The sequence below is a fragment of the Acinonyx jubatus genome, chromosome X (genome assembly GCF_027475565.1).
Source record: "Acinonyx jubatus isolate Ajub_Pintada_27869175 chromosome X, VMU_Ajub_asm_v1.0, whole genome shotgun sequence".
NCBI lineage: Eukaryota > Metazoa > Chordata > Mammalia > Carnivora > Felidae > Acinonyx > Acinonyx jubatus.
Window position 1 is genome coordinate 108,699,060 of NC_069389.1, and position 264,066 is coordinate 108,963,125.

The 264,066-nt window shown below is 45.1% G+C and overlaps 5 protein-coding genes across 17 annotated transcripts; 2 read left to right on the forward strand and 3 right to left on the reverse strand.

Annotated features, from left to right (window-relative positions):
- The first annotated feature begins 72,154 nt into the window (after positions 1-72,154).
- On the forward strand, positions 72,155-128,144 carry INTS6L (integrator complex subunit 6 like). 13 transcript variants are annotated; one of them, XM_027054840.2, is made up of 19 exons: positions 72,155-72,208; positions 72,555-72,640; positions 72,782-72,859; positions 95,003-95,152; positions 95,927-96,016; positions 96,242-96,425; positions 96,685-96,813; positions 98,761-98,924; positions 101,353-101,505; positions 105,538-105,670; positions 114,283-114,377; positions 115,420-115,530; positions 117,780-117,998; positions 118,645-118,768; positions 120,345-120,487; positions 122,125-122,359; positions 124,799-125,176; positions 126,288-126,381; positions 126,983-128,144. In XM_027054840.2, the coding sequence occupies exons 2-19, from the start codon at positions 72,569-72,571 to the stop codon at positions 127,089-127,091; spliced, it is 2,661 nt and encodes an 886-aa protein (XP_026910641.2). In that variant the 5' UTR covers positions 72,155-72,208; positions 72,555-72,568; the 3' UTR covers positions 127,092-128,144. The 13 variants fall into 13 exon arrangements, 12 of the variants coding, with proteins under 12 accessions (XP_026910641.2, XP_026910652.1, XP_026910644.2 ...); XM_027054843.2 differs by lacking the exon at positions 72,155-72,208 and having other exon boundaries at positions 72,228-72,640; positions 124,799-124,993; XM_027054839.2 differs by lacking the exon at positions 72,155-72,208 and having other exon boundaries at positions 72,231-72,640.
- Positions 128,145-152,610: 24,466 nt separating this feature from the next.
- Positions 152,611-158,728, forward strand: LOC106985476 (integrator complex subunit 6-like). Its single transcript, XM_015083680.3, has 5 exons — positions 152,611-152,833; positions 154,450-154,552; positions 157,325-157,690; positions 158,039-158,132; positions 158,434-158,728. The coding sequence occupies exons 2-5, from the start codon at positions 154,501-154,503 to the stop codon at positions 158,555-158,557; spliced, it is 636 nt and encodes a 211-aa protein (XP_014939166.2). The 5' UTR covers positions 152,611-152,833; positions 154,450-154,500; the 3' UTR covers positions 158,558-158,728.
- Positions 158,729-178,830: 20,102 nt separating this feature from the next.
- Positions 178,831-187,259, reverse strand: LOC106985510 (integrator complex subunit 6-like). The gene is made up of 5 exons (XM_027054801.2): positions 187,129-187,259; positions 181,919-182,099; positions 180,146-180,268; positions 179,475-179,569; positions 178,831-179,093 (listed from the first exon to the last, which is right to left on the reverse strand). The coding sequence occupies exons 2-5, from the start codon at positions 182,094-182,096 to the stop codon at positions 179,088-179,090; spliced, it is 402 nt and encodes a 133-aa protein (XP_026910602.1). The 5' UTR covers positions 182,097-182,099; positions 187,129-187,259; the 3' UTR covers positions 178,831-179,087.
- Positions 187,260-215,658: 28,399 nt separating this feature from the next.
- LOC106985467 (integrator complex subunit 6-like) lies at positions 215,659-224,469 on the reverse strand. Its single transcript, XM_053201956.1, has 6 exons — positions 224,339-224,469; positions 223,239-223,322; positions 218,669-218,849; positions 216,818-216,946; positions 216,315-216,408; positions 215,659-215,957 (listed from the first exon to the last, which is right to left on the reverse strand). Exons 2-6 carry the CDS (start codon positions 223,266-223,268, stop codon positions 215,858-215,860), a joined length of 534 nt encoding a protein of 177 aa, XP_053057931.1. The 5' UTR covers positions 223,269-223,322; positions 224,339-224,469; the 3' UTR covers positions 215,659-215,857.
- A 28,070-nt stretch (positions 224,470-252,539) lies between these two features.
- Positions 252,540-263,665, reverse strand: MMGT1 (membrane magnesium transporter 1). The gene is made up of 4 exons (XM_027054733.2): positions 263,236-263,665; positions 259,320-259,372; positions 257,245-257,348; positions 252,540-255,629 (listed from the first exon to the last, which is right to left on the reverse strand). The coding sequence occupies exons 1-4, from the start codon at positions 263,312-263,314 to the stop codon at positions 255,470-255,472; spliced, it is 396 nt and encodes a 131-aa protein (XP_026910534.1). The 5' UTR covers positions 263,315-263,665; the 3' UTR covers positions 252,540-255,469.
- Positions 263,666-264,066: the final 401 nt, after the last annotated feature.

Sequence of the window (264,066 nt, forward strand, 5' to 3'; positions counted from 1 at the left end):
AAGATTCGGGTTTGGGGTAGGGTTAGGGTTAGGGTTAGGTCCAAGGAGGCTCCAGACACTGAACCCACAGCAAGGCAATGGTCTCCCCGAAGGGCTGATTTGAGGGCACAAGGGAGGGGGCCGCTCAGGATCAGTCTTTAGCTGCCATGGAAACACAAGTCGATGGGCCCCTGGTCGGGGAGGCCTCAGGAATCGTCTTGGGCAGCTGCAGCTGGGCCTGGGTAACGACATGCTGAGCTTCCAGGTTCCATGCCAAGTGAGCCTGCACCGCTTCTGGACCCCAGGCGCGTGGTGTTGTCAGACTTTTGGATTGACTACCCATGGGGCGAGAGCCTTAGTTAGGATTAGGGTTCGGTTCAGGGACGTCGCCAGGGCCCAAACGACTCCGGTCTCCTGATCTCCCTGGAGGGCTGAAGTGAGGGCCCATGCGATGGGGCGGCTCAAGTGCAGGGTTAGGGTTCGAGGCCGGCTTAGGTTTCGGTGGAGGGTTCCGATTCAGGATAGGGTTAGGGTTAGGGTTAGGTTCAAGGAGGCTCCAGGCGCTGAACCCACAGCAGGGCAGTGGTCTCCCCGAAGGGCTGAATTGAGGGCACAAGGGAGGGGGCCGCTCAGGATCAGTTCTGGCTGCCAAGGCCACACAAGTCGATGGGCCCCTGGTCGAGGAGGCCTCAGGAATCCTCTCTGGCAGCTGCAGTCGGGCCTGGGTAACCACATGCTGAGCTTCCAGGTTCCATGCTGAGTGAGCCTGCACCAATTCGGGACCCCAGGCGTGTGGTGTTGTCAGACTTTGGGAGTGGGTCCCCGTGGGGAGAGAGCCTTACCTAGGGTTAGGGTTCGGTCCAGGGACGTCGCCAGGGCCCAAGCAACTCCGGTCTGTGATCTCCCTGGAGGACTGAAGTCAGGCCCATGCGACTGGGCGGCTCAAGTGGTTAGTTAGGGTTTGAGGCCGGGTTAGGTTTCGGTGGAGGTTTCCACAGCGGGTATGGTCAGGGTAAGTGTTAGGTCCCAGCAGGCATAGACGCTGAACCCACAGCAGGGCAGTGGTCTCACCAAAAGGCTGAGTTGAGGGCATATTGGAGGGGGCCGTTCAGGATCAGTCTTTGGCTGCCAAGGCCACACAAGTCGATGGGCCTCAGGTTGAGGGGGCCTCAGGTATCCTCTCGGGCACTGCCGCCGGGCCTGGGTAATGACATGCTGAGATTCCAGGTTACATGCCTAGTGAGCCTGCACCGCTTCTGGACCCCAGGCGCGTGGTGTTGTCAGACATTGGGATTGCGTCCCCATGGGGAGAGAAACTTAGCTAGGTTTAGGGTTGGGTCCAGGGACGACGCCAGGGCCGAAGCGACACCAGTCTCATGATCTCCCTGGAGGGCTGAAGTGAGGGCCCATGCGGCGGGGCGGCTCAAGTGGAGGGTTAGGGGTCGAGGCCGGAATAGGTTTCGGTGGAGATTCCCCCTTCGGGGTATGGTTAGGGTTAGGTCCCAGGAGGCTCAAGGCTCGAAACCCACAGCAGGGCAGGGGTCTCCCCGAAGGGCTGAGTTGAGAGCACGAGGGAGGTGGCCGCTCAGGATCACTCTTTGGCTGCCAAGGCCACACAAGCTGATGGGCCCCTGGTCGAGGAGGCCTCAGGAATCCTCGTGGGGAGCTGCAGCCGGGCCTGGGTAACAACATGCTGAGCTTCCAGGTTCCATGCCAAGTGAGCCTGCACCGCTTCTGGAACCCAGGCGCGTGGTGTTGTCAGACTTTTGGATTGGTCCCCATGGGGAGTGAGCCTTAGCTAGGGTTAGGGATCGGTCCAGGGACGACGCCAGGGCCAAAGCCACTCCGTTCTCGTGATCTCCCTTGAGGGCTGAAGTGAGGGCCCATGCGACGGGGCAGCTCAAGTGGAGGGTTCGTGTTCGATTCTGGTTAGGTTTCGGTGGAGTTTTCCCCTTTGGGATATGGTTAGGGTTAGGGTTAGGTCCCAGGAGGCTCCAGGCGCCGAACCCACAGCAGGGCAGTGGTCTCCCCGAAGGGCTGACTTGGGGGCACAAGGGACGGGCCGCTCAGGATTAGTCTTTGGATGCCAAGGCCACACAAGTCGATGGGCCCCTGGTCGAGGAGGCCTCAGGAATCCTCTCGGGCAGCTGCAGCCCGGCCTGGGTAACGACATGCTGAGCTCCAGGTTCCATGCTGAGTGAGCCTGCACCGCTTCTGGACCCCAGGCGCGTGGTGTTGTCAGACGTTGGTATTTGGTCCCCATGGGGATAGAGCCTTAGCTAGGGTTAGGGTTCACTCCAGCGACGTCACCAGGGCAGAAGCGACGCTGGTCTCGTGATCTCCCTCGAGGGTTGAAATGAGGGCCCATGCCACTAGGCAGTTCAAGTGCAGGGTTAGGGTCGAGGCAGGCTTAGGTTTCGCTGGAGGGTCCCGGTTCGGGGTAGGGTTAGGGTTAGGGTAGAGTCCCAGGAGGCTCCAGGCGCCGACCCCACAGCACAGCAGTGGTCTCCCCCAAGGGCTGAGATGAGGGCACAATGGAGGGTGCCGGTCAGGATCCGTCTTTGGATGCCAAGGCCACACACGTGATTGGGATCCTGGTGGAGGAGGCCTCCGGAATCCTCTCGGGCAGCTGCAGCCGGGCCTGGGAAACGACATGATGAGCATCCAGGTTCCATGCCGGGAGAGCCTGCACTGCTTCTGGACCCCAGGCGCGTGGTCTTGTTAGACGTTGGAATTGGGTCCCCTTGGGGAGACAGCCTTAGCTAGGGTTAAGGTTCGCTCCAGCGACGTCGCCAGGGCCGAAGCGACTCTCGTCTCGAGATCTCCCTCGAAGGCTGAGGTGAGGGCCCATGCCCCAAGGCGGCTCTGAAACGCCCAGAGTCCAAGAGACCCCCCAAAACGAACCACCAGAGTCCAGAGTCAAAGCTAAGCAGCAAGTGTTATTTATTGCAGATTCGAACCTGGATCTCTGCGCACTCGTTGCCGGTGACTCTAAGAGGCTCCGAGAGAGGTTTTTACACCCCTGTTGTAGACAGGTACAAAGAAGTCATGGGGTAATCAGGAATTTTCCACAGTTACAGAGCTGCGATTGGTTGGTGTTTAAAGTTGGACATTTAGCAGTATTCGATTGGTTCCTGCCTTTAGGTCAGACCACAACCAGGTGTATGGGTATCACAATGATTGATCAGGAATACACAGATGTGCAAGCAACAATGATTGATCAGGAATACACGGATGTGCCAAGCAACCATGATTGATCAGGAATACACGGATGTGCCAAGCAATTGTACAGAAGCGGAACAAGCTGGTTAGGCTTGGTTAGGTTTCAGTTTCCCGTAACTTAAGCTTTTAAGTTTCAGTTTTCTCAGGCCTCTCATTCCCCCCTTTCTCAAGTACCCGAGGACCCAATCTTGGGTCCTACAGTGTTACCTATTTAAGCTCGCTTTCTATGTTTAGGAGCTGATACTGTGGCCTAAGGACCATAACCTGGATGGTGTTTAGTCCGTCCCTGATAAAGTTTATTATTTTGTTCGACGTGCGAGGTCCTCTTGGAGCTATTTAATTTTGGTCCGAACTATTCCTGATTTATTGGCATAAAAGCAACATTTTTCTTGTAGGGCTAAGCAGATGCCGCCTTGTTCTGCGGTTAGCAGATCTAACCCTCTTCTATTTTGTAACACCACCTCTGCTAGGGAATCTAGCTGATCTTGCAGATCCTGGATTGTCCCTGGCAAGGCCTCGACATCGTTAATTAGTTGCCGAGAGAGTCGCAGATAGGAGTGTATGGAGACTCCTAATCCTGCTGTCCCGGTAGTTAATGCACCTGTAATTCCTAGGCTTGTCAGGAGGGGGATAACAACCACAGCTCGTTTGGATCTGCCAGTTGCAAAGTTTAAACTAGGGATGGGCACGGGGGTTCCAGCAGACGGTGGCTCCAACTGAGCCACGGCAGCCGGCTTGAAGTTGCATATTATTATTACTAGCTTTTGCTGCCCTGTTACTCTGTAGGATAGGTGTAAAGTAGGTAGTGGAGTTGTCTGGCCCTATACATTGCTGATAGGAGTCATAACAAGAGCTATGCATCGACTCCTGGAAAGTAGAGTAAGGGCATTCTGCTGTGGGGGGCAGGGGCTTAGGTTTGTCAACACATAACCACTGCTGTTTTTGCGGTCCTGTGATGTCATAGGTCTGGGTTAAGTGAGCAATTGTGGTCCCACAGTCTTGGGTTTGAGTGTATCTTCGCTGATAGTGACCACCCCTTCCTACAGAGCCGGCTACTAGTCTGTTACCATGTGGCAGGGTAAGGGTTCTAACTACGCCACCTCTGCAATCACAGGGCCTTCCATACAGAGCTCTGTACAATTTCTGTTTGTCAACGGGGGCATTTAGTCCTCCCTCCATGAGGTTGAGGTTGAGGGCTAGTAGGATAAGGGTTACTATCCTGAACATGTCTAGGGGAGGCACGGTGCAAGGTTAGTTTGAGGGGGTTTTTCTTACTCCGGTCTACAGTCCAAGTAGTATTTTTATCAGTGTGTCCCACGAGGTCAGACAGCGGGTCGACAGGCTTCATGTGGGTGTGGTGAATCCAGGTGGGGAGGTTATCTACCTTGATGGCGGTGGGAGTCGTCAGGAAGATTTGGTAAGGTCCTTTCCACCTGGGTTCAAGGTTCTCCTGCCGGTGTTGCTTGACAAGGACCCAGTCTCCTGGATGATACTGATGAGGAGTGGGTGGGGGCCCCGTCTCATACAGTTCTTTTAGTTTAGGCCACACGGCCTCATGAACCCGCTGTAGAGCCCTGAGAGAAGACAAGAGGCTGTTATCTTGGTCTAATTGAATGAGGTAGGTATGATGAGGTAGGTATGATAGGTGTGGGTCGGCCAAACACGATTTCATAGGGTGTAAGGCCCAACTTGTATGGGGAGTTGTGAACCCTGTACAGAGCGTAGGGGAGTAATTTTACCCAATTAGCGCCAGTCTCCATAGTCAATTTAATAAGGGTCTCTTTTAATGTTCTATTTATTCTTTCTACTTGTCCTGAGCTTTGGGGCCGGTAGGCACAATGTAATTTCTAATCTGCCCCAAGTACGGAAGCCAATCCCTGACTTACCTTAGAGACGAATGCAGGTCCATTGTCTGACCCTATCATGACTGGAAAACCATACCTGGGCAGGATTTCTTCTAGGATCTTTTTGGCTAGTATCTGCGCCGTTTTCTTCTTGGTTGGAAAGGCTTCAGTCCATCCTGAAAAAGTGTCTACGAACACTAGTAAGTATTTATAGCCGTATTTGCCGGGCTTTACCTCGGTGAAGTCCACTTCCCAGTGGGCTCCCGGTATGGTTCCTCTTTTTTGGTGGCCTTGGGCTGTGGCATGTGGGTGCGCGTTCTGGAGTATTTTTGTCAGGATTGTGTGGCCCAATTTTTCGGGAAGGATAAGGCGGCCTCTGGAGTCCCTCCACCATCCGTCTGTAACTTGGGTCATGGGGAACTTGCGCATCCAGATAAGATCATCTTCTGAGTATTCAGGCTGTGGGGGTAAATCTTGGGGCCCTGGGTCGGGTAGCTGCGCAGGTAGTACTTGGATGGGTTTTTGCGCTACCTGGCGTGCAGCTCGGTCAGCGAGGTTATTTCCTCGAAAGATTGGATCAGTTATTTTTTGGTGACCCGGGCAATGTACTATGGCCAGTTTTTTAGGGGCTCAAATAGCGGCCAATAGGGCCAGAATTTCATCTTTATTTTTGATGTCTTTGCCTTCAGCAGTGAGTAGTCCCCTCTCACGGTATATTGCCCCATGTATGTGGGCCGTAGCAAAGGCATACCGGCTGTCTGTGTATATAGTCACTTTGCGGTCCCGCCCCATTCTTAATGCTTGGGTCAATGCAATTAGTTCTGCCCTTTGGGCAGAAGTCCCTGGGGGCAGAGCCTCTGCCCATATCACTTCAGTCTCAGATGTCACTGCTGCCCCCGCATACCTCTGTCCTTGATGGATGAAGCTGCTTCCGTCAGTAAACCAGGTGACCTCAGCATCAGGTAACGGCCGGTCTTGTAGGTCTTTCCTTGTTCCATGGATCTGTGCTAGGATGTCGGCACAGTCATGGAGCGGGGAGTCCAGGTCAGGGTCGGGTAGCAGCGAGGCTGGGTTTAGAGTTCGGGGAGGGGTGTATGTGGTCCGCAAGGGATTTAACAGGAGTCCCTGATAGTGGACCATCCGAGCATTGCTCATCCACCTGTCGGGGGGGCTGCTTGGGTACTCCTTCGGTGACGTGGGGTGTGATGACATGTAACTCTTGACCCAGGGACAGCTTATCGGCTGTAGCCGCTATTATCCGGAGACAAGGGGGCCATCCTGCGGCTACAGGGGCCAGTTTTTTTTTTTTTTTTTTGAGAGATAGGCCACTGGTCTGGGCCACAGACCTAGATGCTGGGTTAGCACTGCCTTGGCTATGCCTTTATGCTCATCCACATATCAGTGGAAGGGCTTAGAGATATCGGGCAGTCCTAGAGCTGGGGCCGATAGCAGAGCTCTCTTTATCTGTTGGAATGCCTGCTCAGCTTCCGCAGACCATTCAAATGATGGTTGGTTTTTAGAGACTGCGTAAAGGGGTTTGGCCATTTCAGCAAAACCTGGGATCCACAACCGGCAGAATCCTGCAGACCCCAGGAAATCCTGAGTTCTGGGTAAATAGGATGGGGGCCGCTTTGGTTTGCCATGGCTCTGACCCTGAGCGCAGTTGCTTCTTTTTGGGACAGTCACGAATCCAATGTCCTTTTTCTTTGCAGTAGGCACATTGGTCTTTGTCTAGGGGGCGCCTGGGGGGGGTGAGTTTTCTGCTTATCCTCTGGAGCGTCCCGATTATTATATACCCGCCGAGCAATGCGGAGTAAATCCTGGATCTGTTTTCCTTCTAAATCCTCTAATTTTTGGAGTTTCTTTTTGATATCAGGGGCAGCCTGGTTTACAAAAGATAGATTTTCAGGGGCCTCAGGGTCCATGGGAGTGTACTGCCTAAAGGCTTCCATTAATCTTTCTAAAAAGTTGGCAGGGCTCTCTGTCTTACCTTGTATTACCGAGTACACCTTGGCCAAATTGGTGGGCTTGCGTGCTGCAGCCCGGAGACCTGCCATTAGAGTCTGGCGATAAATGAGCAGTCGTCCCCTACCTTCTGCCGCGTTGTAGTCCCAATTAGGCCGAGTCAGGGGAAATGCACCATTAATGAGGTAAGGATTAACAGTGGGTCGACCATCTTCCCCGGGGACCAGCTTCCGCACTTCAAGTTGAATTCTCTCCCTTTCTACCGTGGTGAACAGGATTTGCAAAAGCTGTTGGCAGTCATCCCAGGTACGCTGGTGGGTGAACATTATGCTCTCTAGGAGGGCTATAAGATCTCTAGGGTTATCAGAAAACCGAGCATTTTGGGTTTTTCAATTGTATAGGTCACTGGTGGGGAAGGACCAATACTGGAGTCGGGGATTGCCCGTTTCATCGGGGGGTCCTATTTCCCGCAGGGGTAGGGCTACAGTGGAGTCGGGGAGGTGAGAGCTTGGCTCACGCTGGGTGCGCCCGCGAGTTTGGCCGGCTGGCCCTTCACGGTTGGTTTCATTTTCAATAGGGCTTGGCACGGCTGCTGCCTGTAGCCTCCCTGGTTCTGGCACAGCTGCCGATTCCCGCCCCCCTCCCCCCCGTTCCCCTTGAGGGGCAACCAGCGGGGCAACAGGTGGGGTGGCCGCTGCAGGCAGGGCCTGGGGTGCAAGGGGAGGGGGAAGATAGGGTGGAGGGTTTTCAACAAGATCTTGCCAGACGGGGATGTAGGGAACCTGGTCTGGGTGGCCCTGATCTTGGCAGCTATAGGCAAACAAAAAGTGCCCTCAGTAGGCCAGCCCACCCCGAAAGTGGGTCACTGAGACCGGCAGAAAGTGATGAGTCTCAACTGGCGGATGTCCAGGCGTAGGTTATGGCCTCTCTCCCTTCTTCCAGCCTGGACATCCTTGAAATTAGCTAGAAGAAGGGAGAGAAGTGTACTCTGGTTCTGTCCCATAGCCTGTATAGGAAAAAATAAATGGGCCAAGTTAGTTTATGTTCCGGAAGCGAGTTGGATATACCTGCAGGGGAGAGGAGACAAGTTAAATCGCAAGCGCGGCGGCAAACAGAAAGTGCCTTGGAGAAGAGACCAGATACAGAACGGGTGTCCGTAACCCGAACAAAGAGTTCTGATGGGCCAAAATAGTGCCCCAGACGGGAGCCAGAGGACGTCTCCTACTGGTCCCGACTGACTTCCCTATAGCGTGTCCGCCAGGGCTAGGTCAGTCACTGATACAGATCCCACTCAGGAGAGCCAGAAACGAGCAGACAACAGACACAGACACAGACAGAGCCAGCTCACTTGCCGATCAGTCTCAGAAATGACCCGTTGACTTGGGGTCTGGTGGGTTTGGGGGGGCTATCCCGGACGAGCCCCCAATGAAATGCCCAGAGTCCAAGAGACTCCCAAAAATGAACCACCAGAGTCCAGAGACAAAGCTAAGCAGCAAGGGTCATTTATTGCAGGTTCGAACCTGGACCTCTGTGCACTCGTTGCCAGTGACGCTAAGAGGCCCCGAGAGAGGTTTTTACACCCCTTTTATAGACAGGTACAAACAAGACATGGGGAAATCAGGAATTTTCCACAGTTACAGAGCTGCGATTGGTTGGTGTTTAAAGTTGGACACTTAGCAGTATTCGATTGGTTCCTGCCTTTAGGTCAGACCACAACCAGGGGAACGGGTATCACAATGATTGATCAGGAATACATGGATATGCCAAACAATTGCACAGAAGCGGAACAAGCCGGTTAGGCTTGGTTAGGTTTCAGTTTCCCGTAACTTAAGCTTTTAAGTTTCAGTTTTCTCAACCTCTCAGCACAAGTGCAGGGTTAGGATTCAAGGGAGGCTTAGGTTCCGGTGGAGGGTCCCGGTTCGGGGTAGGGTTAGGGTTAGGGTTAGGTCCCAGGAGGCGCCTGGTGCCGAACCCACAGCACGGCAGTGGTCTAACCGAAGGGCTGAGTTGAGGGCACAATGGAGGGTGCCGGTCAGGATCAGTCTTTGGCTGCCAAGTCCACACACCTCGATGGGCCCTTGGTCAAGGAGGCCTCAGGAATCCTCTCGGACAGTTGCAGGCGGGCCTTGGAAGCGACATAGTGACCTTCCAGGTTCCATGCCGGGAGAGCCTGCACCGCTTCTGGACCCCAGACGCGTGGTGTTTTCTGACATTGGAATTGGGTCCCCTTGGGGAGACAGCCTTGCCTAGGGTTAGGGTTTGGTCCAGGGACGTCGCCACGGCTGAAGCGACTCTGGTCTCGAGATCTCCCTCGAGGGCTGAAGTGAGGGCCCATGCCACAAGGCGGCTCAAGTGCAGGGTTAGGGTTCAAGGCAGGCTTAGGTTTCGGTGGAGGGTCCTGGTTCGGGGTAGGGTTAGGGTTAGGTCCCAGGAGGCGCCTGGCACCGAACCCACAGCACGGCAGTGGTCTCCCCGAAGGGCTGAGTTGAGGGCACAACGGAGGGTGCCGGTCAGGATCAGACTTTGGCTGCCAAGGTCACACACCTTGATGGGCCCTTGATCAAGGAGGCCCCCGGAATCCTCTCGGGCAGCTGCAGCTGGGCCTCAGAAACGCCATGGTGAGCTTCCAGGTTCCATGCCGGGTCAGCCTGCACCGCTTCTGGACCCCAGATGCCTGGTGTTTTCCGAAGTTGTAATTGGGTCCCCTTGGGGAGACAGCCTTGCCTAGGGTTAGGGTTCGGTCCAGGGACTTCGCCACGGCTGAAGCGACCCTGGTCTCGAGATCTCCCTCGAGGGCTGAAGTGAGGGCCCATGCCACAAGGCGGCTCAAGTGCAGGGTTAGGATTCAAGGGAGGCTAAGGTTCCGGTGGAGGGTCCCGGTTCGGGGTAGGGTTAGGGTTAGGGTTAGGTCCCAGGAGGCGCCTGGCGCTGAACCCACAGCACGGCAGTGGTCTAACCGAAGGGCTGACCTGAGGGCACAATGGAGGGTGCCGGTCAGGTTCAGTCTTTGGCTGCCAAGGTCACACACCTCGATGGGCCCTTGATCAAGGAGGCCCCCGGAATCCTCTCGGGCAGCTGCAGCCGGGCCTTGGAAACGACATGGTGAGCTTCCAGGTCCATGCCGGGAGAGCCTGCACCGCTTCTGGACCCCAGGCGCGTGGTGTTGTCAGACGTTGGAATTGGGTCCCCATGGGGAGAGAGCCTTAGCTAGGGTTAGGGTTCGGTCCAGGGACGTCGCCAGGGCCGAAGCGACTCCAGTCTCGTGATCGCCCTCGAGGGCTGAAGTGAGGGCCCATGCCACAAGGCGGCTCAAGTGTAGGGTTAGGGTTCAAGGCAGGCTTAGGTTTCGGTGGAAGGTCCCGGTTCAGGGTAGGGTTAGGGTTAGGTCCCAGGAGGCGCCTGGCGCCGAACCCATAGCAGGGCAGTGGTTTCCCCGAAGGGCTGAGTTGAGGGCACAATGGCGGGTGCTGGTCAGGATCCGTCTTTGGTTGCCAGGGCCACACACATGATTGGGCTCCTGGTCGAGGAGGCCTCCGGAATCCTCTCGGGCAGCTGCAGCCGGGCCTGGGAAACTACATGGTGAGCATCCAGGTTCCTTGCCGGGAGAGCCTGCACCGCTTCTGGACCCCAGACGCGTGGTGTTTTCCGACGTTGGAATTGGTTCCCCTTGGGGAGACAGCCTTGCCTAGGGTTAGGGTTCGGTCCAGGGACTTCGCCACGGCTGAAGCGACTCTGGTCTCGAGATCTCTCTCGAGGGCTGAAGTGAGGGCCCATGCCACAAGGCGGCTCAAGTGTAGGGTTAGGATTCGAGGGAGGCTAAGGTTCCGGTGGAGGGTCCCGGTTTGGGGTAGGGTTAGGGTTATGGTTAGGTCCCAGGAGGTTCCTGGCGCCGAATCGATGGCACGCAGTGGTCTCCCCCAAGGGCTGAGTTGAGGGCACAATGGACGGTGCCGGTCAGGATCAGTCTTTGGCTGCCAAGGCCACACACCTCGATGGTCCCCTGGTCAAGGAGGCCTCCGGAATCCTCTCGGACAGCTGCAGCCGGGCCTCGGAAACGACATGGTGAGCTTCCAGGTTCCATGCCGTGTCAGCCTGCACCGCTTCTGGACCCCAGGCGCGTGGTGTTGTCAGACGTTGGAATTGGGTCCACATTGGGAGAGCCTTATCTTTGGTTAGAGTTCGGTCCAGGGCTGTTGCCAGATCCAAGCGACTCCGGTCTCGTGATCTCCCTCGATGGCTGAAGTGAGGGCCCATGACAGAAGGCGGCTCAAGTGCAGGGTTAGGGTTCGAGGCAGGCTTACGTTTCAGTGGAGGGTCCTGGTTCCAGGTAGGGTTAGGATTAGGGTTAGTTCCCAGGAGGCTCCAGGATCAGTATCCACAGCAGGACAGTGGTCTCCCCGAAGGGCTGAGTTGAGGGCACAATGGAGGGTGCCGGTCAGGATCTGTCTTTGGCTGCCAGGGCCACACACGTGATTGGTCCCCTGGTCGAGGAGGCCTCCGGATTCCTTTCGGGCAACTGCAGCCGGTCCTGGGAAACAACATGGTGAGCTTCCAGTTTCTATGCCTGGTGAGCCTTCACCGCTTCTGGACCCCAGGCGCGTGGTGTTGTCAGACATTGGACTTGGGTCCCCATGTGGAGAGAGCCTTAGGTAGGGTTAGGGTCGGTCCAGGGACCTCGCCATGGCTGAAGTGACTCCGGTCTCGTGATCTCCCTCGAGGGCTGAATTGAGGGCCCTTGGCACAAGGCGGCTCAAATGCAGGGTTAGGGTTCCAGGCAGGCTTAGGTTTCGGTTGGGGTTCCCGGGTCCGGGTAGGGTTAGGGTTAGGGTTAGGTCCCAGGAGGCTCCAGGCACCGAACCCACAGCAGGGCACTTGTCTCCCCAAAGGGCTGAGTTGAGGGAAGAAGGGAGGGTGCCAGTCAGGATCCATCTCTGGCTGCCAAGACCACACACTTCGATGGGCCTCTGGTCGAGGAGGCCTCCAGAATCTTCTCGGGCAGCTGCAGCCGGGCCTGGGAAAGGACAAGGTGAGCTTCCAGGTTCCATGCGAGTCAGCCTGCACTGCTTCTGGACCCCAGTCGAGTGGTGTTGACAGATATTGGAATTGGGTCCCCATGGGGAGAGACCCTTAGCTAGGGTTAGGTTTCAGTCCAGGGACGTCGGTAGGGCTGAAGCGCCTAAGGTCTCGTGATCTTCCTTGAGGGATGAAATGAGGACCCATGCTACAAAGAGGCTCAAGGGCACGGTTAGGTTTTGAGGCAGGCCTAGGTTTCGGAAGAGGGACCCGGTTCAGGGTATGGTTAGTGTTAGGGTTAGGTCTTAGGAGGCTCCAGGCTCTGAACCCACAGCAGGGCAGTGGTCTCCCCGAAGGGCTGAGTTGAGGACACAAGGGAGGGTGCTGGTCAGGATCAGTCTTTGGCTGCCAAGGCCACACAGTTCCATGGGCCCCTGGTCGAGGAGGCCTCAGGAATCCTCTTGGGCAGCTGGAGCCGGGCCTAAGAAACGACATGGTAAGCTTCCAGGTTCAATGCCAAGTCAGCCTGCACCGCTTCTGGACCCCAGGCGCGTGATGTTGTCAGAATTTGGGATTGGGTCCCCATGGGGAGAGATCCTTAGCTACGGTTAGGGTTGAGTCCAGGGACGACGCCAGAGCCGAAGCGACTCTGATCTTGTGATCTCCCTGGAGGGCTGAAGTGAGGGCCCATGCGACGGGGTGGCTCAAGTGGAGGGTTAGTGTTTGAGGCCGGCTTAGGTTTCGGTGGAGTTTTCCCCTCGGGGTATGGTTAGGGTTTGGGTTCGGTCCCAGGAAGCTCAAGGCGTGAAACCCACAACAGGGCAGTGGTCTGCCCGAAGGGCTGAGTTGAGGGCACATCGGAGGGGACCACTCAGGATCAGTGTTTGGCTGCCAAGGCCACACACGTCGTCAAGGAGGCCTCAGGAATCCTCTCGGGCAACTGCAGCCCGACTTGGGTAACGACATGCTGAGCTTCCAGGTTCCATGCCAAGTGAGCCTGCACCGCTTCTGGACCCCAGGCACGTTGGGTTGTCAGACTTTGGGATTGGGTCCACATGGGGAAAGACCCTTAGCTAGGGTTAGGGTTCGGTCCAAGGATGTCGCCAGGGCCCATGCGACTCCGGTCTCGTGATCTCCCTGGAGGGCTGACTTGAGGGCCCGTGCGAAGGGTCGGGTCAAGTGGAGGGTTAGGGTACGTGGCCGGCTTAGGTTTCGGTGGAGGTTTCCCCTTCGAGTATGATTAGGGTTAGGGTTCTTCCCAGGAGGCTAAAGGCGGGAAACCCACAACAGGGCAGTGGTCTCCCCGAAGTGCTGAGTTTCGGGGACAAGGGAGGGGGCCGCTCAGGATCAGTCTTTGGCTGCCAAGGCCACACAAGTTGATGGGCCCCTGGTCGGGAAGGCCTCGGGATTCCTTTCGGGCAGCTGCAACCGGGCCTTGGTAACGACATGCTGAGATTTCAGGTGAGTGAGCCTGCACCACTTGTGGACCCCAGGCTCGTGGTGTTGTCAGATTTTGGGATTGGGTCCCCATGGGGAGAGAGCTTTAGCTAGGGTTAGGTTTCGGTCCAGGTACGTTGCCAGGGCAGAAGCAACTCCTGTGGTGATCTCCCTCGAGGTCTCAAGTGAAGGCCCATGCGACGGAACAGCTCAAGTGGAGCGTTAGTGTTCGAGGCCGGCTTAGGTTTCGGTGGTGGGTTCCGGTGCAGGGTAGGTTTTGGGTTAGGGTTAGGCCCAGGAATCTCCAGGCGCCAAACCCACAGTAGCGCAGTGGTCTCCCCGAAGGGTTGAATTGAGGGCACAATGGAGGGGGCCGCTCAGGATCAGTCTTTGGCTGCCAAGGCCACACACGTGATTGGGCCCCTGGTTGGGGAGGCCTCAGGAATCCTCTTGGGCAGCTGCTGCCAGGCCTGGGTAACAACATGCTGAGCTTCTCGGTTCCATGCCGAGTGAGCCTGCACCGCTTCTGGACCCCAGGCGCGTGGTGTTGTCAGACTATGGGTTTGGGTCCCCATGGGGAGAGAGCCTTAGCTATGGTTAGGGTTCAGTACAGGGACGACGCCAGGCCCGATGCGACTCCAGGCACGTGATCTCCCTCGAGGGCTGAAGTGTGGGCCCATTAGATGGTGCGGCTCAAGTGTAGGGTTAGGGTTCGAGGCCGCCTTAGGTTTCGGTGGAGGGTTCTGGTTAACGGTAGGGTTAGAGTTTGGTTTAGGTCCCAGGAGGCTCCAGGCGCCAAACCTACAGCAGTAGAGTGGTCTCCCCGAAGGGCTCAGTTGAGGGTACAAGGAGGGTGCCGGTCAGCATCAGTCTGTGGCTTCCAAGGCCACACAACTCTATGGGCCCCTGGTCGTGGAGGCCTCAGTAACCTCTCGGGCATCTGCAGTCAGGCCTGGCAACTGACAGGGTGAGCTTCCAGTTTCCATACCGAATGACCCTGCACTGCTTCTGGACCCCAGGCGCGTGGTGTTGTCAGTCTTCAGTATTGAGACCCCTGGGGAAACTGCCTTAGTTAGGGTTTGGGTTCACTCCAGGGACGTTGCCAGGGCCGAAGGGACTCCAGTCTTGTGATCTCCGTGCAGGGCTGAAGTGAGGGCCCACGCGACGTTGTGGCTCAAGTGTAGGGTTAGAGTTCGAGGCCTGCTTAGGTTTCGGTGGAGGGTTCCAGTTAGGTGTAGGGTTAGTGTTAGGTCCCAGGAGGCTCCAGGCATTCAATCCACAGCAGTGCAGTGGTCTCCCCGAAGGCCTGAGTTGAGGGCACAAGAGATGGTGCCTATCAGCATCAGTCTCTGACTTCCAAGGCCGCACAACTCTATGGGCCCCTGGTCAGGTAGGCCTCAGGAATCCTCTCGGGCAGCTGTAGGTGGTCCTCGGAAACGACATGGTGTGCTTCCAGGTTCCAAGCCGAGTGACCCTGCATAGATTGTGGACCCCAGGCGCGTTGTGTTTTCAGACTATGGGATTGGGTCCCCATCATGGAGTGAGCCTTAGCTAGGGTTAGCGTTCAGTCCATAGACGTCGCCAGGGCTGAAGAGACTCCAGTCTCGTGATCTCCCTCGAGGCCTCAAGTGAGGGCCCATGCGATGGTTGGGTTCAAGTTTAGGGTTAGTTTTCGAGGCTGGCCTAGTTTTCCATGGAGGATTCCTGTTAGGGGTAAGGTTAAGGTTAGGGTTAGGTCCCAGGAGTCCCCAGGAGCTGAACCCACATCAGTGCAGTGGTATCCCCGAAGGGCTGAGTTGAGGGCACATGGAGAGTGCTTCTTCTCTGGTTACTGTTTTCCCCCTGAGCCCAGCTCTTCTGGTTTACTGCCTGGCCCCAATCTGGCCACATGTACTCATGCGTCATCAGTAGAGATCCTTCATGGTGGCTCTGAGCTTTCATCGGGTTCTTGGCTATTCAACATTTGACCTCAGGTCTCACCTGGACCACCCTTGTCACTATGAGTAGAAGAAAGGATGTGAAGGCGACTGCCTGGTGACAGTTTGCGAGAGCCTGCCTGGCACCAGGTTCCATGCTGGATGCTTTGTCCCCCTAATCTTCCCATCATTCCCATGGCCGTCTTTCGAGGAGGTCATGGTGAGGATGTGGTCCCTGGTTGACCCTCGAGCTTGAGCCGGGTAATCGGAGGCTCTTCACCTCCTCCCCTGTCCTTGGAGTGCCCGTTGCACCCACTGTCCCCTCCTGGAAGGTGTTCCTGGATCACAGCCTTCCATGACTGAGGTGTTGCTGGGCCTCCCTGGACGTTATCTGTGGCCAAACCCAGTGAAGGCCTCACGACAACCCTTGGCAAGTGCGTATGTGGACATGCCCCCTGCTGCAGGCGCCAAGACAATTCTGGCGTGTGAGTTCCCTGGTGCTCGACACCTGCCTGCCCCCAGCGCACATGTGCCCCCAGCCACATGTCAGGTTCTTCTCTCGTCCTCCTCCCCAGAGCTCACTGTGGTGGTTGTTCTGGGCATGTGGCTTGGACTGTACATCGTCCTGACACATATGCTCTGTCAGTATCAACAGCCTCTCTTTGTCATGTTCAATGTGTGGTTGTTTGATTTGTTTGGTTGGACATTGGAAAGGCCATTTCTTCCGCCATTTCTCAGGGTTCTATGGTTCCCTTTTTTGGAGAAATTTGAGTGGAGAGTTTAAAAGACTTATTCCTATCTCTACTGAAAACCAGGAGATTACACAATACCTCCAGTTCCCGTCCGGGGCCCAGGGGTCACCCCAGCATTCCCTCTCTCTCCACCTCTCTGTGTTTGCAGCCGGCTTCCGACCTGGGGAGCGCTCCCGCCATATCCTCCGTCTGGTCTATTGGCTTCTTTGCAGAGTCACGCTGTGTGCACTGTGACACTGCCGGGCAGCTCCTCACACCGGCCTTGGCTTCCAGTGCCACCTTTGTACCCTTTCTGCACAGGCTTGCAGTCCCCCCAGCCTACCCTCGGTGCCCTGCCCTCCAGTGCAGGAAAGGGAGAGAAAAGGGCTAAGCCGCAGGCTTCTGTGGCCGACTCAGCTGAGACTCCACCACTCTGCAGGGCTCACGCTCTGCGGGCAGAGAAGCTGCATGACATCCGGGCACCAGGAAGGCCGGGTCCCAGCTGGGAGGATGACGCTGACCAAACACACACTCACCCCGTGGAAGGAAGTGCCTCCGAGCCGGGGCACACACGTCAGGGGGTGGCTGCTGGGCCTCCGGGCCTGGGGGAGACCAGCGGGGCCCCCTCTCTCCCCTGCTCGCGTCTCCCTGACCCGGCTGTAAAGCGGACGGGACAATACTCTGACTTCCTTCGTGAGGGCTTTCCGAGGATCGAATGGCACGAATGCCCCGTAAGGCCCCGAGCCCAGCGCTTGGCACACGCAAGCGCTCAGCTCGGCCGATGAACGCACTGCGGAGCAAGGACGCCAGCCACCCCGGCACGCCCTCTCGGGTTTCACGGGTGCCCAGCGACACAGGGACGCCTGCACCGGGGTCCCCTGAGTCATCCACTGAGGGCCGACCCTGGAGCTGGAGTTCAGGAGACAGAGGGGAGCAAGTTACATGTGGCCCCTGGCCGCGGACCAGCGACAGACATAGGACTTGGCCACCTGGCTTCAGATACACGCGTGTTTGGTTTCAAATACACGCGTGTTTGGGAAACAAGATGAAATGCAATCTCAAGTCGGGGAGCCTCAGCATGCCCAAACTAGGGACGGGAATCTGCTACAAGAGCTCTGAGGGGTGCAGGGGAGTGGAACCTCCCCCCACGGGCTTCTCTGCCAGCATCTTTTCCGTTTAGGTGTGACAGAAGCATTTGGGGCTTAGGTGGATGCAGGCCCAGCTGTGGCGGACTTGGGAACATACCCCTCATGCACACAAGCCAGACCCACCCTTGCAGCCTGAACCAGGGGTAAGGGAGCCCCTCTAGAGAGGATCCTTACATGGGGGACAAAGGAACTGAGATAGTCCCTGCCAGGGCACCAGACTGCCTCAGGCAGTCCCCTTCCGCATAGTGCACCCTCCTGTGGAAGAAGACCACAGACCTGGTCTCAAGCCTGAGCAAGGCCCCATCGTCTCCACCAGCTGCATGGCCCGCCACACAAAACAAAGCACACATCCTGCGTCTCTCGAAGCCTCGGCCTCATGGTTGCCCTAAGTTCACAGCAGCCTCTCAGCACCACACCTCCTACTCCGGACCCACCTCAGAACACTGCTGCCATCCCAGGACCAGGCACGTGCCCCAAGCTGGGTGCCCCTGAGGCTCCTCGCGTAGGGTCCGCCCCCAGCGCCATCCAGCCAATGGGAACTCCTGTAGCCACTAAGAGGTGGAGCACAAGGATGTCACTGTTGACCCAGCAAACATGGCGGCCATAGAGAAATGGGCCGGGGTGTGCCCCTGAGTGTGCTTTAGGGCGACGAGGGGCTCCTGTGTGCAGCCTTTGGGAAGATGAGAGCCTGTCGTGGAAGGCTTGTGGGCAAGGCTGCAGCCCTATAAAGTGCTGGCAGTTCCACAGCCCCAACACCGTGATTCTGTTTTCTCTGCCTCATGGACAACACCCTGTGTGAATGGTAAGTAGGGAGACCAGGCAAGGCCTGGTCCAAACACCCTAGAGATATACACCATGACCAAGTGAGATTTTTCCCTGGAATGCAATGTGGGTTTAACATCTTAAAATCAATTAATGTTATAGTCCATATCAATACAGGAAGGAGGGAAACATGACCATTGCAATAGGTGCAGAAAGCAGATTTGAGAAGATCCAACACCCGTACATGATAAAAATTTTCAACAAATTTGGTATAGAAAGGAATTTCCTCAGCCTACTAAAGAATACCTACATAATCATATGCACAATACTGAATGGTGAAAGAATGAAAGTTTTGGGGTGCCTGCGTGGCTCAGTCAGTTAAGCATCCAACTCTTGGTTTAGAATCAGGGTCTCACTCCAGGTCGGTGAGATCAAGCCCCAAGTCAAGCTCCACGCTGACAGCATGGAGACTGCATGGGATTCTCTCTCTCCCAATCTCTCTCTGTGCCCCTCCCCTGGTCTCTCTCTGTCTCTCTCAAAATAAATAAATAAACTTAAAAAACAATGAAGGTTTTCCCTCATACTGGGAAAGTGCAGGATGTCCACTTTTGCCATCTCAACTTCACATGAAACTGGAGGTTCTGGCCAGTGGAATAATCTCCCCATCCCACCAGAATAAAACCATTCTGATTGGAAAGGACGAAATAAAGCTCTCTTTATTCACGGATGATCCCATATGGAGAAAATCCCAAGAAATGCATGCAGAGAAAAAAGCTACCACATCCATAAACATTTGGCAAGGCCACAGGACACAAGATCAATATTAAGAGATCAATTGTATTTCTGTACACTAGCAACAAAAACTCAAAACATGAAATTGAGAAAATAACCTGGGGCGCCTGGGTGACTCAGTCGGATAAGCGGCCAACTCTTGATTTTGGTTCGATCATGATCACTCCTCAAAACTGATTTTATTTTATTCTTTTTTTTAATGTTAATTCATTTTTGAGGGAGAGAGAGAGACAGAGTGTGAGCAGGGGAAGGGCAGGGAGCGAGGTAGACACAGAACTCAAAGCAGACTCCGGGCTCTGACTAGTCAGCACAGAACCCAGCATGGGGCTTGAACCCAGGAACTGTGAGATCATGACCTGAGCTGAAGTCGGACACCTAACTGACCAAGCCACCCAGGTGCCCCCCTCAAAATTTATTTTAAACCACAGTAATAAAGACAGTGTGGTATTGATGAAACGATAAGTGCATAAATAAGCAGAACAGATTGAGAGACTGTAAACAAATCCCTACATTTATGATCCATTGATTAGTTAATTCTGGCAAAATACAAATAATATGTAAAAAATTACAAATACATGTGGACAAAATACATATAATATCAACAGTGCATGTCACATTTACCATCGTAACCATTTTAAAATATACAATTCAGTGGCATGAAGTACATTCACAATGTTGCGCAACTGTCACCAGTATCAAGTTCCAGAACATTTTCATCACCCCAAAATGGAAACACCATACGCGTTAAGCAATCACTCCCCGTTCCCTCCCTACCCCAGCCCTTGACAACCAAAAATATGCTGTATGTCTCTGTGTATATGCCTCTTCTGGATATTTTATAAAAATGGAATCATACAATTGGTGACCTTTTATGTCTGGTTTCTTAATGTAGCATAATGTTCTGGAGGTTCCTCCACATTGTTACACGTGTCAGTCCTCTGTTCCTTTTAAGGGGTGAATAATATTCCATCACGTGGCTACACCGCTTTGTTTATCCGTTCACGTGTTGATGGACATTTGTGTTGTTTCTACCTTTTGGTTCTTATGAAAAGTGCTGCTATGAACGTTCAGGTACAAGTTCTGTTTGAACACCTGATTCTGAATTGGAGGGTGCATATCTAGGAGTGAAATTCCTGGATCACACGGTCATTCTATGTTTGACTTATTGAGGAACCACCAGACGGGTTCACATGGAGGCTGCACCGTTGTATATTCTCACTAGTCACATATGATGGTTCTAATTTTTCCACATCCTCTCCGATACTTATTATTTTCTTTTTTTAAATTATGGTCCTCCTAGTGGGTGTGAAGTAGTCATTTTAAGTTGTAATTCCCTAATGACTAAGGCTGTTGAGCATCTTTTCATGTGCTTTTGGCCATTTGTGTATCTTTGTAGAAAGATTAGTACTTAGGGATGAATTTGACAAAAGCTATGTGAGGCCTGTACCCTGAAAACTGCAGAAGAAATTAAAGAATACACATAAATGCAGAACTACACCATGCTCACAGATTTGAGGACTCCGTATTGCTGTCCACACAATGTAAGTGATGTATAGATTCAGTGAATTTCCACTAAAGTCATAGCAGAACTTTTTTTTAAGTGTATTTATTTTGAGAGAGATCAGGGGAGGGGCAGAGAGAGAGGGGGAGAGAGAGAGAATTCTGAGCACTGTCAGCACAGAGCCCCACTCAGGACTCAAACTCACGAACTGTGAGATCATGACCTGAGCTGAAACCCAGAGCAGATGCCCAACCGACTGAGCCGCCCAGACGACCTGGCATAGCAGGACTTTTTAAAGAAATTACTAAGGTGATTCCAACACTTATACAGAAATGCAGAAGACTTAGGACAGCCAAATGATCTTGAAAAAGAACAGAGTTGCAGGACTTTCACCGCCTAGTTTCTTTAAAAAAATTTCTTTTTAAGCTCATTTCTCTTGAGAGAGAGAGGGAGAGAGCACAAGCAGGGAGGAACAGAAAGAGAGGGAGAGAGAGAATCCCAAGCAGGCTTTACACTGTCACTGCAGAGCCCGATGCGGGGGCTTGAATTCATGAGCCGTGAGATCATGACCTGAGCTGAAATCAAGAGTCAGTCGCTTAACTGAGCCACCCAGGCACCCCCTCACTACCTAGTTTCAAGGCTTAGTGTAGAACAGCAATCATCCAGAAAGATAGAGCTCAATGAACAGAACACCGAGTTCACAATATACTCATAACTCTATGGACAAGTGAGTTTTGACGGGGGTGTCAAGGCAATCCTATAGAGAAAAGATATTTTTCACAAATAGTACTGGAAGAGCTCATCTGTAAAAATGAAACTTGACCCTTACCTCACATCATATACAAAAATTAGCTCAAAGTCAGGACATACATATAAGAGACCAAACCGTAATACATGCCACCTGCGGGGTACTTCCGTTCTTAGCTGCACTGCTGGGGGTGCTTTCCCCCGTGTCAAATTCAATGAAAAGTCAGACCACATCACCCTGGGAATCCCAGTGCAATGGCTAAGGCAGACGCTCTGCAGCCTCACACTGACACCCACGTACCCCACGCCCTTCCTGTGTCCCGAGACCTCTCTTCCCTTCCCCTGACCAAAATCTGCCATGCACCCTGACTGTCCCTCTGGCGGAAGGCCATAGCAACACCCCAAGGGCTTTCTGATGTAGTTCAAGACAGTCACCACTAGATGGCGCTGCTCTGTTAGCACAAGCCAGAATAGGGCTGCGGCCAAGAGCATTTCGTCCAGCCTTGACAGAATTAGCTTCCTGTAAATGAATACACCATATGGACGAGATACATAGGCATTCGAGTTACACGAGGTGCATGATCTTGAGAAAATAAGAATCCACAAACGGATTATGTGCTTCCGACTGCATGTACGCTACAACCGTGATTCTCAAACACGGTGTGGGGAGCAGGGCACCCCCACGTCTTCAGGGTCTTTTCAGAACGTCATTGACATTGAGAGATGGTCAGTCCCATGTGGACACCAGGCGTACTGTGGCTCCAGCAGGGTTGGGAGGGGGCAGCCAGCTGGGTCTGAACCCTGAACCCTGGCTCTTCAGGTTGTGAGTGGGTTTGGAAGAGGTAACGTCTTCAGGGTATGAGTAATGGCCCGGCCCCTCACTCTCTGACCTTCACTTCCTTCATCTACACAAGGATTCGTAATTCAGAGGTTCAGTGCGGAATCCGTGAAATAATACGCATCAACGACTAAACACTGAGCCCCAGTGCCTGCCTCGTGGAAGGGGTCAGTGAATGAGGACTAGTCTTTATCAGATTAGCCTTATTCCGTAGCTAGTCATCCAAGCTGTTCAGTCTTAGGGACGCCAAAAGGCAGCATTGTGTCAAGGCCACAAACTTCGTCGTTAGATAAAGCTGCCGTGCCCCTTCGCAGGGGCCGTGGGAACAGCACTCGCTCCCCCCCCCCCCCCAACCAGCCCTGGCATCCTGACTGATAAAATTCGCATGTGCAACATCGTCCTCACAGGTTGTCATGGGGACCAGATGCCGCGGCGCTGGCAGGTGCCTGGCACATAGGGAGGGCCCCACGGGTCACGGCTGCTGTTGTGGCATTCTGCACGCCAGGAGCACCACCCACAGCGCACCGGCCCACGGAAACAACGCCTTCCTTCTGCCTTGTCTACACCTTGTCCATTACGCCTCCTCCGCCAGCACTCAGACGCGTGGGGGCGGGGAGCAGACATGGACAAGGAGAGACAGGAAAACATAAAACAGAGGGGATTCCATCCATCCACATGTTTCCAGCTTTGGAAAAGACGGCCATCCGTGCCTTTGATGGCTGTATTGCAGCTTCAGCCCGCAGTGAGATCCCCGAAGCTCCCAGCTTTCCTCTGCTGGCTCCCAGCTTTGCTGGAAACGTCCTGAGTCCTAGCAGCCACAGCAGCAAGACTCTTGGGGCCATTTCTCATCTCTCTCGCCAGTGCCTCTGGGAGAACTGAAGGGCGAGAGCCTGGCCACATCCCTGCCCCCACTCCATTCCTTCCTGTGACTTCGCCTTTTCCCTTGCCAGGGAGAAGCAGGCCTTGTAATGCTTTGCGCAGTTTCCTGTCCCTGCTTCCTGAGAGCTCTCCAAACTGGGCCCACTTGTTCCCCACTTTGGTGTTCAGCCCAGCCAGGGAAGCTCTGCAGCCCGACTCATTTGGAGTGGGAAGAATTTGGAAGCCCAGCATTTTTGCAACCAAAGATAGTCTTTATGTTTCTTTGTTGTTGCTTTACATTTGGTTTGGGTTGCTTTGATTTCATCATCATCAGTAATATTTATTGGACACTAAGGAGGATAAAGCCCCTGGCCTAGGCACCGTGTAGTACGTGATTCCACAATGTTCTTTGTAGGCAATATAGGGGAAATGGAACAGCTTATGTCAGGTAAACATAAGGCAGTCAAAAAACAATTAAGTTGTTTTTGTTTTCAATCTCGAAAGCTTCTTCCCCCTCAATCTTTCAAATCTGGCTTGAAGCAAAGCAATAGAATAAAGGCAGTGAAAATTATGCCAGAAAGATGGTAATAAAGCATAGAGGGACAGAAATGGGTCAGACAAGGAAAGGCATTTTATAGGCATGTCCCAAAGCGTTTCCTGAGTCCAAGTTGCCCTCATGTCTTGCTTGGGGGGCAGCAACAGCCTTCTGGAAGCTGCTCCATACACAGCAGAAAGTCTGGGTTTTTTTGAGACATAAAGCATGTTTCTTCCCCTTCCTAAAGTCCTATGATTTGGCACTTAGGCCATGCAGCAGATACTGTCCTTCTGCTGTTCTCTTGTGCTCTGCCATTCAGACCTCCACTTAACATGATATCTCAAAGAGGCCTTTGCTGACCGCCCTCTGCCACACCTGCGTATTGACTGTTTCTCGCTAGAGAATGTGAACCCCAGGGGGGCATGTCCTTGTCTGGCCTGCCCCCCACTTACTCCCAACACTTAGGACGGATCCTGGCACACAATGATTCTCCACCTGGTATTATGCTACTTCATGGTGACTTTAAGCTTGTAAGTGGACAAGGGGACCAGATATGGATTCTTGTACTTGAGGAATCTTGGTTAAGTGCTTCAGCTAATCTATACTTCAGCTCGACTTAAGTCTACTTACCTCCTGGGCTCTGAGTTTGGATAATAAATGTGAAAGCTTTGATGAACTACAGAGCACTGTCTCTACCACAAGAGAAGAGAGGTGAGGAAAAAGAAGCCCAGAAAAACTAAGTAAGTAAGCAGAGATGTGACCACTGCACCCCGCCATAAAGCACAAATACTAAACGATATGCAAATGAATTGACTTTAAGCAAATAAAATACCAACACAACACTTGTAGAAGAGGGACTAGATGTTGAACAACAGTGGGAAACTTTAATGGATTTTTTCCCCTTTTCAAATGTTTCTCTTCTTTTTCTCACATTGCTTGGCCTTGAGGATTTTAAATAAGCTCATAGCACCTTGGTCGATATTTTTTTTTATACATTTATTTATTTTTGAGACAGAGAGAGACAGAGCATGAACAGGGGAGGGTCAGAGAGAGAGGGAGACACAGAATCTGAAACAGGCTCCAGGCTCTGAGCTGTCAGCACAGAGCCTGACGCGGGGCTCAAACTCACGGACCTCGAGATCATGACCTGAACTGAAGTCAGACGCTTAACCGGCTGAGCCACCCAGGCGCCCCTGTCAATATGTTTTCCAAACTACACTACATACACTTCCTTTCAACATACAATTGTAGTGCTTATCATCTTTGGTCTTCTATTTTTTTTTTTTTTTACTTGGGATAGAATTTTCTGAAATTCTATTCAAAGAATTACCCCGGTTATGTTAAGTTTCTATAGTGAGTACCGAATCGTATTTATAATGTAGCGGAAATGTCTTGACACTTCTTGGCATTTGGGGGCTCTTCACAGAGACAGCGTAGCACTCAGGCACCATAAGCTCTGGAGTCAGGTGCTCTAGGTGGAAATTCCAACTCTCACTTACTAATAGTGATGCTGATCAATTATTCAACTACTCAGGACTCATTTAAATGAGTTGCCCATTTAATGAGCACCTGGCTGGCTCAGCCAGTGGAGCATGTGACTCTTGACATTGGGGTCATGAGTTCGAGCCCCACATTGGAGGGTAGATTGTACTTAAAACTTAAAAAACAATCTTTAAACAAAAGAAATAGGGGCATCTGGGTGGCTCAGTTGGTTGAGCATCCAACTTTTGATTTTGGCTCAGTTCATGATCTCATGGTCATGGGACTGAGCCTCATGTTGGGCTCTGTACTGAGCGTGAAGTCTGCTTAAGATACTCTCTCTGCCTCGCCCCCTGCTTGTGAGCGCGTGCGCGCTCTCTCTCTCTCTCTCTCTCTCTCTCTCTCTATATATATATATATAATAGACAAGTCCCTCATTTAAAATATGGAGCTAATAAAAATCTATCTTACAAAGTTGTCAGGAAGAGTCCATGAAAATTGTGTATGTGCAATGGGGCACCTGGGTGGCTCAGTTGGTTGGGCGTCTGACTTCGGCCCCAGGTTGTGATCTCACAGTTCATGGGTTTGAGCCCCGTGTCGGGCTCTGTGCTGACAACTCGGAGCCTGGAGCCTGCTTTGAATTCAGTTTCTCCCTCTCTCTCTGCCCCTTCCCTACTCACACTCTGACTCTGTCTCTCAAAAATAAATAAACACTGAAAAAAAATTTTTAAAATTGTGTATGTACATTTCCTTACACATAGTATATGTTCAGAATTTTGCCACTTCTTAGAATCTTAGATTAATAAAATGTTGAATGTTTTCTCAGATACATTCCATATTTATCATCCAGTAGTTCAAACATCTGACTTATTAGAAGCATGAAAAAAACACAAAGGCATAACTAGTTTTCACTGCATGATAATGTGAAAGTGTACTTAAAAGTTTTGAAGGACAATGTCCCACATATGTTAAAAATCAATTTTACCATGAAGTATGAATTATATGAAGTTGAAACCCCCCCAAAGACTATCCCCAACTACCACCCATTTGTTTAACTTGCCATTACATTCTATTTGAGTCAGAATAATCTTTATTTCAAAAGATCATTTTCAGTATATAAAAACATAAAAATCCAGCAAAACCAGAAATACAGATAGGTTTTCCTGGGCTTTCATATTTGTTGATTTGTTGATTTTTATTTGCAATCTCTTTTTCAGTACAACTTACAACCTCACCTCCCTTTCCAGTCTCATTATACAAGCGCTAAGTGGCAGAAAGATCTGGAATAAACTCTGGAAAACAGTATGGAGGTTCCTCAAAAAATTAAAAATAGAACTACCCTATGATCCAGCAATTGCACTACCAGGTATTTATCCAAAAGATACAAAAATGCTGATTCTAAGGGGCACATGCACCCCAATGCACTATCGACAATAGCCAAAGTATGGAAAGAGCCCAAATATCCATCGACTGATGAACGGATAAAGATGTGGTATATACGATGGGATATTACTTGGCGATCAAAAAGAATGAAATCTTGCCATTTGTAGCAACATGGATGGAACTGGAGGGTTTTATGCTAAGTGAAATAAGCCAGTCAGAGAAAGACAAATATCATATGATTTCACTCATATGTGGAATTTAAGAAATAAAATAGATGAACATACGGGAAGGGAAGGAAAAATAAGATAAAAACAAGAGGGAGACAAATCATAAGAGACTCTTTTTTTAATTTTTTAATGTTTTATTTATTTTTGAGACAGAGAGAGACAGAGCATGAGGAGGGGAGGGGCAGAGAGAGAGGGAGACACAGAATCTGAAGCAGGCTCTGGGCTCTGAGCTGTCCACACAGAGCCCGACGCGGGGCTCGAACTCACGAACTGTGAGATCATGACCTGAGCCGAAGTCGGACGCTCAACCGACTGAGCCACCCAGGCACCCCATAAGAGACTCTTAAGTACAGAAAACAAACTGAGGGTTGCTGGTGGGATATTGGGTGGGGGGGGGTGGACTAGATGGGTGATGGGCATTAAATAGGGCACTTGTTGGGATGAGCACTGGGTGTTACATGTAAGTGATGAATCACTAAATTGTATTCCTGAAATCATTATTACACTAAATGTTAACTAACTTGGATTCAAATGAAAAAATTAATTAATAAAAAGGCAAAGTTGTGAAACTAAGTCGCATCCATCACGTTCTTATGAGGGTGGGAGCAAGTGTCTGGGAAATATAAGAGAGTAAGACACAGAAATTGGAAGTTTCTATCTGAAGTTCTTTCAATGATCTTTTTCTATTGCTTCATGTTTAAAGATGCTCATTGAAATTTCCCTGTTTGTCAATAGCCTCTGTACAGCTTATGTACTTCCTTGTTGGGAGACCAATCTCCCGTTGTTGTCAACAGCTCTCAGATAATGTTCTCAAATCGTGTTTGTTGCTTTTTCATCAAAGCAAGCAGAAGCGTTTCTGATATCTTCTGGATCTGTGCCGTCCAACTTCTCACCAAACATCATGAGGAGTGAAGTGAAATTTATGGGCCCTGGGGCATCATTCATCATGGCATCGAGGTATGCATCAGTTGGATTCTTCCCTAGAGAAGAAGCATATCACGCAAATTATCCTTGATGAAGCCATCTGTGTTCGGATCAGTCATGTCAAAGACCTCTTTGAATTCCTAAATCTGTGGCTGGCCAAACACGGCAAACATTGGATATTGTGTTCTGAGGCCACTTCTTGGTGTTCTCGGTCTTTGCCTTTTGGCTGTGTAAGGTGGCTGTTTAATTCTGGAGAGTGTCCTTAAGACGCTACAGCTCATGTTGTCTAAACTCATTCTCCTATAGCATGAATGAGTGTCCAGTCCGCCACCGTAGAAGTTGTTTCATTTAACAGAGCTGGCCACCAGACACCAGAACAGAGAGGCTGCCCTGGTTTTTAAAGTTCTTATCAGTTGGATTTAAAGCAGGATTGACAGAATGGTGGTACTTGATGAGGCTGGGTAGTGGGTACATGCGAGTTTGTTATACTTCCCTTTTGAATTTGGTGTGTGTTTGAAATTTTCCAGAATAAAAGTAGGTTAAAATAGCCCCGCCCCCCCAAAGGGCTGTAATCCAATGGTTTCCAAGCTCTTTAAAAAAATAAACAGAGGCACCTGGGTGGCTCAGTCGGTTTCACCTACGATTCCTGGTTTTGGCTCAGGTCAAGCCCCACATCGGGCTCTGTGCTGACAGCATGGAAACTGCTTAGGATTCTCTCTCTCTGCCCCTTCCCCCTCCCCTCTTTCTCAAAGTAAATAAATGAGCTTAAAAAAATAAACAAAAAGACCCCTTTTATTTTTCAAATAAGATGTTAAAAGTGGAACCCTAATATGCAAATCAAATCAAAGGCGAGCTGCTCTGGCTGAAGCTTGGGGGCTGGTAACTAGAGTTCTGCCTCTGGCCTTCTACCCACACCAGCCCTGAGCCACTCTGTGGTCCTCTATGCTGGCCCACTACTCCAGTGTGGTCTAGGGACCAGTAGCGACAGCACCACTTGGGGGCTTGTGACTCTGAGGCCCCCACATTACAATTTGAAAAGCATGTGATAGCTTGATGCTGCAGAGAGTCTGCAAGTGAACTTCCTTATTTTACAAATGAACCAGAGAAGGCTCACAATGATGTGCACAAAGCCCTACAACTAGCAGACAGGAGAGCCCAGGTGGGTGACCAGGTTGCCTGACCTTCAGCCTAGACATTTCTGCACCACTCTCGTCAATTGCACCCTGTGGCAGATTTCTCATTGGGTCCCAGTGGCCAGGCTGATGCTTTGTTTCTGCACTGAGCCCCAGCCTTCTGCCTGGTGGTGATAACAGGGCCCTTGTCCCATGTCCTTGAAACTAAATCTGTAACTTACTTCCTTACCTAACACCAAGTTCCTCCAGAGCTGGGTTCAAGAATATCCCCCCCCTTACTCGCCCCTCCCAACACATTCCTCATCCCAGTCCCTGCTAGAAACTGTCTTTGACGAGTCGGGCAGTCTAATGGGAAAAGGTCTAAGAAGGTAAACATTTGGCATCAGGGTGTCCCCAGGTAGGTTGGAGTTCAAGACTAAGATTCCAGTTTCTGGCAGGTTCTGGGATGAGCCATGGGGAGTCTGATATCCAGTTCCTTGGCCACGTGATCACCGGTTGCTTCTGCTTCTGCCAAGGTTGTTAGGCAGGATGCATGCTTGCCACCAACAACAGACATTTCAGCCCTGTTCCTTCTAAAGAACATTTTATTTTATTTTATTTTATTTTATTTATTTTATTTTATTTTATTTTATTTTATTTTATTTTATTTTATTTTATTTTATTTAGAGAAAGAGGGAGAGAGACAGAATCCCAAGCAGGCTCCACGCGGTCAGCACAGAGCCTGGCACGGGGCTCGAACCCACAAACCGTGAGATTGTGACCTGATTCGAAATCAGGAGTTGAACACCTAAGGGACTGAGTCATCTAGGTGCCCCAAGGCCATTTTAAATCACAGTGGATACACAGAATATTCTTAAAAAGAAAGCTTTAGATTTTTTATTTCTGATCCCTGAAGCACTCCCATGAGGCTGGGAATGCTTAATGTAGCCCTTGTCTTGGGCCCCCCTGGCCTGGGTAAAACGAAGAGTAGGGCTTCATGGAGGCTATGGTATGATGAGTCCTGACCCAGGACTGCAAGAATGGCTCCCTCTATAAAGTCCTGGTACCCTGTTGCCACCAACAGGCTGGTAGTGTATATTTAACTGGACTCACTCTCCATACACACCTGAACTGCAACAGTCTACCAGCAGATGGAGGTGAGGAGGGAAGAAAACAAACCCTAGAACCTTCTTCCCTCCTCCCGGGCTTGGTCTGAGTCACCTCAGGACTCTCAGAACCCATCGGGCAGGAGCGCAGGAAGGGGATGTGGGGTTGATGGATCGGGCAGGAGCCCACTACGTTTTGAAACGACTTGAAGCACTTGGGGCATAATCTGCTAGGGGTGAATGACTTCTGTTAAGAGGCTGTTGCGAACATTTCCAAACTCGAGTCCATGCACGTCTTCAACCGCAGACGTAAGAAAGAAGGCTGGCAAGGTCTGAATGTGCCTGAGGTCCTTCTGCCGGGTAGTGCATCTTGGGGACAGGGACTGCATAGAGCTCTCTGTGTCAGGTTCTTGGAATAACCTGAAGTGAAGTAACATCTGAGTGAAGCTGGGAAACAATAAGCCCCCTTAACCAGAGTAATTTCTCCAGGCCTCCCTGTAAGTTACAGGCGGCTATTAGTATCCTGGGGGGGGGGGGGGCGCGTCGGAAGCACTGCTTTGAAGAAAGAGTTCTTTCCTTGCCGTCTGGCCCCTCCCAGAAAGTACCAAGAATGAAAGACTTCTGGTTTGCATGGGTCGTAGAAGATATTTGGGGAAACTAGCCCCATTATTGCAAAGCCCCTTAAATATTCTGGATTAATGGTATTGGCTCTGAATTGGGGCCTTGACAGGGGAAGGGGGCAGGTCAAGGATGAAAAGGACAGAGGTCAGGAGTCTGGGAGCGGGTGAGCTGGCTCCTCTGCTTTGGGTCCAAACCAGTCTGCACTTTTTCATCTGAAGGTCGGGACCGTCCTGCAAGCTCACTGGTTGTTAACGGAATTCCTTTCCTCGGGGGTTCAGGACATTCTTGCTGTCAGCTGGGCGTCACTCTCAGCTTCTAGAGGCTGTCCACAGTTCCTTGCCAAGTGGCCCCCATATTTTTTAAAAAGAGAGAAGTGCATCAGGCTTGGCTCGAGGTGAGAGGAAGTCTGGAATGGCAGCACGAGGACCTTCGTGAACCTGCTCCTCCAGAAAAGCAATGAAACTGTCAAAGTCATCGTGTTCAGAACTCCGGATATTAACCCAAGGCTTGCAACAACCTGAGGAGCTTTGATTTGAGAAAAACAGCTGAATCTCAGTAACAACGGAGGGTTTATGGCTTTTTAACTTGGACTATTCCCATCCCCTTCTCCCCAGCTTCACAGGAGTCTTCAAACCCACCTTGCAATCACCATAGCTATAAAAACCAGGCACCTAAAAAATAAGCCTAAAAACAAAAAAGCCACAATGGAAAACAGTCCAAATATCCTCCCATGAATACTGATTGATGATCTGAGCGGGAATTTGAGCAACTTTTGCTTTTCACTTTATAGCATTTCTATATCATTAAATTGTTACAAGAATATTACTTTAATTTTTTTTATTAAGTAAACTCTACCCCCAATGTGAAGCTCGGACTCATGACCCCAAGATCAAGAGTTGCATGCTCTACTGACTGAGCCAGCCAGGCGCCCCACAAGAGTGTTACTTTAAAAATAAATAATACAGGGGCGCCTGGGTGGCTCAGTCGGTTAAGCGTGCAACACTTGACTTTGGCTCAGCTCATGATCTTATGGTTCATGAGATCCAGCCCTGCATGGGGCTCTGTGCTAATGGTGCAGAACCTGCTTGGGATTCTCTCTCTCCTCTCTCTCTGCCCCCCCACAAAATAAATAAACATCAAAAATTTTTAAAAAAATAAAGCAGGGTCGCCTGGGTAGCTCACTTGGTTAAGCGTCTGACTCTTGATTTCCACTCAGGTCATGATCTGACAGTTCATGAGATTGAGCCCCACATCAGGCTCTGTGCTGACAGTGCAGGGCCTGCTTGAGATTCTCTCTCTCCCTCTCTGCCCCTCCCCTGCTCTGTCTCTCTCGCTGAAGATAAATAAATAAACATGAAAAATAAAAACAAATAATACAAATAAAGATCAAATACAGGAAGAGAGAGTTCCTGAAAATGCTCTAGTGATTAAGGGATGATAGATAGAAATTGTACAGAACTATTTTGACTATTTCTAGCTTACGACCTGTATAATACATTGACGTTCCTTGTATTTGATGAGCCATCTTTAACATTTCATTTTACTAACATCCAAAAAACGTTTCGAAGAGCTTTTACAGACTCACATCTGACCTTTGGTTCCTGACTCTACTTTTCCCCACAAAGTTCTAAGTTTGTCAACTATAAATTCTCTTCCCATGGTGGTTTTCAGAGACGTAACCATAGCAAGTGGAGAAACACTACATTATAGGGGTTTATTGGGCAAGGTGACTCTACTACTCTTTGCAAAAATCACTATGAGTTAACTCATCTATAATCCTAATAGCTAACCAGAAGTTTCTGGTTAACAGCTCAACCAGAAACCATCATAAGCAGATTTTTGTACCCACTGTTATAGGCCAGTCTGAAGCCTGAAACGATTTTCGACAGGGCAGAATAATGCCTGCTGTGCCCAAGAGGTATATTAGCAGGAAGGCTTTAGGTAGCCACCTACTGTGATAACATCCCCACAATTATTTAGGAGGCCATCTGTGTGAATGAGCTGAGGAAAAAACCTGCCATGAACAAAATTCCCCACCTCCCACTCCAGACACAACAATTATTCATGTTTTGTTTGAGACCAGGAAGTAACCTGCAGGGTTCAAATTCTCCCATAATTATTGGAAAGTATCTCTGCTTAAGACCAGGAAGTAACCACTGTGATAAAATCCCCCACAATTATCTGTGGACCATGGATAGGATTCAGATCGTCTTTGATGGCCCTAAAATTGTAGGTACAGTTTTGTGCTAATGTGAATTGGGAGAGGGTCCATTGCTTTCATCAGCTTCCTGAGGTGGCTTGTGGCCAAAAGAAATATAAAATCCACTGATCTAAGGGTTTGCTGGATTGAGACTAGGAAGTACCAGACCGATGAAAGGCATTCCTTTCCCTCACCTCCCCCGAGATTCTTCAAAGACAGCTCTGAGTCTAGGGTAATCCCTGTACCTGCAGTTTTTTGGATACTATGTCCAGTCAGAGGATGTGTAGGGGCCAAGGGCAGGCTGCCCCAAGATGTGCCACTTTGGCATCTGATTATTTAAAACAAAAGTTGCTTAAGAGACAGCCTATGCAAGAAGGACACTCAGAATCTCCTCTGTCTCCCCCAAAGCAGGAAATAAATTTCTCATATGAAAGGTGCCCTTCCCATTCCAGGAGGTAAAGAGACCTACTTATCGCCAGAGGTGGGAAATTGAGAGCCCAGGAGGCTATAGAAACAACCCTTGTTACTTTTTACTGTTGTACTACCCCAGCCCAAATTCTGTTTAGAATTTCTTACTACCTGAAGCTCCCAAAGTTAAGTTGTCTTTGTCCTGTCAATTCCTCACAGATTTATTGTCTCTTTGACCAAAAAGGATAAAAAACTGCCTGCATTGGTCATTTCTTTAGATCTCAGTGTCATTATTGAGTCTCCGTGCACATGTAATAAAATTTTTAGTTTTGTCTCCTGTTTATCTGTCTTACGTTGATTTAATTCTTAGCCCAGCTGGAAGACCTTGAAGGGTTGAGGGACAATTTTTCCTTCCTTACAGATAGAGCACCAAGGGGAGAGCTGGCAGTGGGAAAACATGACAAAACAGAAGGGTGCTTCCAAGCTCCTGACCTGGAAGGGTCTTCAAGGAGAAGGATCTGTCCCAGTTTTGAGAGTAACGCCAGTCTTCCCCAGGCTGTGGAGCCTCGAGAAGAGGGTAGCTGGGTGTTTCTGGATGTGTGGACCAATGAGTAACTGCTATGTTAGGAACCTTCATAGATTCAGTTGTTACTGGATTCAGAGGAATTGCCCCTGGAACCAGCCAAGATAGGACCAAGGGCCAGGACTGGGGGAGATAGGCAGCCCAGCCTGAAGTGAAATGGGCCAGAACAAGGCAGAAGCATAACATATAGGGAGAGTTGACCAGCATCCCACGTCCATGGCTCACTAGCTATGTGCATTTGGCCCTTAAGCCTTTTGAGATCTCATTTCCTTCCCTGCAGACTATGAGCTTCGGCCGAATGACACTCCCACGCATGCATCTTTTAGGATTTAAACCTTTGTTTACATTTCCCAAACTCAGCAAAGTGTGACTTAGGAGCTAGTTTTTGCCACGTGAGATGTCTATCACTTTGCCAAGTGAGATGTCGTCTATGTAGTGCCCCTACCTGGGGCCCTGAGATGCCTCGTGCCACAGTTGGGTAGATTTTGATGCCTCAGGTGCCATCTCAGAGTATTCTGATTGAATGAAACGCTTGAGAGGGAAGGGCTGGAAGTAGAATGATCCTAAGGGCTTCAGCCAGAAAGGACAGGAGAGATAAATGCATTAATTCCTCTGGTGGAGGCAGCAGAATTGAGCCGAGGGAAACTAGGAGAAGATCCCGTTTGGGGTGCAACTTTACCAAATGAATCAAAAAAACCTTTGGGGGACAATTCTTAGTCTATGTAGACTATCATCACCATAGAGGCTCACCTACACCTTGGGGGCTGAAGGATGTACTCATGGGGCATTAAACTTCAGAAGCAGTTGATGAAATATCCACTAACAGTCTCCCCTATTCCTGCTAGGAGTGTCAATTGCTTTAACCCTTTAGGAAAACAGTTTTCAAGGATTCAATAAGAGCCATGAAAGTGTAACCTCTGACCTAGCAATTTCCATTTTGGAGACTTTGTCCTCACGAAATGAGCCAGATGATTGAAAGTTCATCGTGCACAGGTTGTCATCCCAGTGCCACCACTCTCACCAGAATACAGGGAAATGATGCACAAGGTGTGCAAAATAACTGATGTACTATAGGCCACTCCCTCCCCACTTCCCCAGTCCCCACCAGCTGCCCAGCACTGTGCACACACGCTCTAGTTGCCATTCGTTTATTTGCAAAAGTACCCCTTAATGCGTCACTGTCACATGCACTGTGCCAAAGGCACCCACCCCCTTCTCAAAGGAGACAACCCATAATCTCATCTTTTGTTTTACATCAAGCTTCAAGCGCAATACCTCTGGGTGATGGTCTTTCCTTTTGTTCATGTCTAGGTGTGGCGCTTCTTAATCCATAATTTCACCTGCAGTTAAAAGAGGACATGACCTACCCCCAAGAGTCCCAATACAAGATGAGAGTAAGATAACAGAAAACCTGTAATACGATGTCCATTTAGAAAAGGAAGGGAAGAAATCACCTATGGTGGTCCCCGAAATGTCACATATCTCACATTCTGCTAGACAGGAAAAAGCAAGGGCTCCCCATTCTGATGAAGGAATGAGTTGCTTGGGCCACATTTCTGCTGCTCCTGGTTTCTGCTCTCTGGGAAGAAAACCCTGTCCATCCTTGTCCTGGCCACATCTGAGAATGGCACAGGGAAAAGAGTACCCTTCTGGGGGGTGTAGCAGTCTCCTTCCTGATGATAGGTTAGGTGCCTGGTGGGGGTAAGCATCCAGGTCCTTGATCGTGAGGCTGGAAGTTTCTCCAGCAAGATGACCCTTTTATCAATTTAGGAGGTTTGGGATCTCTTTGCTTCTGGCCAGTTCTATGGCCTAATGATTCAAGAGGACACTCACCAAACCATAGACGTCAGATTGGGTGGTTTTGTCTCTTACCATCATTCTTTGTTGCTAAGTCCAATCCCCCTGGTCCTCAGCTTAATAACCTTCCGAGGCTTCTGTTTTAGGATAAAACAATAGGCTAAACAATAGCCTGAGATGGAGAGGGTCTATGGGGATAATTGGTATTTTTCCCGGGCAAGGAATGTCCAGCCTGAGGTGCTTAGAAAAGGCTGGGAGGATTAGACTTGGCTCCTCTTAGGCCTCTGCCTTAACTGGTCCCACCTTTACCCTGGGGCAGATAATTGGGCTTGGTCCACTTTGCACAGTTGTCTGATTCAGCCATCTTGGAATGTAGGCTGCAAGGGTCCTATTTTCTTCTCTGTCTGCTTTCAGATGGATCAGTTTCACCATCCAAAACTTGTCTCTTCCCTGTAGAACCTTTCTGAATGCCACAAGGAGCAACCAAAAGAACACCTATATCTCAACCCTCTACAAAGTCCTATAAGGCCCTAGCTTTGCTGGGTGCACAGTTTACCAAAAAATAAAAATAAAAAAGACCACTTTGAAGCCATATAATGAAGTTTGCCCATTGCCCCACACAGGATAGAGAGCTCTTCACTGCCATCTACCTACCCTTGCCTTAGTCAATTCTACATTGTTCAGCCTGGCCTTTGCCAGACCCCACTTCCAGGGGACCAATTTCTGTATAGGATAGTTTCAGTTGTTTACAATGGAAAGATCAAATCATTGTGTTCTTGTGAGTTCACCTGAATGGGTGTCAAATAATGTCGGATTGTGAGGTGGAGCTGGAGGAGTGAACATTTCCCATACTTTGATTTTAGTTTTTCTGATCTCTGCCAGTGCTTCTGATGCCCCCAATATTTGGGCAACTTGAAAGTGCCCTTGACCTTCAGCCTATGCCCACCAGGAGTACACCCGTAGTTGAACAGGTTGGGTTTATTACTCATTACAGTGAGGAGAAATAAACACCATGGGGGAAACCATGGGGGAAACACCATGGGGGAAATCCTCCCAGCCTTTTCTAAGCACCTCAGGTGTGTCAGTAACAAAAGTGTGATGGGGTTCTCCCAAATAGTTCAGACTGAAGGGTAAAGGGGAGGGGCAGAAATTGAGCAAGAAAGTAATAGAAGGACTGGATTCTGTCTAGGCAGTCCAGCCTGGATAAGAAGTCACGTCACAGAAAGAGAAATTTGAGGGTGCAGAGGAGGAGGGCGGTGGTCAACAGCATTCAATACTAGGTAGATGACCAGAAGGAAAATGTCTGAATTTTGTCAAGACCGATATCAGTTGAGTGATGAGGGTGGAAGCCATATTGCAGCAGCTGAGGAGTGGATAGGACAGCAAGATTTGGAGACAGCAAATACAGACAATTCTTTTAAAAAGCATGACTGTGAAGGAAGAAGAAAGGACAACAGCTAGAGAGGGCCAGAGTCAAGGTGTTGGTTACATTGACGTTGTTTTAATGGGAAAGACTTGGGTTTGTTTAAATGCTGGTGAGACACATTAAAGAGTGGAGAAGAGATCGAAAATAGAGGGTAAGGGGCGCCTGGCTGGCTCAGTCAGGGGAGCGTGTGACTCTTGATCTCGGGACCATGAATTCAAGCTCCATGTTGGGCACAGAGCTTACTTAAAAGAATACATAAAATTTAAAAATTAAAAAAAAAAAGAAAATGGGGGGAAAGGGTGGAAACCAAGGAGAGGGGACAAGTGAGGATTCAGTCTCAACAAGTGCTTAAGGGGCTGCCATATTCCCTGCATTATATAGGTCCTGAAAATGCAATGGTAATCCAGACCCAGAGCACAGATGGACAGAGAGACTGGGCTCAGGTGGAGCAACTTCTCTTCCAACATGACAAGGCGAGAGGAGGCAAGGATGGCCTGCTGAAATGGGTGAGTTTTTAGTGGTGGGGAGGTAGGAAGCTAAGGGGCTTCCTGCCCAACAGTGTCCATTTTCTCTGAGGAGTGGGAAGCAAACTTCTTTTATTACCACCAAGGGTTACAAGTGGAGAAGGTTTCAAATAGTTTTTATGGGGCATGGAAAAATGTGATGGTTAATTTTATGGTTCAACTTGGCTAGGACACAGTTTGATACTTGGTCAAGCACTAGTCTAGATGTTGCCGTGAAGACTTTTTTTTCAGATGAGATTAACATTTAAGTCAGTAGACTTTGAGTAAAGGAGATTACCCTCCATAATATGGGTGGGCCTCATCAGGTGAAGGCCCTAAGAGGGAAAGACTGAGGTCCCTGGAGGAAGAAGGAATTCTGCTCACAGACTGCCTTAGAACTCAAGTTGCAACATCAAATTTTCACTGGGTCTCCAGGCTGCTGGCTGATCCTGTCAAATTCCAGCTTGTCAGCCCCAAAGCCATGTGAGTCAATTCCTTATAATCTCTTTCATGATAGATGGGTACATAGGTGATAGATAGATAGATAGATAGATAGATAGATAGATAGATGGTAGATAGATAGATAGATAGATAGATAGGTCAAGATACATCCTATTGGTTCTGTTTCTCTAGAGAACTCTGACAGAACCTACAGTTAGAGGCTGAGTCTGCTGGCTTGGAACACAGAGAAAGGTTGCTGGATGGCATCAAGGACTCGGTTGAGGTTTGAGACCGTGAATTTGTAGTCTACCCATCCATATGGTTGCAGGATTTTCTCTTGAAGTGCTCAGAAGCTCTAGATAAGGAGGCAGAAATAAGGCAGATGTAGTTAGATTGATCCAGGATCGGACTTCTGGAGAAATGGAATGGAAATATAAGGGGGATAAGACAGGGAGTTATCACATGATGTACTGCCAGTCTAGTCTGGATTGGGAAAGAATTGATGACAGAAAGGGGTTGACTGAGTAGGAGAACATGGAAGAACCGGGGAGCTGGAATCTGGTGAGATTAAACAACCAAACCAAAACAACAAATGGTATGTTATGGGTTGAATTGTGTTCCCCCTCCCAAAAAGAGATGTTGAAGTCCTAACCTCCAGTGCCTCAGAATGTGACCTTATTTGGAAATAGGGTCTTTACAGAGGTAATCCCGTTAAAACAAGATCATTAGTGTAGACTCGAAACCAATAGGATGTTATATGTCCTTATAAAATGGGGAAATTTGACACAGAGACAGACACATATAGAGGGAAGGCAATATAAAGACACAAGAAGAATGCCATGTGACAGAGTATTAGAGATGCATCTATAACCCAAGGAAAACCAAAGATTGCTGGCAACCCATTGGGAGCTAGTAAGAGGCAAGGTAGAAATCCCATAGAGGTTTCAGAGGGAGCATGACCCTGCTAACACTTTAATTTCAGACTTCTAGTTTCCAGAACTGTGAGGCAACAAATTCCTGTTATGTTAAGCCACCCAGTTTGTGGTGCTTGTTACAGAAGCCCTAGGAAACTAATACTACAAATGTGGAGAGTAAGGGAGTCAAAGAGCCAGAAGGATGAGAGTTGACTAAAGAGTACATTCTAATTGGGGACAGACCCCTGCGGCAGTTGGATAATCTTGAGGGGGTGTACAGACTCATCAGTCCCCTGGAGTTTCTGAAAGACCTAGATTTGTAGGGTCTGATGCTGAGTAACTTAGGGGGCTTCGCTGCAGCCACTGGACTCTTTCCTATGTCATCTCAAGCCTCGGTGGGGGTCCTAGGGAGCAAACCAGGGGTTCAGAATGTAAGACCTCCCCAAGGTAACCATTTTGAGATCAAATGAGCACTGCACTGCCTTCACCAAACATTGCTATGAGGCCATTTTGTGTGAAGCTGTAATGGCAAACAGACTTGCGGTTCACCATAGGGTGACTTCCTTTGGCCGTCACTAGGCAACAAATCAGGATAGATCCATCTGTAGCCAATTACATGCTCTCCAGAACAGCACACTTTCTTTAGGAAGCAAAACTAAAAGTCCTAGATTACCAAAACCACAGCAGAAATCCTTTACTTTGCTAAGAACACTTTGACCTTTTGGAATTGCTTCAAAACGAGGCCAGAATTTCATGCCATATACTGGGTTCCAAGTTGTAGTGAAGACAGTCGTTACCGTATGAGAAACGTCTTGTTTTGTTCTATAAAGCGAGGGTGGCCAGTGACCCATTTCATTGACCTACTTTCAGTTTAAGTAGAAAGTGTCAACTAAAACCTACCTCATGTCAGTTGCAGAGATCTGTCTTTCAATATCGATGTATTTCTAAATTTTATTTCTAGAGAGAGAGGGCGAGAGTGCAAGAGGGGGAAGAAGGCAGAGGGAGAGAAAGGGAGAAGCCCAAGCAGTTTCCACGCTCAGCGCAAAGCCCAACTCAGGGCTTGATCGCATGACCCTGGGATCATGACTTGAACCTAAATCAAGAGTTGGACGCTTAGCCGCCTGAGCCACCCAGGCGCTCCTCAATATTGACGCATCAAGGAAACATATTACTTCAGGTTTCCTCATAATCAAAAAGAAATGTCTTTTGGCCATCATCTTCAAAGATGATTAGGACACAGGTCCTGGCAGTAAATGTAAATAGAAAGATAATAATACAGAGTAGCATGGGGAATATCTCATTTAATCTTTATAACAATCCTGTGAGGGGGGTAGTATTATTTTAACCATTTTACAGATGAGGAATTCAAGGCACAGACAGGTTAAATAAATTGCCCAAGACAACATAGCTATCAAATGGTACCTCTGGGGTATTGGAGTCCAGGTAGTTTGGTTTCAGAGTCCATACTCTTCAGACTACACTCGAGTAAAAAGGAAACACTCTTTGAATGGCAGCCCTTCAGGTATTCCAAGTCTTGAGCTAGGACAATTGAGAGAGAGAAAAGCCTTTGAACATAATTTCACATTCCAGACCCTCGTTAATAATGTGGATGGCTTTTTCAAAGTACACTAGGTTATTACAGACAGCCAGTATGAATCAATTATTATAAAAATTCTCCAGACACGGGTGAGTGTGGGGAAGGTTCTCGGTCATTCATACCTCAGCGGAGACTCTTTTCTTCTCTGGTTTCTTGCCTTCATTACTTCCTCTGACTCCACTGTGGTGGTCTGCCATATGGCCAGCTGACAAAATATAATGACTTATAAAGGACACACAACCTTACATTTGTATTTAAAGAAGAAAAGCTCTTATGTATTTTTTAAATGTTTATTTATTTTTGAGGGAGAGAGAGAGAGAGAAAGTGCACACATGGGGGAGGGGAAGAGAGAGAGAGGAAGGCAGAGAATCAGAAGTAGGCTCCAGGCTCTGAGCTGTCAGTGCAGAGGCCGATGCAGGGCTTGAACTCACAAACCATCAGATTATGACCTGAGCTGAAGTCGGACCTTTAACTGACTAGGCCACCCAAGTATCCTTGTATTTTTTTTAAGGAGGCTTCATGCCCAGCACAGAGCCCAACACGGGCCTGAACTCACGACACTGAGATCACGACCCGACCTGAGATCAGGAGTTGGACGCTCAACTGACTGAGCCACCCAGGCACCCCAATAGCTCATGTGTAGTATTACTGTATATCAGCCTGTTTGTATCTATGATATCAATCTTCACCAAAAATCTATGGAAATAGTGTTATTATTATGCCATTTGGCATCTGAGGAAACAGGTGCATATTGGTTAAAGTACACACAGCTAGTGAGTGGTGGCGGGGACCAGATCTGACCAGCTGGGGTCTAGTCTCTTAAATTCTGCACCCTAATGAGTTCCATGCAATATTGACTGAGAAAATTATGTCTGCATGTCAGTTGACTATGCTGTTGTATATTCCTATTAGTATTTGTATGTTCATTCTGGATACCTCTTCTTAGCTTATTTTACATGGCTTTAGGACCCCCTGTCATTAATTTATGCAGAGAAACCAGAATTCCTCTATTTCTATGTTGTATGGCAAACTTCTCTAATTTGAGCTAACTCATTAATTCATCCACTCTTCTTATTTAGGACTGCGCATGTATATGTGCATGCATGTGTATGTATGCACATGTGCACACGTATGAGTGTGTATTGAGCAACAATTCAGCTCAGAAGATCTATAAACGGGGGCACCTGGGTGGCTCAGTCAATTAAGCATCTGACTGCGGCTCAGGTCATGATCTCATAGTTCGTGAGTTTGAGCCCCACGTCGGGCTTGCTGCTGTCAGTGCAGAGCCTGCTTCTGATCCTCTGTCCCTTTCTCTCTCTGCCCCTCCCCCACTTGCTCTCTCTCTCTCTCTCTCTCTCTCTCTCTCTCTCTCTCTTTCTCTAAAAATTAAACATTAGGGGTGCCTGGGTAGCTCAGTCGGTTGGGCGTCTGACTTCCGCTCAGGTCACGATCTCGCGGTCCGTGAGTTCGAGCCCCGCGTCGGGCTCTGTGCTGACAGCTCAGAGCCTGGAGCCTGTTTCGGATTCTGTGTCTCCCTCTCTCTCTAACCTTCCCCCGTTCATGCTCTATCTCTCTCTGTCTCAAAAATAAATAAACGTTAAAAAAAAATTTTTTTTTAAATAAATAAATAAATAAATAAATAAAAATTAAACATTAAAAAAGAAGATCTATTAAATTAAGGACCCAAAACCCTTGTGTTTCTAGATACTTTCGCTGTGAGAGACCTATCACACACACACACACCCACACACACACACACACGACTTTGGTTGGGTCAAGTCAACAAAATCATCCCTACCTTAAGGCCAACTGGGGAGATGGCTTTGGGGGCCCAACGTGCTGGAGCTTATGTAAGGGGCATGCCGGGAGAGATAATAAGTCCCTGACGTAGAAAAATAAAATTACCTGAGGCTTATAAACTGAGTCTAGAAAGTGGTGAGAGACTAGCTTCCCTGGCGGCCACTCAGTCACCCTGCTCTTTGACTCCTTTTCCCACTAAAGCTATCCCTATGTGCATTTTAACTTGCTTGCCTCTGGATTTGAAACATAGATTGCAATGATCAGGGAAGGCACTGTGAGGTGATTTTCCCAGCTCCTATGCCTGATGACTTAAAATGTTCTAGCACCATCTATTCTTCCCCAGCCCCACCCCTGCCAACCTAGCTCAGGCTCTCATTTTCTCCTACCTGAATGGTCACCAGCTGACCTGGATAATCACAATGACTCCCACCTTCGGTCCATCCCAAGTACCGGATGCCAGAGTAATGATCCCTCAACGTCACATGTGACACTCACTCCCCTGGGCTACACGTTTCAGATTTCCAGTAGCAGAAAGTCGAAACTTCTATGTTAGCCACCAAGATTCCACCACCCTCACCCCCCATCAGGCCGCCGTGCCCTTATTTCCCTGCAACGCCTAACATGCCTCTTCTACTCTGGTCAGGCCTGTCCATCGGTGCCCCCGTGAACCTAGAAAGCTCATTCATTCACAGATGGTCGTATTATATGATGAAATACTGTATTTGCTTCACTCAAAATGTCTTACAGACCTACTCTGTGCCAGGATCTTGATGAGGTGCTAGATCCCAAAGGTGAACAGGATGGTCCTTCGCCATCTGGTAGAGGTGAACAAAAAGGCAACCGTTCGGCAGCATGCTAAGTGAGCAGCGAGATGCCGGAAGAGAGGCACCTGACCCAGACCCAGGGCAGCAAGGAGGGATTCAAGAAGTGGTGTAATAATCCTGAGGCATGAGGAATGAGTCAGAGCTAGCTGGGCAAGGGGCTAGAGAGTACAAGTGACATTCCCTGGTCGAACGAGCGGCATGGACAAAGGCCTGGAGACAGATGTGGACCTGTTCACAGAACTGCCGGTACCTCAGTTCCGGCCGAAGGGTTGAGAGTAGGAAGGTGAAAGTGTTATAGGAACCCACCTGGGAAGCAGGGAATCAAAGACAAACAGAGACAGCGGGGTCTGAATATGTTTCAGACATTTTGCGTCGTGCATGTGCACCACACAGCCTCCTGGGCGCATAAGAAACACTCGTGAATGATCCTTACTTGACCCTTCTGCCTCTCCACCTGCTAGGCCATTTAGCGGATTCATTGTGACCAATGGATGATGTATTAATCATGCTGTAGTACCAATGCCAAAATCTCAGTGGCTTACTAATTTAGCCCAGGTGACATGTGGGGGCAGCTTTCCGCCATGTGGTGACTCAGTCATACCGGTTGCTCTCATTTTGTGGTACCCACATCTCCACATGTGCCTCCACAATCACTACAGGCAGGTAGACAGAAAGCATAGGGTCTCACTCAGGCAATTCAGGGCCCTGGTCATGAAATACATCCCTTCATCTCACAATTCATTGGCCACACTGAGGCCCCTGGCTCCTCCCAATAACCAAGGGGCGTGGGGAGCTGGAATCCTCCAGGGCCCTCCCTCAGAAGAAGAAGACCAGTTAGACTGACACCAGCTGGGTGAGCACTAGACTTCTCCTAAGCAGATGCCACTTATGTTTATTGTACACCAAGTTCGTTTGTTGGTTATTGCATCTAGAGAGCCAAACACTCAAATGTTTGAGCTTGAATGGTTTTGTTACAGTCGTTTTTCCTGACTGGAGATTATGCCATCATCTGTTCTTGGGTTTGAGCCAACAAAGCTAAATCATCTGGCAAAGTGATTCCCGCTCCTTGAGCCGCAGTGTTAGCGATGCTGTTGTCACCACTTGGAAAGTGTGATTTGTACATGGTGTAAATGAAACGAGACAAACCGCTAAGTGGTGGACCCGGGGGGCACACCCCCTATGCTCTCTAGGTCGCTGTTCCCCGATAAAGATTTTCTTTGTCTGTGCCTTTTGATGGGTGATTTGGCTATCTCCTTGGATTAGGTTAGTGTACACCCTGAGTTACACCTATTATCCATTTCCGCCTATATTTCCTATCTAGAAATTCTATGGAGTAATATTTACCAAACATTTGTCTTAGAGCGTGTTCGCAGAGTGGACATCTGACATGCCAGGCCCTGAGAAATGGCCCTAATAACTTTCTGAAGATGTTTGCAGGTTATATGGAAGAATGACAGAGGCCAGTTAACCCCCTAAATAGTGATGTTTCCTAATTCACCCTAAATAGGGATTTTTAGCATGTATGGAGTATTGGAACAATAAGATACCTTTTTTTTTTTTGTCCATCATACTAGGAAAGGTTTAAAACTTTGATAATATTGAAGAGGATGTGAACAAACTGGCAGCCTCTGGCTGAAAGTGAAAATTGGTATAACATTTTCAAAGGGTAATTGGATAGCATTTATTGAAAGGTAAGTTTTCAGAGGCACCTGGGTGGCTCAGTGGGTTGAACGTCCAGCTTTGGCTCAGGTCATGAGCTCACGGTTTGTGGGTTCAGGCCCCTCATCGGACTCTGCGCTGACAGCTCGGGGCCTCGAACCTGTTTCAGATTCTGTGTCCCCCCCTCTCTCTGCCCCTCCCCCACTCTCTCTCTCAAAAAAAGATAACTTTTTTCTCTCTCTCTCTCTGTCTCTCTCTGTCTCTCTCTCCCTCTCTCGAAAAAAAAAAGATAACTTTTCAGACCCAGTGAATCCACATTTCCAGTGCTAAAAATGTACCACAAATGTGATAAGAAATTTGCCACAAATTTGCAAAGATTTATATACAAGATGTTGAATCCAAATGTCTATTCATACAAGAACTGAGAAAATATACAATGGTGCATTATTTTTTAAAAATTAGATAGGTTTACATGATATGGGAAAATGTCCATGCCATATAGATCAGTGAAGAAAGTTTACAAATTCCATGAATAGTTTGTTTAGAAATGGGTTTTTTTTTCTTAATAAATGCTATTATACATACAAGAAAAAATGTTTGGAGGACTAGATACTAACTTAACAGTTGTTATCTCTTGAGGGCTGGAATGATGGGACACTTTCACTTTCTATAATATTTGCAGAGTTCCATAATGTTAGAAAATTTTGGAATCAGGAAACGACATTACTTTTTTTTCTCATCTAAAAAAGGATATAAAACCTTTCTCCAAGAAAACCTATAATAAAATTCTTTGAATAAAACCCGACTTCTGAGAAAATCCTGGTTCACTCCATAGCTCAGGGAATAGATGTGACAGCTCTTAACTTGACCAGCCAAGTGTAACAGAGTGGAGTTTAGCAAAAGGCTCTGAGCAATTAAAGTTGCAGAATAATTCCCAGCTACCAGAGCTTCTGATGGAACCCTGGCCTTTGCACTGTCGTCTTTGATCTGCTCTCAGGACCCACAGTTCTAAGTGCTTAGCACTTTGGGGATGAGACCACAGTGCTCATCAGACCACACTCTTTAAAACTTTTCATGGCTACCAGTTGCCTGCAGAATACGTCCAAATCATTTAGCATGGCAGTAAAGGCCCTATGCGATTTGCCAGCCCTCAGTCCCAACCTTGTCAAAGGGCTTAGACAGCAAATGTTTAAGAGTTCAGGCTTTAGATCGTTAGCCAGATCTAATATTGAATTTTCTGCTTCGTCTCCATTTCAAGAAACCCTAAACCATTTGTCTTGCAAAGCCAAGTTCACCTGCCCTTTCTCCATCACCCCCTCCTTCCAGATCCCTATTGGAAAGCATCAAACTGTCTTTCCCCGAAACTCCGGCGGGGTTGTGTCACTTCTGCCTCCGTGACACTGACACTTTCTTACAACGTGGTTTTTCTTTTATGACCTCCCTGAGAAGCTATGAGCCGCATGAAGGTCTGAACTCCCCCATAGAGTGCAGCACTTTGCTTACACGTGCCAGGCTGACAGTAAATATTTGTGGAATTGAACGAACAAATAAATCTATTTCCCTTTTAACAAGGGCCCCACCAATTTGCATATGTCGCCAGCTCCTCTGCCATTCAGCACTTTGCTGCTCATCAGAGCCTAAAATCCTAAAATAAAATAAAATTTAAAAGTCCTTATGCAGGGGTAAGACAATTTGGCAGAGTTGCAAGTGCTGAACTCAGAATCAGGCAACATGGCCTCGTGGCCTCAGATCTGCCACTAACTAGATAGGTGGCTTGCAATTTCCTTCACTTTCTGAATCTTTTCTGTGTCTTTGAAACGAACCACAGAATGGGATGCTTTCCAGAGTTGGACACTCTATGATGTTCATAGTCCGCAAACTCCAGATAACTAGAGCTATGAGATCCTTGGATAGTGGCCACCATCATTTCTCATCTATTCTAGAACAGACTTATGATCACAATAGGGACAGAGGCATTTCCTTAGAAATTCTTTTCAAATGCTTTTTCCTTGTTTAGACATAACGGGATACACTGGGGCCTGACCATCCCACCTTCTCTGACTAGTGTTGACTTGAATGAGGACTCTGGGTAATACTCCTCAGAAGTGGGAGGAAGAGGAGGATGAGGGGAAGGAAATTTGGTTCAAGAACCGTGAGATCAGCCAAGGCCTCTAACAGCGGGAAGGAACTCTTGCTGTATTTATTTTGAAACCTCGGTTTTTCTTGTGCATAAACGTGTTTAAAAAGTTATGTTCTGGGGAAGACGTATTGACCTTTTATAATTACTATTATAATTCAGCTACTGAAATTTTTAAAAAATTATTTCTTTGGAGAGAGAGAGGGAGAGAGAGGATCCCAAGCAGGCCCAGCACCGGCAGCACAAAGCCTGAGACGGGACTTGAACTCACGAACCATGAGATCGTGATCTGAGGCAAAACCAAGAGCAGGATGCCTAACTGACTGAGCCACCCGGGTGCTCCAGCTATTTAAAAAATTTTAAAACCACAGTTCTGGATTTATCAGTAAAACACTGTCTTTGCCTTCCCAATTGGGGAGTACACCTGAAGCCAGGGACCCAAATGGTGCAGCCGAAGGTTAGAGTCTAGAGGCCAAGGCGAGTGCAGGCAGACATGAGGACAAGAGAAATTCTTACCACTTAGGTTAGGTTATTTATTTATTTATTTATTTAAAAAATTTTTTTTTGGTTTAATTTGAAAGACTGAGAGAGAGAGAGAGAGAGAGAGAGAGAGAGAGAGGGAGAGCATGGGGTAGAGGCAGAGAGAGAGGGAGAGAGACTTCCAAGCTGGCTCCGGCGTGACACAGTGCAGAGCCCTATGTGGGGCTTGAACTCATGAACCGTGAGATCATGACCTGAGCCGAAATCAAGAGTTGGACGCCCAACCGACTGATCCACCCAGGCGTCCCTAAGTCAGATTTTAAATGTGAGAAAGGACAAAGAGCTGCCGAGGTACTCAGAAAAAAAAAAAAAAAGACATACCTAATTAATATTTTATTTTTGACCAACAGATTTAATGGGTATTGCATTCAAAGTTTTGGTACTCATAAAACTGTAATACAAGGATATACTTTTTGATGAAAAGTTGAACTTGGTATAGAAGTCTGGTTCTAGCTCCAAGGGAAAATCTTCTCCCTTTCCCCATTATCTCGTGGCAGAGGGTGCAAATTACAAAAGCAGAGATGAAATTTGGACAGAGAAATTAACAGGTGGAAAGAATGTTTCCTAGTTTACGAGGAACAACTAAAAATTAACTTTTGCTGAACCAATGATATTAATGCATTTAAAGAAATAATATGTAGACAACAGTATGAGAGAGAAAGAGATTCTATCTGTGCATGTGCAGCATTGTCTAAGGGAGAGACAAACTGAATCTCATATAATATTAAGTGGAATACCGGATTTCAACCTGTCTACACAAGAGCATCCATTGCCTTTTTGGAGGTATGATTGACATAACATTTTATTAGTTTCAGTGTACCATTGTCTTTAATTGTAGTGCACACACATAGAAAAATGAACGGCAGGGGTACTTGGCTGGCTCAGTTGGAAAAGCATGTGGCTCTTGATCTCGGGGTCGTGAGTTCAAGCCCCAAGTTGGGTGTAGAGGATACTTAAATAAATAAACTTGAAAAAAAAAGAAAAAATGAATGGTAGAAAACACACAAAATATATTCATAGTGGTTATGACAGTAAGCAATTTTTATTTTCTTCTGTATAATTTTCTGTGTCTTCTCAGTTCTCTACAGAACTTGTAAAACTTTTACAACGTAAAACATAAAGTTAATGTAAAGGCCTATTAATTTTTTTAATGTTTATTATTTTTGAAAGAGAGAGAGTGAGAGCGGGGGAGGGGTGGGCAGAGAGAGAGAGAGGGAGACGCAGAATCCAAAGCAGGCTCCAGGCTCTAAGCTGTCAGCGCAGAGTCCTACGCGGGGCTTGAACCCACGAACCAGGAGATCGTGACCTAAGCCGAAGTCGGAAGCTTAACCGACTGAGCCACCCAGGCGCCCCTAATGTCAAGGCCTATTATGTGAACAATGAAAAAGACAAGTATGGCTAAAGTTCTCCGGATCCTTGAAGGCCGTCTTGCTGGCCAAACCCTGCAGATTCCCTAATCCCAAAGATGCCCCAGGAAAGAGCCAACGTAGTACTGAGTCTCTAAGTAGTTAAATTTCCTGGTAAACTGGCCCGAAGTGTAAGTGACATGAAAGGACACCTCTTGTCCTTGAGCTTAAAGGAATTTAGGCTAGAGGTAGGCCTGCCTTTTTCTCCTTGGCCCACTATGATTTCCTCTTTGGGTGAGGTCAAGGGTGCCTGCCCATCACAGGAGGTGACCCTGGTCTGTCTTGTCATAACAGCCACATGAGACGCAGGGGTTAAAAGGATACAGAGAGAACCTGCATCACACTGAAAAGCTGGCTTCAATCCTGTTCTAAAATCCCTTTACTATTTTCAGAAAAACTCCAACTCCCAGTAGGGGAGGGGAAAGGCAAAAGCAGGGGCTCGAAGACTTTGGTGACAATCCCAGTATACACATACCACACACTGTCTCTCACACACACACACACACACACACACACACACACACACACACACACCCCTAAAATAAAACATTCATAAACAATACCTTATAATCAAGGCCGGCTTCCCAGGCATGTGGCTAGTACAGTAGCACAGAGGTCCATGCTCAGAAGGGTCCCCACACTTGGTTTAAAGTTCTGCTGTTGCTGTCTTGAAATTCTTTGTAATTTTATTTTTGAACTTGTGTTTTGCAGGTGAAGTCGGGTGGAACAGTGGCGCCTGCCCATGCGCAGATGAAACTCGGGCAACATGCGTGTCTGCTGTCATTTCTCGCTGCTCGTTTGCCCACGGTTTTGCGGATGCTGCCACCCCCCCCCCCCCCGCTCTGGGGCGCCGCACTCCGGCGGGCCCGTGGTGCAGCGGGGTTCAGCAAGACTCCGGGCCAGGACAAAGTGAGCGCGTCGCATCTACAACTGAGTAAGGTGGTGGTGACAAACCAGAGGCCACACTTTTCCTTTTGAACCAGAGCTTGTTTCCAGCACAGAAAGAAGTCAGTGGCATTCTGAGAAGCATGGAGACCCAGGAACCCCAGCATACCCCAGTGAGTTACTTTCCTGTATTAGCTAACCATTGATGCTGGAAATAATGACACAGGAGGCAAAGAGAAACCCACCCTTTCCCTTTCATCCATCCTTACTCATCGGGAAGCTGAAGGTAGAGACTATTGGTGAAATGGACATGTATCAAGAAAGGAAATAACATTTTTTCCCTTGGGATGAGAATAGCACATCATGGTGTTGTACAACCAAAACGAGTATCATGATATATGTCAATTATATCCCAACAAACATTTAAAGAACGCGAAATAAAAATTTAGAAAATGAAATGAAATCAAAACAGCTGAATGAGTTTTGTGAAGTGTGGTCACTGTTCTGGTAAGAACTGAATACTTAGTATACGTGCATGCATGGTGATTCGGCCTGTTGGTTAGATGTTCTTACATTTACATTTTATTTTTTAATTTGAGAGAGAGAGTGTGTGTGAGCAAGTGGGAGGGAAGGTACAGAGGGAGAGAGAGAATTTTTTTAATGTTTACTTATTTTTGAGAGGGGGGGAGAGGGGAAGAGAGAGAGGGGGACTGCAATCCAAAGCGGGCTCTGTACTGACAGCAGAGAGCCTGATGTGGGGCTCGAACTCACGAACCGCAAGATCGTGACCTCATTTGAAGTCAGACGTTGAACCGCCTGAGCCATCCAGGTGCCCTGAGAGAGAGAGAGAGAGAGAGAGAGAGAGAGAGAGAGAGAATCTTAAGCAGGCTCCATGCTTAGTGCAGAACCCAGCGTGGGGCTCTATCCCACACCCTGGGATTATGACCTGAACCCAAATGAAGAGTTGGACGCTTAACCAACCAAGCTGCCCAGGTGCCCCGTTACATTTGCATTTTATCTATCTATCTATCTATCTATCTATCTATCTATCTATCTATGCATCTATCTATATATTTATTTATTTACATTTGCATTTTAACCTGGCATTGCAAAACATAAAAACGTATGGTAAAATTCATGTTAATGACCAAAGTTTTTGTTTCCTTAGGATGATAACAAATAGATAAAGAGCATGTAAAAATTCTGTGATAAGTCAAAACAAAGACTGCAGAAGAAGGGGAAAAGCTTTATATTTACATGCCTTTCATACCACCTTTGTCCTGCCTTTTGATGAGGAACCCCACATTTTCCATATTCTGTAGCCAGTCCTGCCTCTAATGTGGGGGGGGGGCTGGGATGCTTTCTGCTCTGGTCTTCTCTATTTGTTCTTAAACGCTGTTCATGAGCCACTAAATTGATTTTATGACCCCGAAAGCATTGTGATGGACAGTTGGAAGAACACCGCCCTACAGGTTAGAGTGCATGGTTACCATTTCCCCAAACATTTTTCTCCTCCGCTAAAGCAAAAAGCTTAACAGCCAGGCCTGGGGTCAATCAGAAGCGGTAATGTCCTCCCTTGGGGGAGATAAACAGAGGTATCAGAAAAGTCCTGCCAGCACCTTCACAAGACTGCTTGATTAATTATTGCCATGGCTTCTAGAACCAATGAGATGGGTAATTTGCTCCCTCAAGGCCTTATAGTTATGTCTCTTTGATCTTACCCCAGAAATCTCTGCAATCCATCAAAGTAATGCTTCAATTAAGTTTATCCCAAAGCCATTCCAGGTACTAGGTCAAGAAGTCACCCCTGATTCTACTTCCCATCTAAAATCATACACGACTGCATTATCTCAGTAAGGTCATTGGACATAATTATACAATGTGTGCCAGATATTAACATCCACAGAGGAAACTACATTTCTAACAAAACAAACACTATGGTGGTTCAGAGCATAAGCAGAGGAATCAATTAGACACAGATACTAATCCCAGTTCTTCCCCCTCTCTTGGGCACATGATGATCTTTCTGAGTTTTGATGACCTCATCTGTAAAACGGGGATATTAATACTTACCTCATAGTGTCGATGTGAGGAGTAAATTAGTTAATGTTTGCAAAGTGCCTAATGACACTTAGTAAATGATAGCTGTTTTCAATTGTCTTTCCAACACAGAAATTTAAGTAAAATGATCAAAGTAAATCTCCTTATATAGCTTTTATCTGGAATTGTTTAGTCCAGCCTAAAGGGTCTTTCTGGGGTGCCTGTTCTGTGGTTCTAAATGAGGGGTGACATTGCCCCACCAGGCGATATTTGGCAATGTCAATGTCTGGAGACATCTTTGGTTGTCACTACTGTGGGGGAGGTGTTACTGACATTTAGTGGGTGCTGGTAAACACCCTACTATGCACAGAATGCTCCCCCGCTCCAACATACAACAAAGAATGACCCTATGCAAGATGTCAGTAGAGCCAAGGTTGAGAAATCTTGCCCTGGTTGAAGCCTGGACCATCTACAGCATCTAAAGGAAAGTGTATAGCTCCTTCAACACCTCAAACACTGGATTACTCCAACCTCTTATCTTCCAGTCTCCAGATCTAGCAGAATACACAGTGTAGTAGCAAAGGAAAATATCCCTGGTTATCTGAAAAAGTTATTAAAACACTAATCTTTTTTTCCAACTACATATCTATATGAGGCCTGATTCTCCTTACATCCTGTAGCCAAAACAGCATATGGCAACCGACTGACCACAGAAGCCAATTTGAGGATCTGGCCATCTTTTATTATGCCAGACATGAAAGAGAGTTTCAAAAATGCAAGACAACACCACTTTTCTCACTAGTTCTTTCTGTTTTGGAAAGTGTAAGGTTTTTTGGGAAAAAAATTCATGTTGCCAGTTCTGAGAAACGCTTATCCTCAATACGAGATTAAAATAGCAAATGGGACAGAGCCTTCATCACCTACTTGGATTCCTATCACAACTGTGAATCTTCTCCCTGCGAGGAAAGGTATTCTAAGTAAGAATCTAGCTGACATTTCTCGTCTGGTTTCTAGGGATAGACACAACTGGAGTGAGAATCCATGGATTCCTGGAAAAAGTGTAACTGGAACTAAAGTAAGAACAGAAGACTATTCTCACTGACAAGGTTAGACGATGGTAAGGGAGGGAGCTGATGGATGGATGAGTAGATACTTTGAGGTAGAACGTGGTGAGGTAAACAAGTGAAAAGTGAATTGAAGCTGCGTCTTACCCCGTAACAAAACTTTAATGAAATTCAGACTGACAGTTAGCCACTGGGAAACTATTCAAATGCCCATCAGCGGAAGGATGGAGAAACCATTTGGGATGTATTCATACGATGGAATGCTACTCAGCAGTGACAAGGCATGTTCTGCTGATACACACAACACAATTTCAACAATATTATGATGAGTGGGGAAAAAAAGCCAGGCATGAAGGAATATATGCAGTATGCTTCCATGTATAGAAAGCTAAAGAACAGGCCAAAATAACTGATGGTGATATAATTTGGAATAGCGGGTACCTATGAGAGGGTACGCATCGACTGGAAATAGGCACGGGTTGCGGGGGGGGTGCTCTCTGGGATTACTTGGGTAATCATAACATGGCTGTGTACGTCTTGCAAAGATCATAAGACTGGGCAGGCAAGATCTGTGCCTTCGATGGAATTAAATTGTGCCTCAGTGAAACAAATAAATTCAAGAACCAATGGCTCAATCGCATTTCAAAAGAATCTGTTGTGGGTCACTGATCTCTCCTGAGATGCCCTCCTTTCCAACTGGAGTGGTTGAAGCAAGGCTGTCACCACCCGTGGTCTGTTCTTGTGCAACTGAGACAATTCTCCCTCCCAGAGTATTTCTAGCCTTACACGTGTGTGCCCCTGTGTCCTAACACTGAGCTCTATGTGATTCCTCGCTTGCAGATACAGAAAGGACCAGAATGGGGGAAAAGGCTCATTTCTCCAGCAAAAACACCCCACGCATCTACTCCTTCCTGCCTTCACTACTCCACCCAGAGTACCCTGGGATCCTCCCATGTGGACTCCCTCCTTCCAGTGGTGCCCCGCTACAATCCTTTGTCTACACAGCAGCTGGGTCAACCGGATCATATGTACCACTCCCCTGATCAAGCCTTCCAGTGGCTTCCTGCCATATCCAGGAAGAAATCCAAGCTCTTCCCTCTCTCCAACAAATCCCTGAATGAGCTCTTCCTGCCTTTCTCACTAGCCACTCTGCCACTTGCTGCTGTGCTCTGCCCACCCTGGCTTTCTTTCACTTCAAAAGCACCAAGTTCTTTCCTGACTCTGGACAATTACCCAGGCCATGTCTTCTGCCCAGAGAGCTCATCTCTGTCGTTCTTCTGACTAATTCACACATCCTACAAATCTGCTAGAATGTTGCTTCCTCAGAAAGGCCTTTTCTGATTCTCCAGTCTGTTCGATTCCCCTGTTATTCATTCACAGAGCACATCATGTTCTTTTCTTTCACGGAGCTTCTGGTGATTTATAGTTACATGTTTCCTCGTGTACTCATATGTTTATTGTGTAATATTCCCTACTAGAAGGCTGCTGCCTCCAGAGTGCAGTGCTCATTGGCCAATAAATATTGGGTGAATGAACGAATGCTCTCATTCTGCTAATGACCTTGAAAGTCTTCTAATGGAATACTTTGGAAGCTGCTAGGAAGACTGGCCTAATGAAAACGACAAGGGAGCATTAGAAGTATTCCACGCAAAATAGAAAGAGCAGTCGTGCAACAATGAAGGACATCTGTTGTTTCAATGACTGCCCTAGGTGATTCTGAGGCAGATGGTCCTAAAATGAGACTCATGCTTTAGTTGATGCTACAAATACTTCATTAGCACTGGGTGCTGGGGATACCGCCGAGAACAGGATAGATAGTCCCTGCCCCCATGGAGTCCACGGACCAAGAAGTACCACCCTAGCCTGATCACTTTGCTTCTCTCTGCTGTCTCCCTATGTTAGACTACATCCTGACCAGGTCATTGCCTTTCCTGTTTTCACTGTGTTTCCCAGCCATGGCTACACAGTGGGAGCCTTTAAAAATACTGATACTCTGGGCTCCCCTCCCCTAGATATTCGGTTTTAATTGTTTTGGTACGTGGTCCCGACAGGCAGATTTTTTAAAGTTCCCAAGATGACTCTAATGTGTAGCCAAGGTTGAGATGCTGAACTAGAAAGAATAGTGCAAGACGCAACAAGGTCGGACATCTGGGATCTTCTCGGCCCTTGGCCGAGCACGTTAACCCTAACTAGAGGTTCTCATGTGTGGTCCTCTCATTGCCTGAATCTGCTGGGGAGTTTGTTGAATGCGAACTCCTAGATTCTACACCCAGAGTTGGAGATGAGACCCATGAACCTGTCTTACTGCACCGTACAGAACTTCCAGCGCTATGTTGAATGGCAGTGGTAAGCGCAGATATCCTTGCCTTGTTCCCGGTCTTAGGGGTGAAACATCCATTCTTTCCCCATGAAGCATGATGTTAGATGAAGGATTTTTGCAGATTTTTTTTTAATCAAGTTAAGGAAGTTACCCTCTATTCTTATTTTTAATAGTGTTTTAAAAATTATAATTAGATGTTGAATTTTGTCAAATATTTTTTCTGCATGGATTGACATAATCATGTGATTTTTGGGGCACCTGGGTAGCTCAGTCAGTTGAGTGTCTGACTCCTGATTTTGGCTCAGGTCATGATCCTGGGGTCATTGGATTAAGGCCCGCTGAGCGTGGAGCCTGCTTAGGATTCTCTCTCTCTCTCTCTCTCTCTCTCTCTGTTGTCTCCTCTGCCTCTCTCCCTTGCTCGAGCTCTCTCTCTCTCTCCCTCTAAAATAAAAAAAAAAATTTAAATCATGTGGTTGGGTGTATTTGGGTGGCTCAGTCAGTTAAGTGTCCAACTTTGGCTCAGGTCATGATCACAGGGTTCGCGAGTTGAGTGCTGCAACGGGCTTGCTGCTGTCAGTGCAGAACCCACTTTGGATCCTCTTTCCCCCTCTATCTACCCCTGCCCCTCTGGTTCTCTCTCTCTCAAAGTAAATAAATAAAAACTTTAAAAAATCATGTGATTTTCTTGAGCCAGTTATTATCGTGGATTATATTGATTCATTTTTTAAAACTACAGAACCAGCCTTGCATCTCTGGAGTAAAACTCAATTGGTTATGTAGTAGAATTGTTATATTGATGGGTTCTATTTGCTAATAGTTTCTTGAGGATTTTTGCGTCTCGGTTCATGAGGAATATTAGTCTATACTTTTTGGTTGGGTTTTTTTTTGTTTTTTGTTTTTGTTTTTGTTTGTGTGTGTGTGTGTGTGTGTGTGTGTGTGTGTTCTGCTTGGTTTTGATATTAAAGTAAAACTGACCTCATGAAATGAGTTGAAAAAGTGTTCCCCTCTTCTGGAAGATACGGTGGATTATTGATGTTAATTGTCTGTTAAATGTTTGGTAAGATCCTTTAATGAAACCAACTGGGCCAGGAGACGTCTTTTTAGAGAGATTTAAAGTTATGAATTCAATTTCTTTCATTGTTGTAGTGCTATTCAAATTATTCATGTCATATTGGGTGAGTTTTGGTAGTTTGTGCTTTTCAAGAATTGGTCCACTTTATCTAAGGTCTCAGATTTCCATGTGTAGAGTTATTTGTAGTATTTTCTTATTATTCTTTCAAGGGCTGCAGTGTCTGTAGTGACGTCCCCTGTTTTGCTCCTGATGTTAGTTGTTTGTGTCTTCTCTCTTTCTTTCCTTTTTCAGTCTTGCTAGAGCTTTGTAAATTTTATATACTTTTTCACAGAACCAGCTTCTCGTTTCATTGATCTTATATAATTTTTTTCTACTTTCAATTTTATTGATTTCTGCTTTTTTATTATTTTCATCCCTTTCCTGGCTTTGGATCTATTTTGCTCTTCTTTTTCTGAGTTCTTAAAGTTGGGGCTTAAATTCCTGATTTGATCCTTTTCTTTTTTAAAAAAAATGTTTCTTTGCTTGCTTGCTTGTTTGTTTATTTAGAGTGGGGAAGGGGCAGAGAGAGAGAGAGAGAGAGAGAGAGAAGGAGGGAGAGAGAATCCCAAGCAGGCTCCTCGCTGTCAGCACAGAACCCAATGTGGGGCTCGAACTCAGAAATTGTGAGATCATGACCTGAGCTGAAATCAAGATTCGGACACTTACTCGACTGAGTCACCAAGGCGTCCCTGATTCTTTTCTTTTCTATTGTAAACATTTGGTGCCATAAATTTCCCCTCTAACACTGCTTTATCCGGGTCTCAGAAATTATATGTCAGATTTTAATTTTCATTCAGTTCAATGTATTTTTTTAATTTCCCTTGAAACTTCTTCTTTTGATCTCTGGATTATTTAGAAGTGTGTTCTATAGTTTCCAAGTGTTTTAAAATGTTTCTGTTAGCTTTCTCTTCCTAATTTCTAATTTGATCCCATTGTGGTCAGAGAACAAACTGTGTGCTTTCAATTCTTTTAAATCTGTTGAGGTTTGTTGTATGGCCCAGTGCATGGCCTCTCTTGGTATTATGTGTCACGGGGGCCTGGAAAGAATGTGCGTTCCTCTGTTGTTGGATGGGATATTCTATAAATGTTGATTAGATCCTTTTGGTAGATGGTTTGGTTCCTCTGTATCTTTGGTGATTTTCTGCCTGGTTGTTCTATCAGTTGTTGAGAGCGAAGTGTTGATGTTTCAACTAAAATTGTGGATCTATTTTTCCTTTCAGTTCTATCAAGTTTTGCCTCACAAACTCCTCAGCTCTGCCATTTGGTGCATACACATTCGGGATTCTTAGCAGATTGGCTCTTTTATCATTATGTAATGCTCCTCCTCTGTCCCTGATACTTTTCTCTGTTTTACAGTTCTTATCTTCCTGTAGGTTATTTGAATGTTCGGTTTTTTTTTTTTTTTTTTTAGAATCCCATTTTGAGGTAAATATAGTGTTTTTTAGTGTATCTTCTTTTACAGCCTTTTAGTGGCTGCTCTGGGCCTGATGCCTATAGAACTCATCACAGTCTACTGGTACCATCATTTTCCCAGTTTGGGTGAGTGTGGAAAACATAATTGAGAGAACTGAAAAGGAGACACGTTTTCTAAATGGTGTTTGACAATTGAAGCAAAGACGAAAACACTACCTTGACCTGGTCGTCATTTATGAAGACAATTACATTATAAATGGGGGAAGGTAAAGGGAAGCAAAGTCTCTGCCTGGGGTGGCTCCCCATTACTGCTGTGTGGGGATGGTAATTCTGGCTCTTCGTATGGTCTCCACTGATACCCGCTCGGGTGGAAAAGGTTGGAAAGCTTTGTTGCTTACTTCTCACAGGGCCTTCGCTGATATTCGGGAACTGTGGGTGGTGTGGGGTGACCTATATTCCGCTAGAGGTCCTGACCCCTCATTAGGCCTTTTCAATTCCACCCTGGCAGGGGGAGGAGACAGCTCTGGGACAGCCTCTTGGGGGCGGAGTATAGGCTCTGCACCAGGACCCCATGAGAATGGCTGGGTTGAGGCTTCAGGATTTTCCGTGGGGTTTGGCTAGAGTGGTTATTGTCTAAAAGATTTCCGTCTTGCTAGGCTGCCTCTCTCCTTGGTCTTTGGCTAGAGAGAGCTTGGAGCTTTTTTGTCTGTGCCTTTTGGCATTTGGGGTCGCCAGCCTCTCCTAACCCAGTCTGGAGAGACTTCACTGTTTAGTTCTTTGCATCCCGTGTTTTCTCGTCCACCTGCCTTTTTCTTCCCACCTTTAAGTGTCTTCTTGGGTTTGTTTCATAAGTAATGTCCAGGGGTTTTAGCTGTACTTAGTGGGAGCACAAGGGGGAAGCACATCTACTCCATCCTTCTGGAAATGGAAGTCTACAGATATGTTTTGAAATTCTGAATTTGGGGGGATTTGAAGGTGACAGTGTGAGGCACGGTGATTCTCAGACTTGAGCCTGCATCAGAACTGGCTGGGTGCTCCTGGGTGGCTCAGCCGGTTAAGCAGCGGACTTCAGCTCAGGTCATGACCTCGCAGCTCGTGAGTTCGAGACCCGCGTCGGGCTCTGTGCTGACAGTTCAGAGCCTGGAGCCTGCTTCGGGTTCTGTGGCTCCGTCACTCTCTTCCCCTATTCTGTTTGTGCTCGCTTTCATTCTCTCCCTCTCTCTATCAAAAATAAGTAAACATTTAAAAAAATAAAAAAAAAAAAGAATTGCCTGGAGGGCTTGCTAAAAGCACGATTTGCTGTGCACATTCCCCAGATATTAAGATTGGCTAAATGTGGGATGGGGGTTGGAAATGCGCCTGACAAGTCCGTGCCAATACTGCAGCTTCAGGGACTACATTTTAAGATCACTCCCTTAGGGATATCTCTGTAGTGATTCTCAACTCTGGCTTCTCCTTAGGCTAGTCCAGTGAGTTCGATCTTTTTAAAACAAAAATGTTCAGCCACCACCTATCCCCCACCGCTCCGGTACTTTCTTTCCATTGGTCTGAGGTGAGCCCCGGAAATTTTGTAGCTTTAAAAGCTCCCCAGACCTTGTTCATAATTGCCAAAAAGTGCAAATAACCCCTACATGCATCAACTGAAGAATGGAGAATCAAAAGGTGTCATACCCACATAATGGAACAGTATTCAGCCATGGAAACGAATGAAGTACATTATGTAAAGTGAAAGAAGTCAGATGCAAAGGGCCACCCACATATTATGATTCCATTTATATGACATGTCCAAAACAGGCAAATCCATAGAGGCAGAACTTAGATTAGTGGTGGCCAGGGCTGGTAGTATTGGGAGGAAATGGGAAGTGCCTGCTAATGGCCATGGGGTTTCCTTTTGGGCATGATAAAATGTTCTCGAATAAGACAGTGATGATGGTTGCATGATTTTGTGAAAATGCTAAATGCCACTGAAGGGCACTCTTGATTTTTTTTTATTTTTAAAATATAATTTATCATCAAATTGGCTTCCAGACAACACCCAGTGTTCATCCCAAGTGCCCTCCTCAATGCCCATCACCCATGAATGGCACTCTTCAAAACGATGCAGTTTATGGTATGTGAATTCTACCTTGATTAAAACAAATTCCTCCTAGGTGATATCCTGAATGGTCCAACAACTGGAACAAAGCAGCATCATGCCTCACACTGAGTTACAAATGCTGCCAGGAGTCATGGAAATTTGTAAACGTCCAGGTGCAACATTTGTACTTTCTTTTTTTTTTTTCCAAAAAAATTTTTCAATGTTTATTTATTTTTGAGAGAGAGAGCAGGGGAGGGGCAGAGAGAAATGGAGAAATGACAGAGGGGCAGAGAGAGAGAGAGACACAGAATCTGAAGCAGGCTCCAGGCTCTGAGCTGTCAGCACAGAGCCTGATGTGGGGCTCGAACCCACGAACCGTGAGATCATGACCCGAGTCAAAGTCGGATGCTCAACAGACGGAGCCACCCAGGTGCCTCTAAATATCTGTTCTTTTAAAATACCTGGAATGATTTTGACATGCAAGTAAGGTTGGGAAACACCATCTTTTGGGTTTTTTTTTTTTCGAATAAAGATTTCTTTTTGATTAAAAGTTTTTGTTTTCTTTTTTTAAACTGAAGTACAGTTAACACAGAATGTTACATTAGTTTCAGGTGCACAACATACTGATTGGACAAATCTATATATTATGCTGTGCTCACCACAATGAAAAAAAACAGCATCTTAAGTGAAGGGAAGCCACTGAAGGTTTATTCTCTTTTAATTGAGGATTGTTATTTTCCAAATGTTTCATTGTTTCAGCAGCTTATTAGAATAGAGTTAATTTAATGAGAATTTTGATTTACCACACGTTTGCCAAAGAACCATTCAGCGCCCTTACACGTGAGCTATGTTAAACAATGGGATACGGGCTGTGTATTTATAAAGCCCATTTGATGTTGAGTCTAATTATGTCTCTGTAGTCGGTTCCCACAGTTCGCAGAAGGGAATTGATGTCAACTGTAGATTTCTAACTGCTTGCTCATTGTTTCCCCGTCTTGTTCCTTTTTTCTTTCAGCCATGCGTAGCACGTTTCTAACATTTACATTATTTATGCAGTGTTTCTCAAAATGGAAAAGATCTTTCCTGACAGTATTAAACAGAATTGTTTTTAACTATAAGGGAAAAAAATTAAAGCTCTCCACAGACTCGCCTACTTCCCAGAAGGAACTTCTGTTAATGCTGTGTTACATATACTTCAGACACTTTCTGCATGCACACAAAATGGAATTACACTGTGCCTTCTGTCTTTTCCCCTTACTTTGGTGAACACCCTCTCCTGACAGTGCTTTCAAGAGCTACCTTGTCCATATTAATGACTGTATAGGGCAAAGATTAGCAAACCTTAATAGTACCCTGTTTTGGCTAAAGTGTCATGTGGATGACAATTGGTCCAACCCCATTAGGACAATCTTGCATTGCCTATCAATATTTAAATTGTCGAGGCGCTTGGGTAGCTCAGCGGGTTGAGCATCTGACTCTTGATTTCAGCTCAGGTCATGATCCCAGAGTTGTGGGATGGAGTCCTGCATGTGTGAGCATGGAGCCCACTCAGGATTCTCTCTCTTTCTCCCTCTGCCCCTCTCCCCCACCCTTGCACTCACTCTCTCTCTCTCTCTCTCTCTCTTAAAAAAACTGTAAAAAATATTTAAATTTTCAACACCTTACGATCCAGTGGTCACATTTCCAGGACTCCAACCACTTCTACAGAAATGGCACAAGGGCATCAGGACATTTGCACAACGGTACCCATTGCAGCACTAGTTGGTAGCAAAATGTAGAAACAACCAAATGTTTTTCAACAAGGAAATGGTTAAATAAATGATGGTGCAATATACTGTGTAACTCTTAAAATGAATGAAGCAGGTCCACATGTGCTGTCATGAAAAGAGAAGCAGGAAGTAATGTTAGGTAAAAAAGCAAAATTGCCAAAAAAAAAAAAAGCAAAATTGCAGAACATCGTGTGTGCTGTGATCTTAGTTTTGTAAAAAAAATGTTTCTGAAACATATCTATTGTGTATGTGTATATAACATATACATTTTTATACACACACACACACACCCCTAGAAAAATGTCTGCAATAGAACATAGCAAATGTTAACGGTAATTCCCTTTGGTGAGTGAGATGTTCATTTTTTAAAAAATACATCTGTATTGTAACAAATCTAAATTTATTACAATGAACAAGCAAAGTGTAATTTATGTGTGTGTATGTGTACATATATATATATGTACATATATATATATGGAATATATAAATTGCAGCTGGAACTGTACAATTCCATCTGGAAGTTGTGCTTTTGTGAAAGTTGGCAGTTCTGGAGACATTTGAACATGATTCAGGCAGGGCTTTAATCTGGAGAGAGACAAGCACCAAGAGAAAGGACCGATGGCAGACATACTCTATAGAGGAAAATCTACAGGACTTAATGACTAATTATATGCAAACTGAGAGCTCAGTCACTGAAAGAACCTGGGGATACCAGTTCCCTGGATAGGGAAGCTAAAGGAAGAATTTTAAAGGTGCTATCGTAACTGCAGAGTCTAGACAAGTGTACCAGTTCTCTATTGCAGCAAAATAAGTTCCTCCAAAACTTAGTGACTTAAGATAACAATAATCATGTGGCATCTGTATGGTTTCTGTGGGTCAGGAATTCAGACTAGGCACAATGAGGAAAACTCGTTTCTGCCCCATGACATCTGTGCCCTCTGCTGGAAGATCCAGAATATGGGGGCTGGAGTCATCTGATGTTTCTCTCACTCGAGTGTCTGAAGATTGATGCTGGTATCAACCAGAATGCCAACTTATGGCCTGTTCAGGTGGCCTGGCTTCCCCACAGCATGGTGGCTGAGTTCCAAGAATGAGCATCCTGACAGAAAGAGAGCAAGAGAGAAAGAAGGGCCCAGGTGGAAGCCATATTGCCTTTGTGACCTTGCTTTGGACGTCCCCCGGCACTGCCTCCACTGCATGCCATTGGCCAGTGCAGTCTCAAGCCCTTATCCCCAGATTCAAGGGCAGGAAGAACAGACAGACCTCACTTTGGGAAGAAAGTTAGCCACATGGTAAGAGCACATGAGCAAGATCCATAGGTGTGACTATCTTTGGAAAATACAATCTCTCACACCTACATCATACCTTAAGGTGAATTACACTATTAATGTCTCAATGGATTATCACTTTCAGAGAGATCTGTATTTAGCTAAGGACTCCGGTAGTCCCCTATGCCTTGGCCTAAATGAATAGTCAGTGAATGTGGGGAGGCTATGTCATCAAAGTGGGAGGCATAATTTGAGGAAGAGTGCTGTAGTCTAATATAAAAGGCTTAATGTAAGAATAAAAAAGACTCAAAGGTCTTGAACACAGCATACAAGGTTCTCTATGATCTGGCTCTTGCCTAATTCTTGGGTTTAATCTGGTTTAATCTTCCAATTATTCCTAGATTCATACCTTAAATACAAGATAGGCCAAATTTCTAGAAGTTCATCAAGCACACCATCTCAGGTCGGGTTCCCTAGAAGCAGAGCCTGAGACAAGGATCTGGGTGCTTGTAATTTACTGAGGGAGAGCTCCCAGGAAGAAGGGAATAAGGGATGTCCCCTGGAGCAGGGAACGGAGCTGGGGAAGGATGTGGTCCCATTTGGAGTCTAGCTTTGGCCAGATCCCAGATCCCTATGAAGGATGTTTGATACCACAAAGTGATCCCATTCTAAGGCAAGGGAACTGTGTCCATCAGTCATTGGCTGCAGGTTGGAGGAGGGGAGGCAGGCAGGCAGGCTGCCCACGTGGCATGGTGCCTGACCTCTGGACCAAGGCAGCTCTCACACCTCAGGGCAATTTTCCAGAGAAGGGAGAGAACTTGTGAGCTTTTAGCAGCCCACATTCACAGCAGCTGTGGGGACTTGGGGCAGGGCACCAGCAAAGGCCATCGTGCACGTTAATCTGTTTCAAGCCCTCAGACTCTGGCTCGTACTAGTCCTTTATCCTGGGATACGACTGCCTCTTGTTTTCTTCACTGGTATCACCTCCTCCAGGGGGCTTTCCCTGATAACTAGCTGACTACACCCTACCCTTCTGTGCTCACATAGAACCCTGTGAGACTCTCCCCAGAGCTCAGCATTTACCAGGTACTGAAAGTATCTGCTTACATAACTAGACTTCCCCTACGGATAGACACCAAGGCAGGAACCACATCAATTCATCTTTTTGCCCCAGGCGCTTGGCAGAGTGCCAGGTGAAGCAGGCCTAAATAAATAGCTCGTGAATTGAACACCAGGTAAGTGGCTTCTTAAGGTGATGGTGCTCAGCCAGCCAGCCCTGCTGTCAAGAGCTTTTCCGTCCCCATGTAGTAGGAGGGAGAGTGGGAAATCTAGTTAATATATTTGTGACAAATTAAGTGATTATGACAAATAAACTAGCTGAAGGGTTTCTCCCCACCCCTAAGTACAAATACTGAACTAGTATTGTCACATTTAATTTTTAATTTTTTTTACTCATTAAAAATTCTTTAAGTTTATTTATTTTGAGAGAAAGTGTGCGCTCGTGCACAGAGGAGGGGCAGAGAGAGAGAAAGAGAGAATCCCAAGTGGGTTCCACACTGTCAGCACAGAGCCTGACATGGGGCTCAATCCCACGAACCCGTGAGATCATGACCTGAGTTGGATGCTCAACCAACTGAGCCACCCAGGCCCCCCTATTGTCACATTTTAAAGAATATGTTCTAACATGGTTTAAATGTTGTCACTTTAAAAAACAACAGTGTTGAGGTGCCTGGGTGGCCTCATGGAGATTCTGTCTATAAATGTTTGGCTTTCCATTTTCAGTTGAAGGGGCGCCTGGGCGGCTCAGTCAGTTAAGCATTCAGCTCAGGTCATGATCTCGCTGTCCATGAGTTTGAGCCCCGCGTCGGGCTCTGTGCTGACAGCTCGGGGCCTGGAGCCTGCTTCTGTGTCTCCCTCTCTCTCTGCCCCTCCCCCACTCATGCTCTGTCTCTCTTTCTCTCTCAAAAATAAATAAACATTTAAAAAAACTCAAAAAAACAACAGCGTTAAGGTGAAGAGGGAAAGATGATGAAATCTATGTTTTCACAGGAAGAGAAGTGATTTTTTTTTTTTTTTAGCAGCTGTGGCTCGGTGTAAGCTGTGGGAGAGTTTGTCACAGCACTAATCCTGCTTGGACGTACAAAGAGAAACTGAAGTTATGTCAGTGCCATTGGCAACTCAGACGCAAAGGGCCTGAATCCAGGGATAAGGAGGGAGATGAATTTGAGTAATACCTACAAGATAAAGGCTCCTGGGTACTCAGTGACCTGGTGGATGTGGGGGAAGGCAGAGGAAAAGGGCTCCAGGTTGCCAGAGGCCAGACACGCCAAGGCCAAGGCCAAGGCCGGTTTCCCTGCTGCTGTGCTTGGAATCATTCTGCGTTTGACGTACACCCCTGGAGCGCCACAGAGTGCCGGTGTTCTTGCCTTGTGGGTGTCTGACTGAGGCTCCACACGATGGGGAATGGGGCAGTGGCCTCAGGGCAGTGAGGAGGAAGGAGGCGAGCACAGCAGAAGATATGAAGGGGAAACACTGGGATCCCAGGACCTCAGCCCAGAGCCTCCTGCACCCCGACTGGTGACAGGAAGTTGCCCAAGTGGCAAAAACCTCTGGGGACCTTGTCCAGGGGCTGCTCTGGGCCAAATTTCATCACCAGCTATTTTTATTTTTAGCCTGCACCACCTCTCAGGGTAACCAGGTCTATAAATGTCCATACAACTCGCTGTGTCTGAGCTCAGGGCAGAAAGGAGCAGCTAAAAAGGATAGTGCTCGGCCCCTGTGCTGGGCAATTTGCCGCCCACGGGTGGCACCGTCCTGGATCTCACACCCCTCGGGTTACCTCACCAGTCCTCCTCCTATCAGGTTTCACAAAGAAGGTTCCCTGGGCACAGGTAAATCAACAGCCGCCAGCAGGCAGATCACAGCAAACCCAGGTCCCACACCACCTCGCAGGATGGGTTATCCAAGGCCTACCCCGGGGGATGAGATGGCAGTCTACGGGCCCGTGGTGCCGCCTGGGGCTGGTGGACCACTCACGCCCTCCTCTCTCAGGCCCCTCTGCATCCTGCTGGTGAGCTGATTCCTGCTGGGCTGCCTCGAATCTGGGGGTGGGCTCTCAGGCACCTGCACGTACCCTCTCATCCCGCTAATGTTCCTGCCAAGTGGGGAAGGAGAGCTGGGGCTCCGGGCTCAGGCAGCTGAGCATCTGAGGGCCTGCAGTTTCCGGCCCCGGCACAATGGGATGAACAGGCCTCACCTCACAGGACTCTCGCCCTGAAATTAGGTGTGCAAAGCGCCAAGCACCTTGCTTTGCACATAGTTCGCGCTTAAGTAACGACGCACCCATAAGTCTGATGTGTTCCCCCCAACTCTGCAAGAACGGGGTGGCTTCTCGTCCCTTGGAGGCTTATTCTTATACTTTACCCGGCCAGCTTACCTCCGACTTCTTTTATACTTGGGTCTCCTTCCTTTATTTTCTCCGTAGCACTTGTCACCATCTCCCGCACTAGATATTTGCTTGTTTACTTATCCTCCATTCCTGAGGGCAGAGAGCTCAGCCTGTCTTGTTCACAGGTGTTTCTCCAGCTCCTGGAACAATGTCCGATGCGTAGTAGATGCTTAATAAACATTTGTTGCATGAGCCACCCCCCAATATGCGTGTGGCCCCGCAGTTGCCCTGTTGCCCAAGCCAGGGTACTGGTCCTCCTCAGCTCCTTCCCTTGCCTCACACCCACATTCAATCAAGGGTTAACACCTGACTGTCCTACCACCTAAGGGTCCCTGGCACCCATGCACTTCCCTTCATCCCCTTGTTAACATGACAACCTGGCTCACTCAGAATAAACAAAGAGACTCCTAATTTGTCTTCTGGGTTCCATGTTTGCCCGCACCTAACCCACTGTCTATGCTGAAGATGGACTGATATTACCCAAATAATTCTTCAGTGGTCCTTTACTGCCCCCAGAATAAAAGTCCCTCCCTAGCAGGGCCTACTAGGCGCTCATGGTGTGGCCCCTGCTCACCTCTGTGCCCATCCTGCTCCTCTGCCCTCCCTCCCCTTTAATACAGAACTTTCCTTTTTCTACTGGGTCTCCTTTTTCTTTTTAAGTTTATTTATTTATTTATCTGGTGGAGGAGGGCCAGAGAGAGAGAGAGAGAGAGAGAGAGAGAATCCCAAGCAGGCTCCACGCTATCAGCACAGAACCTGATATGGGGCTCGAACCCACGAACCACAAGACCGTGAGCTGAGCTGAAGTCAAGAGTCAGACGCTTAACTGACTGAGCCACCCAGGTGCCCCTCTACTAGGTGTCTCTCTGTCTCTCTCTCTTTCTCTCTCTCTCTCTCTTTTTAAATATAGTTTATTGTCAAATTGGTTTCCATACAACACCCAGTGCTCATCTACTAGGTCTCTTTTAATGTCTCTCAGAATCTTGCCCACCTCACCATTCCCTGTCTAGAACACTGTCCCTCGTCTCCTGGAGCCATGCCTCACCTGCACCAGCCCTCCTTCACCAGGCTACCCCCTTCGTTCCTCTTGAGTGACAGCTTCAAAGTCATCTCCTCAGGAGACCTTCTCTGTGTGTGCCCTTGACCTCTCCACACCCTGCAGAGCATATGCTCCTCCCCAGTGTCCCCATAACACAATGCATTGCCTCTCTCACAGCACTTCCCACTGCATCTACTCTTTTAATTATTTTCCCCAATAGAATATGATCTCCATGGCCACGGACGATATCTGTTCTTGCTTTGGTTTAACACTGACATAGAGCTGACTCTGTGCTAAGCACCTCTAGAAACTCTTTGCAAATATTAATTCCTCTGATCCTCATAACAGTCCGATGAGGCAATACTGTTATTACCATTATACAGACAAGGTAGCTGAGGCAGAGAGAGGTCAAGGAACTTGCCCAAGGTCATAGAGCTAGCAATGGGCAGAGCTGGGATTTGAACCCCCAAATCCAAGCTCTCAACCATTATAATACACCAGTTCCCTTGTCCACTAAAGTATTCTCTCTCCCTTTGCTTTTTAAGTTTATTTATTTATTTTGAGAGACAGCACATGCGCTTGTGAGTGGGGCAGGGGCAGAGAGAAACAGAGGGAGAGAGAGAATCCAAAGCAGGCTCCGCCCCGACAGCACAGAGCCCAACGCGGGGCTTGAACTCACAAACGGTGAGATCATGACCTGAGCCAAAATCAAGAGTCGGATGCTTAACCCACGGAGCCACCCAGGCGCCCCTCACCAAGATATTGCCTGTCACATAGCAGGTGCACCCAAGAAATATTTGGAGGAAAAAAAAAGAATGACTAAATGGATACTGACCATGGGCATGGCAAAGTCTCTTGTGGAACAGTAGGAGAGGGAAAAGAGGTAGTCACACACTGAGACAGAATGTAAGTTTAGGAGTCAGAGGAGTCGAAAGCAAATAGTCCAAACGGTAAGGAAGACGCCCAGAGAAGTGGCAGGTGATGAAAGAAAAGGTGGGGAGGGAGAGCTCAGAATGGCCAGTGACAGATAGCTCTGCCTTCAACAAAGGAAATCTAGACCAGACCATGGGATCTGGCCAGGAGCTGGCCCTGGGGGACATCGGAGCGGTTTCCAAAGAGTGCTGGGAAGAGAAGCCAGACTGCAAGGCTGAGGAGGCAGCAGGTGCTGCAGAAGCCAGACAAATTTTACTCCCCTCCGAGCCACGACAGGCGACTCCGGAAGGGGGAACAATCAGGTTAAGTCGGGTCTTTTTGTTAACATGCAGTGATCGGGGTCCACTTAAAGGCAGGGGGGTCACACATTTTTGGGAAGTGAGAAGTCAAACCAGCTGTCACCAAAATATCCCACCACGGCCAATGCCAGGGAGTGTAAACGTGGGACAAAGCATGCTAACATTTGTGGTGAAGGGAATGAAGGCCAGGAGGGCAGTGCTTGGTAGGAACTTTTTCCTGAGAGATGTCTGCTAACCCCAGCCATAAGGTAGACAGATCTGGAATCGGGGAGTATGGTGAAGTATTAAAGCAAATTGACTTAGAAGCTACCGGTGAAAGAAAAGCAGATAAAGGGCAGAGACATGAAGAGGAAAGAGGAAACTATTTTCAAGAGCTCACGAGTTCAAAAAGCATGAGGAAACCAGAAAGAAGACAGGACGGTCAGTGCAGGGCATAGAGCTGCAAAGAACAAAGAATCCTGTTACCTGGCCAGAGGCCTGGCAGTGAAAATGGGCCTGAAATGGGAAAGCAGTCAGGCACAGGGTTTGGTTGGGGGGGGGGGGGCGGTAAACAGTGAGCAGTGGCCCAAAGAAGAGTCATTTTGGAAGGAAGCATGAGTAGAACCACAGGGAAGCAGCAGGGTTTTGTTTTTGTTTTGTTTTATTTTGTTTTTGTGGGGCGTGGTGGGGATCATCAGCTCAGGGGCTCGGCCTGAAGAAGCCCAGTGGTGCTCAAACCCCAAAGAGACAGGGAGCCATCCTGCTTAAGCGGGGGTGGGGGGGTGGCAGGCAGGGGCCAACAAGGCAGGCTGGGAACCCAAGGAAAGCAGCACCCAGGAAGACAACGAAAAATAGTGCCGCGAGCAATTCCTTTCAACAACCATTTGCTGAGCAGGCTCTTTGCACCAGGCACTGGTTATAGGCTCTACCTGCTCTCCAGGAGAGTACCTTCCAGTAGGAGGCAAAGCCAAAGCACAACTTAACCTATAACAGAGGGGACTGGTGGTCCAGAGTGGAAAAAGATGTAAAAAGGAAGTGCTCTGAGGGGTTCAGTGTTGATGTGTGCCAGAGAAATGCAATAAAGAGGTATATATGCACACTCAAGCACAATACAAGGTTTACTTTCCTCCAGGAAGTGAAGAAGAGAGGTTGTATGCTGTGGGCTTGGGGTTTGGTGCGATCTGAAGAAGCCAATAAATCCACTAGATGGCTATTTTTTTATATATCGTCACTTTTATAGTTTTATAATGAGACACAGATCTATTTCAGATTCTATATTTATATCATTTCAATTCCATTTGTCCTTATGCCGAGAAAGATCAATAACATGCCCTGTTATGGGGGAAAAAAACCATGAAAAGGCATTTACCTGCATGGGGAGCACATCCTAAGGATGGTCCTGAGGGGCCCGCCTGCCCTCAACACAGGGAGCACTGCCTGACTGAAACCATGTGTGCTTCTGGAATACTGCTGAAGCCGTCTTGAAAACTGTTTCAATAGTATTCACCTTGGAGGGATTGTTTTGAATACTTTGTATGCAATTTTGTAACATAATCTCTTTTCTGATTATAAAAGTAGGGCACTCATTGTAGAAAAGTTGGGAGGAAAGTATAAAGATTTTTTTTATGTCATCTCAAAATGCCATTTGTGAACTGGGGCATACCTCTATCTACCTACCTACCATCTATAATATAATATAATATAATATAATATAATATAATATAATATAATATAAATGTTTATAATTAAATATTTATTATATTTATTACTATAAATAAGTATTCTATATAGATATAAATGCATAAATAGGGAGTGTGATCTGCCTCAATTCACAAATGGTATTTTTATGTATATTATATGACATATATTAAATTATTACATATTATTAAATTATATATATTATATATTATTATATAATATATATAATATTATATACACTCCTAATAGGAAATCTTGATATAATATATATATCATATATATATTTCCTATATATATTATGATCATATATATATATATATACATATATATATATGATATAAACTCCTGATAGGAAATCTTGTACATCTTCAACCAAATCAACCAATCATCCCCATGCATTGATCTCATGGAATGAAAGTGGCATATTAGTACTTGGAGTTGACTTTAGCAAAAGCTGTGAGCCAGGGAAAGTTTGTTTCTAGGTAATAATCCCACCCCCACCTAATGTTAGGCAGAATTCTTAGATGACTCCCATGATGTCCACCCCCCGATGTTACTTCCTGTATAATCTTCTGTCCTTAAGTGTGGATGAGACCTGTGACTTCCTTCTAGTCAATCGAATACGGCAAAGGTAATGGGTGTCACTCAAGATTAAGTTATGTCATATAAGGCTCCATCTCAGCAGATGGGAGCAAGCAGTTTCCCTGATGGCCCTGAGCAAGCAGATAGCCATGCTGTGGACAGCCTCAAGGAAATGAATTCTGCCAACACGCTGACTGACCTTGGAAGCTGATTCCTTCCCAGTCGAGTCTCCAGATGAAAACACAGCCTGGCCGACGTCCTGATTGCAGCCTTTGAGACTGAGCAGAGAATCTAGCCGCTCCATGCCCAGACCCCTGATTCATGGCAACAGTGAGGTAATAAATATGTATGTCGTTTTGAGCTGCTGACTCTGTGCTCATTTGTTACACAGCAGTAGAAAACTAACACACCAGTGCCCCAACCAGGCCTGCACTTTCAGCTCGTTGGCCCATGTGAACCTTGCCCTTCTCTAACCATATTTGTATCAGAATGGAAATGGAAGCTTCTAGTGCCTTTTTCATCCTGATTTCCTCATTAATTCCCACCAGGTGTATCCCACCAGACTGGCCTGGAACGCCCCATGCATATAACTGTTACTGGTTTGAATTTTTGTTCACCCTATTCCTTCCAACCCAGAATCCCTCCCTTCTGCCTCTGTGCCCCTTCCATGAAACCTTCCGAACTTCCAGACCACTAGACCATTGCTTTCATTGCACTCTTTATTTGCATTGCTTGTTTGTCTCTGGTTCAAATGCTGCCATGGCGCCTCTTCTGAAATCTTATTTTTTTCTGAAAATGTTATTGAATGTGTATGCATGTACTATATATGTATACATGTGCGTGTGTGCATATGTATGTATTACATTACAAAGCACATATGAATTGTAAGCTCATTGAAGCTCAGGACTCCATGTTATGCATAGCATACTGCTGGGATCACACCTCCATATTTAAAAGTTGTGTTACACCAAGTAGTCAGCCGAGAACGGTTGGCCCTCTACTGAGCCTCTCCATGGAACCAGACTTGAGAATATCCCTCAGTGTTACCCTAATTCTAGCAAGCTGCACTTTCCTTTACTGGAAGTCAAATATAATGCCATCTAGCCCAATTATTTCAAAGATTAAATAAAGCCAACGTGGGTGCCCGGCACATCGTAGGTGCTCAATAAGTGAGAGTTGAATCAGAACCTAGGGTGGGAAACCTCCCATGTGTAAAGGCTGTAGCAGGCACAACCATGGGTAGAATTATCACAGGCAGGCCAATACTTGAAAAGCTCAATGAAACTGAAGAAGCTTGTAGATACAAAAGGCCAGTTTAGGTAACCGTCTTTGTTCCAAGCTTTAGTTTTCTTTCTAAGTAGATATATGTGGAATGCAAGGCCAGCAACCGCCTTACAAATACTGATCAAGAGTGGGGAGGCATCGAAAGGAATGCGAGTACGTCTTGCCAGGAAAGAAGTTTGCTGCTTCTGAAATGTTTTGGTCTTAGCCACTGGCAGGATTGATCGATTGCAGTTAGCAGAGCGTTTTCTGTGCAGCCTGTCCAAGCATCTGCTTCTGTAGTGCTGCGCAACTGTTGCTCAAATTCACTCTTCCTTTCGAGCCATCGTGTTTGAAGAGCAAGAGAATATCCATCCAAACCACCCTAAGTATCCTAACGGCTTCCAAGTCGTTTAAAGGAGGGTCCTTAACATCTCCCCTCACTTACCCCCTGCTTGGGTTCAAACTTCAACTCCCAGGGTTCGCCCAAGTCCCGCCCCTTGCCCTGTCATCTAATGAATATGCAAATACCACATAATTGGCAGCCAATGGCGTGGTTTCTGGTCACATGGTGCCCATGGTAGGTGAGCGGACAGAAGTTGTGTGTCGGTGAACAGAGACAGCTCTCAGTCTGGGGCGAGCGCTTGAGTGAGCGTGGACGGATGCTTGGGCAGTAGTCCCTGCGGCGGCGGCGGCGGCGGCGGCAGTAGTGGTGGCAGGGGAGGGGAAAGGGGGAGGGCCCCGAGGGCTACACACGCTCCCACTTTCAAGTTCCCTTGGAGGGAGAGGAGGTGGGGCTGCAGAAAGAGGAGGCCAGGAGCAGTTCCATCCGTCCCGTCCCGTCTCCCCCTTTTCCTCTTGCTCCTTGCACCCTGCCTCTGCGAGAGTTGAGGGTTCGGGTGGCAGTCCGCGGCAGTGAGGGCAAGAGGGCCAGGAGAGTGGGCAGCGGAGCCAGGGGTGCGGGGGAAGATGCCCATCCTGCTGTTCCTCATAGACACGTCCGCCTCTATGAACCAGCGCACTGACCTGGGCACCTCCTATTTGGACATTGCCAAAGGCGCTGTGGAGTTATTCTTGAAGGTAAAGGGAGGGGAGGGGAGAGCTGGGGAGAGCTCCCGAGGGATGGGGGTGGTGGTGGATCTAGGTGCTTCTGTAACGTCTGTATCGCCCCCTCCTCCCTCCTTCCCTTCGCGGCCCCCTCCGTCATCCCTCGTCCCGCAGCTGCGCGCCCGGGACCCGGCCAGCCGCGGAGACAGGTACATGCTGGTCACCTACGACGAACCCCCGTACTGCATCAAGGTAAAGGGGCCACCGAGGGAGTGGGCGGGCGGGAAGTGGGAGCCAGGCTCCCCGGGGCTGCCGCCCCTGCCCCCGCCCGAGGCGGTGCTGCGGCGCCCGGAGGGGCGCGCGGGCCCAGCGGGCGGGGAGGGGGGGGGGGCGCGCGGAAGGCGGGCGGAGCGGCGGCGGCGCCCGGGGCCGGGGCCGGGGGACGCCGGAGGGGCGGCCGCGGGACGAACGGCGGGGAGGCCGAGCCGGCGGCGGCGCCGACCGCAGCGGCCTCGGAACATGGCGGACATTTTGCTTTTGTATGAGCCAGAGAGGGAGACTGAGGGCGCTGCTGAGATGGAAAGGAGGGAGGGGAGGGAGGGGAGGGGAAGGAAGACCCGACACCGGGAGGGAGGTTGCGGGATGGGCCCGCCCCCTCGGGGCGCACCGGGAGCGGCGGCGGCGGCCCCGGGGCCGAGCGGGCTGGGCGACTCCGCCCAGAGGTGCTGCGGGTCCGGCGCGCGGGCTCTCCCGGCGCCGGCTCCTCCTCCTCCCGGCCCAGCCTCCTCCCCCTCCCCCCCTCCTCTGCCCGCCCCTCCCCTCCCCCCCGCCCTCCCCCTTCTTCCTCCCGCTCCCCTCCCCTTCCTGCTGAGAGCGTGGCAGAGCCAGCCGCCGGCCTTCGGAGTGGAGCCGGAGCCCGTGCACGTCTGTGGTCTCTACCCCGCCCCACCCGATGGCAGATCTGCCCGCGGAGCTAGCCTCCCCCACCCTAGACCCGGAGAAACTTCTCATTTCTCCCCCTGGATCGGTCCGCTCCAGCCCGCTCTCGGGCACCTTGGCGACTGTTAGTGTTTCCTTGCAGACTCCGCCGAAGCCGCGACGGGCTGGGGCGGGGACGTGCGGATCGGAACTCACTGGGGGCCCGAGCTTTTTAAGGACCTGGCCTACCTATTTACATCCTAAATTAGGTTGCTGTTAGCCACGCAGGGATTTGTCCGGGGAGAAGAAAGGAAGGAAGGGGGAGGACTCGACTGCGCGAGGCTGCTGTAGTCCAATTCGATGATTCGATCCACGGGATTCTGACCTACAGGCGAAAAGTAGGGAGGATTTAACCTCCGTGGGGTAGTTAATTCATGTTCCTAATGGTGAGGAGATAAAGAACTGCCTTGCCTGCAGTGGCCCGATAAACTAGAACTCAGACTATTAAGTCAACCTGCATGAGAGTCCTGCTAGCATGTTGAAATTTCAAAAATATATTACCATAATCCTTGACGTCTTTTGCTAGACGCCTTCTTTTTCTCAGAATTATCTTAATTGTGCTGGGGAGCTGCAGTCGGGACATGTTGTAATCCGTTTCAGCCGAGGGAAGTGTTTAAAAGAATGGAACCTACCAAACTGAAGAGTTGGCCAGAGAGAGCGTGCCTTCAGAAATATGGCCAAAGGGAGGCTTTAATTTTGTAACTCGTAGCTTGGGTTCACAGTTTGATTATTAGGTTCCCCTTCAAACTGTTCTGGTTTGGGGGCTTTGTTCTCAGTTTGTGATTTATCTGTGTTAAAAACTGCAGCAAGTAGACCGCTTCCAAAATGCCACAAGCTTTTAAAAAATGTCAGTTTCCCAAAAGGGTGTGACCATTTTTTTTCCACATAGAAAAGCAGATGTTTGTACGTCCTAAGTCTGAAAGTCCACACCCTTTGAGTACTAATACAGATAAGAACCCACCATTTGTAGGGTGGCCATTTGAAATTCCCCTTAATTTGAACGAGGAAAAAGGATAAGCCACAAAGCCGTGTGGCTTTTTTTTTCTTTAAAGGATAACTTACTTAACATTTTTCTGAAATGCCAAGACTTGCCATTTAAAAGTGTTGTTGTTTTTGATCTAGAAACATTTCGTGGCAATATTTACAGAATCTTTGGAAAGGAAAAAGAAAGTCTCACCTTCCCACCCCATCCCACAGCCCCCCCCCCCCCAACCATGGTGACATCTTTTTACCTAGCATCTTTATCATGGTATATACATGTTACTTTATGTCCTGCTTTTCCCACCTGTTTTGTCCCATGAATTATTCTGGGTTGCCACATAGTCTTCATACTTAAAATTTTTAGTGGCTGTGTAACTTATCCATGGTATTTTAGAGGCTCCAGATAGTTCTATGAACAGAGGGGGAAAGTTGGACTTTGTCTTTAGTGGAAATTTCATCTCTCCGCTCTCTTAATCCTGCCATGTTATATATCACATTTTTTCCCCTTTAGAAAAAAAGCATCCTTCCAAGTTGAATTTGATCTTTGTTTTCTTCTGTAGATGGGATAGGAGAAGGCACCCTGTGTAATACTTTTAATTAACGATCATTAGTTAGCTTATGATTTAGTCTTGATGCTTTTCAGAGGTTTGCTCAGGTTTTTCATTTTAATCTCACATGATACTTACATGCGCTAGAAAATGGTTACCGGTTAGTTATCTTAATGATGTTCTCGTCATGTTGCTGTCCGTACCTGAATCACTAACGATGTACATCTTTGGTAGCATTTTCTTTTTCTGGGTCTCCTCAGCCAGTCCTCTGCCTCCCCCACCCCTCCCCTCAGCATGTGGTAACTATTTGTTCTTTGGCTTTTAGGATCTAGGCATTTGGGAAGGCCTGAAATTTTAGAACATCTGGTGAATTTTTCTTAAAAGTTAGTTGAGTCTTTCATTAGCTAATAGCTGGGAGCCAGAAAGGTCTGTTTTCTGTCACACCGATTATCAAATTGGTCTTTCTTTGATTGTCAGCAGGCATCTTGGTCCCTACTCAAAACTTCACTCTCCGTTAAGAGTCTGGGTCCCTTCAGCCAAGTGATGTTACATAGGGCTTTGCTGGTAGCTTATTTTTCTGCAGAATAGTGTGAACTGTATTTCTCAATTGCTCTCCAGTTGGAGGGTCATTGTTTATCTCTTCTCAAAATAACTACTTATTTCTCAGGTCTTGGTTATATCCAGCTCCAGACACTGCCGAACGATTTTTGTGTGTGTGTGTGTGTGTGTGTGTGTGTGCTACTGGAAGATTCAGGGCTGTTGGTGGTGTAAACAGGCATGAGTTGTGCATTTGGGAGGGTGTTTTTTTTTTTTTTTCTAATAGGCGTGGAACTCTTCCCAGTATATCCACTTACAGGCTCTGACAATAAATCTTGTCAAAAGTTACAGTGACTGGAATTTTTCTCTGATGTATACTGTTGTGTACATGAATATAGTATTTCACGTAGGGCTTAGTGGATTCTTACTGCACTTAGGGATGGCTATGTGCTCTTTTAAAATTCGTCATACCTGTTACTTGCAGTCTGGCGTGGATGGAATTCGGTTTGATTTGGGGACCATATAGAAAGCATGTGGAATGCAAGCATTTTGGGCTACATCTGTTTCAAGCTTTGCTTTGTAGACACGTTTTATACATAGTGTCACAAGGCTTAACACTACTTTCATACAACGGTATCTACACAGCTGGGATGAAACCCTGTTTAATGTTTAAAATTTCGAGTATATCCATATAAGACTAATACATGATTTTAAAAAGTGGGCTTTAGGGGCATCTGGGTGGCTTAGTTGGTTAAGGGTCTGACTTCAGCTCAGGTCGTGATCTCTGGGTTCGTGGGTTCGAGCCCCGTGTCGGGCTCTGTGCTGACAGCTCACAGCCTGGAGCCCGCTTCGGATTCTGTGTTTCCCCTCTGTCTCTGCCCCTCTTCCACCCACTCCCTGTCTCTCTCTCTCAAAAAAAATAAATAAACAGTAAAAAAATTTTTTTTAAAGTGGGCTTTGTTTTGCATACTAGTTCCTAATAGTTTTGGCTGAGGTTCCGCTGCCTTGTGTGTGTTGTTTTGCCATGAATCACAATTTCCTTTTATTCAGTGAAAGATAGCTGAGGTAAGCCTGTGGGTACTACCAGCTCCCAGCAAATTGAGGGCACCAAGAAGAAAGTGAACCATGAGACTGGGGAACATAATAAATATTCAAAATAGTTTGATGTTTGAAGTGACTTTCTTAAAATGATATCTTTTTTATTGAAGGAAATGCTTTTTTAATATAAACCTGAGTCACTTTTCTAGAAATAGCTGAAACACATGTGTAAATAGTGGGCAGAAGTGTTTTTTTTATATATATATAAATAGGAAGAGATGTTTCAAAGAACTAGCCCAAGTCTGTAATTTGAAAACATAGAGCATTTGAAAAAGTGAAACTTTCCCTTGAGTGTTGCTTTTTTTCACATCCTGTAGCTAGTTGTGTTTACTGGTATCTGTATGCCTTTATCAACATGTATCAGCAAAGGCAGTATTTTGGCTTACAGATTTAGGAAGTAAACTTGGGCTTTTTAAACAATTTTTCTTTTACATTTATTTATTTTTGAGAGACAGAGAGAGACAGAGTGCGAGCAGGGGAGGGGCAGAGAGAGAGGGAGACACGGAATCCGAAGCAGGCTCCAGGCTCTGAGCTGTCAGCACAGAGCCCGACGCGGGGCTCGAACCCATGAACCGTGAGATCACGACCTGAGCCGACTGAGCCACCCAGGCGCCCCTAAACTTGGGCTTTTTAAATGACCTGTGTTCCCAGCATTTATTGGTATTTTAACGAACGCATAACTTTTTCATATGCCCACAAGTGTATTTTATGGGCCTTATTTGGACAGAAGAGTGACCTTTAGGGGAGCCTTTCACTGTGGTTGGAAGCTAAGGAAGTGCTTTTGGGTGAAACAGTAGCCACACGGCCTGTGAGAGCAACATGAGAGTAGAGGGTGCACTCTACACGCGAAATGCCACAAAGGCGGTGCATTGACTTTTATGATGAATTGTGTCTCCCCTGACCTAGCTTCCTTTTCACCTTCCTCACTGGCCCTTCAAAGCATGCGATGATAGTTATTTTGAAATTAGAAAAGGGAGGAGAACCATTAACAAAATGAAAAGGCAACCTACTGAATGGGAGAAAATATTTGCCCATCACGTATGTATCTGATAGAGGTTAATATCCAAAATCTGTAAAGAACTCCTCCAACGCAGTAGCAAAATACCAATCTGATTTACAAATGGGCAGAGGATCTGAATAGACGTTTTTTCCAAAGAAGACCTAGAGATGGCCAACAGGTGCATGAAAAGATGCTCAAGGTCATTAAGCATCAAGGAAATGCAAATCAAGACCACAATGAGGTCTCACCTCATGCGAGTCAGAATGACTGTCTTCAAAAAGATAAGAGATAGCAGGTGTTGGCGAGGATGTGGAAAAAAGGGCACCCTTGTGTGCTATGGGTGGGAATGCAAACTGGTGCAGCCACTCTGGAAAAGTGTGGAGGTTCCTCAAAAAATTAAAAATAGAACTACCCTATGCTCCAGCAATTCTGCTTCTGGGTATTTATCTCAAAATAAAAACACTGATTCAAAAAGATACCTGCACCCCCAGGCCCCTGTGTTTATCGCAGCATTATTTACAATAGCTAAGATATGGAAGCAACATCAGTGTCCATTGATGGATAAATGGATGAAGAAATAGTGATACCTATATTATCCAGCTGCACAAAAGAAGGAGATCTTGCCATTTGCAAACCATGGATCATGCTAAGTGACGTAAGTCAGACAGAGGAAGACAAATACTATCTGATCTCACTTATATGTGGAATCTAAACAAAAAACGAAAACAACACACAAGCTCACAGGTACAGAAAACAGATCGGCGGTTGCCAGAGGCGGGAAGTGGGAGGTGGGCAGAATGACTGAAGGGCTCAAAAGGTACAGCCTTCCAGTTATAAAATAAATAAGTCATGGGGATTTTTTTTTTGTAATGTATGGCATGGTGATGATAGTTAAAATACTGTGTTGCATATTTGAAAGTTGCCAAGGGAGTAACTCTTAAAAGTTCTCATCATAGGAAAAAAAGAAAACCATTTTGTGGCTACACATGGCAGTGGATGTTAACCAGGTTTAATGTGGTGATCATTCCGCAATATATACAAATATCACATCCGTGTGTTGTATACGTGAAACTAATATAACAATATGTCAGTTATGCACACATACCTACGAAGTAAATGCTTACAGACTTTTGTCCAACCTATGATTTAAATTTTAAGAGTGAGGTACCATGAGTGGTAGCACTTTTTTCCCTTATACCAGGAATTAGAACTTTAGTGAAAAGCCTATACAAATAACCCTTCATCACTCATATATGCCACTCTATCTGAACCTCTGCTGGTTGTTTTGCAGTGAATGAAATATTTCTTCAAAAAAAAAAAAAAAAAACCACAAGCAAAGTTTTCGATAAAAGACTAGATCTCTGGCCAGGGGAGTAAGTGCTGTCTCCAGACTGGGCACCCGCTGCCAGGTGACGGGGTGTGCTGGCAGAATTGTAGAGTCATGTGTGTTCTGTACCCCCAAATCTCTCCTCTAGCCATTCATTCTTACCTGCTTCTCCCTTGTTTCACCCTTGGTCCTTCCTCACCTGGACTGCTTTTGCAACAGCCACTCCACTGGTTTCCCTGCTTCTGGTCTGGTCTTGCCCCTCACTGATTCCTCCCCCTCATTGCCACCAGTTGGTCGTTCTTTTTTTTCTTTAAGTTTATTTCATTTTGAGAGAGAGAGCGCGCGCGAGAGGGGCGGGGGGGGGGGAGAGAGAGAGAGAGAGAGAGAGAGAGAGAGAGAGAGAGAGAGAACCCCAGGCAGGCTCCACGATGTCAGTACAGAGGCGAACTCTGGGCTCAAACTCATGGACCCTGAGCTCATGACCTGAGCTGAAATCAAGAGTCGGATGCTCAGCCAACTGAGCCATCCAGGTGCCCCTAAATCGGTCATTCTTAAAAGTAAAATAAAGTCACCCCCCTCCTAAAATCCTTCAGTGGTTCCCCCAGTACATTTCAGAGTAAAAGCCAGACTCCTCCAAGGCTTCCGTGACCCTAGCTCACCTTCTCAACTGTGTCTTTCCACTCCTTTCCCTTCTCCTAGACCTCAGCCTCTGGCCACAGCGAGAAGGCTGTCTTCCCCAGACTTACTATGCCTCTTGCTTCTGTGCCATCGCATATGTTGTTCCCTGTGCCGGGGACACACTTGTGGACCTGACGTGCCTCAACTCTTGATCCTACATTCTCAAAAGTCATTCTGCCCCTCTGCCCCACCCATACTCCCAGCAGTGTGACAACTCCCACTGTGATCCCCTGACACTGTCCAGACCTTCACTATAGCAATTAGCGTGTCATGTGGTGATTCCCGGTGTTCATGTTGGCCTCCCTAATGTGAGTTCTTTCAAGGGCACATACGTGAACTTCTATCTGAACCCTGAGCACTTAAGGGAGTGCCTAGATTTTAGCAGGTACTCAGTAAATAGACAAAAAGAAATGTAGCAGAATTGTATTTTTTACAAGACCAATGTATATGCATCCCCTTTCTTTGTTGAAGTAGAACTGATATACTAAAACACAGCAATCTTAACAACTCAATGCATTTTTACACCTTTATACGTTCATGTAACCTCCACCCCAGACCAAGATACAGAACATTTCCGTCAACTCAGAAAATGCTTCTTCCTGTGATCCCTTCCTTCCTGCAGGTAACTGTTGGTCTGACCTTTGTCACCACTGTGGTGATATGATCAAAATGGTGTTTCCTGAAGAGAAGTCTGCCAGTGGATTGCTACTGTAGCAGTCTAGCTGTTCATTTGCCATATGTTCACTGAGCACCCTCTCTGGACCAGGTCTGTTACAGGGGCCTATGACATAGGCCAGAAAGTCCGGGCCCAGGGGGAGACCAGCAGAGTAAAAGACGCAGTCCTAGTCATCAAAGTTCTTGAGAATGGACATTGGAAAAAGGTGACTGGAAAAAGTGGATTCAGGTATGGGGTGTGTCAAGAACAGTGGACTCTTTTTTTTTTTAAGTTTGCTTATTTATTTTGAAAGAGAGAGACAGAGCACAAGCGGGGGAGGGTCAGAGAGAAGGAGAGAGAGAATCCCAAGCAGGCTCCACACCGTCAACACAGAGCCCGATGTGGGGCTTGAACTCTTGAACTGTGAGATCATGACCTGAGCTGAGATCAGGAGTCAGACGCTTAGCTGTCTGTGCCACCCAGGCGCCCGAGGAACGGTGGACTCTTAACCAACACATTGGAAGTGAGGGAGGAGGGTGGGCAGGACACAGCAGTGTGAATTCAGTTCATCCAGTCAGGATTGTAACTGGCCGAGACGAGACCACAAAAGGGCTTTGAAACCTCTGAGCTAGAGTTTGTACGTTTTTCCTGGGATGAAGAGCTGTGAAGTGGATTTGAAGAGAGGTGAGGCAAAAGCTTGCTGTCTGTACATTTGTTTGCGTATTCGCAGTGGCCTGCATTGAGGTGGGCTAAGGAGTGGGCAGAAGGAAAGGGGGAGGCGACCCCCAAAATGGAGTTGCAATTGCCTCGTTTTGCATCAGTGCTGATCGCGTGAGAGCTTTTGGCCTGGAGGTTGGGATCAGGGTGGACGGGATGGCAGAAGGGCAGGGCGCATGTCAGGCCAGGGCAGATATTGTCCTCCGTTTGCCTGTGCTTCGAGAAGATAATCAGAACGGCTCATGAGACAGGGTTCTTAGGTGCACGGAGTGGTCAAACATGGCGGCAGTTCCCACGACTCAGGGAGAGATGCGCTTCCCAGAGAAGGCCAGGGTCGAAGGACCCTCTGTATGGGGGGGAGCGACAGGTATGAAGACGGGACCCCACTGGCTTAAGTTCTTAAATGAAGAATTCTTTGTAAACATGGCCTCTGGTTCCCTTTCACCGAGAGTGTAAATGAGGGATCCAGGCAGTCCCTTCGTGTGAGTACTTTCTGTGAGCTGGACCACACTATCTCCTGGATATGATGTTCTAAATGGTGATTAGGTTCCCAGACCTTCCTCCCCAGGAAAGCCTTCTTAACCCTTAATGTCAGTTAGCCAGAGAACTATTGTGTTTGTTATTGTTTCCACGGGGGAAATGGATTTGGGTTTCCAAGGTGATTTGTTAAAAACACCTCCTTCCCCCTTCTTTTTCACAACTCAGGGATGGTGGGGGCGGGGGGCGACATTATAAAGGCTCCAGTGATGAGGGTGAAGGGCTGAGGTGTTGGTGAGAGTAGGCACAGCTCTTCAAATATACCATTCATGTTTTAGATTGGCTATATTTACCCTGTTAAGAACAGTACCCACTGGCCACATGTGGTTTTTGAGCACTTGAAAGGTGACTTGCCTGAATCGAGATGTGCTGTAACTGTGGGACGCCTGGGTGACTCAGTCAGTTAAGCGTCCACTTCGGCTCAGGTCACGATCTCACGGTACATGAATTGGAGCCCCGAGTGGGGCTCTGTGCTGGCAGCTCGGAGCCTGGAGCCTGCTTCGGATTCTGTGTCTCCCTCTCTCTCTCTGCCCCTCCCCAGCTCGCGCTCTCTCTCTCTCTCTCTCTCTCTCTCTCTCAAAAATAAACATTAAAAAAAAAAAAAAAGATGTGCTCTAAATGTAATTTAAACACTTGATTTTGAAAACTCGGTACAAAAATGTATAAAACATCTCATTAACCACTTTTAGATCAATTACAAATTTAAGCAACCATACTTTTTATATATTGGATTAAGTGAAATATACTACCAATTTCACCTACCTCAGTTTTTAAAAATGTGGCTACTTAAAAATACAAAATGACATATGTGGCAGGCACTATACCTCCGTTGGACAGCGGTGTTAGTTTCTATTCTTTCTTAAGATGTTTCTGACTTTCGCATCCTAGAAATTATTTGCCAAGGAAGTTCCTTTCTCTTCAAGTTCTGTTTAACATTAACACCATAATGGACTCATTTGTGTATGAAAGGTTATCATACAGTTCAGAGTTGATGGGTTGATAACCCTTGGCCCTGGGGCAAAATATGAAAGCATCCCATTCTTGTTTGTATTGAAAGCCAGTTTGGTGATCTAACTGGTTGGGTTAGAAGTGTTTTCCTAGGCTAAGTACAATAGAATATATGTGTGAACTCCTAATGTAAATGCGGGAATTCAGAATTCTGTTGGTAATGTGTGCTCGCCAGTGGCTCGAAATGTTCCATGCTTTTAGTGTTATTAGAAATATGTGACATAGCCCTCATTTGACTTAGAGAGCTCCTTGGCCCAAGAATTCTTAGGAACAGTACTCATCAATAAAAGTAGGATAAAGGATAAATTCTCTAGCTTGGCATAGTACAAAACCTAAGAAACAAAGGGAGGTTTGTATCGCTGCTCTCATTGAAGACTTTCTGGATGTTCCCTAGCAAGCCCTTGTCTTATATCATGGGATGTCATCAGTAGCATTGAAAGGGGGGTGGGGTTAGGGTTAGGTTCACACGATAGAACTCCCATGATTATTACTTTCTCTAACCTCAGTCCTCCTAATGGGGGTTACAGAAGTGACCACGTTATTTTTTGTTACTGTAATGACTTCCATTTAAGGAAGAAAAAGCAATGTTTAATCCTGAGTCTGGACAAAAGTACTGAATGGCACGTATTTTGCATATAACATTTCATAGATAGTTTGGGGTCCTTCTAAAACCCTCCCTTGTAGTCGAAGGTGTTATCCGACTTTTACAGATAGGATTGGACATATAACTACTTTCTTGTAATAATGAACAATAATACAAAAGCTTTCTAATAACAGCAGCTGACATTTATTGAGTAATGCTTATGCACCGGGCAATGTGCCAGTGAATATAAGGTACTTATTTTATTTATCTTCCCAACCAGCCTAAGTCAGAGGTACTGTTATTATCCCCATTTAACGGATAAGGAAACCGGGGCCCAGAGAGGTTAGGTAACACAGCCAAATAGTGACCCGGGTCTGTCTCTATTCCAGAGGCTTCGGTAATGAGCCGCTTTACTTTTCCTATCAGTCATGGGAGAGCATTCCTTTTAATAACTTCTCACTTGTATTTTCTCGTCATGATATATGTCCTGGCGCCATGTTATTTAGACAGAACTGTCATGCTCTTACTTACGGTTGTTTTTGGTATAGCAGTGCTTGGCACGATAGCAAGCACTCACTGACTGAACATTATTACTGCCAGAGTCACTAGTTTTATTTTTTTTCTGACGATTTCTAGGCGAGTATCACAGTGCATTCGTTTGTGAAACAGTTTGGCTTTTGATGGGCCACAGTTCTGCCCCTACCCTGGCAGCGTGTGGAGTTGGTGGGGATTGAGATTGGTTAGTGTGTCCATGTCGGGGGTGGAGTTTGAGGACGGTTCGTCTGGGCTGAGTAGACCCTATAGGAGAAGCAGTAGGCTTGAAAAAGCAACAGGGTACTCTTTGGCCTTCTAGTGGCTGCCAGGATCTGATTTTGCCACTTTGACTTTATCAATCTCCTGACAAATGTGTTTCTGGTAAGGAAAAGAAAGACATTCGGGATACTTCACAGTAACCGTTGCTTTCTTCCAATCCACAACCTGTGGGGAGGCAGAGCGGCTTGGAAAAGGCTGGAAGGCACCATAAGCACCTTTACGGAGTTTTATGTATCAGCCTGTGCCTTTACCTGATGGTACCATTCTCATTCCCTCCACATCTCCCAGTCTCCCCAAGTCCCCGACCCCTTCCGGAGCCAGATACCTATTTCTCCTTCTTGCTTAGTTAAGCTGGGAAGGGTGGATTTCCGAGAAGGAACAGCGATGCCGCCCACTCAGCCACTGGGGTCCTAACCAGAGAAAAGGTATACGAAGGCTTTTGTACTGATGTGCCAGATGTTGGGAGAAAAAGTGGGGGTTCTGTTGCTTAAACCATGTGCTCCTGATTATATGAATCGTTAATGGCAGTTGTTTTTTTGTTTTGTTGTTGTTGTTGTTATTTATATCCTGCCCCATAGGTCAAATAGTTCAGTAAACTTAGTACCAAGAGCCACATTTTGGACTTGAATGCGAGTGAACCAAAGGCAGAACGCATTTATGTTCGTGCAAGAAAGGAACAGTATGAATAAGAAAGGGCTCTGAGTTACTAATGTTTATTCTCTTTGCCCTTGACTGCCTTCCTTGTTCGTGGTCTCAAGTATTCCTTCCACACCGATGGCTCCCCATCTTCAGTTTCTTACCCAGGCACCTGTAGCTGACTACAGGGCATCTCCACTTGGCTGTCTGTCCTGCCATCAGCTCATAGTGAACATGTCAAGAAGACCCTGTGGTTCTAAACCTATCCCCTTTTCCATATTTCCCAGGTTTTAGTCACCCAGGGTTGAAAGCAAGGCATTATTTACCTTTGACCCTGTCCTCCCATTTCTTCTGAGATCTGTCCATCATCTCTGGGAAATGCTTCTTACATACGTTCCTTCCTCACAATTTCTGCTGCCATCACCTGAGTCCAGATCCTGAAATTTGGTTCTTTGACCACTGTTAACAACCTTCGACTTGGTTCTCCAAAGTACCCCCCAAATTCCTACTCTTCCCCCACCAACCGCCAAGTTTCTAAAAAAGATGGTTTTGACCCCTGTCCCCGCAACCAAGCCTCCATAGACTCCCTAGGCCTATGGATGCCATCCTGAGCCCTCTGCAATCTGCTCCATGAGTGCATAGAAACTTATTCCCCGTCATCTGCCCACGGGAGTTCCCTGCATCAGCCAGACCTGTCTCTTCCACCCCCTGAGTTGGTCTCCCTTAGAGCATCAGTGAACCAAAAGAAGGAGGGAGATACAGAGAGCTGAAGGGGGGGGGGAGGCAGGGAGAGAGGAGTCAACTGGCAGCATTCCAGTGAGGGTGTGACTTGAGGGGGAGGATGTGACCAAAGGTGCTTTATTATAATGAAGAAAAGTTGCAAAAGGAAGAGGGAAGAGGCTGGAGTATGACCTTTAGAGGTTGATTAGTCTGAACTAGACCAATAGGTTGTGATTTAAATTGGCCTGAAGTTGCCTGGAGGCACGGTTTAATCTGGAGCCCCATCTCTCTTTGCATTTGTCTGTGCCAAAGGGAGCCCGCATAACTAGACAGTAGACTGCAGGTTCCAGGGGAAAAAATCTAGGCTTTCATACAGCCATGGCATTGGGAAGTGGGGGGCCCTCCTGTTTTATTTCTTATGGAAGAATGCTGAAGATGTGCGGGGCAAAGCTGTCCATGTTTCTTAAAAGCTTACTTGTAACCTCCATTTCATAGTGATGTTTTCAAGCTGTGTGTTAGAAGTCTGTTTAAATCTAGGTACTTTTACAAAAATCAGGTTTTAAAAAATGGTCATGGTACATCCTGTCTGGTAGATCACCCCACGCACTGTCGTGTACGTGTGGCAAGGGGTGTCACTTCAACTCTTAGCCACAGTCTGCCACTGATTAGATAGATACATGACCCTGGGCAAGTAAGTCACTTACGTTTTATGTGGTCCATTTTCTTATCTGTAAAATGAAGGGATTAGATTAGGTTATTTCCAGTGTTCTTTCCAAAAAAAGTATAGGCGAGAACGGTATAACTGAAAGGCAGGAAGGCAAATAATTGAGGTATGGATTTCAGGGTGATTTCAAACTTGCTTTTTAAATTTTAGAAAACGGTTCCTGGCCATGCTTACTGTGCTTTCTTGGACACTTACTCATTATGTTGATGAATGTCACTCCGTTTTCATTGGTAAATGGGACTCCATCTCATTGGTGTCATTTCTGTTTGCCGATAACAGTTCAATGATCAAGACAGATTCCTGGCAATGGTTACCTCTCAAGAGGGTGGCCCTGGGAGTTTGGGGAAGGTATTGACTGGCCTCATATTTCTGTTGGAATTTTTAACATTGAATGTATGTTACTTGCATAATGTAAAAAACTGCTCATAGGGACACTTGGGTGGCTCAGTTGGTTGAGCAGCCGACTTCAGCTCAGATCATGATCTCATGGTTTGTGAGTTCGAGTCCCACATCAGGCTCTCTGCTGTAAGCGCAGAGCCTGCTTCAGATCCTCGGTTCCACCCTCTCTCTGCTCCTCCCCCCCTCATGCTCTCTTTCAAAAATAAACATTTAAAAAACTGCTCATGGGGCGCCTGGGTGGCTCAGTCAGTTGAGCGACTGACTTCAGCTTAGGTCATGATCTCAACCTCCATGGGTTCAAGCCCTGCGTTAGGCTCTATGCTGACAGCTCAGAGCCTGGAGCCTGCTTCGGATTCTGTGTCTCCCTCTCTCTCTGCCCCCCTCCCCTGCTCACGCTCTGTCTCTCTGTCTCTCTCTCTCTCTCTCTCTCAAAAATAAACATTAAAAAAATAAAAATAAAACAAAATTTAAAAATGGTCATAACTTTTTTTGAGAAAATAATTTTTAAAAATTGGAAGAAAGAGATGCCATGTAATACTTTGGAAAGTAATGAATGGCCCTTCTGCGGCCTCCTCTGTTCAGTTCTTTCTGCAGTGTTTGGGTGGCTCTCACTCCTGTCCTTGCGTTTTTCCAAGGCCATCTTTGCTCATTTTTATTTTGTGTATGTGTTCATAAAAATGTCTCCTATCTGGGGGCGCCTAGGTGGCTCAGTCGGTGAAGTGTCCGACTTCAGCTCAGGTCATGATCACGAGGTCCATGAGTTCAAGCTCTGTGCTGACAGCTCAGGTCCTGGAGCCTGCTTCAGATTCTATGCCCCCCTCTCTCTCTCTGTCCTCCCCCACTTGCACTCTGTCTCTCTCTCTCAAAAATAAACATTAAAAAAATTTTTTTAAATAAATAAAAATAAAATGTCTCCTATCCGAACCCAAAGTCTCAACAATTGAGCATGTGATCTGCACAATAGCTTTTTTTTCTTCCTGATAATAGGTCAATAGCCACAGTTGAAATGGTCTGAGAGTGAGAGAGGAAACATTTAACACTGTATCTGACCGAGTTTGGCAAAGTCTTTGCTACTCTAAGATATTTTTCTTTCACTAACAATATAATTGACTCTTGGACAAAGGAGAAAAGTTTCTAAAATGTGGCTTCTATCTCATAATTTCTTCCTGATTCTCTGGGGCAAGAGAAATTTTGCAAACTCAAAAATGCATTTTGCATATATTTTAGACTTACCTCTAGGATTGTTTATCCCCTTAAAAAATCCCTCATACTAGGTATTCTAGAGACCCATGATGCAAAATCGTGAACTTTGTGTCAGTAGACTCAAACTGTGGATCATTTCTTTGCCCAGTTTACTTAAAAATAGGTGCTCATGATGTGGGCCTTTAGCCATCTGCTGGAAAAACAATCCTGCAGGCCATAGACTGTCAAATACATTTCTGCAGTGTAGTATGGGGGTCTGTTTCTTTTTTTTTTAATGTCCTTTTTTAAAATTTATTTTTAAAATTTTCATCCAAGTTAGTTGGCATATGGTGCAACAATGATTTCAGGAGTAGATTCCTTAATGCCCCTTACCCATTTAGCCCATCCCCCCTCCCCCAACCCCTCCATATTTGTTTGTTCTCCATATTTATGAGTCTCTTCTGTGTTGTCCCCCTCCCTGTTTGTATATTATTTTTGCTTCCCTTTTCTTATGTTCATCTGTTCTGTGTCTTAAAGGCCTCATATGAGTGAAGTCATAGGATATTTGTCTTTCTCTGACTAATTTTGCTTAGCATAATGCTAGGGAGTCAATTTCTTAAGAATGTCTTTTAAAAACTAGGAGATTCAAGTAAGCTAGAACTGGATGGTCTTAAGTAATTTTATAAGAAGAAGCTGTGTCAGTGCACATCAAACACAGAATCCTAGATAGCCCCTGTCGAACCTGGAAGCGTACCAGTACCTTGAGCCAAGGGAGAAAAACCACAAAAAAGTGCTACCAGTCCAAATTGCTGGAGTTTTAAGGGGGAAAACAGTTGTGTCAGGGTCAGAAAATGCAATGCCGGAAGGAAGTTTTAAAAGAGGTACGAGAAGCAAGACAGTTCTGTTCTTTCACCGATACAGCGTCTTCCTAATGTGTGCGTTCATCATGTTAGCACCCTCCTTTGTAGGTGTGCTGCAGGTAAACACAATTGAAAAAGATGCTTGAACATTTTAAGATGATTCAGCTGTCACAGCGTTCTGTTTACGTAGGAGGCCAAGTAAACCGTGTCTCCTCTCTGTCCGAATTAGAGTCTGTTTCAGTCGTGAGGAGAAAACTCCAGAAGCTTTTCAAGCTTTAACTCACACGGGTATTCCGTATAAGGCTCGAGGGAAAAGTCATGTGTCTCCTTGGGAGGCGGGCTTGATTGGAAAAGCAGGGCTTCTTCCTTTCCATGTCATTCTGTCTCGCTGGCCCGGTTACCAATGCAAGGACGATATGCCGTGACAAAGTCGATAGAATGTCAGGTTGCAGAAGAAAATGAGTTGGTTGAAAAATGCTGTTGAAGTCGATTTAGTCAGGTTGTCTGAGTTGTTGCAGAACCAGTTCCCCGCCCCCACCCCCAACTTGTGGAGAACAGATGGAAAAAGGAAAATAGTTTATCTTTCAACAAGAGAAATGGTGGCCCTGCTAAATTTAAACTCTTTGGCTTTAACTTGCGACATCTGGGAAAATACTCAAATCCGTTAATCATCTAGTTTGTAATCACCTCGAAGAAGAGCCCAAGGTCCAGGATAGCCCCCTCTGCATGGGACTCTGAAGGGCAAATGTTGCCAGCCTGATTTCATTTCCTTGAATAAAAGATTTTTTTAAACAAGTCTTGTCAAGGAGAGGGAAGCGACTTGTATTTTCTCTCCCTGGATCCCAGGAAGACTTGGGCGGAGCTTTTCAGGGGAGCATCCAAATGGGCTTTCGGGCATGTGTGCCCAGAATGGATCAGTGCAGTGGCTCAGCACCGAGTCAGAGGGACAGAGAGAGAGCCTGGCATGTGACAACCTATAATATAGAAGGACTATTTGTGCTCTTTGAAAAGATTCACTGTAATTCCCTTTCACACCCAGCACAGAGCCCAACGCAGGGCTCGAACTCGCGACCCTGAGATCAAGACCTGAGCTGAGATCAAGAGTTGGATGCTTAACCGACTGAGCCACCCAGGCACCCCTTCATTTATTTCTCGATTTGCAAGTTATTCCATTCATGTCATTTTTAAGGGGCACTTCTCTTGTGGAAAGTTAGATGTAGCTGCCCTAAATATGTTCCTCAGTTACCTTAGATGAGGAGATTCGTAGCGTGTTCCTTAAATTTGCACATGACACTAAGCCTAACAAGGTCATTTGTATTTTGGAATTGGATTACAAGTGACCTTTAGAGATGGGAGCAGGGCCTTAATAAGGTTGCAGAGGATAGTAGGACATATTTCTTTTAGGCTTTGCCCTTCCAAGGAAAGGAGTGCAGATTCTCTCCTTTCTGTGGTGATATGAGTGGACGATAAATGGCTAGTGGCTAGTCTGGAGCTGGGACAGAACCCAAGGCACTGGTAGACTGAAAAGCCCATACTTCTTCTGTTGGCATTCAAAGACGTTTTCAGTTGCCAATACACATTTCAACCAGGCCCGAACTAACGTACTGATTCAGATGTGAGTTGTTTTCTTTCTGTAAGTCAGATTTATATAAAGGTATGGAATTACAAGATACAAAAACCCAAAGGGACCTTCCAGTTGGTTTTTCAACCTTTTCGTTGCTTAGATGAGACAACAGCCCCAGTAAGGGACAAACGACTTACTCTGGACCAGTTGCTTTGCTAGTTGGCTATAGCCACGAATGGACCAGGGTCTTCCAAGTCCTAGGTCACTGCTCCCCACACGCAACTGGTCTGCATTTAGACATGAGGGAAAGGAAGTTTCACTGAAAGGAAATTTGGAAGTTCCATTAAGTGTATGACTTTGGAGCTAAAACAAGACTTGTCTACAAGGTGAGGATGTGGACTACCTAGAAGATTCTCGAGTATAGTGGTTTAAATTGGTGGGCTCTAGAATTAGGCTACCTGCGTTCAGATCCCAGCCGTGTCATTTCCTAGTTGTTCACCCTGGACAAGTTGCTTATCCTCTCTGAGCCTCAGTGTGCTCATCTATAAGATGGAAGTAATAACAGCACCTACTTCGTGGGGTGGTGACGGTGCCCAGATGAGGCTACAGATAGAATGGTATGCTGAGCCTAAGTGAGGTCCTGACACATAAGCACAGATGCATATTACCTATGATTATTACTGACCACCATTACCGTCTTCATCATCGTTGTGACTGTACTCCGGGGAGACTTTTACAACTTGACCTAAGACAGTAAACCCTTAGTTCAGGAGTTCACTCGTCTCAGGTCGCTCCTTCATCCCAAACCTCTGTCCCTCTGGTCTCCCGGGCTAGAAGTTTTGTAACCATCTTTGCGCTCTCTCCTTCACGCACATGGTCGGTCTGTCACCAAGTCCTATCTTGTTGGTTTAAAATGTTTCTGCCTTCTTCTTCATTCCCAGGCTAACTCAGGTCCTGATTCCCTCAGGCTGGGATTACTAGTCAAGGCTCCTAGCTTCTTTTTCCTGGCTATGGACAGAAATCTGTAGCCTGCCTTCCTTCCCCAATCTGTCCTATGTGTCACTGCCAGACTGACCTTCCTGAGACACTGCTTTGATCCTGTTTCCCCCTCCCCTGGAATCTGTAATGAGTCTATTGTCTGCCGAAGCCAGGCCGAGCTCCCTTGCCTGACCTCCAGGTCCTTCCAGCACATCTCTATCCAACAGACATATAATGCCAGCCATACACAAATTGTAACCTCGTCTAGTAGCCACGTTAAGAAGTAAAAAGAAACAGGTGGAACTTTTAGTAATACATTTTATTTAACTGCGAAAATTTAAAACACTATCACTTCGGCACATAGCCAATATAAAAGTAAATACTGAGATAGTGTCATTCTTATTTTTCTTCTAAGTCCTCCAAACGCCGCATGGATTTTACACTTACCTCACATCTCAAGTCAGACTAGCCGTGTTTTGGGGGTTTTGTTTTTGTTTTTTTTTTTTTAGAGGGCAGGGAAGGGGCAGAGGGAGAGAGAGAGAATCCCAAACAGGCTCTGCTCTCAGTGTGGAGCCGATGCGAGGCTCGATCCCCAATCCTGCCACTATCACCCCCACAAACAAGACCGACTTAAGTCTTACTTCTTCCTGGTGTCGGCAAACAAAATAGGGACGGTAATACCATGCCTATTTTATAGGGTTGTCCTAACCAAATGTGAAATGTGAAAGTACTTGGTAAGCTGTAAAGCTTCCATAAGAATGTATGGAACTCATTATCGTGAGTCAAGATTTTACTGACCTGAGAGTAGCGTACCTTTGGAGTAATTTGAAAGAAAAGACTGTGTTAAGAAGACTGTATTAGGAAACGGGCTGTCCTGAATTCATTTCTATAAAAAAAAAATCAACTCCAAACAATGAGCGAGAAATAGAAACACAGACTTTCTGCCACTAGCTCTTCATGATTATCTTTTGGGAAGAAATTTGCCACATTAATGAAGTTCTCAAGATAGTGAGATTAATCCATAGGCTCTTTCCCCTTCAGCATGGTGAGGAATGCGTTTAGGGGCTTTTAGTTCTTGTGTTGTTCAGTTCATTGCAAAGAATTGGGATTGACCTGATAACAGAATGCCAGCGATTCAAGTGCAGGAATGATTTGTAAAATGCTTCCTTCCAATCCATAGGCTAAAGAGAAATCGAAAGAGCAATTATTCCGACAGATTAATTAGCAAGACTCTGAACAATCGGGACACGTTATTTTCAATACGGAGGAGTTACAGGGTGCTTGCCTAAGTGGTACCCACATCTTACCCCAGCCCTTTACCAAACCAAGCTGTCTGCTCATTTTTCTTTAGTCATGCCGCGGACTGCTTTGCGGCTCCCAGGAGTTCAGTGCTCGCTGTGGGTATAATGCGGAATTTACAATATGGAAGTAAGATTGCTACGTGAAGTAACTCCGAGAAAGCAGTCAACTTTATAAAGTGGATTGTGAGGGAAGGGCCCACCATTCTCAGGTTTGCCCAGGCCACAAAGCTCGACCTAATGGATGACCTGGGTCCTTCGCCCATCCCTTCTGATCAGCTCTGATCAGACGCCTTCTGACGCCGCCTCTGAAATTCTTGTTTCATCGGCAGCCCCTTCTCCTCCCCTCTGCTCTTCCCATAAGCTATGGCAACAGTTTCCAAACCAGTTTCCCTGCCTCGAGCTTCAGCCTCCCCTCCACCCCCCAGTTTGTTCTCCAACTCCCCAGCAGAACGATCTTGCTAAAACACAGATCTGATCAAGCCGCTGCCCTGATTCAAAACCTCAAGTTATTCCCAGAGCCAACAGATAAAATCCAAACTACAAAGCATTATACAGCCAGAACCCCACTTATCAGCCTTGCCTCCTGCCCTATCCTTCCGTGGACTCTCGTTCTCTTCCTTGGCCTGCCCCTCCACGCCTGCCATCAGTGCAGGATGTCCTTTGCTCCTCTTCCGATGCCCCATCTTCCGTGAGGAGCCTTCCCTAACCTCCTGGTCACTTGTCCTTTTAGTGCCCATAAATACATTTCTCATGCCTCTGTGACAGGAACTCCTCAAGGGCTGATCCCTTTCTAGATCTCCAGCGTGTAGTGTTCTGTCCGGTACGGCATAGTTGGCCCGTGCAAATTTGTTGAAGAAAGGAAAGAATTGCTAGTATCCTTCCCAAATGCATACCTTTCTCTTCCACCACAAAGAAGAAAGCTCATTTTTTAATTCAGTGTGATTTGCAACGTGCTGATAGTTCTAGGTATTTGAGGAGGACAATTTCCACACAAGCTTTCTTTGTAACTAGGCTTTTAGTGAAAAGGCCATAATTGCTTGTGGCCTAAGATTTCCCTTAGGCCACAAGGAATTCTCATGCTCTGCTTTCCCTAGGTACTATAAGTCATATATACAATCTGGCCAAAGGGACACGTGGAAAGGTTTTACCTTTAGACCCTTCGATCTGTAGGATATGTCAGGAATATTTAAAAAAAAAAAAAAAAACCAACGGCTAAGCACATCTTTAATTTCACAGAATTTCAGGCTATTGGACTGGAATGGATATTAACCAGGACCTTCACCCTGTATGGTTATGCGGGTTCTGGACGGTTCAGCCGAAGGGGGCGCCATTCTGTCGGATTCCAATGTGAATGACTCCTTCCGCTGCTTATATTACGCACAGCCTCGCACAGTGTCCCTGCTTGCCTAATCCTCTCCAATTCCAGAGAATACCATCTCGGTCCCTGGGGCCAACAGGCTCGCTCAGGGTCATGCAGATATCTCAGTCATTCTGACCCAAACTGCTTCTGGAGACTGTGAAACTAGAAGAGAGAACGTTTGCTGTAGTTGTATGGATAATGGCCAGTGTGCCTTCGGCCAGACATGAAATTGAAATGATTTGGTTGATCTCTTATTATTTGCTCTCGCCTTCCACCTCCAGCTATACCGGCCTGGTTGGCATGACTTCAGCATTCAACCTATCACACTGCTGCCCTCAGTGTCACCAACACTAAGGTGGCTGTTTGTCCCACCCAGTTGCCAAGCTGTGCTGTTTGCTCTCTCCTTTGCTGGCCTTCTCCTCTGTGACCTGCTGTCAACTGCCAGTTCTTCTTTTGGCTTCTCTTCTTTGCATTTGGTGCTGCTTTGTTTTTATAGCCATTACTGGCCCCCAGTCAACGTGATCTTTTCCTCCTGGTCTCCAAACCATTCGATCACAGCATGTTGGCTGCTGGCCTGGGGTCTTTGGTTCTTTGCTGCTGCTCATAGCTGCTGGGAGTGCCTGGGGGCTGCTTCGTTGCCAAAACTTTTTAAATTTCTTTTCTTTCTCCCCTTTTTCTAGACGTGGGGCTTTCTGAATGTTTGAAGATGCCAGAAAGGTTGTCTCCGAATAGTGGTGGCTCTATTCCTAGAATTCCCCCTTGACTCTTACTTAAAGTGAACATATTGTTTGGGGGGAAGAGTCTTGGTTAGAAGAGTTCATGCAGTTCAGCCCCTCAGTAGCGAATTGTCTCTATCAAGGACAGCGCACTTAAAAATAGCCCCTCCTCTCCTCCTTTCTTCATGCTCATCATCAGTGTCAAACTAAGGTAAATACTGAGGTGTTTGGGTAGGTTTGATTGGACCTGAAGAGAAGATTGGACTTCTTGAGCCAGAGCCTTCCAGCCATAATGGACGAATGCACCGTTTGCCTCTTTGCTCTTGGTCGTTAACGCGGACAGATCTTTCCGATCAGCCAAGATCTAGACTAGAATTAGATCGAGGGACTAGTGAATCTGTTAGAGGTTGGATACTTGCTGTTTAGTGGTTGTTTGCACTTTATATATTGTTCATTGTGTAATCGGGAATTTCTTTGTAAATGTTTGGTTTTCAGGCTGGTTGGAAGGAAAATCACGCAACATTCATGAGTGAACTAAAAAATCTTCAGGCTTCTGGACTGACTACTCTTGGTCAGGCTCTAAGATCCTCATTTGATTTGTTAAATCTCAATAGATTAATATCTGGAATAGACAATTATGGACAGGTAAAAAAACTTTTGAGTGAGTACAGCTAATTTCTTTTGGTGACTTGGGGTAAGAATTTAAAACCGGGCGTGGTTACCAAGTTTTCTGCTACTTTTCACAACTGCCCAGAGGAAGTCCATATCTTTTAAACACATACTTTAAAAAAATGTCCCCCTTTTGGGGGGTCTTGTATGTGGCTTGATCATAAAATGTGTAGTGCCAATTGCCTCCCCCTCAGGTCATCAGGTGTCTGAGAATGGGATGAATAAATTGCTGACAAGTGTTGGAACAAGGTATTTGAAGAGAAATTTTCAGTGTCCTTAGCTCCCTCTCGCCTCTCCCAATTCAACTGAAAAAGTTCTAGAAGTGTCCATTGATGGATAAATGGATGAAGAAATAGTGGTGTCCTTTCCTGCCCTAGAAACTCTGCTCACAGTAACCAGAGTAGAGTCCAGATTGCAGAGCATGAGTCACTAATGTCCCCCTACCTGTGCCAGGAATTTGCCAGTCTCTTTCTTTCATGATTACTTAGACCGCAGAGGGAGAGGAGTTTTTGGATATGCGAGTTGGGGGAGTTCCCGACTTGATAAGAATCCCTCAGTCCATTCTGAATGTTACCTCTGCAGGGATTGTTACTTGGATTTCCCACCCGTTTCAATCCCTAATCTTTTCCTTCTTGTTTATCCAGGCAAATTTTATCACACACTTGAGAGATCACTGGCCAGGCAGATGTAAAAGTTTAAATACCATTTTATTACTTTACATGGCTCTAATACTTTTTAAATGTATTTTAGGGGAGAAATCCATTTTTTTTAGAACCATCTATTTTAATTACCATCACAGATGGAAACAAGTTAACAAGTACTGCTGGTGTTCAGGAAGAGGTGAGATTTCATGTTTTTTTGTAAATTTCGTTTAAATGGCGGAGAACATGCAGCTATTTCTGTGGGAGGCATACGTTTCCAGTTAAGAATAAGTTTGATCAGACCTTCCGTCTTCACAATCCTTGAGAGATTACCGAATACATGAAAGAAAAATGACCCTTTTGACTCTCTCTTCAGTTTTGTATGGGTTGTTATGATGAAACTTTTCAACTTTTGCCTTATCAGCTTCATCTTCCTTTGAATTCTCCTCTGCCTGGAAGTGAACTAACCAAAGAACCTTTTCGTTGGGATCAAAGGTTATTTGCCCTGGTGTTGCGTTTGCCTGGACTGGCTTCTACGGAACCAGAGCATCTAGGGAGTGTACCAACTGATGAGTCTGCCATCACACAGATGTGTGAAGTCACAGGAGGTATTGGCAATATTTCATATTTCTAGAGGAGGAATTCAGAGCAGCAGAGTATGGTTTTGCTTAAATGCCGTATCCTGTCTTGTCTTGTTTTCCTTCAGAATCTTTCAGCTCTCCTGCTTAAGCTCATCCTGAGTGTGATGTTTGCAGCCAACATAGTTATGATTGGTTCAAGATATACTCTACGATTTCAGATGCTTACATTGTTAAGTAGTATTTTATTTGCTCAAACTGACACTATTTGCTTTTCCTTCTGGTATAGGTCGCTCCTACTGTGTTAGAACACAAAGAATGTTGAATCAGTGTTTAGAATCTCTAGTTCAGAAAATTCAGAGTGGTGTAGTTATTAACTTTGAAAAAACGGGACCAGATCCACTTCCTGTTGGAGAAGGTACAGTACGTGACTTTTTTGTGGTTTTTTTTGCGCCCCAGAGAATGATCCGAGGTTGGGAAGACAGTAAACTGATAATAGACACAGCCTGTACTATCCACACACGTTCATGTGGTTGCAAACATCCATCCAAACAATGGCCATGCGTTCACGTGTCAGTTGGTCTGATGCTAACAACTTTAATCCAGTGGCAAACCTTCTTAAGAAAATTCTTCCTTTTTCTTACCCATTTCATCTTCCCTGGTCCCAGTCTTGGGATACCCTGCATTATTCACCTCTCTATGAACAAAGTACCTGGAGAATCATGGAGGAGTGCCACTTAACCAGTAATCTGGTTTTGGTCTTGTGAGTGCCAAATGGGCCACGCTATCTTTATGAAATCTGTGTTCGGTACCGTATGTCAGCAAGAGATTGTGAACCTTTATCCGGAAACTGCTGATATCCTATAAGATCCTACACCAGTATTTTCCTGGCCACTGTTTAACTGCAGAACCTTTTCTCTTCAAATGACATCTCACAGAACGTCCCACATCTCAAAACAGACAGATTATGGCAGTGGATGATAGCAGAGGTCCTTTTGTACAGGGGAAGGGTCTTCTTCAAATCATCCCTGCGCCGCAAGCCCTGGAGCACTGTGCGCTTCACCTCGATCCTGTGCTCTCGCACACATCATTACCACCGTGCCTGTCTGACCTGATCCATACATTTTTTTTTTTTTTAAGTAGGCTCCATGCCCAGTGTGGGGCTTGAACTCACAATCCTGAGACGTAGAGTCACATGTTCTATCGACTGACTCAGCGAGGCTCTCCTGATCCATGAGTTTTAATTGTGTGGCCACAATCAGTCATAGCTGCTCAGAAAGACATACGTCTCTGTCGGAAGCTGTGGATCCTGTGGCTCCTGACCTTTCTGATGTTTAGTGCCTTGAACCCTTTGAGAAGCTGTTGGAAAAATAGAGACCTCTCTCCCTAGAAGAACGGACATAGGCCACACAAACACAATTTTGTATTTAATTCTAGAGTTTCTTGGACTCCAGTGTAAGAACACCCACCACAGAAGACTGAGGCCTCACAGTCTGTTTTAAATTCATTAACGTAATTGTAAAGGAAGGACATGTTATGTATTGCTAACGATTCACTGCTTCATCCGTACTTTTGTGTTCAGTTACCTTATTGTGAACTGGGGATGGTCATACTGGAAGCCTATTGGATTTGGTGTCATGTAAATAGCTCAGATTTTTCTTTCTAGCTCCATTTCTCCTTTGTCTACGGTTCTTTTTTTTTTTAATTTTTTCCATGTTAAAATTTTTTTAATCTTTGTTTATTTTTGAGAGAGAGAAAGAGAGAGAGTGCAAGTAGGGGAGGAACAGAGAGAAAGGGAGACACAGAATCCGAAGCAGGCTCTGGGCTCTGAGCTGTCAGCACAGAGCCCGACGCAGGGCTCGAACCCATGAACCGTGAGATCATGACCTGAGCCGAAGTCGGACGCTTAACCGACTGAGCCATCCAGGCGCCCCTACATTCCTTCTATCTTGGAGTGAATCTGGATCGTTTTCATTTTGCTTTTGTAGTCATTGGGTGGGTTTACTCAAGCATATTTTTGCCACTTAATGGGGACTAGAAAGAAAAGGCAAATGGAATTTATGACCTATTTTGTCAGATTCCACAAATGTAAAAACTATACCAGGGGATGAGTGATTTCATTTGCCTGATTTTGAAGAATAACTCTAGTTGGCGTGCTGTGTTTAATTTATGTGTCCAAATCTCAGCAAATTGAAAATTAATTTTATAATGGTTTTCGATGTAACTATGCATTTGGGGCATAGTTAAGGATCGGGGTGTTTTGGTTTGTTTTGTACTTTGCTTTTAGCTGAAAATTTTGTACAAGAAGATCAGCAGCTGGAAAAAGAACTGTATGCCTTAGTGTCTGTCTTTGTTTAACTTGTAGATGGACTTACGGATTCATCCAGGCCAAGCAATTCATTTGCTGCTCAACCCTGGCATAGTTGCCATAAGCTGATTTATGTACGGCCTAACTCTAAAACTGGTGTTCCTGTTGGACATTGGCCAATTCCAGAATCTTTTTGGCCAGATCAGAATTTACCTTCACTAGTAAGTAGCATAAAACAAAATGGTAAACATCATTTGGGTTTTCCGTTTCCTGATTACAGTGACCCTTGTAAATTACTTTGAGAATTTTAAGCCGTGCTTTCTATCTCTTGCTGGGAGTCTAAGCTTGTACCAAAAAGCAAGAGAGGACTTCGTGCTATTCTGGCATTCTTCCTTTCAGTGGCTTTTGCCACTTGAGCTGCCCACTTTGGATGTTAGGGCATGGCTATTTTTGATGGTGTTGCGATCGGTGGTTTGGCTCTTATTTCAGAGTGGCTGACTTGATTTACATGGCAGACGCAATGTCTGAAGAGTGCTAGCATTGATTTTCATGTACATCCTCAGGGAATTACAATTTAGCTTGCACCTTGTGTAGGTTCTAGAAACATATTCAAAACAGAAGCTCTTCTACATCTTTCTAGGGAGTCACTAGACACCTAGTGGAACTTTGTGGACCTGCTTTTCATCTTTTTGTAGTCAATGGACTTGTGTTCCTTGGCAATGTACCTCCCAATGATGGGTAGTTAAGCAATATATATATATATATATATATATATATATATATATATATATATTTTTTTTTTTTTTTGAGAGGAGGCAGAGAGAGAGAGAGAGAGAGAGAGAGAGAGAGAATCTCAAGCAGGCTCCATGCCTGGCACATGGTGAGCTCATCATCCTGAGATCATGACCTGAGCCAAAATCAAGAGTCAGACGCTTCAGCAACTGAGCCACCCAAGCGCCGTAACTAAGCGATCTTTTAAAAATTATCTCTCAATGAGGACTTTCCTTTTTCCTCACTGCATTCAGGAGAGGAGGGTTTGATATTGTAGTTGCTCCTTTTTAGTCCCAGATGAAGTGGACTTTTGTGGGAGACAGGTATCTGCTAACACGGGAAAGCGCACGAAACCCACTCCCCCTTCTTCCTCCCCGCAGCCTCTGTAAAAAGGCCAGAGCAATCCTCCTTCTGTGGGCACAAAACAATCACCGAGCCTTCAGTTTAGCCCCTTACTGCTTCAGCCCGTCTCTGTTCTGTGTACGTTTTAGAAATTTCTGACGTGAACTGCATTTTCTCCTGGCTTACTCCTTTTAGGCTCCTGTTTTCAGGAGAGGCCATGAGACTATAGGACTGAAGGGCCACTTCTGCCCCGGCTGGGAGTGAGGGTACATCTCCTCCACCTTCCCTCAGGGCTCCAAGGTGACACACTGGTCAGATCCCGGTGCCCAGTTGCTCTCAGCTCGAAACCCGAGAGAGTGAATGTTTTGGTCACGAATTTACTTCATTGTCGCCAGTGACGGGGCTTCGCTTGGGTCTTTACGGCCTTTTTTTTTTTTTTTTAAATCAGTTTAAATGTAAAAAGCCAGAAATATTTCTCAAGTCTAATTGAAATGAAAATCAGGAAAAAACTGGAATGAAAGAAATTCCAGCTCACTCCCACATCGCCTGTGTTACCTACCATCCCTCCAGCTCTGAAAGCACATCTGATGGCTGTTTGTTTCGACTCCCAACACATCTTGTAGGTGTGTAAACCATAAAGGCAGAGGAGCATGTTTTTCCCCTTTAACGGGGAAACAGAGATGGTTTGTCACACTCATGCTCGGCTTAGAGAGCTCTCGGCAAGAACAGGTGCAGCCACATCTCACCCTTGTCCCCGGGACTCGGTCCTGTCTTCTCATCTCTTGGGATTTCTCCTGCAGCCGCCATGTCTCTCCCGGGCGCTCTCTATCCCCGCAAGCTAAACCTGTTAACGAAACGGCTGCCCCACCAATCTGCTCTGCTACCCCAGGCACAGAGGCCTTTGCAGCCCAGTCCAAAGCATACCCAGCCCTAGCTGTTCAAGGCAAGCGTGTGGGTGTCAGGAGTGCTATAAAAATTTCAGTTGAAAAAAAAAAATTTCCACTAGTCCTGGGTGTTGTGACTGGCTCATTCGGGGACACCTGCCTTGCCCTTTCCATGCCTTTACAGTTTTTCATTTTGCTTGTTAGTGGCTCTAGGTCTGTCATCAACTCATCAGAAATCTTCATGGATTTCTTCTTGGCTAGCCACGTCTGGCCCATCCGTAACCTTTTGGGTACAAAGGAATGAAGGGCGGGTCATGCTTGGAGGTTGCAACAGCGGATCTGAAAATCAGGGTTCATCCTATGGATCATCGGTGACTTCCTAACCGTATTCAAAGCAGTTGTAGTTTTCACTTCGCTGAAATGGTAGTTACAAGTGTTTGAATTTACCTTTCCTCCTCCCAATGCCAAGTACATGGAAGAAATAAAGAATCTGTGGGCCCTTCCCGGATGGAAGCCATTGGTGATGCCCTCTTTTTCAAAGCGCTGGTTTTCTCTCAGCGATGGTTTAACAAAAACACGAAAGGGGTTGCAGATTTGTCAGAAATATAAGCTCACTTGCTAACGGACCGTATTTTCCCCTCTTGTTTTTTAGCCTCCACGAACATCTCATCCTGTTGTGAGGTTCTCCTGTGTAGATTGTGAGCCAATGGTAATAGACAAACTTCCTTTTGACAAATATGAACTTGAACCTTCACCCTTAACTCAGTACATCCTGGAACGAAAGTCTCCCCATACCTGCTGGCAGGTACTTCCCCTTACCTGTTGGCCCAATGTCTGTAACCACTCTGGGATCGGGGAATTGTTTTGAGAAGTTGCAAAGGTTAATCTAGGAATAATTAGACTGAATCTGTTAATAACTTTTCTGACAAATCCTATCAAATAAGCAACAGGGCCAAGCAAATCATTTCAGTGTGATAGGAATCATTAGCCTCCTGACATTGCCATTTAAGGGAGTGGAATCTGATGACACCTGTGTATTTGAGGATTTGGCGGACCCCTTGAAGCCTATTCAGGGACCCCAGGTTAAGCATCCCTAACCTAAAGGATGTCCTTCTATTTAGCTGTGGCTTCTGCAGCTGAACCTTAGCGTGAACTTGACAGATTGGAAGTACAAGATCTATTTTTTTTAAAAAAAAATTTTAACGTTTATTCATTTTTGAGAGAGACAGCGTGAGTGGGGGAGGGGCAGAGAGAGAGGAAGACACAGAACCCAAAGCGGGCTCCAGGCTCTGAGCCGTCAGCACACAGCCCGAGCGGTGCTCGAACCCATGAACTGCGAGCTCCTGACCTGAGCCGAAGCCGGACATTTAACCAACTGAGCCACTAGGGCGCCCCACAAGATCTATTTTTTTAAGCTTTTCTTTAAATTCCAGTTAGTTAACATACAGGGTAATATTAGTTTCATGTGTACAAAATATTTTTGACACAGACACACACACAAACCTTAAGCCCTGAAACTACTTTTTGGATTAGTGTAATGTAACCAAACTTCTCTTCCTGTACCAAGCACATTGGCGTGTGTAATGTGGATTTTACTTGGACGAGGCAAATGCACATATGCTGGCTCTTCCAGGTGTTATACTCCAGCCAGAAGGGCTTGCTGATTCGTTTATAGATTCACCTTTGGATATTAGTTTGTAAAAATCCAGACACGGCAGTCACAGCCTTTTTATTTGGATATAATAAGGAGGCCCCACGCTGGAAGTATGTGTGTTCTATTTCTAGACTACAGCACCATATAGCAAATCAGTGATTGTTAGGTTCTATTTACACAAGAAACACTTTTAGACTGCCGTCTGTTTCATCCTAAAATGTGCGATTATTGCTGCTAGCTGTCTTTAAGCCACTTACATTCTCCAAAGATGCTAAAACTGGTTAGAAAAAAAGGAGCAAGCTTAAAGCAAGCATGTAAGAGTGCAAGAAACAGAACAATCTCATAAATATAATAGTGAGCAAAAGAAGCCAGACATAAAAGATCCCATGTCCTATGATTCTATTTTGTCTACATTCAAAAAAAGGTACAGTTGGCTTACTCTGTCAGAAGCCAGAATAGTGGTTTTTCTTGTGGGTGCAGAGTTGTGACCAGCAAAGGACATGAGGGGGTTTCTGGTCATCGTTCTATTTCTTGGTCTGGGTGCCAATTACACATGTTCAGTCACCTCGTGAGCATTCATTGAGCTGTATACTTTTTTTTAATGTTTTCTTTTTATTTTTGAGAGACAGAGAGAGACAGAGCATGAGTAGGGAAGGGGCAGAGAGAGAGGGAGACACAGAATCCGAAGCAGGCTCTGGGCTCCGAGCTGCCAGCACAGAGCCTGACGCGGGGCTCGAACTCACGAACCACGAGATCGTGACCTGAGCTGAAGTCGGACGCTCAACCGACTGAGCCACCCAGGAGCCCCATTGAGCTGTATGCTTATGATTCATGCACATTTCTGAATGTATGTTTATATTTCGGTTAAGTGCACTGGAAATGTGCTAGAAATGTAGAGCTATGGATAGTAGAATGTTAAAATCAAGATAGGAGGTTTGACTTCATGGGTTGACAAAAATTTCGCAATAAAAGCAAATACAAATTATAGCTTTCCCCTAACATAAGCCCTCTTTTCCAAATGGCACATTTCTTGTAAATCTTATCCAAAGAAACTTAAATCCAGCCCTGGCTTCCTGCACCACCCCTTAACTATGCCACATGCCTATCTCCTGTACCTTATGTTACTTTGATTTAGAGTAGTTTTAATGCAATGAATTAGTGGGGATGAACAAGAATAAGATGAACCAGGAGCCAGGAAATTTGGCTAATTCCTAATGGAGACTGGATTCCAACCCTTAACTCTGCCACCAGTTTATGTGGTCTTGGGCCAGATACTTACTTTCTCTAGACAGTCTCTAATGATCCCTTTGAACCCCCAAGTTCTTTGAATCTGCAAGTGATAAGGAATTTGGAAGAACTCGAAGGGCTTATGAGAAGGAAGGAAGGGAGGAAGGAAAGGAAGGAAGGGAAAAAGGGAGAGAGAGAGAAAGAGAGAGAGAGAGAGAGAGAAACAAAACAGTGTTTCTCCCTTCATGGGAATCATAGGTCTGACCCTTGACAGTGTGTGTAATGCTTTTGATCCTTTATGATGATTTTTCCTCTTCTGTTATACACACTTAGGAAATAGGGCAAAACGTACCATGTGTTATTACAGATATTTGTTTCTATTAAGGTTCAGATTATGACACAAAGTCTAGATGAGTCCTGTTTTACAGCTCAACTCATTGTATGTGGGGTCATAAATGGCATAGGAAAGATTTATTCTTAGCTATGACTAAACATAGCAAGAATTCACTCAACTGGTAGATGATATTGCTGGTACCAGCAATTAGCAAGGTAGATGGATTCTCTTTACCACCAGGGTTTGACTTTTGTCTTAAATGATCCTGCTGAAGGACTTTGGAAAAGACAAAAGTCTACGTCCCTAAAAGTATATGTTGGTGCCCTGATTTGGTCCAAAGAGCAAACACGGAATACTGAGAAGGCATGGTAGCCAGAGGACTTCAGCACAGCACAGCGAGTGTATGGGAACTGACAATATAATATATAGCAAATCAGGAATATCGATAAAGGAGAAGATGGAGTCACACGGAATAAAGATTAATGTTTTGATCTTTAGTGAATGTTTGCTCTACCAGCATAATTTATAAGACAAAAATGCCTTCCAGACTGAACCAAAGCATCTCCTTGCTGCCTCAAAAGAATTAGCACCAGTGCCTGGCTTATAATAGGCTACTTGATAAATGTTTATTGGATGAGAGGCACCTGGGTGGCTCAGTCGGTTGAGCATCCGATGTCAGCTCAGGTCATAATCTCACGGTTCATGAGTTCAAGCCCCGCATCGGGCTCTGCACTGACAGCTCGGAGCCCGGAGCCTGCTTCGGATTCTGTGTCTCCCTCCCTCTCTGCCCTGCCCCTCTCACGCTCTCTCTCTCTCTCAAAAGTAAATAAACATTAAAAAAATTATTGGATGAAAAATGAATAAATGGATAGGGGAATGGGGGTACCAAAAGGAAGTAGAGCAAGACTGATAATCGTACACGTGAGGAGTGTTAGCATACTACTTTAAACGGGCTTTGCTTTTGTAATTGCATGCTTTAGGCATGGGGCCATATTCCATTTTTCTAAAGCCTCCACTCCAGTCACCACTTGTTCTTTTGAGAAGTCAGTTTGTTTTAATGGCTGGTTATCACTTAGCACTATTTCAGCCTTGTTTGCCATTGTGCTAACCAAGTAAATATTTGGACGTTGTGGTCTCCGAGCGGTTATTGCACAGTACGGTGTCATTTCTTTTTCTTAAAAAAATTTTTTTTTCATTTTATTTATTTGAGAGAGAGAGAGAAAGAGTGCCCAAGCGAGGAAGAGGGGAAGAGGGAGGGAGGGAGAGAGAGAGAGAGAGAGAGAGAGAGAGAGAGAGAGAGAGAGAGAATCCCAACCAAGCTCCATGCTCAGTGCGGAGCCCGACATGGGGCTCAATCCCACAACCCTGGGATCAGGACCTGAACTGAAACCAAGAGTCGAATGCTCAACCGACTGAGCCACCCAGGCGCCCCTCATTTCTTAATATAATGTATACAGGAATTGCGATGTGATTTAGTATGACATATTTGGGCATAACCATAGGCTAGAAGCACTATTGCCATTTTTAAATTACATAAATTAGCTGTGCCTTAGATGTTGCTGGGAGTTTGGTTTCGCATAAAATCCTTATTGTCATAACTATATATTACTTCATGTTTTTAGGTATTTGTTACCAGCAGTGGAAAATACAATGAACTTGGTTATCCATTTGGTTATTTAAAAGCCAGTACAACTTTAACTTGTGTAAACCTCTTTGTGATGCCGTACAACTACCCAGTTTTACTCCCTCTTTTAGGTAAGTAAAGTATGTGCCACTTTATCATCTTTAAACTCTTTTTTAATGTTTTATTTTATTTTTGAGAGAAGGCGGGAGGGGCAGAGAGAAGGAGACACAGAACTCCGAAGCAGGCTCCAGGATCCGAGCTGTCAGCACAGAGCCCGACGCGGGGCTCGAACTCACGAACCGTGAGATCATGACCTGAGCCGAAGTCGGATGCTCGGCTGACTGAGCCACCCAGGTGCTCCCACGTTATCATCTTTAAAATACAACAGAAATGAAAAATAGGATAATGGCCTAAGCATTTTAAATGTAGTCCAAGAGCGATAGCAGGATATAGAAAAGTTTGAAAACTGCTTTGGAAGGATAGCATTTACACACTGTTTTCTGTTCTGTTCATTTTCTTGCTGTTTCTTTTTTTTTTTTTTTTTTTTTTTTTTCACATCAGACAGAAGGGACGCGTAGCTCCAATACTGCCGTTCCCCATGCCCCCCTCTGCGCCCCCGGCTTAAAGTGCGCTTGGCTTTTTCGTAGACTAATTTGGGACACAAAATTCCATTGATTGGGGTTAATGCTCCAAGAACCTCTCCAGGAAGTAGGCCTTCTGTGCGGGTTTTGGCTCCCACTCGTTCCTCCACAAACGAGTCTTAAATGCTCTGGAGGCATCTGTTTCAGGCAAGTTAAGGAAACAGGTACAAGGGTAAATTCTGTAATGACTGTAGTTGTAGAAGCTGCAGTTGCCATGGTACAATTCTACAAGGAACAGCTTCGGCAGCTGTTACTGCGATATCACTGAAAATGTGAGTAGAGATTTTTTTTTTCTCATTGAAAGAGCCGCATCTGTTGAGAGTAATAGAGTACCACGTGGTGTCCTCCTAGCTGTGAATTGCGAACATATTTATTTGGTGGGGTTTTTGCAAAAAGTGTCAACCTTTAAGTTTAACCTAGTCATTAAAAGCATAAGATTTTTAGTGTGGTGAACTCTATTTGTACTAAATGTACTGAAAAAGCAATTCTTTTAAATGTTGCAGGTTAGGAACAGGCCATCGTAAATGTATTAGCATGGTTGTTTTGTACATAGTCTACTTCACTTCTTAGTCTAATCTAAAAATATCCTCTAAAAGGTGATTGTCATTGGGACGCCTGAGGGACTGACTCGGTTAAGCTTCTGACCTCGGCTCAGGTCATGATCTCACAGTTTATGGGTTCAAGCCCTGCATCGGGCTCTGTGCTGACAGCTCAGAGCCTGGACCCTGCTCCAGATTCTGTATCTCCCTCTCTCTCGGCCCCTCCCCCACTCCTGCTCTGTCTCTGTCTCTGTCTCTCTCTCAAAATTAAATGAACATTAAAAAAAGTTTGAAAGGTGATTGTCATTGCTATAAAATATAGGTTATGTCTTTGATATTAATAAGGGTACCAATAAAAAGTACCTATATTTTGTGGATTTGTTTAAATTATAAACAAATATAAATTCATACAAGTATAAATATATAACAAATATAAATTCAAACATGTATAAATTCATAAATAAGTTTATTATTTATTAGTGACTTATTTCCTTAAAAATATTTTTTAAAAACGAGTGTAGTTGACACACAATGGTACGTTAGTTTCAGGCGTACAACATAGTGATTGGGTAAGTCCGTATGTTACACTGTGCTCATCACAAGGGTAGCTACCATCTGTCTCCATACAACGCTATTACAATACCATTGATTACATTCCTTATGCCGTGCCTTTTAGTCCCGTGACTTATTCATTCCATAACTGGAAGCCTGTACCTCCCTCTCCCCTTCACCCATTTTGCCCATCCCCCCCCCCCCCCCCCCCGGCAACCATCGGTTTGCTCTGTATTTATAGGTCTGATGCTCCTTTTTGTTTGTTCATTTGTTTTGTGTTTTTAGATTCCACATATGAGCAAAATCACATGGTATTTGTCTTTCTCAATCTGACTTATTTCACTTAGCAGAAAACTATCCATGTCACAATCTCATCCTGTATGACTTCAGTTTTCACAACTATAAAGGGAAGGATTAGACTAGATAATCTTCACGTAGACTGTTTTATGGTATTATTTTTCTATTTTTTAAACTTTAATTATTTTTGAGAGAGAAAGACAAAGCGAGAGTGGGGGAGGGGCAGAGAGAGAGGGAGACACAGAATCGGAAGCAGGCTCCAGAATCTGAGCTGTCAGCACAGAGCCCCAGGTGGGGCTCAAAACCGTGAACCTCGAGATTATGACCTGAGCCAAAGTCGGATTCTCAACTGACTGAGCCACCCAGACGCCCCTATTTTTCTACTTTTAAGACTATATCTTATTTTGAGATAACTGTAGATTCACATGCAATTGTAAGAAATAATAAGAGAAAACCGGTGCAGTCACTGTGGAAAACAGTATGGAGGGTCCTCAAAAAGTTAAAAATAGAACTACCATATGATCCATAATCACACTACTGGATACATACCCAAAGAATACAAGAACACTAATTCAAAGAGATACATGCCACTAGATGTTTATAGCAGCATTATTTTTAATACCCAACATATGGAAACAGCCCAAGTATCCATCGATCAATGAATGGATAAAGAAAATGTAGTATATATACACAATGGAATATTACTGAGCCATAAAAATGAAATCTTGCCATTTGTTGCAACATGGATGGATCTAGAGAGTATAATACTAAGCGAAGTAAGTCAGAGAAAGACAAATGATTTCACTCACATGTGGAATTTGAGAAACAAGAGAAATGAGCAAAAGGAAATAAAAAGAGAGAGACCAACCAAGAAACAGACTATTTTTAAAAATTTTATAATGTTTATTTATTTTTGAGAGAGAGACAGACAGAATGTGAGCAGGGGAGGGGCAGACAGAGAAGGAGACGTAGACTCTGAAGCAGGCTCCAGGCCCTGAGCTGTCGTCACAGAGCTCCATGTGGGGCTCGAACTCACGAATCGCAAGATCATGACCTGAGCCGAAGTCAGATGTTTAACCAACTGAGCCACCCAGGTGCCCCTCCCCCCCCAAAAAAGACTCTTAGCCATAGAGAACAAACTGACGGTTACCAGAGGGGAGGTGGGTGGGGGATGGGTGAAGTAGGTGATGGGGACTAAGGAGGGCACTTGTGCTGAGCACCGGGTGATGTATGGAAGTGTTGAATCACTGAATTCTACACCTGAAACTAATATAACACTGTATGCTAACTGGAATTAAAATAAAAACTTACAATAAAAAAATAATACTGAGAGAGAGATGACACCAAAAGCACAGGCAACAGAAGCAAAAATAAACACGTGGGGCTACATCAAACTTAAAAACTTCTGTGCATCAAAGGACATAATCAGCAGAGTGAAAAGGCAAGCTATGGAATGGGGGAAATTCTTCAAATCATGTATCCGGTCATTTTTTGGTGTGTGTGTATGTGAGGGGGGTAGGTTTTCTGTTTTCTGTTATTCAGATTGGGTACTTTCTACTGTTCTCTTTCCCAGTTTACTGATCATTTCCTCTGCCCCCTCCATTCTGCTTTTGAGCTGTTCCATTGAGCTTTTTACTTTGGTTATTGGATTTTTCAGTTCTAAGATTTCCATTTGGTTCTTCTTTACATCTTCTGCTTTTTACTTTCTCTTTCTTTGATGAGGCTTTCAGTTTTTCTCATTTGTTTCAAGCCTGCTTATAATTGCTCGTTGAAACATTTTTTATGATGGCTCCTTTTAAATCTTAATCAGACATTTTTAATGTGTCTGTCATTTCGGCGTTGGCATCTCTTGATTGTCTTTTGAATTTGAGATCTTTCTGGTTCTTGGTATGATGAGTGATTTTCAGTTGAATCCTGTTCATTTTCAGTATTCTGTTACGAGTCTCCATCTTATTTAAGCCTTCTGGTTTAGCTTCCTGTCACACTCCTGGCAGAGATTGTAGGTACTGACTCTCCTCAGTGCCAGGAGGGGGTAGAAGTCCAGGTTCCCCACTTGGCCTCTGTTGACATTCAAAGGGAGGGGCTCCTTGTTATTGCTGTGGGGGGTGGGAGTTCTGGATCCTCACTAGAACAATACCTTAAGAATTAGGAATTCCTTGTTACTCCTCCCCACGTGGTCTACATGGACACCGCAGGGGTGGGGGTGGCCTTATCACCGGAGGGCAGTGGAAAAGTTCTATAGAACTATTCTGGGCCAAATTTTAGGACCTCATCTTTGGCCTAAGCTCAGCCTGCCTTCCAAAGTATCATATGAAAGTGCCCCTAACTAGAGTAGTTGGTCTCCCATTAGAAACTGAGATGTGCTGCACTTCACAAGACGCCCCTCCCTCTAGGCCTGGCCTTTGGTGGTCTTGCAGGTAGCAGAGGTCAGATGTGGACATGGGATAACGGTTGAGTTGTTCTTCCTTTGTCTAAAACCTCTCGCACCTAAGTTGCCGCATGTTGCACCCTCTCACTCCCCAGTACTACGTGAGGTCCTGGCACTGTGTTCTTGGTCCCCCGTTAGGCTGTATTACTCTCTTCCCCAAGTGTCAAGTTCCCTTTCTCCATGAAACGCTTCTGTCCCAAGAGATACATGTGCCTCATTTGTCCCTGGTCCTCCTTACGCTGTGACACGGAGCATCCCACCCTGCCTAGAGCGTCACCATCCTCGGTAAACATCTCAAACCAGAATCCCCAGAGGCACCTTTGATTCCTCCCCCTTCTCCAACCCCACACATCCATCCGAAGGTCAGTCTATCCTTGACTTAGCTCCCATTCTGCCCTTTGGCTTTAAATATCCATTTTCAGGGACGCCTGGGTGGCTCTGTCGGTAAAGCATCTGACTCTTGATTTCGGCTCAGGTCATGACCTCATGGTCATTGAGCCCTGAGTTGGGCTCTGTGCTGAGCGTGGAGCCTGCTTGAGATTCTCTCTCTCTCTCTCTCTCTCTTTCTCTCTCTCTCTCTCTCTCTCTCTGCCCCTTCTCTGCTCTCTCTCTCAAAATAAATAAATAAACATTAAAAAATAAATATCCATTCCCACGCTTTTCTGTAACCTGTGTCTTCCCAGGAGCACAGGGTTTTTCACACCATTTGAGGCTGGAGGTCCTTGTGCCCCCGAACCCCAAACTTGAGTTTCATGTGGAGTTCTGAAATGGACACTCTCAGCATTTCCACCATGACTTCGCTTTCTGGGTTGTGCAGCCCCATAGTGTTAAGAGTATGGACTACAGAGCATAGCTGCCCTGGTATGGATCTTGGCTCTGCTGTTTGCTCGCTTTGTGATCTTGGATAAGATACATAGCTTCTCTGTGCCTTAGGCATTTCATCTGTAAAATGGGGGGTAATGATAGTGGGGCATTTAATCCCAAAGGCATTTAGTTGGGATTAAATAAATTAATATCTATGTTATCTTCATAGCTCTTAAAGGCACTGCTAGTCCATATTAAGGACATTATATAAAGATATAGGGCTTTTTTGCAGTTTGGTGGACAGGGCATTGAGGAAAAGAGCAAGTTAAGTCACACATACCTCCTAGTGCCCAGGAACATCACTGTATTACTGCATAGTTGCATAACTGTCCATTAAGGTCACCCTTGTTTTTTTTTCTGTATTAATTCAAGATTTCCATCAGAAGTAGTTAATCGAGGTTTAATTATCGAAGCACTAAAACTTAACCTGGAATGGGTAAGTGAGGCTTAATTGTGTCAATGAGCTATCACAGGAATCATGTCAGTAGGGTGGCAACCAGAACAACACAGTCGGCAAGAAGATTCTCTCTCACTAAGGAAATTATTTTTTCTTTTCTTTTTTTAAAATCTTTTTATTTATTTTTGAGAGAGAGAGCGAGCAGGAGAGGAGCAGAGAGAGAGAAGGTGACACAGAATCTGAAACAGGCTCCAGGCTCTGAGCTGTCAGCACAAGGCCTGACACGGGGCTCGAACTCACGAACCGTGAGATCACGACTTGAGCCGAAGTCAGTCATGGTAACCAACTGAGCCACCCAGGCGCCCCAGGAAATTATTTTTTCTATCGAGGGCCAACAACTACAGAAATGAAGACACTTGTTGTAGCTTTGTCTTTTAACTTAAGAACTGGGACTTGTGCAAAAAATAAAATTCAGATTCAGACCAGTTATGATCAGGAGAACAAGAAATGGAGGCCCAGAAAGGGAAGCGATTTCTCAAAGCTTACTCTGCCAAGCGTGTGGCTGAGCCTGGAGCTCAAACCCATATCTTCCACCCCCCTCCCCCCCCCCTTTTTTTTTTTTTGCTGCCGGAAATGGGGAGAAAGGAATGGAAGAGAAAATGTCAGTAGTCTTTGAGGTGTCAGCAGTTATCACTTCACTTTCCTATCCTCTGGTCTCCTCGTCTTTCAAATGTTGACGACTTGGTTGTTTATGGCGTCTTTGGGGTCCCATTGTGGAGACTCCGTGTGAATGGCGACCTCATGCCATGGAAATCATTCACTGAACTGCGGAGAATGTGACTAAAAGGGTGCTACCCCAGTGGCTCTCTACCCTTAATCTAGATTGTGGAACATTCTCTCTCTTCTTTCCCCCCTTTCAAAAACTCCGGCAAGAAATAATTAGACTGAATTAGACTAATTGGTGGAATCATTGCAGTCGGCATTGCTAGAAATGTTAAGAGTATTCTTGATTCTCGTTTCACTATCTAATCTGTTTATATCTAGATGTCTCCCCAGTCTTGTGGTCTTTCAATGTGTCAGTTTCCAAAACTCTGCTTCATTCCCAACAGACTCCACATAAAGACCCAAGTGTAACAGGATATTTCCACAGTCTCTCATTCCTTTCTGTCAAGATATGAATGGTCTTTAAAGGACCTGCATGTTACAATGAGCCAGAAATCTCTTCAGATCTGGTTTTCTTTGTTCTTTCTACCCTGCACCAAAAGAACAAAAGACCTACATTTTATGACTTTGTAAATTCATTTAAATTAGTTTCGGCAGGGGTGAATCATTTATTATAGCAGTAAAAGGAAGAAAATGTGTAGTTGTTTTTCTTAACTGTAGTAATTCAGAATTTCAAAGAATAGCCCTAATCGTAGAGAAATTATGCACGTGGCGTTGGGATGCTTTTGTCCCTGGAAGTAAAGCATTTGGATTTTTGTTGGATAAGAGCCAATGAAACCTGAAAAAACAAAATAGAAGATGGATTTGAAATATCTCTGGTATTTATAGTAAGCGTGGCAGGCTCCTGTTGACGTGTGGGGCTATTGATTTTGAATTATTATATAAAATATATTTTTTCTTTCCCTCAGAAGGGAATAATGACATATTTTGAAATTTTTCCTGTAGTGTATAGAATGCATTTAGATTATTAAAACAATTAAATTTAAGTGTGAAAAGATAGATCTGCTTACTTAAGGACAGTGTCTTTAGTGGTATTAACACACACGGTATTCAAGAGAATATATTTAGTTGTACAGAGTTTTGAACTACAACCTAACATCTCTACTAGCTTTTGCTAGTGCCATGACCCAATTGGTAACGAGCATTTGACAGACCCAAAGTTTGGAAATGAAAGAAATGAAGAAGGTGGGGGGGTACTATACAAAGTATAGACTTATTAAAGAGGATCCAAAGCATAATTTGGAGTTTGCGGTCTCTGCCTGAAAGTTAGAGGCTTTGCTTTTGTTCTCATATACTTTGTAAAGCTTCTTACCTTGACCTTTCAGCCAAAAGTGTAACACTCACTGTTTACTTCTCTATTCATTATTGAGATATAACTGACAAGTAACATTAGTTTCCCATGTACAACATAATGATTCAATATTTGTATACCTATTGTGAAAAGAACACTGGGAACACTGGTTAGCATCCATCACCACACAGAGTCACAAATTTCTTGTGATGAGAACTTTGAAGATCTACTCACTGAGCAACTTTCAAATATGCACAGTATTATTAACTATAGTCGCCAGGACTTTATTTTGTAAGTGGAAGTTTGTATCATTTGACCACTTTCAGCCATTTCGCCTGCCCCCTTCTCCCCCACCAGCCTCTGGCAACTACCAATCTGTTCTCTGTGAGTTTAATTTTTTTGTTGTTGTTGCTTTAACAGCCTTTATTTATTTATTTATTTATTTATTTATTTAGAGAGCCGGCGGGGGGGGGGGGGGGAGGTGGCCGAGAGAGAGGGAGACAGAGAATTGGGCAGGCTCCGTGCTGAGCCCCAGGCGGGACCTGAACTCATGTGAGATTATGACCTGAGCCGAAACCAAGAGTCAGACCCTTAACAACCTCAGCCACCCAGGCGCACCTTAACAGCCTCCATTTATCAACCAATGTCCGTGGATTCCCCCTCAGTGCACATAACTACAGTAGTGTTACCAGCATGTAGGAGGTCAGAAAAATATTTCCTGTGGCTCAGAGGTGGTGCTTTAATACTAGATTTTATGTAGCTTCACACATGGAAGAGGCGTAGGTAACTTAAGAATTTGTTTTATTTGCTAGAAAAATGCTATATATAATGTTGGCAAAGAGCACCCCCCAAAAAAAAAGACAATCAAATAAGTTCCAAAGAAAGGTTCGTCTAATGTAATGTTTTAATTACACTGAGATTTCTAGGAAATGCCATAACGGATGTGCTTGATTTAGATCTTGGAATTTAGGATTGGAATAACGTAATATTTTGTTTGGTTTTCTCTTGCAGATGACTTGTTTAAAGTTCACAAGCTTAAGCCAAATCTGAAGTGGCGACAGGCTTTTGACAGCTACTTAAAAACTCTGCCTCCATACTACTTATTAGTATGTATTTCTGCATATATGTGCATTAACTGTATCAGTGATGATTCTTGTTGCAAGAAATGTCAGTGAGCCAAAAACTTGACCCCCGAAATGAGACAGATTTTTTAATTTCTAAATATCTGTATCGCCACCGTCTTCGCGAATTATGCGTAAGACCTTGGAGATGTCATGGTGGCACAAAAGAGAATTGCTTATTTTATTTCCTTTAACTGCCATGGTTATTTTTATAAAAACACATCTCTGTTTCTCTTAGCAAAAGCAACCTTGTGAAATTGGAATTTTGGAATTTGCGAAAAATATGTCTGGATTCGTGTATGAATGTCAACTTCCCTTTTTAACTCTAGAAATTTTCAATGTGGGGTTTCCCTCTGAAAGAAGAAATTCTGGAAGGCGGCATATGTGCCAATTGCCTGTCAAGTGTGTTCTAGACACAGCAGGAAGCAGGGCCGCTGGTTGGGGGAGGGGAATCCAAAAAGAATCAAAAGTTACTTGGCCTCATTTGGGTGTTTACAACTTGAGAAAAATCTTCGTGATGCTTTTGAACTGGTCATGTAATCGAAATCAAGATTGCCAAAATCGTTTCAGAGGCGGATGTAGCAAACCTTAAGCCAAGTTTCTAGAGGTGAAAAGGCAGAATCTTAAATGGTACTGTTGGTGTCACTGGAAGGAGAAATTGGGGTGCGTTAGTATTTACCATGGCAGGAATGGGGTGCACGATAAAATGCAATATGACATGACTTTATGACTTGGGAATTAAGACTGAAAGCAATTTACCTGTTTGAATATGCTGTTTCTTGATCTTCTTATCCCACTCTCTTCTGATTTATTTATTTATTTATTTATTTTTACTTTTTATTTTTTACTTTCTGCTCCTTACTCCTCTGCTATTTTCATTGCCACTTTTTAATGTTCCATGTTTGGTTTTATGTGCAGCACCTTGACTTCTAAGAAATGAATCATGTCCCTTTGCCCCTTATAACTGAACTTTGAGTATTTTAAGATTTATTCTATTCTTACTGTTGTGTATTTTGTTTCCTTATAGCCATTAAAGAAAGCACTAAGGATGATGGGAGCTCCAAATCTGATATCAGATAATTTAGATTGTGGACTTAGTTACAGTGTTATCTCTTACCTTAAAAAACTCAGCCAACAGGTAGTATTGGTAAAAACAAACAAACAAAAATCCTTTGCCCTCAGAAGTGCATTTCCTTATTCTTTAGTGTAATTGTCATTTTTCAAATTAAATGTGTATATATCTCTCCACTTTATGGATTAGTGATAATGTGATTCTCTATGGCTTCTAGCTTCACCATTAAGCTGCAGCTAAGGGTCTGTCAGTGTCATTGGATGCTGTGCCGTTTCTCCTGCTTGCCAGTGTGTGCTACCCACGAGCTGGTTGACATCTTGTGGCCTAAGAGGGGCAGAGGCTTAAGAAAATGATCTCATGGGTCACACGTTGTCTATCCTCAACCTAGTTTCTCCTCCAATCACACTGGGCTAGCGCATCCCCCTTCTTTAGGTCGGCACACTGAGGCATGGTGTGCCTCAACGTCTGGCCTGAAATTAGTTCTTAGGCAATAAACATATGCACACGCTCTTTCTTGGCGAGGGGGAGATGAGACCAGTGTTCCTCACGCTGGAGGGTGATAGGCCCCTTGGGGACCCGAAGAGTGGAGTTCAACCTCCTCTCTTCTTGCCCTCCGTCCGTTCCTTTATACCCCCACCTCATTTACCATTATTCACCTTGTCCCTTGCCTGCCCCTCTATTAGTACCTCATCCTCCACTCACCCTTACTTACCATACTTCTCACCTCTACCTAGCCCATTCTTGCAGGATGGAAGTGTTTCAGAGCTACTGAGGTAGAGCGTTACTGCCATACGAATGTGTTACGTTCTATGACAAATTAATGCAGCTTTTTTACTTTCTTCTTATGCACAAGGGTGCTCCCAGGTAGGGGGCAGTGGTAGCGTCTGCAGTGGCAGTCAGGCTTTAAGTCACATATGTCTGGAAGTTGGGCCTTTAGAAGACAGACAGCCGTAAGCAAAAGAGTGTCAGATTTCACTAAAGAACCAAAATGACTCCGCAGTTGGGGACTCTGACACACCTTGCTAGGATCCGGCACAAACAGAAGTATGGTCTGGAGTTTACCAGCTCCTGCCGGTCCAGTGTGCTCATAAATGCAAAAGGAAGCACAGGCAGACCTAGATTTCTGGTCCACCGAGCGTCCCCGTGACCCCCTTTCCTCTCCGCCAATAGATTTTTGTTGTTGTTGTGAATGTTTTGTTTTGGTTATTTATTGATTGATTGACCTATTGATTTACATATATTTTTTTATTTGATGTCTACCTTAGGCCTTTAAGGCTGTGTCAGCAGGGTATGGCCACCAGGAAGAATAGTGAGCAGAGTTGAGTCGTGCAAGTTCTGGGACCTTCTGGAACACGTTGCTTGTGTAGTTTTCTAAATGAGATTTCGGGACCATTTCTGGAAACAGACCCTTCATTCGCTCTTATCCCTTATTTCATGACTTAATTTTGTGCCAAAGATAAGAAACATACTTAATTCCAATCATAGTGAGAATTAATGAATCTCTCCGACCTAACCGTAAGAAATGAAAAATCCTTTTGGGCTTAATGGGCACTGGTGGAATCCCTTCTTTTAAAGAAAAAAATTATTACTAATTTGTAATCACTCTAATCACTAATTTAATTACTAATTTAATAACAACTATGTCACCAGTGTTCCTTGAACCATGTATGTGCATCACCAGATATGCCCAATATATTGCTACGAGTCACCGTCAGGCACTATTTATCAATGCGGTTTAACAGCGTCCATTAGGAGTTTTTTGTAAGTTAGCTAGAAACTTACTGAGCAGATATTACAAATCATTTGCGTGGTAACGTTTGTTAAATTTAAGCATTACTTTTTTGGGGGGTGGTCCGATATTAGAAACAAACAGCTGAATTATTTCCAGATGTAATGCCAATCTGTGTAATCTGAATTTTAGCCCTAGTTTACATTTATAAATACAGAGTCTTAAACCTTTATGTCTGGGTCTGAAATAAATATACTGACTTAGACTAGATTTTACAGCAACAAAATGTGATTTTAAATGTCTATGAATGTAATTCTTATCCATGGTTTCCATTCTCTCCATGATCCAATCATAATTTTGCCATTAGACAAGAGAAAAAATGTAGTAAGTTATTTTTCTCACCCCCACCTCCCTGTTTGCTGTGATAGTGCAGAGAAGCACAGGGAAATGTTTAATTACCCATTTTTCTGTGATTTACAATTGAAAAGTGTTCTGTGGGGTTCTTAAAGTGTTCCCTTTCTTAAGTAGTAAAAACAACAGTGATAATATAGATCTTTTCATAACATACTATGTACTTTCATTTTAGACCAAACTAGAGTCAGAACGGATACTAGCATCCGTGGGGAAGAAACCTCCCCAGGAGATTGGAATCAAAGTGAAAAATCATTCTGGAGGTGGCGTGTCCTTTACCCACAGTAAAAATTTTAGAAAACTATTGAAAGAAATCATAGGGGAAAGTGCACCAAGACTGACAGAATTGAATACCAAAGAATTTGCTGGCTTCCAAGTAGGGCTCTTAAACAAGGTAAATTGTGGACATAAATACTTTGTATTTGTTTGAGCTTGTCTGATGCATTTATGCCATAGTATTTTAGTTTTGAAATAATTACGATCCTGTTTTGGACTCCATACTTATCAACGGTTTAGTTCAGGAATTGCCCTGCCCGCAGACGCCAATATGGAATTAAATGTGCAAGATATGTTTGGGGGTAATGTCTGTGAAGGATAAAGGGGAGAGAGAACAGGAGTTGGCGGGGGAACCTTCCGGCCACACGGCTGATCTAGCACCTGTGAGAGGAGGGGACGAGGAAGAGAATTGGGTGTGAAGGGTCTCAGGCAGGAGTGCAGCTTCGAGAAAGTCTTGGCCAGCCCAGCAGGGACCTCTAACACCAAGATTTCCCATAGAGGAGGTCCACGTTGGGCAGAGGTGGCCACGCCAGTTGACATACTTGGGAAAGGACATTCTCAGTGGTTTGAGCATGTTGTGGATATATTAGAATTTGGAACAAGGCCAGCAAAGGCGAGGTTTCCACTGGCAAAATTCTATGGTAGTTATTGTATTGAATATCCCTCTCTTCACTACGATTTTACATACACTGCAGCATTAAGAATTACATTTCTATATTAAAAGCCTCAGGAGTAACTGAAATTATTTGTTCCATTTCAAACAGGATTTGAAACCTCAGACATATAGAAATGCTTATGATATTCCACGTAGAGGTCTTTTAGACCAGTTAACCAGAATGAGATCCAATCTGCTGAAAACACACAAGTTTATAGTTGGACAAGATGAAGGTAAATGAACAAAGAAGTATTTTTTGTTGATTAGGAAAATATCAAGCCTGACTTACATGAAAGTGCTTATTGCATAACAGGTAGGTTATTTTGTAATACTTTCAGGCTTAGAATGCTCATTTTCACCTGTTCTCAGGTTGTAGGGCAGGTGTGCATTAATTGGCTCACTGAGAGTGAGCATTTTTTAAAGTTTTTATTTGAATTCCAGTACAGTTAACATACGGTGTCATATTAGTTTCAGGTGTATAATACAGTGATTCAACACTTGCCTACCTCACCCGGTGCTCCTCGTGACAAGTGCCCTCCTTCATCCCCATCACCTGTTTCACCCATTCCCCCCACCCACCTCCCCTCCAGTAACTATCGGTTTGTCCTCTATGATTAAGAGTCTGTTTCTTGGTATATCTCTCTCAAGGGCGAGGATTTTGATAGCCACTCCAGGTTTAGTGAACTGGAAAGTGGCGGGACCTAGGTCTGTCAGATTTTGGAAATGGCACAACCCAGCCTGTCGTGATGAATTCAGTCCGGAATTCCTCATTTACATGAAAATTATGAAGCTGGTAGTGTGTAGGACAGTTGGTGATGGTGTACAATTCGCCTTTACTCCATTGTGTTCATTTGAAACAGGGTCATTTGTCCATTAAAAGGAGTTAAATCTTAGCCTGGTCGACCTCCTAAAATTATATACTGAGTTCTGTGGAGAGGAGGGAAGCTTCTCTAGGAAGGGAGCCTATAGATTTAGTCACATTCCCCAAGAATGGAAGGCCTACTAACCAAGGTCTCTGGATGATAAGAGAGAACCATGGAGGCCAGGCTCTTTGAAATGCAGCACAAATATGGTGTTTCAGGCTGGGTGGTGGCATACAGGATGTCAGCCCATTTTCAAACCTGGTTTGAGGCCTAAGGACGTTGTACTTGGCCTAGTGATTTGAGCTTGTAGGGAGTAGTGATGGTACCCTGAGTAGTGAGTGGGATGAAGAGAGATAATTTTAGATCTTAGAATTTGAGATGCTTTTAAATGTTTATATTTATTTTTGAGAGAGAGAGAGAGCACGCATGCACGAGCAGGGGAGGGGCAGAGAGAGAGGGAGACACAGAATCAGAAGCGGGCTCCAGGCTCCAAGCTGTCAGCACAGAGCCTGACGCAGGGCTCCAACCCATGAACCGTGAGATCATGACCTGAGCTGAAGTCAGATGCTTAACCCACTGAGCCACCCAGGTGCCCCCAAAAGTTGAGATTTTAGACTATTGGATGCCAAGGTACACGTTGCCAAACCAGACTATGATCATGCCCTCTTAAAGTTTTATTTATTTATTTATTTATTTATTTAGCACACATGCACACATGTGAGCAGGGGCGGGGCAGAGAGAGAGGGAGAGAGAATCCCAAGCAGGCCCCATGCTGTCAGCGCAGAGCCTGACACGGGGCTCGATCCCACAAACCGTGAGATCATGACCTGAGCCGAAATCAAGAATAGGATGCTCAACCTACTGAGCCCCTGATCGTGTCCCCTTGTCCTCATGATGCATACACTGCAGCTGTGTACCATTTGTTTCTTTGCCGGTGGTTTTACAGATTCCCTTCATAGTGTTCCAGTCGCACAAATGGGTAACTATCAGGAATATCTAAAGACACTGGCTTCTCCGCTTCGAGAGATTGATCCAGATCAACCAAAAAGACTACATACTTTTGGCAATCCATTCAAACAAGATAAGAAGGTAAGATACCTATTTCTAAGTCTGCCCAAGTTGTGATAGTCTTGCTATAATTCCTTTCTTCTGGGCAAGGTGAATATAAATCAGAGGTTCTCCCTCTGTTGGTTGACAAGATAAAACAGGACTCCAGGGCTCTCCATAAATGGAAAGGGGGAGCCTCCTGATACAAAGGTGTGTTGCTTGAAGAAAAGAATAAGTGACATTTACTGAGTACCTAGTAGGAGTTGTTGTTTTACGCGATCACATTTAATGGCCACAACGGTTCTGCAGATGAGTGTTACCATCTGTCCTCTCATAAGAAGAAATCAAGGCTCACAGTGGTCAAGTGGTGTGCTCTGAGTAGCACAGCTGAGAAGAGCCAGGATTTGAACCCACATCTTTCCAGCTCCAGAGTCCGTATTCATTCCCACCTCTGCACACTAATTCCTTTAATATTGAGATCACCAGTTATTTCCTGTTTCCATTACTCGGATCTCTAGTGCTCTAGCCAGACGGTGATGAAGTGTTCGTCTTGAAATAGGAAGTACTACGTGATGCTGCTTTCTTTGGATTGTCCTAGTAGAGATCTAAATGTGAGGTGTGTGTGTGTGTGTGTGTGTGTGTGTGTGTGTGTGTGTGTGTGTTTGTGTGTGTGTGTGTGAGAGAGAGAGAGAGAGAGAGAGATGCCGATTTGACCATCTAAGGATGAAGACAAATGGGGATTCTCTTTGCACACATGGAGAAGACCATTGGTGTTAAGCTGCAGACCATATAATAATCTGTCTGGTAACAAAACTAGACTGAGAGATATTCCACTTCACCCCAATCCTCAATTAATTGGACTTTTTCTTAATCTTTCTGTGCCTTGGGCTCCTCATTTGAACCCCTGGGGATAATGATTACACTTACCAGAGTCCTGTGCAGTATTGAGTTAGTGCATGTACCCATTTCAAACATGACCTACATGCAGTAAATGCTCAGGGTGTATGGTTTCCCCTTTCTGTACTGTGTTGCTTTGGAAAATGCCTTGGAAGAGTCTTTTATCATGATTTTATGAAAATATTTTCATATTCTCGGGTTATCCTTGGATGGGAACAGCTTTAACTAACCCTCTGCACTGCTGGCTGTCATCCTTTGCCTACCCCAAGAATGAAAAGCCCCCAAGGTGGACATATTTGAACCTCCGTGAGGTTGCTGTTGGGGCAGTGACATTTTCTGTCAACCTGCTCTCTACCGTCCACGTGCAGCGTTCTGTACAGTGATAGTCAATATTTCTTAATGATGCATTTAAAGCACAAAAGCACACAAAAGGGAATTGGTTCACTTGCCAAGGGTCGCTTCCGAATGGTCTGTACTTCCTCCGAAAAGTAACCTCTTCGGTTGATGCGAGTTGCTCATTTCTCAAGCTTTCTGGTTAATCATGATTGTATTGTGTTTGACCTTGGCAACACATTATCTTTTCATCTCCTCCTTGTTCCACCGAGACTAGGTCAAGATTGGACTGGAGTAGCACTTTCTGAGAACAGGGTCTAGGTGGGGCACGGTAAATCTCTGGCCCGTGATGAAGACGTGTGTTGGTAACAGGATGTATGGTTGAGTGTGCGTGTGCCGCGTGCGGGCGCTGTGCTCTTTAATGGAGAGTGTTCATTGGTGTTTTCTAGGGAATGATGATTGATGAAGCAGATGAATTCGTGGCAGGGCCACAGAACAAAGTGAAGCGCCCCGGAGAACCCAACAGTCCTCTGTCATCTAAGAGAAGGCGGAGTATGTCCCTGCTGTTGGCGAAACCACAAACACCACCCACTGTAACTAACCATGTGGGCGGAAAGGGACCACCCTCAGCCTCGTGGTTCCCATCTTATCCAAACCTCATAAAACCCACCCTTGTACATACAGGTATAGAGTAGTGGTTGTGATTTCCTTATGGCTCCTAGAAGACTAACACTAAACAGCCTTATTTTCCTTTGTGTTCATTTCCTTTGTATCCACTTTTTGTTCGTTAAGTAAACCATTATTAAATCATCAATGTGGTAGGTACAAAGGGCCCCGTGGGGAGCAGAGTCACTGTCTGAGGCGAGAAGATCCATACTTATGTAGTAACTAGCACAAGGGGGAGACATGGGGATAGGAGCGTGTTGCTGCGTGAGTCAGAACGAGGAAGCAGGTTCTCGACGCAGCAAGAGCGAACCAGCTTAATACGAGGCTGGGTCTGCGCTGGCTCTCTGTGTCCTCAACTCCTGCTCCCGCTCTAGCCCAGTGCGGTCTGGCTCTGCCTCCCCACCGCACTGAGACAGGCGTCATCACGGCCCCCAGGGTCTGTTGCGTGTTGCCATTGCTTCTTCGCGTCACTTGTCACAGTTGTTCACTCCCTCCTCCCTGGAAACTTTCTCAGGTTCCCAGACACCACACATCCTAGTTTTCTTTTCCCTTTGATGGCAACTCCTCTTCACCCTCTTTTTCTGGTTTCTCCCCTTCTCTCCCACCTGTAAATAGCGTAGGGACCCAAATCTGGATTCCAGACACCACCCCCCCCCCCCACCCCAGGTGATCCCATGCAGTCTTGGGCTTTCCAGGACATTTACATGTCAACAACTTGGGTGTTTACACCTTGCTTCAAACTCCAGACCTAAATTTAACCATGGACATGGTATTTCCACTTAGGTGCCCTATAGACCAATAAAATTCGGTTTCGCGTGTTTCATCAGAACTCCTAACCTTCGCGCTCTCCAAAACAGCTCTGCTTGCCACCTGCCGCAGGCATGACTCTTAATGTTAAGTGACACCATCCGGCAGTATGCTGGTAAAGGTGCGACAGCCAGCTTCCGAGTGTGTGGGGGCCGGGGGGGTGGTGAGGCCCTGGATTATAATGTTTGCAGGTTTCCACAGTGTAAAGGATGCCAACGTGATCGCTGTCAGGCCATCAACATGAGGTCACTGGGCCAGATCAGGAGGAGCACACTCCTGGCACCATTATTTCCCCAGGGGTTCAGTGAAGATCCTTGGAGTCACCATGATTTCTCTTTTATTCTTCTCTCACTTCCATCCCTTAGCAAGTGCAGACACTTTGACACCCAGTCCGATTCCTGGATCACCCTGTGTCTCTATCCCTCTAGTCTGTGCTGCCACCGTCTGTCCCCAAGCTGCTACAACAACTTCTCATCTGATTTCCCTGCTCTCCCACTTGACCCTCCTGACCCATCACCGCCCTGCAGCCCGACTGACCCCGTGCGCACGGAAATCCGACCCTGCCACGTCCATCCCGAAACCCGCCACCAACTCCCCCGAGCACTCAGAACAGAATCGGAGCTCCCGACGCTGGTCTACACGCTCTGCAGGACCCGGGCCTGCCCTCCTCTCCTGCACGCATCCTCTGGGTGTCCTCCTTGCTCTCTCTGCCTCTGTCCTTTGCTCCACGGCCCCGGCTCGTCCCCTCCTAGGGCGCTGCACTGGCCCTCACGGCAGCCAGAAGTCCTCCTCACGTGCACAGGCCGCCCTGTCTCCTGCTCCACGGCTCACCTCAGGTCCCTGCCCGACCCCGGGGTCACGGAGACTCCCCCTCCTGCTCTCTGTCACATCCCTGATACCTTCCTTCCCAACAAGAATTCAAACTGTATTATTCCCCTTGCCCAAATTACACATACCATCTGACTTCCCCACGAGGATGTAAGTTCCGTAAGGATAGGGATTGTTCTTGTCTGTCTCGTTCACTGCCGATCCTCCGGCTTTGTCTCAGTGCCTGGCAGGAAGGAGGCAGAGCATATGAAGTAGAGGTGTCAGGCCTGGAGTAAAAGGAAACCCATTTCCTTGTCACACAAGGGAATGATGAGAATCACATACAAAGATTTTTGGTGACGGACTACATGTAGAACCTCGAGGCCTAACGGCCACCTCTGTGTTCTTAGAACTTTTGAGATAGAGAGGAGAGAAATTGAAGGGGGCCCATGTAGTCTGGTGCCAAGCTCGGTGAAGCCTGGCATTTTCTTCATTTTCTTAAGCATGGCATTTTATATGTAAATTACAGAAATCATGACATCAAGTGAGACTTGCTGCCTTTCAGCTTGTAAAGCACAAGCAGCCACTAAACCACGGGTGCCAGGGACCTGAGAACGCTCAGTAGTTGTCTTGCCCGACTCGGTTTCCATATGTATTGGGAGTGCCGTGAAGAAAAGAAGGTGGTTTTGTTGTATTATTTTCCTGGGCTCGGTTTGAGGGGTCTCAGCCTCCCATCTGTACACCTTCTTGCTTTTAAAACAATTTCCTCAAACGTGAAGATCTGCCTGTGGGGTTGATATAACTCACCCACCTCACAGTTTACCTTCTTGATTTGGCCTCCAGATGTCACTGTCATTCCTGATGTCCATGAGGAGAAGAGGGAAAATGGTCAGATCCCACCCGATGGCTTCTTGTCAAAATCTGCTCCCCCAGAGCTTATGAATATGGCAGGAGATGGTATTCCACACCACCACCAGTTGGATTCTCTATCTGACGACTTCACTAGTCTAAGGAAAGACGGCCTGATTCACAAACCTGGTACGCATGCACTTCTAGGAGGAAGCAAACACTGCAGTGTCTCTGTAGATGATCGAAAAGCCTCGGTGACACCCACTTTGGGAACTGTACCAAACACCTTGCAAATAACTCCTGCTATGGCGCAAGGAATCAATGCTGATATAAAACATCAGTTAATGAAGGAAGTTCGAAAATTTGGACGAAGTAAGTAACGAAAGCACAAGTATCAATAATACAATGGGAGGGTCCTTCTCATAATTCTATGATTCAGATAGATTCATGCTATCTCTGGAGGTATTGGGGAAGTATTGGGTTTTCACATGATTTATTATTATTTTTTTAATGTTTGTTTTTGAGAGAGATTGAGAGAGAGCACGAGCAGGGGAGGGGCAGAGAGAGAGAGAGGGAGACAGAGAATCTGAATGAAGCAGGCTCCGCACTATCAGCGCAAAGCCTGACGTGCGTGGGGCTCAAACTCATGAACCCATGAGATCATGGCCTGAGCCAAAGCTGGACGCTCAACCAGTTGAGCCACCCAGCACCCTGGGTTTTCACGTTATTTAAAGTGATTCCTCTTGCTTTAACTAAAAGGACCCAATACACCCTTTTCTCTTTTTGCACCTCACTGATTGTAATAGTTTCCTTTTGCTGCCGTAACAAGTTGCCACAAACCACGTGGCTCAAAACTGTACTCCCCTTACAGTCATGGAAGTCGGAATTCTGAAATTATTTTCACTGGGCTAACAGAAAGGTGTTCCTTCTGGAGACTGTAGGGGGAATCTGTCTCCTTGCCCTTTCCAGCTCCTACAGGCTGTCTGTGCTCCTTAGCTCTTGGCCCCTTCCTTCAGCTTCGAGCCAGTAACGTCAGGGCCTTCTCTCCTGTCTAGCCGCGCTCCCATCCTTACATCTTTTCTCTCTGGCTCCAATGCTACTCCCCACCTCCTATTATTTGGATAGTTGTGATTACACTGATGCATAAGCCTGGATAATCTCCCCATCTCAAGATCCACAGCTCAATTCTATCTGCAAAGTCAAGTCCCTTTTGCCGTATACGGCAACATATTCACAGGTTCCAGGAGGTAAGATGTGGACAACGTTGGGGGCCATTATTCAGTCTGCCACATTTGTTCAGTGTTTACAAGAGTTTCCTTAGTAGCTGATGCACGGATGTCTGGGTTCGAGTGTTTAAAATACAAATGATAACTTTCCACCTGTGAGGATTGATTACTGAGGATGTGTAAGGATTGAATTTTATTTCCTATTCGTATTTTTTAAGAATACTGAGGTTTTGGGTTTTTTTTTTAAATATCTTCAGAGTATGAAAGGATTTTCATTCTGCTTGAAGAAGTACAAGGGTCTCTTGCAGTCAAGAAACAATTTGTTGAGTTTACCATCAAGGAAGCTGCAAGGTGGGTGTAAAGTGGAGACCTTCGTCTCCGCTTGTCGTTAAGCGGTAGGGCCCAATGCAGAATGGGGGGCGGGGGGTGGAATGAGCTGTTCCTTGGTTTTCTCAAACCCTGGCTCTCTCCCGTAGTTAAGGCTGTCTCCAGAGGCATTGAGATTGGTATTATCGGAGTCCAACTCATTCATCCACGTCTGTGGGATCTTCTAAGCTCACCACAGCCTGAGGTGCGCTCAGGCCCTCAAGCTGGCACTGTCAGTATTTGCTAAGCCGCATCTTTTTTTGTTTGTTTTTGGTAAATTTTTTTTGAATGTCTATTGAGACAGAGAGAGACAGAGCATGAGCGGGGGAGGGGTAGAGAAAGAGGGAGACACAGAATCCGAAGCAGGTTCCAGGCTGTCAGCACAGAGCCGACGCGGGGCTCAAGCTCACGAGCCGTGAGATCATGACCTGAGCCGAAGTCCGGATGCTCCACCGACTGAGCCACCCAGGCGCCCCTGCTAAGCCGCATGTAGACCACCAGTTCCACCTTGTGCCCCGCACAGTGCCTTGCACATTGGAAAGGCTTCGAGTATCTTTTGGTTAATAAAATTTCTCTTTATTTCTAGGTTTAAAAGACGAGTCTTAATCCAGTACCTTGAGAAGGTACTAGAAAAGATAGACTCCCACCACCACCTCAACAACGTTAATCACATCAACAGAAGATCATCATGTTAATGCAAAGACCAAGGAGAAAAAAGGGCAAGTTTTCTATGCTGTACGATGGAAGATGATATTGTCAAAGCTTCCTAGAATGTTTTAGGCAAGGGAATTGCCTTCCCGAAGCTAAGAAAAAGCCATGGAGCTTTTTTTTTTTTTTATGATTCTCTGGAAGTAAAAGCTGGCTAAGGGTTTTTCTGAAAGTATTAATTTGTTGTTTTGTTATTTTTTTTTCCCAGTTGAGGAAGGTGATATTATTAATTCAGCAGGTCAACTTCAGTAAGCACTGTCACCCCTTCTAATCTTTATTTGTTTTTGAGAGAGAGAGAGAGAGACAGACAGAATGTGAGCAGGGGAGGGGCAGAGAGAGACGGAGACACAGAATCCGAAGCAGGCCCCAGGCTCCAAGCTGTCAGCACAGAGCCTGACGCGGGGCTCGAACTCACAAACTGCGAGATCATGACCTGAGCCGAAGTCGGACGCTCAACCAACTGAGCCACCCAGGCGCCCCACTGTCGCCCCTTCTAGATGTGACAAGGGTTTCCTCATATGAACTTTGCTGTTCTGGGCATTTCCAGAGTGACTAAGAGCCACCTGTAACGTGGAGCACTGCTTGGTGGTCATCTTGTGTGTGCCGAACAGAGTTTTCAACAATTCCTAGTTGTGCCTTTTAAACCATGCAATATTCAGGACAGTTTGAAACAAAGAGTAAGAAAGCTGCTATTCGGGTAACTTATTTCTCTGTGGGAGGGGGCAGGGTGAGTCACAAATGATCTACCTCCAACTCTCTTCTATTTTGTCTAGAGACATTACAAAGTGCACCTGAGGCTACCCCAACCCTGACATTTGTTCTTGCGTGTGATGACCGAAAGTCTTCAGGCAGACTTGTACGTTCTGTGCTTTGGGAGCACTAAAAGAAAAAAAAAATAATGTATATATTTCCTTTAAGGTTTATACAAAGGTTTATATGGAGCAGTATTGTTTTGTCTGGATTAATTTGCAGAAATTTAAGTGTACAAAGAGATTTTGAGTTTGCATATATAAAATAAATCATTTTATTGGTTTTCACAAGTTTGTTAATGCTGGAGACATTTCTAGTTTTATCTTTCCTGTGACTTGTTACTCCTTTCAGAAAACAGAGTGCACATTATAAAGTGAAGATGTTAACATAAGGATTGAAACTTCAAAACACCACTCACAGAACCCAGCGATGTTGGGGGAAATGGCAGAGCAGGGTATTCTGGGGGTCAGTCCCTCTCCAGAAACACTGAAAACACTGAAAAAGACACCTGTCAGAATGAAGGACTCTGGAAGATAGCAAAGGTTTATAGCAACCAAGCGAACACTGAATCAGGAGAAAAGCCAGTGAAACATGATAAGAGAGTTTTGTGGCATTTGAACATATTCTTGCCCCCCCGCCCCAGTCTTGAGGATGACAGCTTACGTTCTATGTGTGGGTTCTCGCTTCTGGAGGGAGGGGAGTGGACCTCAGTCCCAAGAAATTGTGTTTGTCTGTTTGAACCTGTCTGGAGCTCCCTGAAGGATTGACGCAAGGGGGGCAATTGCTTCTGGTTCACCCAACTCCTGAAAGGAAAAACTGGGGAATGAGTTACCTTGGAGAATGAGGGCTTTGAAATGCTCCTGTGTGTGTACCTGGATATCTAGAAAACCATGTGCATGCCCGGGGCAGGGCTCAGAGTCGAAAAGACCTGAGAAGACCATAAGATTTCACCTCTGGTGAAGCGTTAGGCTCAGCACCATAGTGGATAAACTAGTCAGAGGATCAGTAAGGAAAGAGCGCACTTGAGCAATGCTATACATCAATTAGGTCTAACAGACACCTGTAGAGCGCCCACCCAACAACAGCAGGATACATATTCTCAAGTGCTCACAAAGTACTCTCCAGGATTGTCCGTATACTAAGCCATAAAACAAGTCTCAATGAATTTTAAAAGATGGAAATCATACAAAGTAGCTCCTTTGCCATAATGGAATCAAACTAGAAATCAATAACAGAAGTTGGATACTCATCTCATACCAGACACAAAAATCAATGAACAATAAATCAATAGGAGCTAAATCCCTAAAACTCTTAGAAGGAAACTTTGGAGTTAACCTTCATGACCTTGCATTTGACAATGGTTTCTTGAATATGGCACCAAAAGCACAAGCAACAAAAGAAAAGTATAGATAATTTGTCTTCATCAAAATTAAAAGCTTTTAGGGGCGCCTGGATGGCTCGGTTGGTTGAGTGTCCGACTCTTGATTTTGGCTCAGGTCATGATCTCACACTTTGTGAGGCTGTCAGTGCAGAGCCTGCTTGGGATTCTCTCTCTCCCCCTCTCTCTCTGCACCTCCCCCTCTTTTAGTGTCTTTGTCTCTCTCAAAATAAATACAAATTAAAAGCTTTTGTACCTCAAAGGACTATCAAGAGAGAGAAAAGATGATCCATAAGATGGGAGTATTTTATATTTGTAACACATACATCTAATAAGAGTCCAGTATCCATAATATAAAAAGCATTCTTTCCACTCAACAACAAAGATACAAACAATCTAAGGAAAAATAGGCCAAAAAACTTTTGAAAAAACCCATCTCCAAAGAACACACACAAAGGAGCACGTGAAGTGTAAATGGCCAACGCGCCCATGAAAAGATGGTCAACATGTAATCAGGGACATGCAAATCCAAACCAAAATAAGAGAACACTTCACATCTACCAAGACGGTCATCGTCAAAAAGGAAATAAGTGTGTTGAAGATATAGAGTAACTGGAGCCCTCATACATCGCTGGGAATAAAGTACTGACACGTGCCACAGCATGGATGAACATCGGAAGCATTGTGGAAGAAAGAATGTGAAAGAAGCCAGACAAAACAGGGCATATATGTGTGATTCCACTTATGCGGAATATCAAGAACTGGCATATGCATAGAGACACAAAATAGATAACTGGTTTTGAGAGCGTGGGGAAAGGAAGAAATGGGCAATGACTGCCAGTGTAGTTTCCTTTTGCGAGAGTAAAAAAGTTCTAGAACCAGAGAGTTCCTTAAGGGTTGCACAACTTTATGCCATTGAGTGGGAAATTTTAAAGTGGCACATTTTACGTGTAATTTGCAACAACACCAACAGCAACAACAAAATGCTCTGGAGCAGTCCAGGTGCCATCTGATGCCACGTGATGCCATATGGAGCAGAATGGTTGCCATCTCAGCCCTGCTCAAATTCCTGACATGCAAAATTATGAAGTGTCATGTTTTTTTTTTAATTCCAGTGTAATTAACACACAGTGTTACATTAATTTCAGATGTACAATATTGTGATTCAACAATTCTATACATTACTCAGTGCTCATCATGGTAAGTGTACTCTTAATCCCCTTTACCTATTTTATACATCCCCCTCTGACCTTACCTCTGGCAACCACCAGGTTGTTATCTACATTTAAGAGTCTGTTTTCTCTCTCTCTCTCTCTCTCTCTCTCTCTCTGCCCCTTCCTTGCTCTCTCTCTCTCTCTCTTAATCTCTCAAAGTAAATAAATAAACCAAAAAAAGAGTGGCTATTTGTTTGTATTTTTGCCTTTGTTCATTTGTTTTATTTCTTAAATTACACATATGAGTGAAATTATATGATATTTGTCTTTTTCTGACTGGCTTATTTCCCTTAGCATAATACTCTCTAGCTCCATCCATGTTGTTACAAATGGCAAGACTTCATTCTTTTTTATGGCTGAAAAATATTCCATTACACACACGCATGCACACGCCCCCCACATAGCCATCTTCTTTATCCCTTCATCTATCAATGGACATTTGGGTTGCTTCCATATCTTGGCTATTGTAAATAATGCTGCAGTAAACATAGGAGTATATATCTTTTTAAATTAGTGTTTTTGTTTTCTTTGAGTAATAGTATAGAATAGTAACAGAATCACTGGATCATATGATAATTTTATTTTAAATTTTTTGAGAAGTGTAATAACTTTAAAAAAAAATCATTGACTTCTGGTTTCTGGTCCCGCATGGCTTGGAAGTTGCTACTCCCTCCCAACAAGTACAAGGCTGAACAGACTGAAAAATCAACAACTCTTCTTGGATCTATAAGCGAGGGGAGGACACAGGGAAAACCACTACCCCCAAGATTAGCGACACATAGGTCAATAACAGCGAGGCATGGCTTGCTGGAGCAGAGATTAACGAGAGAAAACCACCATGAGAATGGGGTAGAAAAACCTGAACTATGATTGACAAATTTCTGGATGCTTAGTGTGCACAAGTCTGAGAGTTAAAAACTCCAGTCTTTGATCGTCAAGATGTCAGTTCTTCCCAACTTGATCTACAGATTCAATGCAATCCCAATCAAAATCCCAGCAAGTTATGTTCTGGATATTGATAAACTGATTCTAAGATTTATATGGAGAAGCAAAAGATCCAGAAGAGGCAAAGCAATAAGAAACAAAGACAAAAGTTGCAGGGCTAACACTACCTAACTTCAAGACTCACTATAAAGGTGCAATAATCAAGACAGGGTGGTATTGGTGCAAGAATAGACCAATCAGTGGGGCATAATAGAGAACTTGGAAATAGACCCACATAAAATAGTCAAATGATCTTTATCTTTTCAAATTTTTGTTTAAATTATGGTTAGTTAACATACAGTGCCATAGAGGTATCAGGAGTAGAATTCAGTGATTCCTCACTTATAACATCCAGTGCTCATCACAGCAGGTGCCCTCCTTAATACCTGCCACCCATCTAGCCCATCCTCCACCCATCTCCCTCCATCAACCCTCAGTTTGTTCTCTATCTTTAAGAGTTTCTCATGGTTTGTTAGCCTTTTTCTTTTTTTTTTCCCCTTCCATATGTTCATCCATTTTGTTTCTTAAATTCCACATATGAGTGAAATCATATGGTATTTGTCTTTCTCTGACTGACTTATTTCACTTAGCAGAATACTCTCTAGCTCCATCCATGTCATTGCAAACAGCAAGATTTCATTCTTTTTGATGGCCAAGTAATATTCCACTGCACATATATACCACATCTTCTTTATCCATTCATCCGTCGATGGACATTTGGGCTGTCTCTTTGGTTTGGTTATGGGTAATAATGCTGCTATAAACATTAGGGTGCATGTGCCCCTTCGAATCTGTACCTTTGTATCCTTTGGGTAAATACCTAATAGTGCAATTGCTGGACCTTAGCGGAGTTCTGTTTTTAACTTTTTGAGGAACCTCCATACTATTTTCCAAAGTGGCTGCACCAGTTTGCATTCCCACCAACAGTGCAAGAGGGTTCTCCTTTTTCCACATCCTCACCAACACTCGTTGTTTCTTGTGTTATTAATTGTAGCCATTCTGACAGTTGTGAGGTGGTATCATATTGTGGTTTTGATTTTCATTTCCCTGATGATGAATGATGTTGAGCATCTTTTCATGTGTCTGTTAGCCATCTGGATATCTTCTTTGGAAAATGTCTATTCATGTCTTCTACCCATTCCTTAACTGCATATTTGGCGGGGGGGTATTGAGTTTGATAGGTTCCTTATAGATTTTGGATACTAACCCTTTATTAGGTATGTCATTTGCAAATATCTTCTCCCATTCCGTAGACTGCCTTTTAGTTTTGTTGATTGTTTCCTTCGCTGTGCAGAAGCTTTTTATGTTAATGAAGTCCCAATAGTTCATTTTTGCTTTTCCCTTGCCTCTGGCGACATGTCTAGGAAGAAGTTGCTCCCGCTGAGGTCAAAGAGGTTGCTGCCTGTATTCTCCTCTAGGATTTTGATGGTTTCCTGTCTCACAGTTAGGTCTTTCATCCATTTTGAATTTATTTTTGTGTATGGTATAAGAAAGTGGTCCAGTTTCATTCTTCTGCATGTTCCTGTCCAGTTTTCCCAGCACCATTTGTTGAAGAGACTGTCTTTTTGCCATTGGATACTCTATCCCGCTTTGTCGAAGATTAGTTGACCATATAGTTGTGAGTCCATTTCTGGGTTATCTGTTCTGTTCCATTGATCTATGTGTCCAAGTTGGGGGCATAAATATTTATAATTGTTAGATCTTCTTGATGGGTAGATCCCTTAATTATGATATAATGCACTTCTTTATCCCTTGTTATATAGTCTTTGCTTTAAAATCTAGTTTTTTCTGGTATAAGTATGGCTATTCTGTCTTTCTTTTGAAAGACATTATTCAGTAGCATGATAGGTGGTTCTCCATCCCCTCACTTTCAATCTTCAGGTGTTTTTAGGTCAAAATGAGTCTCTTGTAGGCAGCATATAGATGGGTATTGTTTGTTTTTTTTTTAATCCATTCTGATACCCTATGTCTTTTGATTGGAGCATTTAGTTCATTTACAATCAGAATGGTTATTGAAAGATATGAGTTTAATGGCATCTGGTATTTCTGATGATGTTCTCTCTTCCTTTCTAGTCTTTGTTGTTTTTTTGTCTCCCCCCGCCCCCAAAGAGTCCCCTTTAATATTTCTTGCAGGACTGGGGTAGTGGTCACAAATTCCTTTAGTTTTTGTTTGTCTGGGAAACGCTTTATCTCTCCTTCCATTCTGAATGATGGCCTTGCTGGATAAAGGATTCTTGGTGCATATTTTTCCCATTCAGCACGTTGAATATATCCTGCCATTCCCTTCCAGCTTGCCAAGTTTCTGTGGACAAATCTGCTGCAAACCTGATCGGTCTTCCCTTGTAGGTTAAGAACTTTTTTTTCCTTGCTGCTTTCAGGATTCTTTCCTTGTCTGTGTATTTTGTGAGGTTGACTATGGTATGTCTAGGTGATGGCTGGCTTTTTTGAATTTAATGGAGTTCTCTGTGCTTCTTGAATTTCAATGTCTGTGTCCTTCCCCAGTTGGAACTTTTCAGCTATAATTTGCTCAAATAAACTTCCTTCCCCTCTTTCTCCCTCTTCATCTTCTGGGACTCCTATGATATAAATATTATGTTTTAAGAAGTCGCTGAGTTCCCTACATATACCTTTGTGATCCAATACCTTTCTTTCCCTCTTATTTTTGGCTTCATTATTTCCCATAATTTTATCTTACACATCACTGATTCATTCCTCTGCTTCTTTCATCCTCATTATGGCAACCCATTCGGGTTTGCATCTTGGTTATAGCTTTTTAATTCTGGCCTGACTAGATTTTACCTCTTTTGTCTCTGCAATAAGGGATTGTCTGGGGTCTTCTATACTTTTTCCAAGCAGCTAGCATCCTTATAATTGTTGTTTTAAATTCTAGTCCAGAAATCTGCCTGATTACTGTGTTCATTCAATCTCTGGCCATTACGTCTACTTCCTGTTCTTTCTCTTGGGGTGAATTCCTCCAGCTTGTCATTTTGTCCAGAAAAAAAAAGGGGGGATATCCTAGGGGTGTTTTGGTCTGCTTGCTAAAAGAAGCTAGATCTAAAAATTAAAAGTAAAAGCACATATAAGAAAAAAGCGTTTTAATCAAAAATAAGATAAATTGCAAAATAAAAGCAAAAAGGAAGCCAGATCCTCTTTTCCCCTAGAGCTGAAGCTTTGCAGCACTCTGTGATCAGTAGGCTTGGTGCATGTGAGGGGTCTGTGGTGGTCTTCTGGAGGATGCACCCGTTGTCCTGATTCTCACGCCTACTTGCCCTTATGGAGATGCCCCCGCAGAGTGCAGGAGGGCTGGGCTTGGTGTAAGAGGCTCCAGTCTCCACTCGGTGGTGCTGCTTAGCTCACTGGGGTCAGTCAGGGCTGATGGCCAGGGGACAAATTGGCCTCACCCTGCTCTGTCATCCCCAGAGCAGAAAGCTCGCACCTGCCACTCTTCAGGAAGTCCTCAAAGAGGAGCAAACAGTCACCCCTCCTGTGTCCCCAGCTTCCATCAGATCCCTGCCTTCACCCCCTATTGGTGTCCAAGCTGTTTTATCTCAGCACACAGCTGGGTTTCTAAACCCCAAATTTTAGGGACTCGCGCAGCAGGTCCCTGCGCGGATCCTCTGGGGGAGGGTCTCCCCACGCTTTTGCCATTTGCGGGCTGGTCCCAGGCAAGTGGTCCCACAACCGCGCAGTGGCTCAGAGTTTATGGTAAAGTGGAGCGGAAAGCTGGCACCAAGTCTCAATGCCCTCAGCCGGCATCCCTGCTCCTATGCCTGGGAACAGTGCGGCACCTGGCACCACCTGTTCTGTCCCTGGAGAAGCCTTGCTGCCACTCCCAAAGGCACTTCAAGCGGAGGACCTGTTTCTCCCCTAGTGACCCAGGGGATCCTCAGACCATGCTGCCTGGTCATGGGACTCTTCCCTCCTTCCCCTCAGAAACACCACTACGCCAGGCACGACCCTGGCTGTGGAGGACTTCTAACGCTTCAGATTTTGCTGCAAATCAACTCTTCACGACTCCTACCTTCCATGATCCTACCTGTGGACTTGCAGTTTTGTTCTCTCAGTCCTCAGCTTGATTTCTTGGGCGTTAAGAATGATTTGATATTTATCTAGCTGTGCTCAAGGGATGAGGCAAGCTTAGGGTCCCCCTACTCCTCCACCATCTTAACTCCCCCTCCTAGTCAACTGATCTTTGACAAAGGAGCAAAAGCAATACAATGGAGCAAAGGTGTCTCTTCAACAAACGGTGCTGGAACAACTAGACATCCACGTGCAAACACACACACACACACACACACACCACAAATTTAGACACAGACCTTACATCCTTCACAGAAATTAATACAAAATGGAGCATAGACTTAAATGTAAAATACAAAAGTAGTAAACTACTGGAAGACCACGCAGGAAAAAACCTAGAGGACTCTGGGTATGATGATGACTTTTTAGATACAACGCCAAAAGCACAGCTAATAAAAGAAAAATTGAGAAGCTGGACATCATTAAAATTAAGAGCTTCTGCCCTGTGAAAGACAAGGTCAAGGCAACGGGAAGTCAAGCCACAGATTGGGAGAAAATATTTGCAGAAGACATATGTGATAAAAGGCTAGTCTTCAAAATGTTCAGAGAACTCTTCAAACCCTACAATAAGAAAACAAACAAGCCAACTAAAAAAATGGGCCAGAGATAACAGACATCTCACCAAAGATGATATACAGATAGGAAATAAGTATATGAAAAGATGATCCGCAGTATATGTCATTGGGGAATTGCAAAATAAGGCAGCAATGAGATACCCCTACACTCATATAGATTGGCCAAAATCCAGAACACTGACACCACCAAATGCTTACAAGGATGTGGGGCCACAGGAACTCTCATTCATTGCTGGTGGGAACACAAAATGGTACGGCCACTTTGGAAGACAGTTTGGCAGTTTCCTACAAAACTAAACACACTGTAGCCATACCACCTTGCGGTCACTCTCATTGGTATTTATCCAAAGGAGTTTAAAGCTTATGGCCACACAAAAACCTGCACATGAGTGTTTATTGCAGCTTTACTCTTAATTGCCGAAACTTGGAAGCAACCATTGTCCTTCAGTAGGTGAATGGATAAACTGGTACCTCCAGACAACAGGATGTCACTCAGTGATAAAAAGAAATGAACTATCAAGCCATGGAAAGACATAGAGAAACCTTAAATTCATATTAATAAGTGACCGGAGCCGATATGAAAAGGCCATTTACTGCCTGATTCCAACTGTCATTCCAGAAAAGGCAAAACTATGGAGACAACAAAAGGCCAGCGGTTGCTGGAAGTTGGAGAGATTGAGGAGAAATGAATGGGCCAAGCACAGAAGCTATTTTTAAGGTAGTGAAAATACTTTTCATGATACTATAATGGTGGATACATGCCATTATACTTTTACCCAAATCTGTAGAATGTGCCACACCAAGATTGAACCCTAATGTAAACTACAGACTTTGGGTGATTATGATGCATCAAAGTAAGTTCATCAGTTGTAACACATGTGTCCCTCTGGGAGGGATGCTGATGGGGAGAGGCTATGCATCTGTGGGGCAGGGGATACTTGAGAACTCTCTGTATCTGCTCAGTTTTGCTGTGAACCTAGAACTTCTCTAAAAATACAAAGTTTAAAAAATTTACTTACTAAAATGGACTGAATATTTGTGTGACCCCCCAAATTCAAATTGAAATCGTAGCCCCCAATGTGATTGTATTAGGAAGTGGGGCCTTTGGAAGGTGACGAAGTCATGGTGGTGGGGCCCTCATGAATGGGATTAGTGCCCTTATAAAAGAGACCTCAGAGACCTCTCTTGTGCTCTTTCTGCCATATGAGGACACAATGAGAAGTGAGCCGTCTGCAGCCTGGAATAGGGCCCTCCTGAGAATCCGGTCATGCTGGCACCAGATCTCAGACTTCCACCCTCCAGAACTGCGAGAAAGAAGTTTCTGTTGTTTTTAAGCCACTGTGTCTATGGTATTCTGTTGCAGCAGCCTGAACTAAGACACTTCCAATCAATAATGGTATTTTTTTTCATGTGTCTGTTGGCCATCTGGATGTCTTCTTTGGAGAACCTACACATGAAAAAATGCTCCACATCACTCAGCATCAGGGAAATACAAATCAAAACCACAATGAGAGACCACCTGACACCTGTCAGAATGGCTAACATTAACGACTCAGGCAACCATAGATGTTGGCAAGGATGTGGAGAGAGAGGATCTCTTTTGCACTGTTGGTGGGAGTGCAAGCTGGTGCAGCCACTCTGGAAAACAGTATGGAGGTTCCTCAAAAAACTAAAAATAGAACTACCCTCCGACCCAGCCATTGCACTACTAGGCATTGATCCACGGGATACAGGGGTGCTGTTTCGAAGGGACACACACACACCCGTGTTTATAGTAGCACTATCAACTGTAGCCAAAGTATGGAAAGAGCCCAGATGTTCATCAATGGATGAATGGATAAAGAAGATGTGGTATATATATACAATGGAGTATTACTGGGCAATCAAAAAGAATGAAATCTTGCCATTTGTAACTACGTGGATGGAACTGGAGGGTATTATGCTAAGTGAAATTAGTCAGAGAAAGACAAAAATCATATGACTTCACTCATATGAGGACTTGAAGAGACAAAACAGATGAACACAAGGGAAGGGAAACAAAAATAATATACAAACAGGGAGGGGGACAAAACAGAAGAGACTCCTAAATATGGAGAACAAACTGAGGGTTGCTGGAGGGGTTGTGGGAGGGGGGATGGGCTAACTGGGTAAGGGGCATTAAGGAATCTACTCCTGAAATCATTGTTGCACGATACGCTAACTAATTTGGATGTAAATTAAAAAATTAAAATTTAAAAAACAGAAAGAGGCAGAGACACCAGCAAAAAAAAATACAATAATAATGGTATTTTTTTTAATGTTTGTTTTTGAGAAAGAGAGAGAGAGACAGAGAGACAGAGAGTGAACAGGAGAGGGGCAGAGAGAGAGGGAGACACAGAACCTAAGCAGGCTCCAGGCTCTGAGCTGTCAGGAGAGAGCCCTACACAGGGCTCGAACTCACAAACCGTGAGATCATGACCTGAGCCAGGTCAGACGCTTACCCGACTGAGCCACCCAGGCACCCCAAGTGACCAACTCTTTAAACCACACTTAATCTTTAAATAAAGGCAGCAACAAAACCATATTCCTGGCCAACAAGCTACAAGACTCCCTGCTTATAACTGATATCATGTTAACGCTTTTCCTAAAGAGGATACAATGTTCAACTTTCGCCTTTAGATCTTTGTCATTCTTTTGCTACCTAAACCACCCTCTGCCTTTAATATCCTGCATCTTATTTATTGAGAAGAAAGTTAGCTCTCATTACCACATTTTACGTTAGCAGCTAAGGGGATGAGAGGGGATAAAACCCCAAAATATTTGGTTAATATGTATGTAAACTTATTCATATTAAAATAAAGAAGTAACACTCAGAATCATTACAGTCCTTGATTCTGCAAATGGTTGTATTGTTACTTTTCTAATTACCCATTCCACATTCCCTTAGCCCTTGGCAAGCTTCTTTCCCGGAGAGGTCCTGTTTGTACTGGGGTGACCTAAACCTTCATTCCCGAGGTTCATGGCCATTAGCAGTCCTAAGTGAATTAGCTCGCTGTAGTTTGCATTGACCGTAGTGAGTGGACATGGGAGTATTAGGAGATGCCCTGAAGGATCTCTGGCATTACAGACATGCACCTGCTTACTCCCCTTACAACGAAGGGTCCCTCAGTCAATCAAAGCCCAACCTTGATTGGTTAAAGATCCAAAAACTCATGTATAAAGGGGAGGCCTCTTGAAGAAAGACCCTTCTACAATAAAAAGTTTCTACTGTTAATCTTTCTCCCATTCATACCCAAAGGGGCCTGCAACCCTTTACCAGTGTGACTGTGCATTAGGGACAAGAAATAATCAGATTTATCCAAGATCACAGGACCCCAGCTCCAAAGTCGTACTACTTTTCTGGACACATTAAATGTCATCCTGGTCCTTTTGAACAACATTTGGCCTACCACTGGGACTTAGCAGGAACGAATGCTTGACCAAGGGACACCGAGTTCCCAGGTCACCTGAGCTGCCCGTCCTAACCTGGGTGACCCACCAGTCACAGCAGTGGGTGTGCAGAGAAGCACCCCTTTTCCAATGCAAGTGGCTGTACAAGATCAACTCAAGCAGGTCCTGAAGCCACAAGGGCTTTGCACGAGGAAGTGGGCCCAAAACCCATGGCTCTGACTCCTGCTACCTTAACTTCTTTCTCTTGGAAAGAAGGGAAGAATTTGAAGATGTTCCCCGTGACCTTTGCCCTCCGGTGTCCTCCCATCGTCATATTGGTGTCCTCCCATCTGACCTTTAGAGTGGGATTCATGGGAGTGCCAGAGCTCCCCTCCTGAGCCTTTTCTGCAGTTTCCTCCAGCTGGTAGCACTGCAGGCAGCCGAGGTAGTTAGCAAGCTCGAGAAGAATCTGATGTGTCATTGCTCACTTGGAGATGGACAGAGCCCCTGAAAAGGGCCTGACAGTGGCCTCTAGAGGTGACACTGAGCCCTAGCTAACAGCCTGTGAGAAATGCCAGGACCGGTCTCACAGGACAAAGGGCTTGACTTCGGCCAACAATCCCAGTGAATTTGGAAGCTCATTCCATCCCGGATCTTCCAGATGAGAACCCAGCGCAGCTAAAATACTCACTTCGGCCTTTCAAGCCCCAAAGGAGAGAACCGAGTCAAAACTATCCAGACTTCAAGCTACAGAACTGTGGGAGAAGAAATAACAAACACTGTTTCAATCCACCAAGTTTGGTATACCTTTTGAAGTCACTAAACTGGGGGCAAATTGTGACACAAAATAAAAAAACGAATACCCTCTCCGAAAGGGGATTCACATATGCCCCTGTGGATTTCACGAAAACCAGTTGGCTAGAGAAGCAATGCATGAGGCCTGGATTGGGGAGTTCTTCCTAACAGGCAGGACTGCCGATTCTAGTTTCTTCCAAAACAAGAAGAGAAACAGTGTAAGTAATTTACAACCGGATACACCGGATTTGGACTTTCTTCAAAATGTAACATACGCGAAGAGGCGCGGGGGTTCGTGGAATGAGATCCTGTGACAATCCACTCCAGCATGAAAGCAATAGGAACACAGGCATCGTATCTAAATGAACTGGCTCACAACTGTGCAAAGAAACCCAAGGCTTGCCAGGCCAGAAGAGCGTTCACTCCCGAAACCTGGCTACATCCCAGTAGGAACAGCGAGCCTTGGGCTGTGGTAACAGCACTATTCTCACCGCCCCCTCCCCAGCTCCGCGGTGGCCTTGAAACCCATGACCTCACATCCAGGGTAGCTCTGAACGCCAGCAAGCTGTCCGCCACTGGAGGGGACCGAACTGAGTGCAGCTCCCCAGCATCTCTATTCCTAGACAATTGTCACTGTTTGACGTGCCTGGTGACTCCTTGAAAAGCACCACTCCTGGGGCTTATCCGTAATTGAACAGTCTGACAGCTTGCTTTTTGTGTACAGCCCTGTTCTCCATCTTAAGGTGCCAGGCAGGACCCCTGTAGGGAGTGTTCAGTAGAAGGGACAACAGTGGGCATCTTCGTTTCTGATCTTACAAGGAATACTTCTATTTCTTCACCTAGGAATAGTGTCTGCTGTAGATTTCTGTAGATGTGTATACCCTTCTAAACAAATGCTTTACAATTTTTTTCATGAATAGTCATTGCTTTTTATTCCATGTGGGTTTTTTTTTTGCATTCTTTTGGATGACTGTGTGACATGCCTCTTCCGATGTGTTAATAAAGTGCCTGGTTATATTGTCTATAAGCTCCAAATTCACTCTTGTCTTGCTCTATGGAAATGTTCTGCGTCGTTGAAATGTTTTCTTGCAGCAGTTGTTACCGAAGCTTGTCTATAGAGGGCGCCAGAGACAATGAAAGGGACGCTTTGCATCCTGGAGCTGGATGGCCGGCAGAGCCGGCTCCTGGGGGCCCTGGGTGTCCCCAGCACCAGGCTCTGCATCGTGCAGCTTCTCCGGGGCGGAGTGCTGCAGGGCAGTGTGCCCGCAACACTCTGGGAGTCTGCAGTTTCGCTTACACCTCCGTGGGGCCGTAATAATATATCAGAGTCTTCTGGCGACAAGGGCTTTGCCTTGTATGCTCTATCTTAGCCTAGACAGGATACTTCCTGGGTGCTCCTCAGCTCTGAGCAGGAGAGTCTTCCTTGTGGGATCAAACTCAATTCTTGGGAGGTTCCTGTCTGAGTGCTTTAACTTGGCCAAGGAATAAGGGGGGCGGAGGGGCAGTTCCTTGAATGATCTATTTTCACAATGGCAGGGGGAAGTTGGAGGGGAATAGACGATCTTGGGTGCTATAACAAATGACTATGGACTGGGTGGCTTAAGAAAAAACAGAAATTTATTTCTTACAGAATTACAGAATTTTATTTCTTACAGAATTTAGTTCTTACAGAAGGCTGGAAGTTCAAGATCAGGGTGCCAACAGGGGCAGGTTCTGGTGCGGGCTTTCTTCTGGCTCGCAGACAGCTGATTTCTTGCATCCTCACGTAGCAGAGAGAATGTTCTTACACCGGTACTGATCCCACTCCCGTAAAGGAGGAGACCTCATAATGTAATTACCATGAAAGTGGAGCCCTTGTAATGTAGTTGCTTCTCAAAGATCCCACCTGCAAATACCATTGGGTATTGGGATGAGGATTTCAATATATGAATTTATGGGAGCGAGACACAAACATTCAGTCCATTGCAGATAGATGCTCTATTTCAGTTTTGGGGACAGTAGCTGCTCCTTATATTTGCTCTTTCTATATTTAAAGTTCTCCTTACTTTTTTTTAAGTTTATTGTTATTTATTTTGAGAGAGAGATTGAGAGAGAGGGAGCAAGGGAGGGGCAGAGAGAGAGAGAGGGAGACAGAATCCCAAGCAGGCTCTGGGCAGTCAACACAGATCCCAGCGTGGGACTCGAACATTTAACTGATTGAGCCACGCAGGTGTTCCTAGAGTTCTCCTTACTTCTTACTAGCCAGTCTCTTGTTACTCTACTCCCCCTTTCCCCCCATTATAGTTCATAATTCTTTATATTAATCATTCACTGTTCAAATTACTCTGTGGTTTCTCTCTACTGATGTGATGCATTCTGAAACAGAGCTGGTGTTGTGGGTAGGATGGTCCTTGAGGTAGACCCTTAAGATAAGACTTTGGAGTTTATTTGATTGTGCCTTTGGGCTTGGGTGCAGTGCTCTGCTTCCTTCCAGTGGTAAATGGGATCAATGTAATCCATGGCGTGCGGTAACTTCACAATGTGTCACACTGTCACAATGGATGATTGTGATAAAGTGCCAACTGGAGAACTGGGGACCAGTGTATCAGTCTGGTTCCAAAAATGCATTAGAGTTCTGGTTACGTCAAATTCTTACAAACATATGGTCGTTGTCTGTCTTACATTTTAGCCATTCTGGTGGGTGTTTAATGGCATTGCATTGTGGCCTTAATTTATGTGCCTCTGATGATTAATGAGCTATACTTATTAATATATTTAGTGGCCATTTGGGGAATGCTCTTATGAAGTACTTTGTCAGGCCTTTTGTCCATATTTTTGGGGGGTTGTCTTTTTCTTATCAGTTTGTAGGAGTTCTAAACTCAACTCCTTTGTCAGATGTATATATTATGAAGACCTTCTATGAGTCTCTGGTTTACTTTTTCACTCTCTTAATAGTGTCTTTTAATGAAAAGAAGTTCTGAATTAGGTCCAATTAACCAATCTTAGGTTTATTTTTTTGTATCATGTTTAAAAATCTATGTCTATCCCAAAGTCATGGAGTCCCAAGCTTTCTTCTAGATTTCTGATGCATCTGAAATAAATTTTCATGTATGGAATGATCTAAAGATCAAGGTTCATTTTTACCATATGGTCATCTAGTGGACTCACTAAAAAGATTATCATTTCCACACAGATATGCAGTTATATTTTTCTGTGAATTTGTCTATTTCACCTAAGTTTTCAAATTTAATATAAAGAGCACAGTATTTACCATCTCTTCTTTTTTTAATGTTTGTTTACTTTTGAGAGACAGAGCAGGAGCAGGGGAGGGGCAGAGAGAAAGGGAGATGTAGAATCTGAAGCAGGCTCTAGGCTCTGAGCTGTCAGCACAGAGCCTGATGCGAGGCTTGAACCCACGAACCATGAGATCATGACCTAAGCCAAAATCAAGAGTCAGATACTTAACCGACTGAGCCACCCAGGGGCCCCTACCATGCCCTCTTAAAAATACGTGCTGGATCCATTGTTATGTTTCCTTTCTCACTGCTAATATTATTTATTGGTGGATTATCTTTCTCTTGGTCAATCTCATTAAAGGTTTGTCTGTGTTTTTGTTGTTTTCAAAGGACAAACTTTTGATTTTGTTGACTTTATTGCAGTTTCTATTTCATGAATTTCTGCTTTATCTTTACTAGCCCCTTCTTTCTGTTTTCTTTGGGTTTATTCTACTCTTCTTCCAACTTCTAACATTGGATACAGATAACCGATTGTCAGGCTTTTTTTTCTTTTTTAACAAAAGAGCATAAGGAAGGCTATTCCTTTGAGGTCCACTTTCACTGCATCCAAAAAGTTTTGTTATGTAATATTTTCCTTAATCATTTCTATGTGTTTAGAAAAGTGTTTTAAAATCTCAAAATACATTCTTTTGCTGTTCTTGACTTCTAACTTAATTTCATTTTGTTGAGAGAGTATGGGGTGCATGAAACTATGTATTTGAACATCATTGAGACCATGGCCCATTTTTATATATATATATATTGGAGAAGAATTTACACTATTACTGTTGTATATAAGTTTCCATAAACGGCCACAGATCAAACTTGTTACTTGCATTGTTAACATTTATGCATTTACTTATCTTTTGTCTATTTGAACTCACAATAATGTAGAGAATTGTGTTAAAAAATCTTCCACAATAAAGGTGAATTTTTCAACTTCCTTCAGTAGTTCTACTTGTTCTTGCTTTATGTATCTTTGAGGCTATTTTATTAGGTTTATGTGAGTGGACAGTCGTCAAACATTTCTAGTGAAATAAAATGTAGTTATTTTATAGTGACTTTTGCACTGTGATAATGCAGTGTTTGTTTGCAATTGTTTATTTATTTTTGAGAGAGAGAAAGAGTGAGCAGGGAAGGGGCAGAGAGAGAGGGAGACACAGAATCCAGAGCGGGCTCCAGGCTCTGAGCTGTCAGCACAGAGCCCGACAAGGGGGTCGGGCCCACAAACTGTGAGATCATGACCTGAGCCGAAGTCCTATGCTCAGCCCACTGAGCCACCCAGGCGCTCCTGTAATAATGCATTGTTAAAGTCTCTTTTATCTGATATTAATATAATTACCTCAGCTTTATTTTGCTTAATATTTGCCTGGTATAAAAAATATTTGCCTGGTAAAAAATGTTATTTTTTAATAATCACTCTGTGTTCTCATATTTTAAATGTTTCTCTTTTAAGAAACATATAACTAGAATTAAAAAAAAAATCCTTACTAGAGAAGGTGATCAACATGGCGGGGAAGTAGGGGGATCCGAAGTGCCCTTGTCCCTCAAACACAGCAGTGTTGAGGCCAGAGGACTTGGAATTCCAAGAGTCTGGGCTGAAGAGTGACAGAGACATCTCCAGGGGCTCACGGGGACAACTTGGTGGGCCACGGATGTGTGATTGCGAACTGGGAGAGATAAATGGGTGGCGTAGGCACGCAGGGGAGGGATCCCCTTCTGCAGAGAGACAGAGGGAAGAGAAAGAGAGGCTGTGGGGCTGTAGGATTGTATTTGCACAAGAGAAAGACCACGGACCGGGGACTGGAAAAAAATGGAGAAAGATCCAATCTCTAACTGCAGGGCTCGTTCCCGACTGGGGCCGGCTGCCCAGTTGGCGCCCCTGGGGAGGAGGGAGCCAGCCCCGGAACTGGTAACTAGTTCAGAGGCGCAGTTGGCAGTGGGAGAAAGCAGTCCCCTCCCTCGAGTGCTGGGGGAAGCAAGTATATAACCACTCAAAGGACAAAGACTGACTGCACCCGCCAGCCAGAGGCCATTTATTGGCCGGGCGGGGCGGCACTTTCCTGGTACCAGGGAGCACAGAGTGGGACCCTTTAAGACATCGGGGTTTAAGTCCCAGCCGAGCACCTGGGAGGCACGGGGGACTGTGGAGTGAAAAAAAAATGGCCACTCACGCCCACACACCACTGTGAGGACACCCTGAACAGGGTGGTTTGGGACACCCTGTCCAGGGAAGAGAGGATGGAGTGTCGCCAGTTTTCTCCCAATCACCAGCAAGGTGGGGGGCTTCAGGGAATGGGCCAGGGGCCAGGGTGGAGGTGAGCCCACTTACACCAAACCATGACCCTCCGTGCCTGGTTAACTACGTGTCTACCCAAGCAAGATCATTGCTGACCTGGGGCGCTTGGGTGGCTCAGTTGGTTGAGCATCTGACCTCAGCTCAGGGCAGGATTTCATGGCTCCCAGGTTCGAGCCCCCTGTCGGGCTCTGTGCTGACAGCTCAGAGCCTGGAACCAACTTTGGATTCTGTGTCTCCCTGTTCTTGCTCTCTTTCTCTCCCTCTCAAAAATAAATAAACATGAACTTTTTTTAAATTTAAGATTGATGCTGACCAACCAGACAACCCCTCCTCCAGACCAGTGCTGCCACTGGTTCCAAGGCACCCAGCAGTTTTGCATTTTCTGATTTAATCTGGGGGCAATTCTTATTACATTTATATATATATATATATATATATATATATATATATATATACATACATATATTTTTTTCTCCCTTTTCTTCCTCTTGTTTCTCTCCTTCTCTAGTCTGGTTATTCTGGTTGTTAGTTTGTTTAAGCAGACATACTTAATCTATTCTCTTTACATCTGTTCTGCATCTCCTTCTTTATTTTCCTCTTTCTCTCTGGATTAAGCCATATAGTTTCTCTACCTGGTCAATTTTCTTTTCTCTTCTTTTTCCTTGCCCCTGTCATTTGTCTCTTTGTATGGGATAAGGCTTATTCCACCACCACCACCCCCATTTAAAAATTTTTTCCCAGGGTTACTTCAACTAATAAATCAAACCACACGTGGTGGAGGGTCCAAACCACCACTGTGAGTAGGAAGATAAAGCAACCAGAGTCACAACAGCAGAGAGCATGTAACACACTCCCAAAATACTCCCTGAAGGGCCAGGGCCTGGACAGTGTATGATCCCTCTTTAATATAGTAGTGCTTGCAGGTGCAGGACACTTGACAAGCTTTTAAAACACATAAGGGACAGAAAACTAGCCAAAATGATGAAACAGAAGAATTCTCCTCAAAAGAAATTCCAGGAAGAAATGACAGCTAAAGAATTTCTCAAAACAGATATAAACAATATATCTGATCAAGAATTTAGAATAATAGAAGATGAATCACTCCACTTGAAAAACGCATGGAAGAAAGCAGAGAATCTATTGCTGCAGAGATCAAGGAACTAAATAATAGTCATGATGAATTAAGAAATGCTATAAATGAGGTGCAAAATAAACTAGATGCAGGGACAGCGAGGCTGGAAGAGGCAGAGGGGAGAATAAGTGAAATAGAAGATAAAATTATGGAAAATGATGAAGCTGAGAAAAAGAGAGAGAGAAAAAATACTAGACCACGAGGGGACAATTAGAGAACTAAGTTACTCAATGAAATGTAATAATATCCATATCATAGGAGTTCCAGAAGAAGAGAGAGAGAAAGGGGAAGAAGTGTACTTGCACAAATTACAGCTGAGAACTTCCCCAATCTGGGGAAGGAAGCAGGCATCCAAATCCAGGAGGCACAGAGAACTTCCTTCAGACGTAACGGGAATAGGTCTTCTCAATGATATGTTATAGTGAAACTGGCAAAATTCAAAGATAAAGGGAGAATTCCGAAAGCAGCTAGGGACAAACGGGCCTTAACCTACAAGGGTAGACACATAAGGGTAGTAGCAGACCTGTCCACTGAAACTTGGCAGGCCAGAAGGGAGTGGCAGATATATTCATAACTTTTCATCCAAAAGCAGCAGAATACACATTCTTCTCAAGTGCACATGGAACATTCTCTCCAAGATAGACCACAAAACAGGGTCACAAAACAGCCCTCTATAAATATAAAAGAATTGAGATTATACCATGCATAATTTCAGATCACAATGCTATGAAACTTCAAATAAACCACAAGAAAAAGTTTGGAAAACCTCAAAATGCATGGAGGCTAAAGAACATCCTGCTAAAGAATGAATGGGTCAACCATGCAATTAAAGAAGAAATAAAAAATACATATGGAAGCAAATGAAAATGAAAACACAACAGTCCAAACACTTTGGGATGCAGCAAAGGCAGTACTAAGAGGAAAATACATTGCAATCCAGGTCTACCTCAAGAAACAAGAAAAATCCCAAATACAAAAATCTAATAGCACACCTAAAGGAACTAGAAGTAGAACAGCAAAGAAACCCTAAGGCCAGCAGAAGAAGAGAAATAATTACAGCAGAAATAAACAATATAGGATCCAAAATAAAAACAGTAGAACAGATCAATGAAACTAAGAGCTGGTTTTTTTGAAAAAAAAAAAACAAAAAAAAACCAAAATTGATAAACCCTTAGCCAGATTTCTCAAAAAGAAAAGAGAGAGGACCCAAATAGATAAAATCATGAGTGAAAATAGATTTATTACAACCAATCTCTCAGAAATACAAGCAATTATCAGGGAATACTCTGAAAAATTATATGCCAACAAAGTGGACAACCTGGAAGAAATGGACACATTCCTAGACACCAACACACTACCAAAACTCAAACGCGAAGAAGTAGAAAATTGAACAGAACCATACCTAGTGAAGAAATTGAATCAGTTATAAAAATCTCCTACCAAATAAGAGTCCTGAGCCAGATGGCTTCCAGGGGAATTCCACCAGACATTTAAAGCAGAGTTAATACCTATCCTTCTCAAGCTGTTCCAAAAAATAGAAACTGAAGGAAAGCTTCCAGACTCATCCTATGAAGCCAGTATTACCTTGATTCTTGAACCAGACAGAGGCCCCACAAAAAGGAGAATCACAGGCCAATATCCCTGATGAACATGGATGCAAAAGTTCTCAACAAGTTACTAGCAAATTGAATTCAACAGCATATTAAAAGAATTATTCACCATGATCAAGTGGGATTAATTCATGGGCTGTAGGGCTGGTTCAATATTCACAAATCAATCAATGTGATACATCACATTAATAGAAGAAAGGATAAGAACCATATGATCCTGTCAATAGATGCAGAAAAAGCATTTGACAAAATACAGCATCATTTCTTAATAAAAACCCTCAAGAAAGACTCCACCAAAAGGCTGCTAGCACTGATACATGAATTCAGCAAAGTCGCAGGATACATGAATTCAGGAAGTCACAGGATACAAAATCAATGTACAGAAATCATTTGCATTTCTATACACAAATAATGAAGCAACAGAAAGAGAAATCAATAAATCAATCCCATTTACAATTGCACCAAGAACCATCAAATACCTAGGAATAAACCTAACCAAAGATGTAAAAGATCTGTATGATGAAACCTATAGAAAACTTATGAAGGAAACATAAGAAGGCACAAAGAAACGGAAAAACATTCCATGCTCATGGATTCAAAAAACAAATATTGTTAAAATGTCATGACTACTCAAAGCAATTTACATGTTCAATGCAATCCCAGTCAAAATTGCACTGGCATTCTTCTTAAAGGTAGAGCAAACAATCCTAAAATTTGTATGGAACCACAAAAGACCCCGAATAGCCAAAGCAATCCTGAAAAAGAAAAGAAAAGTAGGAGGCATCACAATCCCAGACTTTAGCCTCTACTACAAAGCTGTAATCATTAAGACAGTATGGTGTTGGCACAAAAACACACACATAGACCAATGGAACAGAACAGAGAACCCAGAAATGGACCCACAAATATATGGCCAACTAATCTTTGACAAAGCAGGAAAGAGTATCCAATGGAAAGAAGACAGTCTCTTCAACAAATGGTGCTGGGAGAACTGGACAGCAACATGCAGAAGAATGAAAGTGGATCACTTGCTTACACCATACACAAAGATAAACTCAAAATGGATGAAAGACCTAAATGTGAGACAGGAAACCATCAAAACCCTAGAGGAGAATACAGGCAACAACCTCTTTGACTTCAGCCAAAGCAGTTTCTTGCTCGACATGTCACCAAAGGCAAGGGAAATAAAAGCAAAAATGAACTATTGGGACCTCATCAAGATAAAAGTCTCTGCACTGCAAAGGAAACAATCATCAAAATTAAAAGGCAACCCCTGGAATGGGAAAAGATGTTTGCAAATTACACATGGGATAAAGGGCTAGTATCCAAAATCTATAAAGAATTTACCAATCTCAACACCCAAAAAACAAATAATCCTGTGAAGAAATGGGCAGAAGACATGAATAGACATGTCTTTTCCAAAGAAGACCTCCAGATGGCCAACAGACACATGAAAAGATGTTCAACATCACTTATCATCAGGGAAATACAAATCAAAAGCACATTGAGATACCACCTCACACCAATCAGAGTGGCTAAAATTAACAACTCAGGCAACAAAAGATGCTGGAGAGGATGTGGAGAAATGGGAACCCTCTTGCACTGCTGGTGGGAATGCAAACTGGTGCAGCTGCTCTGGAAAACAGTGTGGAGGTTCCTCAAAAAATTAAAAATAGATCTACCCTACAACCCAGCAATAGCACTGCTAGGAATTTACCCAAGGGATACAGGAGTGCTGGTGCATAGGGGCACTTGTACCCCAATGTTGATAGCAGCACTTTCAACAATAACCATATTATGGAAAGAGCCCAAATGTGCATCAACTGATGAATGGATAAAGAAGACGTGGTTTGTATATACAATGGAATACTGCTTGGCAATGAGAAGGAATGAAATCCTGCCATTTGCAGCAATGTGGATGGAACTGGAGGGTGTTATGCTAAGTGAAATAAGTCAGTCAGAGAAAAACAGATATCATATGTTTTCACTCATACATGGACCTTGAGAAACTTAACAGAAGACCATGGGGGAAGGGAAGGGGAAAAAATAGTTACAAACAGAGAGAGAGGGAGGTGAACCATAAGAAACTCTTAAACACTGAGAACAAACTGAGGGTTGATGGGGGTGGGGGAGAAGGGAAAATGGGTGATGGGCATTGAAGAGGGCACTTGTTGGGATGAACACTGGGTGTTGTATGTAAGTGATGAATCACGGGAATCTACCCGCCAAACCAAAAGCACACTATATACACTGTATGTTAGCCAACTTGACAATAAATTATATTAAAAAAATCCTTACTGGCAACCTTTACTGGCAAGTGTAGTCTATTTATATTTATTATAATTACAGATAATATTTGGACTGTATTTAGCAAGTTAATTTGTGCTCTTACTTTGTATTTCTTTTTTTAAGTTTATTTATTTTGAGAGTGAGAGAGAGTGGGGGAGGGGTAGAGAACCAGAAGGAGAAACCCAAGTAGGCTCCACGCTGTCAGCACAGAACCCAACGCAGGGCTCGAACTCACAAACTGTGAGATCATGACCTGAGCCGAGATCGAGAATCAGCACTTAACCGACTGAGCCACCCAGGAGCCCCCTTTGTATTTCTTTATGCTTATTTTATCCTTCTTTATTTTTAATTTTTTAATTTAGATTTTTGACAATGAATTAAAACATGAGTGAATGCTCTTGTTGTTTTTTTTCCTGCTAACAAAGCTCTTTTGTGGTTGGCACTTACTATTTGCTTACATTTAGGTCTATGGTCCACTTTGGGTCATTTTTGTTTATGGTGTGAGGAAGGGGTCTGACTTCATCCTTTATTTATGGATGTCCAGTTCTCCTGGGAACATTTGTTGAAAAGACTTCATTTCCCATTGAATAGTCTTGGCACCCTTGTCGAATTTCAACGGATCATAGATTAAGGATTTATTTCTGGACTCTCAGGTTTGTTCCTTTGGCCTCTATGTCAATTCTTACGTCGGTACCACATGGTCTTAATTATTGTAGCTTTGTAGCAAGTTTTGAAATCTGGAAATGTTTATGATGTTGCATGTGGTAGTCAGACTACTTAACTAGAAGGTGATTGATCCGCTAAAGACAGACAAGATTTTGTTTAGGACATTTGTGGATTATCAAAATATCAAGTTTAGCTTGCATGTTTATTGCATGAGTAGGTTACTTTGTAAAACCTTAATATTTAGAATACCCTTTTTCACTGAATCCCTACATCTACCCAGTCCACGTTTATTTTTCTCAAGCATAAGGGGAGATGTGTGTTAAGCATCACATACACTATCCTCTTCATGCTTTATCTCTTGTAATCCTTAAAGCAGCCCAATGAGGTAGATACTGTTTTACGCTTATTTTATGGTAATAGAAATTTTGAATAAGAATTTAACTGGTTCTGCCAGGTTTAGCCAATTGAAAAGTGGCGGAATGTGGATCTATAAGATTCCAGAGACTGCACACTCTAATACTATATCACACTGCCTACAGTTATGAGTTCAGCAGAGAATTCCTTATTTACATGAAAATAATTTAACTGATAGTATGCAGGATAATTTGTGTCAGTCTATATAGCTTCTTTGCCCCATTTGTTGATTTTCAGTGGGATCATCCGTCCATTAAGTTTAACAGATCTTAGGCTGGGCACACCCTTGAAATTATACGTCGAGTTTTGTTTGTAAGGGGTCTTTCTGAGAAGAATGTAGGTTTAATCAAATCATCCAAAGAGGTTAAGGCCCAGTACTCAAGGTTCTACGGACTAAGTGTAAAAGAATTCCATGGAGCTTAGGTTCTTCCAAAAGGAGAACAAGTATGGGCCTTTAGTTGGGATGCTGGTACAAGGGAGGTCAGCCCACTCTTAAACCTAGCTTGAAGCAAAAGGGAATTGTTCTGGACCTAGTGGTGAGCCTATAGGCAGTAGTGATGGTGGACTGAATAATGACTTAGCTGAGGGGTGATGATTCTAGATTCTAAAATATAATAGAGATCGTAGATATGAGATTCTAAACTTTGTTGCCATGGTGCACATCGCCAACAGTGGCCATATCCTCCCTAATAGATAGTACATTTAAGCTGTATAGCATCAGTCTTTTCCACTGATTATCCACTTTCCCATTGGAGTGCTCTACTCAAATAGCTAACTATGAGAAGAATCTGAAGACAACAGCTTCTCCATCTCAAAAGACTAATCCAGAACAACCTAAAAGACTTTATACTCTCAGCTATCTGCTTCAAGATGATAATAAGGTAAGATAACTATGACTATTTCTGCCTAAATTGTGGTATTCTTTGTATAATTATTTTCTTCTTCAAACGATGAATGTAAGTCATGTGCTCTACTTCTATTTATTTAAGGGACAAAGTATGATACAAGGAATCTCATGTGAACAGAAAGTAGGAGCCTCCTGATCCAAGAGTGTGTTAGTTGAACAGAAAGAGTGGTTGCCATTTATTGGAGTAGAAGCTGGTGTTTTAAATGATCCCATTTAATACTTACCACCGTTTTGTAGATGAGTATTACTATCCCCCCTTTCATAATAAGAAATCAAGGCTAACAGTGGTCAAACGTGTTGCTCTGAATGACACAGTTGACAAAAGATAGAGCCAGGATTTGAATCCACATCTTTCTGGCTCCAGAGTCTATATTTGTTCCCACCCCACCCCCCAGTAACTCCCTTCGTATTGAGATCACAGTTTACTTTCTCTGTTTCCATTTTTCAAGTCATTAGTGCTCTATCTAGAAAATAAGTGTTCCTCTTGAAATTGAAGTACTAGCTGATGTTGCCATAGTTGGATTGTCCTATGGACATCTTAATGGGAGATGTGTATAGTGTGCACGAGAGAGACATACTGACTTGACTATTGAAGCACGCGGGCAAAGAGGATCATAGCTGCTCTCATTGGAGAGATCATTGACATAAAGGCACAGAACATGCAACAAATTCTTCGGTAACAACACAAGACTTAAAGTTAGCCACCTCACCCCAAATTCCTCAGTTAACTGGAGTTTTTCTTAATTTCCTGTGCCTTGGTTTCCTCATTTTTCACAAGAGAGATAATAATCACACCTAAGTCAGAGGGCTTGGTGGAGGATTGAGTTAGTGTAGAGCATTTAGAACAGTACCTATTGGAGACTAAATGCTCAATGAAAATGTTTTCACCATTCTGGATTCCTCTTTTATGGGAAGCGCAAACGTGCTGGGAAAATATTTTTTTATCACAACTGTATTCAGACAAGGCAGTTATCCTTTGATGAAAACAGCTTTTAGCTAACCTATTACACCCTTGACTTCCTGTTTTATCCACCAACACTGAAAAGAACTCCCTATACCCACCCAGCTCCAAGGATGACATATTTAAATCTCGATAAGGTTAGAGGTGGAGAGATTTACATGTTCAATCTATTCTACCTTTTACCGTCTCCATGTATCATTTAGTAAAGTGTTAATCAGTATTTGTTAATAGAGTTAAAGCACAAAAGGACAAAAAAGGTATTTTCTTTTTTCCCCAACAAAAGCTGAAGCAAAATGGTGTGTACTTCTCCAAAGAGTTAACTGTGGGTTTATAAGCTTGATTGATGAAAGCCACTCATTCTCCAGCAATCTTAGCAAACGTGGTTGTCCCATGATTGGTTTTGTACAAAAACCTTGTATTTTACCTTCTCCTTATTTCACTTAGGTTATACGAAAATTGGATCGCATTTTCTGAAAACATGGTGCGGGCTAAGTGAATATAAATCTTTGGACCATGATTAAAACTTATATTAATAATATAAACGCATGGCTGTCTGTGCATATGAAGAGTGCAATTTTGCAATGATTGGATTTTGTCTTTAATGGAATGTGTTCACTGATGTTTTTCAGCAAATAAAGAATGACAAAGGATATCGGGTTGAAGCAGGGCAACAAAAACAAATGAAACGTCCTGAGAAGCCCAGCAGCTGCCCATCATCTAAGAGAAGGCCAAGTACGTCACCAAGGTTAAGCGAACAGGAAAGAGAGGGGAGCCCCATCTCTAGGGCTCAGCCAGGTCAAAGGAAATATATAGTTATGTCCTTGAGGGATGGACAGGTACGAACATGTTTGCAAGCGGAGGGGCAGGTCTGTACGTTGGGTCCAACCATTTGGGCAGTGTAAGAGTTAGAACAAGCAGGTTCCCAGGGCACCTGGGTGGCTCATTTGGTTAAGCGTCTGACTTTGGCTTGGGTCACGATCTCATGGTTTGCGAGTTTGAGCCCCACACCGGGGTTTCAGCTGTCAACTGAAAGCAGAGCCCACTTTGGATCCTCTCCCTCTGTTTCTCTCTCTCAAATAAATAAACATTTTTTAAAAAGCTGTAGAATAAGCAGGTTCCAGACACACAAAAAGATGATGGGCTCACCACCAGGATGGATCTGCTCATATTCTCCTTGTCTTCACGTTGTGTTCCTGCTCTAACCCAGTACAGTCTGGCTGCTTCTTACCACAGTCTAGTGAAGCTGTTAGCGTCAATTTCACCAGTGGCTGCTACACTTTGGCATTCATTTCTCAGAAGCATGTGATGTATTTGTTCACTCTTGGCTCCATGGAAACCTACTTGGTTCCCAGACACCACGTTCTCCTGGATTCCTTATGCCCTGGCTAGTGACCCCTTTTCCTTCTCCCTTTTCTGATTTTTTCCTCTTCTTTCCCACCTGTAATTCTGCAGGGGCCCAAAGCTGGATCTTGGGCCCTTGTGTCTTCAACCCGCTCTCCCCTTAGGCGATTCCACACAGTCTTAGAACTTTCAATATTATTCATACTGCAAGAACTCTCACCTTTATACCTCTAGACTACAACTTGCTCCTGAACTTCAGACTCAAATACAACAGCTTACATGACCCCTCCAATCAGCGTCTACTACATACCTAAAATACAATTGGTTCTGCCTGAACTTCTGACCTTCTTCCTCCCCCAAAATGCTCTACTTTCAGCCTTCTCGATCTCAGCAAATAATACCATCCGTTGGTGTAACATTTACTTATTTATTTATTTATTTATTTAATAATTTAAAAAAATTTTAATGTTTATTTATGTTTGAGAGAGAGACACACGCACACAGAGCGTAAGTGGGGGGAGGGGCAGAGAGAGAGAGAGGGAAACACAGAATCCAAAGCGGGCCCCAGGCTCTGAGTGAGACGCAGGGCTTGAACTCACAAACCATGAGATCATGACCTGAGCCGAAGTCAGAAGGTGAACCGACTGAGCCACCCAGGCACCCCATTCGTGTAATATTTATAAAGGTGTAACAACCTGCTGTCCAGCGTTATGGGAGCCATGGAAGGCCTAGAAGCTCCAATACTTAGATTTGCAGATATCCATAGTGTAAATAGCCCCACCATAGACTAGTTCAAGCTACCAACCTGGGGTCACTGAACCAGAATCAGGACAGATTGACCACATCTGTGACACTTGTGAGCGATTGCCTAACAGCCTGCACACACCTGGCACTATTATTTCTCCAGGGGTTCAGGACAAAACACTTAGATTCACTCATGACTCCTCTTGTTATTCTGTTCTTCATCTCTCACCTCCACCCCTTAACAAGTACAGGCAGCTTAACTCCCAGTATCACCCTTTGTATCACCCTTGCCTGGATCACCCTTGGTCTCTATCCCTCTAGTCTGTGCTGCCACCGTCTGTCCCCAAGCTGCTACAACAACTTCTCATCTGATTTCCCTGCTCTCCCACTTGACCCTCCTGACCCATCACCGCCCTGCAGCCCGACTGACCCCGTGCGCACGGAAATCCGATCCTGCCACGTCCATCCCGAAACCCGCCACCAACTCCCCCGAGCACTCAGAACAGAATCGGAGCTCCCGACGCTGGTCTACACGCTCTGCAGGACCCGGGCCTGCCCTCCTCTCCTGCACGCATCCTCTGGGTGTCCTCCTTGTTCTCTCTGCCTCAGTTCTTTGCTCCACGGCCCCGGCTCGTCCCCTCCTAGGGCCCTGCACTGGCCCTCACGGCAGCCAGAAGTCCTCCTCACGTGCATAGGCCGCCCTGTCTCCTGTTCCAGACTCTGCCCAGGGGTCACCTCCTCAGAGGGCCCTACCTGACCACAGGGTCCTGGAGGCTCCCTCTCCTACTCTCTGTCACATCCCCAATGTCTTCCTTCCCAACGCGAATTCACACTTTATTATTTCCCTTCCCCTTTTTACTTGTACCACCTGACCTCCCCATGAGGATCTAAGTTCCATAAGGGCAGGGATTGTCTCGATGCCGATCGCCCAGCACTCGGCAGTGTCTGGCACAGAGGGGGCTGAGTATATGAAGCAGGGGTGTCAGACTTGGAACAAAAGGAAATTCACCTTTCTGAGACAGAAAAGACAAATGGGGAGGATCATATACGGACTGGGATTCTTGGTGATGGAGTGCCAATATCAGATATGTTGGCATCAAGTAAGATAGATATTCTGCTTTCCACCTTGTAAAGGGCATCGAGGAGGCATTAAATCACGAGTGTCAGAGCTCTGTGAGTGTTTGTTAGTTGTACTGTCAAACTGCATTTCTGTATGTATTCCTAGTGCCGAGAGAGAAAAAGTGACTTATGGTATGATCTTTATGGAGACCTACTCGTGGGATCTGATATTTCCACTTGGTATCTACTTCCGCTTTAAGAAACAAACAATTTTCTCAAAAGTGCAGAGCCCGGGGATGTACCCCTGGGGGTGATGAAATGCACCTGCCTCACAGCTCAATCTCTTAATTTGGTTTTCAGGAGCCACTGTCACTCACAAAGTCCATGACAAGAAGATGAAAAATAATCCAACCCCACCTGATGGCTTCTTGCCAAATGCTGCTGCACCAGCAGTTACGAATGTGGCAGGAAATGGTATTCCACTCAACCAACAGGATTCGCTCTCTGATGACTTCGCTAAAGACGGCCTGTCTCACAAACCTGGTAGTAATTCACCTGGAGGAGGAGCCAAAAACAGCAGTGTCTCCGTAGGTGACCCAAAAGTCCCAGCGGTGCCTTCGACAGGAGTTGTGCCAAAGGAGGTGCCAATGAGTGCTGCTCTGGCACAGAAAATTAATAGTGATATAAAACATCAATTAATGAAGGAAGTTCGGAAGTTTGGACGAAGTAAGTAGTGACAAGATGGCTCTTAATAAAACCATGGGAAGTCTCATTCTACGATTTAGAATAGATCCAACCCACCTCTTGGACTCATCCTTTGGCTGAATTGGGTTTTTACAGAATTTAGGATGGTTTCTCTTTAACTGGTCTCGAAATTCCCGATACACCTCTTAAAATTGTCTGTTTGGCTTGCTTGGTGTTTACAATAGTTTCCTTAGTAAGCATTCAAAACACAAACACTATGCAGCCCTCTAGCCCATGAGGGATGATTGCTGAGGCAGTGGATGCACTAAGAATGAGTTCTAAGCCATCTTTGTGTTTTTGAAAATACTGAATTTTAAAAATTATTTTCAGGGTATGAAAGGATTTTCACCTTGTTTGAAGAAGTTCAAGGGCCTCTTGTAGTCAAGAAACAATTTGTTGAATTTACCGTCAAGGAAGCTGCAAGGTAGGTGGAAAAAAGAACTCTCCATTTTTTTTTAAGAACTCCTCATTTTTTTTTTAAAGCAGTTGTGCCCAATGCTGAACAGGGGCAAAACCAAGCCCTGGCCATCATAGTCTGGGCAGGGGAGGGTATGGGCCCTCAATTGATAACACTCTTGGTATTTTGCTAGACTACATTTTCCCAAGAGGATGCATTTTCTATTCCCATGGAGATTGTAGGCTCTATTTTGTATCCACTACTATGACTAGCACATTATAGATGCTTTAGGTATCTTCTGGTTCCTTAAATTTGTCTTTATTTTCAGGTTTAAAAGAGCAGTCTTGATTCAGCAGCTTGAGAAGGTACTAGAAAACCTGGAATCCTGCTGCCATCTCAAGAACGTTAATCACAAGAAAAGCAGAGAATTGTGTTCTTGCAAAGACCACTGAGAAGCAAAGGCGAATTTCCTATGTTGTAAGATGGAGTAGGGTAGTGTTGAAGCTCCCCAAAATGTTGTGGTCAAGAAAATTCCCTTCTAGAGGCTAAGATAAAAAGGGATGGAGTCTTTTAATTTTATGGTTCTCCATCAATAAAAGCTGGGCTAATGGCCCTAAGCATTTCTTATGAAAGCATGGTTTGTTGTTTGTTTCTTTGTTTTCTTACCTGGGGAGAGGGATGTATTAACTCATCAAGCTGAATATTATTACGGTGCCGGTTTCTGTGGCAGGTCCCATGGTTGTAGCTGGTATTTAAACCTGCTTTCTTTCACTACCCATTTCTCATTCCCTTCCCCCTGAGGTAGCATCTCAGGTCATGGTCAGGGTTCTTTGCCTCGTAGCATGACTCGAAACTTAATTGCTGAAGCATCTGGGCCACTAAGATGTCCTGCCTTAAATGGGTTGTTGCAATTTCCCACAATGGAGTCACACTATGTGAGAGTAGTAAGCTCTTTGGACGTACTGGACATACTCTTTCTTAGCTCCTTGAGTAGCAGAAACCCATTCCCTTTGATTGTCTGCTTTCATCACCCCAGCCAGTATGGGGCCCCTTTCTTTGGCTTTTGATGGAGAGGGCTGAGGGAACCAAAATGGCCAGCTAGCAGTCTCAATTCCCTCTCCATGGAATCACGACTGTGTTCCTCAGTGAAAGCTTTTCTCCCTTTGGGATGAAGACCTCCGGTTCAGAAAAGCCTAAAGCAAGAGGCATGGGAAGGTTTTAGTGATAAAGTGACAGGAGGGTACTTCCATTTCCACCCTTTGATTTCAACGCCTGCGAATCCTGACTACAGGAGGGAAAAACAAATGATGTCAGATGCTTATGTACAGCAAATACTGCTTATTGGAAGTTATTACTTCTAGGGGCGCCTGGGTGGCTTAGTCAGTTAAGCATCCCACTGTGGCTCAGGTCATGATCTCACCACTCGTGAGTTCAAGCCCCACATCAGGCTCTGTGCTGATGGCTCAGAGCCTGGAGCCTGCTTCGGATTCTGTGTCTCCCTCTCTCTCTGCCCCTCCCCTGCTCATGCTCTCTCTCTCTCTCTCTCTCAAAAATAAACAAACATTTAAAGAAATTAAAATTTTTTAAAATTAAAAAAAGAAGTTATTACTTTTAGCATAATCTCCACCCCTGCCACATTGGCGACTTTACATTCGAGCCCACTGGGGAGGATGCAAGTGTGGTCGAAGAGGCTGATTGCGATCTACACAATGGATACTTTATTCATTAGATCACTAAACTTCTGCACCGGTAAGGTTATTCTTCGCTGATCACCCTCATGAGACACACGTATCTTCACATCGGATGTCTGTCTGGGTGGGTGTATATCCACATACATCCTCTCCAGACCTCCTTGTCCCACATTTTCAACCACGTATCCTCAAAGTCCCCGACCATTCAGCCAATGACTCGAACACAGCCTGTGCATGGCCATACACTTGTACCTCTGCTCAAAATCTTCCCTTTGGGAGGCTTACCCTTCACTGTCCTTCAGGGCTGTCCCAGGTGGGACCGTAGTACGGCAGCTGTCCACTTTTGGCTTGTGTGGTAGGCAAGTGTTATGCACTAAATGTCTGTGTCTCCCCCTCCACATTCATGTGTTGAAGCCCTAACCCCCAGTGTGATGGTGTTTGGACGTGGGCCCCTTGGGAGGTAATTAGGTTTGGGAGAGGTCATGAAGGTGGAACAGCCACGATGGGATTAGTGCCCTTATAAGAAGAAAATAGAAATCTTGCTCTCACCCTCCACCCTGTGAGGACACAGCGAGAAGGCAGCTGTCTTAGTCTATTAGGGCAGCTCTACCAAAACACCATAGATTGGGTGACTTGAAAGAACAGAAATGAATTTCTTGGAGTTCTGGAGGCTGGGAAGGCCCTCATCAAGGCACTGGCAGATTCAGTGTATGGGGAGAACCTGTTTCCTGGTTCACAGACAGCTGTCTTCTTGTCATGTTCTCGCGTGGCTGAGGGGATGGGGGAACTCTCCGGGACCCCTTTTACAAGGGCACACAGCCTATTCGTGAAGATCTGCCAAAGGCCCACACCTCAAAGTACCATCACACTGAGAATCAGGATTTCAATGTATGCATTGGGGGCACGGACACACACATTCAGACAATGGCAGCAGCAGCCTGCAAGCTAGAAAGAGAGCCCTCACCTGACACTGAATCCGCCAGCACCTTAATCTTGGACTTCCCAGCCTCCCAGACAGTGAGAAATAGATTTCTGTGGTTGAAGCCACTCAGGCTATGGTACTTTATTATAGTCGCCCGAGCAGACAAAGACAGCAAGAGTCTCATCATGGCCTCCCGTATTCCCGTTTCTCGTATCGAACATACGAGTACAATGCACGAGTGCCGTTCTGGTGGGATTTTGCTGATGTAATTAAGATCCCAAGTCAGTTGATCCTGAGATACAGAAAGAATGTGGGCGGGCCTGACCCACTCAGGGAGTCCTTTGAAAGCTTTTCCCTACCGAGGAAGGGAAGAGGAAGTCAGAGAGCCTCAGAGCACAAGAAGCACACAACACGCAGTGACCACTATGAGGAGGAAGCGGCACCCCTGAGAAGGCATGGGGGTGGCTGGGAAGGCAGCCCCTCATTGGCAGCTGCAAGGAAATGGGGACCTCGTTCTCCACCCTTCAAGGGTTAGGTCTGAATGAGTCAAAGAGGAGGATCCCACAGCTTCTAGGTAAGCACCAGCCTAGCTGATGCTTTCACTTGGCCTTGTGAGTCATTCAGCAGATACTAGATGAGCCTTCTGGGTTTTTTTGATGTGCAGAATAGTGAGGCGATCAATGCGTGGTGTTTCCAGCTGCCCCAGTTGTGATGATTTGTCATGTGCCAAAATAAAATCAATACTGTGTTGCATGCCTGCTGTGAGGGAATGACAGTAAGCCAGGGCTGAGGTGGGTTGCTTTTTAAATTTTTTTTAACGTTTATTTTTGAGAGAGAGAGGGAGAAGCAGAGAGAGGGAGACACAGAATCCCAAGCAGGCTCCAGGCTCTGAGCCGTCAGCATGGAGCCTGACGTGGGGCTCGAACTCACGAACTACGATCCCGTGACCTGAGCCGGAGTCAGACGCTTAACCAACTGAGCCACCCAGGCGCCCCTGAGGGGGTTTGCTTCTGTTCTCCAGCCACCTGTTCACAAGAAACTCCCCTGAGGCCATAGGTGCAGGGGCAGAGGACTTTCTCATGAACCAGGCCCCACCCAAAACTAGCAGGCTTTCAGGTTACTTGCTAAATGGCTCAAAATAGCATAACAATGAGGAATAGGGTACCACCAGAGCCACCAAGTCCCACCGCTCTTTTGTGTCCCTTATAATGGTAGGAAAGGATATTTGTCACAGACTGTTGTTCACAATCAGACACGCTCCACAATACTCATTTCACATCTATGATTTCACCTTTTTTTTCCGCACTGCACTAATCTTATCTGACAGCTTTTCTGCTTATCTAGTGTCTTTATCTCCCACCTGGAATGGATGATCCGTAAGAAGAGGGTCTAGTTCACGGTTCTCTCACACCTAGTGAAGCGGATGGTGCTAAAATGGTTTCTGACAAACATTGAATGAGTTATTTTTAATCGTCACAAGTATGGGAGGTGGATGGTGTCAGGAGCCTCAGTTCACCAAAGGGGATGCAGAATCAAAGACTCTGGGTATGGAGCCCCCGTTCAGGAGCAAACGAGGGGGTCCCTGGAGGAACCACTGGGAGCCGGGTCTCCCTTGAAGCCAAGTTCTTTCCACGCCTCCGATGCTGCCCCTGGACTCCACAGCCTCTGGCTGCCCCTGGCCCACAGTCTCCCACTGGTCCCTATTTGTCACCTGACCCTGGATCTGGAACATTCTCTGCTCACTCTCCCTCCCTGATGGGAGCTCCCAGGGGAGGGAGGGCCTAGCTCTCACCTGCCTCGGCCTCGGCCTCAGCCCTTCAGCGCTGAGGACTCCCAGGGACACCTGTCCTGTCACACAGGCCTAAGCTTGTGTCCCTCAGCCAGTGCCGGGCCCGTAGGGGAGTCTGCTCTCTGTGTGTGCCCCAAAGGAGATCCCTGCCCATCAGTGAATGACCCACCGTGCACTGCTCTCTGCCCCGGAGCTGGTAGCCTCTCCTGGGTTCTGGGCCACGACTGTCTCCCATAGGCAGCACCAACCCCGAGCAGCACATTTGCACAGCACCTACATCGTGCCAGGATGGGCTGGGGCTCCTGCCCATCCCGCTCACCTCAACCCCCCCCCCCCTCATGAGGCAGGGGCTGCGATTTCCCCTCAACACCCGAGGAACCGGAGCCCCCAGGGAGCACGTCCTTGCTCAAGGTCAGACAGCTGGTTGGGAGCTGAAGCCAGAGTTCAACCCGGGCGTCCCTCCCTCCACTGCGTGCGCTCTTGAGAGCCGTGCAGCTCTGGGCCCGGACCTCACGAAAGGGAAACTCCAATCCTTACTAAATTGGGATGTAAAGTCCAAAGAGCGTGCGGACTTTGCCTCGCGGGGTGAAGAAGTTGCTAAGCTTCAAAAGAAAACCGTCAGTTATTTCGCCAGCAAAATGCACGTATTTGGGAATAGCCGAGAACTGCGATCCGGGCCAAGCAAGCTCCAGCAAAACCACAGGCGAATTCAGAGAACAAAGCAGAGGCCGGCTCTCTTCTAGAGGAGAGGGGACAGCGGTAAACAGCGAGTCCCCAGCAGTAAAGTCACAGTTCCCAGCTCCTCATTGGCTCTCAAGGTCTCTCATTGGCTGAGCTGTGACGGTCTCTCATTGGCTGGGCTGTTGCTGGGGGCGGAGGAAGATCTTTCTGCCTCCTGCTGGGATGGTAACACAGTGGCTGAAACTGTTGCTTTGCCAGGTACCTGTCTTCTTGTTGGATTCACTATTGGCCCCAGATGGTAGGGAGCGAGAGCTCCCCCTTCTGGTCTCTTGGCTCCAACGTAGTGAAGTTTCCCTTTATTAAACTTCAAGAAGTCCAAGGCAAGTCCCCCCTTTCATCTTCAAGTACAGCCTGAGGCCTCCCCGGTTCAAGAGACCAGCACAGAAGGCTGAGTGCCCCTAGGCAGACACTTGGAGTTTCTGCAACACGGAGCGGGTCAAGGGATACGGATGGCCCAACTTCTGAGAGCCTGCGCCTAGAACAACAACGTCCCTTCAAGGGGACTGACTCAGAAATCCAGTTCACATTGACAGCGGAGAGTCTGCTGAGCTAAAGCGGACATCTCACTTGGGACGGTGTTCCTGCCCCCCAAGAGCATGCTGACCTGTGGCCTAGCTCTCTGCACGTTTAGAGTGTCTCCCTTGTGTTTTGGGTTCCCCCAGAATGTGTCTCCATGTAGTGGTCACCAGCACTAAGGAGCCCAGCTGCCCCTCGTCATCACCCTCATCATGAATCCACAAATTTCTGGGTGCCACTGTGTCCAGGCACTCAACGCCCTGAGAACATCTGACTTCTTCCACGCCTCCTTAGGATCCATGTGGTGGAGATTATTCACTCCTGCTGTTATGAGGAAATTCAGGCCAAGGCAGGTGAGGGGACAGCTGAGGCAGCTCTCTCAGTAAGTGGGAAAGCCAACTCTTACTGATTGGGGACAGACAACCAGCAGGGACGCTGGAGCCAGATAATGGTTTTAGGAGCTTTGATGGGGGGGGGGGGTGAAATTAACTCCAGGTGCTAATCTCCCTGCCCTCCTTCCATGACAACTACCCTGATGATTCAGGAAAGAGCGAATACATGACAAGTAGATCATGTGGGATGAACAAAAATCAGGGTCCCATGTAATTGTGCCCTTGGATGTGCAGCAGGTTTCTGCTTATATTTTTTAAATAAATGTTCATTCACTTTTATGAGAGAGAGCATGAGCGGGGGAGGTGCAGCGAGAGAGAGGGACAGAAGATCTGAAGCGGGTTCGGTGTGGGCCCCGTGCTCATGGCAGCGAGCCAGATGCAGGGCTTGAACTCACGAACTGTGAGATCATGACCTGAGCTGAAGTCAGACTCTCAACCTACGGAGCCTCCCAGGTGCCCCAGATCTCTGCTTATTATACCTGATGTTCTGCTTCCAGTAGACTTTCCACCAGCTCATTATCCAATTCATGGAATCACTAAAAGTGATGGTCAGGGAGCGTAAGAAGAGGAAAATAGAGTTATCACTTCCCACCAAAAGTTCCTTATGATGGCAACAGTGGGCGACACAGACCTGTGTTTAAACTGTTTTTTTTTCTCTTTTTCTATTTAAAAAATCTTTTTTATTTATTTTGAGAGTGTGCGAGAGGTAGATGTGCAGAGAGAGAAGAAGAGAAAGAGGGAGAGGGAGAGAAAGAATCTCAAGCAGGCTGCAGGCTGTCAGCACAGATCCCTATCCAGGGACTCAATCTCACAAACCGTGAGATCATGACCTGAGCCGAAATCAACTGTCAGCTGCTTAACTGACTGAGCCACCCAGACGCCCTAAGAGAAACAATATCCTGATTATTGAATACAGGTTTCGTTGTGAGGCCATGATCAAGTCTCATGGTATCTTTCAATCTACATTTGCTATTTGGAGCCTGAACTGAGCAAATTGGCACATTCTGATTGAGGCCCCATTGAGCAAACTAACTGGTGCAGGTGGACAGGTGCATGAAAGGATTCCATCAAGCAAAGCCTAGGACCCCACCTGGGAACGCCAGGCAAGGTGCCACCGTATTCTCCCAGGACACAGGACTTAAGTAGCACGTAACTGCGGAGCCCTGACAGCCACTTTGCGATCATGAGGAGGAGCCGGAACGGGGATGAAAGTGGCTTCCAGAAAGCAGAAGAGAACGTGGGGAAGAGGCCAGGACTTTGGTCATACTATTAATATAGGACTTGGCCTCACTTGATGCTAATCTCCACTTAGCTGTTGGCTCCTTGTCTCACGTTAGCCCAAACGGGGGAGTTCTGTGCTCCTGTGCCTGAAAGCAACCTTTGCAAAACAGCGTTCACAGCGGCAAGTCAAAGAGAAAACACAGGGTGCAGGTGGAAATCACCCGAAATTGCCACTTGGCCACAAGCAGTTTGCACATTCAGCATTACCACAGCCTGGGGTCCTCTCGGAACAAGGCAGGGCTCTTAGTACAGTTTGCGCTTCGTGTGAAGATTCTGTTTAGTGCGTCCCCCCCAGGGGGCCCCCACTCTGCTGTGACAAGTGAGAGACTGCAGAGCAGCCCCGAGAGGAAGAAGGGCTCCTTTCTGCACTTGTGCGGGTGGACACCATGGAGGAGGCCAGGCGGGAACCCTGAGCACCTGAAGGGGGCGGCCCCTGGGTGGGGGACTCAGCTGTGAGGACTCAGTGGGCCCCAGCGCTGCTCACCCCTCACAGGGTCACATTAATCTAGGCCCCGGTCTTCAGTGACCTTTAACATTTCGGGTTCAATTGCCATTACAGCTTAGCATTTAAAGTGAAATGGAGTAACAATTTTGCAGTTACAATGTCGCTAAGGGAGTGTCCCGGGAATGAGAGATCTCAGAAAGACGGGTTCACAACTCAGCACCTTCACAAGATTCGCTCAGATAAACAAGCCTATCAATTGCGGGGTGCGGGAAATAGTAACAAGCTGACGGCCATACTTTCCCGGGACTCCTGTTTCCTAGGTTCTCGTTCTGGCCACTTTTAACGTTGACCAGCCCCTTCCTCACCTGGTTGCTTTCACAAGACGGTCCTCTCTCAAGTAAAGGGATTTTGATGAATGGATGATACTGTAGGCTGATGGGAGGGACCCGGGTAAGGCCCCTGTCCTGCCAGGCCACCCCCCGACCCCCCACCCCCATCCAGGCAATCTTGTGCTTGCTGATTCCTCTTGACCCCTACATTTCCCTGCCTTACCTTGTCCCTAGTCTTTGCCAGAATTATGCCTCTGTTGAAGGCATTCCTAAGAGAACGTGACCTCCTGTTGACCTGAAGCTGGCCCTGGGCCATTGGAGGCCCCTCACCCCCTCACCCCCTCACCCCCTCCCTTGTGCTTGAAATGTAAGTTCCCTGTACCTTGGGAGCTTTTGCAAGGTCACAGCCTGAGGGCAAGCAGGGGTCCGCCCATCTGGCCGTTGTTGTTGTCCGGGTGAAATCCCTGAAGGCGTCCATAGGAACTGTAAAGGTTCCGAAGGCAGGACAGATCCAGTCGTAGGGCTGCCTGGTATGTAATCCCTTGCTTCTTAAACCTGCCACGACCCACGTGGAGTGGCCTGTCTCTTCCCGGTCTCTCCTTGTCCTCCCTTTAAGGGGCCAGTGTCTGAGTTCACCCAGAAGCTCTAGAAGGAGCTCACAAGGGGCGAGCCGGCCAGGAGACCAGAGAAATGGGTCTGGAGAAGGAGGCATCCTTGGGGAAGCCCAGGGTTGGCCATCGACCTCTGTGTGGGGAGGTGTGAACGTCCATCAGGTGCTTGGGGACCCCCCCGTGGGGATGGGGACACCCCGACCGCACCGGCCAGGCTGATGTCCTTGTGGGGGAAGCAGCACCAGGTCACCATGACAGGGACATACGCCACAGCCGTGTGGCAGGCTAGCCTCTGCTGTGGGCATATCGGTGGTCACCCGTGCCTGGCGACAGGCTCCATACAGCCTGGATACAAGGGAGACAGAAGAGCGGAGGGTAGAGAAGGACTTGCCCGGATGCACTGCTCCGAGGCCTGGGGGCGGCAGACAAGGCAGGACAGCAGGACGGCCTGTTGGAGAGTTTAGGCACAGTTTTGCAAAGTTAGGAGGCACGGGCCGTCTGCGGATTCTGGTCCGAAGACTGGGACAAAGCTGACAGACCGCTGAGAGGGAAGCCCCCTGGGAAAGTGCAGGGAGCGAGGAGGAGGAGAGGCTGGTGATGCATGAGGACACGAATGTGTGCCCTGTGCTCTCTGACCCCTGATACCAAGGAAATCAAACTCAGCAGCACAGCCCGGGTCGCGGAATCCCAGTTGGTAAATGCTTGATGAGAGCTCATAGGCCCGCTGAGCTCACTGACATAGCTGCCCACCCAGCCCAGGCAGGCATCCACGTGTGGTTAGTGTGGCCGTGGGATACAGGGTCATGGCATTCTTGACTGAGGGCCCAGAACCCTTTGTGTTGACAGTTGGCCCAATCCCCAGGGGATGAACCCCAGGCATGGCCAATGGGAAGCTAGGGTGGGCGATCATGAATAAGCCCTTCTGGGGTCAGGGTATGTGGACAGACATCTGGGATGCCTGCAGGAGCCTGAGGCAGTCTTTCCTGTTTTCCACTTTCTGGCTCTTAAGGCACTGACACCGCTGGCAATCAGGAAGCTGATGCCCTAGCACGAGCTGAGCCCTAGCAACTGACCCTTCGCAGATTTCGGGCATGGGAAGGGGGAGCTTGAAAATACAGCAACTAGGTTAAGGCAGCAACAGCATGTCTTGTGTATTCTAAACAAAACCCAGGGCTACTGCCAAAGGCATCTGGGGCCCTTCACCCGAGTTCCCAACTGGTGAGGGGTTGGCAAGTTGATTACATGGCCCCCTCCCTCCCAGTGAGGGATCAACAGTGGCCGTGCGTTGCGTGATCAAACATCTGGCCTAATGCAAGCCTTACCCAGTAGGGCAAACCAGGCCACTGTGATTAGGGGATCGCAGAGGCCGAGGACTGAGTACGGATGCCCTTGTCAAAGAGTGACCGGGGTCACATTTTAAGGGTCATGATATGCAAGACTAGGCAAAGGACCGTGACCTGGGATGGAGTTTCTAGCTGCCCTGTGGCCCGTGGGCAGCAGTTTGGTCAAGACGAAGACTGGGATATTAAAGCAGCAGATTAAACTGCCGACAGGTAAAACCACCTTGGTCTGGTGGACTCAGGTACTGTCCCAGGCCTTAATACATTTGAATGAGCAACTAGTAGGGCCTGTGTGTTACCCCACACAGCAGACTGGAGACCCTGACGAGACACCTAGCGTCATAAAGGTATGGAAGGCTCGGGAGGCAGCCATTGCCCCGACTCTCACGGAGGATCGGTGTGCTGTGCCGCCGAGGACTCCAAGTGCCATCGGGCCTGGGAGAGCCGTTATCTTCCGGAATTTACAATGGGACGTCTCACAGGATGTGTGTGTTACACTTCACGTATGTGAGCCAGGGGAAGTGCTCGGTCCCCCATATATGGTAACACACAAACATGCAGTCTGATTAAGTGGTCTCGTGTTACAAGGTCATGAGGGACGTTGTGGCATACACGTATAGCCAGGTTGCCTTGAGGTTTTTGTTCTTTCCTTAGGGCGGGGACCCTACCACGTCCCCCCTTTAATGCTCAGACCCCTCTATTTAGGGTCAAAGAGCATCATCTTGGCTTAGAGGTTTATGTAGGCTGTCCTTCCACATATCTAGCATAGTCCACCCACGGCCTGCCATTTGATGACTGTGTTGACATTGTCCCAGGTCTCTCGGAGATGAGAGAAGTTAGACAAGGGGTTGGGATCTGGCTCAAGGGGATCTGGGGACCCCCACCATTGGATTTTCTGGGCAACTGAGTTATAAAATCTTCGGCCTAGGCATGTTACATTTTTAACAGAGACGACAATGAACTTTTTCCCCACCAGGAAAGACAGCCTTTCCCAATAATTGAGCTTTTGAGAAGCCAAACCCCAGTATTAGGACTGGGGTATTTTGTTTTACTCTAAGGTTTGTGGGGATCTAATTTTCTAGGCTCTTAGGGCCATTGTTTCCCCACGTTGGTACCAACGAAGTATCCTAGCCATAAGAGGAAGGTGAGGGTTAACAGAAACTTCTTACCACGTTTCCAGCCGGCCAGGGCGGCCTCCACGAATCCTACGGTAAAGAGTAGAGCAAGAATCACAATACTAGTGAGGAACAAGGAGTGATAGTGCATCACAGTAAGGAAACATATAGAAAATAAGGACAGTCTATTTGTTCTACCGGACCGCCGATTTCTCAAGCTTCTGCCGTGCGTGGGTCAGTCAGCTTCCAGAGTGACCAGGGCAGGGCTGCAGTCTCCCAGAGCCTCTGGAGTTGCAGATTGCTTCTTCCGTATGGTCAGTTTGCGCGGCGTTGATGGATCAGGAACGCACTCCCAGTTTCGAGAGGCTGCCTTCACTCTGCCGTAGTGAATCCAGGGACGCGCTTCGTCTACCTTTAGTGCAGTAGGGGTGGACAAGATGACAGTGAATGGGCCCCTCCAGACGGGTTTTAGGGGCTGGACATTTCACTCCTTTATCCATACAGCATCTCCTAGTTTAAAGGGGTGAGTGCCTGTGGTCGGATTCACAGGTAATCGCTCCCTGACCCAGTGGGGTAAAGTGGTTAGGGTAAAGCCAAGGGCCCGCATCTGTTGTTTTAAGGTTAGATTGCCTATGTCATTTAGATCCTCCCCCTCATGCCCTTGATAATGGGGGGAGGGTGCCCATAAAGGATTTCCTAAGGGGAGAACCCCATCTGCTTCTTCAGCCTCCCACCTGGAGCTACAGCCTGCCTCCCTGAAGGTCCCTTGTCTCTCCCTGCCTAATGTAACGCTTTCCCTATTTATTTCTCCCCTGGAACAGGGTTGTAACTGCTGTTAGGGAACAGGGACAATGACCGCTCTGGCTTCTTCAAGCTGACAAGGGACGGTGTCGGGCTACAGCAGTTACAGTCACCCACGGGTTGGTTGAGTGGCCCACACTGTGCTTCTACAGGAAGGCTGGCAGGCAGGAGGCGGCATAAACATTGGCAGACACCAAGAGAAAAAAACACAAAGTGAAGTTGGTTATACTGACCAACAAGATGGCATCTTCAGATCATGTCTACACTTTCCAAACCTGCCAAATAATCTAGGAGAGACCCTGACTTTGTAAACAACATGTCAGGGGATCTCTCATAACCCAAGTGGTGGAGAAGCAGGCGCAGTAAATAATCAGTGATGGCTCTATTTCCAAGAGTTTGGCCCTAATTTAATTAAAAAAAATTTTAAAGCACCTAATGCTTGTGAGGTGTTATTTACTGTTTTGCTGAGTATAAGCAGACAGTTTGTTTTATTTTGATGTATAAAACTTTCCCAACAGCCATGAGTTCTACGAGAGAAAGAATCAAGGCAGCCATTTACCATTATTTTGTAAATTTATAGGTAAGCCAAACCTGGGTATTATTTTATAAAGCAGAATTTTTATTACTTTTTGTGCCTTTTCTGTCTTGTAGGGGAAGGCCTTTACCCAATTACTAAAAGTATTAACCCATACCAACAGACGTTGGAATTTCTTTGACCGTGGCATAGGAGTGAAACCTAATTGTTAGTCTTTTCTGGACAGCTTCCAGTTCCTTGATTGCCTGGGACAGCAAGTTTGTGGTTGAAAGGATTGTTTTGTTTTTTTTTTAATTTTTTAAATCTTTCTTTATTTTTGAGAGAGAGAGAGAGAGAGAGAGAGAGAGAGAGAGACAGAGTGCGAGCAGGAAAGGAACAGAGAGAGAGGGAGACACAGAATCCGAAGTGGGCTCCAGGCTCTGAGTTGTCAGCACAGAGCCTGATGCGGGGCTCGAACCCACGGACCTCGAAATCATGACCCAAACTGAAGTCGGCTGCCCAACCGACTGAGCCATGCGGGCACCCCAAAAGGATTGTTTCTAAGACATACTTCACAGGCTGATACAACTTGCAGAATTGTCCTTGACAATGTTTTTTTTCTGTAAACATCTTTGGGCCATTTGATAAGTTTTGTCCCTCTCTAAATGAAAGGGCTGATGTTGTGTTTTAATGATCTTTTAGTTCTGTGAGCTTCGTAATAGTAATTGCCCTGCTTTGTTTGTAACCATTCCAAGGGCTGGAGAAAAGTGTCTATCAGTCAGACCCCAGTTTATGTATTCATTTTTTTTGGAGGGGGGAGAGTAGGTGGGATTGAGTTTCCTTTAATAATTGATATAGCAGCAAACTACTTTCCTGAACCCTGGTATCTATAGCCTACAATATCCAGTAATTTTCAAAATCACACGTAATGGTTTATCTGTCCTGGAGTGAGTAGCACCATAGTCTCTAATACAGTTATAATGTCCCTTTCTAGCAAGGGAGTAAGGCTCTCTGGCAGTTATCAGGGAAGAATGGGAAAAAATTAGGTTTCCCCATACACACCCCAGGGGCCGAGAGAAACAGAAGTTTTCCGGAGATGCCTCTAATCGTCATGCCTTGTTTGTATAGTTGGCCTGGAGTGGAAAGGAAGGCAGAAAAGATATCTCTGGTGTTAAGAAGGAAATCAACCGGTTTTCCTTCTGAATTTAGTTACCCGAGGTTCTGGGTTTCTGATAGACAGTTGGTTTAGGGGATTCACCGTGAAGAGCCCCAGGCCCCAGTTAGTCCATTCTAGGGACACTGGTTATCCGAACCCTCACAGATACAGGTCCCCGAGGGCATTCAGATCTCCAGTGACTGTCTCCACATTAGAGGCAGGGCTCATGGGGTTTTCATTTTGGTTGTCCCCTCTGAGGACATTCTCATTTTAGTGCTCTGAATGGCCATGTAACTGGCACTTGGTGCCAGGACCTTGGGTAGTCTGGTCTGACATAGTACGTTAAGGCCACAACTAAGGCCTCAGATTTTTTTTTAAGCCTCCTTTTCTGTTTTGTTTGTAATATACCCAATTGGCAGCTGTAAGAGCTCCTCCCCTTCAAGGCCATTTCCCTTCGCATTTGCAAAACGAGTCCAATTGTAGGATAATATTGTCAGTGATATTTCCCTCTGGAGGCCAGGTTCCTCTTCCAATTTCCATTGGGACCAAGCCTTTGGGCAAAAGAAAATGAATCATAATGCATTCCAAAGGAGTAATGGCCCTGGTTGGGGAGTTACCCATCTATAGGAAAAAGGAAGAAAGATGTCCCTTATCTCAATTTCCTGTAGCTGGCCAGGAGAAACCTCATCTCCTGTCCCTGCGTTTTGGCTGGCTATGTGACTAGCAGCCAAAAGCCCTGTCAGTCTCGTGAGGTGCTGGGAGTAGTCATTCTTACCCAGGCTTGACTCTACCTCTGAGCACTGGCCTGGTCTTTCCTGGTTTTTTTTTTTTTTTTTTTAACTTACCCCTCCATTTCCCACCTATAGGACCTTGGGGATATGGACTGTGACCAAGCAAGACTTTCCTGGTTGTCGTAGGATGCGCTAATTTTATTGTGGCCTAACAGTAACTTACATATTGATCATTGGCCATTGAGGGAAGGGGTTAAAGGGCCAAAGTCAAGGTCTATTCCCCTGCCTTTGTCAACAATGCCCATATAAATATGTTTCAGCCATGTGGATATCCATTTTGGGCATACAGTGGACTAAGTTTAGTAAAATGGCTCCCATGTATCTTAGTAAAAGCCCTTTATATACCATCCATCCCTCATATGGCACAGGCATCCAGTCCTCTGCTAAACAGGAACAACACAAATGTGTAGGATTTGGAGGCCGGCACCAAGGGTATTGCCATCATTTCCCCAGCTTTTGGATCAAAGGAGGAGGAATTTTAATCTTAACCCAGTGTACATTTAAAATCCGTTTATTTTAACCTTAGTCCATCCTGACCGCACATAAAATTTCTTTTCAAAGATTTTCCTTCATGAACCTTCTACAACTTTTCTTTGCATTTAGATTTTGTCCCAGGCCATTTTTCTCCAACTAAACAGTCTCATTTAGGACAAAATTACTTTCTTTTACCTTTAACAAAAATATATTTTCTTTTATATATCTCTTTTATATGTATATATCTTTCTTTCATATCTACTACTTTTCTACATACAGAGTTTTTTTTTTTAATTTTTACCAGTTTTAACTATATTTAGCAGAATTTTAACTCTTAGAAACCTTAGTCTCCAGTGAAAACTAAGTAGTAACCAATTGCGAACTCTATGTTATATCAGAATTTTTTTTAGATGGCAAACTTATGAATCCATTAAGCACAAAGCATGTTTGTCAACAGTTCCAAATATCCTTAGTTTTTTTTGCAACAAGTCAAGAGCACACACCTACTTCTGGTAATTAGTGCTTTAGCTTGTCTCATTAGATATCCAATGAATTCAATCTTAGTTTATCATGCAAGCAAAACTTTAACATTTTAGGTTACCAAAGACTTTGGAAACCATCTTAGCAATTACCCATGGAAACTATGAGACAGACAAAGTTAACCATCACTTTAAGTCATCCTTTTGTTAACAAATTGGAACAGAGATAACATGAGCTTATTTGACCTTCAACAAATCTAGGTAGAATAAAAGATTTGTTTTCAATGTTGATAAACATTGTCTACATCAAGCCAACAAACTTAAATTGGCTTAAACGCTGAATCGGTTTTATTTGGGTCCATGTAAGACAACTCGCTCCCCCTGGTTAATTTTTACCTGGAACATTGGTGGGGAAACCTGACGTAGGTGGTCTTCCCTCCTCAACATCTAGTGCATGAGGCATTAAGGAGCCGGTTATACAGGTTGTCCCCCCCCCCCCAGGTGGTGCAGAAACAGGAGTGGGGGAGGGCGAGAGAAGGCAGAAGGGGAGAGGTGCCAGCAGAAGGCAGAGAAAGAGAATTCCCAGTTTTAAATCTTGTCCACTCACACAGAGGACCCGACCCTAGGTTTCTTTTGTTTTTTTGGTTTGTTTTCCACTAGTGGAATTAGGCAGTCCATGTCAGTCTGGAGAATACAGGGAATGTTCCCGAAACAAAGGGAGTTTCAGCTGCTGCTTGGGAATATTCCTTAAAGTCCCCGTTCTGAGGTGGGCCAACCAGAGACACGTGGCTCTAATTATCACCGTCACTGACCCAGGAAGTAAATGAGAGACAAGTCCCCCCCACACAGTCACACAAGGACTCCAACCCACCGCCCTACATTCAGGGCACATTCAGTGGCAGCTTCATTCCTTGCCCTTTGTGGAACCACTAGGGCAACTCTGGGAGGTAATCAGGCTCCCCTTCTGCCTCGTAGGGACAGATCTGCCAAAGCGAACCCGGGTTCTTACCAGTCTGACGGGCGCTCCCTTAGCTGGCTCCTGGGCCTCACGGGTTCCATTGGCCCACACAGGGTCCTCGCCCTGTGCACCTGGAGGGCTAGTCTCCTGCCCTGGCTCCAGGTGATCAAGCGGTCCACTGGCTCCAGGTGAGCTGTCTCCTGACACCTCAAGTTTTGGTTCATACCCCCGGCGGCAAAGGAGGTGGAAACACACCACCTCTGAATCCCGGACATGAGCCCCCAAATAATGTAGCAGGATTCTCGCACAGAGAGTCGTGACCCAAGACTTTTCATTCCCAGAAAAAACTTTTTTTGTGCCGGCACTGCTCAGTTGGGTTCATACCCAAAGCACTGAGCCCCGAATGCCACATGGTGTAGCTTTTTATGAATTTTTTACCTTTTTGTCTCTCATATATGGTAACACACAAACAGGCAGTCTGATTAACTGGCCTCATGTTACAAGGTCATAAGGGAAGTTGTCACAAGCACTTATAGCCAGGTTGCCTTGAGTTTTTTTAATTCTTTCCTTAGGGAGGGACCCTACCACATGGCTATTGTTGATAGTGCTTACTACAGTCATTCAGTTGTATGTACCTCTTAGAATCAGTGTTTTTGTAGCCTTTGGGTAAATACCTAGTATTACAGTTGCTGGATCATAGGGAAGTTCTATTTGTAACTTTTTGAGGAAACTCCATACTGTTTTGGAATGGTTGCATTTTTGTCATTAATGAAACATGTATCTTGCTACTTGTCAGGAAATGATGACCGATAAAGCAGAGGAGTCTGCTTTCAGACCCGAGAACCAAATGCAACGTCATGGAGAACCCATGACTCCTGCTCCATCTAAGAGAAGGCCGACCATGGCGCTGCTGTCACTGAAACCGGAAGAAGAGGGAGCATCCCAGGCTGGGGGCTCAGCCGTGTTCTTGGAAGAAGGCGAGGATGTCTGTCTCCCTCCCCTTCTTGACCCCTTGTCAAAATCTGTTCCCTCAGAACCTTTGAATATGGCAGGAGATGGTATTCCACGCCAACCAGTTGGATTCTCTGTCTCATGACTTAACCCGTCTCAGCAAAGGTGGGCTGAGTCACAAACCTGGTAGTAATTCACTGGCGGGATGAATCATTCCCAGCTGTCTCTCTACAGATGACCCCAAGGTCACAGCAATATCTGTGCTGGGAGAAATGCCAGATAAAATACCAATACCAATGGAAATCAATATAGAAATAAGAGATCAGTTGAAGAGAGAGATTCGACAGTTTGGACGAAGTAAGTAGAACAGGAATTTCTAACCATGAAACCACAGTAAGTCTTACTCATTCTATGATTTAAACTCGATTCAAAAGAACGCTTGAGGTACATCCTTTGCCAGAATTGGGTTTTCCCAATTAGAATGGTTCCTCTTTATCTTGACTGAAATGTCCCAGGAAAACTTTTTGGGGGGGATTCTTTTCTATGTCTCCATTGGTTGTTGTGTGCCAGAGTTCCATTGGTAGATGTTCCGGTGTCTGGATGTAAGCACGTAAAGCAAATGTATCCTGTCACATTGTAGGCCTTGAATGATTGCGGAGGTAGCACATACACCAAGATTGACTTCTACATACTCTTTATCCTTCAGCAATACTGACAGGTTTTTTTTAAATATCTCCAGAATATGGTAGAATCCTCAAATTGCTTCAAGAGGTGCAAGGGCCTCCAAAAGTGCAGAAAAAGTTTGTCTTATATGCCATGAAGGAAGCAGTGAGGTGAGTGTGGAGAACTCTGCAGTACGTTTCACTCTGGGGCCCAGTGAGGCGTTGGGGGAGGGGTGGGGATGGGTCTGCCTGGCGTTTCTCAAACCCTGGTCCTCACTCAGAGGTCCTGCTGTGTCTGCAGTTATTTATTTTGATATCGTCTGAGTCTCACTCATTCTTCCAAGCTCAGGGAGACTTCTGATCACACAGAGTTTCAGGTGGGCGTGGACCCTGAACTGACACTCGTCTTATTTGCTGGATTTTCCTTACCACGTTGGTTCATTTTCTATTCCTATGTAGATTGGAAGCGTCTCTTTCTTCTCTTTCTATTCCCCCAAAGCCCCCGAAATTATGGGTTCTTGGATATCTTTTGGTGAATGACCTGTCTCTTTATTTTCAGCTACAAAAAACAAGACTTAATAAGCCACCTTAAGAACATACTGGAAAAACTAGAATCTGACCACCTCAACGAAGACAATCCCAACCCAAATTTATAATCCTATTGATGAAATGATCCATGAGAAACCAGAAGCAGCTCTCTGCCCTGGAGTGGATCCCGGTGTTGTTGATGCCTCTTCATATGTGTTAGTTATGAAAATTGTTTTCTTGAGGCTAAGAAAAATCATTAGAACTTTAATGAAATAAGTTTCTGTTAGTAAATGCTGGGCATTTGCCCTAAGTGTTTTGTTTGAATGGAAATTTTTTGTGTGTGTTTGTCTTCCCTCTAAAGTGGGAGAACCCCCATGGGGCATCCAAGTGGCTCAGTTGGTTAAGGGACCATCTTCGGCTCAGGTCACGATCTCACAGTTCATGAGTTCAAGCCCCGCATCGGGCTCTGTACTGACAGTTCAGAACCAGGAGCCTGTTTCGGTTCCTGTGTCTCCCTCTCTGTGCCCCTCCCCCACTTGCACTCTGTGTGTGTGTGTGTGTGTGTGTGTGTGTGTGTGTCTCTCTCTTTCTCTCTCTCAAAAATGAATAAACATTAAAAAGTTTTTTTTTTTAATAAGCTGAGGGAACCCCCTTAAGCCATCAGGATACACTCCATCCTAGTTCCTCCGCGGGTCCCAGGCCTGTAGCTGGCATTCATAACTGTCTTGTCCACTAGCCATTTCTTCTTCGTTTTGCCTGAGAGCTGTCTCAGCCTGAGGGGTCAGTGGGCTCCTCCTGAGGGGATGACTCACACCTTAATTACAGATGGACCTGACCAGTAGATGTCCTCACTGAAGTGAGTTGTTATAACTTCCTTTGACTGGAGTCAGCACCGTGAGAGCACCGGGAGACACCCAAACCTCGCCGACATATTCCTCCTCAGTGTCTTGTGTCGTTGCGAGCCAGTGTCCTTAACACTCGGGTTCCGTCTCCCCACCCTGTGCAGGCGCCCCGTGTTTGCCTGACGGTGGGGAGAGACGAGCATCCAGACTGACCGCCGGGCAGTGTCTGTTTCCATTTCAGTGGAGTCAGTGTAGGGGCTCTGGTGGAAAACAGTCCTCCTTTGGGAAAAGACCTCTGGTACGGGGAAGCCTGAAGCTGTGGGGACAGGAAGCAAAATTTCGCTACTGGATGCATGGGAGTGGGAGTGAGCGGAGCCCCTCACATTGCCATCCCTTCAGTAAGGAAGACGTGATCACGCCTACGGGAGGGACAGCTCTCTCTCTTGGCAAATGAGGGAGAGCATGACAGCCTCTAAACTATATTGCCCCAGCCCTTCAAGGTACCATCTCCAAGTCAGAACCAAAACTGAGGCTTTGAAAGATGATTTTTTCTATGATTTTTTTTTGAAACTTCTGCTTGGGGATGATGAGGCAGGTCATAACCCTAGTGAATTCCGTGAGCATGTGCCCCGAGAAGCAATATCCTTGTTTCTAAGTGATGCTGCCTGGAAATCCATGACAGGAGATCAGGCATTTTCTAAGTCCATGAATGTTGGGTTTCTCAAAATGACACAAATGTATTCTCAAGCAGTTTCATAGCTCAGAATTCCAGGCAGGTACTATGAGTTTCTCTGCTCAGGGGCTCATGGAGTTAAAGTCAAGTTGTTGACCATGCTGAGTCATTAACTGGAAACTCAAGAGAGAAAACCTGCTTCCAAGCCCTGTCAGGTCATTGTCAGGTCTAGTTTCTTCAGGTTGTAGGAGTGAGGTCCCCAATTCCTTTATGTCTCTCAGTTGAGGCCACTCTGAGCTCCCAGGACCACACCCATAGCTCCTTACATGCACCCCTCTTCCTCCAAGTAGTAATGGGGCATCACGCACCAGGACTGATGTCGTTGTGTAGACACTGCTGACTTCTTTGTGCGCCAGTCACACAGACCCACACCAAGAACCCAATATGGCACCATTCCCCCACATGGTCAGTCAGCTACCAGGTGGCAGGTTGATTATTTTGGTCTCTTTCCTCAGGGAAAGGTAGCTGCACCACGGTTCTGCCAATGGATCTTCCTTCCCACCCATCGATTTTTGAAAAATCGCTGAGGAATAGGATTCAGTGCAACCTGATGACTTCACGGGGTCCCCCATTTCAGGGGGAAGGCAAACAGACACACACACACACACACACACACACACAATAAATCGTCTGTTCAAACCAAATACTTAGGGAAAATGCCCAGCTTTTAATAACAGAAATTTATAACATTTAAGTTCCAACTCTTTTTCTTGGCCTCAAGAAGACAATTGTCTTAGCTAACGTGTGAGGAGGCATCAACAATATCGGGTTCCATTCTAAGGCAGCCATCTTGTTCTGGTTTGTTATTGATCATTTCACTAGTAGGATTATAAATTTGGGGTGGGATTATCTTCGTTGAGAATTTGGTCTGATTCCAATTTTTCTAGTACTGTCTCAAGGTGGCTTATTAAGTCTTGTCTTTTAAATCTGAAAACAAAGAAACAAGTCACTAGCCAAAAGATATCCAAGAACCCATAATTATGGAGACTCTGTGAAGAATAGAAAGAGAAGCTTCCAATCTACATGGGAATAGAAAATGGACCCTCATGGTAAGAGACAATCCAGGAAATACAAAGAGTGTCGGTCAATGGTCCACACCCACCTGAAATTCTGTTGTGAATAGAAGTCTTATTGAGCTTGGAAGAATGAGGCAGATCAGATAATATCAATCTAAATAACTACAGAGACAGCATGAACTCTGAATGAGGGCCAGGGTTTAAGAAAGCCAGGCAGTCCTGTCCCCACCCTTTGCCCAGCACCTCCCTGGGCCCTGCTGTGAAACATACTGGAGTTTCTCTCTGTACCCACCTTGTTGCCTTCCTCCTGCAAAATGCGACAAAATTTTTGCCGCAATTCCAGAGGTTCTTGCACTCCTTCAAGCAGTTTGAAGACTCTATCATATTCTGGATATATTTAGAAAAAAAACTGTCAGTATTTCTAAAGTAGAAAGAAGAGGCAGAACTCAATCTTGGTGTATCTGCTGCCTCAGCAATCATTCAAGGGCTAGAGTGTTACATAGTACTTGTGCTTTACATGCTTCTGTCCGGACACAGAAGCATAGCTACCCATGGAACCCTTATGAATAATAAACAATTAAGAGATTAAAAAAGAACAAAGTACTGAGACATTTTAGTCACAATAAAGAGGAACTGTCTTACATTATGTGAAAACCCAATTCTGGGAAAGGATAAGCCGTAAGAGCTCTGTGGAATCCAGTCTAAATCACAGAATGAGAGGGGCGCCTAGGTGGCTTAGTCGGTTAAGCATCCAACTCTTGATTTCAGCTTAGGTCATAACCCCACAGGTCATGAGATCCAACCAGGCACTGTCAGTGCAGAGGCTGCGGGATTCTCTCTCTGCCTCTCTCTGCCTCTCTCTGCCCCCCCTTCTCAAAATAAGTAAACTTAAAAAAAGTTTGAACTCATAGAATGAGAAAGACTTCCTGTGGTTTCACTTATGAAAATTCCTATTCTACTTACGTTGTCCAAATCTTTGAATTTCCTTCTTCAATTGATGTTTCATTTCCGCAGTGATTTCCATCGTTTTTGGCAGTTTCCCTGGCCCTTCTTCCAGCACAGATACGGCGGTGACCTTGGGATCATCTGTAGAGAGACGGATGGTAATGATTCCTCCTGCCAGTGCGTTACTACCAGGTTTGTGACTCGGCCCACCTTTGCTGAGATGGGTTAAGTCACGAGACAGAGAGTCCAATTGGTTGGTGTAGAATACCATCTCCTGCCATATTCATAGGCTCTGGGCGAACGGATTTTGACAAGAAGCTATCAGTAGGGATCGACCACTTTTCCCTCGCCTGCTGTGGATATTGTGAACGACAGGTGCATCTGGAAACCAAGTGTAATGCGGAGCTGCAATGGCAGGCATTTCAACGACCCCGCATGGACATCCACGTGCTCCACAGTCTCTCAAGTTCTTAGGTCATAGCAGGAGGATACACCGGATCTATGTATCGGACCTGAAAATTGGACTTCACGAAAAATAACAGAACAAAGAAGCCTCTTACATTCTTGGCACTCTGCGTGCATACAGAAATGTAGTTGGACAGTACAACCAGTAAACAAACATTCACAGGGCCCTGGCACTCATGGTTTAATGCCCCTTTGATGCCATTTACAAGGTAAAAAGCTGAACGTGCCACTTGATGTCAGCATGCCTGATATTGGCACTCCATCACTAACACTCCCAGTCAGTTAATGATCTTCCTCATCTGTCTTTTCTGTCTTGGAAGATGAATTATTTTCTACATCATGTTGACACCTCTCCCTCATTTACTCAGCCTCCTCTGTGCCAGGCACTGAGCCAAATGCTGGGAGATCGGCAGTGAACGAGACAGACAGAAACAATCCCTACCCTTGTGGAACTTACATCCTCATGGGGAAGTCAGACGGTATGTGTAAAATGGGTAAAGGGAGTTATACAGTTTGAACTCGTGTTAGGAAGGAAGACATCAGGGATGTGACAGAGAGCAGGAGGGGGTGCCTCCAGGATCCGCGGTGGGGCAGGGCCCTCTGAGGAGGTGACCCGTGGAGCAGGAGACAGGGCGGCCTGTGCACGTGAGGAGGACTTCTGGCTGCCTTGAGGGCCAGTGCAGGGCCCTAGGAGGGGACGAGCCGGGGCCGTGGAGCAAAGGACAGAGGCAGAGAGAACAAGGAGGACACCCAGAGGACGCGTGCAGGAGAGGAGGGCAGGCCCGGGTCCTGCAGAGCGTGTAGACCAGCGTCGGGAGCTCCGATTCTGTTCTGAGTGCTCGGGGGAGTTGGTGGCGGGTTTCGCGATGGATGATGGACGTGGCAGGATCAGATTTCCGTGCGCACGGGGTCAGTCGGGCTGCAGGGCGGTGATGGGTCAGGGGGGTCAAGTGGGAGAGCAGGCTGTAAGGTCAGAAGCTAGTGCAGCGACCTGCTGAGTGAGGAGGCGGTGGGTAGAGGGACATCCCGATGGTAGGATCCAGGAAGGAGTACAATATTAAGAGGAGAGCCAGAAGACTCAAAAAAGAATGAAAGAAAAGGAATATTCAATAAGGAGAAGGAAACCAGTTGAGTGCAGAGCTTGGGAATCCAGGAAGGTTTCCATGAAGGAGAGCGGGAACACCTGTGCCTAATGTGGATGAGAAATTAAGGGCAGCGTCACCCAAAGCCTGTGACCTTGAGGGAACTGCTCCCTGGCAGGGAGGAGCCAGAGGCCAGGCTGCACTGGGGCAGGTCAGGAAGGGGGTGGGGGACAGGCATCCTCACCATCTTCCAAACACACGGCTGAGCCCCCGGCCTCGGATGCTCCCTCTCCTTCCGGCGTCACTGACAGCATTGCCATGGTCAGTCTTCTCTTACACAGAGGAGAAGTCATGGGTTCTCCATGACGTTTCATTTGGTTCTCGGGCCCAACAGCAGACTCCTCTGCTTTATCGGTCATCATTTCCTGAGAAGCATCAAGAAACATAGCCCATTAATGACAAAAATGCAACCAAACTAGGGTGCATGGGTGGCTCAGACCCTTGATATCAGCTCAGGTCATGATCTCACGGTTCGTGGGACAGAGCCCTGAGCCAGGGCTGCTCGGGTTTCTCCCTCTCATTCTCTCTGCCCCTCCCCTGCTGGTTCTCGTTCTCTCTCTCTCTCTCTCTCTCAAAATAAACAAATAAACTTAAAAAAATGCAACCATGCTGAAGCTGCATTGTACATATGTGCATACAACATGCCTCTCCATCGTTAATGTGAGTTTTCTCAAGGGCCAAGGTTTATCATGCCCCCACAAACACTCCGTTCTCAGGAGCCCCAGCCTCTTTTCCATCCCTCTAGGGAGAAAATGGAGGAAGCTTGGGAGGAAGCTATCCTACAAGCGTAGTCCAAAGGCAAACATTGTACACGATGAATCAGCTCACTTGCAGGATGCGAACCCCTCAGCCAGAATTAAATAAATGCATGATTACCTCGCTGACAAAGTAAATAACATTCTGTGTCAACCCTTTCAGGGGAAATAATTCAGTTTCCTTTCCATATTTGATTTAAATACAACATTATCGATATTGGCCGAGTCTTTACAGAATGCCCCTCGTCGAGGGTGAGGGGACAGGCGGTGGAAATCTTTAATCCACGCGTGTCCAATGGCACAGAGTCCAATGTGTCCATCTAGGAGGCCTGTGATGGGCACTTCTCAATATTGTTCATAGATCAATTGGCACATATTGGTATGACAGACTAGCTGAAAGGTCTTCTCATTTAAGGGTAACCCCCAAATTTGCCCCATCATATTGGAACGAACTGGGGACAAATTCCTTTTCTGAATCATTGACAGTTCCCATTAAGGAGAAGTACAAAAGGGAAAATTACTTTCATGGAGCATTTCATACCAGCCAGCTAAATGCTCTACTCTACTAAATGCTCTACTCATACTAATTTATTCAGTATTTCACAGAGCTATAATTGTGACAAAAACTCAGGGCCAAGGTAAGGAAGAGAAGATGTGGAGTCAGAAGGGATATGGAGCCCAGAGAGTCCCAGGAGCAGTGGGAGGGTTTGGTAGTACTGATGCCTTCTCCAGGGGTTGCTAGCATGCAGCCTTCAGTTTCGTCTGGTCATGAAAATCCCTTTGCTCGGAACAGACCATCTTATAAAAGTGTTGAGGGGCGCCTGGGTGGCTCAGTCGTTTGAGCGTCCGACTTCGGCTCAGGTCATGATCTCGCAGTTGGTGGGTTCGAGCCCCGCATCAGGCTCCGTGCCGACAGCTCCGAGCCTGGAGCCTGCTTCAGATTCTGCGTCTCCCTCTCTCTCTCTCTGCCCCTCCCCTGCTCCTGCTCTGTCTCTCTCTGTCTAAAAAATAAATAAAAACATTAAAAAATTAAAAAAGAATAAAGTGTTGAGATGAGGCGGGGGTGGCCACATCAAGAGTGGCCAGAACAAGAACTGAAGGTCACCGAAATCCCTGCTGTGAGGCCTCACGCGCTGCATTGGAGCACAGTCAAGAAATCCAGGAACAGGAGTGACTAGGGAAGAGCATGTCAGTCTGCTGAGCACGACTTCCATCACCTCGACTACATCTGTCACCCTGCCATTGACATGCTTGTTTATCAGCAGATCTCTTGTGATGCTGGTGAGTGTGAATCCCTTTCCCTGAGAACTGTCATCCCCTGAAAACTACTTTAGTACCATTCGAACTGCAAGATGTTAACTGCATTTAACTTTGAATATAAACCTTTCATTGCATTTGAACTCAAAATGTTCACAGTCAGGGCCTGGAGTAAAGTGACCATATGAGGGTTGAGCAGCACAGGGAGCTGATCTGTTCTCAAACCTGATTCCAGGCCAACCCAGGGACCACCCCTCCTTTGCTTTCTCAAGGCTCCTGCCTGGCACCTTCCATTGTATTAGCTGAGATAAAATAGAGACACTTAGGGAAAAATAAAGATTACCAAAATTTTACTAAAGAAGAAAGACAAAATCTTAGAACTCCTGTATCTGGTAAAAGTATTAATAAAAAATTTAAAAACCTCCTATCCAATTAAAAAACAATTAAAAAATTAAAAATTAAAAATAAACAAAAACTTCCTATCCAGAAGGCTTCCCTGATGAGTACTCCCAGAATTTAGGGGGAAATAATATCAGTGTTACATAAACTCTTGGACCAGTTCCCACCTCATTTTATGATGCAAGTATAAACCTGACACCAACATCTAACAAGGACATAGAAGAAAGGAAAACCACTGGCCAAGATTCCTTTCCTGAAAACACATATACAAATTCTAAACAAAAGATTAGCAAACAAAAATAAAAGATATGCATCATGTTATGATGTAGTGTATTTCATGAAGGCAACATTGGTTTAAAATTTGATCAGTCCAATTGTATTTAGAAAAAAAAAACAAGGAAAGTTTCCATTATTAATTTTATAGGTGGTTCCAAGTTCAAAAGCTACTGATGCTTAAAAATTATCAGCAACTGAGAATAGAAGGTAGTTGCCTTAACCTAATAGAGAGTATTCACCCCCCAAAATCCTATAGCAAACATAATACTTAATGACGATATACCAAACATTTTCTACCTAAGTTTGTAAACCAGACATGGACGTCTACTATCTATTCAAAAATATATGGAGGTCATAAAAACTGCAACGGTGCCAAGAAAATATTACAAGTATAAATTGTGCAAAGGTAAAAGCAAAACTGTCATTCACAGATGACATTTTTCTGTACATGGAATATCCAAAAGGATACAAACAATTAGAGTTGATATGTGAACAACAGCCAATTTATTGTATTCAGGAGGAAGAATCAAAAACCACATCTACTTCTCTGTAATAACCAAAATATTTAGAAAAAGGAAATTAAAATACCATTGCAAACAGTGTCAACAACATCAAGACCCAGGGAGTAAACCTAATGACAGGTGTCCGACAGAACTATACGTAACACAAACACAAGTGAGAGATGTTTCAGGCCTCAAGGCAATGGAGAGAAATACATTTTTTAATGGATTGCAAGACTCATTAAGTCATTATTGTCATTTCTGCCAGGAATAACTATTGCAATCATATTTAAATGTAAATAACTTTCTATTTCAAATTTCAAAACTCCATCTTGTTCCTTTTGGGGAAATTAGTGAGCTGATAGTAAACCGTGGAAGGGCTGAGACAATCTTTCAGAGAAAGAAGGTTGGAAGAGGTACGGCGCCAGCTAGCAGACTTCCTGGAAAGGAGGAGCATGGCAAGCACGTGGGATTGGAGCAAGGGTGGGCAGATACACCCGTGCAAGACCCTAGAGGGTCTAGAAATCAATCCGGAAATGACAGCTGCTAGACGGCTGACACTGGGGCCCGCGAACCACTGTGGTCCCTTCGGTAAGTCCACCCGGTCCCTGCGGGGAAATGCGCCTCCTCTCTGACCTAAGTTCCATCCACACCACATTGATATCAGATGAATAGGAAATCTGGAACAAAACTTAGGACATTACCTCCATGGCTTTAGAGTAGGAAAGGTTTTGAAAAAATAAAAGCACTGATCAGAAAGAAGAGATTGTTCAATAACACTTAATCGAACTGAGAATATCTGTTCATCAAAATGACACTATTGAGATGGTGACAAAGCAAAACAGATCTGCAGAAGATACTCAGAATGATATATTTAAATATACACAGAAATAGAAATATATGTAGGGCTACAAATCAATTTAGCAAAACACAAATATTTCAATGAAATGTGGCTAACAGACCTGGAAAGGCACCTCGTAAAACACACACACACGGATGGCCAATCAACCTCTAATCAGCACAAAATGCACATTTAGACTTAAGGAGAGGCCCCTGCACACCCAGCAGGGTGGCTGAGATTCAAGACTGCCTGTACACCAAGTGTTTGTGGTATGGAACGTAACCAACTCTCATACACTGTGGACCCAGGTCCCCAGCTTGATGCCCCAGGTGATAGTTTAAAAGGGAGATGAAACTCCCCCAAGACTAGATCCAGAATTCAAGGCAAATTACTGTGCCCAAGGCTGCAACACAGCATCCATGGGAAGAACAACTCCCCGGAGTGCCTTTGCGCACCCAACGAAGACCTCCCCCCAAAGGCTGAGACAGAGCCCCACACTGCTCCTCAGCCACGGCTGAGACAGCAGCCGGGGCCTAGTCCCCCCACTGCAGAAGGGACGCCTCCTCAGCCAGGGCTGGGTCGGAGCACTCAAGGCGGAGTCCCCCTTCTGTGCACAGATGGACCTTTCCAACAACAGTCTCAGCTCCCCAGATGGCAGCAGAGGGAGCACCAAGAAAGAGCCCAAGCCGCCAGCGCCGAGAAAGGACCCAACGTCAAGTTGTCTCCCCGACGGCTCACACAGAGCCCCCGAGGGCGACTTTCACTCCAGTCTTAAACACCCGAGGAACAGCACCCCCACTGGCTGTGACACAGCACCCATGAAAGCCTCCCCAGGACTGAGCGTCCCCCCCGCCCGGGGACCAGCCCGACGCGAGCAAAGCCCACCGCCATCGTGGCTGAGACAGAGCACCCAGGGAAAAGTGCCCCCTCAGGCTGAGCCAAGCCCCGAGGAGAGGCTCCCACAGGCTGAGGCAGTGGCCCTCGTGGGCAGGAATCTGGGGGCTGAGGCAACGCGCCCGAGGAAACGCTGCCCTCGCACGGTTCGGGTGCACTGCCAGGAAACACCCCCACCCCCACTCACGACCGACATAAGCCCCCGGACAAGAGTCCCCTCCCCAGCACTGAGACGGTTCCACGAGGAAAGCCCCTCGCGGAACTCTGTCTCTCTGACCACCAAACTGGCCGACACCCGCTGCCCAGGGAAACGCCGCCCACCCCCGGGCTGAGACCAGAAGCCAAGGAACTGTTTCCACGGAGCTGAGCTAGATCACCCAGCAAGGTACCGCACCTAAGGGAGACACGCCTCCCGAGTTCAGGGAGAGCTCCCAGGGAAAAGAATCCGCGCTCCGAGTGTTAAAATCCTGACCTTGTTCCCGGAGCCTGGCAGTAACCCGCAAAATGGCAGTGAGGCTGTGGTGCCTCTCACGTGGAACTTTCTAGAAATGCGCCCTCTGGGAGTCGCTGGAAATGCGCCCTCTAAGGGTTCTGGGAGTGGTGTGCACAGGCACGTGTGTGGCCGGAGGACGGATACATTATCACTTTCCCGGGGGGGTGTAAGCCAAGCTGCAGACCCCGGATGTAGCTCCTCAGCGCAGAGCCTGGTGCTGGAGAAGCCTCGGGTCCCCAGGAGCCTGCTGTGCCAGTCCCCCAGCGCCACGAAGCGCGTCTTTCCACCCCCCACGCCCCCGCCAGCATGTGTCAGGCGCCCCCTACAGACAGACCTCGGTCACTGACGCCACAGGAAAACTTAAAGGAACCAGAACATTTTTCAATCCAGCAGGCTAACAGTGTGAATTTGGAGCGGAGAGGGAATAAATCAAAAGCTGGCACACCGTATTAACAGTAAAAGAGGAGGATGATATGATCATCCTAATAGATGAAGACCACACGTGATAAAATGCAGCAAATATTCGTGAGAAAAAGTTAAAAGCCTTTGCTACAAAAGTGCCAGCACAAATCTGCTTTGCACATTACGCTTAGGGGAGAGTTAGAAATGTTGCTCATTGGGGCGCCTGGGTGGCTCAGTCTGTTAAGGGCCGAGTTGAGCTCAGGTCATGATCTTGCGGTTCCTGAGTTCCAGCCCCGAGTCGGGCTCAGTGCTGACGGTGCGGAACCTGTTTGGGAATTCTCTCTCTTTCTATCTCTGCCCTTCTTCTCTCTCTCTCTCCCTCTCAAAATAAATAAACTTTTTTTAAAAAACGAAATATTGCTCATAAAATCAAAACAGGATCACCCCTTCTCTTCCACACTCGGTACAGGAGCATCAGGTTGTGAACAGGGCTGTGCACACAGAGGGAGCTCTCAGACTGCGGAATTAAGCACAGTCCTGACAGCAGTGCTTTCCAGGCAGTCACCAGGCACCTCGAATAGTGACAACCGTCTGGAAATGGAGCTTTGCGGAAGCTCTAAATCTCTTTCTTCCCCTTCAGTGCGGCTGCTAGGTTGCCGCCTCGCAGAGCAACGGGAGCTGTGAGTCAATTTTCAAGGCTACTGGGGAGCAGAAAAGAGGAGGTTAGGAAGAGGGCAGTTTAAAACATCACAAAGTCTGCTGTCAGCATTGCGATTTAGCCAGTTTTCTTGCATAAACATCGTTCCGAGTTTTGCAGCCCTGTTGGTTAATTCCAGAGTGCTGAAACCTTGACAACATTTGCCAGTGTTCTCATTGCCGTTTTGCATCAGTGGGTTTTCAGAAGTTTTTATTCCACCACTTTGTAAGTGCTTCTTCCTACATACTCCATTTCAATCTAAGTATAAACCCAAGAAATGAAACTATATTATTCACAAAGTCCTTTTCCTCTGGAAGAAAACTAATGCGTGGTGCCTATATAATTGTGCACAACCACCCATGATGAGGACTTTAAGAAATCTATCATCTATCTATCCCCTATTTTCATTAAGCCTCATTATAGCACCTGCTACTAGAGTTAGTTAGATTTCCCCCTGTGTGGATAGCTTGCAGGTAGGGATTCTTTGGAATTTCATATGTGAAATTTCCTTGCTGTTAAGTTGCATAACCAAACATGAACAAATACCCTTGTTGCTGAGTGATGTTTCAGATTTAAATCCTTACATTCTCATCTTCGATTGTATTTCTTTTTTTATTCAAAAAACTTTTTTATGTTTTTATTTTATTTTTGAGAGAGAGCCAGAGTGCGAGCAGGGGAGGGATAGAGAGAGAGGGAGACAGAATCTGAAGTAGGCTCCAGGCTCTATGCTGTCAGTGCAGAGCTCGATGTGGGGCTTGAACTCACAGACTGTAAGATCATGACCTGAACTGAAGTCAGACACCCAACCAACTGAGCCACCCAGGTGCCCCAGTCTTTGATAGTATTTTGAAAGAAAAAGGTACAATTTTTGTCCTGGAAGGACTAAATAAATCACAAGAAAGTCATAACTGGAACGTCCTCCAGCATTGATGAACTTGTGAAAATAAAAAATTCATACATGTGTGTATGCGATGTCATCACCTTTGTGTATGCTAAATCTTTGTAAATTAGTAAAAACGTGACTAGTTGAGGAAATGTCAACCTTTTCATAAACATTAAAAGAAAACTTCACAATGTCATGTTTTTCTTACAGTGTATCCCTTGTCAGTCTGATAAGGGTCTTTTAACTTCCAGACTGCCTGGCTTGCTCCAACACTTTGCCTCTGTATGTCTGCAAAACGCACCACAGCAGTGCTCATATTAGTGTTAGACTGAATAACCAGAAGACTGGAATCTTGAAGGGGCGTACTTAGAATCCCACCTACCACACAGGCCAAGAGGGGACAACTCTATAGGAAATTTGTTCAAGGAAATCCTTCCAGAAGGCAGAAAGTCGAGCTGGCCTCCTGGTCATTCATTTTTATTGAAGGGAGAGATGGCCAAAGATATAAGTCTATATTGATGTGTATTTTATGCCCAGTTGATTGGCTGCATGGTCAGGAACTTTGAAGGAACACAATGAGAGAATTGTGACAAAGGGGTGTGAGGAAGGGGTGGGGGGGATAGATGTGTCCAGATGAGCATAGAATGTAAAGATAAATGTGTCTCAGGAGATTGGTCAGTAAAGAATAATCTTAGCAGAGCAGAAGTTTAATAATCTGATGGCTAGCATACCCATTTGGTAAATATCCATCAGGCTCTTCCCCAGCAGCCATGTCAGAACCCAGGGGGGTCAAGAACTAAGTGGCCAAGTGGCAGGGATGGAGGTTGTGTTCAGCACCATGGGCCTCCACTCACCAAGGCTGACCTCACCACAGCCACTGCTGAGTGCCCCATCTTCTGAGGGCCAGAAGCAGGGCCAACATGGAGCCCCTGATATGCCACCAGTCTCCAGAGTGATCAGCCAGCTACCAGGTGGCAGGAAGTTTACTCTGTACCAATTTCAGCTGAAGTGGATGGCCCTTTGGAGAGACAGTGATCATGGAAATGTGCTTCTCTTCATGAGATATGGTCTGAAATTTTGTATCTTGCATCACTATGTTCTAGGATCTAGAATAGCCTCTCTTTATCTCATTTATTGCTACAGGCTCAAATTACTAAGGCTAAAACAATTCCTATGCCCTTCTACCCAGGATTGTGAATAGGCCGACCTTCCTCGTATAATAATCTCAACTCAAAAAAAGAAAAAAAGAAAGAAAAAGAAAACAACCGCCCAAACTGACTTATTCTGCATTTGGAAGAACCTAGGCTCTATGGTGGCCTCTTATCATGCAGAGAACTTTAACCTCATTGAGAATTTAACTGTATCTACTGACTCTTCTCACAGAAAAGTACCCTTATACATAACACTTGGTATACAATTTCAGTGGGGGGGGGGCTGTCCTGGCTTAGATTTGCTCATTTTTAGTGGACAGGTGAGGCCACTTAAAATCAAGAGAACAGAATGAGTGGGGGCACATTTAAAGCAGACGCACGTTATCCTGGGTACTATCAGTTTCACTATTTGTAAACAAAAAATTATTTTTGTTTTAAATATAATTTATTGTCAAGTTGGTTTCCATACAACATCCAGTGCTCATCCCAACAAGTGCCCTCCTCAATTCCCATCACCCACTTTCCCCTCTCTCCCACCCCCATCAATCCCCAGTTTGTTCTCAGTATTTAAGTGGCTCTTATAGTCTGCCTCCTTCCCTCTCTATAACTTTTTTCCCTTTCCCCTCCCCCATGGTCTTTTGTTGAGTTTCTCAAGATCCACATATGAGTGAAAATATATGATATCTGTTTTTCTCTAATTCACTTATTGCACTTAGAATAATACCCTCCAGTTCCATACACATTGCTGCAAATGGCAGGATTTCACTCTTTCTCATTGCCAAGTAGTATTCCATTGTATATATAAACCACAATTTCTTTATCCATTCGTCCGTTGATGGACATTTAGGATCTTTCCATAATTTGGCTATTGTTGAAAGTGCTGCTATAAACATTGGGGTGCATGTGCCCCTATGCATCAGCACTCCTGTATCCCTTGGGTAAATTCCTAGCAGTGCTATTTCTGGGTCATAGGGTAGATCTATTTTTAATTTTTTGAGGAACCTCCACACTGTTTTCCAGAGCGGCTGCACCAGTTTGCATTCCCACCAACAGTGCAAGAGGGTTCCCGTTTCTCCACACCCTCGCCAGCATCTATAGTCTCCTGATTTGCTCATTTTAGCCACTCTGACCATTGTGAGGTGATATCTCATTGTAGTTTTGATTTGTATTTCCCTGATGATGAGTGATGTTGAGCATGTTTTCATGTGTCTATTGGCCATCTGGATGTCTTCTTTGGAAAAGTGTCTATTCATGTCTTCTGTCCATTTCCTTACTGAATTATTTGTTTTTCCGGTGTGGAGTTTGGTGAGTTCTTTATATATTTTGGATTCTGGCCCTTTGTCCAATCTGTCATTTGCAAATATCTTTTCCCATTCTGTCCATTGCCTTTTAGTTTTGTTGATTGTTTCCTTTGCAACGCAGAAGCTTTTTATTTTGATGAGGTCCCAATAGTTCATTTTTGCTTTTAATTCCCTTGCCTTTGGAGATGTGTCAAGTAAGAAATTGTTGTGGCCAAGGTCAAAGAGGTTTTTCCCTGCTTTCTCCTATAGGGTTGTGATGGTTTCCTGTCTCACATTCAGGTCCTTTATCCATTTTGAGTTTATTTTTGTGAATGGTGTAAGAAAGTGGTCTAGTTTTATTCTTCTGACTGTTGCTGTCCACTTCTCCCAGCACCATTTGTTAAAGAGATTGTCTTTTTTCCATTGGATACTCTCCTGCTTTGTCAAAGACTAGTTGGCCATACATTTGTGGGTCCCATTCTGGGTCTCTATTCTATTCCATTGGTCTATGTGTCTGTTTTTGTGCCAATACCATACTGTCTTGATGATTGCAGCTTTGCAGTAGAGGCTAAAGTCTGGGATTGTGATGCCTCTGCTTTGGTTTTCTTCTTCAATATTACTTAGGCTACTCGGGGTCTTTTGTGGTTCCATACAAATTTTAGGATTGTTTGTTCTGGCTTTGAGAAGAATGCTTGTGCAATTTTGATTGGGATTGCATTGAATGTGTACATTGCTTTGGGTAGTATTGACATTTTAACAATATTTATTCTTCCAATCCATGAGCATGGAATGTTTTTCCATTTCTTTGTGTCTTCTTCAGTTTCCTTCATAAGCTTTCTATAGTTTTCAGCATACCAATCTTTTACATCGTTGGTTAGGTTTATTCCTAGGTATTTTATCGTTCTTGGTGCAATTATGAATGGGATCAGTCTCTTTATTTCTCTTTCTGTTGCTTCATTATTGGTGTATAAAAATGCAACCGATTTCTGTACATTGATTTTGTACCCCACAACTTGGCTGAATTCATGCATCAGTTCTAGAAGACTTTTGGTGGAGTCTGTTGGGTTTTCTATGTAGAGTATTATGTTGTCTGCAAAAAATGAAAGTTTGACTTCATTTTTGCCAATTTTGATGTCTTTTATTTCATTTTGTTGTCTGATTGCTGATGCTAGGACTTCCAACACTATGTTAAACAACAGTGGTGAGAGTGGACAACCCTGTCATGTTCCTGATAAGGGAGAAAGCTCTAAGTTTTTCCCCATTGAAGATGATATTAGCTGTGGCCTTTTAATAAATGGCTTTTATGATGTTTAAGTATGTTCCTTCTATCCCGACTTTGTTGAGGGTTTTTATTAAGAAACGATGCTGTATTTTGTCAAATGCTTTTTCTGCATCTATTGACAGGATCATATGGTTCTTATCTTTTCTTTTATTAATGTGATGTATCACATTGATTGATTTACAAATGTTGAACCAGCCGTGGAGCCCAGGAATGAATCCCACTTGATCATCACGAATAATTCTTTTTGTGTGCTGTTAAATTCAATTTGCTATTATCTTGTTGAGAATTTTTGCATCCATATTCATCAGGGATATTGGGCTGTAGTTCGCTTTTTTTGCTGGGTCTCTGTCTGGTTTGGGAATCAAAGTAATGGTGGCCTCATAGAATGAGTCCGGAAGTTTTCCTTCCCTTTCTATTTTTTGGAACAGCTTGAGAAGGATAGGTATTAACTCTGCTTTAAATGTCTGGTAGAATTCCCCAGGGAAGCCATCTGGTCCAGGACTCTTATTTGTTGGGAGACTTTTGATAACTGATTCAATTTCTTCACTATCTATGGGTCTGTTCAAATTTTCTGTTTCTTCCCATTTGAGTTTTGGTAGTGTGTGGGTGTCTAGGAATTTGTCCATTTCTTCCAGGTTGTCCAGTTTGTTGGCATATAATTTTTCATAGTATTCCCTGATAGTTGCTTGTATTTCTGAGGTATTGGTTGTAATAAATCCATTTTCATTCATGATTTTATCTATTTGGGTCCTCTCTCTTTTCTTTTTGAGAAGCCTGGCTAGAGGTTTATTAATTTTGTTTATTTTTTCAAAAAAACAGCTCTTAGTTTCATTGATCTGTTCTACCGTTTTTTTGGATTCTATATTGTTTATTTCTGCTCTGATCTTTATTATTTCTCTTCATCTGCTGGGTTTGGGGTGTCTTTGCTGTTCTGCTTCTAGTTCCTTTAGGTGTGCCGTTAGATTTTGTATTTGGGGTTTTTCTTGTTTCTTGAGATAGGCCTGGATTGCAATGTATTTTCCTCTTAGGCCTGCCTTTGCTGCATCCCAAAGGGTTTGGATTGTTGTATTTTCATTTTCATTTGTTCCCATACATATCTTAATTTCTTCTCTAATTACCTGGTTGACCCATTCATTCTTTAGTAGGATGTTCCTTAACCTCCATGCTTTTGGAGGTTTTCCAGACTTTTTCCTGTGGTTGATTGCAAGTTTCATAGCGTTGTGATCTGAAAGTGTGCATGGTATGATCTCAGTTCTTTTATATTTATTGAGAGCTGTTTTGTGACCCAGTATGTGATCTGTCTTGGAGAATGTTCCATGTGCACTCGAGAAGAAAGTATATTCTGTTGCTTTGGGATGCAGAGTTCTAAATATATCTGCCAATTCCATCTGATCCAATGTATCATTCAGGGCCCTTGTTTCTTTACTGATTCTCTGTCTAGATGATCTACCCATTGTTGTAAGTGGAGTATTAAAGTCCCCTGCAATTACCACATTCTTATCAATAAGATTGGTTATGTTTGTGATTAATTGTTTTATATATTTGGAGGCTCCTGTTTTCGGTGCACAGACATTTATAATTGTTAGCTCTTCCTGATGGATAGACCCTGTAATTATTATATAATGCCCTTCTTCATCTCTTGTTACAGCCTTTAATTTAAAGTCTAGCTTGTCTGATATGAGTGTGGCTACTCCAGATTTCTTTTGACTTCCAGTAGCATGATAGATAGTTCTCCATCCCCTCACTTTCAATCTGAAGGTGTCCTCAGGTCTAAAATGAGTATCTTGTAGACAGCTAATAGATGGGTCTTGTGTTCTTATCCATTCTGATACCCTATGTCTTTTGATTGGAGCATTTAGTCCATTTACATTCAGTGTTATTATAGAAAGATATGGGTTTAGAGTCATTGTGATGTCTGTAGGTTTCATGCTTATAGTGATGTCTCTGGTCCTTTGTGGTCCTTGCAACATTTCACTCACAGAATCCCCCTAGGATTTCTTGTAGGCCTGGTTTAGTGGTGATGAATTCCCTCAGTTTTCGTTTGTTTGGGAAAACCTCGATCTCTCCTTCTATTCTACATGACAGGCTTGCTGGATAAAGGATTCTTGGCTGCATATTTTTCCTGTTCATCACCTTGAAGATTTCAGCCATTCCTTTCTGGCCTGCCAAGTTTCAGTAGATAAGTCTGCTACTACCCTTATGTGTCTACCTTTGCATGTTAAGGCCCGTTTATCCCTAGCTGCTTCCAGAATTCTCTCTCTATCTTTGTATTTTGCCAGTTTCACTCTGATATGTCATGCAGAAGATCGATTCAAGTTATGTCTGAAGGGAGTCCTCTGTGCCTCTTGGATTTCAATGCGTTTCCTTCCCCAGATTGGGGAAGTTCTCAGCTATGATTTGTTCAAGTACACCTTCAGCCCCTTTCTCTCTCTTCTTCTTCTTCTGGAATTTCTATGATAAGGATATTGTTCCATTTAATTGCATCATTTAGTTCTCTAATTCTCTCCTTGTAATCCTGGATTTTTTTTCTCTCCCTTTTTCTCAGCTTCCTCTTTTTCCATCATTTTATCTTCTAATTCACCTATTCTCCCCTCTGCCTCTTCAATCCACTCTGTGGCCGCCTCCATTTTATTTTGCACCTCATTTGTAGCAGTTTTTAGCTCCTCATGACTATTTCTTAGTCCCTTGTTCTCTGCATCAATAGATTCTCTGCTGTCCTCTATGCTTTTTTCAAGCCCAGCAATTAATTTTATGACTATCATTCTAAAACCTTTTTTAGTTATGTTGCTCGTATCAGTTTTGATCAATTCTTTAGCTGTCACTTCTTTCTGGAATTTCTTTTGAGGGGAATTCTTCTATTTCATCATTTTGGCTAGTTTTATGTCCCTTATGAGTTTTAAAACCTTGTTATGTGCTCTGCACCTGTGAGCACCACTATATTAAGGGGGCGGGAGGGAGGGTCATACGCTGTCGTGGGCCTGGCCCTTCAGGAGGTCTGTTTTGGACAGTGTTTTTTGCTCTTTGTTGTTGTGACTTTGGTTATTTTATTTCCCTACTTGTAGTGATGTTTTGGACCCTCCACCAGGTGTGCCTTGATTCGTTCTTTGAAGTAGCCCTGGACAGGAAAACAAACAGACGGACAAACAGGAAACAAAAGCATACAAACACGCAAACAAATAAAACAAACAAAAACAAAAGCAAAAAACAAAAAATGATCCAAAAGCAAAAAACCAGAAGCACCAGCTGTAAGTAAAAAACAGGGTGGAGGTGGTGCCGATGGAAGAGCACATACAAAGAGAGAAACGATAGGGGCGGGGGTGGGGGGGTGGGGGGGAAGAAAAGATAAACATTGACCAGGCAGAGAGACTAAAAGGCTTAATCCAGAGAGAGAGAAAGGAAAATAAAGAAGGAGGTGGGGGGGGGGGGGGGGCGGGGCAGAAGAAACTAAGATAAAGTTACCCAGACAAAGAAACTCTACTGCTTGATTATTCCAGAGAGAGAGAAAGGAAAGTACAGAAGGAGGTGTAGAACATGTAGCAAGAGAATGAATTAAACATGCCTGTTTAAACAAACCAATAACCAGAGTAACCAGCCTACAGGAGGGAAGAGATAAGAAGCAGAAATAGAAGCGAGAATATATCCGTATGGGAATAATATAGAATTAATCCAGGCAATGCAAGAGTGCTGATCTGGAGGAGGGGTCCGTCTGGTTCCACAGCGTCTATCCCACTCCAGGAGACTCGCAGTTACCCAGTGCATGGAGGGGCGTGGCTTGGTGTAGGCTGGTCCCGCCTCCACTGTGGGCCCCAGGGACCCATCCCTGAGGCCCTGCTTGGCGGTGGTGGTGGGGAGACAGATGGCGACCCCCAAGTCTTCTCTCCACGACCTGGTGTCCCAAATCACTCCTTTGGAGCCGTCCTCACTGTGCCGTGGGAGCAGACGATGCTGTCTGGCTCCGCCGATTCCTGTGCCCCGGGGGCTTGGCTGGGATTTAAACTCCCGCTCCGTGCGTCCCAGTACTGGGGGGGGGGGGGTGCCTCTCGATGCCAGCCTGATATGTGGTCCAGGCTGGTTTTGTCCCATGCAGCAGCACTTCAGGGGAGGGGACCCGTTTCTTCTGCTGCAGACTGCGCTCCTGACCTACCACCAAAGCCGGAGGTGGCTCCCCTTCTCCCCAGGTGCACAAACAGGGCAGCCAGCCCCAGTCGGGAGAAAGCCCGGCAGTTAGAGATGGGATCCCACTCCATCCCAATCCAAGGTTTTTCTCTTGTCTGGATACAGTCCTGTGCCTCCCAGCTCCTCTTTCTCTTCCCTTTGTCTCTCCGCAGAAGGAGATTCCTCCCCTCCGTGCCTACGCGGCCTATTTTTTATCTCCCCCACTCTCAATCACCCACCTATAGCATGTCAGGTTGTCCCAGTTTCTCCCCAGTAGACTCAGTCTCTTTTCCTCCCCAACTCTTGGGGTTCAAAGTCCTTTGGCTTCAGCCCTTCTTTGTTTGAGAGATGCGGGAGGTACGGATCCCCCTACTTCTCAGCTGCGTTGGCCCCTCCTCCCCAAGAAATTGTTTACTGAATTCACAGAAGGTCCTATGGAACAGTGTTTGGGTGTGCAGTCTCCAGAGTCTGACAGGCCCAGATGCAGCCTCTTTACTCCTGATTAAGCTGAGCAGACCATCTAAGTTCCCATTCCTGGTTTTCATGCCCATAACATGTGCATGTAAATAGCATCTTCTTCCTGTGGATGTTTTGAGAATTAAAAGGGCATAAGCATGGGAAATGGAGGATGTGTGCTGGTTACCCCTCACTTCCCTAACAGACATAAACTTGCACCTGAGCAGAGGTAAGGATTCAGTGAAAACTCAGGGCGCCTGGGTGCCTCAGTCAGTTAAGCTTCCCACTCTTGATCTCAGCTCAGTTCTTGATCTCAGGGTTGGGAGTTCGTGCCCCGTATTGAGCTGCACGTTGGGCATGAAGCCTACTCAAAAGAATAAATATATAACATTTGACTAGGGATTCAGTGAAAACTGGCATTCAAAATATTAAAGTACTATCAAATGACCTACTCGTAATAAACATCTTCATGTAAGTCAGACTTGGGATTTTTTTTTAATCAACAAAAGTCCTTCACAAATATTTGTCATTATCAGCAGACTGGTTTTTGAGTTAACTGGTGTAAAAGACCACTACGGGGAATATCGTAAGCATTTCTATATGTCTGAGGATTCAAATCCTGCTTTATTATTTTAATGTTTATTTATTTATTTTGAGAGAGAGAGGAAGAGAGAGCCTGGGTGGGGCAGAGAGAGAGAGAGAGAGACAGGGAGAGAGAGAAAATCCCCAGTAGGCTCTGTGCTGTCAACACAGAGCCTGATGTGGGGCTCAAACTCACAAACTGTGAGATCGTGACCTGAGCCAGAATCAAGAGTCAGATGCTTAACTGACTGAGCCACCCAGGCACCCCTCAAATCCTGCTTTAAATAAAGCAAATAATTTAGTTACTCCTGAGCTTTTCATTTCTGTATTAACATTTGACCCTCGGGGCGCCTGGGTGGCGCAGTCGGTTAAGCGTCCGACTTCAGCCAGGTCACGATCTCGCGGTCCGTGAGTTCGAGCCCCGCGTCAGGCTCTGGGCTGATGGCTCAGAGCCTGGAGCCTGTTTCCGATTCTGTGTCTCCCTCTCTCTCTGCCCCTCCCACGTTCATGCTCTGTCTCTCTCTGTCGAAAAATAAATAAACGTCGAAAAAAAAATTAAAAAAAAAATATTTGACCCTCTTAAAATCTTAGTGAATGACTGTACATTTAATATAGTTGACTACAGTAGAATTTTCCCAGTGGAAACTGTGCGCTTGCTTGCCTTGTCCTGAATTCTAATGCACCCACAAAGCATTAAAGCCACTGGGAATATCCTGTGTCACTTCAAACACCAAATCCTGAGGTGTATGCCTGGACAGCCTTGTAGGTTTGTAATCTAGATGCATTCCTCCGGCAGCCACGGACGTGAGCGGCAGGGATCTCCATCGAGGAAGCAATGGCTGATCCTGCCAGGAATGCAGTCAACCGAGAGCTTCCAGCGGTGGTGCCTTAGGGATCTGCTGCAGCAGTCGAGCTGAGGCCACGCTCTTCCCAGGCTTCCCCCAGCCAGGGACTGAGAAAGATGGTGGGGGGGGGGGGGTGCGGATTATAGGCCCTGGCCACGTCTGCCCAACATGGACCTCCTCTATGGGAGATCTCGGTGTCAGACGTCCCTGCTGGGCTGGCCAAGACTTTCTCGCAGCTGTACTCCTGCCTGAGACCCTTCATACCCAATCTCCTTCCTCGTCCCCTCCTCTCACAAGTGCTAGATCAGCCGTGTGGCCTGAAGGTTCCCCCCCGCCGACTCCTGTTCTCTCTCCCCTTTATTCTTCACAGACATTGCCCCCAAACATATATTGCACATTTAATTCCATATTGGCATCTGCTGGCAAGAGGGTCCCTCTGGTATAATTCTTAGACTAATCGATTAATGATTGCTAAGTCCTGGGGCAGCTGGGTGGCTGAGTTGGTTGAGCGTCCAACTCTTGATTTTGGCTCAGGTCATGATCCCAGGGTTCGTCAGTTCCAGCCCTTAGTCCACCCCTAGTCCCTATTCGCACTGGCAACTGGGAGCCTGATTGGGATTCTCTCTCCCCCTCTCTCCCTGCCTCCATCCCTCTCTCTCTGAATAAACTTTAAAAATAATTAGTAAATCCAAAATGGGATAATTGGTATCATGAACCTAAAAGCAATATGAAAGGCATACGTATATCAGACAAGCTCAAGAAAATACCAACTCTTCCTGTCATAACCTGTCTTTGAAAACATACCTTTGAGAGGCCAAGCCTCTCTGTTTCAGGGATTAAATGTATATTTCTATTCCTAAATGTAGAATATTTCCACTTAGATAAAGTAAGGATTTAGTAGGCTGCACATCTATTTCATTTCCGAAAACTCCATGATTAACTACCAATGCCAAAATTCTCTAGGAATCAGACTACTCTGATTATCATACCATCTCTGGTGTTCACTATCCAGAGAATTGTTCCTGCTTGGTCTTTGGCTAGTAAGTTCTGCTACTTGGTTCTGATTCCCCGGACTCCAACCATGACCGTTGTGCTTATGGATGTTAGAAGTTTCCATAGTAACTTCTGGCCAACAGACAGGAGCCACCATAGAGCTCTTCAAAGATGTTGGGGGTCTCATTATAAATTAATTTTTCTCAGCCTTGGTGAAAGTTGTGTCTTCTGGACCCTCCAAGAGGTAGATGAGCAGATCTTACATTAAAAAAATTCCCTCTAACATAATCTCCCAGAGGCCTTTGGATGCCTCACACTATAGTCCACCAGGAAAGTTCTTGCGTTTCTCCTTAATTTAGAGTAAGTGGCCATTGTTCCTTATTTCACTTAACCAACCAAGCAAACTACTGGAGCCAGCTCAAAAGGCAAAGAGATTTCATTCACAACCTCATTTTAATCATTCCAAATTAAGACATTTGGCTTGATCCAGCTTTATATTTCTCCCGCCTTTTTATACTCTACCCTTAAGGGCCATTTCCAAACAAATATCTGCAGTTGTTGGTTATACATATTGGGAAGAAGCTTGGAGTTTTTCAGTTACGGCGCAGCTCCCAGTGGGTGGCAGGGTATACTTTGCTCCCTGTGCTTGTGGGGACTTGGGTGTAGTTATTCCTCAGAAGCAAAAAGGGGTGGAAGGTGGAGCTTCTGAGGAGGATCTGAGTGCCCTGGAACTGGCTCAGAGAAACCACATCAGGTTCTTCAGAAAAAGAGGAAGCTGAATCTCCTTGGGCAAGAGTGGTAGAGTGCTGAGGAGCAAAGAAAACTCACAGAGCTTACGGGGTCAAGGTAGACAACTTCATCGCAATGGACCAATATATCCCAACGATAAATGTCGAGATTCTGTTCCTTTCTACTCAGTGCCCTAACATTAATAGAAGGCATCCTGTGAATTTGGGATCCAATGTGTTGTAATTCAGTGTTATGGACTGAATGTTTGCATCCATTCAAAATTCATATCTTGAAATGTTAACCCCCAATGTAATAGGAGGTGGAGTGCTTGGGAGGTAACTAGGTCATAAGAGTGCTGTCTTCAAGAGGGCCGCCAGGCGAGGAAATCAGGAAAAGGTCCCTCATCAGAACTTGACCTTACTCGCACACGGATCCTGGACTTGCCAGCCACCAGAACTGGGAGCAATAAATGTCTGTTGTTTAAGCCAGTTTCTGATATTCTCTTATGGCACCCTGAATTCAGACATCGAGCCACTTACAGGATTATACTTTGGATCCGGTTTTCCCAAATCTCAGGACTGCAGTTACTGGAGGTAATGGCTTCTTCGAAGGCAACTTGCCAATACTGCAGGTCCTTTCTTAGACCTTGACCAGGGGATGTGAGAACTTGGGCTCCTCAGTGTCTTTCCCTGGTTCTCAACACATTTAAGAAGCAACCAACCAACCCTGTTCTACTTTTTATTGCAACCACAATGTTCGAAGGTAACAGATACTTGGTGACTCAGAGCCTGTTTTTTTTATGGACACTGATTAAAAGGGAGATAAAATTCACAAATTGAATAACTCTTTGCCACTTCCTGCCACTCACTACCTGTAGCCTCTTTAACACTGGAAACAGGGGAGCTGATGCCTCTAAATCTCATGAGATTAAAAAAGATGTTCCAGAAAACACAGAAGCAATTCAGAGAACAATCCCTAGATCTAGGTTTCTCTGGAACTCTGAGCACCAAAATCAGTATCAGCCACACTTCAAGCAGGAAAAGTAGAACCAATATATGTGTGTAGTATACACATATATTCATAGATAGTATAGAGTTCTAAATATATATAAAATAGATATAATTTTAAATATCATATGTATGTATGTGTATATGCGCATATATATTATATACATATTTATATATATATATGGCCTTATATAGTATTTGGAGGTAGTCACGCTGTCTCTGTCTATGAGGCTGTTGTCTCACGTGAAATGCTGAAGCAGGGCAAACATGCAAGAAGGGGAGATGAGACCAGGCTGACACCTACAAGCACCGGCTGAAACTCCATGAGGATTGCTGGAAACCCATGGCAGTTCTTGCCTCTGCCCTTAGAGACGAGGGTATCCTGTAGAAGCAGAGGCCTTCCAGAACGGAACTGAAGACACCCTCTTGGTCCTGGAGTCAGAGAAGCCGAAGGCAGACTCCGGGAAGATAGAACAACCGATGAGGTGACCCAGCAGATTGGCCACAAAGTGTGTGAGCCACAAAACGGTCACCGCTTCCCTCCTGCCCCTGAAAATCCCCGGGAATCTCCCTTGTGTTCTCCTCTGTCCAGAAACACGCGAGAGTGGAGACCAGGGAAATTGTCCATCAGCCTGGCCACCTTGTAGTATGACAAAGGCATCAAATGGCCATTGCACGAAGGCGGTCAGGAGGAGCCCTGCCGCACAGAAGAAACCCCAGAGCAGGTGGTTAGGCAGGCATGCATAAGGGAGGGCCTATTCATCGATCGCATTGGGAACATACCTATCCTCTGACTGGGTGGACTTTGCCACAGCGGGGACTCGAGGAAGGTGAGCCACTAATCTGGATACGGAATTGTTTAACCTTCCTATTGTTCATTTATCAAGTGGCATTAAGTGAGAGTTTAGAGCAGATTCGATTTTACATTTCTCAACATAAACTAGCGAGATCACCGGATGGGCCACGTGAACTGCCAGGGATGGTAGTTCAGCTTCCTCTACTTGAGAGTTAAAAATAGACCCCAACTTTTGAAATGACTGCTAATTATAGAGGTTTTGCAGAGTGCTTTTGTAGGGGATTCTAAGATGGAAAATGAGGGGGCACCGGGGTGGCTCCGTCGGTTGAGCGTCCACTGTTGATTTCGGCTCAGGTCGTGATCTCATGGTTCCAGCCCCATGTTGGTTGTGGGATGGAGTCCCGAGTCAGGCTTCGTGCTGAGCCTGCTTAAGATTCTCTCTTTCTCTCTCTCTCCCTCTGCCACTCTCCCCCAGTCACACGCCCTCTCTCTCTTTCTCTCTCACCCTCTCTAAAAGAAAAAAAAAAGAAAAACAGTTTTCAAAAGATGGAAAATGAGTTGTGAGGTTCCCACTGCTTCTTTGGCAACATTTAATTTCTCAGAGCAGTGGGTGAAAACTCGCAGACCACGTACTGGAAACATCTAAGCCGGGGGCACGGCTTAGTGTGCTTACAGAAATACCGTTCCCAGCCAACAGAGCGGCCACGGCTCAAACACATGAGACTTCCGGGCCCGGGCAAGGAGCCGCGTATGCAGTAGGTGGTGTGCCGACTTGGCTTCCAGACTCTGCTCTGGCCCCAGCTGCCTATGATCCTGGATGGGTCCTTCCCTCCTTGGGGCCTCCTGTGTGTCTCTGTAAAATGGCAATCCGGGGACAGATGATGCCATAAGGTCCTTGTGGCCTGGACACTCCTGTCTGGGGAGGTGGCTTTCCCTGGCCACAAGTGGTGTGCCTCCATCATACCTTTCTTCTAAAGTCTGAGTGACAGCACAAATAGTGGAAAGAACATGGAGAAACTGGATTAATCATGTTTCGCTGGCGGGAACGTAAAACGGTAGAGCCATAATGGCAATCTCTTATAAACCTAAACATGCAACTAACATATATATTTTCAAACAACTAAATTATCTGAACATATTTACTGGTGCATGCATTTATCAATTTTAATTGCTTCAACTTCGAAGTTGAAAATGATCTTTACGAATAAATGTTATTTATGAGAAAGAGATTGAATGTGTACTCCCCACGTGTCATAGTTTTTTTTTTTTCCTTTGCACGTGTGCGATGGAGCCGGAACAGAGAAGGAAAGTGTATTTGATAAGTTAAGAAGCATGTAAAGAACTGTCAAGGCCCAGACTGCAAAAGAGCCTAGAAGTTTTCTAGAATGTTTATGTAAATCATTTCTCAAATAAATCACAGTTACAGAAGAGAAAGAAAGAAGAAAGAAAGAAAGAAAGAAAGAAAGAAAGAAAGTCTGAAAACGACCTTGTTGGAAACCAAAAGAGCTCCCGTAAGGAATTTGAGGTATTCCCCGGACACTTGTGATGTTTCCTTCATTCAACAAATGTTCATTGAGGATTTCTAGCGCCGGGTACTCTCTGAGGATTTCTAGCGCCGGATTTCCACAAGGGGTGGAAAAGACCAGGTGTCGATACTTTGCACATCTCATACTTCAGGGGCACGCTGCCCTGGCAGAAAATCTGCCGTGAGTCCCGAGATGACTCAGGGTCTCACACAATGTGAAGTTCACAGGGGCAGGCAGAAGCAGGGTCAGGACTAGGTTGAAACAAGTGAGGCACTCCAGGTGCAAAATTTTAGGAACTGCTGAAGCACTTGGCAATCAATATGAGTAATGGCTTACCAACATTTTTTTTTAAGAGTGCTCAAAGGTTGGTTGGTTGGCTGGTTGGTTATTTATTTATTTATTATTTTGTGAGAGAGCATGCGCGCGTTGAGTAAGGGCAAGGGGGCAGAGGGGGAGAGAGAATCTTAAGCAGCCTCCACGCTCCTCGTGCAGCCCACCTCGGGGCTTGATCCTGGGATCATGACCTGAGCCAAAATGAAGAGTCGGACGCCCAACCGACAGAGCCACCCAGGTGCCCCTCAAAGGTTATTTACTGGTGGAACAAGTTTGTGGAGACAAATTTCAGCGCTTGCCCTTCCAACTTCACTGCGTGTCATAATCTGATCTCTTTAAAAATCTGTTCAACCTCATCCCTCAAAAGATTCAGCCTCAAACTTGAGGCTCCTTGTGGTTCCTGAAGCTCATCACACTCTTGGGTACCTGGGCTTCCTCAGTGATGTCACCTGGAGAAGGCCCTCCCTCCCCTCTATTCACCGGTCCATCTGCCGTCCCATCTTGTTCCTCCTGTACATTTGAGTTTATGCCGCGGCTCCTCCGAGAAGCTTTCCCTGACAATCCGGGTTGACGCACTGGCACGTGCCCCTGCTCTCCCACCACGCTTTGGATGCTCACCCAGAAGACCGGGACCTTTTTCAGGACGAGTGCTATGTGCCTTTTCATTTCTGTATCCCCATGCTTAAGAGAGCCTAGAGCGGTAGAAACTTAATGGACATCTTCTACATAACTGGACGGGTTATACAGTGCCACGGTTCGGAGAGCCTTGACTCTGACCCCAGTTCAGCACCCTAGCTGTCTCTGTGACCTTTCTCAAGTTGCTCTTCTTCTCTGGCTCTTCATTTGCTCACCTGAAGGAATGGAACTGGCACCACTCTAGGTTCTTTCTACCTCTACCGTTATGTTCTCTTCCTTCTGGGTGTCCATCCTGAACCTAGTGAATACATAATATTTACTGGGTACATATCACATTGAGAGTCTTCCCAGAATATCTTTCTTCTCCATCAAACACTGTCAATATTGCCATTGTGCAGTAAAATTGGAATTAGAATTGTTCTGTCTTGGAGATCCAAGCCCCTTCATTCTATGGCCTTAGTCTACCAGTGGACTATGAAATTCCATTAAATTTAGCAAAAATGGCTCGCTGTCGTTTCTTTTTTGTTATTTTTTTTAATGTTTTTCTTTATTTTTTAGACAGAGAGACAGAGCAAGTGGGAGAGGGGCAGAGAGAGAGAGGGAGACACAGAATCCGAAGCAGGCTGCAGGCTCTGAGCTGTCCGCACAGAGCCCGACGCGGGGCTCGGACCCACAAGCCGTGAGACCATGACTTGGGCCGAAATCGGACGTTCAACTGACTGAGCCACCCAGGCGCCCCGGTTCGCTGTCATTTCTTAAAAATCAAAATTAATGCAAAATAATCGTGATGAGCACAATGTCAAAATTTTCTAATTTTCTTTTTTCTTTTAGTTCATTTATGCATTTTGAGAGAGAGAGAGAGAGAGAGAGAGAGAGATCACAGGAGGGGCAGAGAGAGAGGGAGACAGAGAGAATCGCAAGCAGGTTCCGCACTGTCAGCACAAAGCCCGACACAGGGCTCGAACTCATGAACCTGTGAGGTCATGACCTGAGCCAAAACCAAGAGTTGGACCCTGGATCGACTGAGCCACCCAGGTGCCCCTCAAAATTTTAAATACGGGATTCGACCTTGTACTTGCACAACTGTGATAATCACACATGTGAAGGGAGCAGCAGGTGCCACAAACCAAACACTGAATACGTACTCTCGCTGGCAATGCCTTCTAAAGGCCATTGCTTCTTAAAGAGGGGCGTTGGCACGACGTTACCTTTATATGTTCTGACACTCCACAGTGCTGCAGGGCAAAAGGGGTAGTTTGATTTCATTACAAATATCTATTTGTCCCATTTTTGAGAATATTATCAAGAGCACTCAGCAAGTTACACAAATTATATTCATTAATGTAGTTGACTTTTTGAAAATGAAGTTTGATCAAATGTCAAACATTTCTTGAAAAAAAATATTTTTTGGCCAGGAAGAGAAACATTTTCCGAAAACTTTTATACTTTATTCACTTAACACAACTATGTAGATGACAACGGTGCTCACTTCATTTTTAGAAATTTATTTTTCACGAGTTTTCTCCACCACCATGGTCTGGAGACGTGGTGTGTAATTTTCTGTTTGTAATTATTGGTGTTTGTATTTTATACAAATTCTTGTGTGCACCTAAGTGCAGTAAAATCTTGGTTTGCGAGCATAATTCGTTCTGGAAACATGCGTGTCATCCAAAGCACTTGTCTATCAAAGCGAATTTCCCCATAAGAAATAATGGAAACGGAGATGATCCGTTCCAGAACCCGAAAATATTCGTATCAAAATGATTACAATACTGTAATAGAAAACAAAATAATAAATAAAATACAAAATATAAAGAGTAATAAACAAATTAACCTGCACTTACCTTTGAAATCTTCGTGGCTGGTGTGAAGGAGACAAGAGAGAGGAGGGTTATGGTGTAGGACGACTTTCACTGTCACTCACGGAATCACTGCTATCTGTTAGCTCAATGGAATCTTTTTCTGCACGGGGGCCATTGTATATGCTCGCACGGATGTTGACTACAGGAGAGTATTAATCAACTCTGGTCATAGACTGTATTTAATGTAACTGGCGATAAGGCAGCAGAGGAAAGGGTCTCTATCTGCAGGCAGCCTGAATGAATGAAGCAAAGCATTCCTGAGCTTACTCTTGTCTGGAAAAGTATAGGACCGTCCACAGGTGCCTTGAAGTGACAAAAAATATACCAGTGCCAGTTGTGGGCACCTTCCAACGTTCTGAAAAATCACTGATTTCTGCTGAACGCTGCAGACTGAGACCGAGCATCCAAGCATGGGAGATGATCACCCACAATCCCTCAGAGCGAGAGCGAGAGAGAGAGAGAGAGAGAGAGAGAAGAACCGTTGGCTCAGTGGTGATCATGTGATGTTCGGCACCACGTACTACTCATTGCAAAACATCTCTCATTTATTTAAATTATTAGTTAATAATTAAATTAGTTAATAATATATATAATAATATATGTAATTATACATATAATATACTAATATTATATGTATAACTATATATAATATAATTATATATAATTAATAATTAGTTAATAAATTATTATTTAGTTAAAATTTATTAGAAATGTTTGCTCGTCTGCGGAACACTCGCAGAACAAGTTACTCACAATCCAAGGTTCTATTGTGTTTGATATTTTAATTTAGATGGCTCTAGGTAGTGAATATAAACTACTTAAATATGTATTATACATGAGTTACATATGACATTTACTCTAAATAGGTTGTATTAATTTAAAAATATATTTGTAAATTATACAATTAATTAATGAAAATAAGACGTCAGAAGGACTTTTTTCCGGAAAAGAGGAAGTGGAAACTTGTCAAAATTACAGGAGTCAATCCGTTACAATTTTGACCTGGAAAAGTATCGTAGCTTGGCAATGACAGGTATCGTAGCTACCAAAACTGAAAGAGCAGTCCCTGCCCACTTGGAAGCCACGCGGAACCAGGAAGCAGACCGATTAACTGTCTGCAAGTGGCAGCGCTCTGACAGTAAAGGGACGGAACGAGAACTACTGAGGTCTTACTGTAGGTGGGTGACCCAGCACTTCTCTGAGGAGTTGACCTTTAAGGAGAGAGGGGACGGGTGAGAAGACGTGGGAAGCAGAGCTGAGGCAGGGGGAAGAAGAGCCGCAAAGGCCCGCGAATGGGCGCAGGCTGCCACATGCAGGGAACCAGGAGGCCGGCGTGGGGCAGCACAGGGATGGGGGAAGGGGGGGCTACCAAGTGTGTTTGCACACGTCCGCGGTTCTTTCCAACTGCCCTTCCGTGATTGCATGGTCAGTCGCACGGGCCTGAAAGGGTCAAAGTTACGGTTAAAGTAGATACACACAGGCGTTCCCGGCTGGCTCAGTCTGTTAAGCATCTGACAGTGGACTTCAGCTTAGGTCACGATCTTGAGACCCCACGTGGGGATCTGCACTGACAGCATGCAGCCTGCTTGAGATTCTCTCTCTCCCTCTTTCTCTTCCTGTCTCTCTGCACCTCCACCGGTCACACAGTCTCAAAATAAAGAAACATTTTTGAAAAAGAAGGGAAAAGAACAAAAAAACCCAAGCACTTTAAACACAGGTCTGTGCCGCCCACTGCTGCCATCATAAGGGACTTTTGCCAGAAGGTGATAACTCTATTCCTCTTCTTAGGCTCCCTGACCATCATTTTCAGTGATTCCATGAATTGGATAATGAGGTTGTGGAAAGTCTGCTTGAAGCAGAACATCAGGGATAAGAAGCAGAGATCTGGGGAGCCTCTGGGGAGCCTCCATAGGTTGAGAGTCTGACTTCGGCTCAGGTCATGATCTCACAGTTCGTGAGTTCAAGCCCTGCATCCGGCCTGCTGCCATGAGCACGGAGCCCACACTGAGCCTGCTTCAGATCTTCTGTCCCTCTCTCCATCTCTGCCCCTCCCCTGCTCTCTCTCTTAAATGGAATAGACATTTATTTTAAAACATAAGCAGAGACCTGCTGCCCATCCAAGGGCACAATTGCTCCCGACCCTGATTTTTGTTCATCCCACATGATCTACTTGTCACGTATTCGCCCTTTCCTGAACCATCAGGGTAAGTTGTCATGGAAGAAGGACACGGAGATTAGCACCTGAGGTTAATATGACCCCCCCCCCCATCAAAGCTCCTGAATCCATTTCCTGCTTCCACTGGACTCGCTGTTTACCGCTGTCCCCTCTCCTCTAGAAGAGAGCCGGCCTCTGCTTTGTTCTCTGAATTCGCCTGTGGTTTTGCTGGAGCTTGCTTGGCCCGGATCGCAGTTCTCGGCTATTCCCAAATACGTGCATTTTGCTGGCGAAATAACTGACGGTTTTCTTTTGAAGCTTAGCAACTTCTTCACCCCGCGAGGCAAAGTCCGCACGCTCTTTGGACTTTACATCCCAATTTAGTAAGGATTGGAGTTTCCCTTTCGTGAGGTCCGGGCCCAGAGCTGCACGGCTCTCAAGAGCGCACGCAGTGGAGGGAGGGACGCCCGGGTTGAACTCTGGCTTCAGCTCCCAACCAGCTGTCTGACCTTGAGCAAGGACGTGCTCCCTGGGGGCTCCGGTTCCTCGGGTGTTGAGGGGAAATCGCAGCCCCTGCCTCATGGGGGGGGGGGGGGGGTTGAGGTGAGCAGGATGGGCAGGAGCCCCAGCCCATCCTGGCACGATGTAGGTGCTGTGCAAATGTGCTGCTCGGGGTTGGTGCTGCCTATGGGAGACAGTCGTGGCCCAGAACCCAGGAGAGGCTACCAGCTCCGGGGCAGAGAGCAGTGCACGGTGGGTCATTCACTGATGGGCAGGGATCTCCTTTGGGGCACACACAGAGAGCAGACTCCCCTACGGGCCCGGCACTGGCTGAGGGACACAAGCTTAGGCCTGTGTGACAGGACAGGTGTCCCTGGGAGTCCTCAGCGCTGAAGGGCTGAGGCCGAGGCCGAGGCAGGTGAGAGCTAGGCCCTCCCTCCCCTGGGAGCTCCCATCAGGGAGGGAGAGTGAGCAGAGAATGTTCCAGATCCAGGGTCAGGTGACAAATAGGGACCAGTGGGAGACTGTGGGCCAGGGGCAGCCAGAGGCTGTGGAGTCCAGGGGCAGCATCGGAGGCGTGGAAAGAACTTGGCTTCAAGGGAGACCCGGCTCCCAGTGGTTCCTCCAGGGACCCCCTCCTTTGCTCTTGACCGGGGGCTCCGTACGGAACATTTTTTTTTCCACATCCCCTTTGGTGAACTGAGGCTCCTGCCACCATCCACCTCCCCTGCTTGTGGTGAGGAATACAAATAATTCATTCAATATGTGTTAGAACCCATCTAAGTGCCAGCCACTTATCTAGGTGTGAAGTCACCGAGAACTAGACCTCATTCAAATGGATCATGCAGGAGACACCAGCCGGACAGAGAAACTGCCAGGTAATGGTACGCACGCTGCAGAAAGTGGAGATGGGATGGAGAGATGGGAAAGGGTGGACCATATTTCCCTGTGGTGGTCAGGGAAGCCTCTGCGAGGAGGAGACATCTCACCCGCAGCAGAGTAAAAGGCCTTGGCAGTCAGTCCATTTCCAAGGGCCCTGGCCTCTGCAGAATAGCTTCTTCCCCAAGGCCGGGTGCAGGTGAACGGGCCCGCGCTTTGGTGGTCTTCGCGGTCTGCGTGGGGGGTGAAGCTCATGTCCGTGGGTCTCGGCCTGCTCCCGATCTCTTGCTCCTGAACACCTGCCCTGCTCCGGCATCAGAGGAGGAGACCGTGGTCCTACAGAGACTGCTGCATGAGCAAGTACCACTGCATGCGACCATTTCCCGGCAACAGGTCTATACTAACACACACAGCAACACACTTGTGCATGTACGTGTACAGACACGTGTGCGTACTGTCCCCTACTGGTTTTCCTTTCCTGGCTGAAGCCTGATTGATACAGATTTTATACTGAGAGTGGTTCCAGAAAAACAGAATGCTAAGGATGAGTACTTTGAAATTGCTCTGGGTTTATGGGATTTCTTCTTTAATCTGATTCGATTTAAAGGCATTAGTGACCCTGTTTCCAATGGTGAAAGAGCACTGGTATTCTGTGGCAGAAGTGACCACTGCGTTTCTCAAACTATGACATCTGGATGCCTATAATCAAGAACCTACAGAATCCGAAGGTCGGCGTAAACAGTAGGTGCTACCTGGGAACATTTTAGTCAAAATAAGGAGTATATGGTAGAGGAGTGGTTGCCTCCAAGTCAGCTAGAGAATATAGGGAAAGAAAATAATGCCCTCATGTCCTTAAAGTCCCAGCTCAAGGTCTACATAAAGGATGTGCAAGCTTCTATGAACTAGCCACGAAAGAAATCATTATCTCCCGTGGCCACAGGGCCAAGAGGTGGGAAAACCCAATTCAAAGTCTACTCTTGTCATCTTCTGTATTACAACACAGCATGAAGTCCCAGATTCTCATGGTTTTTTCACATAATGTTAGGGCACTACTTGGGAATGGTCGGGGCCCTGAAAATTGTAGCACAGCACATAGGCACAGCCTGATGACGCTGTGCAATTCGAACCCCCGAATTCTCTGAGGTGTCTTTGCCAACAGACACAGACTTCCTGAGGAGGTATTTCCTCTCTGCCTGAAGAATCTGTCATAATCTTGCCTGACGTGGCCGCCTTGCAGGGCACTAGTCACCCTGCACCGAAGCTACATCCAGCACCTCTCATTCCTTCAAAGCCCTGCAACGGGCCTCAAATTCCCACAGGCCCAAAACGGCGAGTTTTAGTGAGATCTATGCACAGGTGTAGAATTTACCCAAACAACGGCACGATTTTTCTAAAACAAGGAGTTAGAAATCTGGGAAATTTGTGCAGGAAAATACTTGAAGGTAGAGCATGAAGAAAAAATAAAGTCAAGGTAGGCCAAATTTATTGATCGGGAGTCATTAAGCCAAGGCTGTGGAGTCAGTGGTTTTGCCTGAGCAGATAGGGGGATGGCTCTAACAGTTTGCTTGGTCGGCTGACTGAGATAAGTCCCAAAGGTGGCCCATCCTTCTTTCAGGAGAAATGCGAGAACTTTCACGATGTACTGCAGGGGAAGAAATCCAAAGCCTCAAGGAGACTGGAAAGTTAGAGTGAATTTATCATGTAAGATGTGTTCACTCACCTTGGGAGTTCTAAGAGATACAATTTCCACCAAGGCCATGGTAAAATGCTTTCTAAGGGGAGCCCAGGCATCTGTGGTGGCTCTTCTCTTCTCTGCTGGTCAGAAATGACTGTGGGCTTGTCCTTGAGGAAGGACCATGCTACATCGCCAAATATTTATGCTGTGAATTGCTATCCCAAGTTTCCCCAATTGACCCCGGGCCAATTGCTAGGGTGACAATGCATAGTGGAAAGGTACGTAATGAGAATTCCATGAGACTATTCAATATTGGCTCTGACCCGACACTAATTCCAGGCGACTCAAATACATACATCAGTATTGTTCTCCGGTTAGAGTATTGGCTTCTGGAGGTCAGGCAGTCAGTGTGGTTTTATCTTAGGTTCCCTCTCACAATGAATCCAATTAGTCAATGAATCCATGCTCTGGTCATTTCCAAGAGCCATAGTGCAGAATTAGAAAGAACATACTCAGTAAGTGGCAGAATTTCCACATTGGCTCCCTGACCTATGGAATGAGCGCTATTCTGGTAACAAAGGCTACACAGAAGCCGCTAGAACTGCCCTGACTATAAAAATAGTCAACCCAAAGCAACATCATATTCCTATAGGGAGTGGAGTGATTTCGCCACCATTAGAATTAGAAAGATGCAGAGTTGTGATTCTTAGGACATCCCTTCCAACTTCCATACTTGTCTTATGCAGAAAAGATGGGTCTTAGAGAAAGAGAGATTATTATCATCAGCCTAATGATGGCTATTCCAATTACAGCTGCTGTTCTACATGTGGGTTTGTTGTTTTAGCAATCAACACATCCCCAGGCACTTGGTATACAGTATTGGTTGGGTAAACGCTTTTTTCCTTCTTCAATGAATATCACCAGAAGAAGTTTGCCTTGAGCTGGAAAGGGCAGCAATGCATCTTCACTTCCTCCTTCAGGCTATATCAGCCTGACATCTCTATATCAGAGATGAGCTTATGTCATAAATTATTCCTTAAGGACGGGCGCCTGGGTGGCTCAGGCGGTTGGTTGGCCGACTACAGCTCAGGTCATCATCTCGCGGTCTGTGAGTTCGAGCCCTGCATCAGGCTCTGTCCTGAGAGCTCAGAGCCTGGAGCCTGCTTCCGATTCTGTGTCTCCCTCTCTCTCTGCCCCTTCCCTGCTTTGTCTCTCTCTCTCTCAAAAATAATAAACAATAAAATTTTTTTTTAAAAATTATTCCTTAGGGACTTTGATTACATACATTATTCTTTCAGGATTTTGATTACCTTTCCCTTACTGCACGCAAGATATTGTTTCTTTGCATTGATGACATTATTCTGGTTGATAAAGAAGTTGAAACTAATATGGCCACATTGGCAACGCACTTGAATGACAGAACATGTAAAATAATTTGGTAAATAATTCCCACACAAAATCAGGCGCCTTCCCAATTAGTGAAATTTTTAGTGATCTAGTAGTCTGGGAAGTGTCAAGATAGTGCTCATAGGTGAACAGAAAGTTCCTACATCTTGCCTCACCACCAAAGAGGAACTCAGCAATGAGGTGGCCTGTTGAGATGCTGGTAGTAACATATAACACATCGTGGTGTGGCACTATGACCCACGGACAAGTGATCCGAAAACCTGCTACTTGGGAATGGAACCTCCAGAAAAAGAGAAAGTTCTGTGCTCTTACACCTATGGCTTCACAGGGAGTCCCCCATGACCAGAGGACTAGAAAAGAAATAACACTGTGCTCGATTTTCAGTTATTACTTCACAATAGCCATGCGCCATCAAATTGATTTTCTATCGTTGTATAACAAGTTACCCCGAATTAACAGCTCAAAACAATGCAAGTATTTTAGCAAACAGTTCTGTAGGTCAGCAGCCAAGGCAGGCTCCATTGGTTTCTCTGCTTAGGGTCTTGTAAATGTGAAGTCAAGGCGTTGAGCATGCGGGCTCATTAAAGACTCGGAGAAAGAAATTGCTTCCAAGCTCATTCAGGTCTAGTTTAATAAGGATGTAGGACTGAGGGCCCTATCTCCTTGCTGTCTCCTGGCTGAGGCCACTCTAGGTTCCCGGGACCACTCCTACACCTTCTTCAGAGTGGTAACGGAACATGATGGTCACAGTGGCCATGATGGTTACTCACGGGCTCAACAAAATTAACTTCCACTTAACCATGACCCATCTCACTAGAGCCACTGCAGACCGTGTAATCTGTTGGCAGCACACCAACAATAAGCGGCCAATATGATACTGTTTCTGGGAGTAGTAGGTCAGCTTCAAGGTGACAAGGTGATTCCTTGGGTCTAATTTCATAACTGAAGCAGTGCTTTGCTCTTACTCAGATAGTTATTCTGGATATGGATTTTCTTCCCACTCAGAGTTCTCATAGAAAACCAACATTTGTAGTCTTAAAAATGTAATATCCAAGGGTGGGGCTCAGTCAGTTAAGCATCAGACTTCAGCTCAGGTCATGATCTCATGGTTCGTGAGTTTGAGCCCCGCTTCCGCCTTGCTGCTATCAGCATGGAGCCTGCTTTGGATCTTCTGCCTCCCCTCTGCCCCTCCCCTGCTCACGCGTGTGCTCTCTCTCTCTCTCTCTCTCGCTCTCTTCTGCCCCCTCTCTCTCTGCCCCTCCCCTGCTCATGCATGTTCACTCTCTCCATTTCTCTCTCACTCTCTCTCTCTCAAAAATAAACACTTAAAAATGTCATATCCACCATCATGGTATTCTACACTGTATCATGTCTAAGAATGAAAATCACTTTACAGGAAATAAAGTACAGCAATGGGGTCGTGCTAATGGATTTCACTGGTCGTATGTTCACTATCATCTTGAATTGGCTGGCTCAATAAATAACGGAATGACTCTTGGAGTCTCAGTGTTCCAGCTTGTTGTCAATTCCTTTTGGAACTGAGGCGACTCTGGGAGGCGGCAATGTTCTATCTTAGCGTCTGGTATGTGATGGCGTTTCTCCCATAACCACATTTGTGTCTTCGGCAGTGAAGAACTGGCAATGTGGGGACCTCCTCCCACTTGCTCCTACGATGTATCCAGTAGCAAAATTTGGCTTCCCATCCCCACATCTTGAAGCTCTGCCAGACCAAAGGTTTTTGTTCCAAATGGGGAAATTTTATCAACAGGTGACCCAGCAATGACTCATTGAAATGGAAGTTGAGACTGCCAGTCAACTACTTGGGATTGCTCATCTGTCTCAGTCAACAGATACAAAGGGGGGGTTCTGAACTGGCCGAGGTGGTAGAACTTATCAAGGATATGGAGTTCCCTGCTAAGCAGTGGCTAAGGATAAGGATGTGGGGAAGGTCTAGAACACTTCCTAATATGCCCATGTTTTGTGGTTAGAGTATGTGGAAAGTTACAACCACCCAAATCAGGCAGGACATCTAATGGTCCAGATCCTTCAGTACAGAAGGATTAAGTCACCCGACCCCCAGGCCAAGCACCATGACTAGGTGAGGTGCAGTCTCAGGGCAAAGAAATGGACATTTCCAAAGAAATGGACAGTGAGCAGACACTGTAATAGACACCAGTTATGACCATGTGACCTACAGAAACTAGGACTGTTCCATAGTCTTATGACTTCATAGTAACTCCCACCTCAGGTGGGAACACAAACACACACAAGTTACCCTTTCAAATGAACTCGTAGGGCAAAAGCCCAGCTTTTATTAACAACAATTAATAAAATTTTTAAAACTACAACAACTTTTTCTTAGCCTCTGGAAGGCAATTCTCTTAACTAACACATGCTAGGAGGCTTCAGCAATATCCCATTCCGTTCTAGAAGACAGCAATCTGGTTCTTATTTTTTGATTGTTGAGATAACAGGATTATAGGTTTGGGCTATGCTTATCTTTGCTGAGAAATTTGTCAGATTCTATTTTGTCGAGTATCTTCTCAAGGTGCTTAATTAAGTCTCGTCTTTTAAATCTGAAAATGAAGAGACACGTCATTAACCAAAAGACACCCCCCCAAAAAATCCCTATGATGTGGTTCAATCCACATGGGAATAGAAAATGGACCCTGGTGGTAGGGAAAATCCAGCAAATACAAACAGTGTCATTCAGGGTCAATGCCCACCTGAAACTCTGTGTGAACAGAAGTCTCCTGGAGCTTGGAAGAATGAGTGAGACTTAGATAATATCGATCTAAATAGCTGCAGAGACAGCACGAATTCTGAGTGAGGACCAGGGTTTGAGAAACGCCAGGCAGTCCCATCCCCACCCCTCCCCCAACACCACACTGGGCCCCAACGTGAGACGTGCTGGAGTTTCTCTCTATACCCACCTTGCTGCTTCCTTGATGGCAAATTCAACAAACTGTCTCCTCACTTTTGGAGGTCCTTGAATTCCTTCAAGCAATTTGAAGATTTTTTCATATTCTGAAGACATTTAGAAAAAAAAAAATCCCGTCAATATGTCTAAAATACAAAGAGAAGGTAGAACTCAATCTTGGTGTATCTGCTGCCCCAGTAGAGTCATTCAAGGGCTAGAATGTTACATAGTACGTGTAACAAGCTTTACATGCCTACATCCGGACACCTGAACATACCTACCTATGGAATTGTGGTAAACAATAACCAACTAAGAACTGAAAAAGAACAAAAAAAGAAGTCTACTGGGACATTTCAGTCAGAATAAAAATGAGCTATCCTAAATTACGGGAAAACCCCATTCTGGAAACAGATCAACCTCAAGAGGCAAGCCGGATTTATTCCAAGTCGTGAAATGAGAGGGGCTTCCCATGGGTTTTTGTTTGTTTGTCTGGATACAAGTTTTGACACTACTTACTTCGTCCAAACTGTCGAATTTCTTTCATGATTTGATGTTTTACATCACTATTCATCGCCTCTGGATTGAATGACAACGTATCCGGCATCATTCCGAACAGCACAGACTTCCTGGCGACCTTGGGGTCATCTGTAGAGAGACAGCTGGGAATGATTCATCCCGCCAGTGAATTACTACCAGGTTTGTGACTCGGCCCACCTTTGCTGAGACGGGTTAAGTCATGAGACAGAGAATCCAACTGGTTGGCGTGGAATACCATCTCCTGCCATATTCATAGGCTCTGGGGGAACGGAGTTTGACAAGAAGCCATCAGTGTGGATCGACCACTTTCCCTCACCTCCCCGTGGATATTGTGACTGACAGGAGCGTGTAGAAGCTAAATTTAGAGATTGAGCTGCAGTTAGGTACAGGGGTGTTTGAACAAACCCACAGAGACATTCATGTACTCCACGGTTTCTTAAATTTTGTATTTCATAGCAGAAATATAGGCCAGAGGAAAATCTCAGACCTGACATATTCTCATGGGGAGGTCAGGTAATACACGTAAAATGGACAAAGGAAACAACACAGTGTGAATGTGCGTTGGGAAGGAAGACATCAGGGATGTGACAGAGAGCAGGAAGGGGAGTCTCCTTGACCCCGGGGTCGGGCAGGGTCCTCTGAGGAGGTGACCCCTGGGCAGAGTCTGGAACAGGAGACAGGGCGGCCTGTGCACGTGTGGAGGACTTCTGGCTGCCCTGAGGGCCGGTGCAGGGCCCCTAGGAAGGGACGAGCCGGGGCCGTGGAGCAAAGAACTGAGGCAGAGAGAACAAGGAGGACACCCAGAGGACGCGTGCAGGAGAGGAGGGCAGGCCCGGGTCCTGCAGAGCGTGCAGACCAGCGTCGGGAGCTCCGATTCTGTTCTGAGTGCTCGGGGGAGTTGGTGGCGGGTTTCGGGATGGACGTGGCAGGGTCGGATTTCTGTGTGCACATGGTCAGTCGGGCTGCAGAGGCAGACAGTATGAGTCAGATCAGAGCTACAATGATAGATCAGGGGCGCCTGGGTGGCTCAGTTGGTTTAAGTGTCCGACTCTTGGTTTCGGCTCAGGTCATGGTCTCATGGTTCATGGGATCAAGCCCTGCGTAGGGCTCTGTGCTGACAGCATGGAGCCTGCTTGGGATTCTTTCTCTCCCTCTCTCTCTGCCTCTTCCCTTCTCTCTCTCTCTCCTAAAAATAAATACATAAACTTTTTAAAAAGAATGATAGACCATATAAGAAGCTACTGTAACATCTTGGTGAAAGATCATGTCAGAGAGAATTAGGAGCACAGACAGAAATGGTTGGATTCAGGAATTTTTACAATATTTATAGGGAGAAAAATAAAGGAAAAACAGAAGACAAGAATGTAAAGGGGTTACCAGGGCACCTGGGTGGCTCAGTCGGTTAAGCGTCCGACTTTGGCTCGGGTCATGATCTTGTGGTTTGTGGGTTCAAGCCCCCCATTGGGGTCTGTGTAGACAGGTCAGAGTCTGGAACCTAGTTTGGATTCTGTGTGTCCCTCTCTCTCTCTGCCCTCCCCTGCTCACAATCTGTCTCTCTCTCTGAAAAATAAACATTAACAATTTTTAAGAAAAAGAAGGAAAGCGGTCACCAAAAAAGAGAAGGAAACCAGTAGAGTGGGGAGCTTGGGGATCCGGGAAGGTTTCCAAGTAGGAGAGTGGGAACACCCGTGCCCAGTGTGGCCGAGAAATTAAGGGCAGCGTCACCCAAAGCGGGTGACCTTGAGCGAACTGCTCCCTGGCAGGGAGGAGCCAGAGGCCAGGCTGCACTGGGGCAGGTCAGGAAGGGGAGCGGGGCACAGGCATCCTCACCATCTTCCAAAGACACGGCTGAGCCCCTGGCCTGGAATGCTCCCTCTTCTTCCGGCATCACTGACAGCAGCCCCCTGGTCAGCCTACTCTTACACAGAGGAGAAGTCATGAGTTCTCTATGACGTTTCATTTGCTTCTCGGGCCCAACAGTAGACTCCTCTGCTTTATCGGTCATCATTTCCTGAGAAATATCAAGAAACACAGCCCATCAACGACAAAAATGCAACCATTGTAAAACCGCCTTGTACGTACGTGTATACAACATGCGTCTGCATCATTGTGAGTTTTCTCGGAGGCCAAGGTTTACCAGGCCCTCACAAACACCCTGTTCTCAAGAAACCCAGCCTCATTTCCATCCAGTCTAGGGGGCAAACAGAGGAAGCTAACATAGAAGACTATGCAAAGTCAAACATGTTATAATCATAATTAATCACAGTGCTTAGGGAATGAGCAACTCTCATCAGCCAAACGTGGATGAAAATATGATTACCTCTTTGAAGAAGGGCAAACCAATCTGTGTCAACCTGTTAGGGGAAATAGTTCCTCTTTTCTGTTCTCTTTTTAGGAGGCCACTACAAACCTGTTCACAACAGCTGACAAGACAATGGAAGGAAAAGGTAAACCTAAAGGCCAAGATCTCTCCTGAACTTAGACACAAAAATCCTAAACAAAAGTTTAGCAAATAAAATATAATAGTATCCTGAAGGATGCGCGTCCTGTCTTAGGAGGGGGGGTTATTGCAGAAAGGCAATATTGTTTTGAAATTTGAAAATCTATGTGATGTGTTGCATTAACAAGCAAACAAAAAAAGGAAAAAACCATATAAGTTATATAAATGGATTAAATCTCAACACCTATTCATGACAAAAACAATTAGCAACTTAGAATACAGGGTGACTTCCTTAATCTCATAAAGCACATGTACAAGAGAAAACTATAATAAATGCCATACTTAATAGTGAAATATCAAAACAGTTTTTCCCGAGTTTGGAAGAAAGGCAAGGATGTCCACTGTCCACTCAATAATTTCCGGAAGGTCCTAAAAAGTGCAGTAGCACCCGGAAAATATAATAGTTATAAAGTTTGGAAAGGAAGAAGTAAAACTGTCATTATTCACAGATGAAATTGTTCTCTATATAGAATATGCAAAAGAATACAAATCATTAGAGTTAATAAGTGAATTTAGTCAAGTTATAAGATATAATAAAAACCACTTTTTCTATTTCTGCAACAAATAATCAGAAAAGAAAATTTTAAATGCCATTGAAAATAGTATCAAATACATCAAATATCTGAACCTAATGAGAGATGTGCTAAAGCATGACATGAAAAGAACAAACCATCACTGAGAAATTAAAGACTCCAGGAAATGAGGAGAAATACTTTTTGCATAGATTGAAATTCTTGTTGGTAAGACTCATTATGATCAAATCTCCCCCAGGTGATCTCTACCAATCCTGCTTAAAATCCCACCATGTTAGTGGGTTGCTTTTTTTTTTTTTTTTTTTTGAAAAATTAACAAGCAGATAGTAAAAAGTCTATGGATACCTAAGGACTCAGAATACACAAGACAGTCTTGAGGAAAAAGAACAAAGCTGGAAGACACACCCTACCAGATATGAAGATTCACTATAAAAATACTGTCATTAAAACAGTGTGGTCAGGGTGCCTGGATGGCTCAGTCGGTTAAGCATCCAACTTCGGCTCAGGTCATGATCTCCCAGTTCATGGGTTTGAGCCCTGCATCGGGCTCTCTGCTGTCAGCAGGGAGCCTGTTTTGGATCCTCTGTCCCCCTCTCTCCGCCCCTCCCCTGCTCGTTCTTTTTCTCTCTCTCTCAAAGATAAATATAAAAAAAAAAACAAACAGTGTGGTCATGAAGTAAGTTTGGGCAAACACACCAGTGGAAGGGCAGAGGACCTAGAAACAAACCTGGAAATACAAAACAGCTAGATTCATCACACAAGAGTCCCTTCAAGTCATTGTGGAAAGGAGACTGTCTTTGATAAATCCACATGATAGGTACAGGGGGAGAAAATGAACCTTTATTCTTACCCCATTTCATTCCATAAAACTTTATTAGAGATGAATAGGGGATCTAGTAGAAAACTTAGGATATTCTCTTCATGGCTTTAGGGTAAGCAGAGATTTTTTTAACAAAGAGAAAAGAAGCACTGACTAAAAGTAATAGATTGTTTAATTGGATAGAATTAAATTTAAAACTTCTGTTCATCAAAAAGATGCTTTTAAGAGAGAGTAAAAGCAAAACAGATCGGTAGGAGAGACTCAAAATTGTATATATACATAGTTGGACAAACATTTATATATAAAATATTCATATATTCATATATATTTATAATGTATAAATATATAGTAAATATAACTAATATGTGAATTTTGTGTATTGAAATATATAAACATGTATGTATAACTGGAGATACATATATATACACTTCTCTCTCCAAAAATTGCTGGAATCCAGAATGTATCTACGTAGAACTATATCAGTTTAAAACTTACAAACATTCCAGGTGCCCCTGGTGGCTCAGTCAGTTAAGCGTTCGACTCTTGATCTCAGCTCAGGTCATGATATCATGGTTTGTGAGTTCAAGCCCCACGTTGGGATCCTCACTGATAGCGTGGAGCCTGCTTGGGATTCTGTCTCTCCCTCTCTCTCAAAATAAATAAATAAACTTAAAAAATTTACAAACATCCCAGTAAAATATAAGCAAATGACCCAAAGAGGCACTTAATAGAGACATACCCAAATGGTCAATCCATATCTAAAAGGTGCTCAACTTCATTAATCAGCAGAGAAATGCAGTTTAAACATCATGAGAGGTCCCTGTATAGCCCCCAGAGTGGCCTAGATTCCCAAATGTCTGTGGAGTGTTTATAACGCGGTGCATCTAGAACTCTTATCCATTGCTGGACCCAGACACCCACCCAGATTCCCAAGGCCATAGCTGAAAGGTTAGACAGAACTTTCAAGGCTGAGATAAATCAAGGAAAATACAACTGAGCAACCTGGTGTCAGTTGAAACAGGGTAATTCTGGAGATACAGGAAGCATGAACTGATGAAGAGTTTTTTTAAGATGTTGCTGTTTGAACAACTCAGCCTTGACTTTTGTCTGCAAAGAGTGTGGGCTGCCCTAGTTTGTGTTAGGAGGGGCACAGTTCTGGTACGACCCTGTGAGGGAGAGGACGCGTGGTTCCCCAAAAGGACACAATAGACAAAAACAATGGACATCAGCTTTGCTAGTGAATAAAAACATGTCCCCATACACCCGTTGGTGATTGTTGCTTCTTCTTTAGTGAATTGCTTTTTCTTTAAATGCCCTTAACTTCCCCAACTATTACATTTGTTCTTCTCTGTTAGGTTTTTATATATTAAGACCATATGCCCCATATCTTTCATATTCATTGTACATACTTTCCCCCTAGTTTGTTGAAAGCTACCCTGTATTCTTTTTTAATTATTTTTTGAAGTTTATTTATTTATTATGAGAGAGAGTGCACAGGAGAGTCAGAGAGACACAGGAGAGTCAGAGAGAGACAGAGACAGAGAGAATCCCAATCAGTGTGGAGCCTGATGTGGGGCTAGAACTGATGAACTGTGAGATTGTGACCTGAGCTGAAACCACGAGTCAGACGCTTAAACAACCGGGCCATCCAGGCGCCCCCTCTCAGTATTCTTTTTAAAAAGTGTTTGTTTAAAAAATAAATAAATTAATTAATTAATTAAATAAAAAGTTTTTGTTTTCGGGGCACCTGCGTGGCTCAGTTGGTTAAGTGTCCAACTCTTGATTTCGGCTCAGGTCATGATGTCACAGTTTGTGAGTTCGAGCCCCACGTCGGGTTCTGTGCTGACAATGCAGAGCCTGCTTGAGATTTTCTATCTCCCTCTCTCTCTGCCCCTCCCCCACTCGCTCTCCATCTCTCTCTCTCTCTCAAAAATAAACATTTTTTAAATAAAAATAAAAAAATAATTCTTTTTTTTTGCTAGAATGAACCAGTGCCTGTTCAAAATGTTTGAAATGAAATAAAAATACAGAAAAATAAGGAAAAAAGTTAAAAGTAAGTCAAGAAAACACTACATTCCATATAAATGTTAAAATTAAGTACTAACGGGAGTAATTATGGCCAAAGTGACAAGAAAATGTGCCTTCTTGTAAAGTTTCCTAACTGCTGCCATTTTTTTGAAGGTTAATGTTTCATGACTTCGTCCCCTGCAATACTGTTTCTGCTAATTTATAGATGTGAATTTTATAAAATATTGTCTATAAGTATTATATTATAAATGAAATTTAAAAAGTAGAAAATTACACATATATTGAAAGCTTAACACTACAGAAGCGGTGAAATATCTTTATATTGCTACAAGTACTTTGCAACCATTAAAGCACAGGTTTGACACTAACATTGACCAACTAGAGAAACTGCTGATGATATAAACTTATAGGACACAACAGGTTCTGAGATATGCAGCACGATCTCGATTTGGGTTAAAACGTATCTGCACATAAAAAAAACTGCTGAAAGGGAAGATAAAAAATATGTTCATGCTTTACTGTTTTCTCTTTGGAGTTATAACATTTCATCTTTTCCCCAATAGGAACAAGTTTTATTTTTAAAATCAGAATAAAATGTCGTAGCTAAAAGAAAAAAGATAAATAATAAATCAAAGAAGAGTACCTCACCCCACAACTGAGACACAGCACCCATGGAAGAACAACTCCCCGCAGAGTGCCTTTGCGCACCCAACGAAGACCTCCCCCCAAAGGCTGAGACAGAGCCCCACACTGCTCCTCAGCCACGGCTGAGACAGCAGCCGGGGCCTAGTCCCCCCACTGCAGAAGGGACGCCTCCTCAGCCAGGGCTGGGTCGGAGCACTCAAGGCGGAGTCCCCCTTCTGTGCACAGATGGACCTTTCCAACAACAGTCTCAGCTCCTCAGATGGCAGCAGAGGGAGCACCAAGAAAGAGCCCAAGCCGCCAGCGCCGAGAAAGGACCCAACGTCAAGTTGTCTCCCCGACGGCTCACACAGAGCCCCCGAGGGCGACTTTCACTCCAGTCTTAAACACCCGAGGAACAGCACCCCCACTGGCTGTGACACAGCACCCATGAAAGCCTCCCCAGGACTGAGCGTCCCCCCCGCCCGGGGACCAGCCCGACGCGAGCAAAGCCCACCGCCATCGTGGCTGAGACAGAGCACCCAGGGAAAAGTGCCCCCTCAGGCTGAGCCAAGCCCCGAGGAGAGGCTCCCACAGGCTGAGGCAGTGGCCCTCGTGGGCAGGAATCTGGGGGCTGAGGCAACGCGCCCGAGGAAACGCTGCCCTCGCACGGTTCGGGTGCACTGCCAGGAAACACCCCCACCCCTACTCACGACCGACATAAGCCCCCGGACAAGAGTCCCCTCCCCAGCACTGAGACGGTTCCACGAGGAAAGCCCCTCGCAGAACTCTGTCTCTCTGACCACCAAACTGGCCGACACCCGCTGCCCAGGGAAACGCCACCCACCCCCGGGCTGAGACCAGAAGCCAAGGAACTGTTTCCACGGAGCTGAGCTAGATCACCCAGCAAGGTACCGCACCTAAGGGAGACACGCCTCTCGAGTTCAGGGAGAGCTCCCAGGGAAAAGAATCCGCGCTCCGAGTGTTAAAATCCTGACCTTGTTCCCGGAGCCTGGCAGTAACCCGCAAAATGGCAGTGAGGCTGTGGTGCCTCTCACGTGGAACTTTCTAGAAATGTGCCCTCTGGGAGTCGCTGGAAATGCGCCCTCTAAGGGTTCTGGGAGTGGTGTGCACAGGCACGTGTGTGGCCGGAGGACGGATACATTATCACTTTCCCGGGGGGGGGTGTAAGCCAAGCTGCAGACCCCGGATGTAGCTCCTCGGCGCAGAGCCTGGTGCTGGAGAAGCCTCGGGTCCCCAGGAGCCTGCTGTGCCAGTCCCCCAGCGCCACGAAGCGCGTCTTTCCACCTCCCACGCCCCCGCCAGCATGTGTCAGGCGCCCCCTACAGACAGACCTCGGTCACTGACGCCACAGGAAAACTGAAAGGAACCAGAACATTTTTCACATTTCAGGAAAAAAGGGTGAGGAGGAAGCTGAGACGGAAAAAATAAAAAGCCAGCATACTATATTCACAGGAAAGGAGGAATGCTTATGATACAAATGAACAAATATTCATGAGGAAAAATTAAAAGCATTTGTTAAGACAGGCGTCTAGCAGAAATTGACATTGCACATTCTCCCTGGGGGAAAAACATTAGAAGTGCTCCAACTAAAATCAAAGCAAGATGAGACTGCCCACCATCATCCCTTCTATTCAGCGCTCCCTACAGGAATTCCTACTTTGCACCTTCAGGTAGTAAATACGCCGTGCACACAGGGGGTCTCCGACTGTTCAATTACGGATAAGCCCCAGAAGTGGTGCTTTTCAAGGAGTCACCAGGCACGTCAAACAGTGACAATTGTCTAGGAATAGAGATGCTGGGGAGCTGCACTCAGTTCGGTCCCCTCCAGTGGCGGACAGCTTGCTGGCGTTCAGAGCTACCCTGGATGTGAGGTCATGGGTTTCAAGGCCACCGCGGAGCTGGGGAGGGGGCGGTGAGAATAGTGCTGTTACCACAGCCCAAGGCTCGCTGTTCCTACTGGGATGTAGCCAGGTTTCGGGAGTGAACGCTCTTCTGGCCTGGCAAGCCTTGGGTTTCTTTGCACAGTTGTGAGCCAGTTCATTTAGATACGATGCCTGTGTTCCTATTGCTTTCATGCTGGAGTGGATTGTCACAGGATCTCATTCCACGAACCCCCGCGCCTCTTCGCGTATGTTACATTTTGAAGAAAGTCCAAATCCGGTGTATCCGGTTGTAAATTACTTACACTGTTTCTCTTCTTGTTTTGGAAGAAACTAGAATCGGCAGTCCTGCCTGTTAGGAAGAACTCCCCAATCCAGGCCTCATGCATTGCTTCTCTAGCCAACTGGTTTTCGTGAAATCCACAGGGGCATATGTGAATCCCCTTTCGGAGAGGGTATTCGTTTTTTTATTTTGTGTCACAATTTGCCCCCAGTTTAGTGACTTCAAAAGGTATACCAAACTTGGTGGATTGAAACAGTGTTTGTTATTTCTTCTCCCACAGTTCTGTAGCTTGAAGTCTGGATAGTTTTGACTCGGTTCTCTCCTTTGGGGCTTGAAAGGCCGAAGTGAGTATTTTAGCTGCGCTGGGTTCTCATCTGGAAGATCCGGGATGGAATGAGCTTCCAAATTCACTGGGATTGTTGGCCGAAGTCAAGCCCTTTGTCCTGTGAGACCGGTCCTGGCATTTCTCACAGGCTGTTAGCTAGGGCTCAGTGTCACCTCTAGAGGCCACTGTCAGGCCCTTTTCAGGGGCTCTGTCCATCTCCAAGTGAGCAATGACACATCAGATTCTTCTCGAGCTTGCTAACTACCTCGGCTGCCTGCAGTGCTACCAGCTGGAGGAAACTGCAGAAAAGGCTCAGGAGGGGAGCTCTGGCACTCCCATGAATCCCACTCTAAAGGTCAGATGGGAGGACACCAATATGACGATGGGAGGACACCGGAGGGCAAAGGTCACGGGGAACATCTTCAAATTCTTCCCTTCTTTCCAAGAGAAAGAAGTTAAGGTAGCAGGAGTCAGAGCCATGGGTTTTGGGCCCACTTCCTCGTGCAAAGCCCTTGTGGCTTCAGGGCCTGCTTGAGTTGATCTTGTACAGCCACTTGCATTGGAAAAGGGGTGCTTCTCTGCACACCCACTGCTGTGACCGGTGGGTCACCCAGGTTAGGACGGGCAGCTCAGGTAACCTGGGAACTCGGTGTCCCCTGGTCAAGCATTCGTTCCTGCTAAGTCCCAGTGGCAGGCCAAATGTTGTTCAAAAGGACCAGAATGACATTTAATATGTCAAGGATATTAGTGCCACTTCGGAGCTGGGGTCCTGTGATCTTGGATAAATCTGATTATTTCTTGTCCCTAATGCACAGTCACACTGGTAAAGGGTTGCAGGCCCCTTTGGGTATGAATGGGAGAAAGATTAACAGTAGAAACTTTTTTTTACAAGGGTCCTTCCAACAATAGAAATTTCTGTAGAAGGGTCCTTCCCTAAGAAGCTTCCCCTTCATACATGAGTCTTTGGACCTTTAGTGAAGTCTGGGCTTTGGTTGACTCAGGGACCCTTAGTCATTAGTAGAGTAAGAAGTATGGTCTGCAGTGCAGGTGATCCTGTGGGGGTCACCTCTCCATACTCCCGTGTCCCTTTACTATGGTCAATGCAAACTACACCAAGCTCATTTATTCAGGACCAAGGACCATGAACCTCAGGAGACAAAGTTAGGATCGACCCCCCATCAGGAGAAGGAGTATCACCAGTCACCAGGTAAGAGGATGTGGAATGGAGAGTGGAAGAAGTAATGATGTAATCAAATGCAGAAAAAAGGACTTTAATAATGAGTATTTACTTCTTTCTTTTCATATGAATTTATCCACATATATATTAACGAAATAATTTTGGTTTTGACACCCTCCCTTCCCTTTGTCTTGCAACACAAGGTGTGTTATTAACTTTTTTTCAGCATTTAAGGTACAGGATGTTAAGTTGGGATGTGAATCAGGTAGCAGAAGAATAAGCAAGGCTAGAAAATATAAGACTTAGTGCCCTCTTTTAGAGAAGGCTTAGGATTTTCTCAGTGTCACGGAGAAAGTCACTTGTAATGTGTCAACTTGTGTCACTTGTAATGTGTCAACTTGGCCAGGCCAAATCACATCACCCACAATACCCTTTCTGGTATGCATGTGGTTAGCATGTGCCACGGGCAGCTTCTGTGAAGATAGGGGATGGTGTGTGAGGGGAAGCAGCAGCCATTTTGTAGCTCACACACGTTGTTGCTGATTGGCCGATTCACTTCACTGGGGTGAAGTAGCAGCTGGCCCTGCAATTTCTCTCTTTTCCCCTGGATCCTCCTTCGGCGGCTCTATCTTCTGGGCCAGGTGTGTGTGTTTAGCTCCATGCAAAGGGCCCTCTTGTCTTCTATGGGTCACCGTCGTCACCAAGGTCAGAGGCAACAAGGATGAGTATGCACTTCAGTCTGTCCTCATAGTGCCCCAGATCACGTTTGTGAGTTCCAGCCTGTTTGCTACCTCCTTACCCTTAGTTGAGATGACAACAACCTTATAGAGCCTGCTTAACTGCCTTCCACATTGTGTAAGGCCATTTTCTTTAACAAATCTATCTATCTATCTATGTATCCATCCATCCATCTATCCATCTATCCATTCATCTATCCCCCCGACTTCTTCTGCAGCTGGCTGAATGCTAAGCGAGGGAGATGACCAAACCCTTACTAATCCCATTATACCACCATCTTCTAGACTTGTGAAGACAGCAATCTCTGTGCTGCTATCTTCAACTTTGGCCTATTTTGAAATCCACCTTTTAAAATTACCCAGCTGTTAAGTTCAACATTTTTTAAAGGTTATTTATTTATTGAGAGAGAGAGAGAAAGCACGCATACGGGTGAGCATGGGAGAGGCAGAGAGAGGGAGAGACAGAATCCAAAGCAGGGTCCGCACTGTCAGTGCAGAGCCAGACGCGGGGCTCAATCTCATGACTGTGAGATCCTGACCTGAGCCAATATCAAGAGTCAGACACTTAACCGACTGAGCCACCCAGGCGCCCCTGAGTTCACCATTTTGGAACCAAAAATGAACAAATACCATTGATGACAATGAGGGATGTTTTGAAGTCCAAATTCTTATGAGCTCATCTTAAATTTTTAAAAGAAAATAGTAGAATTTATTTTTCCATGAAGGAATGACAAATCCTGAGAGAGACATAACTAGAAATCTCTCCAGCATCAATGAACTTGTGAAAAATCAATAAAATGTATTCTTTTTATATATGCAAAGTCAGTCTTTTGCTACACAAAATATCTGCAAATCAATAAGAGTGTAACACTGCTAAATATAACCTTTGGTATAAACATGAAAAGAAAAATTCGTATTTTGCTTGTCTTTTAGTGTATCTTAAAATTATGTTTTATTCTGCTTTTTTAAATAAAAAATTGTACATGTTTACGTTTTACAACACAGTGTGTGATACACATATACACGGTGAAATGATTATTACAGTCAAGCTAATTAACATCTCCTCACACAGTTACCGTGTGTGTGTGTGTGTGTGTGTGTGCACGCACGTGGTGAGAGCACCAGAAATCTACTCTCTCAGCAAATTGCCAGGATTCAATACAGAATTAACTAGAGTCACCATGCTGCTGCACATTAGATCTCTAGGCTTCTTCGTCCTACACAACCACAACCGTACACTTCGACCAACATCTCCCTCTTTTGGTGCTTTAAAAGCGTAGAAGGTGCCAGTCAACCTGCACGCGGTCTTCCCTTCCTGCCTGCCTGACCTGCTCCAAGATCATACCTGGAGACAGTAGCCTTAAGGGACTGCTGGAACCAACTCCACATAACAACTACATTCATTGTATATATACTTGTCTATGTAATATACATACACCCTTTAAAAGCTCCCATTAGTTCTGCTTTTCGGGTCGAAGGTTGAGTGATACAGGTTGTGGTCCCGAGAGTGGTTCCAAAGGAACCGAATCTTGACAGTGTGTTCTCTGAATTTCTACTGTGTTTTCTGGAATACATCTTTAATTAGATTGGAAGGCTTTAATGACCCTGTTTCCAGTGGTAAAGTGGGCACTGTTAGTCCGCAGCAGGAAGTGGCAAAAGTGTTACACAAATTTTCAACTTTTCATACCTATAGTCAAGTGCCTATAAAAGACGAGTCTCCGGGTGACTAAGTGTATGATATGTTAGAATATTTTCATCAACATAAGGAGTATTATGAAGACAAAAGATAAAGAGTATTATGGAGTAGATTTGTCATTTCTAAAGGAGCCTCAGAACTCGAGGAAAGAAAATGCTGAGCTCAGAACCTTACAGTCTCAGACCAACGTCCAAATGAAGGACCTGAAAAGTCCTGTGACAGGCCTGAAAGAAACCAGTACCTGGTATAGCCACAGGCGCAAGATTTGGGGAATCCAGATCCAAAGTTTAATCTTTGAGGGGCTGAATTACAACACAAACTGAATTTACAACTTCACGGGGTCTCTTCTGCTAATGTTAGGGGAAAATGGGATATCGGAAATTGGAATAGGGATATACGGGTGCATGCCAATGAGTGCGGGTCCCTGAGCCTCTGAATTTCCAGAAGTATCTCTGCCAGGAAAAAGCAGGCCTTCCACTCCTGCCTGAGAAGGGCTATTTCCCCTTTGCCTGAAGAACCTGTAAGGGTCTCACCTGAGATGGTTCTCTGGCAGGGCCCTGCTGATTCCCCTCCTACAACCACCTCTCACTGCTTCTTAACCTATGACTAGACACGAGTGCCCGCTGGCCAGAAGAGCGGGTTACACAATGAGACCCACGGGGAGATGTGACATTCACCAAAAAGAATGGCGTGATTTTTCCAATAGGTATAGGGTAGCCTGGGGTAAATGTAGGAGAATGGTTCTAGAGGGAGGGGTAAGGAGGCAGAAGCAGTACATGCTTGGATCTCGCTCGTGTACAAGTTTTTGCGTGGACACAAGCTTCTATTTCTCTTGCATGCCATCAGTGAAATTGCTGGGTCACTTGATACCTTTATGTTTAGTGTTGTGATGAGTTGCCAGGCTGTTCTGGGCAGATGCGCATCATTTTGCATTCCCACCGGCAACGTGGGAAGGCCCCAATGTCTTCACCCTTGTTAAACACCTGTTAGCAGCTATCCCCGTGGGTGTCAAGTGGTATCTCATTGTGGTTTTGATGTCCAGCTCCCTGGTGACGGAGAAGGTTTGGGGATCTATTGGCGTGTGTAAGACTGTAAAGATGAGGTCCCCATTGCCTTGCTGAGTGTCATCCAGGAGCCGCTGTCAGCTCCTGCTTTCCTCCGCACCCCTTCTCACGTGGACCCCAACATCTTCCAAGCGGCAAAGGGTGGCCAATCCTTCCTGGCTTCCTCTTCTGCTCCCCAGTCAAGAAATCGGCCTGTCTTCAATGGACCCACCTGCGTGCGTCAGGCCCATCCACGGGACGTGACAGCTCCCGGACAGTGGAAACAGGGAGGTTAGGCCAGCTGCAAAAGCCCATCACAGAAGGTCACCGCCGGGGTGGGAAGAGGCTGCGGGGCTGTTGGGAGCAGCGAGGACCAGGACGCGGGGACGCTGGAGGCCCCGGTCGCGGAGCTGGGGTGCGGTAGGGCGGCGGCGGGCGGGGCGTCTTCCCGGTCGCGTGCGGCTCCCTGCAGAGGAGCCGGGGACTCCGAGCGCCCCTCCTAGTGGCGGGGGCGCCTGCAGCCGCGGGGACGGTGGCGCGGGGGCGGGGACGCGCAGAGCCCCAGGGTCGCCGGCGAGCTGAAGGCCTTCGAGCGGGAACCCTCCCCCGCCCCCCCCCCCGCCGGGATGAGTCAGCGAGGGCAGCCGCGGGGTTCTGGCGATGGCTGGGCGTGTGCATTTCCGTCCGTTTCCACAGGTGTCCGTCCTTGCGGCATCCAGCCGTTGGCAGTGTTGACAGTGATCCCAGGGACTGCCCCAGGGACCAAGAGAAGAATGCAGCTTTGAGGGTGGGATGCGTTAACGCCGAGTACCCCGACTCCTTCGGCCACTGGGGAGAAGCCAAGTTCTCCCAGCCCAAACATCGGTGGGGGGAGGGGCTGCGTTTTGTAAGGGAAAAGGTCAAAAAAACCCTCAGGACGCTGCCCGACTTCACACTTCTGCTGGATGGGGATCACTACCTAGCCCCCAGGCTTTTACCGTGTCTTCGAAAAGATGGGGAAGTTAGAGGGGACCTAGATAGACTGCCGAGCGCAGTTTCTGTGGCACAGCCCAAAGGTGGGGACGAAAACTTGACACCCCGCAGACTACACCGCGGGCGGGCCTTCCCCGGGATGCGTATCAGAAGCGGAGAGAATGCAGACACTTTCTGTTCTGATGGTGGTTGTCGCGGGGACTGGATTCTTCCATATGTGACAGTACCCTGGCTTCCAGTATTCTGGAAAGTGCGGTTCCTCAAGTGCCCAGCATTTTTCACGCTGGAAACTGGTACGCACCACAAGAAAACCTGTAGTCCATCCACCCAGAATTCCCGCATCGAGCCCCTCTTAAATAATAACAAACAGTACATGTTTCCAGAAACTCTATCAGTGAGAAGTTTATTATGGCTGCCATTTCCCCACCCGGGAAACAGGGGTGGGGGGTATTAGGGACTATGAACTCTGTAAAAGCTATAGAAGACCCCAGAGAAAAGTCACAATTACAGAAGCAAAAGTGACAGTCTTCTAGTTCAGATATTGGCCCAATCAGGATACATAATCGAATGAGAGGGCCTGGGAACCAGATTCTGCTTTAATACAAAAAAGAAGAAATCTTATAAAAGGTGTCCAAATATAGTAAACGTTTCCAGTTATAGCTGATTAAGATTTAAAACTTAGGGGGCGCCTGGGTGGCTCAGTTGGTTAAGCATCTGACTCTTGGTTTTAGCTCAGGTCATGATCTCACAGTTCCTGAGATTGAGCCCCCGCCTTAGGCTGCTGTGCGCTGACAGCGTGGAGCCCGCTTGGGATTCTCTCCCTCTCTCTTTGCTCCTTCCCTGCCCATGTTCGTTCTCTCTCTCTCTCTCTCTCTCTCTCAAAAATAAATAAGTAAACTTTAAAAAAAAAGATTTAAAACTTGGGTTTTCATTTTGGGAGTGGCATTTTATTTTTTATTTTATTTTTAAAGTTTATTTATTTATTTTGAGAGAGAGAGAGAGAACACAAGGGGAGAGGCAGAGAGAGAGAGGGAGACAGGGAGAGAATCCCAAGCAGGCCCCACATTCTCTGTGCAGAGCCGGACACAGGGCCCGAACTCAAAAACCCCGAGATCATGGCCACCCAGGTGCTCCAGGGGTGGTATTTTAAAGTTCAACTCATAGCTGCTAAAGGTCATCAATCAAAGATAAAGGAGGGGAGGGGAGGGGAGGGGAGGGGAAACCTTAGTAAACTGCATCTCGTAATCATTTTATCTGGAACTTTATATACTTTCCCACTTTCAAAGCTTAGTTTAAATACAGCAAAATTTATATAAAATTGCCACTGCAGTACAAAGCATTACAACGAAATCATTAAGAGTGTTGAATGGAACATGCTAGTTCACTCTTGACACATTTGTTTGGAAGGGGTTGCTTCACTGGCTTTATAATTCAAAAAATAGGTTTTTAAGCCCCCTGTGAGAGGAGAGCGATTTTCAGTATTACAGACTCCTGAACCACTGTGTTAAGATGTGCCTGGGCTTTGGGACCTTCATAAAACATACTCTCATCTGGATTCTATTTGATTGATAACAAAGTTTAAACAGTGTTTTCACCTCACCGGTAGAAACACCGTTGTTTGGGGTTTTCGTTTAATGCCACCACAATAAAGTACGCATTTTGGCATTAAAAAATCCGACCTCAGCAGTACGCATATTAGTGTCTGAATAACCAGACGACTGGACTATGGTGGGGGCATAATGAGAACCCTGCCTCCTACACAGGCCAAAAGTGGACAACTGCTGTGCTACAGCCCCACCTGCGACAGCCCTGAAGGACAGTGGTGAAGAGGAAGCCTCCCAGAGGGAAGATTTTGAGCAGTGCGCTTGCTTGGCCATGCTGCCTGGAGGAGAGATGGCCAGCGGTATGAGTGTATGGCCATGCATATGCCACGTCCGAGTCGTTAGCTGAATGGTCAGGGACTCTGAAAATACATGACTGAAAATTGGTGGCAAGGAGGTCTAGGGAAGACGTATGCGGATACACTTATCTGAAGAGACATATGAAGGGAAGTGTGTGTCATGGGTGATCTGCCAATCTAACTTGGCAACTAACCTTCCCGGCACAAACATTCAATATTCTGATGGCTAGCCTACCCATTTGGTAAATATCCATCAGGCTCTTCCCCGGCAGCCATGTCAGAACCCAGGGGGGTCAAGAACTAAGTGGCCAAGTGGCAGGGATGGAGGTTGTGCTCAGCACCATGGGCCTCCACTCACCAAGGCTGACCTCACCACAGCCACTGCTGAGTGCCCCATCTTCTGAGGGCCAGAAGCAGGGCCAACATGGAGCCCCTGATATGGCACCAGTCTCCAGAGTGATCAGCCAGCTACCAGGTGGCAGGGAGTTCACTCTAGAACACTTCTGTTAAGGAAGGGGCAATGCTTTGTGCTCACCCAAACAGATACTTACTCTGGATATGGATTTTCCTTCCCACCTGTAGTGCTTTGGAGAAACCAATATTTGTTGATTTGAAAAATGCCTTATTCACACCTTACGACCCACCAATTGCATTACTGGGAATTTATCCAAAGGATACAGAAATGCAGATTCGAAGGGGCACATGTACCCCACTGTTTATAGCAGTACTATCAACAGTAGCGAAAGTATGGAAAGAGCCCAAACGTCCATCAACTGATGAATGGATTAAGAAGATGTGGTGAACATATACACAATGGACTACTACTTGGCGATGAAAAAGAATGAAGTCTTGCCATTTGCAACAACTAGACGTTGGAACTAGAAGGTATTACGCTAAGCAAAATAAGTCAGTCAGAGACAGACAGATATCATTTGATTTCACTCATAAATGGAATTTGAGAAACTTAACAGATGCCCATAGGGGAAGGGAAGGAAAAATAAGATAAAAACAGAAAGGGAGGCAAACCATAAGATACACTTAAATATAGAGAACTGAGGGTTGATGGGAGTGGGGGGTGGGGGGTGGGTTAAACGGGTGATGGGCATTAAGGAGGGCACTTTTCGGGATGAGCACTGGGTGTCATATGTAAGTGATGAATCACTGGGTTCTACTCCTGAAGTCAAGACATACACTGTATGTTAACCAACTTGAGAATAAAAAAAAAAAAGAAAAGAGAAAAGAAAAGAGAAAAGGAAAGGAAAAGGAAAAGGAAAGAAAAGAAAAGGAGGGGCGCCTAGGTGGCTCAGTTGGTTAAGCGTCCGACTTCGGCTCAGGTCATGATCTCATGGTTTGTGAGTTCGAGCCCCGTGTCTGGCTCTGTGATGACAGCTCAGAGCCTGGAGCTTGCTTCGGATTCTGTGTCTCCCCCTCTGTCTGTCCCTCCCATGTTCATGCTCTGTCTCTCTCTCTCTCTCTCTCTCTCTCAATAATAAATAAACATTAAAAAAAATTTTAAAGAAAACTGCCTTATTCACCATATCATGGCATTTCAAACAGCATCACTTCTAAACAAGAAACCCATTTCATAGGAAATGAGAGCAGCAATTGAGCAATATTCGTGGAATTCACTGGTCTTCGGTTTCTCCTCATCCTGAAGTGGAATGACTTTTGGAAGACCTCCATTGTTTCTAGCTTAGTGGCAATAATTTGAGGGTCTGGGGCAACAGCCTCTAGGAGATGGTCACCATTTATCTAAGCACGTACATGCATAGATACATGGTGCCGTTCCTCTTGTCACATGGCTTTATGGATCCTGCAATCAAGGTATGGAAATGGGTATGCCTCCCCTCACTTTTACCCCTAGCAATACAATAGAAAATTTTTGCTTCCTGTCCCCGTGATAATAGATCTAGCTCTTCTGGACCAGAGGTCTTAGTTCCAAAGAAAGAAATGCTTTCACCAGGGGATAAAACAATGACTCCATTGAACGGGAAGTTGAGACTTCCAGCTGGCCACTTTGGACTCCCCAGACCTCTCGATCGACAGGAAAAGAAGGGCTGTACTGTATTGGCTATGGTGACTGAACCTGACTATCAAAGGCAAATTGAGTTCCTACTACAAAAGTGCTACGGAGGAGTATGTCTGACATATCTAGAGAGCTTCCTGATACACCCGTGTTCCGCGATTAGTCAATGGATGACGTATGTATATCACATCGTCACGGTATGCATTTTAAATATCTTACACTTTTACTTGTCAATGAAGCTGGAAAAAAGTCAATAGATAATAATAATAACCTAACTGAGAGAGAACATCTAATGCCCAAACCATTCAGGAATGAAGGTTTGAGTCATCTCCCCAGGCAAGGACTCAAGAGGAGCTGAGGGGCTGGCAGAGGACAAGGGTTGTGAAAGAAGGCAGTTATAGGGGCACCTGGGTAGCTCAGTCACTTAAGCATCTGCCTCTTGATTTCAGCTCAGGTCATGATCTCACGGTGTGTGAGAATGAGCCCCGAGTTGGGGGCTCCACGCTGACAACATGGAGCCTGCCTGGGATTCTCTTTCTCCCTCTCGTTCTGTTCCTCCCCTGTGCTCACTCTCTCTCTCTCTCTCTGTCTCTCTCTCAAAATAAATAAATCAACATTTTTTTTTAAATAAATAAACTTAAAAGAAGAAGGTAGTTATAAGTGCCAGCAATGTGATCTGCTGCAGAAACCAGGAATATAATAGCTTCTGCCTGAAGAGTTACTAACACACATCTCCTCAAGTGGGAAAACAAACAAGTAAGAAAGCCAACTGTATTTTCAAAGGATATCCTTAGGGCTAAAGCCAAACTTTACAGATGGAGAATCATAACATTAAAAAGCTCCGTTGCTTTTTCTTAACCTCTGGAAGGCAATTCCCTTGAGTGTCACATTCTAGGAAACCAGAAAAATCCAGCATCATTCTACAGCACAGCAAACCTATCCTTGTTTTTCCCAGAGAGTTGCGATAACAGGTTATGTTTTTGATGTAATTAGCTCTGTTATGAAGATGGTGAATGAAAATTAACTTTTTCTAGTACCTTCTCAAGGTCCTGAATCTTTTTTTAAACCTGAAAATAAACAGAAATGCCATTAACCAAAAGATGCCTAAAACATCTATGCTATGCAAGACATTGTGGGGGATACAAAACATGGGACTATAAAATGAATCTACATGAAAGGTTGCAGGATACAAAATCAACACGCAAAAATCAGCTGCATTTCTGTACACTAACAATGAAATACCTGAAATGAAAATGAAGAAAACAATTCCATCTATAATACCATCAAAAGGAATAAAATACTTAGCAATAAACCCAACAAAGAAAGTGACACGTTTGTACATTGAAAACTACAAGACATTGCCGAAATGGGGTGCCTGGCTAGCTCGGTTGGTAGAACTTGTGACTCTTGATCTTGGGGTCATGAGTGTGAGCCCCACATTGGGTGTAGAGTTTACTTTAAAAACTCACTGAAACAGGCACCTGGGTGGCTCAGTTGGTTGAGCGTCCGGCTCTTGATTTCAGCTCAGGTCGTGATCTCAAGATTTGTGAGATCAGTCCCCGAGTCAGGCTCGACACTGACAACATGGAGCTTGCTTGGGATTCTCTCTCTCTCTCAAAATAAATAAACTTAAGGGGCACCGGGGTGGCTCATTCAGTTGAGCGTCCAACTCTTGATTTCAGCTCAGGGTTCATGGGATCAAGCCCTGTGTTGGGCTCCATGCTGAACATGGAGCCTGCTTAAGATTCTCTCTCTCCCTCTGTCCCTCTCCCCCACTTATGCTCTCGCTCTCTCTCTAAAAGTAAAAAAAAAAAAAAAAAAAAAGAATTAAATTGCGGACAGAAATTAAGATGATACAAATAAATGGAAAGACATCCCATGTCCATAGATTAGAAGGTTTAATATTGTTAAGATGCTTATACTACCCAAAGCAATCTATAGTGCAGCCCTTACCAAAATCACAATGGCATTTTGTGCAAAAATAGAAAAATTCATCCTAAAATTCATATGGAATCTCAAGAGACACTGAATAGCCAAAACTATTTTGAAAAGGAGGAAAACACCGGAGGACTCAGGCACCTGGCTGTCTCAGTCAGGTAAGCGACTGACTCTCGATTTCCACTCAGATCGTGATCTCACAAGCCCCACATTGGGCTCTGGGCTGACAGCATAGAGCCTGCTTGGGATTCTCTCTCTCTGCCCCTCTCCTGCTCTCGCTCTCTCCATCTCTCTCAAAATAAATAAATAAACTTAAAAAATGGGAAGACTCACATTCCTAATTCCAAAATGTATTACAAAGCTTCAGTAATTAAAACAGTGTGGTACTGGCGGGAAGATACACAAAGAGACCAATAATAGGATAGAGATCTTAGAAATAAATCCTTGCATATATGGTCAAATTCTCTTCTACAAGAGCGCCAAGACCACTCAATGGGGAAAGGAGTCTCTTCAAAAAATGGTACTGGGGGGTGGGACGGGGGTGCTTGGTTGGTTCAGTCAGTAGAGCATGTGATTCTTGATATCAGAGTCACGAGTTCAAGCTCCACATTTGGCGTGGAACCTGCTTTAAAAAAATTTTTTTAATGGTACTGGAAAAACTGGATAGCCACATAAAAAAGAATAAAGTGCGGCCCTTATCTCACACCATAAACAAAAAAAACTCAAAATGGATTAAAGACTTCAATGTAACACCTACAATGATAAAACTCCTGAAAGAAAACATAGAGGGGAAGCTCCTTGACATTGGATTTGGCAATAATTTCTTAGATATAACACCAAAAAGCAAAATAGTGCTGTATATAGAGAAGGCTTTTGAAAGTGAGGGAGTTCAGGAGTTCAGTTTGTTTGTTTGTTTGTTTGTTTGTTTGTTTATTTATTTTAATGCTTGTTTATTTTAGAGACAGAGGGAGACAGAGCGAGAGTGGGGGATGGGCAGAGAGAGAGGGAGACAGAGAATCCGAAACAGGCTCCAGGCTCTGAGCTGTCAGCACAGAGCCCGATGCAGGGCTCGAACCCACGAACTGTGAGATCATGATCTGAGCCGAAGTCGGACGCTCAACCAACTGAGCCACCCAGGCGCCCCAAGGAGTTCAGTTTAAATGTGTGGAACGGGTTGAGTTTTAAATGTCTCTTAGCCATGCAAGCGGAGGTACCATGTATGCATTTGAATTTGAGTCTGGAGTTCAGGAGCAAGTTGTAATCTAGAGGTATAAACTTGGGAGTTGTTGAAATACACATCGTATTTAAAGTTCCAAGACTATGTGGGACCATCTAGGGAGAGGCTACATTCAAGGGGAAGAAGGCCCAGGATTCGAATTAGTGCCCCTACAATACTTAGTGTCGGGAATGAAAAACAACAACCAGAGAAAGAGAATGAAAAAGAGGGAAGAAATCAGGAAAATGGGGTTTCTGGAAACCTGAGAAGTTTTTCGTGGGGGACTGAGCGAATGACCGTGTCAAATGCTGCTGAGAAGTTAAAGGCAACACAGTTTCAGGTAGAGTGGAGGAGGTAGGAGCCAGGCTGCACTGGGTTAGAGTGTGAACAGGAGGTGAGGACTGCAGAGAGTGAACACAGGCCCATCTTCCGGTTGAGCCTGTCATCTTCTACTGCCCCCAGAGACCCGCTTCATCCTACTGACTCTTGCAGCAGCTCCGACTGGTTGCACATTATTAGGTTCTTTCTCGTTTATTTGCAAGCATGCTCATATCTGTTCCTCAAAGACATAATTACTATCTTCCTTCCTATTTCATTAACAGCAAGGCCATACTCTACCTTCTCTTAGATGACGAAGGACCGTCGAGTTCTCCAGGACTTTTCATTGTGTTTTCAAGCCCTGCAGCAAACTCATCTGCCCCATCAGTCACCATTCACTGAAAAGAATCAACCAACATGTCCATTAATGACAAAAAATGTAACCACTGCAAAATCGGAAAGTCTGCATATATGTCTAAAATCATGCATTTGCATCATTAATATAAGTGTTAATCGTGCAACAAAAATTTACCATCCACCAAGAAATGCTCTGTTCTCAGGGCACCTGGGTGGTTTAGTCAGTTAAGCATCTGACTTGATTCAGGCTCAGGTCACAATCTCATGGTTCATGGGTTCAAGTCCTGTGTTGGGCTCTGTGCTGCCAGCATGGAGCCTGCTTGGGATTCTCTCTCTCCCTCTCTTTCTGCCCCTCTCCCACTCATGCTCTCTCTCTTCAAAATAAATAAATGAACCTAAAAAAATAAATGCTCTGTTCTCAGAAATGCAACTTAATTTTAATGCAGTCTAAGTGAAATGAGGAGGAAGTGAAAATACAAGGGGTTGTCCAAAGTCAAAGATGATACAACCATGATTAATCAAAACGTTTGAGGAATGAGTGGCTCTCATCAACCAAAAGGAGCCAAACACGTGGTTACCCATGGACGAGGTATAACCCATTCTGTGTCAACCCTCTTTAGGGGAAATCATTCGTGTGTGTGTGTGTGTGTGTGTGTGTGTGTGTGTATGTTTATGCTTTAAATTCAGCATTGACAACTATTAATTACCTACCTAATGCTACACATAGATGGTGAAGGGTTAGGTAGTTTGAAAACGTTAAGTCCCCAAACACAGGGAAATTCAAATATGTCCATCAAGGTGCCAGGTAGAGAGGGGTGCTTTTCGATGTTGGGGAATAAGGACCAGAAGTATAGAAGGTTATCTTTTTTTATTTTTTTAATGTTCATTTATTTTTGAGAGAGAGAGAGAGAGCAGAGGAGGGGCAGAGAGAGAGAGGGAGACACAGAATCTGAAGCGGCCTCCAGGCTCTGAGCTGTCAGCACAGAGCCCGACACGGGGCTCGAACTCACAAACCACGAGATCATGACCTGAACCGAAGTTGGACACTTAACCAACTGAGCCACCCAGGCACCCCTAGGTTATCTTTAAGCTGTCAACATCCAAAGGTAACCAAAACTATGCCCCGTGTTATTTGAATAAAATCACAAGAAACAATTTTCCACACCATTTGCATCTTCCACAACAGGAGAGTACAAAGAGGGTGAAAACATTTCATTGAGTACCTGCCAGGTACTGTTCTAAATGCCTTACATGTATTGACTCACTCACTTAATCCCCTGCAGAGCCCTGTGAACTAGGTATGACTATCATTCTCATTGTTATAAATAAGGAAACCAAAGCACAGAAAGATTAAGGAAAACTCTAATTGAAGATTGGGGTAAAACGGAATACCATCAAGTCTAGTTTTTGTGAGACAAGGATTATTACCTGTCCTGTGCCTCAATACTGATGGCCTCTTCCACAAGTGCAGATATAACGTGTCCCTCTCATCCCCACTAGGGCTGCGATAGAGCCCCAGGGAAGAGCCAGCCTTCAAGGCTTAGAAAGAGCACCCAAGGAAAAGCGCAACTCCCAGCACTGAGTTACAGCACCAAAGGAAGCATCCTCACCAGGGCTGAAATACAGCACCCGAGGAAAGTCCCCCAAATGCTTAGCTGAGATATGGTGCCGAAGGGAAAGCCCTTCCTCCAGTGTTGACATAAACACCCCAGAAAGAGTGTCACACTTGGGCTGAAATAGAACAACCAGTGAAAAGTCCTCTCCAGGACTTAGCGAGAACTTAAGAGGAAAATCCCCACCTCCAAAGGGTTGAAGTCCTGATCTTGGAGACGCCGAGCTATGACTCAATGTATGGCAGAGGATTTTTGTGGTGCTGGAAACCCAGCCTCTGGAATGAGAGCTGTAGCACCAAAGGGAGAATCCCTTTGTCCAGGGCTGAGAGCAAACGCTCCAGGAAAAAGCCCCCCTTTTAACATGGTTGAGATGGAGGGCCTTGGGAAGATCTCCACCCTGCCTCCACTCAGACAGGGCACCTAAGTAAAAGCCCCCTCTCCGTGTCTAAGACAGAGCATCCAAGGAAGAACCCCCACCCCAGGGCAATATAAAGCACCCACAGAGGAGCGCACTTTCACAGGGCTTAGATATGGAATCTAAGAAACAGCCCCCAACCCAGGGCTGAAATGAAGCAATCAAGAAAGTAACTCCCCACTGCATGGCTGATAAGCAAGAAAGGCAGGTCCCTTCCCCCAACATAGCTGAGATAAGGAGCACCCATGGGAAAGTCTTCCCCCAGTACTGAGCTAATCACCCAAAGAAGAGATCCTCCTCGCTGGACTGAAATAACACCCAAAAAAAGCCCCCTCATCAACACAGCTGAGAGAGAGAGTGCCCAAGGGAAAGTTCTCCCCTGGGGCTGAAACAATCACCCAAGAAAGAGTCCCCCATACAACTGAAGGCAGAACCCCTACAAAATAGTCTCCCCACCCCATGGCTGATCTATAGCACCCAAGGAAGCACCTCAATCCCTCCCAGGGTTGAGATAGGTCAACCAAGGAATAGTACCACACCCTGGCCTGAGAACACCCAAGGAAGAGTCCCCCTTCCAGGGCAGAGATAAAGTGCCCAAGGAAAAGTATTCCCACCCCAGGAGTTGAAATCCTTACCTTACTGAAGGAGACTAGAAGTAACTCAGACAATGGCAGTCAAGTCATGGTGTCACACCGTTGGAACTTTCTAGAAATCAGCCTTCTGACAGTTGCCTGAAATCTGCCTCAGGGGTCGCTGAGGATGTTGTACGCAGCGATGTCTCACCGGAAGCGCTCGGATGTATTACTGCTTGGGAGGGTTTAAAGGGGAGCTGTTGGCGTGCTGCCGGCCACACCGCCCTGTAGCAGCTGGGTACAGGAGAAGCTGCGTGCAGGGTCTGGTGCTGGAGAAGCCTGGTGCCCAGCAGGTGCCAGCGCCACCCGATCAGGAAGCAAAACTTTCCCCCTGCAATGTCTCTGGCGCCCCCTACAGACAAACTTCAGTGACGACTGCCGCAAGAAAACAAAGGAACCAGATCAGGCCAAATCTGGTGGGCCTGAATTGGGAGCTGAGAGGGAAGAAATCCGTAACCAGTACTCTGTATTCACAAAGGAGCAAAGGCATACAATGATCCTAATCAATGTAGAAAGCACAAATGATAAGACGTAATAACTATCCATGAGGACAAAATCAAAAGCATTGGTTGAAGAGTGAATCTGCCAGAAATCTGCAAAGCACATCATTCCTTGTGATGAAAATGAGAAATATTCTTTGCCAGGACAAGAATGTCCACTATCACCATGTCTATTCAACACTGCACTACAAGAATCCCTAGCTTGCACCACGAGACAATAAAAGATAAAGAAGTTGTTTAGCTAACCTGAAAACTCAAAGTAGTCTATAGACTAAGAATTGAACAATGAGGCTAGATGTAAAATCAACACATGAAAATTAACTGTATTTCTATATAACAGCCACAAGAAATTTTGGGAATGTAAGTTTTTAAGCTATTGCTAAAGTTAGCTAAACTATATAAGGAATAAATATATAAAGATAGAAATACATAGTATATATATGGAATATATATGTATATGAGAGTGTGTGTGTGTATGCGAGAGAGAGAGAGAAAGAAAGAGAAAGAGAGAGAGAGAGAGAGAGAGAGAGAGAGAGAGAATGAAATGAATATAACCAAATGTGTGTAAAACCAGTATGCAGATAATTATAAAATTTTATTGAAAGACACCAGAGAATATTTAAAGAGACGGCTATACCATAAACACCATAGATAGGAAGACATGGTGTCCATTTCCTTGACCACTCATTTAGTGTATAAATCTAGCACAATTACAGTCTAAATCCCAATAGAGTTGTTCATGAAACTTGACAAGCTGATTCTGAAATTTACATGGAAAAGTAGATGCCCCCAAATAGCCCAGACAAACATAAAGAAGAACAAAGTAGGAGAATCTGACTTGCTGTCTCAAGACTTACTAACCTTTAGTAATAAAAACAATGTGCGGGGGATACAGAGATACATACATTGAACAAAGCAGAGCCCGCATCATGCATAGATGGACATTTCATGCATTTCAGAGATGCCATTTCAGATCACTGGGGTAAGAACAGACTTTTCTTCTTTTTGCAGTATATGGCACTGGGACAATTGGCAATCTATGTGAAAAATAGATTGGGTTTCTTCTTTACACCATATACAAAAAAAGAAACAATTTAGATGATTAAGTACTTAAATATATAAAAAAAGACTGTAGAAGAAATTTGGAAGACTTCAGAATAGGATGTCAACTATACTTCAAAAAAAAAGAAAAAAGACTTCAAATTAGGAAAATACATCTTTTTTCATGTTTATTTCTTTTTTTAATGTTTATTTATTTATTCATGTTTATTTCTTAAATTTATTTTGAGAGAGAGAAAGAGGAAGCATGAACAAGAGGGGGGGGGAGAGAGAGAGAGAGACAGAGAGAGAGAGAGAGAGAATCCCAAGAAGGCTCCATGCTAAGCACGGAGCACATGGGGCTTGATCTCAAGACCTGGAGATCACAACCTGAGCCAATATCAAGTGTCGGCCACCTAACCAATGGAGCCACCCAGGCGCCTCCAAAATAGGAAAAGATTTCTTAAGAAGGAAAAAAAAATTGCTAAGCATAACAGAAAAGGTGGATACAATTGCATTGGTAATACTCTCATTTTTAAGTTTGATGATAAATTTACAAACATCCATTTTACTAAGTTTCATCTTATGTAAAATGTCCCATATATTTTTGTATGAATGAAGTTACATTATAAAACGTTTGCCTGGAAAAAGAAAGGCTTATAAGTTACGGCAGAGAAGGAGGACAGTGCCCTTAATAACCACGGAAGAAATAAATTCAACTTTTAGCAGAAGTTTAGTCTTACTAGTGAACCTGTGGTTTGAAGAAATTATTATAGAAGCAGGGTTACCATTAAAGAAAATTGAAAAAACAAAAATCCTAGCAGGCTGTTATTTTTAATGGATATTTGCTACATCCCTTGAATGCAAAGATGAGTCAACATTTAAAAATCTATTCTTGGGGCACCTGCGTGGCTCAGTCGGTTGAGCGTCCGACTTCGGCACAGGTCATGATCTCGCGGTCTGTGAGTTCGAGCCCCGCATCGGGCTCTGTGCTGACAGTTCGGAGCCTGGAGCCTGCTTCGGATTCTGTGTCTCCCTCTCTCTCTGCTCCTTCCCTGCTCATGCTCTGTCTCTCGCTCTCTCTCTCTGTGTCAAAAATAAATAAATGTTAAAAAAAATTTTAAATAAAAAAATAAGAATCTATTCTTATATTTTACCACTTCAATAGGTAAACAAAGAAAAAATTATGATTATCTCAATATATACCAAAAATGCATATGACAAAGTTCAAGATCCATTCCCAATTTTAAACATAACAATAACAAGGAGTAAGATATAAGGTTAATATATAAAAGTCAATTGCTTTCCTAAATACCAGTGATTAATATTGGAATATGAAATTAAAAAAAAATGCCATTTGCAACAGCACCAAAATAATGAAACACATAGACATCAAATGAAATATGTACAGGATCTCTGTATGGAAAACCACAAGAGCTATATAAGTAAAGAGATATTCCATGTTCACAAATTGGAAGATTCAATATTATTAAAATATCAATTCTGTCCAGCATGATCTGTTCAAAGCAATCCCAAATCAAAATCTCAGCAAGTTATTTTATTGACCAACTGGCCACAAAGACTATAGGGAAAGATGGAAGACCCCGAACAGCCAACACAATACTGAAAAATAAGAACAAACACGGAGGACCCACACTACCCAATTCCAAGACTTAATATAAAGCCATAGTCGTTGGGGCTCCTGGGTGGTTCAGTCGGTTAAGCATCCGACTTTGGCTCAGGTCATGATCTCACAGTCTGTGAGTTCGAGCCCCGCGTCGGGCTCTGTGCTGATGGCTCGGAGCCTGGAGACTGCTTCGGATTCTGTGTCTCCCTCATTCTCTGCCCCTCCCCCGCTCACACTCTGTCTCTATCAAAAAAAATGAATAAACATTTAAAAATTTTAAAAAATAAAGCTATAGTCATAAAGACAGTATGGTACTGACAAAAGAGTAGACACGTGGATGAATGAAACAGAGTAGACAAGCCAGAAAGAGACCAGCACATATAGTTAACTGACTTTTGACAAAGGAGCAAAGGTGATTCAAGGGAGAAAGCATAGTTTTCTCAACAAATGGGATTGGAACAATCAGCTATCCATCCATGTGGGAAAAAAATGAACCTAGACACAGATCTTCTGTCTTTCACAACAATTAACTCAAAATGTATAATGGGCCTAAATATAAAATGAAAAACAATAACATTTCTGTAAGAAAACATAGGAGAAAATCTAGACGACCTTGGGTTTGGAAATGAGTTTCTAAATTCAAAACCAAAAGGAAAATTCACAAAAGAAATCTGATAAGTTGGACTTTACTAAAATTAAAAACTTCATTGTGATACACGCTTTTACAAGAATGAAAAGACAAACCACAGGGGAGCCTGGGTGGCTCAGACGGTTGAGCGTCGACTTCAGCTCAGGTCATGATCTCATGGTTGGTGACTTCGAGCCCCGCATCGAGCTTGGGCTTGCTGCTCTCAGCGCAGAACCTGCTTTGCATCCTCTGTCTCCCTCTCTCTCTGCCCCTTTCCCGCTTGCACTTTCTCTCTCTCTCTCTCAAAAATAAACATTAAAAAAAAAAAACGACAAACCACAGAGTGGGAGAAAATCTTTGAAAAACACATATCTGTAAAAGACTTGTATTTGAAATATACCAAAATCTCTTAAACCTCAACAGTAAGAAAAGAAACAGCACAATTTGAAGTTGGGGAAAAGATCCAAATTAGATACTTCACCGAAGACAAATACAGCTGGCAAAGAAGTATGTGAAAAGGTGCTCAACATCATTTGTCATGAGGGAACGGCAAATTAAAATGAGATATCACTGCATACTTATTAAAATAGCTAAAACTTAAAACCTGGCAATACCAGTTGCTGACGAGGATGCAGAGCATTATCTCACCATATGGTCCAGCTAAGCATGCACCTTGGTATTTATCCAACTAATATGAATAATTATGCCCATACAAAAATGTGCATGTGTTTAAGCAGCATTATGCACAATTGTCAAAAACTGGAGATGTCCTTCAAAAGGTGATGTGCAAATAAACAGTGGAACATCGATCCAACGGACTGTTATTCAGAGATTTAAAAAAATTAATTAAACAGTAGACAGACATAGAGGAACCTTGAATGCATATTGTTAAGGGAAAGAAGCCAGTCTAAAAAGGCTACATAATGCAGGATTCTGACTATATGACATTCTGGAAGAGGCAACACCATAGAGACGGTAAAAAGATGAGTGGTAAACTGGGGCTCAAGGGAAAGGGAGAGGGTTGAGTAGCTGAAGCACAGGGATTTTTAGAGCTATGAAATTATTCTATATGAGAGTGCAATTGTGGATACATAACATTACCAATTTCTCAAAATCCATTGAACTTCAAAGCACAAAAAGTGAACCCTGATGTATACAATTTATTTTTTTTAATTTACATCCAAGTTAGTTAGCATATAGTGCAACAATGATTTCAGTAGATTCTTTAATGCCCCTTACCCCATTTAGCCCATCCGCCTCCCACACCCCCTCCAGTAACCCTCTGTTTGTTCTCCATATTTAAGAGTCTCTTATGTTTTGTCCCCCTCCCTGTTTGTATATTACTTTTACTTCCCTTCCCTTCTGTTTATCTGTTTTGTATCTTAAAGTCCTCATCTGAGTGAAGTCATATGATTTTTGTCTTTCTCTGACTAATTTTGCTTAGCATAATACCCTCTAGTTCCATCCACGTATTTGCAAATGGCAAGATTTCCTTCTTTTTGATTGCCGAGTAATACTCCATTGTATATACACACATCTTCTTTATCCATTTATCCATCAATGGACATTTGGGCTCTTTCCATACTTTGGCTATTGTGGATAGTGCTGCTATAAACATGGGGGTGCGTGTGTCCCTTTGAAACAGCACACCTGTATCCCTTGGATAAATACCTAGTAGTGCAATTGCTGGGTCATAGGATAGTTCTATTTTTAGTTTTTTGAGGAACCTCCATCCTGTTTTCCAGAGTGGCTGCACCAGCTTGAATTCCCACTAATAATGCAAAAGAGATCCTCTTTCCCACATCCTCGTCAACATCTGTTGTTGCCTGAGTTGTTAATGTTAGCCATTCTGACAGGTGTGAGGTGGTATTTCATTGTGGTTTTGATTTGCATTTCCCTGATGATGAGTGATATTGAGTATTTTTTCATGTGTCAGTTGGCCATCTGGATGTCTTCCTTGGAGAAGTGTCTATTCATGTCTTTTGCCCATTTCTTCACTGGATTATTTGTTGTTTGGGTGTTGAGTTTGGTAAGTTCTTTAGAGATTTTGGATATTAACCCTTTATCTGATATGTCATTTGCAAATATCTTCTCCCATTCTGTCGGTTGCCTTTTAGTTTTGCTGATTGTTTCCTTCACCGTGCAGAAGCTTTTTCTTTTGATGAGGTCCCAATAGTTCATTTTTGCTTTTGTTTCCCTTGCCTCTGGAGACGTGTTGAGTAAGAAGTTGCTGCGGCCAAGGTCAAAGAAGTTTTTGCCTGCTTTCTCCTTGAGGATTTTGATGGCTTCCTGTCTTACATTTAGGTCTTTCATCCATTTTGAGTTTATTCTTGGGTATGGTGTAAGAAAGTGGTCCAGGTTCATTCTTCTGCATGTCGCTGTCCAGTTTTCCCAGCACCACTTGCTGAAAAGACTGTCTTTATTCCATTGGATATTCTTTCCTGCTTTGTCAAAGATTAGTTGGCCATACGTGTGTGTGGGTCCATTTCTGGATTCTCTAGTCTGTTTCATTGAGCTGAGTGTCTGTTTTTGTGCCACTGATGTATACAAATTTTTAAAAATCATTTAGGTCAGGGGAATCGCAAGATAGAATGCAGAATGTGACAAAGCAATCAAACTGTATTACAAATTTGTGAAGCAAACATACTGAAGGGGAGGGGTGTAGACCTAAGTAACTTTGGAAATGAGTGGGGTCTATAAAACCAATGGCAAACAAACATGTATAATCACTGCTGTAGTTGGGAATGTTGTTTTCCATGAGAGTACAGGGTAACGATTCTGAAACCATGTATAATGGGTTTAAACAATTCAAGTAAACAGGTAGCAGACCGTGGGAGCCAGGTTTCTTAGCATGGGAGTAGCGGTTTGCAGATCAGCAAGGGGAGGTGGTTAGAATGATTTATGTGATGATGGATGGAATGTCGGTATGAACTCGTGTTTCACATAATAGAGATACAGCAGTTATGTATGGAAATATTTATATATGTGTGTATATGCACAGGTTAGTGTATGCATGTATATTTTCTTGCCCCATCAGTTGAAAGGGTCTTGAAGCAACAAAACCCCAGCAGCACTGGGGCCCAGATCCTGGTTTCTAATACCATTCTTCAAGAAAAGGACTCAGGTTCCCTGGAGAAAAGCCCGATTCTAGGACTGGGGAAGGAAATATACACGATGAGCCTGGAACATCTTGTAGTGGCAGAAGGTAAGGAAGAGCTTAAAACAAAACGAAAAAATCCGCAACAATGGGAGTATGTCAAAGGGACACACAGGAGCCCAGTGAAAGAGCTACCAATGTCCAACACTGGGGCAATTTCCACCTCAAAGTAGTGTTGCATGATAATCCAAAGTATAAAAAACATACCCAAGAGTCGAAACTCATATAAATGACCAAATAAGTTAATAAGGGGGAAAGAAGAAACATACCTCCGGTGCAGAAGAATGCCAAATGGGGCTCCTGGGTGGCTCAGTCGGTTGGGCATCCAACTTCGGCTCAGGTCATGATCTCAAGGTTTGTGAGTTCGAGCCCCGCGTTGGGCTCTGTGCTGACAGCTCAGAGCCTGGAGCCTGCTTCGGATTCTGTGTCTCATTCTCTCTGTGCCCCTCCCCCACTTGTGCTCTGTCTTTCTCTGTCTTTCAAAAATAAATAAATGTAAAAATAAAAAAAATAAAAATAAATTTAAAAAAAGGAAGAATGCCAAAAATAACTTATGTAGATACTCCATCCTCAAGGAAGTAGAGCAGAAGTCCCTATTCCCTGTGTGGGCTATGCATAGTGACTTCCTCCCAAAGAGGACAGTATGGAAATGGGGAAAAAAAAAGGAACTTTACAGTGGAGAAACCTGACAAACACTAACTTAGGTGATCAGGAATTACATCAACAGTGGTAAGTCACGTTCATAAATATGTACCCTTGATAGAACAATAGCATGCGTAATCCCAGTGTAATGGTAAAAACATCAGACAAATTGCAATAAAGGGAAATTTTACCAAATACCTGGCCAGTATCCCTCAAAGCTGTCAAGATCATCAGAAACAAGGACAGTATAAAAAACTGCCACAGCCAAGGAAAACCTAAGAAGACATCACAGTTAAATGCAATGCAGTATCCTGGCTGGAATCCTGGAACACACAAAGGACGTTAAGTAAAATCTGGGGAAACTTGAATATTAACTGTAGTTTATAACAATGTATCAATATTGGTTCCTTGATTGTATCAAATGTCTCATGGTAATGTAAGATGTTAGCAATAGGGGAAACTGAGCATGGGGTATGTGGGAACTCTGTGCTATCTTCCCAATTTCTGTGTACATTTAAAACAGTTCTGAGAAATAAAGTTTATTTGGAAAATATCATTTTTTAAAAAGAGGTAGAGGAACTGTTTAAAAGGGACTAGAGGGGCGTCTGGGTGGCTCAGTTGGTTAAGCATCCGACTCTCAATTTCGGCTCAGGTCATGATCTCACAGTTCGTGAGTTCAAGCCCCGTACTGGGCTCTGCACTGGCAGTGTGGAGCCCGCTTGGGATATTCTCTCTCTCTCTCTCTCTCTCTCTCTCTCTCTCTCCCTCCCTCCCTCCCTCCCTCCTTCCCTCTGCCTCTCTCCCACTCGTGCTCGCTTGCTCACTCTCTCTCAAAATAAATGTAAAATAAAATAAAATAAAATAAAATAAAATAAAATAAAATAAAATAAAAAGGAGACTAGAGAGACATACTATAATGTGTGAACCTTGGTGGGCGCAGCTATGAAAGTCATTCTGGGGACACATGGGGAAATCTGAATATATTGGATGGTTCACCATTTTCTTCAGTGTGAGAGTTGTATTGTGGTTAAATGGGAAATGTACTCATTCTTATAGAAATGGCACACTGACATATTTAAGGATGTCGTGATGTCGTGAAGTGTGATTATGAAGTCCCCAATTTACCATAAACTATTCAGGAGAGAAAAACAAAAGTGGCAAAATATTAGGAATGGTGACTCTAAATGAAACGTATATTGGCATTCTTATTATTACTCTTTCACGTTTCCTGTAAGTTTGAAATTTTTCAAAATACAATTTTAGAAAAATAACCAACAGGATTCTAGAAATGGACCAAATGATACTAATGTCCATCTGGAAATATAAACATGCATTAATAAGTAGGAAAAATCCCGGTCATTTTTGCAACAGACTTCAGAACTCAGAAACAGGTCTAAGTATATACATAAATTCAATGTATGAATGAGGATGGCTTTTCAAATCAGTGTGGGGGAAAAAAGTCAAAAAATGGAGTTGGGATAACCACACAGCTCTTTGGGGAGAAAAATGTTGAATCCTTACCTCACTCCTTCTACCTAAATAAAGTCCAAATGAATCAAAGATGTAAAGATTAAAAAAAAAAAACTTAAAAGTACTGGAAAAATACATTAAATTTATTCTTAAATGTAAAGAAGGCCTTTCTAAGCAAGGCATGAATCCCAAAAGCCATAAAGACTGAGAAGTTTAACTACATAAATAAGTAAATAAATCAATCTCAGGAAAATATTGCCAAACATATGACAATGGACCAATTTTCTTAGCTTACAAAGAGCTCATACAAATCAATAAAAAACAAAGCATCTAGTAGAAAACAGAACATGACCACACAGTTCACAGAAAATGAAATATAAGTAACCAATAAACATGAAAATGTGTCCCATATCCTTTATTAAAATGCAATCTAGCTGAAGTAAGGTGCAAGGTATCACTTATTCAGTTTCAGATGATCAGATGTTTAAAAGTTTAGTACCCAGCAGCGGCATAGGCCTTGGGAATAATTGTTCTTATACATTCTATGTGGGAGAGTAACTAGGCAAAGACTTCTGGAGAACCATTTGGCAATAACTACTTAACTGAAAGTGAAAAATAGCCTTTGACCCAGCAATCCTACTGCTAGGAAGTAACCCTGTGGGTGCAATCTCATTATACGTACAAGTCTGTTCACTGGAGCATGGTTTAACCATAGTAAAATACTGAAAACCTGAGATCCCATCAGTGTTTCGACATTTGTAACACATTCATACACTGGAACGCCGCACAGTCATTAAAAAGAATGAGGTATTTCTGTATAGCCTGATACAGAAAGATCTTGCAAGACACAGGTGGCAAAAATAGCAAGATACAGAAGTGTATACATTCTGACTCCATTAGTGTAAAAATTTTTTTAATATATATTTGCTGGCAAATAATGACATCCCCGAACAAATACACATGACACTTTAAGCTGGTTACCTTTGGAGAGGGGCATTAGGCACGGGAGGGAAGGGGCAGGTTTTAATGTCATGCCTTTCTGTACAATCTGATTTGTTGTTTTTGCCATGTGCATATTAACTTCATACTTGATTTGTAGGTTATTTTGACATATCCCTAGGTAGAATTGAATGCTGGTGGTGTTAGTTTTCAAAATACTCCAGAGAGGTGCCAAGTTTTACAAACCATAACTTCCCCCTGGATTTTCATCAGACTCCCGATTGGCCACCTGATGCTTTAATCATAATGATGTCAAGTATAAAGTTATAACAAATTTGCAATGGGATGATTGGACACTGCTACTCACGGACTGAAATTCTTATACTCCAAAGGGCATGTGATAATTTATAAATATAAGTGAGATTACACATTCTGTTCTGACTCTAAAAAAAAAAAAACACAAAATAGCCATTAGACTTTACATGTACAAGAAAAAGTGAAGTATCCATTGAATTTAGTAAAACAGCATCACACTGGAAAAAAAAAATACAGTCATAAAATTAGCTCTTACATTTTTCTGGGGACAGAGAAGCAGAAGAGAATGATATTTAAAAAACAAAACAAAAACAAAAACCACTACCAAAAACAGGGTGAGACAATCATTTATTTATTGGACAGGGCAAGGTCATTTAGAGAGAGGAAACATATCCAAAAGAAGGTGTTTAGCTTGGTGTTACAGGCATTGATGTTCACAACAAACAACACTACTCAATACATCATGGAAACAGGCCACATACAACCAGGAAGATGCTGTCATGTCACTCAAAAATAAGCCACGGTGCTTAGGAAACAATCATTAGGGAGTTAGCAGAGCATCATGGTCTCTAATCCGCCGATCTGCATTGTCTGTGGCTGGGACATTAGCCGATAGCATCTGGCTGGTTCCCTGGTTATTAAGAAGTGTCTTGCTATATTCTAGCGAGCCTTCAATATTGAGTACACGCTTCTGAATGTCTCTAAAATTGGCAGTCACCTGCAGGCTTAACTACACTACACATCACTACATTTTTGGACTACCCTAGGTAGTCATGGACGGTCTCAAAGTATTATAAATAAAATTCTGAATTTAATTCATTTAGCACTGTTACAATGCATCCAAATCAGCTTTAGTCCTATGGTACATACCTGAAAACGGAAACAGAAATTCACGGGAGGAAAGTAAAGAAGAAATTTGGGAAGCTCATCTGGCTTGAGGTATACACACCTGCTAACAAAGTTAGACGCACCTGAAAACTATGTCAATTATCTGCCAAAATATTGGGCATGATTTTTACTTGGACTTTCCTGATTGGGCAGGCAAAGATTTCAATATCCATTCTAGAGCCTAGCCAAAATCTTGTCAATAGTAGTAGATCATGAGTGACTGATTACGAGGAAAACTATTCAGCCTAAAACTGACTAGAAAACGAGTGTCTGGCCCTCCCCAGTCACATCCACTGATTCTACCAACCACTTCCTTCCACAGAAATCACAGTACTCGGGAGGAGACGCGCTCACTCCACGTGCAACAAAACTACACTCGAGGAGCCAGTCACTAAAAGACCAGACACTGTACGAATGCACTCGTATTAAATGACCAGAATAGGCAAATCTATAGAGGCAGAAAGCAGATTAGTGGTTGCCCGGGGCTGGGAGGCACTGGGAGGTGGGGTGGGGTACGAGAGGTGCCTGCCAAAGGGTACAGGGTTTCTTTTGGGGGTGACAGAAATGTTCTAAAACTCACTGTGGTGCTGGTCATACAACTTTGTGAATATATTACAAAACCACTGACCTATACCCTTTAAATGGCAGCATCGAAGGTATGTGAATATTAAAAAAGGAAGACAGCCCCCAAAAAGCAGAAAAGAGGCTCTTGCAAGTCAAGTCACACCTGAGGAAATGGTAGACAAGCCTGACATAAGGAGCCGCCTTCTCACACACTATTTTGATTTACATTATAACCACATTAACCCCTGAATTCCACTGTTCATTCATTTCTAAATTATTCTAGGCTATCAGCAGATTTCTAACTTTGTTCTCCTTAGAGAGCAGAGTCAGTGTTCCACAGACAGACTGGCTTGGCAAAACAAAACTAAACAACAATAAAAACTCAACGATGAAATAATCTCGTGCTTTGGGGTTGTGTGTTACCAGGCAGAATAGAAGAGCTGAGGTTCATTTCTAATGGGAAAAATGCCACCAGGCATAAGGGCACCTTACGACTCTTGCCTAAAGCATATTTCCTTTTCAAATCTGCACAGTTATTCCCTTTGCACCTACACAATTCAACAAAAGCAATGTTTTCATACCTGCACAGTTCAACAAAAGCAACCTTCTCTACAAAAGAATGTGACGCTCCCTGCAGATCAAAGAGCTAGCCAAATTTCCCTGAACCTAAAATTACTGTTTCTAAACAAAAAAAACCAAAGTCTCCTCTGTACCCTCATCCTTACCTTCAGCAGCACACAATGAAGATGGAAAACTCTAAGCCTGCTATAAATCCGAACCCATAAAACAACTTCGTAAATGACCTTGTTTTTAATTAAAGGTATTACTTCCAAATATTTAAAACACATTTGTCCCGAGGCCTTGGAAGTTGACCTCTGATGAGAGCTTTCCTTTAGTTTTACTAATTCACTAGTTTAGTATGCAGTAAAATAACAAGAGTCTTCGAAGAAGTTAAACAGGCTAATGACCAGTCATGGGCTTTCTTCTGTGATTACTATTCTTCTGCAGACAGGATAATTAATGAAACCATGAGTGGTCTTTTTGGTCTATCTGCAGCTATCCTTAAACTACATAATCGGTTAGGGAAATTTCCGACAGATAAATGAAGAGAACACAAGTAGCTTTACGGCAAGTTGAATTTGTTGAACCTACTTATGACAAAGAATTTCGGACACAAGAATCGCTCACTGCACACAGAACCCCAGAGAAGTGATGGCACAAGACAGCTGACGTGGGAAGGTATACGGGAGTGGGGCGGGGTGAGAGGTCGTGAGAAATTAAAAACTGGCATGTATCTGCTGGAGCAGAGCCACTGTTTAGGGGGCGTCAGAAAAACTGCTAAGTCACCATTTTGGTCTCTTTAGAGAAGTCCATTTGTTGTTAAGAACCAAAGACCTTTCTACTATCATTCGTGCTGCAAAATGCAGTAGTCACATTATTGCCAAAAGGATCCCAAAAACTCAAGTGCAAAAGAAGAGAAATCTAAGAAAATAAATAGTTACAAAATCATCAACATTTTTCAAAGAAATGTGTTCAAAACAGTGACTTTTACAAAAGATAGGAATTTCTTTTAAGTGGAAAAAGGAATTCTCTCTATGAAAGCTCAAAGACTCATTTCACAGATAACTTATACTCCATTAATGATTTGATTGACAGTGTACAAACAAGGGCCATAGACTCTTTTTAATTAGGTCTGAAAAATCAATATAATATAAATACTGATGATTGGGGGGGGGGGGAGTGTTTTATACCCCAAACTCCAATATTCCAGCTCTGTGTCCTGTCCTGTTATTATAATCTGTAAAAATCTTAACGACGCAGTGATTCAAGTTTTCGTAACTTCAATGATGTATTAGAGGACAATGCATCTTGATTTGAAGAGTTTGTTGTATCCGAAGGCCGGAACAGCACTCGACCACGATGATTAAATACATAAAATGATGGGTGATTCCTTAATGTGTCAAATGTCCTTAAAAGAAAAAACAAAGAGCATCGACTTTAGATAAACCTATCAAAAAGCCTATTTGAAAACAAGCAGGCTTCTAATGAATTATGAATTTGCTCTTAACTAAGTTTAAATCCGTGAAATCAGGCTATAAACAGGCTATAATCATACTGTGTTTCATTTCTTTTTCCTGCGCAAGGAAAATAAGCCTGGGAAAGCAACATAAAGCCCTCAAATTTGTCTTTCAGCCGTTCCTTTCTATGAATAATAGCACGAATCATCGCTCAACTGTAATCACATCTATAAATCTTACACTAGCTAGCCATGCCAAAAAATTTTTTAAAAACCAGTACACAGATTTTACCTTTGATTATTTTCATTTGGCCCTCACTACTCAAGCAATACGACCGTTTCACAGATCTGTTTCCAAGAATCTTTCAAGTACAACAAAAAGCTCCTTTTGGCCCTTCTGTACCTTCTGTTGTCCAAACTCATACATTTTGCTACCACCTACTAAATTTATATATTTTGCTACCACCTACTTAATGCCATTCTGTTTTACTTCTTTCCTGGCCCTCTGCCTGCAATTCTTGGTAGACTCTTTGTAAGAACTACAGTGGGTGGTGATAGTAGAGTATCCTTTCTATTTTCTCAACAAGATATATATATAGTCTAAAAAAGTTCACAAACACCTAAGTGTATGGCTTTTAGTATTGGTTTGTTTAAACATTATTTTCCTGGAGAAAGAAGGACTCTGCCTCAATAAAAATTCACATCTCAAAGTCAGCCCACCTAAAAATCCAAGCATACTCCCACGTAAAACAGGAAGCCTGAGATGTGACTATTTAAAATGTAAATTGAAAAGTAAAAGTAACAAGGGGGTGGGTTTCCTCTAACAAATAAATGCTCACTGTGAATCCTTCTGAGGACACATTGTAAAGGGTTAAAATTTCCAGGTTCAAGAAGGTGGGTGAAGTCCAGAGATGGAACTGAACAAAGGTACAAGGATAATTTCATGACAGTAAGAAATATGGAAAAGAAAAAGCAAGCAAAGCTCAAGGAAATAGCTTAGAAGTACAGGAGAAAAAAGAAAGCAAAATAACAAATATACTGTAGTCCAGGAAGAGGAAAGGGCCAGAGAGCAGAGTCTATGTCACAGACTAGGTTCAAGTGGTAGAGGAAACAGAAAACCCCTATTCTTCCAAAGACTGAGCTGGAACAAGTGGATAAAGAGAGTGGGGGAAGGAAGGAAGGAAGGAAGGAAGGAAGGAAGGAAGGAAGGAAGGAAGGAAAGAAGGGAAGGAAAGAAAGGGAAGGAAAAAGAGGAAGGATGAAAGGAAACAATTTCTGAGGGGATATCTTCCTATACGTCTATTTCTTTCCATCCGTCGAACCAATAAATAATTTTAAGCAAATATAACACATCTTAGTCTACTGTCAATAATCTGTCATACCACTTCCATTTTTCCATCTCATCAAACACTGCCTCGGTATTTTCATCTCACTACTCAAACGAGCTGCATAATCAAAATGTAAAAACAAAACCAACTTTTATGTACCAGAAAACATACATTTTAAATCATGTAAATGAAGCAAAACCCCTATGAAACTAAATGCCTATGAAAAGGGAAGGACTTACTTATTTTTTAGTTCTGAAGTGGCATCCATGTCTTTAAACTCCCCTGCAATATGAACTATACCATAACAGGTAACTGCAAAGGCCAGAAGTGTCTGAAGAACTATCTGTGAGTATAAAGATTGAGATTATCAAATAACATACAAATATTATCATAAAACTTTGCCATTTTCTCTCCATCTCTTTTTAGCCTCTGACAAGTATTTCTCCCAGGTCCTACCAAGGAATCAATTCTGCCTTTAAATAATTTGAACTCAGACACACCAAAATCTTCTATACATTCTGTGGATTGGCTGCAAAGATACTTCTGGGTCTTCTCAAATAGCAAACAGGTACTGAGCCATTCAGAACTCAGTTATCAACGGTTACCTGCTTCCAAGAGCAACTAAGAATTTTTAAATGTATTATGGTTAAATATCATTGAGTATAAAAAGAACACCCCTGACCCACCACCCAGCTTAAGAAATAAACCGACCAGTACCTTTCAAGTCCCACATGTCCCTCTCCAGTTATATCCTTCACCCTTCCCTCAAGGTGAACTATTGTACTGAACTGTAGATTAACCAGTTTTTGAGGCTTTTCTTTATAATTTTACCAGCTATGTATGTACCTCTAAAGTGTATATTGCTTCCTTTTTTCCCAGTTTTGGACTTTCTTGTGAGATTCACCCCTATTGTAGTATATGTATCCTTGTAGTCCATTCATTCTCATCATGTTTTATATTATATGAATATTCCAAAAGTTATTCATTCCACTGCTGATGGCTACGGGGGCTGTTTCCTGTGTGTTACTTTTAAAATGTCAGTATGGATATCCTGGTGTATGTCTCCTGGTACACGGGAGTAGAACCACTGGGGGAGAGTATACACACGTTCAACTTTATTAGGTAATACCAAAATGTTTTCCAAAGTGGTTGTGCAAGCAGAAACTTGCAATGTTTGATATTAACCAACATGGGATTACAGGCACATTTGATTTTCTTGATTGTGATTTTTCTGTATTTTCCAAATTTCCCAAGTTGTAAACAGCAGCAAGGTATTTTAAAAAGATATAAATGAATACATGTGTGGTGGGGGGGGGGTTAGTCCACCACAATGGAAAGGTGATAGGAGAGTGAGTTAATAGTCTCATCTATCAAAACTTTCATTACAGACAACTAAAGTCAAAATTAGCCACAAGCTATTACTCTTAACTTTCTAAATTAAAACTCATATCACATGTCATACCAATTTACATTCCCCCACCAGTGTACCGAGACCTATTTCATACAATGTAATCACAGGCACCATTAACAAGAATGTGGTAAATCAATGACTTATCATGAAATTATGTCACAATAAACTGTTAAGTAATAAAAAGCTAATTATAAAACCATACATACATACACAGAGATAATAACTTTTTAAAAGAAAAACCGTTTTGATTAGGTAAAACTGTACATATGTAAGTAAAGATAATACTGTTTGTGCACAGGAAGAGGGCTGAACCACTGACATACTCCGAACTGTTGGGAGTACAAGCAGAATTGCTGACCAGTGGGGTCACTTCTCTTTTATTGTACAGGGTTGGTTTTACTTTTTACACATACTGTTTGATTCTGTTACAAAGAAGTTACTAGTGTGTCATTTACAATCCTTTAAAGATAAAAAGGGTGAGTGAAACTAATGTAACATTTTAGCTTAAAAAAAACCCACAACACGTGTGTTTGTTTTTATTTACTTTTACCGCCCACATATATGTCCCTAAACAATGTTACTTTTTCTTGTTCTTAAACTTTACATAAAAAGGAACTTTGCTAAAAAATGAAGCCAAATAATCAACTTTTTAAGTTCGTCTCAGACTACGAACGAAGAAACTTCAAGAATGACTATTTAAACTACAGTTCTAGAAACCAAACACAGAAATCTTTTGTTTCCAAATCTTCGGGTTTTACAATGAGTGACAAAAAGTAAAGTAGAGAACAGATGTTATTTCATGTCTGGAAAATTTTATGAGAATAAAAACCAGTAAAAAATTATTATAAGCTATGTGGCTAATTTTTAAAATATATTTTAACGGAATATAAATGACCAACTTACATCTATTGGCAGTGATTCATCTTCCTTTTCTGTTAATCGCATATAAGAACGATCTATAAACCAGAAGCATACCATTAAGGAAATTGTAGCCCATTTTTCTTTCTTAAAATGCAAGCAAATCAATACACCAAAGAAGCGGCTGACTTATATGCTACATAAAGCAACGCTAATCCCGGATTCCTCAAAAACCTCTATCTTCTAAGGCAGTCAGCCTGATCTTGAACTATTTTATTTTCATCACGACCTGCTTTGTCACCTTATAAAACACAGAAAGAGTGAAAGGTGAGCAAGTACAAGGAAGAAATACCTAAAACCACATTTTTTTCTTTCTTTCTTTCAGTACTATAGGAAAACTAGAATCCTCTGAAACTGTTTCTTTCGCTAACGGGTCAAAGAAATCACAATTATTTAAAAACGAATAAGCCTACAGAAAATCTCAACTCTGAAGTAGCACCACCATCACATAGTATGGACCAAGTAATACCGGTATGGATATGTTTTTCTCCTGCCAGAATATGTTGGAGCAGTGGGAGAACAGGTGAAATCCCAGGATGTCAATTTCTGCCTCTCCGATTAAATTACAATTCCGCTGCTGCCTTAGCCTCAGGAAGCAGCAAGGTAGGAAAGAAAAGCATCAGGATTTGGAAGCTGATAAGCCTGGATCATAAAACCAGCTCCTCAACTTACTGTCATTGAGTTTATCTCATTCAACCCGAAAACATCCATCACCACGAGTTGTAACATGTATCTCAATTTCAGAATGTTAGAATGAAGGACTTGGAAGGGGATGTGTGTCTGAGTGTCAAAGAAATACAGTATCTATTTTTCAACTGCCCATGTTTCTGCAACAGTAAAATGGGGATAATGTGAAGATTAAGTAAGATACATGATAGCCATTCTGCCGTAACAAAGCTCATTGCAGCAAAGATGGGCATTGCTACAGTACAATAGTTTGCTGTCCGCTGCTACGGTCTGACAGGACACAATTAGCTTCCAAGGTAAATATTAGTCTTTTTGCAACATAAGCATTATAAAGAGGCCCCACTGCAGTGACAAATGCCACAAGGCATTCTCATCTCACCGGAAACACGAGTCTCTAACTCTAGAAGAATCTTGCACAAGCCCTATTTAATAATGTGCTGTGGACTAAAAAACCCAAACTGCTGTCAGGGAACATGTAGTGACTCTTCAAAGAGTGCACTTAGAGACATTTCTCAAGTTTTATCTTATGGGTTTAACATAAGGACCGGTGTAAGAGAAACATCCAGCCAATACCAAAAATAGGTTTGGCTAGCTTCCTACTGTCAGTTCGATTCCCAGCCAGCCTTCTTCTTTGCATGAAGGCTAATCTGACTCTAACACTACCTTTAACCAGGCATTTCCTCATTTGTAAAATGAAGGAGTCAGACTTACTTCCATGATCTCCTCGCTCTAGAACTCTTAAAATTCCAACGCCGAAGCCAACTGTACAGAATGACGCAGAACTCAACAGTACCCTAATCTCGTCTACAGTAGCGCTTCTCAAAGGACTGTACAACCAAATCATCTGAGGATCTGATTAAAATGCAGATTAGGATTCACTAAACTCTGGGGCAGGGCCTGAGTTTCTGCCTTTCTAGCAAGCTCCCAGGTGATTCCCTCGAGGCTGGTCTGTTAAACACACTTGGGCAGCAAGGCTCTGAGATATGTTCCTTAACCTCCTTGTCCCTCACCTCCCACCCCCGGACCATCTCCAAGCATCCTTATGTACTTTTAGCATAGCATCTATATTACTTTATTGTGATGATTTATTGATCCATTTGTTTCCCCACTTGACTTTGAACTTCCCCAGGGCATCACTGTATCTCTAGCACCTAAGCACAGAGCAATTTCAACCAATTACATGAAACTGAATTTCATAAAGTGGTGCAGCACATAGGCTCTAGAGCCAAACTGCTTGCCTTTGAATCCTGACCCCGCCATGTATCATCTCTGTCAGTTTGTGCAAGTTTCCTAGCTATGTTCATCTCAACTTCTTCATCTTTCAGAAGAAATCATAACAACAGCTACCTCCCCCACAGCGCTTTTGGTAGGACTGAATTATATAATACACATAAAGTGCTTAGTTCAGTGCCTGGCACATGGTAAGCACGTAATGAATGTTAGCTGTTATTATTGTTATCATTAAAGATTGGAGCTTTGGAGAAGCTGTCACAGAATAGAGAAGACTGGGGAAACAAGACAACCAAATGTAATGTGATACCCTGGATTGATTCCTGGAATAGAAGACCTTATTGGAAAAACTTGTAAAATCCAAATAAAAGCTAGACTTCAGTTAACAGTAATATGCCAGCGTCAGTCTCTCAGTTGTGACAATATGCCACGGTAACAGAAGATGTTACCAATGTGGGAAACTGGGCGAGGGGTATACGGTAACTCTGCACTACCTCTGAAACTTTTCTGCAAATCTAAAATTTCAAAATAAAAATGTACGTAAAAAATAAAACTGAATTTCCGTCAGACAAATGTCATGTCATAAATACATGCATGAAAAAAGTAGTGAAAATAGCTCGGTCATTTTAACTGTGTATAATAAACAGAACAAAAGATTTTATCTTGAAAAAAAAATTAAAGCTTTGAAGGAATTCACATTTCATTTTCTACTTTACTCCTGAAGATGGGAAGTAATCTAGCAAACGAATAAAGTTCAACTTTAAATTCACTTCCTTCATTTAACAAATGTATTGAGTACCTACTGTGGGGAGGATTATGCTAGGCAGACAGATCATAGCAATGGATTAAATGAGCTGCCCACGTGCGCTAGGACAGAGGTTAGCAAACTTTTCCCGTGAAGAGTCAAATAATAAATATTTTAGGCTTTGCAGGCCACACTGTCTGTGTCAACATCTCAACTCCCCACTTAGAAAGCAGCCAGGCAACACCTAAATGAATGGGTGTGGCTGTCTGCCAGTAAAACTTTATCGATGGAGACTGAAACTTAGATTTTTTTTATTTTTTATAACTGTCACGGATCATAAAATGATATTCTTTTGCTTTTTCCCCCAACAAATTAAAAAATGTGAAACTATGTGTAGCTGACTACAAAAACAGGAGAGAGGCTGCATTTGGCCCACCTGCCAGAGTTTGCTGACCCCTGGTCTAGAAGAAAGACCTAAAAACGGATCCGCTGTCTAAAGACTGCACTACCTCGTCTGTTGGCCTTCCAAGTTTCTTCTCCACGATACAACCGTATTGGTATGTTAAAGTACTTTTACTTGTTTGCTTTTAAATTTCCCAACCACTCTGTGACCCAGGAAAGGCAAGAATTAAAATCCACCTCTGTGAAAGCTCACAGAAGGGACATGACTTGCCCAAGGTCATACAGATTTAGTGGTAAAGCAAGTTTTTCGGAACCAGCCCTCCAGACTCCCGGTCCAGTGCCCTTTCTCCTGCAACACAGTGCCCCCACAAGGCAAACGGTCATTTAACTTCTCAGTCTCCGCCTGGACAGCCCAGGAGCGCCCAAGATGCTGTCCACCTAGCTGTCATGGGACCATGAGCACCAGAGGTCCTCAAGCCGACACTTAGCCTGCTCAGCCCCACGCTGGATCTGACATCACTCGTCCCAGATTCCGGGCCAACTCCCTCTCTGGCCACCCTGCAGCCCCACGGCCTCCCTCTTTGCCCACCCTGCAGCCAGCTCAGAGCCCTCTCCCAGGCACCCCCTTCCCCTTCCATCCCTGCTGCAATTTCAGGTGCCCGTCTCCTCAAACTCAAGCCCCGCGCCGCTTCTCGGAGTCACCCCAACTCTAAGGGCTCAAATGACCATCCCCGGGAAACTCGGTCCGACACTCCCTCAGCGTGCGCCCACACACCGCCCCCGGAGTCCTGCACAGGAGCGGCCGCGGTCTCGCCCCCACCCCACCCCGGCACTTACGCTGAGCAGCGGAAAAGGCCGCGTGGGCTAGGGCAAAGAGGCCGACGCCCACCAGCCCCTTCCATAGCGACGGCGCCATGATTCCGGAGGAGCGGCAGCCCAACAAAAGAGGCGAAGGGCGGCGGAGCTGTTCCTTCTTCCACGGGCGGGTGTCCGCGCAGCGCAGACAGATGACGTCACCGAACCCCTGGGCGCGAAATGCCTTAGAGGTGGAAAAACCAAAGAGCCGTGAGAAAGCGGAAGCAGGAATGCCGGGAAGGAGGGGAAAGCGACACGGAATAAGGTCCGCGAGTGACCACGAGCCGAGCCTGCGCCGCGCGGCCTCTCCGCGAGGGGCAGCGCTGAGCTGAGAGCCTTGCAGAAAGAAGCGAAAGCGGATCAATGGAGAAGCGGAACGGAAGGGCGCCAGCAAATGAGCGTGGGTCGCGGGGCAAGGGGCGGGGCCTGCGGCGATGCCGGGGTGGGGCTTGAGGGGCGGGGCGGCGAGAGGGCCGGAGGGGGAGGTTCAAGGCGGCCCCGGGTCTCTACTCCTGGCAGGGGGGTTTGTTTGTTTGCTTTGCCTTTTCGCTCCAGAAGTCTCATGTGTTTTCTGACGGCCGGTCCAGTGCTTCAGCCTTCTGGGAGCCGACACTGCTGAAGGAGGCAGAAAGGGAAGCGGCGGCGGGATTGGGGGGGGGGGTATAGAGGAGGAAAATCCCGGGATTTGGAGCCCCAAACACTTGGCATGCGTGGGATGCTTCGTAAAAGTTAGTTCCTTTCCCCTTACCTTCAGAAGGGCTTGAAGGAAGATTCACGCCCCAGGGGGTATGGTGCCATGGGAGAATTTTGTTC

Excerpts from the sequence above, each read along its gene's own strand:
- LOC106985467 (XM_053201956.1), bottom strand. The coding sequence starts at position 223,268 with ATGAAATGTTATAACTCCAAAGAGAAAACA. Across the intron at positions 218,850-223,238 it reads ATAACTCCAAAGAGAAAACA|GAAATGATGACCGATAAAGC; the intron begins GTAAAGCATGAA and ends GATATTTCTCAG. Across the intron at positions 216,409-216,817 it reads AATTCGACAGTTTGGACGAA|AATATGAAAAAATCTTCAAA; the intron begins GTAAGTAGTGTC and ends AAATGTCTTCAG.
- LOC106985476 (XM_015083680.3), top strand. The coding sequence starts at position 154,501 with ATGAAACGTCCTGAGAAGCCCAGCAGCTGCCCATCATCTAAGAGAAGG. Across the intron at positions 157,691-158,038 it reads AGTTCGGAAGTTTGGACGAA|GGTATGAAAGGATTTTCACC; the intron begins GTAAGTAGTGAC and ends AATTATTTTCAG. Across the intron at positions 158,133-158,433 it reads ACCGTCAAGGAAGCTGCAAG|GTTTAAAAGAGCAGTCTTGA; the intron begins GTAGGTGGAAAA and ends CTTTATTTTCAG.
- INTS6L (XM_027054839.2), top strand. The coding sequence starts at position 72,530 with ATGCCCATCCTGCTGTTCCTCATAGACACGTCCGCCTCTATGAACCAG. Across the intron at positions 72,860-95,002 it reads AACCCCCGTACTGCATCAAG|GCTGGTTGGAAGGAAAATCA; the intron begins GTAAAGGGGCCA and ends TTTGGTTTTCAG. Across the intron at positions 122,360-124,798 it reads ACCCACCCTTGTACATACAG|ATGTCACTGTCATTCCTGAT; the intron begins GTATAGAGTAGT and ends TTTGGCCTCCAG.
- MMGT1 (XM_027054733.2), bottom strand. The coding sequence starts at position 263,314 with ATGGCGCCGTCGCTATGGAAGGGGCTGGTGGGCGTCGGCCTCTTTGCC. Across the intron at positions 259,373-263,235 it reads GGCCTTTTCCGCTGCTCAGC|ATCGTTCTTATATGCGATTA; the intron begins GTAAGTGCCGGG and ends TCTGGTTTATAG. Across the intron at positions 255,630-257,244 it reads ACTTCAGAACTAAAAAATAA|GACATTTGACACATTAAGGA; the intron begins GTAAGTCCTTCC and ends TTTTCTTTTAAG.
- LOC106985510 (XM_027054801.2), bottom strand. The coding sequence starts at position 182,096 with ATGATGACCGATAAAGCAGAGGAGTCTGCTGTTGGGCCCGAGAACCAA. Across the intron at positions 180,269-181,918 it reads AGCCGTGTGTTTGGAAGATG|ATGATCCCAAGGTCACCGCC; the intron begins GTGAGGATGCCT and ends GTCTCTCTACAG. Across the intron at positions 179,570-180,145 it reads AATTCAAAGATTTGGACAAC|AATATGATAGAGTCTTCAAA; the intron begins GTAAGTAGAATA and ends AAATATATCCAG.